The sequence below is a fragment of the Homo sapiens genome, chromosome 20, assembly GCF_000001405.40.
Source record: "Homo sapiens chromosome 20, GRCh38.p14 Primary Assembly".
NCBI lineage: Eukaryota > Metazoa > Chordata > Mammalia > Primates > Hominidae > Homo > Homo sapiens.
This window is the reverse complement of record NC_000020.11, coordinates 45,159,808-45,440,970: the sequence shown is the minus strand read 5'-3', so window position 1 is coordinate 45,440,970 and position 281,163 is coordinate 45,159,808. Positions and strand designations below refer to the sequence as shown.

General features: G+C 44.4%; 11 protein-coding genes, 8 long non-coding RNA genes, 1 other non-coding gene and 2 pseudogenes across 62 annotated transcripts in view, besides 12 other annotated features; 9 read left to right on the top strand and 13 right to left on the bottom strand.

Moving 5' to 3' along the window:
- The window catches only part of LOC105372631 (uncharacterized), a 21,160-nt gene extending 7,611 nt beyond the window's left edge, over positions 1-13,549 (bottom strand). The window contains exons 1-2 of the long non-coding RNA NR_159957.1: positions 13,426-13,549; positions 11,301-11,526 (exon numbers count right to left, since the gene is read on the bottom strand). This is a non-coding gene — a long non-coding RNA (uncharacterized LOC105372631). The remainder of the gene's footprint in view (positions 1-11,300; positions 11,527-13,425) is intronic.
- PIGT (phosphatidylinositol glycan anchor biosynthesis class T) lies at positions 14,730-24,830 on the bottom strand. 9 transcript variants are annotated; one of them, NR_047691.2, is made up of 12 exons: positions 24,628-24,830; positions 24,317-24,454; positions 21,992-22,119; positions 21,576-21,676; positions 21,381-21,467; positions 20,748-20,835; positions 20,542-20,639; positions 20,278-20,443; positions 19,388-19,588; positions 16,590-16,755; positions 16,392-16,475; positions 14,730-15,397 (listed from the first exon to the last, which is right to left on the bottom strand). NR_047691.2 is itself a non-coding variant. In NM_015937.6 (12 exons), exons 1-12 carry the CDS (start codon positions 24,812-24,814, stop codon positions 15,145-15,147), a joined length of 1,737 nt encoding a protein of 578 aa, NP_057021.2. In that variant the 5' UTR covers positions 24,815-24,830; the 3' UTR covers positions 14,730-15,144. The 9 variants fall into 9 exon arrangements, 4 of the variants coding, with proteins under 4 accessions (NP_057021.2, NP_001171658.1, NP_001171657.1 ...); NM_015937.6 differs by having other exon boundaries at positions 24,277-24,454; NR_047693.2 differs by lacking the exon at positions 21,576-21,676 and having other exon boundaries at positions 24,277-24,454.
- MIR6812 (microRNA 6812) lies at positions 15,398-15,461 on the bottom strand. Its single transcript, NR_106870.1, has one exon. It is a non-coding gene; the product is annotated as a microRNA 6812 (primary transcript).
- Positions 21,302-21,361: an enhancer, noted in NCBI's record as "active region_17951". NCBI's record gives its function as "activates an Ori minimal core promoter by ATAC-STARR-seq in GM12878 lymphoblastoid cells {active_cell/tissue: GM12878}" and the evidence as "EXISTENCE:reporter gene assay evidence [ECO:0000049][PMID:35858748]".
- On the top strand, positions 22,588-30,396 carry LOC107985405 (uncharacterized). The gene is made up of 2 exons (XR_001754640.2): positions 22,588-22,757; positions 24,154-30,396. It is a non-coding gene; the product is annotated as an uncharacterized LOC107985405 (long non-coding RNA).
- Positions 30,361-34,978, bottom strand: DBNDD2 (dysbindin domain containing 2). Of its 9 annotated transcripts, none has more exons than NM_018478.3 (4): positions 34,361-34,750; positions 32,365-32,638; positions 32,033-32,170; positions 30,361-31,039 (listed from the first exon to the last, which is right to left on the bottom strand). In NM_018478.3, the coding sequence occupies exons 1-4, from the start codon at positions 34,517-34,519 to the stop codon at positions 30,831-30,833; spliced, it is 780 nt and encodes a 259-aa protein (NP_060948.3). In that variant the 5' UTR covers positions 34,520-34,750; the 3' UTR covers positions 30,361-30,830. The 9 variants fall into 9 exon arrangements, with proteins under 9 accessions (NP_060948.3, NP_001184068.1, NP_001184069.1 ...); NM_001197139.2 differs by lacking the exon at positions 34,361-34,750 and adding an exon at positions 34,950-34,978 and having other exon boundaries at positions 30,364-31,039; positions 32,365-32,511; NM_001197140.2 differs by having other exon boundaries at positions 30,364-31,039; positions 32,365-32,511; positions 34,716-34,919.
- On the bottom strand, positions 30,361-77,802 carry SYS1-DBNDD2 (SYS1-DBNDD2 readthrough (NMD candidate)). The gene is made up of 6 exons (NR_003189.2): positions 77,656-77,802; positions 77,278-77,442; positions 75,285-75,352; positions 32,365-32,511; positions 32,033-32,170; positions 30,361-31,039 (listed from the first exon to the last, which is right to left on the bottom strand). It is a non-coding gene; the product is annotated as an SYS1-DBNDD2 readthrough (NMD candidate) (long non-coding RNA).
- Positions 33,082-46,483, top strand: LOC107985404 (uncharacterized). 5 transcript variants are annotated; one of them, XR_007067608.1, is made up of 5 exons: positions 33,082-33,222; positions 34,539-34,857; positions 35,151-35,254; positions 36,664-42,192; positions 46,403-46,483. It is a non-coding gene; the product is annotated as an uncharacterized LOC107985404 (long non-coding RNA). The 5 variants fall into 5 exon arrangements; XR_002958571.2 differs by lacking the exons at positions 34,539-34,857; positions 46,403-46,483 and having other exon boundaries at positions 36,664-36,718; positions 42,061-43,198; XR_007067607.1 differs by lacking the exons at positions 34,539-34,857; positions 46,403-46,483 and having other exon boundaries at positions 36,664-36,718; positions 37,826-43,198.
- Positions 33,545-34,094: an enhancer, noted in NCBI's record as "H3K4me1 hESC enhancer chr20:44035517-44036066 (GRCh37/hg19 assembly coordinates)". NCBI's record gives its function as "activates a minimal SCP1, AML or CMV promoter by ChIP-STARR-seq in naive H9 embryonic stem cells {active_cell/tissue: H9 hESC(naive)}" and the evidence as "EXISTENCE:reporter gene assay evidence [ECO:0000049][PMID:30033119]".
- NDUFB4P10 (NADH:ubiquinone oxidoreductase subunit B4 pseudogene 10) lies at positions 52,266-52,624 on the top strand (annotated as a pseudogene).
- On the top strand, positions 62,646-68,414 carry TP53TG5 (TP53 target 5). Of its 2 annotated transcripts, none has more exons than NM_014477.3 (5): positions 62,646-62,782; positions 63,358-63,432; positions 63,629-63,759; positions 65,419-65,932; positions 66,960-68,414. In NM_014477.3, exons 1-5 carry the CDS (start codon positions 62,735-62,737, stop codon positions 67,062-67,064), a joined length of 873 nt encoding a protein of 290 aa, NP_055292.1. In that variant the 5' UTR covers positions 62,646-62,734; the 3' UTR covers positions 67,065-68,414. The 2 variants fall into 2 exon arrangements, with proteins under 2 accessions (NP_055292.1, XP_011527092.1); XM_011528790.3 differs by having other exon boundaries at positions 62,646-62,808.
- Positions 64,173-79,022, bottom strand: SYS1 (SYS1 golgi trafficking protein). Of its 3 annotated transcripts, NM_001197129.2 has the most exons (5): positions 78,942-79,022; positions 77,656-77,802; positions 77,278-77,442; positions 75,285-75,352; positions 71,762-74,096 (listed from the first exon to the last, which is right to left on the bottom strand). In NM_001197129.2, the coding sequence occupies exons 3-5, from the start codon at positions 77,437-77,439 to the stop codon at positions 73,856-73,858; spliced, it is 471 nt and encodes a 156-aa protein (NP_001184058.1). In that variant the 5' UTR covers positions 77,440-77,442; positions 77,656-77,802; positions 78,942-79,022; the 3' UTR covers positions 71,762-73,855. The 3 variants fall into 3 exon arrangements, with proteins under 3 accessions (NP_001093261.1, NP_001184058.1, NP_291020.1); NM_001099791.3 differs by lacking the exons at positions 71,762-74,096; positions 78,942-79,022 and adding an exon at positions 64,173-66,677 and having other exon boundaries at positions 77,656-77,815; NM_033542.4 differs by lacking the exon at positions 78,942-79,022 and having other exon boundaries at positions 77,656-77,815.
- Positions 67,569-67,628: an enhancer, noted in NCBI's record as "active region_17950". NCBI's record gives its function as "activates an Ori minimal core promoter by ATAC-STARR-seq in GM12878 lymphoblastoid cells {active_cell/tissue: GM12878}" and the evidence as "EXISTENCE:reporter gene assay evidence [ECO:0000049][PMID:35858748]".
- Positions 71,984-72,043: an enhancer, noted in NCBI's record as "active region_17949". NCBI's record gives its function as "activates an Ori minimal core promoter by ATAC-STARR-seq in GM12878 lymphoblastoid cells {active_cell/tissue: GM12878}" and the evidence as "EXISTENCE:reporter gene assay evidence [ECO:0000049][PMID:35858748]".
- Positions 72,114-72,203: a silencer, noted in NCBI's record as "silent region_12957". NCBI's record gives its function as "represses an Ori minimal core promoter by ATAC-STARR-seq in GM12878 lymphoblastoid cells {active_cell/tissue: GM12878}" and the evidence as "EXISTENCE:reporter gene assay evidence [ECO:0000049][PMID:35858748]".
- Positions 72,704-72,753: an enhancer, noted in NCBI's record as "active region_17948". NCBI's record gives its function as "activates an Ori minimal core promoter by ATAC-STARR-seq in GM12878 lymphoblastoid cells {active_cell/tissue: GM12878}" and the evidence as "EXISTENCE:reporter gene assay evidence [ECO:0000049][PMID:35858748]".
- LOC124904914 (uncharacterized) lies at positions 77,603-78,615 on the top strand. Its single transcript, XR_007067609.1, has 2 exons — positions 77,603-77,903; positions 78,145-78,615. It is a non-coding gene; the product is annotated as an uncharacterized LOC124904914 (long non-coding RNA).
- Positions 77,646-78,085: an enhancer, noted in NCBI's record as "active region_17947". NCBI's record gives its function as "activates an Ori minimal core promoter by ATAC-STARR-seq in GM12878 lymphoblastoid cells {active_cell/tissue: GM12878}" and the evidence as "EXISTENCE:reporter gene assay evidence [ECO:0000049][PMID:35858748]".
- Positions 79,023-92,546: 13,524 nt separating the features above from the next.
- On the top strand, positions 92,547-115,683 carry SDC4 (syndecan 4). Of its 2 annotated transcripts, NM_002999.4 has the most exons (5): positions 92,547-92,646; positions 105,051-105,189; positions 107,902-107,948; positions 110,407-110,605; positions 113,556-115,683. In NM_002999.4, exons 1-5 carry the CDS (start codon positions 92,587-92,589, stop codon positions 113,705-113,707), a joined length of 597 nt encoding a protein of 198 aa, NP_002990.2. In that variant the 5' UTR covers positions 92,547-92,586; the 3' UTR covers positions 113,708-115,683. The 2 variants fall into 2 exon arrangements, with proteins under 2 accessions (NP_002990.2, XP_011527279.1); XM_011528977.3 differs by lacking the exon at positions 105,051-105,189.
- Positions 97,644-98,538: an enhancer, noted in NCBI's record as "H3K27ac-H3K4me1 hESC enhancer chr20:43971073-43971967 (GRCh37/hg19 assembly coordinates)". NCBI's record gives its function as "activates a minimal SCP1, AML or CMV promoter by ChIP-STARR-seq in primed H9 embryonic stem cells {active_cell/tissue: H9 hESC(primed)}" and the evidence as "EXISTENCE:reporter gene assay evidence [ECO:0000049][PMID:30033119]".
- On the bottom strand, positions 118,538-118,610 carry TRV-CAC14-1 (tRNA-Val (anticodon CAC) 14-1; annotated as a pseudogene).
- Positions 119,641-119,690: an enhancer, noted in NCBI's record as "active region_17946". NCBI's record gives its function as "activates an Ori minimal core promoter by ATAC-STARR-seq in GM12878 lymphoblastoid cells {active_cell/tissue: GM12878}" and the evidence as "EXISTENCE:reporter gene assay evidence [ECO:0000049][PMID:35858748]".
- Positions 123,147-134,131, bottom strand: RBPJL (recombination signal binding protein for immunoglobulin kappa J region like). Of its 4 annotated transcripts, none has more exons than NM_001281448.2 (12): positions 134,027-134,131; positions 132,720-132,828; positions 131,279-131,404; positions 129,312-129,382; positions 129,017-129,132; positions 128,576-128,750; positions 127,366-127,503; positions 126,827-126,936; positions 126,406-126,558; positions 124,629-124,784; positions 124,381-124,494; positions 123,147-124,285 (listed from the first exon to the last, which is right to left on the bottom strand). In NM_001281448.2, exons 1-12 carry the CDS (start codon positions 134,046-134,048, stop codon positions 124,160-124,162), a joined length of 1,416 nt encoding a protein of 471 aa, NP_001268377.1. In that variant the 5' UTR covers positions 134,049-134,131; the 3' UTR covers positions 123,147-124,159. The 4 variants fall into 4 exon arrangements, with proteins under 4 accessions (NP_001268377.1, NP_055091.2, NP_001268378.1 ...); NM_014276.4 differs by having other exon boundaries at positions 124,391-124,494; NM_001281449.2 differs by having other exon boundaries at positions 123,147-124,282; positions 124,391-124,494.
- Positions 129,299-129,348: a silencer, noted in NCBI's record as "silent region_12956". NCBI's record gives its function as "represses an Ori minimal core promoter by ATAC-STARR-seq in GM12878 lymphoblastoid cells {active_cell/tissue: GM12878}" and the evidence as "EXISTENCE:reporter gene assay evidence [ECO:0000049][PMID:35858748]".
- On the top strand, positions 132,287-147,521 carry MATN4 (matrilin 4). Of its 9 annotated transcripts, NM_003833.5 has the most exons (11): positions 132,442-132,529; positions 132,674-132,796; positions 135,355-135,461; positions 136,174-136,743; positions 139,528-139,650; positions 139,747-139,869; positions 139,962-140,084; positions 142,388-142,801; positions 142,901-143,053; positions 146,956-147,063; positions 147,146-147,521. In NM_003833.5, the coding sequence occupies exons 3-11, from the start codon at positions 135,389-135,391 to the stop codon at positions 147,202-147,204; spliced, it is 1,746 nt and encodes a 581-aa protein (NP_003824.2). In that variant the 5' UTR covers positions 132,442-132,529; positions 132,674-132,796; positions 135,355-135,388; the 3' UTR covers positions 147,205-147,521. The 9 variants fall into 9 exon arrangements, with proteins under 9 accessions (XP_016883602.1, XP_047296532.1, NP_003824.2 ...); XM_017028113.2 differs by having other exon boundaries at positions 132,287-132,529; positions 146,956-147,521; NM_001393530.1 differs by lacking the exon at positions 132,442-132,529 and having other exon boundaries at positions 132,672-132,796.
- Positions 147,084-147,143: a silencer, noted in NCBI's record as "silent region_12955". NCBI's record gives its function as "represses an Ori minimal core promoter by ATAC-STARR-seq in GM12878 lymphoblastoid cells {active_cell/tissue: GM12878}" and the evidence as "EXISTENCE:reporter gene assay evidence [ECO:0000049][PMID:35858748]".
- On the bottom strand, positions 150,619-210,134 carry LOC105372630 (uncharacterized). 6 transcript variants are annotated; one of them, XR_936766.3, is made up of 4 exons: positions 209,945-210,134; positions 209,538-209,695; positions 209,159-209,202; positions 208,777-208,954 (listed from the first exon to the last, which is right to left on the bottom strand). It is a non-coding gene; the product is annotated as an uncharacterized LOC105372630 (long non-coding RNA). The 6 variants fall into 6 exon arrangements; XR_936763.3 differs by lacking the exons at positions 208,777-208,954; positions 209,159-209,202 and adding an exon at positions 150,619-150,895; XR_936761.3 differs by lacking the exons at positions 208,777-208,954; positions 209,159-209,202 and adding an exon at positions 194,185-194,267.
- SLPI (secretory leukocyte peptidase inhibitor) lies at positions 186,407-188,732 on the top strand. The gene is made up of 4 exons (NM_003064.4): positions 186,407-186,512; positions 187,238-187,396; positions 187,820-187,969; positions 188,552-188,732. Exons 1-4 carry the CDS (start codon positions 186,428-186,430, stop codon positions 188,554-188,556), a joined length of 399 nt encoding a protein of 132 aa, NP_003055.1. The 5' UTR covers positions 186,407-186,427; the 3' UTR covers positions 188,557-188,732.
- Positions 191,923-201,603, top strand: LOC124904913 (uncharacterized). Its single transcript, XR_007067605.1, has 2 exons — positions 191,923-194,286; positions 194,431-201,603. It is a non-coding gene; the product is annotated as an uncharacterized LOC124904913 (long non-coding RNA).
- Positions 210,135-216,512: 6,378 nt separating the features above from the next.
- Positions 216,513-219,598, bottom strand: SEMG2 (semenogelin 2). Its single transcript, NM_003008.3, has 3 exons — positions 219,506-219,598; positions 217,546-219,262; positions 216,513-216,680 (listed from the first exon to the last, which is right to left on the bottom strand). The coding sequence occupies exons 1-2, from the start codon at positions 219,579-219,581 to the stop codon at positions 217,590-217,592; spliced, it is 1,749 nt and encodes a 582-aa protein (NP_002999.1). The 5' UTR covers positions 219,582-219,598; the 3' UTR covers positions 216,513-216,680; positions 217,546-217,589.
- An 11,604-nt stretch (positions 219,599-231,202) lies between these two features.
- SEMG1 (semenogelin 1) lies at positions 231,203-233,938 on the bottom strand. Its single transcript, NM_003007.5, has 3 exons — positions 233,842-233,938; positions 232,241-233,597; positions 231,203-231,370 (listed from the first exon to the last, which is right to left on the bottom strand). Exons 1-2 carry the CDS (start codon positions 233,915-233,917, stop codon positions 232,285-232,287), a joined length of 1,389 nt encoding a protein of 462 aa, NP_002998.1. The 5' UTR covers positions 233,918-233,938; the 3' UTR covers positions 231,203-231,370; positions 232,241-232,284.
- A 16,128-nt stretch (positions 233,939-250,066) lies between these two features.
- LINC02597 (long intergenic non-protein coding RNA 2597) lies at positions 250,067-260,984 on the bottom strand. 3 transcript variants are annotated; one of them, NR_187568.1, is made up of 4 exons: positions 260,837-260,984; positions 255,793-255,924; positions 253,586-253,817; positions 250,067-252,750 (listed from the first exon to the last, which is right to left on the bottom strand). It is a non-coding gene; the product is annotated as a long intergenic non-protein coding RNA 2597 (long non-coding RNA). The 3 variants fall into 3 exon arrangements; NR_187567.1 differs by lacking the exon at positions 255,793-255,924; NR_187566.1 differs by lacking the exons at positions 253,586-253,817; positions 255,793-255,924.
- A 3,442-nt stretch (positions 260,985-264,426) lies between these two features.
- PI3 (peptidase inhibitor 3) lies at positions 264,427-266,069 on the bottom strand. The gene is made up of 3 exons (NM_002638.4): positions 265,970-266,069; positions 264,835-265,110; positions 264,427-264,601 (listed from the first exon to the last, which is right to left on the bottom strand). Exons 1-2 carry the CDS (start codon positions 266,046-266,048, stop codon positions 264,836-264,838), a joined length of 354 nt encoding a protein of 117 aa, NP_002629.1. The 5' UTR covers positions 266,049-266,069; the 3' UTR covers positions 264,427-264,601; position 264,835.
- Positions 265,280-266,479: an enhancer, noted in NCBI's record as "BRD4-independent group 4 enhancer chr20:43803133-43804332 (GRCh37/hg19 assembly coordinates)". NCBI's record gives its function as "activates an origin of replication core promoter dependent on BRD2, P300/CBP, MED14 and CDK7 cofactors, and independent of BRD4, by STARR-seq in HCT116 cells {active_cell/tissue: HCT116}" and the evidence as "EXISTENCE:reporter gene assay evidence [ECO:0000049][PMID:35650434]".

The window sequence follows — 281,163 nt, the reverse complement described above, 5'->3', positions numbered from 1 at the left end:
TCCACCTATGACCTGGAAGCGCCCCCACCCCATGCTTCCAGTTGTCCCATTTTCCTGGACCAAACCAATGTACATCTTACTTGTATTGATTGATGTCTTATGTCTCCCTAAGCTGTATAAAGCCAAGCTATAGCCTGATCACCTTGGGCACATGTTCTCAGGGTCTCTTGGGGCCGTGTCACAGGCCATTGGTCACTCATATTTGACTCAGAATAGATCTCTTCAAATATTTGACAGAGTTGGACTCTTTTTGTCAACATAAATGTGCACATGCCTGCGAACTGCCTGGGGATCTTCTTGAAATGCAGATTCTGATTCAGCAGGTCTGGGGGATGAGATGCTGTGTCTCCAACAGGTGCTCCCCCATGTCCATGGAAAGAGTTAAACTCTGTAAATATTTGAAGAGATTTATTCTGAGCCAAATATGAGTAACCATGGCCCATGACACAGCCCTCAGGAGATCCTGAGAATGTGTGCCCAACATGGTTGGGGTACAGCAAGACAGGAGACTTCAATCAAGTACATTTAAGAAATACGTTGGTTTGGTCCAGAAAGGTGGGACAACTGGAGTCGGAGGATGGAGCTTCCAGGTAGCAGGCTTCAGAGAGAATAGAATGTACATGATTCTTATTGGGCTTAAGGTCTCTGTTGATGTTAACACTGGAGAGTATAATGAGGCATGCCCGACCCCCACTTCCTGTCATGGCCTGAATCAGTCTTTCAGGTTAAATTTTAGGAGTGCCCTGGCCAAGGAGGAAGCTCATTTAGATGGTTGTGGTGCGGGGGTGGGGGATGAGGGGAGCTTAGAATTTTATTTTTGGTTTACATTCTCCCACTTCTGGCCAAGAATTGCCAGAGGCAACATCAATGGCCAGCAAATCTTCATTATGTCCCATAGTGTTTCTGGGATGCCATGGCGGCCTGCCCCTGGTCCATCTTGTCCCTCGATGGGATTCCCTATGGATAAGGGACCAAGAGTCAAAAGACTTACAGCTGGCTGGGCAAGGTGGCTCACGCCTGTAATCCCAGCACTTTGGGAGGCCGAGGTGGGTGGACCACGTAAGGTCAGGAGTTCGAGACCAGCCTGGCCAACATGGTGAAATCCCGTCTCTACTAAAAATACAAAAAATTAGCGAGGCATGGTGGCAGGTGCCTGTAATCCCAGCTACTTGGGAGGCTGAGGCAGGAAAATCGCCTGAACCCAGGAGGTGGAGGTTGCAGTGAGCCAAGATCACGCCATTGCACTCCAGCCTAGGTGACAAGAGCAAAACTCCGTCTTAAAAAAAAAAAAAAAAAAAGGAGACTTACAGCCAATCAAATGTTACAGGCCAGATGGAAATGGACATGGACAGGCATTCATTACTCTTTAAAATTATTATTGCTATTTTAAGTAAAAAGCTAACAAACAAAAAGGCAAAAACTAACTTGTCTTTAACTCCTATGTATTCAGCTACTGTAAACTTGGTTTTAATTACAGACTTACAGCAATTAGCTATACAAAAACATAAGCATTGCTCTGTAAAAGATTTATATATATATATATATATATATATATATATATATATATATATATATGTATATATATCTTTACAACTTATAACTGGGAATATTATACCCAGGAGGCTTTGTCACAAGGCATCTTTATCCTGTCAGTAAATATTTTAATTCTACATGAAGCAGAAAATTGTTTATTGTTGGGGTGGATGCAAAAGTGATACATAATAGCTTAGAAGACAAAGTCCCTTGTTTTACCAGCTGTTTAGGCATCTTTGTACCCTTCCTTGATTTGGAGGGTCTGACCTTGACCTAACTCTATCCCTCAAAACTGGCCCTTACAATCTCACGCACCCGCCTCTTCCATGACAGTCACTGGACCTAGAGGGAGGATGCTTGTATAGTTTTAGCAGCAGGGCATCTGCAGTGAAAAACAGATCCGGCCCAGTGAGATGACAAATGAGGGAGATTGACATCTCTGGTGTTCAGAATACCATGATTTGGGCTTCCTTGAAAGTAAAACAAGGAGAGATAATAACATTAATGTTTTGACAATCAAAGGGTATTTGTGGGCCGGTGGCTCACGTCTGTAATTCCAGCACTTCAGGAGGCCGAGGCAGGTGGATCACTTGAGGTCAGGAGTTCAAGACCAGCCTGGCCAACATGGTGAAACCCTGTCTCTACTAAAAATACAAAAATTAGCTGGACATGGTGGCAGGCATCTGTAATCCCAGCTACTTGGGAGGCTGAGGCAGGAGAATCGCTTGAACCCAAGAGGCGGAGGTTGCAGAGAGCCGAGATCGCACCATTGCACTCCAGCCTGGGCAACAAGAGCAAAACTCCATCTGAAAAAAAAAAAAAAAGAACCTATTCCATCCATTAGGGCACCAACTAAAGATATGAAGAAAAATTATAATCTGGTACTCTCCAGAGGATTATTGTAGCCAAGAAATAATGCATGATTCAATCTGCACTCAAAAAAAAATTGAGGGCTAAAATCTAGTATCAAATGTTACACTTTTCCTTTGAAACAATTTCTCTTTCTCTAGCCCCTTTTTATCTATTAAAGAGAAATTACAGTAAGACTAATTTGTGTGCAAAGTGAGTTTTAGTCTTATATACTTGACCTGATTATTGCATAAAATGCAGCAGGGAATGATTGGCTATATAGGCCCCTTTTTAGTTGCTTTGCTGGAACTTTACCTGAAAACATGCTATAGCTAATTTTTGTACAATACCCATTTTCATAAGATATTTAGGTAAAGGGGTTGCAAGTACCTTACATAAAGCCTTTTTAAACATCTTAAATTTCATAATTCTATTAACCTGTATGTTTTATGTTCTGGTCCTAGGAACTTTTTTTTCCTACCTCCAGACCATTTTACCTTTTCTGGTTCCCAGCAGGGAGTGGCATCTGTAAGACCCATGACGGATGACAAGTTGAGAAGCCTTCTCAAACAGTTGTATGATTCTGTGGGAGGGGCACCCATGTAAAAGGGGCCCCCTAAACCCCCAGATTTACCATGACCTGGGTAATAGGCATATTCAGTGGGAGGATATCCCCGTCATCATACAGCCAGTCCCACACGGCTCTCATATTTATCTGAATAAACGCCACTGTAAGATCTGTTTGCCTTGAGAAGGGAACTGCCCAACTCTCCCTGTAAAATGCCAAGTGGAGCCCCCCCGATGAAGCGGTTGATATGCTTCTCATAATTCCGGAGAATTCCTGAGAACTCTCGAGAATAAGCTCCTGTGCGTTTAGCTCACATACACTCATCAGTGATCGCCCTATAGGGAACTGTGGGTCCTGCATCAACTCAAACGAGCTCTTAAATTTTGTAGCATTTAAAATTAAGGATTTTTGTCTTTAAAGTAGTGATTTTTACAATAAATTACCCAAAAGGCTTCTCAAGAAGCTGATGATACCAATATACAAAATGGAACAATTCCTTTATATTATTCCTTGTAGCTATAGTAGGTACTTGGTTTTGCCCTTCCCCCACATCGACTGTCTTCTTGGTAACCACAGGTCTCAGAGTTAACTTGGATGTAGGAATTGGAGGAAGCCAGAGGGGTAGCGGGAAATCAGGCATGAAGAGCCCCAGGCCTCACCTGCGCCCCTCTCTCTTGAGCCCAGGATTAATTTCAGACAGCAGAGACCGAACCCCCTTTGCCTATCATATCCCTGGGAGCCACCACTGAATCAGCCACCACTGCACTTGGAAAGGGTAGGACTCATGCCAAAGATGGGACACCATGCCGACATTATCTTGAGGCCCAAGCCTACATTATCTTGTGGCAGAGACAAGACCACCACAGTTTCATGGTCCCACGCAACATGGCACCTGGTGAGCCCCAGAAAGGCACCACACATAGAGCTTCAGAAGCTGCCATTCCCACGTCTGACCACGCGGGGGCGACGAACCCTCAGATTGGGCCGCGCCCTTAGGCGGAGCTGCCCTGATCCCAGACCCAGGGGAGCCGTGAAAACCCACTGGGCGTCCCAGGGCAGCGCTGCCCTGAGAGCTGCAAACCGAAAGTATCTGCCCCCGGGCCAGAGCGCTCGGGGCCTGGTCGTGTTACGCAGCTGGAAAGCTTGGACCCTTCGGCGGCGTGGGATAAGGCGAGTTTGCCGGCAGAGCCAGCAGCTCGCCCCCGCCTGAAATTCCAATTCGCAGGGACGGGGATGGTGACACCTGAGGCAATTCCTCGGCTACAAAGCATCATGTCTCATCTTCTTGAGCCAGTTTCTTCTTCTGTAAAAGGGAAATGGTACTGGCATTCATAAGATTTTGCAGGATCAAAGCAGAAAATCATTAGGAAAACACTTTGCAAACTGTAGAGAACATTGCAAATGTTATATATCAGGGTTTTTAAGAAAACTTTTAAATATTCTCTATTTGGAGAAAGAGGTAGGAAAATTCTGGAGATATAGTAACGAACAAAATGTACCATATGTCTGGCAAAATCTGTACCAGGTATCTGGCAAAATCTGTCCCTGTGTTTCTTTTTGAAATTGACTTGAATTTTATTTCCATTCTTAGCTGTTTAATATTTTGCTTAATTTTGAAATTGCTCATTCTTCATGCTACAGCCAGTGTGATCTTTTAAAGAAGGAAATATGATCTACAACTACATGTAATGAACGGATGAACATCATAAACATAGCGTTGAGTTAAAAACCCAGATAGAAAACAGCACCTGCTGGATGACCGCGTTTACATGGAAAGTACAAAAACAGGCAAATAGTTGGAAGTCAAGATAGTGGTTACTCTAGGGGAATGAGTGGAAGGGGTGCTTTTAGGATGCTGGTAATGTTCTATAAAATTCACTGGGTTATACATTTCTGCACTTTTTTCTGGATACATTATATCACACCTCAGTGAAAAGTAAATACTGTATGGGGGAAGGAAGTGAATGAAGCTGATCGTGTCTCCACCCGCCTAAAAGCGTTCAGTAGATTCTGATTCTTGTGAATGTGAAATCTGTCCTCCTTTACCAGGTCCACCTGGTGCCCCTGGCTTCATCACCAATGGGCTTACCATGGCCACACGGGTCCTCTTTCAGGCCCTTGTGTCACTCTCTCCCATGCTGACCAGCTCTGGCCACAAAGCTGCCTCTTCCATCACTGGGAGCTCTTCCCCACCTCGGAGCTGTTCCCGTCACCTGGATTGTCTTCCCTCCACATTCCTGCCACCTCCTTCTGCTCAGCCTAAAGGTCACTTTCTCACAGAAGCTGTCCCTGAGCCTCAATCTAAATTGCATCCCCACAAGGACACAAAGATGTGAGCAATAAACACTAAGGATTCCAGAAGGGGGGATGGAGGAGAGCAAAAGTTGAAAAACTACCTGTTGGGTACTATATTCACTGCTTGGGCGACGGGATCGTTGGAAGCCCAAACCTCAGCATCATGCAATACACCCGTGCAACAAACCTGCACACGTACTTTCTGAATCTAAAAGAATTTCTAAAATAAAATAAATTGTACCCCCTTAGTTCTTTCTGAGCACCCTCTTTTTATCTTCATAACACCATCATTTGTATTTATGGAATGATTATGCATCATTATTTGGTAAATGACCTCACCAGCTAGACTCTAAATCAAAAAGGGCTGGGGCTGTATCTGACATATTCTCAGTTGTATCAGCAGCACCTAGCACGGCATCTAACATAAATGATACTTATTTGTGGTTTGGCTTAATACAAAAAAAAAAAAAAAAACTTTGGGAGGGGAGGGAATTCAATCAACAGACAAAAAATAATGCTATGTAGGGGAAAGAGAAACAAAATGTTCACAGGTATTGTATTAGTGTTGTAAGAACATGGGCGTTCTTTTTCTTTCTTTAATATCACCTATTTAATCTCTTATGTTCTTTTTATGATTAAGAAAATAAAAAACCTTACAAATATTTTTGTACTATTTAAAATTAAGTTTTCATTTAAAACATAGACTTCTGGGTGTATTAGTCCATTCTCCCACTGCTATAAAGAACTACCTGACACCAGGAGTGGTGGCTCACGCCTGTAATCTCAGCGCTTTGGGAGGCCGAGGAGGGCAGATCACCTGAGGTCGGGTGTTCGAGACCAGCCTGACCAACATGGAAAAACCCCACATCTACTAAAAATACAAAATTAGCTGGGTGTGGTGGCACATGCCTGTAATCCCAGCTACTCTGGAGGCTGAAGCAAGAGAATCACTTGAGCCCGGGAGTTAGAGGTTGCAGTGAGCTGAGATCGCGCCATTACACTTCAGCCTGAGCAACAAGAGTGAAACTGTGTCTCAAAAAAAAACACAAAAAAACAAAACAAACAAACAAAAAATGGCCGGGTGCAGTGGCTCATGCCTGTAATCCCAGCACTTTGGGAGACCGGGGCGGGCGGATCACCTGAGGTCGGGAGTTCAAGATCAGCCTGACCAACATGGAGAAACCCTGTCTCTACTAAAAAAAAAAATACAAAACTAGCCAGGGTGGTGGTGCATGCCTGTAATCCCAGCTACTTGGGAGGGTGAGGCAGGAGAATCGCTTGAACCCGGGAGGCGGAGGTTGCGGTGAGCTGAGATCGCGCCATTGCACTCCAGCCTGGGCAACAACAGCAAAACTCCGTCTCAAAAAAAAAACAACTACCCGAGACTGGGTAATTTATAAAGAAGAGGTTTAATTGGCTCACGGTTCTGCCAGCTGTACAGGTAGCATAGCTGGGGAGGCCTCAAGAAACTTTCAATCATGGTGGAAGGCAAAGGGGAAGCAGACATGTCTTACATGGCAGGAGTGGGCGAAAGAGAGAGGGGGGAGGTGCCACACACTTTTAAACAACCAAGTATCATGAGATCTCACTATCAGGAGAACAGAAAGGGGGAAATCCACCCCCATGATCCAACCAGCTCCCACCAGGCCCCACCTCCAATATTGGGGATTACAATTTGACATGAGATTTGGGTGGCAACACAAATCCAAACCATATCACTGAGTAAAGTGCAGATGGCAGGATAGTTTCACAATAGAATGTTCATTCTCTGGTTTCTATTGAATTGGATAGGAGAAAAAAAAAAAACAGGTAAAAAAAAAAAAATCAGCAGCAGTAAACCACCATGGGAAACAGTAGAACCTCATTCCATAAACTTCAAAAAGCAGTAGCAACAGAAAAATATAGAATATCTTGATGTGTTTCGTCATGGTCCTATCCCCAACTGCTCTGTTCCAGAAGAGGTGCAGGAGAAAGAGGAAATAATACAAAAGTCCTGAAAATTCTCACCAGTTGTTCCAGTGAGTTGCCTACCAGGATCCATACTTAGTGGCACAAAACAACAACTCTTTTCTGATGCACGTGGATTCTGTAGGTCTGGAATTCAGGCGGGGCTTAGTTGGGGAATTCTTTTGCTCCTTGTGGCCATGTCTGAGGTCATTCTGTGGTACCCAGCTGGGCTGGGCTGGGCTGGAGGACCCAGGATGGCTTCAATCACATGTCTAGGGCCTTGGCAGAAAGGCTAAACTAAAAGGCTAAACTCAGCTGGAACTGTTGGCCGGTGTCCACTGCATGTGTTCTTTTCAGCAGTGGCCTCTGGGTAGTCAGACTTTTCACATGGACATCAGCATCACCCAGAGCCAGCATCCCAAGAGTGCAAGATGGAAGGACAGCCTTTTTTGACCTAGCCTCAGAAATCACACAGTATCTCTTCCACTGCATTCTACTGATCATGATGGAGTCGGCAAGGTCAGCCCAGATTCAAAAAGGGGATTGACCCCAATTCTCAATGGGACAAGTGCCAGAAAAATTGCAGACATGTTTTTAAACTGAGACAGATTAGTTAAAATTTTCCTATATGTAAAATATAACTTCCTCCAAGACCCGTCCCCACCTACCCCCACTGCCCTACTTCCCACTAAAAAAAAAAAAAAAAAAAAAAAAAAAAAAAATCTTGGCCAGATGCAGTGGTTCATGACTGTAATCCCAGCACTTTGGGAGACTGAGGTGGGAGGAACACTTGTATCCAGGAGTTCGAGACCAGCCTGGGCAACATAGCAAGACCCTATCTCTATAAAAAATAAAAAATTAGCCAATCACGGTGCCACAAACCTGTAGTAGTCCCAGCTACTCAAAAGGCTGAGGTGGGAGGATTGCTTGAGCCTGGAAAGTCAAAACTGCAGTGAGCCGTGATCACACCACTACACTCCAGCCTGGGTGACAGAGTGAGTTTGTCTTAAAACCAAACAAACAAACAAACAAACAAACAAACACCTCATCCTATTTTGACATCAAACTCAGCTCCAATTTCTGGAGCTTATCTACATCAAGTCCAGCTGCAAAGAGGCGTCTTGGGTTCTGTTCCGTGGGTAGAGTTTCTCTCCATCTGAAAACCTGTGAACTAAAGAGACATGTTTTCTGCCTCACATGCACCCAACCTGCAATGGCGAGATTGGCACAGGAAACCACTATGTTCACTACCGTTTTAAAAGGGGAAGTTCAGAGCAATCACTGAGCCCCGGCAATTCTGAAATTGAATTGTGCACCTGTTGCCAGAGGTTCTTGGCTCCACTCTGACTCACACTTCCTTTTCCATAAGAAATGGCTCTTGCTTGCAACTGAGTAGCCTTCTTGTCCTGTGTCTTAACAGAATACCTGAAACTGGGTAATTTATTAAAAACCAAATTTATTTCTTACAGTTCTGTAGGCTGGGAAGCCCAAGGTCAAGGGGATGCACCTGGTGAAAGCCTTCTTGTTGTGGGGACCCTCTGCAGAGTCCTGAGGCAGTTCAGGACATCACATGGTGAGGGGGCTGAGCATGCTAAACTATGTGTTTTCCTCTTATAAAGTCACCAGTCCCACTCCTATGATAATCCATTAATCCATTTATCTGTGAATGGATTAATCCATTCATGACCCAATCACCTCTTAAAGACCCCACCTCTCAGTACTGCCACATTAGGGATTAAATTTTAATATGAGTTTTGGGGAGGAGTGTTAGAGAACTGCATGCAAAAAGTCAAGATGCATCCCCAGAAAATTCAAGTCCCACCCAAGCTCTTGGGGTCTCCACAGAGATAAAAAGCCCACCAAGGTTTGCCATTCCCCAAGGCTCAAATTTCTAATTGGTTGGCTGATCCAAAGCTCCAGGGAAACTTTCTCAAAAATGGAATAACACGTCACTAGAGGAAGCCAACTGTGGTTCCAGGAATTTAAGAAAATCTCCAGAGAGCAGAGCCCAGGCTGCCCATCATAGTCAAGAGACATCTCCAATAGCATTCCTTTCTTCCCTCAACCCCATGACTTTAGGCTCCACAGAAGTGTATAGAGGCAAACTTCAGACTGCAATTTGGGGGGTAGGGATGGAAATAACAATAGATCTCAGATATGGTGAGAAGGAAACCAAAGAGAATATACTGACACCAATTAGAATAAGCGAAAGGACAGGGCAGAGTTGCCCAAACTGAGCCTGACGAAGATGAAGGGAAATGACAGAGTAGCTATGCACCATACTACATACAGTTATAAGGAAGAAAGAAAATAAAGCAGGGAGGGAGGGAAGAAAGGAAAAAAAGAAGAAAATTAAAAAGGAAAGGACGCTGGAGAAAAGAAACAGACACAGATAACTGAATTCAGCAGAAAATCTGATAAAAGGAAAAATTTATAGGAGGGCTTTCAGCTTAAAAAACAAAAACTTTAATAAAATAAGACATTAGGCTGGGTTCAGTGGTTCAGTGTTCACACCTGTAATCCCAGTGCTTTGGGAGGCCAAGGTGGGAGGATTGCTTGAGGCTAGGTGTTGAAGACCACCCTGGACAACATAACAAGATTTCATTTCTAAAAATAAATAAATAAATAAATAAATATTTTAAAATAAATAAAAATTTAAAAGACCCTTAAAAATGAGTGTTAAAGAAATAAATTGAAGATCTAGGTAACACCACTAAAAAAACTGCAAATAAATTGAAAATCTCAAGGAAGAAACAAGTCAGAGCTACAAATCAAATTACTAGCATAGAATAAAAGTTGGGGATAGTAAGTACCAATAGCCTGGGCCAGGTGCGGTGGCTCACACCTATAATGTCAGCACTTTGGTTGGCTGAGGTGGGTAAATCACTTGAGGTCAGGAGTTTGAGACCAGCCTGGTTAACGTGGTGAAACCCCGCCTCTACTAAAAATACAAAAATTAGCCAGGCATGGTGGTGCGTGCCTGTCATCCCAGCTACTCGGGAGGCTGAGGTGAGAGAATCACTTGAACCCAGGAGGCAGAGGTTGCAGTGAGCCAAGATTGCACCACTGCACTCCAGCCTGGGCGACAGAGACTCCATCTTAAATAAATAAATAAATAAATAAATCTCAATAGCCTAGAAAGAGGAAAAAAAAAGTCAAATTATTTTTTAAAATATTACCCCATAAAATTGTCCTTCAGGTATTAAGAAAATATGCAAAAATTCAGGGAAAACAATATCCATAAACTCTTCATTTTTGTAGAATTATTTTTGTTAATCAATCTAACAAAATGTTGATGAGGTTATCCTGAAGTTACTGATAGTTGCTTTATATGGTAGAGCATCAATGTCCAATATGGTAGCCACTGACCACATGCAACTATTGAGCACATGAGTTATGGCTAATATTAGTTGTTATATGCTATAAATGTTTAAAGTACACATCAGATTTCAAAGACTTAATATAAAGAAAAGTAAAATATTGCATTAGTTTTTATTTCATATTAATTATATATTGAAATGATATATATACTGTACTCAAATAAACTATCATCAAATTAATTTTACCTGTTTTTCCTTTCTTTTTTTTTTTTTTTTGAGACAGGGTCTCCTTCCCTGTCACCCAGGCTGGAGTGCAGTGGCACAATCTCAGCCCACTATTAGCCTCAACTTCCCGAGCTCAGGTGATCCTGCCCACCTCAGCCTCCCAAAGTGCTGGGATTACAGGCTGAGCCACTGTGCCTGGCCCCTCTTTTTACTTTTTAAAAAAGCTACTAGGAAATTGAAAATTCGATTTGTGGCTTGTATTATATTTCTGTTGCACAGCACCATAGTAGACTTTGGGGAGAGATTTCGCTTGTTTGTACTATTTAGTTTAGTTTGATCTTTTAAATAAGTATGGTTATTCATATAAAACAATACACTCATTATTCCTAAATTGAATAAATAAACCAATGGACAAAGAGCTATGCTTTCTCCCCTGGGATGTTGAGACAACTAGCTGGGAGGCTCTGGATGGGAACCAATAACAAAAGAATGGAGAACAGCTGTTCATTGTCCAGCCCACTCCCTTTACAGATAGGAAAACTGAGACCCCAAAGGTCACTTACCACTCTAAAATCTCATGGACTCAAGTGTGCAGTAGATGAGGCTGAAGACTGGCATTTCAGCTGAGGCAGGAATACTGACTTAGGGGACATTCTCAGTAGCTCCCAGGAGCCCCTCCAAGGTGTGTAGCACCACCTCCAGACAAGGAGTCCACTTCATCCCGGCTCATACCTCTTGCCCAGAGTGCTTCCTCTTCCAAGAAATCAAAAACAAGATATTTCCTTTGTCCTGTGGAAACAGGGACTCTTCTTTTTCTGCAGGTATAAGTTCCAGCCTCCCAGCCCTGGCTCATGGAGCTCAGCCCTTGGCACCATGGAGCTCAGCAGCTTCTGTGCCCTGCCTTGCCATCTGCCTGGTGGGCATGACCAGCTCAGAAAAGACCTCAAGTGAGCTGAAGTGCTATTGGGAAAGAGGACCCTGAGACCCATAGCCTATGGGACAGGGCTGGCTCCAACAGGCTACCCGGTCACTTTCACCTCAGCGGGAGTCCAAGGCCCAGATATTGAAAGGGCTCACCTGTGGTCACCCTTCAGTCTGGGGGAAGACCTGGGGCCAGACCTCCCAGATGCCTATTTGATTTAATTAAGTCTTCATCAAATTATTATTTTATTATTATTATTATTCAAGATGGAGTCTCACTCTGTCGCCCAGGCTGGAGTGCAGTGGCCTGATCTCGGCTCACTGCAACCTCCACTTCCTGGGTTCAAGTGATTCTCCTGCCTCAGCCTCCCGAGTAGCTGGGACTATAGGCACCCGCCACCACGCCTGGCTAATTTTTGTATTTTTAGTAGAAGCGGGGTTTCACCATGTTGGCTAGGCTGGTCTCGAACTCCTGACCTCAAATGATCCACCCACCTCGGCTTCCCAAAGTGCTGGGAGTGGTGTGAGCCACGACGCCCGGCCCAAATTTTTACTTTTATTATAAACTCAACATATACTTTTGTTTTAAAAAGACAAACAATACATAAATTGTTATAAAGTTAAAAGTGAGTTCTCTGTTTTACACAATCTTATTCTGAAAAGTATCCATTGTTAGAATGCTTAGGAGAGACAGTAAGTTTTCATACTACTTTAAAAATAAGACCAAGTTCTTAAGCTTGGCTACACATTGGTGTCACTTGGAGACTCTGTGAGTCCCACATTAAATTCTGATTTAACTGGTTTGGGTAAAGCCTGGGCATCAGGATTTTTTCAGTTCCCCAGGTGAATGTAGCGTGCTAGGATAGCAATTTGAAATAGGGTATGGCCAGGGAAAACCTCACTGATAATAGTGGAGGTGGTGAAAAGGGGTGGGATTCTGGATTTATTTTGAAGGTAGGGTGCAAACAGGATGAGAGAGAGACAAGGATGACTCAAAGGTATTTGGCCTGAGTGCCTGGAAAGACACGAATTACCTTTTACAGAGATGAGGTGACTATGGTTGGGCCTGTTTGGGGTGGGGTGGAGCACATCAGAAGCTCGGTTTTGGAGATATTCAATTTGAGATGTCTTTAGACATCCAAATGGAGAAAGCAAGTAGGCAGTTGGGTAAATGAATCCAAGATCCAGGGAGGAGGTCTGATCTAGAAATATGTGGGTGTTGCCAGAGCGTAGGTTACATGTGGCATGGTAGTGGAGGTCGTTTCTAGGTACTGACAGGGCTGCGGGTATAAAAGAGAGCCAGGCCACAGCTCTGTGCTCTTCTGACTTGGCAGACACCCCATGCTATGCATGCTCCATCCCACACTAGGCACACTACACAGACCACTTAGCTTTGTGTATCCACTCACCTGCGTTCCTGTCTCATTTACAGTCTGCTCCTTTACTGCTTTTGAAGTAAACTCAAGTAAAAGCACCTTGAACAAATTGCCTTTGCCCATGGTCTAGACTAGCTCACCGCCTTTCCTTCCTACATATGCACACATACCACCCGCATGTGCTGAGGGCTCCTAAAACCCTTCAAGGAACCTACACAGCCCATCTATGCTGGCTACAGAGACACCTGTACCACTGTGTTAAGACTGCTGCACTCACACATGTGGAGCTTCCAGAGTGCCCCTTGCCCATCCCTATCTTGGATCCCAGATCTCAAGCCAGAATAGCCCATACCCAGTTAATACATTTAGCGTTTGCTGATTGAGCACTTACATGTCCTGAGATGGGTCAGGTCTTAATGAAAGACAGAACCTGTGCCTCCAGGAAGCACACCATCTGGTGGAAGTCAAAGGACAGCAGCCAGCTGATAAGGAACACGTGTTAAGTCCAAGGCAATCTGGAAGCAAAGGCGTGGGGCACGGACACGTCAAGGGAAACTTCCCGGAGGCAGCAACTTCTCATCTGGGGTGTGTGTGTGTGTGTGTGTGTTTGAGACAGAGTCTCACTCTGTCACCAGGCTGGAGTACAGTGGCGCAATCTTGGCTCACTGCAACCTCTGCCTCCCAGGTTCAAGCGATTCTCCTGCCTCAGCCTACCGAGTAGCTGGGACTACAGGCGCGCGCCACTATGCCCAGCTAATTTTTTTTTGTATTTTTAGTAGAGACGGGGTTTCACCATGTTGGCCAGGATGGTCTCGATCTCTTGACCTTGTGATCTGCCCACCTTGGCTTCCCAAAGTGCTGGGATTACAGGCATGAGACACCGTGCCCGGCCAGCCTCATCTGGTTTTATGAGGGAACCAGGCAGTTGAGAGGTGTGCATGGTTGGTGGAATAGGGCATTCTAGGCCAAACCACTATGATGGGAGAACTGAGTGGGGTAGGAGGTGGGGGGAACTGCAAATAACACACAGTTGATGCCAAGTGTGCCAGAGGAAAAGACAGAAGATGAGGGCAGTGGGAGGCAACCGCCTAAAGGCTTGTTTTACAGAAATCCAGGGTTATGTAACCAGCAAGGGAGGTGGGCGGGGCGGGCTTCAATCCAATGAGCCTGGCTTCAAAGCCTGGGGGTGGTCTGAGGACAGAGCACAGCAGGAGCTCCTGAGAAGCCTGCTAAAAAGTCAAAGTCTGGGCCACACCCAGACCAACTGAATTAGTAGGATCTGGACCCCAGGAACATACATTATTTTCACAAGTGCCCCCAGTGACTCTGATGCACACTACAGTTAGAGACCCACCACCCAGAGCCCTCCCACCTCTCCACTCTACCCTTGCTGATGTGGACTGACTCTCAATGCCCCCAAGAAGTAGGATGATTCATTTCCATGGCCATGGATTATGCTTTCAGAAACACTCCCAAACAACCCGGGGAGTTCTGGGAATCACAATCAGATGGGGATGGGGAGGACAGGGGGAGCAGATCAGGAGAAGAAATTTCCGGCCAGGTGGGAGGAGGTAGGGTTTTTTGTTTTTTGTGGAGGGGGTTGCAGGCATAGGGTAGGAGGTCCTGTTCAGGCACTCAGCAAACAATCCCCAGTCCCCAGCTCTTCCCAGGACTCAAGGACAAGAGGCAAAGAACCACGGAAACAGCCGTTTTTATTCCACAAACAGTAAACTCCATCCACTACACAGTGACATACACTGTGTAGCACACCCCATCACCTTGGCCAGTGCTGCCAGCCGACCTTTCTGTGGTGATGGAAATCTTTTTCTGTGCTGTCCAATACAGCAGCCACCGACCACTTTTGCTTATTGAGCACCTCAATATAGAGGTGGCCACTACAGGTGAGGAAATGAATTTCTAAGTTAATTCAAATTCAAATGCCACATTTGGCTCGTGGCTCCTGTACTGGACAACACAGCTGTAGGCCCTGACCTGGTCCAGGGCACTTTGGTTCAAAAGCCAACTCTGAGGAGAGCAAGTGGCAGAAACAGCCCTTGGGCTCCCCTCCCCAGAGAGAAACGGCAGCTGCAGCTGCTGGAAAGGGCAAGAATCAGAGTGGGGGGACACCTCGGGCGCGCCGGATAAGGTTGGCCAGCCGCTTGGCCAGGCCACCTGTGCGGGGCTCCTCGATGTGGAAGGTTCGGGTGAGGAGATTGTAGAAGGAGCCATAGCACACGGCCACCACAGTGCACGTGAGGCAGATCACGTTGTAGGGCATGCTGAAGTCCGGTGTCGGCAGGTTCACCAGCAGCGGCTCCGTGTAGAGCCGCACAAAGTAGTTAGAGCCATCAGAGACTGGGAACCTGGGGTCAGGGGAAGAGCGGTGAGACAGGACTGGCTGCTCCTCCCCATCTCACCCCATCCTCATTCCGGCAGTATTGGGCAATGCAACACAGTGTTTCCAATGTTCTCTTAGGCTCAAAACCTTTCAACAGAAGGCATAGCTCAATCTCTAAACCTGATAAAGGGGAGCGGCGGGCGGGGGGCAAGGGGAGGGAGAGCATTAGGACAAATACCTAATGCATGCGGGGCTTAAAACCTAGATGATGGGTTGATGGGTACGGCAAACCACCGTGGCACATATATACCTATGTAACAAACCTGTATGTTCTGCACATGTATCCCAGAACTTAAAGTAAAATAAAAAATAAATAAGAAAGAAAGAAAGAGAAAGAAAGAAAGAAAGAAAGAAAGAAAGAAAGAAAGAAAGAAAGAAAGAAAGAAAGAAAGAAAGAGAAAGAAAGAAAGAGAGAGAAAGGAAAGAAAGAGAGACGCCTGGTGTTGAGGTGGAGGAAAGGGGCCCCGCCTTTGCTTGGTTGCTTCTTTCTTAGCCTGGTTTCAGCCTAAATGCCACCTCCTAAATGAAGCCTTCCTAGATAACCCAGTAAATCAATTCCTACCCAACCTCTAACCCCATTACTCTCTAGACCAGAATCTTCCTTCTAGACTGTAAGCAAAGGGAGGCCAGGGCCAAGTCTGTTTTGTTTAATCTTGCACACTCAGTGCTCTCAGAAGCACTTGGCATTTGATAAGTGCTTGATTAAATATTTAAGAGCATCAAGAAGTAAATGTAGGCTGTAAGTAAAAGTATTCTTCTAGAAGCACTTTAAAATCATTTTATAAAGTCTTCACAAATTCCACAGACTGCCAGGATTTTTATTAGGATTGAATTAAATCTACACATCTCTTTGGAAGATGTAACATCTACCCTGAACTCCCCTGCAGGAGCCTGGTCACCTGTGTTAAGGCCCAGCAGGCAGCTGAGGATGTGTTATCAGTGAGTGTGGTCACACTTACAGGCTGTTGAAGAGGGGACTCTCTTCCCAGTCCACTGGCTTGGCTGCTACCATGCTGGGCACAAGGGCGCTGAGGACAGATGGGCTACAGAGAAGCAGAGAGATGGCCCGTGTTCCCATCTGGCTGCCCTATCAAGGGGTAAGCAGCAGAAAGGGTAGGTCAGGGGGATGAGAGGTGGCCTGTGGGGGTGGAGCCCACCTGACATAGAAGCCATGGTTAGGATCTGGCGTGTACTCGGTCCACTTCAGCAGCGCCCGCTCAAACTGGATGGAAACCTTGGTGACTGAGTTGGCCGGCAGCTGAATCAGCATCTCCAGGAGGTGGGGTTGCAGCCGGTCCTGGGCAGGCTGGTAGTGGATGTAACCTGGAGACATGCAAGGTCACCCACATCTCTTTCCTGGGGTCAGGCTACCTGCTGCCCCTGTCCCTGCTGCTTGCCATGGAGCCTCAATCTGGGTGCCTAGAAGATGGGCTTGGGAGCATAGAAGCCAGGCAGGCAAGGGAAGAAAGCAGGGGCTAAGAAAAGGGAGAGGATGTTTCCAGGGCAGTGATCCCAGGATGCGATCAAGAGAGGTTGTTAGGAGTGCTGCAGATGGCTAATCAATCTTCACATCACTACAACTGGGGCACCAGACACCAAGTGCCTGATGTGACGCAAGAAGAAGTTCACAGAACCACCTGGGAATTTTTCTTGCCAAAAATGTGGGACATGAATCTAATCAGGTTTCTAAATCTAACCACCAACACACAAGAAATATAGGAGAGGAGGGGTGTGTTAAACACTAGCACAAGGACAAACCCAGAATGTGGAACATTCTACACAACAAATGACCCAGTTTCTTCAACAAATAAATGACATTAAAAAAAAAAAAAAAAGGCATGGGCACTGCTACAGATGAAGAGAGACTGAAGAGTACCACACCAAAGACAAGACATTTATAATAAGGGACATTCTGGGTGTGGAGACAGGGAGTATATGGGAACTCTGTGCTTTGTGCTCAGTTTTTCTGTAAACCTAAAACTGCTCTAAGAATAGTCTAGTAATTTTAAAGAAAAAGAAACTTTTTTTTTTTTCGTGACAGGGTCTCACACTGTCGCCCATGCTGAAGTGCAATAGTATGATCATGGCTCACTATAGCCTTGACCTCCTGGGTTCAAGTGATCCTCCCACCTCAGCCTCTTGAGTAGCTGGGACTACAGGCGTGCAACACCACCCCCAGCTAATTAAAAACAATTTATTTTAATCCCAGCACTTTGGGAGGCCAAGGCGGGCAGATCACAAGGTCAGAAGATCGAGACCACCCTGGCTAACACAGTGAAACCGCATCTCTACTAAAAACAGAAAAAATTAGCCAGGCGTGGTGGCACGCGCCTGTAGTCCCAGCTACTCGGGAGGTGGAGGCAGGAGAATCGCTTGAACCCGGGAGGTGGAGGTTGCAGTGAGCTAAGATCGCGCCACTGCACTCCAGCCTGGGTGACAGAGTGAGGATCCGTCTCAAAAAAAAAAAAAAAAAAAAAAAAAAATTTTTTTTGTATAGGTAGGGGGAGCCTCACAATGTTGTCCAGGCTGGTTTCGAACTCCTGGACTCAAGTGGTCCTTCTGTGTTGGCCTCCCAAAGTGCTGAGATTACAGGTGTGCACCACTGTGCCCACCCAAGAGAGGAACTTAGTATAAAGCAAATGCAATGTGAGAACCTTGTTTATCCCAATTTAAACAAACCAATTATAAAAAGACATTTTTAAGACCACAGGGGAAAACAGAAGTGGTAATGATACGGTTACATTTTTAAAAATCCTTAAAGTATTTAAAGGTTAATTGATGCAATGTCTAAGATTTGCTTTAAGATATGCCAGCAGGCAGCGGCTTACACCTATAATCCCAGCACTTTAGGAGACTGAGGCAGGAGAATCGCTTGAGGCCAGGAGTTTGAGACCAGCCTGTGCAACATAACAAGACCCTGCCTCTGTGAAAAAATTAAAGGCATGGCGGTTCATGCCTGTAGTCCTAGGGAAGCGGAGGTAGGAGGATTGCTTGAGCCGAGCAGTCTGAGACTGCAATGAGCCATGATCATGCCACTGCACTCCGGCATAGCTGACAGAGCAACAGTCTGTCTCTTAAAAAAAAAAAAAAAAGGCTGCAGGGTGTGTACAGGGGATTATTACACTATTCTGTTTGGGTTTGGGTTTGAAATTTTCCAAAGGAGAAGATTTAAAAGAATAATAACAGAAAAACCTATAGAATATGCAGTTAGGATGTCTGAAATAGAGATTTTGAAGGTGGTACAAATAATGGTGCTGAAAATAAGTGAAACTATTCACCGTATGTTTGAAAATATAGGAATCAACTAAAGTACTGAAAGGTTTTTAAGTTTGGCCGTTTGGGATATGGTACAACCTCTTCCTCAGAGGTCTTTTACTTTACTACTAGTCTCCCCCTACACCAAAGAAAGGCAAGTGCTTTAGTGCTATGCCTGGCACCTAATAGGAAGCACTAATATTATCTTCTCCTTAGAAAAATAATAGAAAATAAAAATAAATTTTAATAAAAATAGAAATAAAAAAATTTAATTAACTGTACCTCTTTACCCCTCCCAAGGAAGCAAAACACCATCTACTCCAGCTCTGCTATCTTCCTAGCTTCAAAAGCCTAACGTTGCCAAACCCTTTCCCTACCTTAAAGAGTCTATGAATCATCACAAAACCCAATGCTCCAGAAAGGAGGCAAAAGTAAGTGAAAAAGGAAGCTACTGTCCTTGTACAGTCCTATTAAGAATCACCAGTATTATGTGTTTTAATTATTGCTGTTTTATAAATTACTTCTGAACCTGGCACAGTGAGGCTCCCGTTCCAGTTTTGAGAAACTATTCCTTACTCTTTATGCCTGTGTAGCTTTTCAGAGGTACTTCAGGAACTACCCTGGGAAATGAGAGTTTGGGGGACCTGGAGAGGACATGAGAGGGCGGGCTGGGGGCCTGGTTCAGGACTCAGGTCCTCACTTGGTTTGTTCTCCTTGCCCTTGGAGGTGATGGTGAGGGTGTGCACATACAGCCGCAGATACCAGGGTACGGTGTCCAGCAGCAGCACCGGGAAGGCCCGGTATGGGTGGGTGTTGTACAGCAGTGTGCTCAGCTCCCCCTTCTGCAGCCCATAGCCACTCACGTACCGCTGGGCATGCAGGAAGGGCACTGGGGGGGCCTCTGTGTAAAGAAATATCAACAGTTAACAGCTGCCAAAGGTAAGAATCACTCCCCACCCCACCTGCCCAGGCCATGTTCAGAGTCCCAAGCCAGTGAGTAGATGGGGAACAGCCCTGCCACTGAAACTGGGCAATCTGGGTTCTGGAATCATCCCTGTCTTCCCCAGCCAACAAGCGATGATGACAATAGGTTGCTAGTATTGAAGTGCTTACGTGACGAACACCGTGCCCCCTTCGAACCCAATCCAGGTCCTCTCAGGATATTCTGCTCTTTCCCTTGGTAAGGGAACTGAACACAACTGTAATTAATTAACTGACACCTGCCCTAGCTAGTAGACTTATATTTCTTGAGTGCAGTGTCCTCTGTCTTATTCAACACTCTATGCCTGGCACTTAGTATGAATTCAAAAGTATTTGGTTGATTAAGCAAATGCATGAACTAACTCCATTTTTCACATCATCTCATCCAATTTGCTAAGTATACTCTATTTTTCAGATGTGGATGCTGAAGCTTGGGGAGTTTAGGAACCTACCCAAAATCGTAGAGCTTGGAATAGCTACAGTCAGCAGCATATGACTCTGGAAATCTGGTCTAAATACAACCCAATCATCTAACGGCAAAGACGTGGGATTGTGAGTCTTTTCTCTGTAGCCGTTGCAACCCAGCAGTCCAACCAACCACCCACTCACCATTCTCTGGGGGTCTCTTCCACTTGAGCTGGATGTTGAGGTTTCGAGAGTTGTTGATCATGGCGGTGTCAAGCAAGTCATAGATGGCATAGGTCTTCCGAGTGCCTAGGATGACGTCCTGATATGTAGTGGTCGGGGGTGGGTGCACCTCTAATGTCTCGTTGTCCTGGGGACACAAAGGCAGGGCTAAGAAGCAAGCAGAGAGGGTAGGCTGGTCCTGGGGACCAGCGGTGTGTTTGTGTGTGTGGCTGGAGACCTTGTTACCTGGTTGTAGGTGGTGATGTCCACATAGACTCGGCTCTCTGAAGCCAGGGGGCAGGGCTCCGTGAGGGTTCGGGAGAACATCCGGAAGAGGGACCAGTCTGAGAAACAGAGCGCAGGGCTGAGCAGGGGCCAGGCCTAGGCCTAGTCCACATAGATAAGGCAGGGCTGGCATGGGTGGGTACAGATGAGTTGCCAAGGTAACTTACCTTTCTTTCCCTGCCCCGTGATGAAGGCATCAAATACAACTGACAGGGTCTGCCTCAGCTCCCAGGAGATGCTAGTACAGCGTGCATTCTATCACAAGGGCCAGATGGCAGCAGTGAGGGGGTATCACTCTCACCACACAGCCCCCAAAAAGACTCCTACTCAGACTCAATCCCTCATCTATGTATCTTCACATCCATCGATTTGCTACCACCCACTCCTGAGCACTTGACCTCGTGCCAGACCCCGTGCTGACAGCTGTATGTGCATCAGTTTGATAAACTATCACAACAACCCTAGGAGTGGATTCTACTATCAATGTCATGTGGCAGGGTGGGAAACCAAGCTCAGGGGAATGAAATGATTCACCCAAGGTTACGCCAGCTGGCAAGTGACTGAGCTAGCAATTGCACCCGCATAGCTATTGTTCTGAACCACTATTTTCCATGACAAATATTTATTCAGTGCTTGCTAGGCAACCACTGTTTTCTTGGTGCTTGGCCAATGCCCTGAATAACCGTCATCACATCTACCACTCAGTACTCACTCAGCCTGAGCCAGACACTGACCACATGCTTTACATGTACCTTCTCTGAGCCCCTGGATGGCAGCTTCCTCTACTCCCCATGACTTACTCTGCAAACAGGGCGGATATGCACTGCCTGGGAGTGGTAGCTGGTGTGGAACAAGCGATCTGCCTTCAGCAGCACAGAGAGGCCTGCCTGGAGGAGATGGAAAGAGATAAGAGAAGCCCTGTATGGAGCACTTGGCATGGGGCGCAGGTTCTCTATACACCCCCCGCCCCCGGCTGCCAGGCTCTGCGGCCTCACCTTGGAACTACAGGGCAAGAGCTTCTTCCAGGGGGTGAGGTTTTCGGTGCAGACCACCTCCCGCGGCAGCACAGCATAGCGCAGAAAGTAGTGGTCAGTGTCTGAGGGAGACAGAGGTCTGTCTGGGGTGGGCCTTGGGCTCTGACCCCTCGGGATCCACATTCCAGAGATGGGAATGACCCTCCTGCTCCCCACACCACCTCTAGCACCACAGTCTGGACAGTCCCAACTGGGAGTAGGACTCCCTTCTCTCCTTGGGAAAAGGCATGCAGAGATGGCACAGTATTGGGGGCCTGCACACACAGGGGACTTAGGATCTAGCCCAGGCTGAGGAAGCAGGAAACTGAGGGAAAAGGAGGCAAAGGTTTGGGCAGGAGGTAAGAGGAAGAAGGAAAGGGCTGTAGGGGTTATCTCACCATTGGCCAGACCCAGGGGTTTGAAGGAGGCAGTGGGAGTGACTGTGTTGGTGGAGTCGATGAAGTTGAGAGAGGCGCAGAAGATCCCTGAGAGGACATTACTGAGCTCCTTCCAAGATTTATCCACACTGGATAGAGACACAAATCCACTCACTGTCCTGGGGCTACCTCTGCTCCCTCTTTCAAAGTCCACAGCTGGCTGCTAAACCTATGATAGGAGGAGGCTGTATTCTTAACTATTAGACGGGCCAGTTGATGGAGCTGGAACATTGCTGCCCCCAGCCAGCCCACTTGCTGGGTCTCATCCTACTCAGCCCCTTCTTCCTCACTCTCCTCTGGACATCTCTGCATCCCCATGGGTCTCTGCTCAGGTGATTCTTCCTTCCTTGCAAGCCTTTGCTAACTTCTTTCTGCCTACCTTCATGATCCGGCTCCAGTGCTTACCTCCCCTCCACGAAGCCTTTCCTGCCCTCCTTAAGCACAGTCTCCTCTGTGCAGTCACGGTTCTGACCATCCAAGCATCTTACTAGGTCCCTCCTGGGAGATGGCTAGGTGGCAGCAGCATCGTGTCCTGACCACCTTTTCTCCCTAACTAGGCTGTAAGCAACTTGAGGACAAGGACCAGTCTGGGTCATCTATGTACTTCCCCTGACACCATGGAAAGCGCCTCATGTATCAGAGCTGAAATGAGCTCACTGATCTTCCTTGAATGTGCTGGGCTGGGCAAAACAATGCATACTACCCTGTGTATACTCTGGGAATAAAGGTAAGTCCTGATTCTACTATCATGGTGAGAAGTCTTATATCCAAAAAAGCTCACTGAACATGGGAAAAACAACTGTTCTAGGATTTCATAAAAACATCAAATTAAATTAATGTTCTTTTCTTGGAGAAATATCAAAAGAGATTTGCTCTCAGTAATAGAGAAAGCATAAAACTTAATAAGCACTAGAAAGAATTCTAAGCATTTGCTCCACATTTCAGGCAATTACGGGCTGAGGGAAGACAGTGACAGCAGAGTAGACAGGAAAGGGTAGGGGAGCCAGAGTTGAGGCAAGAGAGAAAGTCTTGGCAAGCTGGGGAGTTACTGCTTATTCCTTATTCCTTAGTGTTGTCCAGGAGCTTTTGATAATTCTATGTTCAGAGCTTTTCAACTGCTCCAATCCTTAAGCCTCAAATAAAAATGGCAAACTTGAAGCCGGAAAGCTCTACTCAAACCATAAACATGCTTCATTTGGTATGCACAACATTGACCCGCACAGCACTCAAAAAATTTTTAAATTACTTGCTGATATTTGAATTTGCCAATTTTCACATTAAATTCCAGATTTCTGGTATCTCTTGAAAAATGAGGCCAGGTGTGGTGGCTCTTGCCTGTAATCCCAACACTTTGGGAGGCTGAGGCAGGAGGATCGCTTGAACCCAGGAGTTCGAGACCAGCCTGGGCAATATAGTGAGACCTTGTTTCTACAAAAAATTTTTAGAAACATTTGACTCTGACCACATTAGGCCTCTATTCCCACATGGCAACAATCCATAGAAGCTGAGTGGCAGAGCTGTCCTCGTTAGAATGTCACACAAACTCTCTAGCCTGCCACAATTCCTGCTGCTCCTTTTTATTGCCCTAAAACTTGTTATATCATACTTGCACTATTGATTTCTTATAGTGGGATTAAGAGGAAAATGAGATATATTTCTCATTCCTGTGTTTGTCAATTTTAAAAATACCTTTATTCATTCCTTACCTGTGTGGCCCATGTAGACCTGTTTGCAACCACTGCACAGAAAGGTTCTATTCTAAACAGGATAGCCACAGCAGCCACTGGGAAATAGCGGTTTGTAGTAGGCACAGTAACTAGACCTGCCCCCTCCCAAACAAAAGCAGTTCCTCTAACACTGTGATGTAGCATCCTGTTGGCCAGTTGTAACCCACAGATATGTTATGGTTGGCTTTCGTGGTATTTATTATCATTTAAAAAATATTAATGAATGCCTTTTAAAAGGTTATCCAGTTGCCAGTTTTCTACTGCCTTACCTCCAAATAAGCATTAATTGTTTGCTATTTGCCTCTCCAGGGATATGCATGTGCTACCTCAGGTCTGAAAGTTTTAGGATTGGGAAGTTTATTCATCTGTGGTAACATTTCTTACTTCCAATGCCAGCTCTACCCCCATGGAATCGCTGCCTACTGGAAGTGCTGTCCCCAAGAGCAGTGGCAGGATGACAACACTCTCCCAGCCACATTCCCTCCATGGCCTGCAACAGGGCCCAAGGTGTGCACTCACTCAGTGACAGTGTCTTGGAACCAGACCCACAGCTCTGCACCTGATGGGGCCTGCAGGAAGGGTGGCCCCCAGTATCGGGTCCTCCAAAAGCCTTGTGTGAATGACAGGTGCAGCTCCCGTAGAGAATACTTGGAGATCAGCTGCCCCAGGGCTTTGGGAAAGAGCCTGTAATGGGACACTGGGGAAACGGGAGCAGGTGAGTGACGATCCCCACCTCGTCGGGGTCCACACCCAGGATCCCGAACTCTACCCAGGAATTAGGCCCCGCCCCCAAAGTTTGCCTTCATCCCACGGCCGGCCAGCCAGCAGGCACTACGGAAATCTTTCCCTGGTCAGATCTCGCGCCCTCACCTCCTTCCCGCTGAAGCTCCGAATCCCAGCGCGTGCGGAACTGGAATGTGGCGGCTACGTCCCCGGAAGGCAGCGGGGTGATGACAAGTTCCTCCCGCAGGCTGTCGCGTGGGGGTTCTGCAAGGCACCAGCCGCCGGGCCCCAGGAGCAACAGGACGAGCAGAGCAAGCGGCATAGCCGCCGCCATGCCTGCGGCTACTTCCGCCTACCCAGCGGCGCTCGGCCCCATGAAAAGCCGGTATCCAATAAGAAAGGCGTGTGAGAAGTGACTTCCGCTGTCGTCCCGGAAACCGGGATGCGGTTATCAGAGCGACCGCCTGCGCAGGTCGCGAAGATTCCCTCAGAGCTGGTGGGTCTAAGGGGGTACTGGGAGGACACGAGAGGGAGTAGGCAGGGCGAGTAACCAGCTTGAGGCCGCACCTAGTTCATGGCGTATTCCACCCACCAGGAAATGCTTAATAATATGAAGCTCCTTCACTGCCATTTTACCCATTTGATAGTTGAGGAAACATTGACTGAAAAAGATCAATTACTTTTGGGAAAACCATTGTGGTTTTAATTTGCATTTCCCAAAGTAAGAGGAACCTCCTGCCCCTCTTAGCTTCTAGTGTCTCCATTTGCTGCAAAACCCCCAAATAAGTGGTTCTTTTATTACGAAAATGTTCAAACAAAATTGAAAGAATGAGCACCTGTTACAATAAACCTATTTTCCACCACCTAGATTCTACTATTTACATTATACTATACTTGTACTTTACCACATATTTGTCTATACATCCATCATTCCATCTTGTGTTTTGGTGCACTTCAAAGTAAATTGCAGACATTAGTACACTTTCCTTTAAGTAGTTAAGCATGCATATAATTAACTAGAGTTCAGTATTCGATTGCATTTTGATGTAAAATTCACATACAGTGAAATGCACAAATCCAAAGTACACATTCACTGAGTTTTGACAAATGCACACACCTATGTAACCCGAACTCCTATCATGATACAGAACATTCCTAAAACCCCAGAAAATTAGCAATACCCTTTCCTAGTCAATCCCTGCTCCTCTATCACCTTCCAGAGGCAGTTAGTACCCTGATTTTTTCCCACAATAGATTAATCTGTTCCAGAACTAAATATAAATGAAATCATATAGTATGTATACTGTGTAAGGCTTTTTTTTTTCTCATGGGAAGAATGTTTTTGAGAATCATCCATGTTCTTGCATGTATCCACAATTCTTTTTATTACTGCGTAGTATTATTAATTTATCCATTCAACTCTTGATGGGCACTTTTAAAGTTTTTGGTTATTATTAACAAGGCTGCTGTCTGTGCAAGCTCCTTTGTAGACGTATATTTCTCATATCCTTTGGCCAGGTATTTAAGAGTGGAATTGCTGGGTCAGAGAGCAGGTGTATGTTTAATTTTATAAGAAACTGTCAGACCTTTCTCCAAAATGTATCATTTTATGTTTCCATAAACTATGAGTCTCCATTGTACCACATCCTGGTCAGCATTTGAAGTTTCTAATTTTTTGTACTTTTTAGTTTTGACCACTTGGGTATGTATGTAGTGTTTGCTCATTGTGGTTTTAATTTGCATTTCCCTGGTAACTAAAAATGTTAAGCATCTGTTCATGTGCTTATTTGCCATTTATTTTTTAATTTAATTTTTATTTTTTTGTGAAAGGTCTGTTAAAGTCTTCTGCACCCTCACCCCTTTGTTTACTGGCTTGTCTTTTTATTGACTTTTTCGGAGTTCCAAAGTTAAAGTCATGCTTTAGTTTTTCCACCTGCCCTATGGGAAACACATTCATGAAGGATTTCATGAACAGTCTCTTGGTGACACTCATGACCACACTTCTAGAAAGAGCCAATTTGGTGTCAGGCAGGTCTGCCAAGATATGCGCCAACCAACCAGACATTTCCAGAAAGGAAATGTCAGAAAGATGTCTTTATCTCATTATGCCTTCATTCTGCCTGCATTCAGTGTTCCTGCCCCATTAGACACGAAATATTAGGAAGGCCATGGGCTTAGATGTCAGAAAGACAGGAGTCCAAATCCCTATGCCAGCCTTTAATCCATATGAGCATGATCAACCCAAGTGTCACTTTTCTTCATTTGTATAATGAAGAAACCTACTTTCAAGGTTGTTGTTAAGATGAGAAATTATGTACATGTAGGATATGGAATGTAGCAAGTGCTTAATAGTAACACTCAACCCTGTCACCTAGGCACTAATATGTAAATGTAGATAATAGTGCCTAAGTGATAGGGTTGCTTGAGTGTTATTATTAAGAAGTACATAAACTAAGATAATAAAGATTACAATGAGTGATGGAGCTAGGACTATAGTCTACACTATCAAACCTCAAAATAATACTTTTTTAAAGGTAGCTGCCATCATTATGACTATTTTGTACTTCTCTGTTTTCCTTTTGAAATTGCCCATCTCCATCATTCAGGACCCAGCCACCTCTAGTGAAGACTTACCTTCTCCTCCTCTAGTGGTCTACAGGCTTCATGTACTTCTGCTACATCTCTCATCACATTGTTTCCATTACCTGTGTCTGTGTCTGCTCCTGGAAGAGCTCATGGTCACCTTAGTATTTCTGTTGCCTAAGCAAGGTGACTGTCACATAGTAGGTGCTCAGTAATGTGTGAATGAATGAACAAACAAGATGACATCATAGCACAGTTCTGTATTTTCCCTACTCTGCCATGCTGTTCAGTGTCAAGTTCTGTGCACTCCTGGGGTTGCTACAGTGTAAGCCTTCTAAGGAAACTTTTTCTGAGCTGTGGTGCCTCCTTTCCGAAGTGTGTCAGGATGTCCACCCTATGACAAGTCCGTGCAAATATCAGAAGCCACGCTGTAGCTTGGAGACTGAAAGCTGGGCTCCTTGACTTAGAGTTGGCTCCAGATCTTCCTCCCACCTCCAAAGGCACTGTGTGGCCTCAAAAACCAGACAGCTAGGCTCTGGGCTGCCATAAACCACGGTTTAACTTTAATGCAACACTATAATCAAATGGTGAATCTGAAGATTATCATTTTTTTAAAAAGTGACCATATTGAATATGGTGTTTTATAGTCTACTCTTTCTTTCAAGAGTTATCATAAATGTCTTTCCACTAAAAATATGTGGTGGGTAGATGATACAATCTTGGTACTATTTTGATGATTTTTTAAGCTGTATGATGAGAACCTGGGATATTTTTCTTTCTATATTTGTTGTACGTTTGAAACCCCCATAAGTTTTTTTAAAAAAACAAAGAAACAAAAAACAGTCAGCTGGAGATGATGGTTCTGAAGGCCAGCCAAGCCCCTGTGGTTCGGCAGGAGAAAAGGTTATTGTCCCAACTAGGAAGTAGTCCTGGGGTCTCAGCTGACACTAGACTTTTCCAGGCAGGGCTGGGGCTCATAGCAGCCAAACTGAAGGCTCCCCATAGGCTCAGAAACAATTCTACTTCTCTAGAGGGCTGTAAATCCCTCTCTCAAGGCAGGCTCCCCACAATCTTCGCATCATGTGCCTGGGCTACTAAGAGATTTATTGACATGTTGACGGCAACCAAGCCAGTCTAGCTTCTCATCGTTCACCATGGAAGGAAGGGGGGTGATCCTGGGAGCTGAGAAGCCCTGCACAGCAAAGCTATTGGGATCATGGGCCGCAGCCCAAGAGATGGCTCAGCCACAGTCAGACAGGAGGTAGATAGAACCTTGCTACTCTAAAGGAAGGAAGGAGAGAAGCCACAAGAGGACAGAGATTATGTCTTCTATGTGCAGCAAGGTCATAAGCAACCCAGAAAAACCCCAAAAGTTAATAGAGGACTGGGCCCTGGCCCAGCTCAGTGGATGATCTCAACTTGGACCTAGAGGCTTTTGCACAGAAGGTATTCACTCCACAAGCTTCCTAGAGACAGGGAATGGCTGGTGGACACTCCTACTTCCCTGGAGTTCCCACAGGTTTCTCACTAGTGTTAGGAAAAACACTTAGGAACAGATACTTACACTGGCCTCCTGCAGGGGTGAGAGCAGGATGGGACAATAGGAAGACTGCAGCCTTGTCACTCAACCTTGGGTGGCACAAAAAGCTTTAGGATTTTGGCTGAAGGTCACTGATCCCATGGGTGATGTTCAATGTATGAAGGGAGGTGGACTGATTTTTTTTTTTTTTTTTTGAATGTGAGAAATGAGTTGATGTTCCTTAAGACTGGGTCCTATAACCTCTTCTTTCATTCAGCATTCTCTCCCTGGGCATTCTCTCCTGTCATTCGCACCCATGGCTTCACTTACCACCTATACACTGAGAACTGATCGTTTTCTTTTTCCAGCTCAATCCTCTTATCTAAATTCCACATGCATGGGTGCAAGGGCCTACTCAACATATCCTCTTGGATGTCTCAAAGACATCTCAAACTCAACATGTCCCAAACCAAATTTATGGCCTTCTTCTCAAACCTGGTCCTTTCTGAAACTCCCCATCTGGGTGACTAGCCCTCTGTTCCAAAAAGGATGTAAGGAGCCAGAATGGCTGGAGTACCCCCTCACTTGACATGCCAAGGAGTTCACGTCTATCTGGAGACACTGATTTGAGAGACTCTGCTGGAAGACTATAGGATGGTTGGCCAGGTGCAGTGGCTCACGCCTGTAATTCCAGCACTTCGGGAGGCCAAGGTGGGTGGATCACCTGAGGTCAGGAGTTCGAGACTAGCTTGACCAATATGGTGAAATCCCGTCTCTACTAAAAATACAAAAATTAGCCTGGCATGGTGGTGTGCGCCTGTAGTCCCAGCTACTCGGGAGGCTGAGATGTGAGAATTGCTTGAACCTGGGAGGCGGAGGTTGCAGTGTGCCGAGATCGTGCCATTGCACTCCAGCCTGGGCGAAAGAGTGTGACTTCATCTTGGGGGAAAAAAAAAGAACTTCCAAAAATTTCTTCCTAAATGGGAATAGACTGGCTGTGCCCTCTTTGCCCATCCCCCATTTCCTCTCCTGCTTTCTGCCAGTCTCAAGGTCATGATGGCTGGGGCTTTGACAGCCACCTTAGATGTGAGATATTGCTAAGAATGCAAACCATGTGCAAAAGAGCAAAAAAGGAGCCCAGTGCTGAGTAACGATGGAGCTTTCATGTAGACCTGTACTTTTTAACTTCTATATGAGGAAATAACTTTATATCTTAAGTCATGATCTTTTACTAGCTGTCAAACTGAAACCTGATCCAGGCTTCAACGGATTTTACAACCTGACCTTTGTCAGTCTTAACTCTCCCTTCATTTCCTCAAATCCAACAATTCAGCCAAACGCAATGTTTTTTAGCTCCTCAAGGATATGCTCTCTCCGTTTAAAGTCTTCACGAGCTGCTCGTTCTGCCTGGCTTACGGACTGTGCCTGGCTAACTCCCAATCGTCCTTCAGCTAAAAACAGCTCTTCAGTGACCATAGAAACTAGGTTAACATGCCCCTATTTTCTGGTACCAGAGTAGTTCCTCATCATGCTATTTATTACACTGTGAATTGTAGTATTTACTTGATTTTCTCCTCCATAAACAGTAAACTCTATGAAGGCAGGTATACAGTACAGCCTGTCTTGCTCAAAACTGTATTCCAGATGCCTAGCATGGGTGTTCCATAAACATTTCTTGAATAAATGGAATGAGTGAGTGATAGGAATATGGGATCGGTTAGAGAGCTAAAGACATGTAGTGGGTTTGATATCTTTGCAATATGAAAAATGAAGTCGAATGGTTGGCATATTATTATTAGTTTATTATTTATACCGTGCTCTGTTCCAAAAAGGATGTAAGGAGGCAGCATGGCTTGAGTACCACCTTACTTGATGAGTTAAGGAGTTCACATCCATCTAGAGACACTTGTCTGAGAGACTGTATTAGAAGACTACGGGATGGTTTAGGGGAGGGAAGAGTGCTAAGAAAAGCAGTGGCATCTTGTCCAACCTCATCTTCTCTCTCCTCATTTGCAAATCATATCTCAGGAGTAAGCCAAAAACTGGTGGGAGGGTTGCAGCAGGAAAAAATTAGCAGTAAAGCAGGAGAGGGTTAATTCTTAGAAAGGTACACAATCCCACCATCCTTCCCACCTCTGGTGCCTACTGCAAGTAAAGAGTCTGGTCTTCTCCCGACAGGCTCTGGCTGGGCCTGTGGTCTCATGTGGAGAATAGCCAGCGTGGTCAGTCTGTAGGCAGGGGCCCACTGCTAGCTGCAGGCTCCAGGCTCTGCCCCTCCATCACCCCTTTCCTCCTCTTCATCCGACTGTGCCAAGGGCGTATCTGCTCCATCATCACTTGGATTTGGGCTATGCAGGTTGGTGGAGGAGTCGGAGGAGGAGGAGGAGGAGGTCCTAGATGTGGTCCTGTCTGATGTAGGCACCGGCAGGCTCAGCTCCTCCAAATGGTTGTCCATCCCTGCCCAGAGAGAAAAGCTGGTCAGGCCACAAACAGGGCTTCAGAGAACTCTTAAAGATTATCTGGCCAGGAGTAACTAAAGTCCACAGTGGGGCAGAGACTTGTCCAAAGTGACTTTGCCAATCCAGCAAAGAGCCAGGATTAAGATCACCATCTCCTGACTGCCAGCTCCTTCCACGTCATTACACCATGTCTGGGATCTACAGTCAGGTCAATGAATGGCAAGAGTTCAAGTTCCACCTACATCACTTATTGCTGCTGAGTGGCTTTGAGCAAGTCACTTTCCCTTTCAAGGACTCTGTTCCTCCTCTGCAAAATAAAAGGGATACCTACATCCCCAAAGGGTTTTGGGAATAAAACCTAAGAATGCTTATAAAATGTCTGGCATAGTAAGCCATCAATAAATAGTAGCAGTTTTAATTAAAAGAATATCTATCTTACAAGTTAAGCATATGGGCTTTGGAGTCAGACAGACATGAATTCCAGTTTATCTACCTTCTGGCTACAATGTGACTTAACTTCTCTGAGCCTAATTTCCTGCTTATAAAATAGAGATTATATCACCTACCCTGACAGGACGTTGTAAGGATTGAGATAATATATGTAAAGTACTTTAGTACAGTATTGGAACCTACTAAAGTACTCAATACATATTAATATCATTATAATGACTAAAACTACTTAAGTTGCCAAATATAAAAATTACAATTTTACATTATTTTAATTATAGTGACTAATTATATTAATATAACAAATGTAAAATTAAAGAAGAGATTGACCGTTCCCAGAATTTTGGATTAGAGATGTGTAACCCAGTTCTCCCTCAGGGTCAACTTCCCTAAAATCAGAACAGGCAGCTGTTTCATTGGTAGAAACACCCACTTCCAGCCCTTACTTGTGTACTTCCCCAGCCCAGCCTTGTAGCCTCGTTTCAGAGCCTGACATCCGGCTCTGGCTGACTGGCACTGAAGTCCCCAAAGCAGAGGGGCATACCAGACGACTGGGGGGTTGGTGGAGGATCTTCGCAAGGCAAGAACACATCTGCTGCATCCGGGTCCCCAAGGTCAATAAGTTCTACTTGCTCCAGTGTGTCCACATTCACTTCCATGGATGAGATACTACCTATGGGGGCTGCGGATCAAGAAGTGGGCAAGTCAGGAGGACCCAAGCTGCACACCAGGACAGTGAGAGTTACATGTCAGGTCCCAAGTTAGAAGCATAGAGGGCCAAGAAAACCAGAGGGGAGAGAGTGCCACAAGATTCAGGACCCACAGGACATCCTCCCTACCCTACCCCAGTCCCTCTTCTCAGGACTTGGGACTTACGTCTCTGCGACTCGAGATGCAGATGGGACAGAGGAAAGACAAACTCTGTCTCTGGCTGTAAAATGTCCTCGAAGAATTTTTGCCGCTCCCGAAGGCGGAGCTGCTGGCGCTCCAGGGCGGCCCGAGGATTTGGGTCCATGTCAGCTCCTGCGGGTAGAGGAGCAAAACAAGTACAGCTGCAAAGTCGAAAGAGAAGACAGAGGGGACCTGGGCTTGGGGCGCCCCACTGCAGCCAGCATCCCAACAGTGGGGCCCCTGGCTCCGGCCTGGACACCTCTGCCCTTGGTGACCTCTTTCCCCTTCCCTGAAACCAAGTGTGTCCCACAAACCAAGTCTCATGCAGAGGCGGGGCTTGCCCTAAGCTCCACAAAGGGGATGCCAGTTCCAGGCACCACAAGAGAGATACTCTGTATTCAGGGAACACAGCCAATGCCCAACTCTCCATATCATGCCCTCCTGAGAGGGGTTGGAGGGATTGGTTCAGCACAAATGGAGGAGGTACGTTTTCCCCTTAATTGGCCCCGCTTGCCTCAGAAGGCCAGGGACAGGATAGGATAGAGACAGAGATCTCAGGGTGGAGGGTTCCCTTCCTCCAGTGCTGCAGCCCACCCCTTCCCATCCTTCAAAACCCAGACAAAGGCTAAAGCAACTCCTCCCGCGCCCCTCCTTTTCTCTCCACCCACACAAACACGTACACACGCATGTGCCATCTACCCCAAACCCTTGCTCTGAAGTCACAGGCCTGACTTCCAGACTAGGCTCTGCCCCTAAGGAAATCACCTTTCTGGTCTTAGTCTCCCCATCTGAAAATGGCATAACCAACCTACCTGCCTCAAATACAAGACCCTGCTTGTGAAGGTGAGCTATTTAGGAGACTACCATCTTTCCTTTGAACTCCAACAGCTCTTTATGCGTCCCCCTCCTGGGACACATCTCACTGACTTATCTCCCCATTAGTCAGTGAGGAGCAATTGGAAAGGCGGGTTCTGGGTCCAGTTCAGAGCAGGCCTCCTGACCCCTAGGGCTGAGAAGCTGAGACCCTGCCAGAGCACTGAGGCTATGGGCCAGCCCAGGTCGGTGCATTCATTCCCATTCGCTCATCTCCTTCCCGGCGTTCTGCTCTGAGCCCATCACCAGAGGCAAGGGAGTTTCTAGCTTGAGGATCAGACGTCATCCTCCGCAGACTGCCTTCCCCACCTCATCTGCACCCAGCGTATCCCAGACCCTGGCCAGCTCCACGGGCGCCACAGAGGTGGAGAGGGACCCAACCCCGACTGGCCAAGGCAGGGCCACGGAAGTCTGGGGAGACCGTGCGGCCGCGGGCTGGCGGCGGAGGAGCGAGGCGCTGACGCCGATTCCCGGGAAAGGCTCTTAGAGCTGCCGCCCAGGTCACAACGCTAAAAATACCCAGGGCCCCTGGAGCCTGTGCTCCAGCAGCGAGGAGGGGGAGGGAGAGGCCAAGGTGGGGGAGCTGACGGGGGCCAGGGGCTCTGGGACACCCCCTCTCTTTTCCCCTCCCCCTAACCCCACCGATCTCACGAGACTGAAGGAGCTGTCCCCCGGGGGGCCGCGGAGCCCAGAGCTGGAGAAAGGGAGTTGTTTACGCGACCTATAGGTACTGGAAAGGGGGTGAAGAGATTTGGGGGCAGGAGGCTGCCAGGGGCCGGGCAGGAGCCAGCGAAATGGAGAACTCCCTCTCGGTCTCAGCCCCACCCGCACTGGAGCCAGCAAGAGGGAAAAAATTCCCTAAAAAGGGACACGAGGCGTCGGCGGAGGACGGGGGGAGGGCGCTCCCCCAAGGCCGTTCCCCTCGTGCTCCGGTCCCCTCCGCGGTCCACCGCGGCACCTGCGCCCACCGCCGCCGGAGCCCCTACCTGCAGCGCTGGCGCCCCCTCTGACTCAGTCCGTCCGCTCCAGCGAGGCCGCGGCGGGGGCGTGGGAGCGAGCCGCGCCGGCCGGGGTGGGGCTGCGCCTCCAGGGCTCCCGGGGGACCGACGGGCCCTGGGAGCCGGGAACGAGGAAGAGGCGGGAGGCGGAAGTGGGGGAGGGGCGGTGGCGGGCTCACTCGCTCGCAGCTCGCCCGGCGGTCGGAGGCAGCCCCTGCGAGCGCGGCTACTGGTACTTCCAAGGCGGTCAAAAAGTTACCCGCACCCATCCTTCCTCCCTCCGCCCAGCCGGACTCCTCTGCACCACCCTCGCCACCGACGCCGGTGCGCTAGTCTCCGCTCGCTCGGATGCACTTGCTGCGCCCCCGCCCCGCGCAGACCCGCGGCGGGCGCCCGCGCCGGTTCTGCCCACGCACACTTGATGCTCTGCGCCTTTTGGGCAGCGCCCACGCAACGACTACGCACCCGAACCCTGCCTCCGGCACCCTTGGCCACACTCGCCACACTTACACGCGCGCACTTCTCCAGAGGACGCACGATGGGAAAGAGAGAGTTGGGACCCGCAGGAGGGGGCAGGGCACTGACCCGGTGCCGCCCAGCAGGGCAGGTGCAAGGCGGCGGAGGACCCCTGCCCTGGGACTCGCCCGGCTGCCCCTGATTCCTGGCTCTGGGACTAGACAGAGCCGCCGCCCAACCTACCAAGCACACTGGGCGGGGTGGGCGCCGGGCCGGCCGGGCGGGTCAGAGCTGGAAGGGTGGGCCGCTACGCCGCGCCCCCCGACGCCGGCAAGGAGCCAGCACCTCCACGGTGCTAAGAGGGGCGCTGCGCTGCTGGCCAGGCGGGGGTGGAGGGGCGAGGCGGCAACTGCGAGAGGAGAAACGTTTGCCCTCTTTTCGCAGCGTCTCCTGGCTCAGACCAGTGCTAGAAGTGTCCAGTCTAGCAGCTCCTGGACCAAGACTCCGTGGCCATTCCCTTCCTCCTGCCTTCCATCCACCCCCTTACGGTCAGAGCTCCGAAGGCAGCGTGGTGACGGGTGCGGGGAGGGGAGTGGGGGGATCTCTCTGAGATACTTCTGCCTTGGGGTCACTGGATCATTCATTCGACAAACATCCGCGAGCAAGTCAGGAACTAGGAGTCATCCTTGCCACCTCCCTCTCCCTCGCTGCCTATATTAAAATACACCTCCATTTCCTGTCGATTCTCTTTCCTAAATATCTTTCCAGTCCACCATTCCTTCCGTTTGCCCCACCACCTCCCGCCTGGGCTCCTAATGCAGTAACCTTCTATCTGGTTTTCTTTTCTTTTTTTTTTTTTTTTTGAGACGGAGTCTCGCTCTGTTGCCCAGGCCGGACTGCGGACTGCAATGGCGCAATCTCGGCTCACTGCAAGCTCCGCTTCCTGGGTTCACGCCATTCTCCTGCCTCAGCCTCCCGAGTAGCTGGGACTACAGGCGCCCGCCACCGCACCCGGCTAATTTTTTGTATTTTTAGTAGAGACGGGGTTTCACCTTGTTAGCCAGGATGGTCTCGATCTCCTGACCTCGTGATCCACCCGCCTCGGCCTCCCAAAGTGCTGGGATTACAGGCGTGAGCCACCGCGCCCGGCCCTATCTGGTTTTCTTGTACTCATTCTGGCCCGGCTACACTCCATTCCCTGCATTACAAGTCAGCTGTCATTTCAGAACACAAGTCTGGTGTGCCCCCCTCGACCCCCCCGCCACGCGGCGTTGCCTAAATTCCTCCACTGTTAGAATAAAATCTGGACGCTGATATCTGAGCTAAGTCTTGAAGACATGAGTTCAACAAGCAGAAAAGAGGGAGAAGGGCATGTGCAGAGGGAGGGAAGTGTGAACAAATCATTGACACATTCAGGTTTCCCTGTCAGGGGACCAGCACTCTGTACACTAAAGCACTGCCTCTTAACATTATTGGGATCTCAAAACAACCCTGTGAGATAAATACAGCATGCAATTTTCCCACTAGTTTACAAGCATGGAAACTAGTTTGTGGGAGGCAACAAATGCAATGGTTAAGAGCACAGGCAATACAGTCAGACCCTCTTGGGTTGTAAACCTATTGATTCCTCTAGCCAGCTGGGTAAACACTTCTCTGATCCTTGATCTCTTACCTACTAAAGAGGAATAATTAATCCCTCCCTCTTATAAGATAATTTATATAAAATGGTTAGTTACAGGACTTGGGCACTTTGGAAATGCTCAGTAATCGTTAGCTGTTTTGATGGTAATGGGTTCTGAGAAAGGGAGGGAACTGCTGTCTTCCACAAATTTCTGAAATTATAGGAAGTAAGCCCTAATTGTTAACACTTCCACAGAGCTTATTATGTGCCAGTCACTATTATAAGTGCTTTACAAAAATTAACCCTTTTAATCCTCTTGCTGTTTCCACTTTACAGATACAGAAGTTGAGATACAGAGAGGTGAAGGAACTTGTCCCAGGCCCTACAGCTAGTAAGTGATGGACCTGGAATTTAAGCCCAGGTAGACTGCCTCTAGAGACTGTGCTTACAACCCTTTTATCCTGTGCCTGTTCCCCTTTTATCCTGTTGTAGTTTTCATCTTCTAAGAACTATTTCATTGGGTTGGTTTGATTCTTATTTCTCATTAATGGATAGAGTAGATACTTCATCTAATTTTCTAGCACAGAAAATGAGGGCCAAGTCAGGAGTACAGTGGATAAGAGCTTAGCTCACTCCCAGTCATGTCCCCATTTTCAGAGATGTATCCCTTTTTTTTTTTGACAGAGTCTTGCTCTGTTGCCCAGGCTGGAGTGCAGTGGCACCATCTCAGCTCACTGCAACCTCCACCTCCTGGATTCAAGCAATTCTCCCACCTCAGCCTCCTGAGTAGCTGGAATTACAGGTGCACTCCACTATGCCTGGCTAATTTTTCTATTTTTGGTAGAGGGGGGTTTTTGCCCTGTTGGCCAGGCTGGTCTTGAACTCCTGGCCTCAAGTGATCTGCCCACCTCAGCCTCCCAAAGTGCTGGGATTATAGGCGTGAGCCACTGCGCCTGGCCCAGATGTATCCTTCAGAACACGACTCCATGGATTATTTTGAGCCCAAGATGAAGAAAGATCAGGAACCTCTGTCCCTTCTCTTTGTCAGATATTTGCCATAAAGAAGGAATGGAGAGGGGGAAACATCTAACCTGAAAATATTTCAGGGGGCTAAACTGGAAGGGTGTCACCCAAAAGAAAGACCCAAGCAGCAGGCCAGGAGTAGGTGGCCAAAACGTTGAATAGCACCGTGAAAAGGTAGACGGCTTGAGACTCCGGCTTCCATCTAGGATGCAGAAACCTGGGAAGAGCATCATTATCAAACTAATAACAGTTTTTAAAAATTGTTGGGTAATTTACAAAATCACAACTTTTGTCAAACTTATCAGAGACCTAAGGTTGCAGAGCAACCAATTAACCAGCATTCCAAAGAAGGACAGGAGCCTCCAGGAAGTGACGGGATGCAGGCACTCACTCAGTTGTGTAGCAAGAGAAAGACAAGCTCTCCTTACAAGTAGGTTAGAAGAGTTCAGCTAATGTTTATGTTTTTATTTTTCAGAGACAAGGTCTCACACTGTCCAGAGGCTGAAGCACAGTAGTGCAGTCATGACTCACTAAGCTCAAGGTATCCTCCCACTTCAGTCTCCCAAGTATCTAGGACTACAAATGCACATCACCACACATGGCTAATTTTATTTTATTATTATTATTATTTTTTGTTAGAGATAGGGTCTTGCTATGTTGTCTAAGCTGGTCTCAAACTCCTGGCCTCAAGTGATCCTCCTGCTCCAGCCTCTCAAAGTGCTGGGATTATGGGTGTAAGCCAACATGCCAGGCCAAAATTTTTATGGAATTACTAAAGACCCAATATAGCTAGCATGACTACATAAAATTTGTAGGAGATATAGACACTGAAGTAATCATAGAAACAACAAAACTCAAACCTAATTCAACTCCTGAAAAAACTGACTGAATCCCCCACACTAATGGCCTAAGAGAAGAAGAGATACGACAATTTCCAGGCATAAATAATAATGAACTCAGTCCTTACTATTATAAGCACTGTGTCCAAAATTCAATAAAAAATTACAACACAGGCTGGGTGCAGTGGCTCACGCCTCTAATCTCAACACTTTGGGAGGCCAAGGTGGATGGATCACCTGATGTCAGGAGTTCAAGACCAGCCTGGCCAACACAGTGAAATCCCATCTTTACTGAAAATACAAAAATTAGCTGGGCATGGTGGTGGGTGCCTGCAATCCCAGCTATTTGGGAGGCTCAGGCAGGAGAATCGCTTGAACCTGGGAAGCAGAGGTTGCAGTGAGCCAAGATCGCACCATTGCACTCCAGTCTGGTTGGCAAAAGTGAAACTCTATCTCAAAAACAAACAAACAAAAATTACAACGCACACACACACACACAACTTTTAAAATACCAAAAAAACCTACTGTCAAGAGACAAAGCAGTCCAGGTGTGGTGGCTTATACCTATAATCCAGCACTTTGGAATGCCAAGGCAGATGGAATGCTTGAGGCCAGGAGTCTGAAGACCAGTCTGGGCAATATCGTAAGGCCCTGTTTCTATATTAAAGAGAGAAAGAGAGAAAGAGAAAGAGAGAGAGAGAGAAAGCAAGACCAGGTGCAAGATGCAGATGCTGTAATTATCTGACACAGAACTTAAGACAACTATAAGTAATACGTGAATATGAAAGGCTCTTGTGGAAAATGTAGACAATATGAAAGAACAAAAGGGGAATTTTTGCAGAAATATGAAGACTACAAAAAAAGAGACATAGAGAAATGCTAGAAATAAGAAAAAACACATACATATAACAGATTTGAAGAATGCTGTTGACAGGCTTATCAGTATACTAGTCCTTTCTCACGCTACTACAAAGACACACCTGAGACTGGGTAATTTATAAATGAGAGATGTTTAATTAACTCACAGTTCCACAGGGCTGGGGAGGCCTTAGGAAACTTACAATCATGGCAGAAGGGGAAGCAAACACGTCCTTCTTCGCATGGCAGCAGCAAGAAGTGCCCAGCGAAGGGGGAAGCCCCTTATAAAACCATCAGATCTCATGAGAAGTAACTCACTATCACAAGAAAAGGATGGGGGAAACCACCCCCATGATTCAACTGTCTTCACCTGGTCCTTTCCATGACATGTGGGGATTATGGGAACCACAATTCAAGATGAGATTTGGGTGGGGACACAGTCAAACCATATAATTTTGCCCCAGCCCCTCCCAAATCTCATGTCCTCACAATTCAAAACACAATTATGTGCTTCCAACAGTCCTCCAAAGTCTTAACTCATTCCAGTATTAACCCAAAAGTCCAAGTCCAAAGACTCTTCTGAGACAAGGCAAGTCCCTTCCACCTAAGAGCCTGTAAAATCAAAAGCAAGTTAATTACTTCCTAGATATAATGGGGTTATAGGCATTGGGTAAATACCCTCATTCTAAATAGGAGAAATTGAAGGGGTAAATTGGCCCAAACAAAGGGGCTACAGGCCCCATGCAAGTCTGAAATCCAATAGGACAGTCATTAAACCTGAAAGCTCCAAAATAATATCCTTTGATTCCAGGTCTCATATCCAGGTCACACTGATGCAAGAGGTGGGCTCCCACAGCCCTGGGCAGCTCCACCCCTGTGGCTTTGCAGGGTAGAGACCCCCTCCCTGCTGCTTTCATGGCTGCCATTGAGTGTCTGCAACTTTTCCAGACACTCAGTGCAAGTTGTTGGTGGATCTACCATTCGGGGGTCTGGAGGACAGTGGCCCTCTTCTCACAGCTCCATAAGCAATGCCCCAGTGGGGACTCTGTGTGTAGGATCTGACCCCACATTTCCCTTCCGCACTGCCCTAGCAGAGGTTCTCCATGAGGGCTCCGCCCCTGCAGCAGACTTCTGCCTGGACATCCACGCATTTCCATACAACCTCTGAAATCTAGGCGGAGGTTCCCAAACCTCAATTCTTGCATTCTGCACACCTGCTGGCCCAATACCTCATGGAAGCTGCCAAGGCTTGGGGCTTGCACCCTCTGAAGCAATAGCCCGAGCTGTCCTTGGCCCCTTTTTGCCATGGCTTGAGTGGCTGGGATGCAGGGCACCAAGTCCTGAGGCAGCATACAGCAAGGGAGCACTGGACCTGGCCCAGGAAATCATTTTTCCCTCCTAGGCCTCTGGGCCTATGATGGGAGGGGCTGCTGTGTAGGTCTCTGATATGCCCTGGAGACATTTTCCCCATTGTCTTGGTGATTAATATTTGTCTCCTTGTTACTTATGCAAATTTCTGTAAGGGGCTTGAATTTCTCCCAGAAAAAAATGGGTTTTTCTTTTCTATCACATCATCAGGCTGCAAATTTTCCAAAAGTTTATTCTCTGCTTCCTCTTGAATGCTATGCCACTTAGAAATTTCTCCTGCCAGATACCCTAAATCATCTCTCTCAAGTTCAAAGTTCTACAGATCTCTAGGGCAGGGGTAAAATGCCACCAGTCTCTTTGCATTGCAAAAGTGAAGTTTACTCCAGTTCCCAGCTAGTTCCTCATTTCCATCTGAGACCACCTCATCCTAGATTTCATTGTTCATATCACTATTAGCATTTTGGTCAAAGCCATTCAACAGTCTCTAGGAAGTTCCAAACCTTCTCACATTTTCCTGTCTTCTGAGCCCTCTAAGACTTTAGGAAGTTCCACATTTTCCCACATTTTCCTTCTTCTTCTGAGCCCTCCAAACTGTTCTAACCTCTATCTGCTACCCAGTTCCAAAGCTGCTTCCACATTATCAGGTATCTTTATAGCTGCACCTCATTCTACCAATACCAGTTTACTGTATTAGTCTGTTCTCACACTGCTATAAGCACATACCTGAGACTGGGTAGTTTACAAAGAAAAGAGGTTTAATTGACTCACTGTTCCAAAGGGCTGAGGAGGCCTCAGGAAACTTACAATCATGGTGGAAGGGGAAGCAAACACGTCCTTCTTCATGTGGCAGCAGCAAGGAGAAGTGCCTGGGGAAGGAGGAAGCCCCTTATAAAACCATCAGATCTTGTGAGAACTAACTCACTATCATGAGAACAGGATGGGGGAACCACCCTCATGATTCAATTATCTCCACCTGGTCTCTCCCATGACACGTGGGGATTATGGGAACCACAATTCAAGATGAGATTTGGGTGGTGACACAACCAAACTATATCAATCAGTAAACTCGACATAGCTGAGGAAATAACCAGTGAACTTGAAGATAGGTCAATAGAGAATACTCAAATTGAAACAGAAAAAGAAAAGAGTGAAACAAACAAACAAAAACCAGAACAAATATCCAAGCGCTAACATATAAGTGATTCATATCCCAGAAGGAGAAGAAACAGAGAAAAAAAAATATATATATGTAGATACAATATTTATTTGTAGATATAATAGCTAATAATTTTCCAAAAATAATGAAAGATATCAAACCACAGAGCCAAGAAACTCACAGAATCCAGAAAAGATTAAATGCCAATATACAAACACAACAAAGAAGCACATGCAAACACAACCTAATATATCATATTCAAATTGCTGAAAACCAAAGATAAAGAGAAAATATTGAAGGCATCTAGAGGAAAAAGGCACACTCCCTACAGAGGAACAAAGAATTACAGAAGACTTCTCATCAGAAATTATATAACCAGAAGATAATAGAGTCATATCTTTAAAATGCTGAAAGACAAAAAACTGCCAATCCAGAATTCTATACCTAGCAAATACATCTTTCAAACATGAAGGAAATACACTTTTTCAGATCAAAAAAAAAAAAAGAGAGAGAGAAAATTCATTACCAGTGGACGTTCTGTAAGCAGAAGAAATATGATACCTGAGAGAAACTTGGATCTACATAAAGAAATGATGATCTCTGGAAACAGATAGAATAAAGGTAAATATAAGAGACATTGTTTCTCATTTTTACTCACTTTAAAAGGTAACTGCTTTACTAAAGCAATGCATTGTGGCCTCATAGCATATATAAAAGTGAAATGTATGACAATAACAACAGTAAAAATGAGGAGATGGAGGAATGGGAAATATGCTGTTAAAGGGTCCTTATGATATATAAGAAGTGGTATAACATTATTTGAAGATAGACTGATTAAAGATATAGTAAATTCAATAGCAACCACTAAAAAAATTTTTTTAGAGAGGTGTAAGTAACAAGCCAATAATAGAAAATGGAATCATAAAAATGCTGGAATAGGTAACTATGTGAGATGATGGATATGTTCGTTTGCTTCACTATAGTAATCACTTTACTATATCTATGTATTCCATAACATCATGTTGTATACCTTAAACATATACAATAAAATTTATTTTTTAAAATGACTGTTGAACATGAAAACAAGTACATATAATAATTTTTTCTAATGTTGGGAGGCTTCCTCCCTAGGCCACTTGTGTCCAACGTGTCTTGCTGAGTATGTCAAGATCACAAGGCCCAGACCTCTCTTTCACCTGGGTCCTTGTTCAGGATTGTTAGTACAGCTAGAGTTTTGAGAGGTGAGATCATTTCTCAGACCAAGGCAGGCTTGCTTACTGCTTGCTATAAAAATGTCCTGGGACCAGGCGTGGTGGCTCATGCTTGTAATCCCAGCACTTTGAGAGGCTGAGGCAGGAGGATCACTTGAGTCCAGGAATTCGAGAGCAGCCTAAGCAACACAGTGAGACCCTGTCTCAAATAAATTAATTAATTAATAAAATAAAATAAAATAAAAAGTGCTGGGCCTAGGTCCCTCAGCTACAATGCAAACCCACTGTGTGAATACCATGCATCTGGGCTCACTGCATCATCTGTTGAATGTAGGACCAGGGGAACCAATACAACTATGCTGATGTTCACACTGTTTGTTGTGCTATGAATAATAAACTATTTCAATCAGATGCAATACATCTTGTCTACTTGCAGCACCCATGAGATTGGGAGTTTTCCTTTTCGAAACATAATCCAAATCAAGGAAGAAAAAAGAAAAAAAGCACAGATGAAAGATTAGAAAACAAATAACAAGGTGATAGATTTTAATCCAGTGTATCAGTAAAAAGACAATCAATTAAAAGACAAATTAGCAGATTGGGAGCAAAGTAAGAGGCAATAATATGTTGTCCACAAGACCCACTTTAAATATAAAGAAATATATGGGTTAAAAGTAAAAGGATGTGTAGAGGAATTGGATCCCTAAAAAAAAAATGAATGGAGTAAGACACACCATACAAACATGAAACCAAGCAAGTTGGAGTGACAGTATTAATATCAGACAAAGTAGATTTAAGAAGGACTATTACCAGGGAGGAAAAGTGGTATTATTTAATAATAAAAGGTTCAATTCACCAAGAAGACTTAACAGTCATAAGAGTGTATATACTAACAACAGAGCTTCAAAAATATATGAAGTAAAAACCAGTAGACCTGAAATAAGAAACAGAAAAAATCTATATTGCACCTAGATAATTCAACCCTTCTCTCTCAATAATCAATAAAATAAGTACACCAAAAAAGCAAGGATATAGAAAACCTTAACACTATCATTAATTTCTCCTAATTATATTCATGACACTTTACCCACCAACAGCAGAATAAACATTCTTTTCAACTGCACATACAACATTCAATGAGAGATTCATCATATTCTGGGCAACAAAAACAATCCTCAACAAATTTAGAAGAATTTAAATTATGTTGTATGACCATAACAGAATTAAATAGAAATAATAACAGAAAGATAACTGAAAAACAATCCCAATACTTCAAAATAAAACATGAGTCAAAGATGAAGTCCAAGGGATATTAGAAAATACATGGCTGGGTACACTGGCTCAGGCCTGTAATCCTAGCACTTTGGGAGGCTGAGGCAGGTGGATCGCTTGACCTTGAATTTGAGACCAGCCTGGGCAACATGACAAAACCTCGTCTCTACAAAAAATATAAAAATTAGCTGGGCATGGTGGCTCATGCCTGTATTCCCAGCTATTTGGAGGCCTGAGGTAGGAGGATAACTTGATCCTGGGAAGTGGAGGTTGCAGTGAGCTGAGATGCCACCACCGCACTCCAGCCTGGGCAACTGAGCAAGACCCTGTCTCAAAAAAAAAAAAAAAAAAAAAAAAAGTGTTGAACCAGGCACAGGAGCTTATGCCTGTAGTCTCAGCATTTTGGGAGACTAGCTGGGAGGATCGCTTGAGCCCACAAGTTTGAGACCAGCCTGGGCAACATTGGCAGAAACTTCATCTCTACAAAATATACAAAAATTAGCCAGGCATGGTGGTGCATGCCTGTAGTCCCAGCTACTCATGAGGCTGAGGCAAGAAAATCGCTTGAGCCTGGGAGGTCAAGGCTGCAGTGAACCGAGATCACACCACGGCACTGTAGCCCAGGTAACAGAGTGAAACCCCATCTCAAAAAAATAATAAAATAGGCCGGGTGTGGTGGCTCACGCCTGTAATCTCAGCACTTTGGGAGGCCGAGGCGGGCGGATCACTTGAGGTCAGGAGTTCAAGACCAGCCTGGCCAACATGGTGAAACCCCGTCTCTACTAAAAATACAAAAATTAGCTGGGCGTGGTGGTGGGTGCCTCTAATCCCAGCTACTTGGGAGGCTGAGGCACAAGAATCACTTGAATCCAGGAGGCGGAGGTTGCAGTGAGCCTAGATCATGCCACTGCATTCCAGCCTGGGTGATAGAGCGAGACTCAGTCGAAGAAGAAGAAGAAGAAAGAAGAAGAGGAGGAGGAAGACGAAGAAAAAAGAAGAGAGAAGAAGAAAAAAGAAAGAAGAAGAAACAGCCAGGTGCAGTGGCTCATGCCTGTAATTCCAACACTTTGGGAGGCTGAGATGGGTGGATCACTTGAGGTCAGAAGTTCGAGACCAGCCTGGCCAACATGGTGAAACCCCGTCTCTACTAAAAATACCAAAATCAGCCAGACATGGTAGCATGCATCTGTAATCCCAGCTACTTGGGAGGCTGATGCAGGAGAATCACTTGAACTTGGGAGGCGGAGTTTGCAGTGAGCCGAGATCACGCCATTGTACTCCAGCCTGGGCAACGGAGCGAGACTCTAAAACAAAAAAAAGGAAAAAGAAAAAAAGAAAAACATATTGGATGGAATAAAATGGAAATTTTTGTGGCCACAGTCAGCCACAAAACACCTCCCAATGTTCCTTACCACCTATCATGTACATCCGGGCAGTCCTCTCCTACACTGTACCAAGGTTATGTCACGGGATCCTTTGGGTGTCACTTGGTCAGTGCAAAACCTCTGTGGCTGGTGGTGCCTCTGCTGGAGTTTTGCTTGTGCCCACTCGTTCTGCCCACTCACCTGGCAGGCTGTGCTTGGCTAGTGCAGCCCGGATCCCATGCCTACCAAGGGTAAGCCAGGCATGGAGTGGTGGGGGGGTGTGTGAGCAAGCGTGAGGTCCAGTCACCACACAGAGCCAGGCACACAAGCTGCCGCAGCCACGTGAGCAGCTCCAGGCACTGGCACAGGCACCAGCTCCATGCAAGGCTCTGGCTGGACCAGACCTACCCCAAGCGACCTCTGCTATAGGCACCAGCGTCTGGACCAGGGGAACGCAGTGGCACCTGAAAGCTCTGAGACACCAGGAACTGCAGAGCCCCAAAGAGGGTGTTACAGCATGTCACAGCCCTGCCTCAGGGAGCCCCGAGATCTGGGCCCCCAGAAGGGCTGCAGCTCTTCTCTCTTTCTCATCACCGGCAGCCGCTCAGCGAGGTGGGGGTGCTGTATTTCAGGGGGTGGAGTTTCAGCCCATTTGTGTTACTGCTCTTTCAGTCCTGCCACCCTGCTCCGGCCTGTGGCTCCTGGGCTGGCCTGGCCCCGCCACTGCTTCCTGTTGCATGGGGTGGCAGCCTGGCGCTGGCAGAGGGCAGGAGAACTAGTGTGTTACCGCTCTGGCTCGGAGAATCCCGAGGTCTGGGCCTCCAGAAGGGTCTCCACTCTTCACTCCAGCAGTTCAGGAACGTGTCACCACCTGCACCTCAGCGAGCTAGCCAGGAACGTGTTACAGCCCCTTTAGCTCCCACCTGCACCTCAGCGAGCCGGCCAGGAAAGTGTTACAGCTCCTTTTACTCCCGCATTTGGCAGGTCCTGAGTTCTTGACCAGCATCCGTGAAGAATGAGGTTACACAGACAACTGGAAGGTGAGCAAGGCAGAGAACAGCTTTATCGGCTGACCAAACAGCTCTCAGAGGAGAGGAGACCCAAAGTGGGTAGCTCCTATCTGCAGGCAGGTAGTCCCAACGAGTCCATGAATCTGGCCGGGTCAGGAAAAAGCACCATCTGATTGGCCAAAAGGCATCAAGGAAGTTCTCACTTTAGGTAGTGGACTCCACACAGAACTGGAGGCCTGGCTGTCAGGCTTCAGGTCATCCCTGGCTTGAAGGTGGGGTTTCACCAAGGACCCACCCCTTCCCACCTAGGAACCTGTCTGCCTCCTGCCACCATTAGTTTACCTATGTGACCCGCAGGATATGCCAGAAATGATGGTATGTCACTTCTAAAATTCAAATTAAAAAAAAAAAGACTACAGCTTCTGTCTTTAGTGTGTACTCTATTTTTGGGGTCACTCACTCTGGGAGAAGCAAGCTGCCATTTTGTCAACAGCCACTATAGAGAGGCCCGCATGGCAAGGAAAGGAAGCTTCCGGCCAAGAGCCCATGAAGGCTGAGGCCTGCCAGCAACCACATGATTGAGTATGGAAATTGATAAAATTGCCCTAGTAAAATCTTGGGATAATTACAGCCCTGGCCAGCAGTTTGACTGAAACCTCATGGGAAACTTAGGCAGAACCACTCAGTTAAACCACTCCTGGATTCCTGATACTCAAGCACTTTGAGATAGTAAATACTTCTTGTTTTAAGATGCTAAATTCTGGGATAGTTTATTATGCAGCAATAGGTAACATATTAAAATTCTGTTCATTGGAACATATAAAGAAAAAAATTTTTAAAGGGGAAAAGAAAGATTTTGGTACTGGGTAAAGTACTGCTGTAACAGTACTCTAATATGCAGGAGTGGCATTAGAATTGGACTTTGAGAAGAGTATAGTAAAAACCTAAAGCACCTTGAAGAAGCTGTTAAAGAAGCCTCGGCCCTTAGATAAGGTGCAGTGAGGGTATGCAGGAAAGTGAAGTAAATACTGTTTTTCTGTTTTTTTGTTTTTTGGGGTTTTTTTTGTTGTTTTTTTGTTTTGTTTTTGACAGAGTGTTGCTCTTGTTGATCTCAGCTCACTGCAACTTCTGCCTCCCAGGTTCAGGTGATTCTCCTGCCTCAGCCTCCCAAGTAGCTGGGATTACAGGTGCATGCCATCACACCCGGCTTTTTTTTAGTAGAGGTGGGGTTTCACCATGTTGTTTAGACTGGTCCAGAACTCCTGACCTCAGGTGATCCACCTGCCTCGGCCTCCCAAAGTGCTGGGATTACAGGCATGAGCCACCATACCCAGACAAGTGAAGTAAATATTATTGGAAACTATACTGTGACACAAAAATTAGCAACCCTGTTGCCTTCAATAAAGTGGAAAACAGAAAATGTGCCTAATGAATTTGATGATCTAAGTAAAGCAATTTCCAAGCAAAATGTTAAAGGCGCCACCTGCTTTCTTCTTGCTGCCTATAGTGAAAGGGAGGAGCAAAGGGATAAACTAAAGCAAGAGCTCTCCAGTGAGAGTGACACTGCCTCCCAAGGGATATTTGGCAATGTCTGGAGGCATTTTTAGATGTCAAAGCTGGGGAGGTTGCTACTGCCATCTAGTTGGCAGAGGCCAAGGATGCTGTTAAACATCCTACAATGTATAAGGCAGCCCCCCTCAAACCACCCCAATCCCCCCACCAAACACACACACATCAAATAATTATCCTAGCTGAAATATCAATAGGGCTCGAGTTGAAAAACGCTGAACTTTTTAAAAGGAAAGAATGTTAAACATGAAAGAGCTAAGACTTCATGATTTAGAAAATGCTTATCCTCTCCAAATAGCAGATGATAGTAAAATTTAAAAATGGCTTCCTAGCAAAACTCAAATACAGGGCACTGCCAGGAAAGCCTGGTCCAAATATGAAACTGAGAATATTAATGTACAGCCTGGCCAACATGGTAAAAGCCCATCTCTACTAAAAATACAAAAAATTAGCTGGGCGTGGTGGCACATGCCTATAATTCCAGCTACTGCGGAGGCAGGATAATCACTTGAAACTGGGAGGCGGAGGTTGCAGTGAGCCGAGATCGCACCACTGCACTCCAGCCTGGGCGACAGAGCAAGACCCTGTCTCAAAAAAAAAAAAAAAAAAAAAAAAAAAAAAGAATATTAATGTAAAATATTTTGTTAACATCTCAGAAAGACTTAAGGCAGTGCCTCAGAATACTATTCAGTCATATTTAAAGAGTCTAAACAAATTATGGATATGTCTCACAGATCCTCCAAATCAAAACAATAGTGATTCTGGAAATCTTACGGCTGATTGTTGTCTCTTAGCCATCTCAGCCGAAGCCTAGAGTAGAGAAGGGCTTATTGCAAAGAAATCTGTGGGCATGTCTTTTGTCTAACAGAGTAATATTGAATAAGATTCAAAGTGACCCACAAGTTTTAAAAAGGATTATATATCCAAAAACATCACCTTAGATTTGCAGGGATAAAAAGAGTACAAATAAAAAGAGGATTTCAGCCAGGCAGGATGGCTCATGCCTATAATCCCAGCACTTTGGGAGGCCAACGTGGGCAGATCACCTGCTGGATCAGGTGATCTAGAGATGAGAGAGAGAGAGAGAGAACAAAGCTTCAGGAACATGGAAGATTATAACAAAAGATTTAACATTTGTGTCATGGGAGTCCTAGGTGAAGAGAAAAAAAAAAGGTGGAGCTAAAAATGTGTTCAAAGAAATAAAGCTGAAAGTGTCCCAAATTTGATGAAAGACATACACACACGGATTCAAGAAGCTGACTAAACCCCAAGCATGATAAACCAAAGAAATCCATACAAGACACACCATAAACAAATTTCTGAAAACTAAAGTCTTGAAAGCAGTTGCAGAGAAATTAACCTTACCAATAATACAGCAACAATTTAAATTGCAGCAGATTTCTCATCAGAAACTGTGAAAGCCAGAAAGAAGTGGCACAATATGTTTAAGTACTGAAAGAAAAAACCGTCAACCCAGAATGCTAAGCAAAGTGAAAAAATCCTTCAGGTATGAAAGTCAAGACATTCTCAAATGAAGGAAAAACTAACATAATTTGTTAACTGAAGAACTATAGTAAGTCCTTAATGTCATCAATAGTTTCTTGGAAACTGCAACTTTAACCAAAATGATGTATAATGAAAGCAAGTTTATCGTAGACTAATTGATATTAACAAGGTAAGTCCATACAGCATACTTCTGGTCACAAAAACAATACCACGCTTCTAAATAAATGCCCAGACACATCTAGTATTAAACATTAAAATAAATGTGAGCTATACATACATTTAAGAAAGATTAATAAAACAGGGAAGTTCATTATTTACTCACCTATTGGTGATGTAATTAAAGTGAGGTCATGCTGGATTAGTATAAGCAGTGAGTGACAGCAGTCATCATGGTGGTGAGTTAAACCAAGGAATAAATCTTTGCAGAGCAAAAATTGTAAGGAGTATCTCCTACCACCATGCAGTTCAAAAACAATAATAAATATGGCAGGCTGGCTGAGTGCTCTTATACCAAATTATTTACTGTTATGCATTTGTATGATTATTATATACTTTACAAATTTTTATTTTACAATAATTTGTATTCACTTATTCTTCATTTCCAACCTGCTTATTCCATTTCAGGGTCCTGGGTGGCTGAATCTTATTCTGGCAGCTCAGGGTGCAAGGCACCCTGGAAAGGATGCCATTCCATCACAGAATGCGTGCACGCACACACACACACACCCCTCACTCATACTTGGATAATTTAGATAATTTAGATACACCAATTAACCTAATGTGCACATCTCTGGGATGTGGGAGGAAATTGGAGTGCCCAGAGAAAACCCACACAGACATGACGAGAATGTGCAAACTCTACACAGACAGTGGCCATGGCTGGGAATCAGTTGTTGTTTTTTTTTCTCATCAACATTATAAAGAAATGACGTTAAACAAAATAACATTATTTGAGGACCTGCTGTACCGTGAAAGAATGGCTAAAGGAAGTTCTCCAAACATAAAGGAAATGATGAAAGAAGAAAACCCGAAACATCAGGAGTGAAGAAAGAACAATGGAAATAATAAAAATATGGGTAAATATGATGGGCTATCCTTCTTCACTTGCATTTTCTAAATTATGTTTGATGGCTAAAACAGAAATTATATAACATGGTCTGATGTGGATTCAATTTATGTAATGAAGATATTTAAGACAATTACATTATGAAAGGAGAAGGGTAAAGGGACCTAAATAGAGGTCAGGCTTCTATCCCTCACTCAAAGTGGCAAAAGTGTCGATACCAGTAGATGGTCATAGATTATGTTATGTATGATGTAATATAGAAAGCAGCCACTAAAAAACCTACACAAAGAGATACACTTAAAAAAAACACTTCACCATAGATAAAAAAAATGGAATTCTAAAAACTGTTTAACCCATAGGAAGAGTAGAGAAATAAAAGAGAAGAATGAAAAGCAGAGGGAATGAAAAGAAAACAATCAAATGGCAGGCTTAAACCCTAACAAATAATTGCATTAACTGCCGGTAGTCTATAAATATACTTTATAACTCTGAGACTGGCAAAACGGAGTGAAAAAAATGACCCAAAATAAGCTCTCTACAAGAAACTCACTTCAAATATGACATAGGTAGACTGAACATAAAAGGATGAAAAAAGATACACCATACAAAGATTAATTAAAAGAAAGCAGAGTTAGCAATTTCAATATCAGATGAAATAGACTGCTGAGCAAAGAAAATCACCAGGGCCAAAAAAAGATATTAAATGGGTCAAATCACAAAGAAGACATAGCAATCATACATGTGTACATACCAAACAACAGATCTTAAAAATCTATGAAACAAAAATTGGTAGAACTGAAAAAAAAAATAGACATCTACTATTAAAGTTGGAGACTTCAACACATCTCTCTCAACACTTGATAGAAATACTAGACAGAAGGGTGGGCATGGTGGCTCACACCTGTAATCCCAACATTTTGGGAGGCCAAGGCGGGTGGATCACCTAAGGTCAGGAGTTCAAGACCAGCCTGGCCAACATGGTGAAACCCTGTCTCTACTAAATATAAAAATTAGCCGGGTGTGGTGGCGGGCGCCTGTAATCCCAGCTACTCGGGAGGCTAAGGCAGGAGAATTGCTTGAACCCGGGAGGCGGAGGCTGCAGTGAGCCGAGATTGTGCCACTGCACTCCACCCTGGACGACAGAGCAAGACTCTGTCTCAAAAAAAAAAAAAAAGAAACACTAGACAGGAAAGCAGCAAGGATGTATAAGAACTTTAAAAAGCCATCAATCAAAAGAATCTAATTAATATTTAGACAATACTTCACATAACAATAACAAGATTCACATTCTTTTGAAATGCTTATGGAACACTCACCAAGACTATATCTTAAGTCACAGAATAAAAGTCAACTAAAAAAAATTTTTTTAAAGAGACAGCATCTTGCTCTATTGCCCAGGCCGGAGTGCAGTGGTGCCGATCATGGCTTACTGCAGCCTTCAACTCCTATCCTCAAGTGATCCTCCTACCGTGGCATCCAAGAGACTTGGGATTACAGGCATGAACCACTGCTCCCGGCCTCAAGGAATTTTTGAAAATCAAAATCGCACAGCATGTGTTCTGAGATCACAATGAAATCAAACTAGAAATCAATAACAAAAAGATAATAGGTAAATCTCCAAACATATGGAAATTAAACACCTCATTTCTGAATAATACATGAGTCAAGAGGCGCAGTTGTGCACTGGGTCACCAAGATGACTCTCCCAAACTATACTCCATCACACCTGGCCCCTCTGCCCATGACCCTCAATCCAGCTGAATATGACATACCTCCACAAACTGCAACCTGAGCATTTGGCCATAAATCTGGGTTTAAACAGGGGTACTTAATCAGCACAATGACCCTAACCAATGATGATTCATCGAGGGCTCATCAAACATCTTGGCTTAATTTGTTGGACTTGTGTAAGATCAGCACATGTCTATCCCAATTTCAGACCCATTATCAAATACTCATCCAGTAGCTCTATGTGGAATCGGATCCGGTAGGGATAGGAAAGAAAAGCTTATCCAGGAAGAAAAATTGGATCAAACATTTAACATCTCATATTAAGTCTAGCAATGACGATTTTATGTATTCCTGCTTAAATACACTTCTATTAATCCAAAAATCCCACCACATTTCTAAATAATACATGTGGGCTGGACGCAGTGGCTCACACCTGTAATCTCAATACTTTAGGAGGCCAAGGTGGGTGGATCACCTGAGGTCAGGTGTTCGAGACCAGCGTGGCCAAAATGGTGAAACCCCGCCTCTACTAAAAGTACAAAATTAGACGGGTGTGGTAGCATGTGCCTGTAATCCTAGCTACTCGGGAGGCTGAGGCAGGAGAATCACTTGAACTCAGGAGGCGGAGGTTGCAGTGATCCAAGATCACGCCACTGCACTCCAGCCTGGGCAACAGAATGAGACTCCATCTCAAAAACAAACAAACAAACAAACAAATTTCTAATATTGGTAATTTGTATCTTTCTTTTTCTAAAAAAAATTGGTTAACCTGGCTAGAGATCTGTTAATTTTATTGATAATTCAAAGAGACAGCTTTTGGTTTCACTGATTTTCTCTATCATCTTCTGGTTTTCAATTTCATTGATTTCTGCTTTGATTTTTATTATTTCCTTCTACTTACTTTAAGCTTAAATTGCTCTTATTTCTCTAGTTTCTTCTTTCTGAAGCTTAGATTGACTTTAGATCTTTCTTCTTCTCTAATATATGCATTTAATGCTATAAATTTTCCTCTAAGCATGGCTTTTGCTGCATCCCACAAATTTGGTAAACTATATTTTTCATTTTAATTTAGTTAAAAATATTTTTAAGTTTCTCTTGAGACTTTTTTTTGATCCATGTGCTACCTACTAGTCTAGTGTGTTGTTTATTCTAGAAATACCTTGGGGACTTTCCAGCTCTCTCTGTTATGGGTTTCTAGTTTAATTCCATTGTGGTTTGAGAACATACTTTTTATGAGTCTATCATTTTACATTTGTTCCAGTGTGTTTCGTGGCCCAGAATGTACTATCTCTTGAATACTCCATGTGAGCTAGATATGAATGTGTATTCTATTATTATTGTATTAGAATGTATATTCTATTATTGTTGGATGGAGTGCTCTATAAATGCCAGTAGATCAAGTTGATTGATGGTGGTATTCAGATAAAATATGTACTTACTGATTTTCTGCCTACTTGATTTATCAATTATTGAAAGAGGGTCGTTGAAGTCTTCAACTATAATGGGATTTGTCTATTTCTCCTTGGAGTTCTACCAGTTTTTGCCTCATATATTTTGGTATTCCATTGTTAGTGACATATACTATATGTGTCATATATCCACTCAAGATCAAAAATAAGGCAAGAATGTCTGTTCCCACCACTTTCATTCAATGTAGTGCTGGAAGTCTTAGCTAGTACAATAAGGGAAGAAAAGGAAATAAAAGACATACAAATTTAGAAAGAAAATACTTGCAAATCACACATCTTACACAGGACTCATATCTAGAATATATAAAGAACTTTCAAAACTCAAAAGTAAAAATACAGACAAACAGGTTGGGCACAGTGGCTCACACCTGTGCCCAGTGCTTTGGAAGCCGAGGTGGGAAGATGGCTTGAGGCCAGGAGAATTCAAAAGCAGCCTGGGCAACACAGCAAGACCCTGTCTTGAAAGAAAAAAAATTAGCTGGGCATGGTGGCAAGCGCCGGTAGTCCTAGCTACTTGGTAGGATCACTTGGGTCCAGGATTTCAAGGCTGCAGTGAGCTATGATCATGCCACTGCACTCTAACCTGGGTGACAGAGCAAGACTCTTTTTCTAGAACAAACATCCAAACAGTCTAATTAGAAAATGGGCAAAGGAAGTGAACAGATATTTCACCAAAGAGGATACAGAGATGGCAGATAAGCATATTAAAATGTTTGTTCATTTGTTTGTTTGTTTTTGAGACAGAGTCTTGCTCTGTTGCCCAGGCTAGAGTGCAGAGGCATGATCTTGGCTCCCTGCAACCTCCACCTCCTGGGTTCAAGCAATTCTCCTCCCTCAGCCTCCCAAGTAGCTGGGATTACAGGTGCATGCCACCACACCCGGCTAATTTTTGTATTTTTAGTAGAGAGGGGGTTTCACCATGTTGGCCAGGCTGGTCTCGAACTCCTGACTTCAAGTGATCCACCCGCCTCAGCCTCCCAAAGTGCTGGGATTATAGGCATGAACCACTGCACCCGGCCTAAAATGTATTAAACTTCAATAGCCATTAGGGAAATGTAAATTAAAACTATGGTAAGATATCATTACACACCTATTAAAACAGCTAAAATAAAATAGTGACCATTCTAAAAGCAAGTCAAAATGCAGAGAAGGTCTATCAATGTATGAACATTGCTGATGTTCTGGAAAATTGTTTGGCAGCATTCATACTCCTTGAAGGTTATTCCAGAGAAATGAAAATTATGTGTGGAGACAAAAACCTGCATAATAGCCCTAAATTGGAAACAAACATTCTTCAATGGGTGAATGGCCAAACTGTGTTATATGTAATAGCACTCAGCAAAAAAAGGGAAAAACTACTGATACAACTTAAGTGGATATAAAGGGCATTATATGGAAAAGCCAGTACAAAAGCCAATCTTGAAAGGTTACATACTATATCATTCCATGTATATAATATTTTCAAAATGACAAAATTATAGAGATGAAGTGGGACTTTTAGGGATTGGGGTGAGAGGAAGGAGGGGTGACTGTAGCTATGAATAGCATGAGGAAGCCTTGGGATAACAGAACAGTTCTATACTTGATTGTGATGGTGGTTACCTGAATTTATACATGGTTCTGATATTATACCAAAGGTATGTAAGATTTTCCCACCCATTGGAGGAAAATGAGCAAAGGGTACACAAAACCTCTATGTATATTTTTTGAAACTTTCTGTGATTTTTAAAGTACTATTGATACATGCAATAACTTGGATCTCAAGAGCATTATGCTGAGTGAAAAAAGCCAACTTCAAAAGGTCACACACTGTATGATTCCACTCATACAACATTTTTAATACCTTCACTTGCTTTTATTCATATACTATTCTTGAAATGACAACAATTATAGAGTAGATAATAAATTAGTGGTTTCAGGCTGGGCACGGTGGCTCACACCTGTAATCCCAGCACTTTGGGAGGCTGAGGCGGGTGGATCACCTGAGGTTGGGAGATCAAGACCATCCTGGCTAACATGGTGAAACCCCACCTCCACTAAAAATACAAAAGATTAGCCAGGCATGGTGGCACACGCCTGTAGTCCCCACTACTCAGGGGGCTGAGGCAGGAGAATCACTTGAACCTGGGAGGCGGAGGTTGCAGTGAACCGAGATTGTGCCACTGCACTCCAGCCTGGGCAACAGAGAGAGACTCCATCTCAAAAACAAAAACAAAAACAAAAAAACAAAAAACAAATTAGTGGTTTCCAGGGATTAGGTACTGAATGGAGGAGGGAGGTATAGATGGCACAAGAGAGATCCTTATGGTGATGAAACACACAAATGAGTGCATGTAAAACTGGTACAATCTGAACACGGTTTGTATATTGTACTACTGCCCATTTTATGCTTTTGATATTGTACTAGCTTTGTCCAGTGTTACCTCTGGAGGAAACTGGGAGAAAGGTACACAGGACCTTTCTATTTTTGCAACATCTTTGACTCTATAATCATTTCAAATTTTTAAAAAATCTTAAAAAGTAAAAAGAGGCCTTTGCATCCCAAAATTCTACAGGCAGGAAGCAGATTGAGAAAAAAACTCAACTGCAAATGCACAGAAAAAGGAAGGAATGACTCAGAACAATGAATCCAAAGGTGAATCAAAATCCTAGTAGGATTTTATGTAGAAATCAGTAAGTTGATTTTAAAATTCAAAGGAGAGAGGTAGTCTTTTCAAAAAAATCATGTTGGGGCTGGGCATGGTGGCTCACACGATGGGAGGCTGAGGCAGGCAGATCACTTGAGGTCAGGAGTTCGAGACCAGCCGGGTAACATGGTGAAGCTCTGTCTCTACTAAAAATATAAAAATTAGCCAGCTGTGTTGGCACACATCTGTAATCCCAGCTACTTGGGAGGCTGAGGCAGGAGAATTACTTGAACCCAGGAGGCGGAGGATGCAGTGAGCTAAGAGTGCAACACTGCACTCTACCCTGGGCAACAGAGAGAGACTCTGTCTCTGAACAAAACAAAACAAAATCCTGTTGGAATAATTGGATATCTATAAGCAAAAGAAGAACCTTAATCCACACCTTAGACTATATACAAGTTAACTAAAAAATAGATCAAATATCTAAATTTAAAAAACTAAAACTATAAAATGTTTAAAAGAAAATATAGGCATAAGCCTCTGTGACTTCAGGTTAGGCAAATATTTCTTAGATATGACACCAAAAGCATAGCCCATTTAAAAAAAGTGATAGTGGCCAGGTGTGGTGGCTCATGCCTGTAATCCCAGCACTTTGGGAGGCCAAGGCAGGTGGATCACGAGGTCAGGAAATCGAGACCATCCTGGCTAACATGGTGAAACCCCGTCTCTACTAAAAATACAAAAAATTAGCTGGGTGTGGTGGTGGGCGCCTGTAATCCCAGCTACTCAGGAGGCTGAGGCAGGAGAATGGCATGAACCCAGGAGATGGAGCTGGCAGTGAGCCAAGAGAGCGCCACTGCACTCCAGCCTGGGTGACAGAGCAAGACTCCATCTCAAAAAAAAAAAAAAAAAAGTGATTAAAGTGATTGGACTTCATCAAAATTAAGAATCTGTTCTTAAATAGATAGTTAAGAAAACGAAAAGATAAACCACAGGCTAGTGGAAAATACTGGCAAGTCATATATCTGATAAAGAGATCCTGAATTAGTGAAGAACACTCAACACAATTATATTTAAAAGAAACAACCTAAAAATGGGCAAAAGACTTGAACAAAAACTTCATCAAAAAAGACAGATGGCAAATAAATACATGAAAATATGTTCAACATTATTCGTCATTAGGGAAATGCAAACTAACACTACTATAAGATATGATGACATACCTACTAGAGTGGCTAAAAACAAAACAAACAAATAAAAATCTAACAGTACCAAATACTGCCAAGAATGTGAGTCAGCTAGACCTTGAATATATTGCTGGTGGAAATATAAAATGGTACAGCCACTTTGGAAAATTCTGGCAGTATCTTTTAAAGTTAAACATATAATTACCATATGATCCAGTAATCCCACTCCTAAGTATGTATCCAAGTGAAATAAAAACTTGTATTCCCACAAAAACCTGTACACAAATGTATTTAGTAACTTTATTCATAATCACTGAAAACCAGAAACTAGCCCAGATGTCCTTTAATGATTACACATACAAACTGTGGCATATTTATAGAATGAAATACTACCTAACAATGAAAAAAACCCAAATTATTGACATACCCAACATGTGCAAATCTTAAGTGAAAGAAATACAGATTCAAAGGGCTGCATACCGTATGATTCCACCTATATGGTGTTTTGGAAAAGGCAAAGCTATAAAGACTGAAAACACACATCAGTTTGTTGCCAGGGCTGGGAGTGGGAAGAGGAGTTAACTACAAAGAGGTGGCTTGAGGGAACTTAGGGGGGTTATGAAGCCATTCCATATATTGACTGTGGTATTCTACACTAGTATGCATTTGTCAAAACTTAAAGAACTGTATACTAAAAAAGGTAAATTTTACTGTATATAAAATATATCCCAGTAAACCTAACTAAAGAAATTAAAGAACAAAGTATGAGAGGAAATAAAACAAAAGAGTGGAACTCCCACCCATTAAGATGGCTACTATCAAAGAAACAGAAAATACCAAGTGTTGGCAAGGATATAGGGAAACTGGAATCCTTGTACATGGTTGGTGGGGATGTAAAATGGTATAGCCACTGCGAAAAACAATATGGTGGTTCCTCAAAACATTAAAAAGGGAATTACCATATGATTCGGCAGTTCCACAATTCCACTTCTAGGTATATACACAAAAGCTGAAAGCAAGGCCTTGAAGAGATGTTTGTATATCTTTGTTCACAGCAGCATTATTCACAATAGCTAACAGGCAGAAGAAACTCAAATGTCCATCGATGAATGAACAGAGAAATAAAATGTGGCCTATACATACAATGGAATATTATTCAGCCTTAAAAAGAAATTCTTTTTTTTTTTTTCTGAGACAGAGTGCTGTTCTTTTGCCCAGGCTGGGGTGAAGTAGCACAATCTTGGCTCACTGCAACCTCCACCCTCCAAGTTCAAGTGATTCTCCTGCCTCAGCCTCCCAAGTAGCTGGGATTATAGGTGCCCGTCACCATGCCTGGCTATTTTTGGTACTTTTAGTAGAGATGGGGCTTCACCGTGTTGGCCAGGCTGGTCTCGAACTCCTGACCTCAGGTGATCCACCTGCCTCGGTCTCCCAAAGTGCTAGGATTACAGGCATGAGCCACCGTGCCCGGACAAGAGAAGGAAATTCTGACACATGCTACAACATGGAAGACATGTTAAGTGAAATAAGGCAGTCACAAAAAAAAGACAAATATTGTATTAGTCCACTTATATGAGGTTCCTAGAGTAGTCAAATTTATAGGGACAGGAAGTAGAACAATGGCTGCCACGGGCTGGGGGAGGTAAAAATGGGCAGTTATTATTTAATGGAATACAGAGATCCAATTCCATAGGATAAAAAAAGTTTAAAGATGGATATCCATGATGGTTGTACAAAGAGAAGGTACTTAATGTCACCCAACTACTTTTTTAAATGGTTAGGGCTGAGTGCGATGGCTCATGCCCATAATCCCAGCACTTTGGGAGGCCGAGGTGGGCAGATCACTTGAGGTCAGGAGTTTGAAACCAGCCTGGCCAACGTGGTGAAACCCTGTCTCTACTAATAATACAAAAATTAGCTGGGCGTGGTGATGTGTGCCTGTAGTCCCAGCTACTGGTGAGGCTGAGGCACGAGAATCACTTGAATGCAGGAGGTGAAGGTTGTGGTGAGCCAAGATTGCGCCACTGCACTCCAGCCTGGGCGACAGAGTGAAACTATATCTCAAAAACAAAAACAAAAATGGTTAGAAGGTAAATTTTGTGTTATCCATATCTTATTATGCCATATTTTTTTTTTAAAAAAAGAGTGGAGGTTTTCATTCAAGAGTCTTGGATTTAGTCCACAAGGCTTACCAGCTGTGTGTCATTGGGTAGGTCTCTTTACCCACTTCTCCAGTTTTCACCCCTGCCACTCTTGGCTACTGCTTTCTAATCTAGCAACATCCAATGTACAACATAATTCCATTCCACACTCATATTCTTTAAGTTCCCTCTTTTGAGAATGCTCTGCCCACCTCCCTCGACCTGCCCCATACCGCTATGCTTGGCCAACATCTACTCATCCTTCATTCCTCCTCACCATCTCTAGGAAGATCCCCTGACATCCTCAGGCTGGGTTGGGAGGCTCCACCTCTGTGCTCCTACAACCCTCAGTATTACCCGTATCATGCTATTTATTTCATTTTTCAAAAAATACTTTTTGGGCACCCATTGTCCACCAGGCACTGTTCTAGGATCTGGTGGCTTATCAATGAATAAAACGGACACAAATCCCTGCCCTTGAGGAGTCTACCTTCTGGGGTACCTATCCCCTTGGCCTGTGAACTCAGAGGCATGCTCTGCCTATAATGTTGCTGTCCCTTAGTGCCTAGCACACAGTGATTCCCCAGCCCTGGAAGCTCAGGAGTTGAGTAGTGAGTATAGGTGATTCTGATACAGCCCACCAGGCACCAGGGCCTCAGAGCAGCATTGTTCAGTGAAGTCCAGTTGATCAGAGCTGAAATTGTGTGCAAGGAGGGGTATGTCTGAGCAGGCAGAGCAGCCAAGGAGTATGGGGGTAGACAGGAGAGAGAGAGGGTGCACCCTCTGTGTCTTCCTTGCCAAATTACCACATTGCTTTCTTTCCTAGGCCACAGCAGCAGTTTAACCCACTACCTAACCTTCACTTGAATAAGAAAGGATATTTATATGTGAGAAGCTGTCCCACAGCCTAGGTAGGGTTGGCCCCTCACCCCTCCGTTCAGAGCTAAGCACCCACCCCCCGTGCATGTACATCTCTCCCCACTAGAAGTGGAATGGTGTGGAGTGGGTCCCACATTTGATTGGTTATCTGACTGGCCTGCTGAATGGGGTGGTGCCCACAAAAATGTTTTTCACAAGCTCTTCATACTATTCTGATGCAGCCAGCTGGGCACCAGGGATTCAGGGCAGCCAGCGCCCTTTACAGCCTGTTGTGATCTGCCTAACCCACCACGACTCCCTCTCTGCCTCATCTTCTCCCACCACCATTCATTCTCCTCTTCCCTCTCTCTCTCAGGTGTCTGCTCAAATCTCATCTTATTGGTGAATCTTTCCTAGACCACCTTTTTAATATACCAAACCCTCTACCTCTGCCCTCCCTGTTCCCTTTACCCTGGTTGCTGTTCTCCAGGCACTTATTTCCATCTGATGTAGCATTGGCGTGCTGGGGCTAACTCATAAGGGCTCACAAGTCTACTGTTACACTTCTAGGAATTCTGCAGGCTGGTTGTTAGGCACGGCCATCATTAAAATGTAATTGATAGCAACTTCCAATTAAATAAGTGATATTAAAAACATAGGGTGAAAAATGCTTAAACTTGTCACTTTCTATTTTTTACTACCTTTTACTATTATCTATGTTCTTAGGATTCTTTATATCTGTATATCTGTAGAGTAGAAATATATCATATATGAATCATATGTAGATCTGAAAAAAGACCCCCCAAAAACAACAAAAAAAGAGAAAACATAAGCAAGTGTCCTGCCCATAGCTATTCGATTGTAAATAACAAAAAGAATCTGAGAAATATATCTCCAGTATTCAAAAACTATGGTCTAATTCAGCAAATAGGTCAATGAAATCATTGATAAATGAGTTAAATTTCAATATCTCTGTTGTTTCACTTTTTCACCTTCTTCTTACTGTTTAGTGTAAATGAAAATACAAACATTAATGTTGGTATTATACTTGTTTATCCATTACAACCATAGGTTGGCTATAAATGGAGGGGTTAGGCAAAATCCAAGAAAAGCATACTATAAGAAGCAACTCACTAATAGAAGTTACAATAAAGAGTATTATAGGATTCTATTATTTGTTGATTTCTATCAGTAAAATTTATAATACAAACACATATACATTTTGCTTCAGAGAGCCAATTATTAAACATTTACAAGTACACACACTGTTTCCCCTCCACTAGAATGTAAGCTTGAGGGCAAGAATTTTCTGTTATTCTAGCACTTAGAAAAAGCACCTGGCAAGGCCAGGCGCGCTGACTCATGCCTGTAATCCCAGCACTGTGGGAGGTGGAGGTGGGCGGATCACAAAGTCAAGAGATCGAGACCATCCTTGCTAACATGGTGAAACCCCATCTCTACTAAAAATACAAAAATTAGCCGGACGTGGTGGCGGGTGCCTGTAGTCTCAGCTACTTGGGAGGCTGAGGCAGGAAAATCGCTTGAACCCAGGAGGCGGAGGTTGCAGGGAGCCAAGATCTCACCACTGCACTCCAGCCTGGCGACAGAGTGAGACTCTGTCTCAAAAAACAAAAAACAAAAAAAGAGAAAGAAAAGAAAAAGCACCTGGCATGTAGCAGGCGCCCAGTCAAAACAGGCGACATGACTGAATGGATGAGCATGGTTTGGGAATCCCTGGTTTCATGGGTTGACTATCAGACCTTGGTTAGGTTTCCAGCCCACTATGATCTAGCTGGGCTAGATCTAGTGTGGCCTTGAGTAGATTATTCAACCTCTTTGAACCCTGGCTTCCTCATTTAAAAAGAGGGGATAATCCTCTTACCCCACAGGGAGGTTGTGACAATGCACACAGCTGTCTGTCGCCTATTGTCTATATTTCTTTCTCACCCTCTACCCCTCACCTCTGCCACATACACTCCTTGGAGACCCAGCCCTGCTACTGTCACATTTCAGTGATGTCACAGCTGCAGGTGGTACAGAGCCAGCACCACCATCTGATGCCCAGCCTGAGTGCTGGCTGAACTGAGAGGAACAGGGTTGGTGCCTGGCACTGGTGTTGCTCCATTCATCTCTGAGGTCTCACAGCCCCAGCATGAGTCCATCAGCAAAGAAGAGGCCCAAGAACAGCAGGGTTTCCAAGGTCAGACTTGGGACTAGACCCTGGGGGTGAGTCCCTAGAGGGGACCTTAACAAAGAATCCACCATGCCAAGGAAAGGGGCTTTCCAGCATGGGAGAAAAGGAAAAGGTGAAGGGTGAAGGGAGGTCAGGAGAGTTAAAATGGTCTCCCAGTTCTGTCCCCAGACCAAGATGACAAAACTCCCAGCCTAGGATTGGTCAAACCATGCTCAGCCAAATGAAGAGGCACATGGAGGAGTTCAGGAGGATTCCTCCAGTGCCTCACTCTGTCGCCCAGGCTGGAGTGCAGTGGCGAGATCTCAGCTGACTGCAGCCTTCACCTCCTGGGTTCAAGTGATTCTCCTGCCTCACCCTCTTGAGTAGCTGGGACTACAGGCGCATGCCACCACACCTCGCTAATTTTTGTATTTTTTTTTTTGGTAGAGTCAGGGTTTCACCATGTTGGCCAGGCATCTCAAACTCCTGACCTCAAATGAGCCACCCACCTCGGCCTCCCAAAGTGCTGGGATTACAGACATGAGGCACCACACCTGGCTGATTCCTCTGGGTTTATGTCTCTCTTATCCTCTGTCCCTCAGATGCAAGATGAGAAACTGCGGGACGAGACAGAGCAGCCTGTGAGCAAAGTAATTGAGCGGAACCGTCTGAGAACGGTGAGACGCCCTGTTTTGGCCCCAGCTTGGGGAAGCTCATATACTCATGCAGTACTGCCCCTGGTTGCCAGGCTGAGTGGCCCAGGGGAGCCAGCAGGCCGGCCCTTGGCTGAGCGGAGCCAGAGGCAGGCAGGGGAGAGGGAGGCTGTCCAGGAAAGCTGAAGCTTCTATTTACCTGGTTTCTTGACCCTGGCAGGTGTTAAAAAACTTGTCGCTCTTGAAGCTACTCAAGAGCTCAAACCGCCGGATCCAAGAACTGCATAAGCTGGCCAAAAGGTGTTGGCATTCACTGCTCAGTGTTCCAAAGATTCTCCGCATCTCCTCTGGGTAAGCTGGGGCCTGGCCCCCATAATGGACCCAAATGCCGTCTTTCTGGGAACAGGCATTGTGCTAAGGCATTTAGAGAACAAGTCTAATTTTCACAAAGCCTCTGTGAGAGAGGTATTTATTAACTCTATTTTACTGCTGGAGAGCTGAGGCTGAAGAGGTGAAGTGACTTGTCTCATTCAGTTAACTCAACTGATAAGTGGCAGAGCTAGGATGTGAAGCCATTCCTGTCTGATATTAGAGCTGTGGCCATAACAATGGTTGTAATCATCCAGTTGTGGTGCTCACTTCACCCTGGGGCACTGAGACAGACAGGTTACTCCTCCTCCTCCTCCCCTGCAAGTCAATATAACCCAGAGAGTCACCTGCAGACTGACCCCTGAAATCTGAAGATTAATCTTGCTGAGGCTTGGTTTCTTTATTAATTTATTTTTATTTTTATTTTTTTTTACCATGCCTCCGAGACAAGTTCAAACCGTTTCCTCATAAGTCACATGACAGTATTAAGAAAGCTAACATTGATTGGTGCCTGCTAAGTACCATCCTACAGTGTTAAGCACTTAAGAATTTTCCCATTTAGTTTATTCTTCACAACAATCCTGTTAGGTAGACAGAATTATCCTAGTTTTACAGATAAGGAAGCTAAGGCTCTGAGAGGTTAAATATCTTGCCCAAATCACACAGGTGGTAAGAGGCAGAAGCAGAATCTGAGCCCGTTTGTCTGAATCCAACACCTGTGCTCTGTAAGCCACTCTGTTTCACTGCCTTCTACTTCACAGAAATAGTAAGGATCCCAAGTTGTAAGGGTCCCGAGTCTGGCATAGAGCGAGGACTCAATCAGCGGGAGCCATTATTATCATCACAGTATTGCCATTATCTGCAGCCCAAGGCCTCATCTCTCTCCACGCCCTTGGCTAGGATGGTGTTGCCACTGGGGGTTTGCAGGGGGCCCAGTCTGTTACAGACACCCTTTGGGAAAGTCTCAGCATTTAATATTTCTGTCAAGGCCACCTTTCTGGGCTCCTCTTTCTGATTTGGCCTCTAGTCGCAGGCAATCAGGAAACATAGAGCTAGAAGGATCAGGATCATCTAGCCCCATCATTTTCCAACTTAAAAATTTTTTTTTTGTATGGAGACAGAGTCTCACCATGTTGCCCAGGCTGGTCTTGAACAGTTTTCCAACTTTATTAAAGCAGTGAAACCTCTGTTCAAATATCTATTTCCAAGCCCCAATTGTGTTGTTATGAGCTGGGGAGAGGTATCCTGCCCCAGTGGGTCAGGGGAGGTGACATTGAGACACCTCCTCAGAACCCTAAGGTTCTTGGAGCACAATTTAGAAAAACTACTGGACTGTTCACCCTCCCAGCTGAAGTCCAGAGAGACAGAACCCTAATCTAGTGGCAGATGATGTAGACAATATTCATTCTTAGGGGCCTTAACTACTAGTCATGGCTTTCACCTTCCCAATCTCTCACATCCCTCTGCTAGTGCTCATCACACCTCCTCACACCAGCACAAGGCCTCTGGGCAGTAGAGAAGTTTCTTTGCAGGCCCCTCTAGCCTTTCTTAACAGGCTCCCCTGAGCTGGCTACATAGCAACTGTCTCGGGAACCAGGGCCTCGGTCCTGCTGTGCTGACTGCCTTTCCTCTCCCTGCCAGGGAAAACAGTGCCTGCAATAAAACAAAACAAAATAATGAAGAGTTCCAGGAGATCGGGTGCTCCGAGAAGGAACTCAAGTCCAAGAAATTAGAGTCCACAGGGGACCCTAAGAAAAAAGAGTACAAGGAGTGGAAGTCCCAGGTGCAGTCAGGGATGAGGAACAAGGAGAAAACGTCATTGGCGGCAATGCCACGGAAAGAAAAGCATATAGAGCCTGAGGTTCCAAGGACATCGAGGGATGATAGCTTGAACCCTGGAGTCCAGGGGAGGCAACCACTCACCGAGGGCCCCCGAGTCATCTTCATTAAGCCCTACCGCAATAGAACTCCCATGGGGCACATGAAGCAGCTGGATGTAGCCGACCAGTGGATCTGGTTTGAGGGGCTGCCCACACGAATCCACCTCCCGGCGCCCAGGGTGATGTGCAGATCCTCCACCCTGCGTTGGGTCAAGCGCCGCTGCACCCGCTTCTGCTCCGCATCACTTGAAATGCCTATGTGGCATCCATACAAGGTGGGTGTGACAACAACACTGCCAGGCTAGGTGAGATGCAAGCCCCAAGCCAGGCCCAGAGCTGGGCCCCAGAGTCAGGGTTCAGGATCTGGAGTCTTGAGTGGTGTGTGGCTGGTAGTGCTGGGAGGCTCCGCCTTCATGTCCAGAGAGGGGGAAGCCTTAGACCAACATCATACAGAAGGGTAGTGACTAGGTTGAGGCGTCTCAGGATACAGCTAGGAGATGTGTGGAAGGAGGGGCACTGAAGTGAGCCATCTCACTGCCTGAAGGCCTTAGCAGAGGTGGAAACTGCTGTGGCTCTGAATCTCACAGTCAGAGGCCTACATAAGTGGGTTTAAGGATTTCCAAATGTGGGAGGGGGGAGATGGTCAAGTAGGGCTTTGCTGCATCCCATTCCCTCTAAGATCAATTCAACTCTCTATTTATGTTTGATTGATTCATGCCTCAAATAAGATTTACTCTGAACAGGCTAGGCATGGTGGCTCACGCCTGTAATCCCAGCACCTTGGGAGGTCGAGGCAGGAAGACTGCTTGAGGCCAGGAGTTCAAGACCATCCTGGGCAACATAATGAGACACTGTCTCTACAAAAAATTTAAAAATTAGCCAGATGTGGTGCCTTGCGCTTGTAGTATCAGCTACTCAGGAGGCTGAGGTCGGAGGATCGCTTAAGCCCAGGAGTCGAGGCTGCAGTGAGCTGTGACTTCGCCACTGCACTCCAGCCTGGGCAAGAGAGCAAGACCCTGTCTTAAAAAAAAAGAAAGGAAAAAAAGATTTACTCTGAGCAGAAAGTTCCTTAGCAAAAAAAGAAGAAAATACCGCAGCCCTTTCGTGGGAGAATGAAAGTCCCACGAAAGGAAGGGGGTGAGTGCCCACCGGGTCTAGCTTAAAGGGAGGCTTTTCCTTTTTAGCAAAGGCATTTCCAACCTACCAGACACCACAGCACCCTTGTCCCTGCGCCCGCTCCCCAAACGACCAGCGCCCCCTGGGGACAGTCTTAGCGCCTAACACCGAGGTTTCTGCTGGCAGGTTGATGTGACCTGGACGAGAGCCAGAGGTGCGAGCAGAGGGTGGAGATCGCGCCATCAGCTGAAGGGGAGGAATGGGTGGCGAAATTCACGAGTCTACAAATAAGATCTTCCATATGGCACCTAAGACGAATACTGCTTACTCTGCCTGTTTGTCTGGGGCTGGGAAGGATGAAGGAAAGAGGCCTTCGGTAGAGGGAGCCTGTGTCGCGACTTCAGGCTTCCCCCACCCCCACCCCGAGGCCCCTAAGGTCAGTCTAGAACCAAAGAAGCCAGCGAGCAGCACCCCTCCCCCACCTCCGCGAGCTAGTCTCCTGAGTGGCGCGCTCTGTGAAGTCAGGGCGCTCGTGTGCTTCCTGGGTGCAAAGTGCCTCACAATCGCCCCGCGAGCTCGCAAGAGGAAACCGCGGCGCGGAGGCAGCAAGTAACTTGCCCAGGCTCACTCAGCTAGAAAGTGGCAGGAGCAAGGGCTCCTGGTTGCTCCCCATTCCATTTTCCCAAGAAAGGGAAAAGGCGAAATGAGAGCCTGCTCAGAAGTCACGAGGCAGGCGGAATAGCCCCAGCACCCTGTAGGTCATGCGCGTGCATTGCGACCTGATTGTCAAAAATTGATTGTCAAAAACTGATTGCACTGTGGCTGGTGTCAAAAAGTGGATGTCAGCTGGGCCTCCAAATGTGTCCTGCCTTGGTCACAGATCACAGAAGGCACCGGATCAGGAGGGGGAGCTGGTACTGCATCTCTACTGCTCCAGGGTGACATGGCAGGTCCACCCTCAATCTGAAGACCTCAACCCCAAGCCCTGGTCGACCCCATCTGGCCGGGGTCACCCTCTGTCGGTAGGAGTCACAGGGTCCTAACCATGCCGTTGGGGAGAGGAAAGCCAAGGGAGCCCGAGTTTTCTCCGGACGAAGACCTCCATATTCCCCAGAGGCAGGCTGCATGGAGTGGGCGCCCTCGGGAGAGCAGTGGAGCCATCGAGGGGCACAGAGCTCTCCGGGATTGGGGGTCAGGGCAGCGATGCAGATAGATCTCCAGTTTGGGACAGAGGGAGAACGATTGGATGGACTCTCCCCCCCTCCCACCCCGCCCACTCACACACTCCTCCCCACCATTACTGGGCACCAAGACTGGGCATCAGCTGCCGCGCGGACCAGCCTGGGCGGAGCCACAGCGCGGGGACTGCTTAGCACCTCATAGTGGCTGCTGCGTGCTCCCGAGCTCCTGCTCCCAGCGCAATCTTCCTGGAGCTCCCCTACGGTCGGTGCCTACCTCCGCCCCCACCACCCCGCTAATTCCCGTGCAAATTCCACCCCAGTAACCACTTTCAGCGGTCTTCCCACCCAGCTTGCACTCCAGCCCATTTCCTGAACAGTCTCCCTTGCAGTTCCCTTGCTGGGTATTTTCAATCCCATCAACTTTCGAAAATAATCTCTACTCACTCTTCCATTCCATCAACCTTTGCGTGAACTTCTGTCCTGAGTGCGCTGTCAGCGGGCAGTCAAGACAGCGCCCTCCCAGCTAAAAAATCTGACCCTTTCTGGGGAGCTCCCTTGCACTAGCCTTCGTGGGGGCCTGCCCAGGGAGCCCCAAGTGGAGGCTGGATTGGGTTGGGCCTGAGTGAGACTGGCAACTTCCACTTTGCTCCAGAGAGCCGGAGTTGGGCCCCAGTTGCCCACTGGGAACGCCACTGAATATATGGGAGGGCTGTATACGAAGGCGGGGACCCAGCATGGCCAGGGCAGCAAGGGGCAGGTCTGGGAGTGAGGGAATCCCAGCAGTACATCCTTCCACCTCATCCCACCTGCCCCGGCACTTAGGCCTCTGGCCACCTGCCTCCCACAATTCCACAACCAGGGTCTCCCCACTACCACCCTCTCTTTGTTTAACCATTTCAACCTAAAGCTCCTCCTCTGGGCCCAGTAACACAGATTTGGGGAGGAGGCCACCCTAGAAATGGCTGCTTAACAGTTAACTGGGAAAAAATTGAAGTGTTTGAATCTGATTTTATATTGAGTGACTTTTTAGAAGTCACATGACCTCTCTGAGCCTATTTCATGTTTATAAAATAGTGATACTAATGTCTGTTTCAGGGGGGTTTAAGCAAATCAAGCTTGATGTAGGAGAAGCCAGTTTGTGGGGCATTGAACAAATGTTTGGCCTTTTCCCACGCCACACCACGGCCATCATAATAAAGCCCTGTGGCCAGTCAGTCCCGGCTCCATTTCTCACTTATCAGCAGCTACCTAACTACTCACCTTTATGGAACTAGCTGCTTGTTAACAAGCCAAACGTACGTTTACATTCACAACCTTTTGCTAATATGGCATTTAGATCCCTAAGACTGTCCGTCTCACAATTGTCTGGATCACACATAAACATAACTGGAACGTGAAAAGCAGATGAGGCAGACAGGCCTAGCTTCTTACCAACTTTGTAATGGGGAAAAAGTTGTTTACTCCCAATCCTCTGTTTCTTTGTCTGCAAAATGGGGGAAATAGTAGTGCTTACCTTATTGGACTGAGTAAGAATACACATAAATCACTTTGCAGTACATGCCAGATAGGAGCTCAATACTTGGTAGTGGTACCTAGAGGACTGGCAAGCCTATCCCCCAACATTTGAAAACACAGGCTCAGAAGAAAAATGTCCCTGTTCTGTAAAATGGATAGGGGGGACGGTAGCCTAATAATTGTCTAGAATTATGGATCACTTCCTACGTGCCAGGGGCTGGGCTAGGCGCTTTACACGTGACATCTTATTGCATCTTCACAATAAAACCAGGGAGGGAACACTTTTTCCATTTTAAAGAAGTAAGTGTTGACCTACCAGAAAACAAAACAAAACAAGACAAAACAAAACCCAGGGAAATAAGTACCATTATTACCCTCATTTTACATATGAGGAAATCTAGGTAAGGGAGGTAACATAGCTTACCCAAGATCTCACAGCTAGTAATGGGACTCCAGGACTTTGCACTCCACTGCAGCTCTCTAAAGCCTTCCAGAATTGGACCTATGACTGTGACTTGCCCAGGTAGCGGCAGGGCAGGGATTAAAACCCTCAGCTCCCTCTACTCCCTCCTGCCTCAATGCTATTTCTACCACCCTTTATTACTTTACAACAGAAAACCTTAAGACAGTGGTTTTTAATCTCTCCACAGAGGAGTTCTCTTGTACCTTGATTCCATCCCTACTCCTCTGCCCTAGGTCCCCAGGGCCCTACCTCTGAGACTCCGTGGTCCCTGGGCTGCCGGTACAAGGAGGTGTTGCATACCTGTGCACTGACTGCCTTCTGGGGCTGGCAGAAGGAAGCTACTCTGACCTGGGAGTTGCTGAGGAAGGAGTCCAAGGGGATTCCTGTCCAGGGGAGACTGTTTGAGCTGTGTACCCTCCAGGATGCTGGGAGTCCTGGAGCTTCCCATTGTACCCCCTGATGTCTGCTGGCTGCCATCGTGGCTCTCATTTGGCACTGATATGGACAGGGCTGCCTAGAGCGAGGGGTTAGAAGTACCCTCTGAGCCAGACATCCCTTTTTCCTTTCCTGTCCTCCTTTAAGGGTTATAAACTATTCTGACCATCAGCTATGTAGGAGTCTCCACTTTTCTCTCTGAATGGCCAGAGTTCAGGTGGTGGGTGGGAAAAAGGGAGGTCAACTTCAGACACCTGGAGAGTTAAGAGATATGCCAACTCAGTAGTGGGCTAGTACTCTCTTATCTAGGTACCTTCCTTTATCCTTTGGAAATAGATTTCCCACATTCCTAAGATCATCTGAAAATCTCTGGCCAATGCTGGGCACAGTGGCTCATGCCTGTAATCCCAGCACTTTGGGAGGCTGAGGCGGGTGGATCACTTGAGAGGCCAAGAGTTCGAGACCAGCCTGGCCAACATGATGAAACCCCGTCTCTATGAAAAATACAAAAATTAGCCAAGCATGATGGTGCCAACCTGTAATTCCAGCTACTTGGGAGGCTGAAGTATGAGCATTGCTTGAACCCAGGAAGCAGAGGTTGCAGTAAGCTGAGATTGGGCCACTGCATTCCAGCCTGGGTAATGAAGTCGGAGTGAAACTCTGTTTCAAAAAAAAAAAAGGCCAGTTGGGCTTGGTGGCTCACACCTGTAAAATCCCAGCACTTTGGGAGGCCGAGGCAGGTGGATCTCTTGAGCCCAGGAGTTCGAGACCAGCCTGGGCAAAGTGGCAAAGCCCTGTCTCTAAAAAAATAAAAATAAAAATAAAAATACAAAAATTAGCTGGGCGTGGTGGCATGTGCCTATAGTCCCAGCTACTTGGGGGGCTGCGGCAGGAGGATCATTGAGCCTGGGAGGTTGAGGCTATGATGAGCCAAGATCACACCAGTGCACTCCAGCCTGGGTGACAGAGTAAGACCCTGCCTCAAAAAAAAAAAAAAAAAAAAAAAAGGAAATCTCTGGCTATATTTAATGTACTGCATATCAGCTTTTCTTAGAAAGCTAGTAATGTTTATAAAGTACTATTCATCCTCGGTATTTAAAAAAATTGACAGGACAAGAAGATATGATTATAAGGTGATAAACTATTTAACCAGACTGTTTAGCCAGTCAGAACTTATACATCCCTAACTACTGACCTCTTCAAAATGAGCTTATTAATATCACTATTAGAGCCCAAATCCTGGCTCTGCCAGCTCCTAAAAAGTCACCTTGGGTAAGTTCCTTACAGCTCCCTCATCTGTAAGATACAGATGACGTTACTTCTTACTTCAGAGGGTTCTTGTGAAGATTTTGAAAAGAGACATAAAGCACTCAGCCCACACTGCTGGACACCTCTTAAGCACTCAATAGATGTTATTTATTATTAAAATGACAAACATGTCACTGCCATTGCCCTGCCCTCTCTGGAACTCAACTCTAAAAACTGCTTTTATTGTTACTTTAGAAATCATAAAAATCTCATTAAGGTCACATATTTTTGATCCCCAACTACCATGCAGCTCAGTCTCCATATTACTGAAAAAAAGTTTGGATCACGTGACTTTTGGCCATTTCTAAAAATCAAATTAACACTCAGGGGACAGAGATTTGTCATCACAGAAGATATGCAGAAAAATAGGCACAAGACCTTGAAGTGAATCCCAAAGAGGCGCTCCAACCACAGATGGAGTAACCACCACCACGGCTGGTCAAGGGTGACAGCAGCCACATGATGGGTGTTCTTTCAAAGTTAGTCACATGCCTGCAGTTTGTGTTGTCTAGAGGGAAATTGATTAACCCAGGGAAGGTCATCCCAGCTGGTCTTACCTCCTAGACCCTGCAGCCAGGATTACTGTGCCTCATTAACAAACTGCTTCCTTCCAACTTGGCCAAGGTACCATGAGTTACTGAGGTGCCTCACCCTAGAACCTTCCCAGTCTCTTCCCAGGCATATTTATTCCTAAATCTTCATCCTGTCAGCATCAACTCCCTACTCTGTAGGGCTGAGAGTCAGGAGGTCAGATGAGCTTCTCAGAGAGATAGCAAAACTCATTTGTGTTACCATAAACTCATTTGTGTTACTGACAGCTGAAAACTGACAGCTCTCTTGGGAAAGCTCTGAAGAAACCAAAGAGGAACAGTGAAGGTTTCAATGCGGAAGTGGGTCTAGACTGTGTGCCGCTCCATTGAACATGTTCAGAAATCACTAGCAAGTAGGAACGGAAACCCAAGAATTATGTGGTTCACCTGAGGCATAGCAGGGGACGCTGCAAGTGAAGGAGACAGGATGTAAGAGTTCCCTGCACTGAGTATTTTAACCAAATGGAGGAATGACTCTGGGGTCCAGGAAAGGGAGAAGGTGGCCTAATAATTCTTTAAAGTTCCCTTGCCTGGCTGCGCTGATCTCTCTCAATCTCAACCGTGGCATTACAAAGTAAGTGCAGGCAGAACCATGGAAAATACTGTATTTGTATACACAGGAAGGATAGCTGCAAGCCCCTCACAGAGGAAACTCCACCCCAAAGAAAAATCTTAGCAGCAAATTCCTATCTCCCTCAGCACTATCAGCACAGCCCAGGCCAGAAGGTTGGGCTTCTTGTCTCTGGGAACCCATCATACCCTTCCCGCCAAAGAATTCTAAATAAGGCAGGAAAAAAAATTGGAGTCCAGTGGGAGCTGGGTGCCTGGTCATTCCTAGAAGACAGGCAGTGTCTTTATGATGGTTAGACTTTGAGCAACGCTGGGATTCTTCTCTGGGTCCTATGGCCTGCTATGTTGAGAGCTGGCAGCAGGATGGGGACCTGGTAGAAGGAACTGGAAGAAAGTCATAGGTTCTTGGGTGCACATGAACGTGTGTATAACAGGGCACAGGTTGTGCATTTTCCTTGTGCTTGATGCCTCCATCTGCCATCCTCTCCCTGACAGCAGCCTAATACTTCACACCTACATTTCTTTCTGTGGCTCTGGATCCGGAAACCAAGCGTTTCTCCAACAGAACTGCTGTGATTCGGCAACACTGCAAAGGTAACTGCTGTGATTCGGCAACACTGCAAAGGTAACAGCTGTCCCAGGGGGGTAAGACAGATGACTAAAGAAGTGGTTTGCTCCAATCAGATATCCTTGATTTTTTTTCTCTCTTAAAACAACAGGCTGGTGACAGGTATTGTGGCTCAAGAGTGGCATGGTTCCAATTCTGTTATTACCCTCAAAGAGGTCCCCTTCCTGACCTCTCAGATACCAAGGCTTCAACAGACAGAGGTCATTCTTGCAGCTGTCATGCTGACTGCTACCTGCCTTCTTTGACAGGCCCTCACTATCTCTCCCAAACCAACAGAGACTTCACATTTCCAGGGTTCCTCTCAGATCTGGGCTGGACCTCATCTGGAGGGTCTGAGCAGCCCAAGGTGTTAAGGGGCCCAAGTGTCAGCAGGATGTCCAAAGGGCCTGATTCTAGACATTGGATTTAGGGGCTGAGTTGAGGGGTATCTCCTTGAGCTCCGTCCGCATGCACAGGTACTCCCCGATGACAGCCATGAGTGCAATGCACACGGCTTGGACCAGCCACCAGGTCAGCGCCGAGGGGAAACGGGAGCTGTAGAACCAGCAGCCCAGGAGGTGAAAGAAATGGACAGTGACAGTGAAATCCAGACACTGCTTTCCTCGCCGGATGAAGTACAGCAAGCCCAGGGCACTGTGGGGAGAGGACAGCAGTGAGTTGTCACTGGGTTGTCCTGGCCTTAGGTTATTTGGGAGGGTAGGGACAATTAGGACGGCAGCATAGTGGTCAGAAGTGACGAGATAAGTGTGAAGCAAGGGTTATGATACCAGACGCCTAGAAGAACCTGGCGGGTAATGTCAAGAGTGAAGCTGACTGAGTATGAGCTTGATGATCGATGGCAATTGTCACTAGGGGATCCTAGGAATTGGTGGGGATCATGACACCCTGAAGCATACATGTTCTAGCTAAAGGGGGGCAGTAGCTACTTGCATCTAGGCAAATCTTATCATGCTAGAAGGTTGGCCTGGAATCAGTCAGTCATTCCATTATTCAAGAGAAGCCAGAAATCTGGATTTTTATATAAAATAGCCTGATTTTCAACTAAGTGAAAAAAATGTTTTAAACACCATGTGTGGGCTGACATCTATGTAAGCCAAATAGAACCTATCTGGAAGACAAATTTAGGTCAAAGTCAGCCCACCAGTTTTCAACCTCCGGTGTAAGGACAAGAATAATAATAACATGCAAGGCACTGTTCTAAGTCCTTCTTGTGAATTAACTTATTTAATCCTTACAACTATGAGGTAGGTAATATTACTAGCCCCATTTTACTGATGAGGCAACTGTGGTAGATTAACTTGTCCAAAGTCACTAGACTAGTAGTAAAGCTGAGGTTCAATGCCAAATGAGTCTGCCTCCAGAGCCTGACACCTTGACCACTATGCTAAACTGCCTCTTAAGAGACAGGCAATGATTACGTGTGACCTTAGACATCACTGAGTCCAAACCCTCATGGACAAAAGAGGAGCCTGAGGCCCATGGCAAGTAACTTGGCCAATGGCACACAAACCAAGAACAGAACCCAGTTCTCCTGCCTCTCGGTCGAATCCTTTCTCAGCTCACTCCACATCAGGGAAGTTATCTGAGATGGAAGTTGTCTTGCAGGCAGCACAAACATAGTGACATAAGAGCTTTCCAGGTAAGTCAAAACAGCAATGGAAGGAGGCCCATTATACAGCTGGTCCCAGAACTGGCCTCTGTCACCCACTTTACTCCACCACTCCCCAGAAACAAGTGCCAGCCTGTCTCATGTTCAAACTTAGGAAGTTAGTCCCAGCACTAAGAGCCCAAAAGCTGGATAGCAAAACTGGTGATACTCACCAGGTGAGGGCGTTGAGGATGAAGGACATCATGGAGAGCCGGCCTGGAGGGGTGGAAAAGCCCAGGATCTGAGGGGGAATCACAAATGGAAATATACTGGAGAAGTGACTTGGCAGAGCCCCAGGATCTCAGCAAGCCTCCTAAGGAACAAGCATTCTTCCCAGAGCACAGAAGATAATACCTCCCTACATCTGTACGGCAGCCTATTTCCAATAGGTGCTTTCATAGACATCCATTATGGGATTTCATTTGTTTCTCACAGCAGGTGGAAAGGGATTATTCTCATTTTACAAAGGAGGACGTAAAAACTCAGACAAGTTAAGTTGCCCAAAGTAATAAACAACAAGAGTAAAGTCTAGAACAGCGTTCAGCTGACTATGGCTCCATAGGCCTGGCATCTGCTCCTGTACATAAGGTTTTATTGAAACACAGCCACACCTATTCACTTATATATTTGTCTATAGCAGCCTTCTGTGCTACAATGGCAGAGCTGAATAATTGTGACCTAAAATCCTTACTACTTCACCCTTAAAGGAAAGGTTTGCTGATCCCTAGGCTAGAACTCAGGTTGTGTGCATCATATGGCTCTTCAACAAAGCCTGGCATTCCCACAGCTCTTCCCAGGAGCATAGAGTCTCCTACGAGACTACAACTAGGCATATGGTGGGTGTGCAACCTCCACTATCCAACACAATACTATCAAATGCCAAACATCTGCACCACACTTTCAGCTGACAAAGAAAGGTCTTTGACATACATAATCTCATATTATCCCTAAAAAAACCTCACAAAGCCATTCTTCTTCTTTTAATTCTTATCACTTTTTGGATAATAACTTGCCCAAGGGCTAACACAGAGAACAAGCAGCAGGAGCAAGGACTCCATCCCAGGTCTCCTGGCTTTAAGAACTGTGCTCGGCCGGGCGCGGTGGCTCACGCCTGTAATCCCAGCACTTTGGGAGGCCGAGGCAGGCGGATCACGAGGTCAGGAGATCGAGACCATCCCGGCTAAAACGGTGAAACCCCGTCTCTACTAAAAATACAAAAAATTAGCCGGGCGTAGTGGCGGGCGCCTGTAGTCCCAGCTACTTGGGAGGCTGAGGCAGGAGAATGGCGTGAACCCGGGAGGCGGAGCTTGCAGTGAGCCGAGATCCTGCCACTGCACTCCAGCCTGGGCGACAGAGGGAGACTCCGTCTCAAAAAAAAAAAAAAAAAAAAAAAAGAACTGTGCTCATCACCACGCCACAGCTGCCTCTTAGATGTAACAACTTATAGGCCTCCTTTACACTTTACAAAGTACCTTCTTATTCCTAAACCCCTCTGGGCCTTGTAACATTTTGTTGAGGGCAACATGGTAGGAGCATCCGGCCCACTTTTCAGAAAAGGCTCAGAAAGGGGAAGCAACTTGCCCAAGGTCCCACAGCTAGTTTTATATGTTTAGGCCTAGACTGAACCCTTGCTTTTCTGAACCCAAAGCACATGCTCTTTATATTGCAGTCCACGACCTCTCTGCAACTAGTCTCATGGTTTTGAAGACAGGAAAACAAGTTCACAGAGGTGACATTTGCCCCAGGTCACACAGCTAGTAAGTGGATCTTAAACGGACGCCTGTCTGACCCCAAAGTCCAGGCAGTTTCCACTGTACCCGCACGAATGCTCTTTTATCCACCCCTCTCTCCGATGTGGCACCTGAGAACCTAGCTCAGAGAAATCAAGTCACTTTCCCAGAGTATCAGAAAGGAAATGTATCAGAGTTGCCTGGAACACAGACGTGTTTATTGTATTAACATCCAGGCCCTTTTCTTTGTACTAATCAGCCTCTGCTGTCATTCCATTTTATGGATGAGGCAGCTGAGGCTCAGAAAGGTGAAATCCCTTTCCCAGGGCTACAAAGAAAGAAGGTGACCCAGCCACGTCTACAGCACAGTAGTGATGGACCACAAAGCCTACTCGGGGAGGCCGAGACCCCACCCGCCCCAGTCCGGGGACCCTACCTCGGCGTCGAACATCTGGTCCAGCGAGGGGCTGCTTCGCACTAGCCCGTCCACCAGCGCCAGCCACAGGCCCAGCGAGCCGTAATACACGGTCTGCATGAGGACGATCTGCGACAGGATCAGCAGCGGGTCCCACACGTAGCTGCGGAACTGACCCGCCATGCCCTGCAGGGACACGAGCCGGGCCTCAGCCAGCGGCCTGTCTCCATGGCAACGTCGCCCCGCCCGGGAGGAGGGACTGGAACCAAGGGGTGAGCCCATTCCAAGAGTCAGGGGGAAGGCGGGGCAGACAGACCCATTCTCAGAGTGAGGGGAAATCCAGCCCATTCCGCCTGCGCGGCCCCCGCCCGTACACGAGCTCCTCTGGGGTCTACTCACCAGTGACAGACTCGACGATCGAAGTGTCTGAGCGTGGCCCGGCCTCACCGGCGGGCTCCCAAAACAGCGCTGACAGACAGGACCATGGAGGAGAGGCGCTGCCGGCCTAGAGAGGCAAAGCTCCAGCGACCACGGCGGCAGGAGCGGCTGCGTAGGAAAGAAACGTTTCCGGGGAAAGCAGCGGAGGGGCGGGGCTGAGGTTGCGCAGGCGTAGTGGGTGCAACCTCTGCCTGAACCTCCTGAACCAGGTACAAGCAGCCGGATAGCGAACTGAGCACATGCGCAGAAGGAAGAGTGAAGGCAAACGGAAGAGAGGAACGAAGGCCGCAGAGCTTGCGCGCCCTCTAGAGGGGAATTCTTTTTTTAAAGGAAGGCGGCTAGGGGAGAGGCAAGTGGGGTGGCTTAGGACGCGGTAATGATGTTTGGGAATTAACGAGGTGATAAACTGTGTCGTTATTTTCAGCCTAAATTCTCAATGTTTTCTCCTAGTTAGAGTCTGATAACTTGAAGTGGACCTGCAAGCTCCTCCACGTAGGAGTTTGCCAATGTTCCCGCTGTACAGATAGTTAAGCTAAGGGCCAGAGAAGGAAAGCAACATACTGTTTCAACGACACAGTTAGTAGCAAAGTAAGTATTAAAATTCAAGTGTTGGTCGGGCGCGGTGGCTCACGCCTGTAATCCCAGCACTTTGGGAGGCTGAGGTGGGCGGATTACCTGAGGTCGGTGTTTCGAGACCAGCCTGACCAACATGGAGAAACCCCGTCTCTGCTAAAAATACAAAATTAGCGGGGCGTGGTGGCGCACGCCTGTAGTCCTAGCTACTCGGGAGGCTGAGCCAGGAGAATTGCTTGAACCCGGGAGGCAGAGGTTGCAGTGAGCCGAGATCACGCCATTGCACTCCAGCCTGGGCAACAAGAGCAAAACTCCGTCTCTAAATAAATAAATAAATAAATAAATAAATAAATAAAATTCAAGTGTTTCCTCAACACTACAACATTGATTTCGCACCTACTCGGTGGCAGGAAGGCTAGAACATGTATATATAAGACAGCCCCTGCCCTGAGACACAGATGAACTATATTAGAAGGCAGAGTAGTGGGTGTTTTAAAATGTGGGTGTCCAGTGGAAAAAGGCACAGGTTCTGAAGTCGCACATAGGAGTAAATCCTGACCCTCTCTGCTGCCATGACTGTTTTATCTATCTTCCAAATCCGAATAGTGGACAGTCAGTAAATATTTGCTGAATGAGTTAAGAACAGAAAAAGCAAGAGCAAATCGATAACTCACTTATTCCTACTCCAGCAGACGAAAACCCATCAACTTCATTGATCCTAGGTTCCCCCTCTCTGAAGTGGAAAGACGGGAAGTAAGTTGTTCCAGGAAAAGAATTTGGGTTTTAGGGCCAGCTATGCCACCCAGTGTGACCAGCAAGCCACTTCCTTCTTTAAACCTCAGCTTCCCTGTTTATGAAATGAGGAGTTGGACATGATTAACGTTTTCCACCATTTAATCTACCTTCCAGTAATTATTTTCTCATTAAAAAAAAAACTTAGGCTGGGCACAGTGGCTCATGCCTGTAATCCCAGCACTTTGGGAGGCTGAGGCGGGCAGATCACAAGGTCAGGAGTTCAAGACCATCCTGGCTAACATGGTGAAACCCCATCTCTATTAAAAATACAGAAAATTAGCCGGGCCTGGTGGCAGGCGCATGTAGTCCCAGCTACTCGGGAGGCTGAGACAGGAGAATGGCGTGAACCTGGGAGGCGAAGCTTGCAGTGAGCCGAGATTGCGCCACTGCAGTCCAGCCTGGGCGACAGAGCGAGACTCCGTCTCAAAAAAAAAAAAAAAAAAACGTATCAAAGAGCCATGTAACTGCCAATCAGAATTTCTGAACAGCTTGTGGTAGCCGTGTTATCACCTTGAGCTGATACAATTCCAGACAAAAGTAAAGAAACTTGAGACTTTATTGAGAGTGTGCGATTGTCCTTATCATTTGGAAATACCCTGAACAGTTCCCCTGGACTCCAGTTGGGGAGTTATTAAGGCCCAAAGATTTCTTAGGTGCTTTCCAGCTCAACCATTCTTTTAGGCACCTCAATTCAGTCCAACAAATATGTATTCAAATTCCTCTAGTTCACTGATTATGCACATGATCTAGTGTTTCTGAGAAAACATCTGTTTCTTAAGTGCCTACATGATCTTGTTTAATTCTCACAATCTGAAAATATAGCTATTGTCCCCTTTTTATAGGGGAGGAAACTAGGCTTGGGGGGAGGTGGTGTGACTCTCTAGGTCAGAGAGCTCACAGGGAGCAGAGCTGAGATTCAAATTCAGGACAACTGACTCCAAACATCAAGATGACTTTTAGTTTAGTTTTGGTTTGGTTTAGTTTGGTTCTTTGAAACAGGGTCTCAATCTGTCACCCATGCTGGTTTGCAGTGGCGCAATCATGGCTCACTGCACCCTCAAACTCCCAGGCCCAAGCCTCGGCCTCCCGAATAGCTGAGACCACAGGCATGTGCCACCACACCTGGCTTTTTTTGAAACGGAGTCTTGCTCTGTCGCTCAGGCTGGGGTGCAGTGGCATGATCTTGGCTCACTGCAACCTCCGCCTCCCGGGTTCGAGCGATTCTCATGCCTCAGCCTCCTGAGTAGCTGGGATTACAGGTGTGTGCCACCATGCCCAGCTAATTTTTGTATTTTTAGTAGAGATGGGATTTCACCATTGTGGCCAGGCTGGTCTGGACTCCTGACCTCAAGTGATCTGCCCGCCTCAGCCTCCCAAAGTGCTGGGATTATAGGCATGAGTCACCATGCCTGGCCCGCACTTGGCTTTTTTGATTTTTCATTTAATTTTATTTTTTTGTAGAGACAGGGTATCCCTATGTTGTCCAGGCTGGTCCTGAACCCTGGGCTCAAGCAATCCTCCCACCTTGGCCTCCCAAAGTGTTAGGATTACAGGCATAAGCCGCTGTGTCCAGCCAAGATGCCATTTTAGAATAAAAGAACAGGAAAGAAGGGAGGAAGGGAGGGAGGGAGAGGGAAATAAAGGAAGGGAGATAGTAAAATAGGTGGTGGAGTAGCAGGAAGTGGAAAAGGGGCAGTGAATCTCTCTGCTCAGTTAGCCCTGGGGTGAGGGATTAGGGAGAAATGGGAGGAAAGGCTTAGAAAAGGGCTGCAGAGGTTGACAATACCCAGGGCAGCTGTCTTCCTTGCAGATGCTGGAATGCGTGGCTCTTCCTGGGCTCTGCTCCCTTCACGTCACAGCTGGGCCCACTCCACCCCATCTCCTCCCAATAGGAAAGGCCCTGCCTACCCATTCTGCTGAACTAGAAAACACAGGTAGCTTTTGATATTAGGGCTGGCTGGAATGTCTGATGTCATCCCTGGAGTCCGGAGCTCACCTCTGGGAAAACCCCACTGGGCGTGCAAGCTAACCTCCTGCCCTTTCCTTTCCCCTTTGGGAGTTCAGTTCTTGGATTCCCGCCTTGCCAAGCTTCGGAAATGTACATCATCCTCCGTCTTAATTTGGATCCAAGAAGGAAACCAAGAGCTGGGGAAAATCATGGCAACCCCTTTGTTTAGCTTCATTGGCCCATTTTCAAATTTGACCACAAGCAGTCTGCTTCAGACCACAGAGTCTGAACTAGAGCCCCACTGGCTTGCTATGTGACCTTGGGCGAGTCCCCTGGTGGGTCCCAGTATCCCAAACTATCAAATGAAAGAGGGACATTGGACTCCGACTTGCAGATGCTGTCATGGCCCTGTGCCATCTGAATCACCTGAGGAACATACTGGATATTCAAATTTCCAGTCCTTGTTTGCAAACCTAAGTCCAGTTCAAGTCTCCCAAAGCAGAGTGTGGAAATCTGTGTATTTAGAGAGCTCCCCAAGTGATTCAGAGGTGCACCCACATTTGATAACTACAGCACAAGATGATCTGTAGTTGACCCTAAACCGGCTCCTTCATCCAACAGAAAACTGCTCTGTGACCTTGGCGAGTCACATTCCGGCTTCAGGGTTTTCTTCCATCTGTAATATGAGGGGATTGGATTTGAATAGCTAGCTGGTCTACGAGGGTTCTTCCTACGCTGCCAAGTCTGTGGTTCCAAACTTATGAATGAAATGTTAAACTTCAGGTCAGAGGCAGAGTGACGAAAAGCCACAAGCTGGGACAAACTGTCCTTTGGGTGGAGGGGAGGGGAGTGCCTCTGGTCACTTGGTCTCTTTCGTCACTTTCACACTGGGGCCCCACTGCATGCATGTAAGGACAATCGCTAAGGTCACCTTCTGGATCCACCCCCATAAATCCCTTGGGAAATGTTCTCCCATAGGCCCATAGGCTTGAGAGCCCTGCTTAGATTCGAATCCTGGCTCTCTGGCTGTCTTGCTGTCCTGCTGGGTGACCTTGGGAAAGTTACTTCATGTCTCTGAGTCTCAGTTGGTTTCCTCTTCTATAAAGTGGAGTTCAGAATAGTACCCATGTTATGGGCTGTCCTGAGGGTCAAATGTGTGCTTAGTCCACTGCCTGATATGCAGTGGGCACTATGTTAACCTCAGCAATGTTAATATGATTGTTATTATTTCTTCCTCTGGAATGTGGGAACGGAAATGCCTGATCTCAGATTTATGGCAAGGATCTAACAATGTATCAGACAAGTCAAGCCCGGTGGCTGGCCCATAGTAAGAGCACATTAAATGTGATACCTTCTCTTCCTCCTCTCACCCCTACTGTCGTGTTCTCTAGATCCCTCCCTCTCTCCCTTCCTCCCCCTCTCCCTTCCTCCCCCGCTAGGCTGCCCTACTGCCCTGCTCACATGTTTCCTTTCAGGGAATATTTGATGAAGACACTTCAGTAGAAACACGTGTCTCAGGGACACGTTATGCAACTCTGTGCTCACAGGTTTTTGGAAACCCCACGTGGGAGGCTTGGAGTTGGCTGCCTGTCCTCTACATCGGTGACCATCCTGGGCTCTGGCCAGTGAGTTCCTCTCTTAGAAGGAAAACTGGAGAGAGAGCTCATTAGCTGCCTGGTTTCTCCTCCAGACCGAAAACCCCTTTGTTACCCAGGTTGCTTTAAGTGCTGTTTGTGTCTGTGTTTGGGGAGGAATATTTGCTGAGCATCTACTGTATGACAGGCACTTATATAATTTAATCCTTATTTAATTTCTAAAACAAGCCTGTGAGTTGAGAACTATTAATAGCCCCACTGAACACATGCAGATCCTGAGGCTCAGAGAAGGGACATTTACCCAGAGCCATGCTGCCAGTGAGTGGTAGAGCTGAACTCCAACCCAGGCCAGTTTGACTCCACACACTATTCCTTCTCAGTGTGTAACAAAAAGCGCACTGAAGGCCAGGCAAGGTGGTTCATGCCTGTAATTCCAACACTTTGGGAGGCTGAGGTGGGTGGATCCACCTGCAATCAGGAGTTGGCGGCCAGCCTGGCCAACATGGAGAAACCCTGTCTGTACAAAAAATACAAAAATTAGCCAGGAGTGGTGGTGCATGCCTGTAATCCCAGCTACTTGGGAGGCTGAGGCAGGAGAATTGCTTGAACCTGCGAGGCAGAGGTTGCAGTGAGCTGAGATTGTACCACTGCACTCCAGCCTGGGTGACAGAGTGAGACTCTGTCTCAAAAAAAAAAAAAGGCACTGGACATTACAGTGACATACAGCTTTCATCTACCTGACCTCATCTTATTGTTGCAACAGCCCCAGGGATGTAGGTATAAACATTGTCCACATGTTACAGGTAAGGAAATTGAGGCTTAGAGAAGGAAGTGACTCACACTCAGTACACATTGAGGTGTGGCATGTCTTGTCAGCTGGAATAATCAAAAGTTAAGAAACATCTGGGGTGTCTGTCTTTCCACTCTAACTTTCCACCCCAACCTCCCTGTTCTTTCCTTCACACCAGAGGGAGTCAGGAAACTGGTTTTCTGTGTTCTGTGTCTAATGATCAGGGGTTTTCTGCAAACCCTCTATCTATGCAGGGTGGATGATGCCAGGCATGACAGTGGGTGGAAGGACCTCTGAGTACAGCCATCCCTCAGCATCCATGGGTGGTTGGTTCCAGGACTCCTGGCAGATATGAAAACCCAGAGAAGCTCAAATCCTTTATATAAAATGGTATAGTATTTGCATATAGTCTATGCAATCTTCCCACATTCTTTAAGTCATCTCTAAACATCTAATACAATGTAAATAGTTGTGAAACTATATTTTAATTTTTATTTGTATTATTTTCATTGTTGTACTGTTGTTTTATTTTATTTTATTTTTAAGACGGAGTTTCACTCTTGTTGCTCAGTCTAGAGTGTAACGGTGTGATCTTGGCTCACTGCAACCTCCGCCTCCTGGGTTCAAGTGATTCTCCTACCTCAGCCTCCTGACTAGCTAGGATTTACAGGCATGTGCCACCATGCCCGGCTAATTTTGTATTTTTAGTAGAGACGGGGTTTCACCATGTTGGTCAGGCTGGTTTCGAACTCCTGACCTCAGGTGATCTGCCCACCTCAGCCTCCTAAAGTGTTGGGATTACAGGTGTAAGCCACTGTGCCCGGCCTTTGTTGTTATTTTAGAGACAGGTCCTTGCTCTGTCACCCAGGCTGGAGTGCAGTGGCGCTATCATATCTCACTGCAGGCTCACACTCCGGGGCTGAAGCAATCTTCCCACCTCAACCTCCTGAGTAGCTGGGACTACAGGTGCATACCATCAGGCCTGGCTATTTTTATTTTATTTTATGTAGAAAAGGAATCTCACTATGTTGCCCAGGCTGGTCTCAAACTTCTGGGCTCACGTGATCCTCATGCCATGGCCTCCCAGAGGGCTGGGGTTACAGGCATGAGACACTGTGCCCAGCCTCACACCTTCAAGTTTTCTTACCTTGATTCTTGACCCCATCCATCATGTACTAAACTTTCTGTCCCTACCTAGAAATTATTCTTTATTCTGACCTTAAAGGACTCAGGGCCTTGTTTTAAGATGAAAAGTTGTTTTTTTACACTTCCTTTTTATCATTATTTATTCATTCAATCATCTACTTGATAAATATTCATTGAGCATTTATTATGTGCCAGAAACTGATCCAGGTGGTATGGATATAAATGAATAAAGTGAATAAAGAGAAAATACTCTAATCTCATAGAGGAGAGAGATGATAAACAAGTCAATCAACAATATAAAATCTAGCGTCAAGGAATGTCAGTATACTCAGAACACCAACAGTGTGGGATTCTGTTATAACATCAGAAAATGGATGAATACAATATTTATCTCTGCTCCTTTTAGGACAGGACACTTGGGAATCAGGAACAGGAATCAGGGCTGTAAGTTCAGTGAGACAGCATGGTGATGCAGACAGAATCAAAGAAACTTGAGTTTGAATCTTGTATCAGTCAGCTTTTGCTACTTAACAAACACCCCACAAATCTCAGGGGCAACAGAAATGGATTTCTCAATTGTAGATTTGCAGGTGGGTTAGGGCAGCTTTGTTACAGTTACGGTTTTGTTGTCATTTCTCCTTGCTCCGCCTGTTTTCTCATCTGTAAAATAGAGATAAAACTACTTACTTCACAGCATCCAAGTGAAGATGATGCTCAACACTCCCTTCTGATTAAACATACACTCTGCTCAGGGTATGTGAGAAGCTAAATGTTCAACCTCTAGGCCAAATAGTAATCCAAAAAGTGGTCTGGGCTGCAGGCGCTTACTTAAGGAATAAGGAAGGCCATTGGCCAAGCCAATGAGTCTTGTGGTCCCCTCCCAAAATTTAGACTAGAAGAGAGAACCAGTAAGTCAGTAAAAGAGAGAGAGGCACACATCCAGGAAAAAGAAGAGACACTCTTAAAGAAAGAATAAGCAGGCTTAAAGAGCAAGAGATGAGTCAGCCAGTCTGTGGCATCATCTCAGTCCTTGATGTTTCCCTTTCAGTTTTAACCTTTAGCCCTCCCGGTCCTCCTAATAACTCCTAAGCCTTTTCTTAAGGAGTCCTGAGTGAGGCATGTTTCCTCGCAATTGCAAGAACTGAGCTAAGACAGAGAAGATGCATATAAAGTTGCCAGCCCACAGCTTGGCATATAGTAGATCCTCAGTCTACTGTATAGCTGGCAGCTATTGTCCGCTAATCAGGGAGCTGCTTAAGAACACGGACAGGTCTTGTTCACCAGGATTTATCAAAAAGCTTCTCACATACAAGATATTCATCAGATGTTTTTTGGATAAATGACCAAGTGAGTGAATTGCTACATCTGAGCCTCTAAGGGAAAATGTCCAAATGGCATTCATCCAGTTATCCATGCGACAAGTATTTACTGAATGTAAACCTCTGCCAGACCTTGGACAAGGTGCAAGGGATGCAGTTGTGAACACAACAATGTTCTTGCCCTCATGAAACTTACATGTGGCAGAGAAAACAGAAAATAAACAAGTAAAAGAATAAGTGCGTGATGGCAGGTAAGGGAAATGTTACGACAAAAAAATAAAGCAAAGCAAGTGGAAAGAGTAATTGGAGGTGTTATTTTTAGAATTCTTCAAAATGCCTGTGGTGGATGCTGATTCACCGTGTGGGCCTCGGTTTGCCTATCTTATAATGCGGGTACTGTTGGACTGAATGATTTGAGAGGACCCTTCTGGGCCTAGTGTTCTTAGTTTCTGTGGTTATGCAAGGCAGTGGCTGGACATTCCACAGCCCCTGGAAACTCTAAGCTGTCATTATCTGTAGCTGGAGAGAGATTTACATAAACTGAGGAAGACCAGAAAGGGTTGGCACCATCCTGGGCGAGAGCCCTATGGCCCAATCCTTTTTCTGTTCTGAAAATAGTAATGTGTTACCTGTTATTAACCATGTGTGAGGAGCTGCTGGGGAGGGGAGTAAGTCAAGACTCTTATGGGGAGGCCCCCTTGATTATAAAAATAGATAACACTTTGATGCTCCGTATTGTGCTAAGCACTGTAGTCTTAACATTTTTATGATGTTAAGAACTATAATGACCCTCAAATTACATGGGGGGACACATGAGAAAACTGAGGCACAGAGAGAAAAAGTGTCTTGCTCCATACCACCAAGATTGCAATCTAGGTCTCTTTAACTTTGAAGACTGTGCTCTTCACCTAAAACTAACATGAGTGAGAAAGGGATGCCTGCCCAAAGAGTGGGACAGATAGAGTCCTAGAAACCTCAAGGCAGGAAGAAATGAGAATTAAAAGAAGAGGATGGAGGATTCCAGGAGAAGGTAGCATTTAAGGTGTCTCTGGATGTACCAGGTGTGCACCTAGCCTTGGTTAACTCCGGCCTAGGAAGTCTGAGAAAAGGGGGAGGGACACCACCTCTGCTATAGGCTGGGTCTGAGCTCATTTTTTAGCTCCATGGGAGGGGGCTGCCTGTTGATGTCCTAGATCATTTCCTTTTGCTTGAAAGGAAGCTAGGGGGAGGATGTAAAGTGTTTGACCAATGCCATCTCTCAGACTCACTCAATCTCAGGTTAGAATATACAGAAAGAGTGCTGGACCCAACATAGGTGAGTATATGTTATGTGTTCACCACTTCACCTTATTCCATTCTCCTAATTAGTTCAAGAGGGAATTATCTCCATTGTAGGGAGGAGCAAAGGGACTCACAAACTTTCCTCCAGTTGGCAAGTCCTGGAAACAGGATTTTAATGAAGAACTTCTGGCTGTAAACACTGTGGGTTTTGTTTGGTTGTTTGGGTTTTTGTACCTCAGCCCCATGCAGGAAATTAGGAACTCCTATTCAGTATTACAAACCTTTGACTACTGCATTTTGTTTTTTGGAGGCCAAAGAAGAACCCAATAAAACTTCTCAAAGAATCTCAGGTTTTGGACAAATTATTTTTAACTCTTTGGGGGTCAGGATCACCCAAAAGGAGGATCCCCCAAACATCCTCTTTTTGTGGATATAAAGAAAGAATCTGAAGTTTCTTGCCCCAAAATAATGTATGCAGAGACACATAACCTAGAGGAGTACTGACCATGCATGTGTCCTCTGCCCCCAGTCATGGAGCCCAGGTTAAAGACCCATACATCCACAAATAATTATATTCAAACATGTTGCATCCCTTTAGAGATTCTCAGAACTTGGGGAAGGGGAAATTATTTCCTTAATTCCAGGAGGTTAAGATAGTTTTATAGAAGAACTTCCATTAACTCTCTAAACGAGCTGTTTTCAGTTTTTGTTTTTGTTTTTTTGCTAGTGTACTCTGTAAATGATTATTTTAAGACTAGGTACTCCTTGACATAATTTTTAGTTGATAGCTTAACATTTTTCATCAAAAGTTTAAATAGTTGCAAAGGTTGTAATTTCTGGCATATTGTAAATTTATACACGTAAAAGTAAAACAATTACATCACTCTTTTAAATGTATCCAGTTAAATTAAATGCCCTAGCAATTCGATACCTACAATCATCCATTTAAAAAATACATGAACAAGCTCTTTTCTAAGAGTCAGACATTTTGCATCATTTCTTTTTCTATTTGAAGTCAAATTTCTACTCCATGTTCCACCACAAAATTTTATCATAATGTGTTTTTTTTTAATGCGTCAGAGGCTTACTGATGACTCTTTTAAAAAGTCCTGCAATAATTTAAACAGCTTCATTAAGGTACAACTGGCATAAAATAAGCTATACATATTTAAAGTATACAATTGACATAAATATATGCTTGCTGTGTTAGGCTGTTTGCGTTACTATAAATATATGAGATTGGGTAATTTATAAAGAAAAGAGGTTTAATTGGCTTACAGTTCTGCAGGCTATACAAGCATGGCTCCAGCATTTGCTTCTGGCGAGGGGCTCAGGAAACTTCCAATCATGGCGGAAGGTAATGGGGTAGCAGACATCTCACATGGCATCATCAGGACCAAGAGACAGGGAAGGTGGAGTTCCCAGACTCTTAAACAACCAGATCCAGCGTGAACTGAGAGTGAGAATTCATTTATCACCAAGTGGATAATGCTAAACTATTCATGAGGGATCTGCCCCAGGATCCAGTCACCTCCAGGCCCCACCTCCAACATTAGGAATCACATTTCAACATGAGATTTGGAGGGGACAAACATCCAAATCACATCACTCTCTAAACCAGTCCTACAAACTTTGATAAATAATTATTAAGTAGAAAAAGTAAAGTTGTTTTAGAAATACCTGTCTTAATTAGGTGGCTGTGGCAATTTTTCTCTCCAATTAGCTCACTAAAACCTCCATGAGATTGGGTATAGTCGCTCATGCCTGTAATACCAGCACTTTGGAAGGCCGAGGCACGCGGGTCACTTGAAGTCAGGAGTTTGAGACAAGCCTGGCCAATGTGGCGAAACCCCATCTCTACTAAAAATACTAAAATTAGCTAGGCATGGTGATGTGCACCTGTAATTCCAGCTACTTGGGAGGCTGAGGCACAAGAATCACTTGAACTCAGGAGGCTAAGGTTGCAGTGAGCAGAGGTTGTGCCACTGCACTCCAGCCTGGGTGATGGAGTGAGACTTTGTCAAAAACAAACAAACAAACAAACACCTCAACGAATATTGCTAGAATGAAACAGGTTTTAGCAATAATTTTATTCCTATTTTTCATTTTTTATAGCTGTCAAACCATGGTGTGGTAAAGCCATCTTGTAGTGGTTCATGAAAGTCAATTTTTAGAAATTTTGTGGCTGGGTGCCATGTAATCCCAGCACTTTGGGAAGCTAAGTTGAGAGGACTGCTTGAGCCCAGGCCTTCAAACCCAGCCTGGGCAACATAGTAAGACTGTGTCTCTACCAAAATAATAATAATAATAATAATAATAACAATAACAATAATAATAATAATTAGCTGTGCGTGGTGGCGTATGTCTAGTCCCAACTACTCAGGAGGCTGAGGTGGGAGGATCTCGTGAGCCTGGGAGGTTGAGGCTGCAATCAGCCATAATTTTGCCACTGCACTCCAGCCTGGGCTACAGAGAGAGATCCTGTTTTTTTTTTGTTGCTTTTTTTTTTATGTCATTAGCCAGTTGTTAAACATAACTATTACTAAAAATTAATTTATATGAACATACAATTATATTAAAAAAAAAGGAGGCCGGGTACAGTTGCTCACACCTGTAATCCCAGCACTTTGAGAGGCTGAGGCGGGTAGATCACGAGGTCAGGATATCGAGACCATCCTGGCCAACATGGTGAAACCCTGTCTCTACTGAAAATACAAAAATTAGCCGGGCATGGTGGTGTGTGCCTGTAGTCCCAGCTACTCTGGAGGCTGAGGAGAATCGCTTGAACTTGGGAGGCGGAGGTTGCAGTGAGCCGAGATTGCGTCACCGCACTCCAGCCTGGGTGACAAATTGAGACTCCGTCTCAAAAAAACAAAAACAAAAACAAAACCATAAAGGAAATAAATACTCAAAACTCATCACTTACTAATTATCTCACTACACTTTACTGTTATCCATGCTTTTGAGATTATTTGCACCTATTGTATCTGTGTGGTAGAAATATATCTTCCCAGCTCCATGTTCAGTGACATCTCATTGGTAGCTTGAAATCAGCCATGCTGGTAGTATTTACACTACAGAAATTGGCAAATTAGCACTCGCCACTTCCCCTAGCCAATTGTCAAACATTTACTGGCACACCACTGGCTGTAAGTGCTGAGAAACTTATAAAAGTTGGTAGGAACAGAAGAACTCTTGTTACAACAGTGTGACAATAGATAACTAAAATCACAGTTACCTATTCTATATTTAATGATCTATCTACTGACAACTAGATTAGGCCCCCCTGCAATTTTGTGGAAAGCAAAGATTGCAAACCATTTAACTTGCAAAAGGATTTCTTATTCTGGCATGAGATTTCTTCATTTTCTCAGTTTTGTTCCAAATCCTAGGGAAGCATGTTAAAAACCACTGAAAGTCATTGCTTACCTTTAAATCTGTGGAAACCCCGTGGTCAGCATTTGAAGTTTGCTTTACTGCCAAGGTTCTCTGCCACAAGAGACTTTTATTCTTTGATAATAATTAAGAGGTGGAAAAAGGGAAGTCACTACCAATTCTCCACTCCACAAAGTATATGAATTCATAATATGCCAACAGTGGCCAAAATGTCCTACTTCTAAGGCTATGTTACACCCTTAGAAAGATTTATACATAAGTCAGGGAGAGACAGGGTTAGGCTTCTTTTGTACTTCGATCATCGTAGAATGCCCACCTTCACACCCTGCAATAATTCCAACAGTACGTGTGCTTGGGGACCCAGAGAATTTTACAGTCTCCATATAGCACCCCCCTCCACTTCTTCCCTCAACCTGCTCCCACCAATGCACTGTTAGGAGGATGAAGGGTAAGGAGGACACACAACTTTCTCTTATAAAGGGTGGAAGCTTACCCTAAGAATGGAAATAAACTTGCAGACCAGTTCTCAGAGAGATCAAACTTTTGAAAAAGTTCAAAATCTGGTAGATGAAGCCCTTAGAACAGACGTCAGCCACTCTGAGACCAGCGTCAGAGTGGTCTCAGAGTGGCTGAGGCCCACCGCCTATTTTTGTTCAGCCCACTGCTAAGAATGGTTTTTGCATTTTTATTTTTTATTTTTTTGAGACGGAGTTTTGCTCTGTTGCCCAGGCTGGAGTGCAGTGGGGAGATCTCAGTTCACTGCAACCTCCGCCCCTCGGGTTCAAACGATTCTCCTGCCTCAGCCTCCAGAGCAGTTGGGATTACAGGCGCAGGCAACCATGCCTGGATAATTTTTGTATTTTGTAGAGACGGGGTTTCAGCATGTTGGCCAGGCTGGTCTCAAACTCCTGAGCTCAAGTGATCCGCCGCCTCAGCCTCCCAAAGTGCTGGGATTACAGGCATGACTCACTGCATCCGGCCTGCATTTTTATTATAAAATGTCATTTATTTATTTATTTATTTATTTATTTATTTATTTATTTATTTTTGAGACAGGGTCTCACTCGGTCACCCAGGCTGGAGTGCAGTGAGCGATCATGGCTCACTGCAACTTTCACCTCTCTGGCTCAAGCAGTCCTCCCACCTCAGCCTCCAGAGTAGCTGGGCCACAGGGGTGCACCACAATGCCTGGTTAATTTCTTTAAAAACTTTTTGTAGAGATGGGGGTCTCATTATGGTTGCCCAGGCTGGTCTCCAATTCCTGGGCTCAAGGGATCCTCCTATTCCTCGGCCTCCCAAAGTGCTGGGATTACAGGCGTGAGCCATAGAGCCCAGCCGATTTTTGCATGTTTAAATGGTTGGGAATAAAGTCAAAAGAATAATAATATTTCGTGACACATGAAAATTATATTAAATTCAAATGTCGGTGTCTATAAATAATGTTTTATTAGGACCTAGCTGCCCTCATTCCTTTAGTATTTATGGCTGCTTTTGAGCTACGACGCTCGAGTTTGAATAGTTGCCACAGGGATCGTATGGCCCGCAAAACCTAAAATATTTAGCCCTTTACAGAATAGTTTGCTGTCCCCTGTCTTAACACGGTTCACATCCCATTTGGGAAGTTCTGTGTCTTCAGAGGGGAGCACACCCGGTATGAAGGCTGGTCTAAACTCAACACCCTAGGGAAGTCCTTCCCGTCCCTGGGCCTTAGTTTCCCCAACTATAAAATGGGGTTAGCCGCAGTGATCTCTGGGGACCTGCCTGGCAGTGGGTCAAATAAATAAAGGGAGTTGGAGCTCCCGGAGGGTAGGACTAGGGGTTGAGTAGGAGCCGGCGGGCTCGGGCAGGGCGGGTCCCTTGGGGTTTCCAACTCCGCGGGCGGGCGCAGTGCCCCGCAGGCCTCGCTTCCACTGGGGAATTCCGGGCGGGGTGCGGGCGGCGGGGCGGGGGCGGGCCGGGGCGGGGCCGGTAGGCCGCCTATAAGATGGGTGGCGCGCCCGCCCGGGGCCACTCGCCGCAGCCTGCGCGCCTTCTCCAGTCCGCGGTGCCATGGCCCCCGCCCGTCTGTTCGCGCTGCTGCTGTTCTTCGTAGGCGGAGTCGCCGAGTCGGTGGGTGCTTGGAGGTTCCCGGGCTGGGGGCGAAGCGGGGGCGCAGGCCGGTGCCTCCTTTGTTCGTCGGAGCGTGGGATGGGGGGGGGCAGATCGGGGGTACGCTACCCCCAACCGGACACCGAGGCCCGGGAAACTTTGTTGGAAACTTTGCTCCGGGGTCACGGGCCAGCCTCCGGGATGGCTTCACGCGCCGTGCGCCCCTCGCCTGTTGCTCTTCCCGCCTCCCCGGGCCTCAGCCCCGCCGCGGGCTACGGGCTCGTTAGTGACTAAGCCGGTGTCAACTCTTCAACTCCCACACCCTCGTCCCTTCCCTGGTGACCCTGGGGCAGGCTTGGAGCGCTGAATCCCCTCCTCGCTCTCGGGGCGCCCAGAGCAGACAGCTTTAGGATCCGAGATGGCCCTGGGGGTCGGGGGGCTGCGTGTACTCGGAAGGGGGAGGGTTTTAGGGTTGTGCGAGGCCCTCTTTCACACACCAAGGAGAACTGAGCCCTAACCTCAGTTCTGGCCCCAGCTCTGTCATTGACTTGTGACTTAGGGCAAAGTCCTGCCCTTCTGAATCTCTTCCCAATACTGCACCAAGGGTCTGAGGGAATGGGGCAAGAGGGGACACTGCGTTAGGGTTTCTAGAAAGTTGGGGACTCTGCTCTTTTCGAGGACAGAGGAGAGGAATGGTTTAGACTCAACACTTAGCCAGGAGCTGAGCCTCTGCTTTCTGCAAGAAGTGTGTTCATTTTTTCTCAATTGCAGATAAGAAAATTGAAGCATCCACCTTGAGTGAGGTGAAGGGGGTAGGGGGGAGAGAAGGCCTCAATCAGCCCAGGGAAACCTTTCCTTCTCACTGTCCACTGGCCTCCGTCATAGCTGTCCCTGGGCCAGCAGAAGCTCTATCCATGCCCGCAGCCGGCTTAGGAGGAGGGGGGCAATCTCATCTGGGAAGTTGGGGGGCATGGGAATTACTGGTGAAGGCAATCTGTCCCCCACAGCCTGAGCTTTGTGCCCCCTTTGTGCCCTTTAGCCCCAGTTTTCAGAGCGAGTGAGTCCTTGCAGTTTAACCATTAATGTTAATTTCTTTGAAAGCCTTGGGGCTCCTGTTCCTCTGAATTTACTTAGCGGAAGGTTGATTCTGCCTGCAGGCTCTTCTTGAGGAATGAATGAGACCCTAGGCAATACTTCCAGCACAATTCCAGGCATGCCATGATGATTGCAAACGTGGAGCGCCTTTGTCGGGGGGCCAGACATTGCTCTAATAACTTTCTAATGGGTATATCCAGGAGCTTAATTCCAACAACAATCTTACTGTGTACTGTTCTTAAACTGGTCCTGAGGCTAGAGAGGTTAAGTAACTTGCCCAGGGTCACACAGTTAATACACAATAAATGGGTGAGTCAGATTGAAATTTAGGCAGCCAGGCTTTCAAGTTTCTGCTTTAGCTTAACTTCTACTCTTTGTGCTACTCCAGGTGTCCCATCGTTGGTAACTAAAGACGGGTTTAGAATAGGTTGAGATTTTAGGCTGGAAGGCAAAGGAATTCTGAGGTGGAAGGAAACAAGGCCAGAGTGAGGTGATGACTTAACCTAAACCAAAGGCTACCTTGCCTAAAATGTTAGTGGCTGAGGACCCAAGCCTTCTGCCTCTAGCACAGTGCTCTAAACTAGGCCCTGAAGGATGTGTCGGGTCAAGCAACTGGGGAAGCATCCGAAGGGATACCACCTAGGCAGTACAGGGAAAAAGAGGAAAGGACCCAGGAGGTTGCTGAGGTCACCGTGTGCCCAGTCACATGCCAGTTTCCTCCCAGGGGCTGCTGAGCCTTCAGGTGCTTCAGGGTGCTGAGCAGTCAGCTGTGTCCTGGGGGCATTCTGAAGGATGTAGTTTGGGGGAAGGGGACTGTGTCAGTCCTGCCTGGGTGACCCATCAGCTGCAGGAGACATCAGCCCTGGGCAGCTGCTTCCTGAGATAGGTGTCAAGTCTCATCCTGACCTCAGCTCTCCCCTTCCTGGCTAATGTCACAGACCTCCTGCCTGTAACTGGGGCACAGGGCTTCCCCTTTGGCCTGTCCCCTCCCTCTTTTCTAGATTGTGGTTGGAAAAATCAGACATAGTCACGGTTGGCTCGGACTGAAGAGATGATCCAGCGTGTCCTTTTCTTTTTGCAGGTAGAGAAAAGTGAGGCCCAGGGAGAAGGACTTTGCTAATAGCAGTTAGGAGTGATAGAGTACTTTTTATATGACAGATCTGGTGCATTTTGTCCTCACAAAAAGACCTGTCACATGGGGATTCTATTATGCCCACTTCCCAAATGTGAGAGGTAAAATGGTACTACTTTGGGTTAGTAGAGGGCATCCAGGACCCCAGGATCTCTGACTAGTAGCCCTCCCATTGTGGGTGGTGTTCCCCCGACTGTTCCATCATTCCCCTTACCACCCCCATATTTTGGAAGGGAACCCAGGCTCAGTACCCAGCTGTCCTCTCCTCTGTTTGGCTGGGCTTGCTATACTAAACCAGTTCTTCCTGTCCAGCTGGGAGCATTCCCTGATCTGCCTTCCTGCCACTCCCTCTCAGGCCAATTAAAGGCAGCCTTGTTTTGGGAGTCCCCTCCACCCAAAGGTGTTCCTACCCAGGGGCACAGCCTACTGACTTGGCCCCGGGCCCAGGCGGTTGTGGGGAAGTGTCCCCCACCTATCACCTATCAAGTGTACTTTAGCTTAAGGACATTTCTGGTCTTCTACAGCGTCCTCTTCTTGATTACATGGGAGTAGGGGTGGGGGCGGAAGCCTAGGGGCTTCTAGGACCCTTGAGTGAACAGTGAGAGCTCTTGGGACTTCTTGAGCCCAGGGAGTTATCAAACACCCACGAAAATATTTGGGCCATGATTTGGAGGGTTCCATGAGGTTGGGGGGAGGCCTCTTTCCCCGCTGGGCTGACATCCCCCACCTTAAAATGAAAGGTTTGAACAGGGTAGCCTCCAGAGTCCTTTCCATCTCTCAATTTGATTAATAACTTAAGTACCTACTATTCAAAAGAGGTCTCTCTCTTGAAGGAATTAACTTGAGGGAATTAACATACTCCACCAAATGCTGAATCCCTCCCTCTCTCCCCCCGCACACTGAGGGCAGGAACTCTGCTCTATTTGTTTTTGTGAAATACCTGTCCCCTAGTTTGTACTCAGGAAATGCTTGTATGAATGAATAAATTCGTGCATGTAACTTTATTCTAAATGGTTCATTACTGTTATTTATTGCTAGTATGAGTATCTCCCAGTACTGCGAGGTACCATTTTCTCTATTTTTACAGGAAATTGATGCTCGGAACAATGCAGTGGCTTCCTAAGGTCAGAACCAGGTCCTTCTGATAGGGCAAGGTGTCTGGTTTGAGTGTCCTCAGAATATTCCAGATGAGGAAATTTGCTGGGTTTGAAGGTAGATACCTTAGGTCCTACTTCTGCGTTGCTGGGTGACCTTGAGCAAACATGCCCTGTCTCTGGGTCTCAGTGTCCCCAACTCTAAAATAAGGAGGCTGGACCATTGCCTTCCAAGGGTCCTTCCTGCCCAGAGAGCCCATTGATGAGGGGAGGGGCCCTTTGCTGGCCTCCTTGGTGAAGAGTCTAAACAAATCCCAGTCTCAGAAGAGAAGTTGGGGTGGCGGGGGGACATTCAGCTCCTGCCATCCCCAGCTCCTAGAAACAGAGGGCTTTTCCAAGGACTTGGAGTGCTGAGCCTGCCTGAATGAGGAGCTGGGGAAGCCAGGCTGGGCTCCCAGCCCCATCTCCCTGTTGGGAGAAGTTGGCTCCTAGCTGTCCTTCAACCTCCCGGACTGGACAGGCGAGTGTGATTTCCAAATGAATGCTTAAAATTGGGGTAAGGGGCTGGACCGAGCGCTGTGAGTCACTGCATGCTAGCGTAGCCTGCCTGAGTCACCCATTTCCTTTCAAACTCTTGGCTAATAGGACAGCTCTGTGGTGGGGGTGTTGGAATGAGCTCAGAGTTTTACCTTGTCCTTTGGGAGTCACTGTTTCAGTGTCCGGGGCTCGAGGGGACATACAGGACATGTTTGTACTAGGTCCCGCACTTTCACAGCCCCTTGCCTGCATGTAGACTTTGACATTGTACATTGTGCAGCCAGTCCTCAAAATTGGGCTTTAGACCTCTGCAGAGCAGGTAGTACTTTTTTCCTCTTTAAGGCAAAACTGAGGCTGCAACTGGCCTGCATTTTTTCAGAGAGCAAAAGCTGGTACTGTTCAGGTTTGGTGTGACCCCAGGATTTTCTGATGTTTGTGAGGACTCCTCTTTGCTTCCTGGGGCTGGCCAGAGGGCATTGAAACATTGGCTTGGTGTTACACAGACTTAACTCCAGACGTGCGAAGTCCACCTCTTACTGGCTACATGAATTCAGTCATGCTACTCCACCTCTGAGCCCCAGCCTCCTGGTCTGTTAAGAAGATCATGATACCGGTGTGGCGAAGCTTAAAGGAGACGACAGGGCTGTAAATAAAGGCACCTAGTACCATGCCTGGTAGGGAGGAGGTGTTACTTAGTGACAGTTCCCTTCCTTGCCCAGGCCACCTTCATGCCAGGGGGTCCTATCTCTGAAGATTCTGAGCCCAGGTCTCCTGGAAAGCTTTCTCCATCCCCCTTATCCCCCTTATCTACCCCCACAGCTGGGAGGTGGGAAGGGAGAAATCTAGGGTGGGGCTTTTGGAGTCCAAATCTCCTATTTGTTTATCTTAGAAGTGGGCTGTTTGCTAATTATCGAATGGGTTTATGTTTAAACAAGAACCAGTTCTGGGCAGCCCCACCTCTCCTGCTGGGATTTGCTGGAGCCTCATGCTGAACAGTTTGCAGCCTGGAGGGAGAGGGGGCAGGGGGTTTGCCAAGGGTATCAGACCACTCTGGACACTGTCCAGGACCTGGGGTCACCCTCCTGTGCTGGAGGGGCAGAGTTTCTACCCTTAAGGAGGCTGAGTGATTGCAAATAGCACTTTGAGGGGTGGGGTGTTGGTGGACAGAAAAGGTACAGTGTTCTGAAAAGCCAGTTTCTCGTATGTTTTCACTGCATGGTGCCCTAGAGAGGGAGGAGAGAGAACACATATGTCAACAGTTGGGGTCTCATTTAACCTTAGAAGAATAAGCCTGACTTCTTGGGCTTGTTTGTCATTAACTAACACAGTGGTGACCTTGGGCACATTCTTGCATCTCACTGGGGCCTCTCTGGTCCCATCTGCTGAAGGCTGGGTGACTGAAAAAGAGGGTACAGAAAACTCCAGCCCCCGTCCTAGCTCTGCTGCTCACCCAGGGACACACACAGTTAATACGTCACTTTGTTGATGTGAACTCCAGTGTCCTCTATAAAACACCTGTGGCACTCAAAGGTCATCATCGCTGTTTGGCAAACTTGTAAAGTTCTGGCTTTATTAGCACCTAGACGAGGGTTCTTAACCCGGCCAGAGTTTGGCTTTGGGGAGGTGGTGTCTGTGCATATGTTGAAAATGTAAACTAAGAGTTACAGTTATTGGGGTTTAGACCTTTTTATCCTTTTCAGGGGGCTGCAGTACTCCCCAAAAGGTCACTCTGATCTCAGCAGTTCTTTCTGGCTTTGACCTTTCTACAGCCATCCTTCCTCCCTCCCCCACTTCCCAGCCTTGTTCTTGCCTCCTGCTTCCCCCAACCCCCACCTTCAGCCCAGACCTTCCTATTCAGCGGCCCCCACCCCTTCAGGCTGCATCTCACCCCTCCCCCTGTCCTCCAGGCCCGGGAGCTCGGCTGCTCCAGTTTTCTCTGGCACAGTAGAAGAGGCTGCTGGTCAGGTGACACCTGGGGTAATGGAAAGGGGAGGCAGGGAGAGGCTGGTATGTGTGGAAACAGTGACTTGGTGAAGCCCAGCAGTCAGTGGCCAGGCCTGCGGGGACTGGCGGTGTCACTCTAGCCTCTGGGCGTGGGGGCAGATGTGGCACATGGCTGGCCCGGCTACCCAGAGTGGGGATACTCCTTGCCTTGGAGAAGCCCTGCCGGAGCCGTCTGTGGGACAGACTGACCTGGTCTGGAGGATGGCTTCCTTGGGGGTCGGTGAGGGAGGCTGGGAAGAGGCAGGAAGCCAGCACCCAGGGCTGATCTAATCAGCTGAGATAAGGCTGCAGCGTGGGCTCTCTACTCTGCTCTGAGAACACAGGAGGTTTGTTTACATCCCGAGAGCCTCCCTAGCCCTCGGATCCAGCAGGGATTTCGGATCTGCTGCCTAGATTACAAGCTCCAACTTCAATGCACCTCTGTCTCTGAGGCCCTGAGGGAGCCAGCCCCCTCCTGGCTGTCTCCACCGGTAATCGGAGCAATGCCCAGCTTGGTTACTGGGCTGGGACAGAGGGAGGCTTGTCTCTTTGAGACCTGTCTTTTACAGATTGGAAAACTGAGGCTCAGAGAAGGGAATTGTCCACGATCATCCAGGGAGTTAGTAACAAGGGTGCTGGGTCAGCTCCTGGCAGGGAGACATCCAGAGGCTCCTGAACCCTTCCCCCATTTCTAGCTGGCACCCTAGGATCCTGGAGTTCTTGCTGTGGGAATGGGCTGCCCTGAGGCTTGGTGAAAAGCTGGTTGCAGGCAGTGCCAGGCCTGGCTCTCTCCTGAGTGATTGTGTTCAGAGTAACCCGACCTTGAAGGCGACATTTGAACCCTCACTCCACCCCCACCCCCAGACCTGGTTTAACCATTCAGGCACCAGAGCACCAGACCATGGATTGGTGTGTAGTTTCTTTTTACCTTCTAGATTTTTATTTATTTATTTTGTCCCTGGGGACCCAGGTCCCCAAGTAGAATTTCAGGTGTTTCTGGTCACTGTCATTTGCACCTTCGGGGAAAATAAAAATGGTCTTTACCTCTGTCTGCTTAGGACAGGTGGTCAAAGCTGTGTGACCTTGGGCAGGTCTCTGACTATCTCTGTATCTTTTTTTCACAGTCTGAAGGGACCTGATTGGTTGTTGAAAAGTCTCTGGGCTCAGAAGCAAAATGATAACCTATTATAGATTATATTCCTTTACAGTTTGCAAAGCACCATCTCCCTGTCCCCAGGCTAGCTTCCTTCCAGCAACAGAACTGCCTCTGCAAGTTTTCCCAGGCCTCTGATCCTTTGAGCACTGATCCCACTGGCCAGGAGGAAGGCAGGTAGGGGTTAATCACAGCCACTATTCATTGATCACGTGCTGGGTCCCTTGCACACACAAATGCATTCCTCTTAATCCTCATCACCCTGCAAGGTGCTACCAGCCCTAGTCACAAAAGAGGAAACTGAGGATTTCAGAGATGAAATAAACTCCCAAGCTCATATAGTTAGGAAGTGGCAGAACTCACACTTGTGAATCTGCCTTGATGCACAACCACTCTGGGTGGTAGAGTCACAGTTGTGGGCCCCAGGTTTTAGCCATTCTGGGGAATGTCTGGCCCTTAAGAAGTGGGTGGGGTGGGGAAGAACAGTTACGAGTAGTGTACGCTGCTGGGGGTCTCCTGCTAGAAATCATTCTGGTGGGTCCAGGTGTTGGAGCCCCAGGTACTCACCATCCCCTCTCCCCACTAAATTTGGCTTGCCCAGTTATTACCCTTCTGGTCTTGCCTCCTGAAAGAAGGGTCAAGTGTGTCCCCGACCCTACCTCCCCTGGGGAGGAGCCAGGTCGGGAGAGGCTCTCATTAGTTCACAGTTATCCAAGCCCTGACCCTGAACTCCTCTCTGGTGCCCCAGCCAAGTTTCTGTTCCTTTGTTTAAGTGATATCACTTTCACCTTTGTTTACTCCTAGGCAGGGACAGGGTTGCCCTGGAGCCCTGGCCCAGCCAGTGTGTTGTGGACTGGCGGGTTAGGCTGGAGAGAAGTGAAGAGTGGGTGGCAGTGAGAAGCCTAGTTGTGGTTGGGACGTGTTCTTGAGGAAGATCTGGATTTGAATCCCAGCTCTAGCTTTCTAGTTGCATGACGTTGGATAAGTGACTCAGCTGAACCTCAGTCTTCTCATCTGCAAAATGGGTAGAGCACCTTGCAAGGCTGTTTTGCCATTTAAATGAACTTGTATAAACAAAGTACCCAGCATGGTGCTTGGCATGTAGTGGATACTCCTTTTAGTCACTCATGCTTTTCCTGGGGTGATAGAAGCCATAGGATTTGGGGATAGGGTTGGGATAGGACCTTTTCGTAGCTTCATGCCTATAGCCAAAAGACTAGATGGGGAGTATAACTGTAATGACAGCTGCTGCCTGTGGATTTGCTGAGACCCTTAGGGGCAGCCAACACCCTGGAAGGGGAGAGAAGATAATTCCAGTCTGGGAGCCAGGATACCTAGGTTCTAAGTCCATCTCCGCTGCCAGCTGCTTGGATGACCTTGGCAAAATCCCTTGTCTTGTCTGTTTGCTAGGTTATAAAATCAGATACCTTCTGTTGGCAGGTGTTAGTTTCTGTAGAACAAAAGAGCACTTCCCCTCCCTTCTTTCTCCCCAACAGTCTGGGGAAGAATGTAGTATCTCTAAACCCCCAGGCACTAATCCCAGATCCCCACCAGCCACAGGGCCAGCAGAGTCTGTGGGACCTAGGCCCATTGCCCTATTTTTTATTTTTTGGAGACAGGGTCTTCCTCTGTCACCCAGGCTGGAGTGCAGTGGCACGATCGTAGCTCACTGCAACCTCGACCTCCTGGGCTCAAGTGATCCTCCCACTTCAGCCTCCCGAGTAGCTGGGACCACAGGCGTGCACAACCACATTTGGCTAATTTTTGTAGAGATGGGGTTTCACCATGTTGCCCAGGCTGATCTCAAACTCTTGGGCTCAAGTGAGCCTCCCACCTTGGCCTCCCAAAATGTTGGGATTAAGCCACTGTGCCTAGCCACCACTGTCTTACTTAGTTGGTAATTTCTGTTGTGTGTTCATGAAAGGGACAAAGATACAAGGAGACTTGAGAGCCCAGAGAGGGTGCCTGTGCATGTATACACACGAACACACATGCCTGGGCAAAGGTGGGGTGAGCTGAGGAGAACAGACCACATTCTTAGCCAGGAGCAGGGCGGGGTCCATCTCTGGTCAGGGCTGGGCCTGGCTGCTGGGTGGCCTGGTTCTTCAAAGTCACCCCAGACTCAATGGGCTTTATCTGAAAAGAGGGCGGAGGAGAGGAGGACCGTTGGTGCCTTCCCAACCTTTACACAAAAAAGAGTGATTGCCCACAATCCCACGGGGCTTGGTCCCGTCTTGCTGGCCTAGTCCTAAATGGCTCTTATCCACTTTGGAGTTGCCTTCCCTCTTGTCAGAGGTCATGGGTGGAGAAGGGACCAAAACAGGGCAGAGAGGGGGCTTCCAGAGCTCAAGGAGAGATTTAATTCCCTGTGTCCTCCTATCACCACTGGGAGCTGGAAGAAGTTTCTTCCCAGCCCCTTGACTTGCTGTAGGAGGGAAATCCTGGGCTCATCTAAATGCAGCCTTTGAAGACTCCATCTTTTCAGAGCTTTGAAATAGGATCGAATCCAGGCCGTGCCGCGGAGCCCCGGGGTGACTTCAGACTAGACTAGTTTCTTTTTTGGAAACTGAGTATAAAAATGAAGGGTTAAGGATGAACAGGTGCCCACAAAGAGGGCTGAACTGGGAATAAATCTTGGTTTCAGCCTTGGTTTTGCTGCTGACTTGGCTGCAAGATCTTCACGCCCCACTTTCGCTCATAGCCTTCATTTCTCTAATGTAAAACGGAGGTAATTCCTAACAGCCAGTGGGCATGCTAATCCCATGGGTTGTTTTGAAATACCTCTTAGCACTTTCACATACTGAAAGAGAGGCTGGATGCATAAACAACCTTCCATGGCTCCTGGGGGCAGTGAGGGGTGGGAAAAGGTCTCTCAGCCTGAGACAAGTCTCCTGATGGAACTACAGCCCCTGTTGAGGACTTTGACCTGGTCAACAGCTGGCCAAAGTGTACCATTCTTTCTTTCTCCCGGCTAGATTGACCCCCCTACTTAACAGGGCTCCCTTGGAGCCTGGGGCAGGCTGGTGACCCCGTGTACATATGTGTTCATGCGTGTGTTTATGTGTTTGTGGTTAAATGTCCAGGTCAGTGAAGCCTGGGTTCTGGCCCAGTGTGGCTACTTCCTGCTTGTGTGGCCTTGGACAAGTGACTTTACTTTTCTGAGCCCTTGTTTCCATCTCTGCAAAAAGGGACTATTAAAAGGACCTAGACAGGCTGTGTGCTTGGTTAAGGCCTGTCACTTGGGTTCTTGGGGGATTTGCCACAGGAGATGGAGGTAGGAGCACAGGGACCCTGCCCTTAGGTATAGGCACTTGGGCAGCCATGAGGAGCCTTCCTCCTGCTCTGCCAAACCAAAGCCACAGGCACGGGCTATGTGCGGGGGCTTGAATTCCAGCACCAGCAGCCCGGCAGCTCCTGATTCCCGAGTCATGAAGTCATCTCTGAGCAGCACTTAACCTCTCTGGCTTTCCACCCCCACGGGTGCCAAGCGTTCAGCATTCTCCCCACTCCCCGGGAGAGAGTGATTCCTGGCCACTGCCTTCCTTGTGGCCTGACCCCGCTCCCTTCCGGGAATCCAGCATTCTCCCTCTGTGGGGGTGGAAGAGGGTGCATGAGGGTCAGGTTCCACCTGCCTCTCCCCAGAAGCCCAGTGGGGAGAGTACAGGAGTGGCTCTGAAGCAGCTTTCCTGGGCCTCTCCTGCAATGATAATAACCTTATCTTAGGGACAGATGTTCCTTCTCAGACACCCTCCTTTGTCAATGGCAGTCTCAGCTGAGTGAAGGACTGCCTGGGGTGTCCGAAACAGAGACCTGACCTCTTTCTATCCTGAGTTATGTAGCGAACGCTCTGTGTGACCTTGGGCAAGTCCCTGCCCTGTTCCGGGCTCAGATTCAAGTTGTGTGAAACGGGAGGACAGGAGCTCCTTGGGTCCTGGCATTCTGTGATTCTAAGCAGACCCCCAGCTCCTGCAGTTATGGCGTCTGGAGAAGATGGGAATGTCTTTCAGCGGGAGGGGCATGGTGTATTGAACTTAATGAAAAACCCCAACTCTCCTGGCAAATACTAGGCACTTTAGTGTTTGAATTAATTAGTAGAATAATGAACTTTGCTCAGAGCTGCTGTTCTCTGGGCAAACAGAAGCCTGAGCCCAGAAGCTGGAGGAAGGGTGATGGGCATCCAAATGTTTCCTGTGCTCTTGAGGGTACATTGTTCCCACTCGGTGGAGCTACAGGATGGGAGCAGGGTAACTGATGTACTGTAGGGCTGCCCGGGACCTTTGACACTTTCTTTTGGCAAGCGGTTTGGTGGGAGTGGACCTGAGACTCTGTCCTGATCAGCTGTGTCTCCACAGGGTAGTGGCTGAGTGATGATTATGGGTACTGGAGTGGATGGTCTGTGAGGGTAGGGATTGTGCCTCTCGGTGTCTGCATGGTGCTGGCAGCAGAGTAGATCTGTGGGAGATGTTTGGAAGGCAAGACTGAATCCAGGAGTACACTCCTGAGTCATCAGGTCTGGGCAGCGCCCTGACCTGAGGCTGTCTTAGGGTGTGCGTGAGGCAGCCCTGTCTGTCCCGGCCCAGACTGACTCAGCTGGGAAAAGTATCCTGGACTGGGCAAGACCAGAACCAGGAGCCCACTCCCTGTCCTGTGTGAATCAGCTGCCACTGCATCACAGAGCCCTGGAGTGTAGCATCCCAGGGCCCTGTGCATGGAGACTCCTGGCTCTGAAGTCAGGCAGCCCTGCGTATGCAATCCTCGCTCTTCCATCTGCCAGCTGTGTCACCAAAAGAAAATGACTCCCTCGGCTGTAAAAAGAAGTGAATAACATGCCTCCAGAGTTATTAAAACAGGGCCCAGCACATAGCAAGTGCTCGGTAAAGGATATCTAGCCATATTAATAATTTGATTATTACCTCATTTACTGTTTTTATTTTTTTTGAGACGGGGGTCCCACTCTGTAGCTCAGGCTAGAGTGCAACGGCGTGATCCTGGCTTATTGCAACCTCCGCCTCCCGGGTTCAAGCAATTCTCCTGTCTCAGCCTCCCGAGTAGCTGGGACTACAGGCGTAAGCCACCACGCCCAGCTGATTTTTGTATTTTTAGTAGAGACGGGGTTTCACCATGTTGGCCAGGCTGGTCTTGAACTCCTGACCTCAAGTGATCTGCCTGCCTCCGCCTCCCAAAGTGTTGGGATTACAGGTGTGAGCCACTGTGCCCAGCCTCATGTACTATTTTTATTTGCCCAGAATGGAAAGAGACTTGCCTAAGGACACGCGGTGAGTTAGAGGTAGAGTGGGATCCAGGACGCAGGTCTCCAGGCCCTGGCCTGGTCTCTTTCTAGTTTCTGAATGCCCACTTCACTAGCTTTTGGGCATCAGCTGTCATGGAGCACTGGGGATGTTGGCTGATGTGTCTCCTTTCTTTATCTTAGATCCGAGAGACTGAGGTCATCGACCCCCAGGACCTCCTAGAAGGCCGATACTTCTCCGGAGCCCTACCAGACGATGAGGATGTAGTGGGGCCCGGGCAGGAATCTGATGACTTTGAGCTGTCTGGCTCTGGAGATCTGGGTACGGAAGGTGTGCTGGGCAGGCGTAGGCACAAAGCTGGAGGGAGTGGTGGCTTCACCAGCCAGGAGGGTGACCATGCCTTGAGACTTGGATTTTTGTGGGACTTTTCCTAGAGTGCCCTTCTTCCTTCTCAAAAAAAGGGGAAACAAAAGTAATGGATTAACCTATTCCATCCCTGAGAGCCCCTGGGGACAAGCTGTTTGCTGCTTTGAAGTCATTGGTAGCTCTGGGTTTTCTGAGCTCCAGCCTGAACGTGTCCTCATAAGCTCTTCTCTTTTCTGCAGGGCATGGTGGGGGTGGGGTGAGGGTAGGATGGGTGGCAGGACAGGGTGGGAGTGGGGAAGGAGGACCCATAGAGTGTTTTCCTTTTTTTGAAAGGAAAAGTTCCAGCCTGGGCCACATGGTGAGAACTTGTCTCTACAAAAACACAAAAATTAGCTGGATGTGGTGGCATGCACCTGTAGGAGTCCCAGCTACTTGGGAGGCTGAGGTGGGACGATCCCTTGAGCCTAGGAGGTTGGGGCTGCAGTGAGCCAAGATCATGCTACTGCACTCCAGCCTGGGTGACAGAGTGAGACCCTGTCTCAAAACAAAAAAGGAAAAGTAGCAGCTTAGAAGTGGGGATGGGGTGGGAGGGGGCATGAGTGGGCAGAGATGTAGTTGGGAAACCAAGAACAAGTCCCTGCTTCAGTGGGGGTGGGGGCGGGTGAAGGGCCCAAGGCCTCTAGGCCAGACAGCTAATAAGTGTCCCTCCTATGTGCAGAGAGGTGTTAATGATTGCAAGTTTTAGCTTTGCAAGTTTTAGCTTTGGAGTCACATGGTCCTGAGTTCAAGCCTCCATCCTGTGTGAACTGAGCTTCAGTTTTCTAATCTGTAAAATGGGAATAATAAAGATAGTACATCAGTGTTGTGGGGACTGAACTGACTTAAAGCTTTTGGCACCTACCAAGCACTCAGTACGTGTGTGTTTGGTTTAAAAAAAAAATAAATTTTATGGCCGGGCACGGTGGCTCATGCCTGTAATCCCAGCACTTTGGGAGGCCAAGGCAGGCAGATCACGAGGTCAGGAGTTTGAGACCAGCCTGGCCAACATGGTGAAACCCCGTCTCTACTAAAAATACAAAAATTAGCCAGGTGTGGTGTCGAGTGCCTGTAATCCCAGCTACTTGGGAGGCTGAGGCAGGAGAATTGCTTGAACCCGGGAGGCAGAGGTTGCAGTGAGCTGAGATCACGCCATTGCACTCCAGCCTGGTGACAGAGCAAGACTCTGTCTTGAAAAAAAATAAAAATAAAAAAATAAATTTCATTATGTGCATACAACATGATATTATGGGATACATATAGATAGTAAAAATGTTACTACAGTGGAGTTAAGTAATATATCCATCATCTCACATAGTCGCCCAGGAAATGTTTTAATATTGCAGTTAGAGTTTTCTTTCTCAAAAGTTAATTCCCTGGGGATCTTGTTAAAATGTAGATTTTGGCCGGGCGCGGTGGCTTACACCTGTAATTGAAGCACTGTGGGAGGCCAAGGCAGGCGGATCACAAGGTCAAGAGATCGAGACCATCCTGGCCAACCAACATGGTGAAACCCCGTCTCTACTAAAAATACAAAAATCAGCTGGGTGTCATGGTGCACCCCTGTAGTCCCAGCTACTCGGGGGGCTGAGGCAGGAGAATCGCTTGAACCCAGGAGGCAGAGGTTGCAGTGAGCCGAGATGGCACCACGGTACTCCAGCCCAGGCGACAGAGAGAGACTCTGTCTCAAAAAAAAAAAAGTAGATTTTGATTCAGTCAGCCCTGAAATTCTACATTTCTTCTTCTTTTTTTTTTAACCAATGAATTATTTTTACTCTTTTTAAATAAGTGAAATATTAGCTTTAATGTTTTCTGATCATGACAATATTTTTAGATAAGAACATTTTAAACATTCAACAGTAAGAGACTATTGAAAATAAATGAAATTCATTGAATAGAAGTAATTAAAATAATAATGTAACTCTTTAAGCATTGTAATGGAAAGATGTTAATGATATATTGTTACGAGCCCATTATTGGGAAAAATGTATTTAGGAATACGTATGGAGGGAATTTATTTATTTATTTTTTTGAGACGGAGTCTTGTTCTGTCGCCCAGGCTGGAGTGCGGTGGTACCATCTTGGCCCACTGCAACCTCTGCCAACCGGGTTCAAGTGATTCTCCTGCCTCAGCCTCCCAAGTAGCTGGGATTACAGGCGCGTGCCATCACCCGTGGATAATTTTTGTATTTTCAGCAGAGACGGGGTTTCACTATGTTGGCCAGGCTGGTCTCGATCTCCTGACCTCAAGTGATCTGCCCGCCTTGGCCTCCCAAAATGCTGGGATTACAGGCGTGAGCCACCGCGCCTGGCCTTGAAATTCTACATTTCTAACCAGCTCTCAGGTGTTGCTATTGGTTTTTGGATCCACACTTTGCAGAGCAAGGGTTTAGAGCTGATGAAGCCTCTGCCCAGCTGCCAGCTCACACATTCCTGTGAAAGAGCCAGGGGGTGGGTCTGAGGAGCCCCATTTTACAGATGAGATGACTGAAGTAGGGGTGGGGAAGCTCGCTTGCTGGACATTGAGCATTTGGAAGCTGGTTGTAAGGTGGAGCTCCCACCAGTCCTGGCTGAAGGGGTCATTTTCCTGGGGTAATGGACCTCACTCACACAGCTATTCTGACCTTACAGATGACTTGGAAGACTCCATGATCGGCCCTGAAGTTGTCCATCCCTTGGTAAGTAGCTACATGCTTCTGCCTCTTCCACTTTGCTCCTCTATAGCAGACCTATTGGGAGAGGCAGAAAATACAGCCCCCATAGGCAGAATAAGTGAGGGGTCTTACCCCACTATGCGGGAAGGCTTTTTAAAAATCTGGCCCTGGGGTGGGCATGGTGGCTCAGGCCTGTAATCCCAGCACTTTGGGAGGCTTGAGGTCAGGAGTTCAAGACCAGCCTGGGCAACACGATGAAACCTGTCTCTACATAAAATACAAAAATTAGCCAGGTGTGGTGGCATGTGCCTGTAGTCCCAGCTACTTGAGAGGCTGAGGTGGGAGAATGGCTTAAGTCCAGGAGGCAGAGGTTGCAGTGAGCCAAGATTGTGCCAGTGCACTCCAGCCTGGGTGACAGAGCCAGACTGTGTTAAAACAAACAAACAAACAAACAAATCTGGCCCCAGGCTCATTTTGTAGGTTGCTGGTAGGCCATCCTCCCTGCAGGGATAGTCACCGTCAACACCAACTCCTTTTCTCTACATTTATAGCTATTTCCTAGCATTGATAGAAAAGTATATATATAGGCCGGGCACAGTGGCTAATGCCTGTAATCCCAGCACTTTGGGAGGCTAAGACGGGCAGATCACCTGAGGTCAGGAGTTCGAGACCAGCCTGGCCAACATGGTGAAACCCTATCTCTACTAAAAATACAAAAAATTAGCCTGGCACAGTGGCGTGCGCCTGTAGTCCCAGCTACTTGATTGGGAGGCTGAGGTAGGAGGATCGCTTGAACCTGAGAGGCAGAGATTGCAGTGGGCAGAGATTGCACCATTGCACCCCAGCCTGGGCGACAGAGACTCCCTCTCAAAAAAAAAAAAAAAAAGTATATATATATAATTCTATGAACTGCGTTTTTCACTTAGACTGGTCATGAGTATTTCCCTGCATAATTTAATGCTCTTGTCATTTTTATAGGCTGCGTAATAGTTTACCTGATTCCCTTTATTGACGGAAAAATGGCTTATAATTTGTTAACATTTTAAAATTATAACACTGCAGCAAACATCTTTTTTATTTTTGCAAAGCAATAACAAGTTTATTAAGAAAGTAAAGGAATAAAAGAATGGCTACTCCATAGGTAGAGCAGTGGCATTGGCTGCTGGTTGCCCATTTTTATGGTTATTTCTTGATTATATGTTAAGCAAGGGGTAGATTATTCATGAGTTTTCCAACAAAGGGGTGGGCAATTCCCAGAACTAGGGGCTCCTCCCCTTTTTAGACCATATAGAGTAACTTCCTGACTTTGCCAGGGCATTTGTAAATTGCCATGGCACTGATGGGAGTGTCTCTTAGCATGCTAATGTAGTATAATTAGCATATAATGAGCAGTGAGACCAACAGTTTCATTGCCATCCTGTTTTTGGTGGTTTTTGGCAAGCTTCTTTATTGCAACCTGTTTTATCAGCAAGGTCTTTATGACCTGTATCTTGTGCAGACCTCCTATCTCATTCTGTTACGTAGGATGCTTAACTTACTGGGAATGCGGCCCAGCAGGTCTCAGCCTTATTTTACCCAGCCCCTATTCAAGATGTAGGCACTCTGGTTCAAACACCTGACATTTTCCCCCTCCCTTTTGTAAGAAAACCCTTAATCCTAAGGGTTGCAGAGGGACAAAGATCCATCTTCTATAACTTCTTCATGCTGAATAGGGTGATGATATTCCTGCTTAACTATTAGGGCCTCTTGTATCCATGGTAGAGAGGGGTTCAGTCAGAAAGGGCCAGTATGGTGAGGGCCATTCATAACTCTTAGTTCTGACAAAAGGTGATATCCAAAGTCCTCCAATCAGTGCTGCAGTCCATTTCCTTTGATTCGGGAGTCTCCTCCGTCTCATCCCTTCTGTGGTTCTCCAGAAAGATGTTACCAGAAAGGGGTCCCGATCCAGACCCCAAGGGAGAGGGTTCTTGGATCTTGCACAAGGTAGAATTCAGGGTGAGTCCATAGAGTAAAGTGAAAGCAAGTTTATTAAGACAGTAAAGGAATAAAAGAATGGCTACTTCATAGGCAGAGGAGCTGCAGCAAGCATCTTTTACACGTAGTCTCTGAAGAGCTCCTTACAATAGAGTTTCCAGGGCAAAACTGCCACCTTAAAGGGCAAGCGATGTCTAAGGTTTTGCCAAATTGCTTCCAGAGTGGTTGCTCTAGAATAACCAGTGGCCAGCAGTGCAGGAGAGCACCTGCTTCCCTGTTCCCTTGGGTGCATTCATTTTTCATTTGGGACAGATATACTAAAAAAGTTGGGGATAAGGATTTTGGCAGCATAATTGTGGAGACAGTGTTGCCAATTCCTGCTCCAGGACCATATGGTTCAGCTGAATATGGCAGAACCAGATTCTCTGCCTGGCTGAATGTCCCTGTCCCCTGCCCTGAGTCTCTTCCAAAATACGCTGAGTGTCTCTTCTCCTTTCCGCCCATCCAGGTGCCTCTAGATAACCATATCCCTGAGAGGGCAGGGTCTGGGAGCCAAGTCCCCACCGAACCCAAGAAACTAGAGGAGAATGAGGTTATCCCCAAGAGAATCTCACCCGTTGAAGAGAGTGAGGATGTGTCCAACAAGGTGTCAATGTCCAGCACTGTGCAGGGCAGCAACATCTTTGAGAGAACGGAGGTCCTGGCAGGTAAGTCCCCATGCTGCTTATAAGATGCCTTGAAGGTGGAATGGGGCTCAGCGGGGGAGAGCACCTGCAGGCAGGGATGCCTCCAGCCATGAGGCTCCTTGGTGCCCCTTCCTTTTGCCTATTCAGGTTGCCCTAGAACATTGAAAGACTACACCTTCCTTATGGGGTGGCTCTGACTGTGCAGCCTGGTGGAGGGAGAGGAAAAAGCACCTATCAAAGTCTTCTGGAAAATAGGCATTGAGTCATTCTTCTGCCTTAAGTCTTTCTCATTTATTTTGCAAAGGACTTTCACTGTATAAGTTTGGCATCTGGGAGTTAATCATTAAAAGTTAATTTCCCTTGTAAGTCTGGAGGCTCCTTCGAATTGGGTTAGCTTCCCCTCCCCCTACTCTATCACTTGGCAGCCTTGTGACCTTGGCTGAGAAGCTTTCGAACTTGATGAGCCTCAGTTTCCTTATCTGTAAAATGGGTACAGTGATACCTTCTGGGGTTGATATAATGAGTCCATGAAAAATAAAATATGAAATAACTTTGCACACTATAAAGGGCTATTCCGATTTGGCCTCAGTTGAGAGTTCTTTACTGGAATGTGCGGTGAGGAATGCTTTGTCCCAGGTGTTGACAAAAGGGATGGAGGGAACTCCCCAAGGTCATGGCCGAGGGCCAGCCTGGATGAACCGGCCTGGCAAGTGGGCACCCTGGGCCCATGCTGGGTAACTCCTGTCTCCTGGGAATCAACAGAGCCAGCAGCTCCAAGGAGGCTTGAGCTATAGGGACAGAGCCTGGCTTCATCCAGGACAGATGGAAGGTCTCACCTGCCTCTTGTAAAGAGGGTTCCTGGGAGCACAGCCCCTGATGACTGGGCCCACCTCAGCCCTGACCCTGGCTTCCTGGTATCTGAGCCAAAGTTCTTTTTACTTTTCTTTCAGAAGTAAAAAGATTTGCATAAGACTTTGGATTTGCATAAGGTTTTGCTCTAATTAACTAAAGGTGCTATTGCTTCTAAAGAAAAATTTGAAAACCACTGATTAATCTAAGCACCTGCTTCTTATACATGGGGAGACTGAGGCCCAGGCTTTAGGCCACATAGTAAGAAAAGAACTGAAGCCAGGTTATCTCTTTAATCTTCCATTTGAGAATTATACAAGCCTAAGAGCCTCATGTGAAAAGTTATATTGTTAGCTGGTGTGGTGGAATCCCCCATTCCAGAAGCTTTAATCAGCACCCAGGAGCCTTATTAAATGCTTGCTGTATGCTGTATGATTCCTGTGCCCCTGATTGAGTCCGTACAACACAAAACTCAGTCTAAAGAACTTATCCGAAGTCACAAAGCTGGAAGTGGCAGACCTGGCATTTGGACTGAGGACCACAGTCAGCTTCTGAGCCTGTGCTTGAAACTTGACCCTGTGGGGCATCCCAGCGCAGACCCAGGGCCTCGTGGAGGAACTGGGGTCATCAGAGGGAAAGGTGATAGAGACAAGAATGGGGTTGATGCCTGATATTCCATGTGCTTGCTCTGGCACCTCCTGGGGGTACTTTTTTGTTGCTTTTTCATAGGATTTTACCCAAGAAAGAACCTTGCTTGACTCCTCTGTGCCACTCTGTCCCCATTGTGTACATAGATTTGTAGTGTGTGCAGGGATGGAAAATTAATCTTCTTAGCCCGAGTAAGACCGAATTAGGGAACTCAATCTGCCACAGAAGGGATTCTATGAAGCATCCCTGCCCCTAGCAAACAGGAATGAGTCATTCAGGCCACCTGGCAGAGTGGACAGGCCAGACCCACTCACTGTTAGAAGCCCATCTCTGCCCAACACTAGGCAGGTTCTCCTCTCGGAGCCTGAAAGTATCATTTATTAAGCACCTCCTGTTGTGCACACCTGATTCAGGGGGTTCGGGACACAGATATAAACCTTAAACCCTTACAGTTAATGAATCTTGAGAATATGCTATGCACTAGGCATTGTTCTAAGCACTTTGAGTGGATTAATTTATTTAATCCTTAGGACAAATGTATGAGAAAGGTATGGCTCTTCCCATTTTGCGGTAGGGAGATGAAGGAAACTTGCCCCAAATCACACAGCCAGGAAGTAGGAGAGGTAGGAGTGGAAACCAGGCCTTAGCTACTGAGTTCTGTATGTAATTGTAACATAAGAGTTTGGAATTAGTATGTTCTGCATGTGTGCACTTTGAATGTACATACCTGTCTATGAAGTGTAGGCTATATAGGTAAATATGCACACAGGGAGAGCTAGAGAGTGCCCTGTGCTAAGGACTGCAGGATAAATATGTCTACAGGGATTTCCATAGCCTACGGTTTTCTCCTGTTCCTGGTTCAGTTAGTGCTAGACTGTTGCAGGGGAGTCCGCGTGGTGTTTGGAAAGAGCCTAGGCTTTAGATTCAGGCAGATGTGGGTTAAAATAGTGGCCTTGGCCGAGTGCGGTGGCTCACGCCTGTAATCCCAGCACTTTGGGAGGCCGAGATGGGCAAGGTCAGGAGTTCAAGACCAGCCTGGCCAACATAGTGAAACCCTATCTCTACTAAAAATACAAAAATTAGCCGGGCATGGTGGCACGTGCCTATAATCCCAGCTACTCAGGAGGCTGAGGCAGGAGAATTGCTTGAACCTGGGAGGTGGAGGTTGCAGTAAGCCGAGATCACGCCACTGCACTCAGCTCGGGCAACAGAGTGAGACTTCGTCTCAAAAAGAAAAAGGAGTGGCCTTACCACTAGCCCTGTGGTCTTCAGTGACTTAAAATGCCAACGACCCACTTCTTATAACTGGGGTCATGAGGTCAACTTAAATAAGGCATCAGCTTGCCTGGCACAGGCAGTGGTGATGGTGAGGATGTCTGGTTGTAAGAGAACTGACAGTGGGGGAAAGAGGGGTTCATCCTTAGGTCCTGATGAGGAGCTCTCACCCCCGCCTCTTCTCTCTCCTCCTCTCCAGCTCTGATTGTGGGTGGCATCGTGGGCATCCTCTTTGCCGTCTTCCTGATCCTACTGCTCATGTACCGTATGAAGAAGAAGGATGAAGGCAGCTATGACCTGGGCAAGAAACCCATCTACAAGAAAGCCCCCACCAATGAGTTCTACGCGTGAAGCTTGCTTGTGGGCACTGGCTTGGACTTTAGCGGGGAGGGAAGCCAGGGGATTTTGAAGGGTGGACATTAGGGTAGGGTGAGGTCAACCTAATACTGACTTGTCAGTATCTCCAGCTCTGATTACCTTTGAAGTGTTCAGAAGAGACATTGTCTTCTACTGTTCTGCCAGGTTCTTCTTGAGCTTTGGGCCTCAGTTGCCCTGGCAGAAAAATGGATTCAACTTGGCCTTTCTGAAGGCAAGACTGGGATTGGATCACTTCTTAAACTTCCAGTTAAGAATCTAGGTCCGCCCTCAAGCCCATACTGACCATGCCTCATCCAGAGCTCCTCTGAAGCCAGGGGGCTAACGGATGTTGTGTGGAGTCCTGGCTGGAGGTCCTCCCCCAGTGGCCTTCCTCCCTTCCTTTCACAGCCGGTCTCTCTGCCAGGAAATGGGGGAAGGAACTAGAACCACCTGCACCTTGAGATGTTTCTGTAAATGGGTACTTGTGATCACACTACGGGAATCTCTGTGGTATATACCTGGGGCCATTCTAGGCTCTTTCAAGTGACTTTTGGAAATCAACCTTTTTTATTTGGGGGGGAGGATGGGGAAAAGAGCTGAGAGTTTATGCTGAAATGGATTTATAGAATATTTGTAAATCTATTTTTAGTGTTTGTTCGTTTTTTTAACTGTTCATTCCTTTGTGCAGAGTGTATATCTCTGCCTGGGCAAGAGTGTGGAGGTGCCGAGGTGTCTTCATTCTCTCGCACATTTCCACAGCACCTGCTAAGTTTGTATTTAATGGTTTTTGTTTTTGTTTTTGTTTGTTTCTTGAAAATGAGAGAAGAGCCGGAGAGATGATTTTTATTAATTTTTTTTTTTTTTTTTTTTTTTTACTATTTATAGCTTTAGATAGGGCCTCCCTTCCCCTCTTCTTTCTTTGTTCTCTTTCATTAAACCCCTTCCCCAGTTTTTTTTTTATACTTTAAACCCCGCTCCTCATGGCCTTGGCCCTTTCTGAAGCTGCTTCCTCTTATAAAATAGCTTTTGCCGAAACATAGTTTTTTTTTAGCAGATCCCAAAATATAATGAAGGGGATGGTGGGATATTTGTGTCTGTGTTCTTATAATATATTATTATTCTTCCTTGGTTCTAGAAAAATAGATAAATATATTTTTTTCAGGAAATAGTGTGGTGTTTCCAGTTTGATGTTGCTGGGTGGTTGAGTGAGTGAATTTTCATGTGGCTGGGTGGGTTTTTGCCTTTTTCTCTTGCCCTGTTCCTGGTGCCTTCTGATGGGGCTGGAATAGTTGAGGTGGATGGTTCTACCCTTTCTGCCTTCTGTTTGGGACCCAGCTGGTGTTCTTTGGTTTGCTTTCTTCAGGCTCTAGGGCTGTGCTATCCAATACAGTAACCACATGCGGCTGTTTAAAGTTAAGCCAATTAAAATCACATAAGATTAAAAATTCCTTCCTCAGTTGCACTAACCACGTTTCTAGAGGCGTCACTGTATGTAGTTCATGGCTACTGTACTGACAGCGAGAGCATGTCCATCTGTTGGACAGCACTATTCTAGAGAACTAAACTGGCTTAACGAGTCACAGCCTCAGCTGTGCTGGGACGACCCTTGTCTCCCTGGGTAGGGGGGGGGGAATGGGGGAGGGCTGATGAGGCCCCAGCTGGGGCCTGTTGTCTGGGACCCTCCCTCTCCTGAGAGGGGAGGCCTGGTGGCTTAGCCTGGGCAGGTCGTGTCTCCTCCTGACCCCAGTGGCTGCGGTGAGGGGAACCACCCTCCCTTGCTGCACCAGTGGCCATTAGCTCCCGTCACCACTGCAACCCAGGGTCCCAGCTGGCTGGGTCCTCTTCTGCCCCCAGTGCCCTTCCCCTTGGGCTGTGTTGGAGTGAGCACCTCCTCTGTAGGCACCTCTCACACTGTTGTCTGTTACTGATTTTTTTTGATAAAAAGATAATAAAACCTGGTACTTTCTAAACTGCTTGCCTCTGTCATTTTCGTTCATAACAAGTCATCCTTTTTGGGCTCTGTATCCCCTTGATCTCAGTGGAGCATGAAGAAACTCCCCGGACCAAATCCCCTACGGGGTGCCAGACATGCCGGGGGTGGGCAGAGGGTGGGGGCAGAGAGGTAAGAAGGCAGGAAGGGGCCTAGAGAAGAGGGAAGACTTCAGAACATGCACCCTGATGGCCTATGCAGCATATCACCCCTACTTCAAGGTTTTGTTTAGGTGGCACTGTGTTTAAATAGCAAACACAAAAATCTTTGCGTCAGTTGCCATCCATAGAAATCAGGAGGTTTCTCATAAAAATCCAGATTTCTCACTTTTCTTGGGAAAAAGAAATAAAAAAAATTGGCAACTGTCAGCCTGCATGGCAACAAGAGAGCTGCTGAGCGGCAGGCACCCATCTAGATGTGGGCTCTCCGCACCACTGTCTCCGCCTGCTTCACTCAGGCCACTGCTGCAGCCAGGCTGGCTGGCAGTCTCCGGAAATAGCATGGGCCATCTTTCTTGACCACTATAACAACCCTGTGAGGTGGGTAAGATCCTTGTTACCAAGAGGGCAACCTGCCCCTAGTGTGTCTGGAGAGTCGAACCTTAATTTCAGGTCCTTGGACATTGGTGATCTTCCTTTGGCACCATGTTGCCCAGTACTTTGCTGGGGTTGGGGAAAGGACGCAAACAGGAATTGGTGGTAGTTGGAGCAAACCCTCCCATACACACCATGTGGCCAGGAACCCATTCTTAGGGCTTTATACCAGATCCCATTTAATTGTCAGATCTCCACAGAGTAGGTGCTATTAGTAACCCCATTTGACAGATAGGGAAACTGCATCTAAGAGGTTAAATACCTTGCTCAAAGCTACACAGCTTACCAGTTGTAGAGGTGAGATTTGAACCCCGGCAGTCGGGCTCTAGAGTGCTAACAACTGCACTGCCTATCAAGGGGTTTATATCACCCAAGGCTCCCTCACTGGGGGCTGTTCATGCCCCTGCAAACCCCCTCTGAACCAGTGATTCTGGTCTTAAATCTCGTGGCAGCTTAAATCTCTCCTGAGACTTTGCCACACTGTTTTTCTGAGTCCCATGAGGTTGAGTGGGTCTCTGTTCTCCTAACTTGTGTCTTGTAGAAGGCCCTCACATCTGTTAGATCTGTGCTGACCACTATGGTAGCCACTGGGAACTGTGGCTATATTATAAATTTAAATTAATTATAATTGTAAAAATAAAAATTCTGCTTCTTAGTTGCACTAGCCTTGTTTTAAGTGCTCAACAGCCACATGTGGCTAGTGGCTACTGTATCAGGTGGTGCAGACACAGAACATTTCCAGTTGTAGAAATTCCTGTTAGGGCTGCTTTGGATGGTGTGAGACTGAGTCAGGACCTCTGGGTTTGGGTTTCAGCTTTTACCAGCTGTTACCTTGTGATCCAACAGCCTATAGGGAGGCAAGTCAGAGCTTAGCACACAATAAGTGCTCAATATATGGTGTTCTCATCATCAGTGCCATCTTTTTGGGTAAAGTATTAGTTTAAGAAGACCCCCCCAGGAGATTGAGACGATCCTGGCTAACACGGTGAAACTCCATCTCTACTAAAAGTACAAAAAAAATTAGCCGGGCGTGGCGGCGGGTGTCTGTAGTCCCAGCTACTCGGGAGGCTGAGGCAGGAGAATGGCGTGAAGCGGGGAGGCGGAGCTTGCAGTGAGCCGAGATCGTGCCACTGCACTCCAACCTGGGCGACAGAGCGAGACTCCATCTCAAAAAGAAAAAAAAAAAAAGAAGACCCCCATATTATCTATTGATATTTAAAATTACCCCCAAACTTAGGGGCTTATAACAACATAAATATTATCTCACATTGTTTCTGTGAGTCAGAAGTCAGGAGCATTAGCTGGGCGATTCTGGCTCCATCTTGTGAGGTTGCAGTCGACGTTGGCCAGGTCTTGCTGTCATCTGAAAGCTTGACTGGGCTGGAGGATCCACTTCCAAGATGGCTCAGTTACATTTCTGACAACTTGGTGCTGGCTATTTTGGCAGGAGGCCTCAGTTCCTCATTGCGTGGACCCACATAGAGCTGATTGACAGTCCTCGTGATGCGGCAGCTGGTTTCTCTCAGAACAAGCGATCCAAGAGAGCCACCAAGTGGAAGCTACAGTGACTTTTATGACTTAGCTTGGAAGTCACCCACTATCTCTTCCATAATATTGCATGGGTCACATGGGTCAGCCCTATTCATTGTGACAGGAGACCACCCAGGGGCAGGAGCACCTGGATACAAGACTCATTGGAAGCCATCCTAAATGCTGGCAGACATAGCCCCATCAGTGGTCAACCTCGACTAGGGCTTTATCTGTCTGGAGAGCCAACTCTGGTTATTTCTGATAATATATAATATTTCTGAGAATTGGGCAGTGGATGCAAAATGGATTTTGGACACTATTGGTCCACTTTTTGTTTTTTAATTTTTTGAGGTGGAGTCTCACTCTGTCGCCCAGGCTGGAGTGCCATGGTATGATCTCAGCTCACTGCTATCTCTGCCTCCCAGGTTCAAGTGATTCTCCTGCCTCAGCCTCCCAAGTAGCTGAGATTACAGGCATGTGCCACAATGCCTGGCTAATTTTTGTATTTTTAGTAGAGACAGGGTTTCACCATGTTGTCCAGGCTGGTCTCAAACTCCTGATCTCATGCGATCCGCCCACCTCGGCCTCCCAAAGTGTTGGGATTACAGGCATGAGCCACCACACCCGGCCAAAATGTAGGCACAGGTTTAACTAGTTTTCTGTTTGTTTCCAACCTCGATTAAACTCACTAAATTTAGGGGGAAAATCTCGTGTTTTGGCCCGGTCTCAAACTGGTGACCTTTCATGTGTGAGGCGAATGTGATAACCACTACATTACAGAAGCCAGGCATGGGCCCACTTTTTGTTCATGATCTTGCCAATCTTCAGAGGTAGCAAAACCATGGGACAATGCCTGCATGGGGTGTGGGAAGGCCTACAAGTGAAACACATCTCCCCTACTTATGATTTGCTATGTTGTTTGGGGAGTAGACAGAATTCTAAGATGGCCTGCAAGATTTCTGCCCTATATATACAACCTGTATAATTCTCTCTCCTTGAGGACCTGTAAATATGATGGGATGCCACAAGGTTTATGATTAGTTTACATTAGATAGCAAAGGTGAAAGTGCCCATCTGGTGGCAAGCAGCCAGCTGTAGTGGGGGTTTATCACTTTGCCCTCTAAATGCATTATTGTGCCACTGCTACCCTGCCTGCCTTTGTCCCTTAGGGTCTGGAACAGGGCCAAGCCTGTCTAGGAGGCTGTTCTGAGCTGGTCTGTGGCAAAACCTTATAGATGGTTTTGTTTGTTTGTTTTTCTTTTTTTAGACAGTCTCGCTCTGTTGCCCAGGCTGGAGTGCAGTGGCACAATCTCGGCTCACTGCAACCTCTGCCTCCTAGGTGCAAGCGATTCTTGTGCCTCAGCCACCCAAGTAGCTGGGACTACAGGTGCACGCCACCACGTCTGGCTACATTTTGTATTTTTTATTTTTTGAGACAGAGTCTTGTTGTCACCCAAGCTGGAGTGCAGTGGCGTGATCTCAGCTCACTGCAACTTTCGCCTCCTGGGTTCAAGCGATTCTTCTGTCCCAGTCTCCCAAGTAGCTGGGATTACAGGTGTGAGCCACCGTGCCCAGCCTATTTTTGTATTTTTAGTAGAGACGGGGTTTTACCATGTTGGCCAGGCTGGTCTGGAACTCCTGACCTCAAGTGATCTGAAGTGATCTGCCTGGCTCGGCCTCCCAAAGTGCTAGGATTACAAGTGTGAGCCACCATGCCTGGCCACAACCTTATAGATGTATTATGGGTTTCACTTCCCTTAAAACCACTTCCTCTTTCCCTTGCCATCTTCACAGGTCTGTGCCCTACCCAGGGGGAAGCTGTCAGAGAATTTTACCTATGCTGTGGTTATAACTTAATAGAAGTTAAAAAAAAAAAAGAAAGAAAGAAAGAGAGAGAAACCCCAAGGTCGGTACTTACTGGGGAACTAGCTTGTTAATAATGGTGGAACACCAGGCAGCATGAGAGCTGGTAAATTGGAGATTTGGGCCTTATCCTCACTACATGCCCCATCCCCACCCTCTGCAACACACATGTCACCTACACACAGCAGCGTGGTAGAATGAGAATGAAGAGAAACTCAGAGCCCCAGATTTAGTGGTAGGAGTGCAGGATTTGAATCAATTGTAGGCTTTGCCATCTGCTGTGACCTTAGCCTCCTCTCTTGGAGCCTCAGTTTCCCCATCTATAAAATGAGGAGGAAATACTGACTAGGGCCATGATTCTTAACCCTGGCTGCTCACTAGATTCACATGGGAGGGTTTCAAACAATACAGATGCCTGAGCTCCACACTCAGAGATGTTAATAGAATTGTTCCATGGCGTGGCCGGTATATTATTAGTATTATTTTTTTTTTTGAGACGGAGTTTCACTCTGCTGGAGAGACCCTAGGCTGGAGTGCAGTGGCGTGATCTCAGTTCGCTGCAGCCTCTGCCTCCTGGGTTCAAGCAATTCTCCTGCCTCAGCCTCCTGAGTAGCTGGGATTACAGGCACACGCCACCACGCCTGGCTAATGTTTTGAATTTTTAGTAGAGACAGGGTTTCACCATGTTGGCCAGGCTGGTCTCAAACTCCTGACCTCAGGTGATCCACCCACCTCGACCTCCCAAAGTGCTGGGATTACAGGCGTGAGCCACTGCGCCCGGCCCGGTATATTAATTTTTATAGCGTGGCAAATGATTCTAATATAAAGAGGACTAAATTAATCCATAAATGGGTTTTAGTGTTAGGAAATTCCCTGGAAGTATGTAGAATTCTGTGCATAAACCCCCAAAGGGTCTCCCTCTGTCACCCAGGCTGGAGTGTAGTGGCACAATCACAGCTCACTGCAGCTTCCACTACCTGTGCTCCAGTGATCCTCCCTCCTCAGCATCCCCCCGCCCCCACCCCATAGCTGGGACTACAGGCGTGCACCACCACACCGGCTAATTATTATTATTATTTTTTTATTTTTTTGAGACGGAGTCTCACTCTGTCCCCCAGGCTGGAGTGCAGTGGCACGATCTCGGCTCACTGCAAGCTCCGCCTCCCGGGTTCACGCCATTCTCCTGCCTCAGCCTCCCAAGTAGCTGGGACTACAGTCGCCCGCCACCACGCCTGGCTAATTTTTTGTATTTTTTGGTAGAGACGGGGTTTCACCGGGTTAGCCAGGTTGGTCTCTTATCTCCTGACCTCGTGATCCGCCCGCCTCGGCCTCCCAAAGTGCTGGGATTACAGGCGTGAGCCACTGCGCCCGGCCCTATTTTTACATTTTTTTGTAGAGATGGGGGAGGGGGTCTTGTTATGTTGCCCAGGGTGGTCTCGAACTCCTGGGCTTAAGTGATCCTTGCGCCTCGGCCTACCAAAGGGCTGGGATTAAGGCCCGGTTTTTAAATATAAATAAAATGAGAACTTAATGCTCGGGTGGAGAACAGTGCCACCTGCCGGTTTCACTTTGCATTAGCAATATCTAAATATCTGCCAATGCCATATAATGCAATTCACTGTTTATTGAGCACCAACTCAACATGCGAGGCATTGTGATGCACCCTTTAGGACATGCAGAGATAAGAGCTCCTTTCCCCATGAAGATGGCAGCCTAGAGGAGACAATGGGCATGTAGGTAAAACCTTTGATCCAAAGCAGGCAGTCGATATGGTCCCATTGAGGGTCTGTGGGAATACAAGAAAAAAGCCTGGGGCCAGGGCTGGCTTCGTGGTTGTGCAGCCTGTGCTTGGAAGGCCCCTGCACTTGGTTTCATCATTTCCTGTGGCTGTCTTGAAGTTCTTTTTTTTTTTTTAATCCCGTGTTCAGTCGAATTGAAATTCTTGAATAATTTTTGAACAACGGGCCATTTTGCACTGGGGCCCACAAATTATATAGCTAGTTCTACCTAGAGTAGTTTGGGAAATTTTGGAAGAGGCGACACAGGACCTGGCAGGGCAGTAGTGGAGGGAGAGGAAAACAGGAGGCATATGGTAGTGTGGAAGTGGGGGTGGGATCCTTAGGCCTGGGTGACTGGGTGGTGTGGGGGAAGGAGCTAGAGGTGGTGCTGCAAGGCAGGTGGAGAGGGAAAGGAGTTTGATGTTAGATGGCTTCAGACTCAGTGCAAGGAAGACCTCCAAGGACAGTTTCAGCAGCTGGAACTCAGAAGCTAGGCCAGGGCTGGAGCTTTGGTCACAGACTTCCAGATGGATACCTTGGGGACACCAAAGGTTATAGGATCCCCTGAGATGGGTGAGGACTAAGACAGAGCTGTATGGCTGGGTCTGGGCTTTTGGTCCAACCTAGATTATTGGCTTCTGGGACTCCTGCCTTGAGGAGTGGTGGAGGAAGACTTTGGGGGCAGGGCTGGACGATGAGCGCTTGAGCCCCAATTCCCCATGTGGTGCGCTATGACACTCTTCTCAGCCTCCTCCCTCCTGGCTGCCTGCTTCAACACCACCATGGACGGTGAGTCAGGCGCTCATTTCAGGGACATTTCCCATTCAACTCATTTGCTGCCTTCCTCAGCCAAGATTCACCTTCAGGGGCCACAGGCTTCTTCCTCACCCCTCACAGTGGGTTGCAGCCTGCTGATGGCAGATGGCAGAACTTAGTCAAGACTTTGGGAAGGCTAAAGAACATACCCCATTTCCTCTCCTCTGCGTATTGTTCGTTTCTTTTTTCTCATGGGACTTTCCATACCCTGGGGGAGGAGTTTTACAAGAAATGAGCTCTTCCTTAGGAGGGCAAGCTCTTCTCCAGAGGGTTAGAACCTAGAACCCACATTTCAGACCAGTTTTCCCATCAGGCACCACCAGAGGCTGGTGCAGGTAGCTGGCACCCATGATACTTATCTGTGTCCTTGATTCCAATAGCCCAAGCCAGTGTTCTGCCTGGTTTTTTTTTCCTTCCCTATAAAGCACAGACTGGGTAGAGTGGTACCTAGGGTGGGTAGGCTGGTGGGGAATAGATTGTGATTCTGTCCATCAGCCCCATGCAGAGAGGCCCCCCTCTCAACTACATTACTGCCCAGTCAATCCCAGGAGTTCTGCCCAGGGCTATCCTGGGAAAGCTTTGTTTTGAAAGGGTCCCGTGGTCACCTCTGGGCCTGGGGTGCACCCTTGCTTGGGATGGAGAGATAGCTAGTAGGGTAACAACCCCAGGGCAGGGACAGGGACTCAGGATGCCAGCTGCCTCTGCACCCTGTTCCTCCTCTAGAAAACGTCCAAAAGGTAGGCTCTCTGCTCCATCAGACTTGTGGTTCTTTTCTTTCTGTGCAGGTCCCCTCTTTTGTGTGTTGGTGCGAGGGTTGGGGGAGGCACACTTGGGGAGGTGGCTCATACAGACCAAACTCTGCCTTGGATAGGATTGATTTTAATGCAGCTGTAGAATCCCTGATCCTCAGGACTGCGTCCTGCTGGGCCTGTGGGAGAAGTGACTGGGGGGGACAGTTAAGGCGGCAAGACCTCATCACTGTCCAGGCACCTGCCCAGCCACCAAATCTGTGGACCAGGGAGCAAACACAGGCAAAGGTACTATGCCTGGCTGCAGTCAGAGAGAGTCTCGGGAGGAGCAGGTCTTTGTGCTCTAGGGCAGGACACAGTGCTCTAGGTGGGAACTGGTGCCCCAGGTGGGACCGAATTCCCCAGGTGAGACTTAGAGAGACCCGGTGCTCCAGGTGGATCTAATATTCCAGGAAGGACCTGGTGCTCCAGGGTCCTGATGCCCCAAGAGCTTGCCCCCTATGCCTGGATGTGTGAAGCTGTGTGTTTTCTCTTCAAGAGGGGACACAGATGCCTGGAGGGTAAATGTCCCAAACTTGGCTCCTCGGGGCATGTAAAATTGTGTGTGAGAGGCAGGGAGAGCTGAAGAGAGAAAAGGACAGAAGGATAGGGACACGCACATAGGTCTGTAGACTAAGTACTGAGGGGGAAGGGAGAGAGAGAGAGGTTTAGAGACAGAGTGAGAAGAAATGAAGACAGGGAGAGCCATACACGACGGACACAAAGACAGCACCACTCAGGTCTTGTCTTCCTGTATGTGTAAGGACAAGGGAGGGAGTGAGCCGGGTAAGACCCACCAGGCCCGGTTTCTAGGGTGAGCCTTCAGCTGCCCTTCTGCAGCAAAGGGGCAAGGAAGCAGGGCCTAGAACCCAGAAACACGTCCCCGCGCCTGGCGCGGGCGCAGCCCTCCAGGGTGGGCAGCCGGGGCTACCGGGCGCGCCTAAGTCTGGATGAAGAGGTGGAAGTTGGTGCGCGTGAACTCCTGATGGATGCTCTCCAGGAGCGCGTCGGCGTCGGTGGCGGGCTCGGGGACGCCGGGGTGACCCGGCCGCACGCTGTATTCCGGGGTGTAGGTGAAGGAGAAGGCACTAGGGTAGAAGAGCCCGTCGGCGCGCACCAGGCTCATGGGGATTGTGATGGGAGCGCGCAGCCAGCGCCAGTCGCTGCAGAAGGCCGCCACGTCCGGCACCACGCACACCAGGGACCGCGGGCTCCTGGGGGTGGAGCACCAGGGTGAGGGCTGCGGCGACTCCGACGACGCGTGCACCCCCTTCCCCTGCTCCCCGGGGCCCAAGAGAGGCTGCCTCACCACCCCGTACCTGTACATGGTTTCTGCCTCCACGTCCCCAAACCACACCTTGAGCCCCGCGTGGAAGTTCTCTCCGTGGAGCTCCAGCGTGGCCACGTCGCCCCCGCCGCTCAGCTGGGGGAGGGTGGGACCAGGTGAGGTGAGAGAACCAAGTAGGGCGGGAACCCGCTGCCCCCCACTCACTAGCACCACCACTGCCCAGTGCAGGCAGGGTCCCCCTGCCCAACGCCCCTAGCGCCCGGCTTCACCTCTAGGGTGCTGATGAGAGGCACCGGAGTGACCGGCTCCAGGGTACACGCCAGGCTGGTGCTGAAGGAAAATTCCACCGACTCGGTGCCGATGATGGTCCAGCAAGAGCTGTCGTTAAGCAGAGCCCTGTTCGCCTCCTTGGGGCAGGGAGAGGCCTGGGAGGAGACCCAAGGGGACGAGGCCGAAGCTTCTCATGGTGGCCACCAGTGTAGGGAGCCAGCATGGCGCGTGGGCTTCTGCGTTAGACCGAACTGGATACTAATCCTAGGCTCTGGGGTTCACTTGTCCCCTCAGCTTGGACAGTGCCCTTAAGTTCTCTCACTTAGCGTTAAGAAAGCTTGTTGAGCTAGCTGATTTCTTCTTTCTTCTTTCTTCTTTCTTTTTTCTTTATTTTCCTTCCTTCCTTCCTTTTCTTTTTCTTTCCCTTTCTCTCTCTTTTTTCCTTTCTTTCTTTTTCTTTCTTTCCTTCCTTCCTTTTCTTTCTTTCCCTTTCTCTTTTTCTTTTCTTTCTCTTTCTTTTCTTTCTTTCTTTCTTTTTCTTTCTCTCTCTCTCTTTCTCTCTTCTTCCTTCCTTCCTTCCTTTCTTCCTTTTTTTTTTTTTGAGACTGAATCTCGCTCTGTCGCCCAGGCTGGAGTGCAATGGCCTGATCTTGGCTCATTGCAACCTCCGCCTCCCGGGTTCAAATGATTCTCCTGCCTCAGGCGCCCGGGTAGCTGGGATTACAGGTGCCAGCCACCACGCCCAAATAATTTTTTTGTATTTTTAGTAGAGACAGGGTTTCACCATGTTGGCCAGGCTGGTCTCAAACTCCTGGCCTCGTGATCCTCCTGCCTCAGCCTCCCAAAGTATTGTGACTACAGGCATGAGCCATTGGCCCGGCCTGGGATAGCTGATTTCTAAGGGTCTTTTTTCTTGGGATTCCAGAATTTTTTTTTTTTTAACATTGTGCAATTCTATGCTCTAATAATCTACAATTTTAATATTCTTTGGGAAGGAATATTCTTGGGGAAGGAATAATACTTGCTATTTTCCACATATTATAATTCTATCTCGTAACATTCTATGATAATATTCTTTTGGGAGTACTACTGCTTAACGATAATTATTATTTTCCACATTCTATAATTTTCCACATTCTGTGTCTTTATCTGTGCTTCGAATAGTCTTTGCTCATTAATTCTCTGCTCTCTATTACCTATCATGATTTTTATTTACATCCTACAATTTTATATCCCAATTTATTTACTTACTTTTTTTGAGATGGAGTCTTGCTCTTGTCACCCAGGCTGGAGTGCAATGGTGTGATCCTGGCTCACTGCAACCTCCACCTCTCAGGTTCAAGCAATTCTCCTGCCTCAGCCTCCTGAGTAGCTGAGATTACAGGCGCCCACTGCCATGCCCAGCTAATTTTTGTATTTTTAGTAGAGATGGGATTTCACCATGTTGGCCAGTCTAGTCTCGAACTCCTGACCTCAGGTGTTCTGCCCACCTCAGCCTCGCAAAGTGCTGGGATTACAGGCATGAGCCACCGCACCTGGCTATATCCCAATATTTTATGACTCTAAAATTCTTTGGGAAGGAATATTGCTTCATACTATTACTTATTACTATTTTTCTACATCCTATGATTCTGTCCTGGGAGTCTATGATTTTAATGTTCCATGGGAGGCTGCTCAGGAAGTAGCAACCATGGTGAGGGTGATGATCTTACATTCTGTGGTTCTCTGCATTCTCCCTTTCCAGGACACTTGGTGCTGGTATTCTCTGCTTCTTACCTGAAATTGCACCACCTTCTCTGTGGCAAGGCATAAGTAGGTGCCACCCCCTCCTGGGGGACTGCCTGGAAACTGGAATGCACACTTGTGCAGCTGGGAGATGGGCTCATCCACATCAAGGAGCGCACACTGTTTTGCTACTTTACGGATGATCTGCAATGGAAGGATGGTAAGAACAGTGGTGGCAAGGAGCCCGGGCGTCCAGAGGCTGCCCTCCTAGCCGGCTGTCTGCTACTCCAATAGCCACACAGGCACTAGCAGATTCCCCCTGCCCTTTGACTTCTGTCTGGTCCTACGCGACACTGGGTGAGAACAGGTGTCTCCATGCCTTGGGGCCTCACTCTCCAGCCCTGCCCGTGTGTGCCACATTCTCTGCATGGATCTGAGGGGACCCCTCCAGGCATGCCCTCCCTTCCTATACCATGGGAGGTAGTGTGATGCCGGTGACCGTGCAGACGAGCTGCACCAGGGAGCCATAGCGAACGTAGCCCTCTCGCGGTGGGAAGTCTCCTTGGGCAGAGTGCCCATCAGCTGGGGGACAAAAAAAGCAAGGGACAAGGTTTTCAGCGGCCCCCAAGCTTCTGCCTTAAACCCTGCCTTGTTGCCTCTGGCTCTTCCTCACATCACACATGGGCCCTGCGGGAAAGCTTGGTACTCAGGGGAGCCAACTGAAGGTTCTAATTCTGGAGAGGCCATTTGAGGCCATCCTCACAAATGTCTGCCCTGGGGGCAGGGGTTGGGGGCAGGCAGCTTAGTTGATATATGGGGAAAGGGCATGGATAAGGGAGTCAGAATAGCTTGGAACAGTCACCAGCTCACTGGGACTGTAGTCAAGTCTTTTTGTGTTTCTGAGCCTTAATCACATGGGGCAGAGTTTACCTTCCTTAAGGAGTTGTGGTGGAGGTTAAATAAGCTAATGCATGTGAAGTGCCCAGCTCCAGGGCCTGCAGATGTCATTACCCAGGTGGAGCGTGAAGGCAGCCCACTGTCGTGCACTGGCCACAAAGGCCCCATCCTCCACAGAGAGGTAGCGTGTGGAGACCGTCTGAGAGCGCAGGCGGTTGAAGAGGGAGACCTTTGAGCCGGAGGATATGCACACTGTGAGGGTGAGGGTCAGGGTTAGGGTGAGGGTGAGGGTCAGGGTTAGGGTGAGGGGATAGGGTTAGGGTTAGGATTGGGGTTAGGGTTAGGGTGAGGGTTAGGGTGAGGGTGAGGGTTAGGATTAGGGTGAGGGTTAGAGTGAGGGTGAGGGTAAGGATTAGGATTAGGGTGAGGGTTAGGGTGAGGGAGGGGGTCAGGGTGAGGGTTAAGGTTAGTTGGTGCTATCAGTGCCCTGTCCTGGCTTGGTTCCTTGGACTTTCCAGACAGTTTCCAATCTTCTGTCCCTGTGCCGGCCTGGCTAATGTGCCCACAGGCCTAGATACACTGGGCATTCCCAGTTCACAGCTGTTTTTCCAGGACCTGCTGCAGTCCTGCTTTGGAACCTTTGCCTGTTCCTTTGCTGTCTGGACATCTTTCAGTTCAACAAACAAAAGTAAAACTTTTTTTTTTTTTTTTTGAGATAGCATCTCACCCTGTCACCCAGGCTGGACTGCCGTGGTGCTATCACAGCTCACTGCAGCCTCGACCTCTTGGGTTCAAGTGATCTTCTGATCTCAGCCTCCCACGTAGCTGGGACAACAAGTGCAGGCCACCATGCCAGGCTAATTTTTCTTTTTCTTTTTTTTTTTTTTTTTTTGGTACAGACAAGATTTCGCCATGTTGCCCTAGCTAGTCTTGAACTTCTGGGATCAACTGATCCGCCCACCTTGGCCTCCCAAATTGTTGGGATTACAGGCATGAGCCACCGTGCCCCACCTATGTCACTTTTAGTCTGTCCCTAGTTCAACTCCTGCCTAGTTCAACTTTTGTCTGCTCTGGGACCCCAACTCCCAACCTGGAATTTGGTATCTGTCCCTTTCCTCTCTGCTTTTCATCCTCCAACTCTTCTCATCCCCAGGCCTGGGCCGCACCCACTCATCCAGACTCCTTCCCCTCTCGGCTCCGACTCCACCTTTTCCACTCTGACCCCTAAGCCCAGCCTACCCCCACCTCCGCGCCCCAGTTTAGCCGTTCTGGGCTTGGTTGCACCTCCCCGCCCGGGCCGGGGGTCAGGCCCCGCCCTGCTCACGATCGGTGTTTTTCAGCGACTGCTTCTTCTGCGAGGGCTTCGAGATGACCTTGATAAGGCGGCTGTGGAAGGTACCCAGCTCCCGGCCCCCGCGCAGCACCAGCCGCAGCACCAGCCGAAAGTGCTTCCTCTTGTCTGCATCTGAGATGTACAGGGTCTTGGCGCAGCCGAATTCCTAGGGGGCTCACAGGTACAGGGCCATCTCATCCCAGCCCTCCCCCGTCGGATGAACCAACCTCTCCCAGATATCGGACGTCCGCCCCGTCGGAGGTGACCAGAAGCTCCACCATCCAGGCTCTCAGGCTCGGCCTTAAGGCAGGACCCCGGCCTCCCGGTCTCCCCACCTATCTCTTGGCTTTCGGAGGGGAGTAAAGGAGCCCTCCTTTCCCAGGAGAGGCAGGGATGGGAGCAGGAATCGGACCCCTTCCCGTGCGCTCTCACCCTGGAGTCCGGCTGCTGCTCGAAATTCAGCTTCTGCGTCTCAGTGGCGCTGCCGGACGCGCTGTCCAGTCCCATGTAACCGCAGACCGTGGGCCCCGTTTCCCCCGCCTGGTGAGCTGGAAAGGGACGCGAACTGGCTCTGCAAGGACTCGGGAGGACGCAGGTGCCAGGCAAGCTTAGCGCTCGCCGCCAGAGGGCGCGGGGAGACTGCGCCTGCGAACCGCCCCGTCTCGGGCCCAATCTCGTGGTCCTCCCTACAGAGCAGGCGGCCGGCAGCCCTTGATTCCGCCCTCACCTTGATCCTGCCCTGGCTTCACCCTCCAGCCAGGCCCCGAGAGGTAGACACAGGGCGGGGGGCAGAAGAACCTGCGGAGATAAGTGAGTGTTGGAGTCGTGCATCCATCTCCACTTGGCTCTCCTGTAAGCACGGCAAGGTAGTAGCATAAACCCAGCAGAACCTTCGTTTCCTCCTCCCGCTCCCCGCAACGCTTTTTCACGACTGTAAACCCCATTCATAGCCAAACCTTATTGTTTTTACACCCCTCATTCAACTCATCAGAAGGTCCTGTCCACTCCACCTTCAAAATATAATATATCCAGAATCCACTGGCTTTTTACCACCTCGCCCTTCATCCCAGCCGCCATTACTTTTTGCCTGGACCACAGCATCAGCCTTCAAACTGGTCTATTTCCAGAAAGTTCTGTTTCTATCTCCTTCCCATTTCGCACAGCAGCCAGAGTGCTCCTTCCTTCCTTCCTTCCTCTCTCTTTCTTTCTTTTTTTCTTTCATTCCTTCCTTCCTGTTTCTTTCTTTTTCTTTTTCTTTTTTTTTTTTTTTGAGGCAGGGTCTTGCTCTGTTGCCCAGGCTGGAATGCAGTAACTTGATCTCGGCTGTCTGGGCTCACTGCAACTTCTGCCTCCCCAACTGATCCTCCCACCTCGGCCTCCTGAGTAGGTGAGACTACAGACACAAGCCACCACACCCATCTAATTTTTGTGTTTTTTGTACAGACATGGTTTTGTCATGTTGCCCATGCAGGTCTGGAACTTCTGGGCTCAAGCAATCTGCCCACCTGGGTCTGCCGAAGTGCTGGGATTACAGGGATGAGCCACCAGGCTGGCCAGAGTGTTTTGTTAAAAACATGAGTCAAATCATGTTAACTCCTTAAAATCCTCCACTGGTTTAAAATTCAAAGTCCTCCTGAGATCTGACCCCTGCTTACCTCTCTGACTTGTTTCCTACAACTCCTCCCTCTGATTTCAGCCACTGTCATTTCTTTTGTACCTCAAACAGGCCTAATTGGTACAGCCTCAAGGTCTTCCCATTTTCTGTTGCCCTTTTTTTTTTTGAGACTGAGTCTTGCTCTGTCGCCAGGCTGGAGTGCAGTGGCATGATCTCGGCTCACTGCAACCTCCGCCTCCCGGGTTCAACCAATTATCCTGCCTCAGCCTCCTGAGCAGCTGGGATTACAGGTGCCCGCCACCATGCCCAGCTAATTTTGTATTTTTTGGTAGAGAGGGGGTTTCACTGTATTGGCCAGGCTGGTCTCGAACTCCTGACCTCAGGTGATCCGCCCGCCTCGGCCTCCCAAAGTGCTGGGATTACAGGTGTGAGCCATCGCGCCCGGCCCTTCTGTTCCTTCTAATTGTAGCACGCTTTCCCCAGATATTCTCCTGTCTGGCTCCATTTCAGCATTCAAGTTTCAGTTCCAATGTTACCTCCCAAAAGGTCTCTCAACCTCCTTGACCTTTCTAGCTAATGTCCCCCCTGCCTTCAGTTTCCGTCAAATGGCCTCGTTCAGTTTTCCTTCTAGTGCTCATCATAATCTGCAAGTATCTTGTTTCCTGACTTGTGGGGAGTTTACTGTCTGTCTCTTCCACACTTGAGTGAGAGTGTGGGCTACAGAGCAGGGGCTGTTTCTGTCTTGTTCAGCTGTATGCCCAGTGCCCAGCAGTACCCACAGAGCCTGGTGCATACATGACAAACACTCAGTAAGTAGTTGTTGAATGAATGAATAAGTGAATCAATGGGAGAATGAGTGAATGAATGGAGACAGGAGATTCACAGGGAATCTCCTGCTGTAGAACTATAGACCAAAGTGGGGGCTAATGGTGGCTGAGGGTCAAGGCCCTGGTCGACCAATAGCTGAGATCTCAGCCCTGAGGCCTGCTCTGCGTCTAAAAGAGGCCCAATGGGTGGATGGAGGAGGTGCATAGGGCTGACAGTTGCAGAGACCTGGGAGGGGCTGCGGAGGCACCTACCGCTTCTCATTTCCGTATGATTTCTGGGCCACCTTGGCATGCAGGATCCGCACAGTCTGTTCACACTGTTGCTGCAGGCACCTGCGCACGCCTCCCCTCAGAATGGTGGTGTGCTCTGGGGATGACCTGGGAGTAGGGCAGGCAGGTCGACCAGCCACAGGAGGGAGAAGGGTCAAGGTGGCACAGGGTCCAAGCACTCAGGTTGAGTAAAATGAAGTGAGCAGGGGGTTAGAGTGAGTGGGAGGGTGGGGCTGCTCTATATCCTGCCCCTGTGGGGTCAGGAAGAGGAAGCATTAGGTAAGGAGGAGACTTGGCTGCAAATTGTAGGCTAAATATTTAGGCTGCAAGGTGCTCAACGAAGCCTGCATGGAACCCATGGGACCACCCAGGTTCCACTCTGTGGGTCTGGCATCATGCCCATTGGAGCCCAGGGCCATAGGGACACGTGGCTGTGACACAAAGGCTGCACTTATACTGGCCTTGGGATGGAGAAGAGTATTTTAGGGCTGATGGAATTGGTAGAGATGAAGCTTCCCCACCCTGGGGAAGGCAGGGTGGGGGGTGAGGAGGGAGGGGAAGGGAGAGCCTTTCCTGGGCTCCTGGCCTGGAGCGCTCTCTAGCCTCCTGCCTGCAAACAGAAAAGGGCCCAAAACCTTGTCCTCAGGATGGGGGATGGCCTGGGGGAATCTGAGCCTTTCTGGGGCCAAAGCCATATTCTTCCCTTTCTCCCATGAGAAGTGGCCTGTTGCTGTGTGGGCTTTCCTACCCTTGATTACAGGAGTCAAGGCAGATGACATTGGTCCTGCAGAGTGAGCCAGGTTAGAGCCTAGAGGTCTGGTGGCTTCTTAACCTGGGGGTCTTGAGCGGTGTGGGTGGGTAGGCCCGAGCAATTGCAGGGAGCAAGTAGAGGAGGGGAGGTGGGAGAGATTTGGGGGGTTAGCAGGTTGAGGCCCAAGGAGAGCCATGAAAACTGAGGCTGTCCTTCTGAGCCCTTATTCCTCTTGGCAGGACCAGAGTCTCTCCTCACTCCTGGAGGGGACAGCGCAAGACCGCACCCTCGAAAGCCAGGCCAGACAGGCAGCAGCCACAGCCAGGACCGCTCCACCCCTTGGGGCTCTCCTCAGGGAAGTGCCTTCTAAGCTTCCAATGAATTCCGGCTGTGGAGTGTGGCTGCCCCGGTCTCCCCAGTCTCCCGCTGTAGCTGAATTCCAGCCTGGCCCGCAGCTAGCCCTGTCTGCAGCTCCAAGCGTGGTAGGAGCAGGGGGTGCTGGGTTTGCCCCCCCTCAGGAGGAAGGGGGGATCCCTCCCTGCCAGTGGGAGGGGTTGCAGCCTGCACTTCCCCTCCCCACCCGCCAGCCCTGGGTTAAATGCGGCCGTTGCCTCTGTGTGCTCCAGCTGCCTGGCAGTCCCCACCTAGGGCACGCTGCCACGCCGCCGTTACCTGGTCCAAGTGCCCGGGAGGCTCCGCCTGTCGGCTTCGCTCTGCAGCTGCATCTCTGATCTGTCCTGCAGGCTCAGGTGAGTCAAAGGATTGGGAGGCACTGAGGGGTCTGCAGGGGAGTAGGCATCAAGCCAGGTCAGGCGAGTGTATTTTAGCAGAGACGCTGCCTAGGGTGCCCTATCTGATTTGCAGTGCCCTTCCCCACTTCTGCAGGGTCCTTTCCAAATCGAGCCCCCACCCTCAAAGCCATCAAAATAGGATCATCCCTTTTCTACTCTCATCCCTCCAGGAACCCCCTGAAATGTCCCTAAGGGACTTTTGAGAATTTATTTACAGGCCTCTCCTCCCTTGCTGCTCCACTCCCTCAACCTCACCTCAGGGCATCTCTGAATCTTTCTTTTTTTAATGCAAGGATTAACTCCTCAGAGGAATCCCAGGTTCTAGTATCAGTCCTGCCACGACATCGCCATGTACCCTTCAGCAAGACACTACCCTCTCTGGACCTAGTTCCTTTCTTTGTAGAATGAGGGGTTTGGAAAGGTGATGAACTTTGAGGCATTTGCTATTTTGACTTTCTAGGATTCCTGGGGTGGAGGCAGGGTGCCAGGTGAGAAGTTGGCTCAGACCAAGAATGGGATGAGGGGAACCTTAACCAAGATTTAGGGGCCCAGAGGCATCTCCGGGTAGGAAAGTATGGGAGGTGGCAGAGGCCCCTTGTGCCTTAGCCCTCATGCTGTCCAGGGATGTTGGCTTTGCCTGTGGCCCAAGCTTGACAAGGGTTCCCCGCCCTCCCACTTCCACCAGCGCTGCCACATCTTGCTTGGTCACCCTCCCACGACGGGCCCTGCCAGAGGATTTATGTTCTTCTACCAGGCCTGGGAGGGGAAAAGGGAGAAGAATCCGGGATGAGAAGGTCGCCTGGAGTGAGAAGCAGGCACTGGCCTCGCTCAGAATAGGCGCATTCACGGAATTGGGGGGCGGGGGCGGAGCTGCTGTTGGGTTAGGGGCAGCTGGCCCTCTCTGCCAAGAAACAGCAACAGAAAAATGGCTAACACAGCTTCAGCATGGGGCGCGGCGGTGGGGTAGGAGCTGGAAGGAAATGAGGTTTAGTGAATTCTAGGCGCCAGGGGGCCTCAAGAGAGAGAAGGGGAACCAGGAGCCCTAGGTTCTAATCCTGCTTTTGCAGTTCGGCGGGCTGCCTCCTTGGGGCTTAGTTTTCCTATTTGTATAGTGGGGAGGGGGTGGGGGGGTGGTCCTTCGTAGTTCTCACGGGGCGTCTCCGGGGCCTCGGGAGGGTAAGCGCTCACCTGCTGCCCCTGCGGGGTCCATGGTGGCTCCACGGGGCCCCAGCCGCTCACCCGCCGCCCTCTGGACGAGTCCAGTGCTGCTGTCGCTGGAACCCTGCACACCCCTGCTCCTCGGCTCTTGCGCGGGTTATATCCTGTCCAGGCCTTATCTCCAAGGCCCCGGGCCCCGGCCCCCTGTTTGCTCGGGGTGGGCGCACCTGCTGGGCAGATGTGGGCTTCCCACGCCCCCTGCCATCTCGGGCGCCCCCTGGCGGTCGCTCCTGAGAGCAGGCGGGAAACAGGCGCCAAGCCGCGCGTTCTCGTGCGCAGTGGGTTTTGGTCCACTCGCTGCCACGCCACCACGCTCAGCCCCGCAACAGGGCGCAGCCCCTCCCTGCCGCCTGCGGTTGGGCAGTGCATGTCTGTGTTTGTGTGTGTGGAGGGGTCTGGGGGGGTTGGCGAGTTGCAAAGACAGCCACACAGAAGCCTGTGTGCGTAGGGGAGTGGGCCGAGGTGGGGAAGGGCTTCTGTCTGCAGAGGTTCGCCTGGCAGGAGGAGAGGCACCAAACGCCCAGGCTGGCTCACAGAAACTAGCAGGCGTGGGATTGTATCCTGCCGCAGCCACTTTTTGGCCGAATGACTTTGGGTACCAGCGCTTAACTTTTCTGAGCCTCAATTTCATTGTCTGTATGATGGGGGACAATCACAGCCTTAGTCTTACAATTGCAGAGAGGATTAAATGCCACAATGCGTGAAGAGCATTTAACACTGTGCCTGACATTTAAGGAAGACCTGTTTTTTTCTGTTTAAATTTTGCATATTTGTATCTATGTATCTATTCTTATTTACCATTCTCTTGTGGGCCGAGCGCGGTGGCTCACGCCTGTAATCCCAGCATTCTGGGAGGCCGAGGTGGGAGGATCACCTGAGGTCAGGAGTTTGAGACCAGCCTGACCAACATGGCAAAACCCGCTCTCTACTAAAAATACAAAAAATTAGCCAGGTGTGGTGGCAGGAGCCTGTAATCCCAGCTACTCGGGAGGCTGAGGCCGGAGAATCGCTTGAACCTGGGAGGCAGAGGTTGCAGTGAGCCGAGATCATGCCACTGCACTCCAGCCGGGACGACAGAGCAAGACTCTATCTAAAAAAAAAAAAAAAAAGAATCTCTTGTGTTTCCCAGCAATCCCACTGTGATGAGAATTTTTTAATTCTGAAACATTTCAAACATACACAAAAATAGAGAGATTAGTAAAATAAACCTGTAACTGTCTTCCCCCTCCAAGTGCCTATCACCCAGAATAAGAGCTCTGTAAATACTGTTGCTTTTCTATTTTCCTTCCTCCCTCCAGGCTCTGACACCTCCATTCTCTGTCCCCAAGCGCCATGAGAGGCCTTCTTTGCTGGCCCGTGTTGCTGCTCCTTCTTCAGCCCTGGGAAACCCAGCTCCAGTTGACAGGTGAACTGGGGCCCAGCCCTCACCAGTGGGAGGAGGGGAGCGGAAGCAGGTCCTCCCTCTGCAGCCAGCTCCTCCTGCTGGGGAGAGGGAAGCAAGGGCTTTGGAACATATGGGACTGGGTTTAAGTTCCCCACTTCACCTTTCTGGGCCTCAGTTTCTTCATCTGTAGGATGTGGCTTAGTTTTGGGCGCATGCAGAACTGCCCATGGGGTGTTTAATTTGGAAAAATTATTTGAAAACATGGAAAAAAACCAGGAAATTTTACATAAAAATCCCTGTTTAGTATTTCTCTTGAAAAACCAGGGATCTGCTGACATCCAATTCGCAGGGGCATGGCCTCATTTGGATGCAGCTACCTGCCCAATTTAGGAGTGATAGGGGCTCTTTGGGTCTCCAGCGTCCTAACCCAACCAGTTCATCCATGTTCCCTGCCTGGTCCCTGCAGGCTTTGAGTTTGCGACGCTTCCTTGCCCCCTCGTCAATGGGTAATACCGCCTCAGAATAGCCCTCAGATCTGTAAGATGAGGGAATTTGTGAAATCTCCTAGCCCAGGTGCTAGGCACATGCCGGGCGAGTGCATCTGTCTAATCTGCGTTTGCTGTGCTGGGCGCTGTTATGTCGGCATAGCGGCATTTCCCCTGGGTTTCCTAGGGGGTCTCCTCGGAGGTGAGGCTTTGCTGACCTAGGAGAGTCCTCCCTGATCTCCCCGCAGGTCCCAGGTGTCACACTGGGCCCCTGGATCTGGTGTTCGTGATTGACAGCTCCCGCAGCGTGCGCCCTTTCGAGTTCGAGACCATGCGGCAGTTCCTCATGGGCCTCCTCCGAGGCCTGAACGTGGGTCCCAACGCCACGCGCGTTGGCGTGATCCAGTATTCGAGTCAAGTGCAGAGCGTCTTCCCTCTCCGCGCGTTCTCTCGCCGCGAGGACATGGAGCGCGCCATCCGCGACCTGGTGCCTCTGGCGCAAGGCACCATGACGGGACTGGCAATCCAGTACGCCATGAACGTGGCCTTCAGTGTGGCCGAGGGCGCGCGACCGCCAGAGGAGCGCGTGCCGCGTGTCGCTGTCATCGTGACAGACGGGCGGCCCCAGGACCGCGTGGCCGAGGTGGCGGCACAGGCGCGCGCCCGCGGCATTGAAATTTACGCGGTGGGGGTGCAGCGCGCGGACGTGGGCTCCCTGCGCGCCATGGCATCGCCCCCGCTAGACGAGCACGTCTTCCTCGTAGAGTCCTTCGACCTCATCCAGGAGTTCGGCCTGCAGTTCCAGAGCCGGCTGTGTGGTGAGTTAGGAGGGCGCTGGAGTGAAGCTCGAACTCTCAATCCAAATGCTTGGATTCCTTTCCCACCACAGTAAATCCCATCCCGTGGGGGTGGCCCCGCGATTTCCAGGTAGAGTTGCCCTGACCTACCGCAGGCTGTGTCAGATTTCAGCTCTGACCACTTCTGCTCAGCCTCCATCAACAAGGAGCAACCTATAATTTCTTGCCCTACCCGCCACAGCTTACCACAGGCTTAATGTCAAATTCCAGCACCAACCCCCTGCACACACGGAACCAGTGATTCTCAAAGCTAAGAGGGATCGGCTGCTCCAAAGAGTCGTGGCCCTCCCACATGGGGATGACTTCTCCCATTATCATCTTAGCTCCTCCCACAAATGCTGCAAGATCTGTTCTGATCTGTTTTGAGTTTATTCCGCCCACCTCGACTTAGCACCTCTCCACCTTCCTACCCACTCCTGCCCCTGTGTAGTCCTGTCCCAGCCCACTGACGTGTCTAATTGAGTGTCTCCTCTTCTGAGCCTACTCACAGGGGCTCCTTAAGCCTTATTCTTTCCCTAAGCCCTCTCACTTGGTACGGCCCTTCTCAAATTAGTCATTTCCTTCTGAAAGCCATTTGAGGGTGATGCCTGCCTCTGACCCCATCCCCATCCAGCTCTCTCTTGTTGGAGGCTTCTGCCCATCTGTTCCCTACTGATTCTAGTCCTGTGTGTCCTCAGGGAAGGACCAGTGTGCTGAGGGGGGACATGGTTGCCAGCACCAATGTGTCAATGCCTGGGCCATGTTCCACTGCACCTGCAACCCAGGCTACAAGCTAGCAGCAGATAACAAGAGCTGTTTGGATGACAGCTATCCCTGTCCTGCAATCTCACTGCTCCTGAACCTTCTTTGGCTCTCCATTGCCCCAACATCAGACCAATGAGTCTGGAAGGGCCTTTGGCAGTAAAAGCACACCTCCATCACTTTACAGGCCTAAGAAAGAAAGGTATTGCCTGGGGTCACATAAGTCCCTGGTGGGAGCCCACAGTTCAGTGTGCTTTCTGCCCTCTTTCTCCCTGTTTTCAGGCCAGTCTCTAATCAACCTCCCAAACTTGTTTCTGTTTTCTTCTTTTCTTTTCTCTCTCTCTTTTTTTTTTTTTTTTTTTTTTGAGACAGAGTCTGGCTCTATTGCCCAAGCTGGAGTGCAATGGTGCGATCTTAGCTCACTGCAACCTCCGCCTCCCGGGTTCAAGTGATTCTTGTGTGTCAGCCTCCCAAGTAGCTGGGATTACAGGTGCTGGCCACCACACCCAGCTATTTTTTGTATTTTTAGTGGAGATGGGGTTTCACCATGTTGGCTAGGCTGGTCTCGAACTCCTGACCTCAAGTGATCTGCCCGCCTTGGCCTCCCAAAGCGCTGGGATTACAGGCGTGAGCCACTGCGCCCGGCCATTTCTGTCTTCTTACAGGCACATCCTTACAGTTTCTCTTCTTAGATACTGTTGGGGGGTCTTCAATTAGGTGGGTGTCCCCCCTCATGCCACCCATTCTTGACTCTGCACCTCAGCTCTTTGTGTGCTGCTCACCTGAGCTGCCCTTGCCACTCCCCTCTGCCTTTGCAAATCTTTCAAGACTCTCTCTTTTTAAGAGATAGGGCCTTGCTATGTTGCCCAGGCTGGTCTCACACTCCTGGGCTCAAGAGATCCTCCCGCCTTGGCCTCTCAAAGTGCTGGGATTACAGGTGTGAGCTGCTTCTTCATTTTTGTCTTCTGAAAAGCTATGGCATAGAATACCTCGCTTATTCAATTCAGTTTTTTACTGAGTACCAAGTTAGTATTAGACATTGTGCTAGGAGCATTACACATGTTATTATCTCTCAGCCTCACAACAACCTGGAAAAAGAAATCATGTAATCCCAATAACCCAGATGTCAGCTGGGGTCTTCTTGTTTCTAGAAACTAAAAGTTGGCTTGAACTCTGATTTGATGACTGTTTAACATTCAAATCTCTCTCCAAGACCTCTGGAAATCCCCCAAGTGCTTATCTTCTGGTTGTCACCTCTTGCTGTGAGCCTCTGCTAAATTCATTTGATTTATGGATCCTCTCTCATTTCTCAACCCTGCACATGCTGTTCTTGTTCCATGCATGTTAATCAACCTCTTCGTTGGTTTACACACTTGTGTATGCAGGGGCATACACAAGCGTGTATGTGCTAAGTAACTCATAGCGCGTGCACACACACACGAAAAACTCATTATAATTGAATATTAGACAGCTTTGTTTCTGAAAGTCCTCAGTCAGCCTAGTACAAGGGATTTTTCACAGGCAGCCTCAACCCACAGAGTTACTCATCTTCATACTGGCTCTCTTGTTCTTTTTTTTTTTTTTCTTTCCTCTCTCCACTCTCATCTCCTTTCCAGGAACCCCAAATACTCACTTTTTTATACAGGGTAATTATCTTCTCTCCAGTCCAGCTCTCGGCCATCTTTGCCTATCCAGATCATCAAGATGCTCAACAGGGCAATAGTTCCCCATCTTCCATGGAAGGAAGCTGTGAATAGCAATCACTGTCTTCCATTATATTCCCATTTTGCAAATAGAAAAATGGAGGCTCAAATAGGTAAAGTGGCCAAACCTGTCCTCTGTAAGTCAGAGAGCATCTTGAGGACAGGGGCCCTGACTAATTAGGTCAGGATTTTTGGGGTTGGGGCCCAGGCGTAGGTATTCTTTAAAATTTCCTTAGGTGGTTGTGCTACCAGAGCTGAGAAGGGCAGTCCTGGGCATAGACTGACCCCATTTCTTCCTCAGCCATTGATCTGTGTGCTGAAGGGACCCATGGATGTGAGCACCACTGCGTCAATTCCCCAGGCTCCTATTTCTGTCACTGCCAAGTTGGCTTTGTACTCCAGCAGGACCAGAGGAGCTGCAGGGGTGAGCAACACCCCCACCCTCCCACCACACCCTGGACTGTGGCCTCCGAGGGCTCCAATCAGAGGCAACATCTTGCTGTTTCTTCCCTCCTGCCAGCCATTGACTACTGCAGCTTTGGGAACCATAGCTGTCAGCATGAGTGTGTTAGCACCCCTGGTGGGCCACGGTGCCACTGCAGAGAGGGCCATGACTTGCAGCCTGATGGGAGGAGCTGTCAGGGTGAGGAGGGCTCTCCTACATTTGTGGGAGGGGTAAGAGATCTTAGCTGGTGGGGTCCATCCTGACTCATCCTGACCTGTCTCTCCTTTCAGTCCGGGACCTTTGCAATGGCGTGGACCATGGCTGTGAGTTCCAGTGTGTGAGCGAGGGCCTCTCCTACCGCTGCCTGTGCCCCGAGGGGCGGCAACTTCAGGCAGATGGCAAGAGCTGCAACCGTGAGTGATGGGCGGGAGGGTGTTCTGTTGGCTTCTGCCCCATTGCCCACATTTGGAGTGTCCTTGACTTTGCCATTGCTGTGGCCCCTAGGCTGTGGTGTGAATGTCTGTGTGTGTTGTGGGGGTGACATTGGAGGGTGTGCCATTCCCTCCTTCCATCTCTTTCCTACAATCCTCTACTCTGCTGTCAATGTTAATTTAAAAATACATATTTGATCACATTCCTCCTTTGTGCACAAGCCTTCTGTGGCTCACCAATGACTACAGGAGAAAGATCAAATGACTTACCCCTAAGTATTTCAAATGGTGAGCAGAACCACATTAATGAATAATGAAATCAAATTACTGGGTTACAACCAACATTAAAAAAAAAAGAGTGGAAGACAATATAGAGTTTACTGCCTGTAGAAAGAGTTATATTATTTCTGAAATTTTAGTTCTGTGTGAAATGTCTCATGATGTATTGTCATTATTATTATTTTTACTGTGGGCTGTGATAAAAATTTTGAAACCACTGCCTTAGGTCATCACGATCTAGCTTCAGCCAACTCCATCTGCCCATCTCCTGCCACACTTGAACATTTCAGTCTTACTGGCCTGCCCCTCCCCGGATGTGTCAGGATCTCCCCAGATCCCAAGCCTCTGCACGTGCTGCATCTCACCTTCTAGACTGTCCCTTACTGCCTTGGCAAACTCCTACTGATCTTTCAAGACTGTCTTAGATCATTCAGGCTGCTATATCAAAGTACTGTAGACTAGACATTTAGTTTTCACAATTCTGGAGGCTGAGGAGTCCAAGACCAAGGTGCCAGCAGATATGGTGTCTAAAGAAGGCCTGTTTTCTGATTCTTAGATGGCACACCTTTCAAAGCCTCCCCACGCCAACACACACACACACACACACACCCCTACACACACACACCCACACACACCAATTTTCTTGCTGTGTCCTCACATGGTGAAGACAGGAAGCAAGCCCTCTTCGACTTTTTTTTTTTTTTTTTTTTTTGAGACTAAGTCTCCCTCTGTTTCTCGGGCTGGAGTGCAGTGGCGCGATGTCGGCTCACTGCAACCTCTGCCTCTGGGGCTCAACTGATTCTCCTGTTACAGCCTCTGGAGTAGCTGAGACTACAGGTGTGCCCCACCATGCTTGGCTAATTTTTGTATTTTTAGTGGAGATGGGGTTTTGCCATCTCAGCCAGGCTGGTCTCGAACTCCTAACCTCAAGTGATCTGCCCGCCTCAGCCTCCCAAAGTGCTGGGAGCCACCATGCCTGACCTCTTCAGACTCTTACAAGGACAGTAATTTTACTCATAAGCGCTGTACCCTCATGTCCTCATCTAATCCTAATTAACCTCCAAAGATCTCACCTCCGGAGACTATCACATAAAGGCGTAGGGTTTCAATAAATGAATTTTGGGAAACACACTCATTCAGTTCATAACAAAGATCAGATAGAAGGCCATCATCTCCATGCAGCCTTCCTTAACAACTCCAGGAAGAATACACTATTCCTACCTTGGGATCCCTGCATGATCTTCTCTTCTAGCACTTTCCTTGACCAGAGCACATAGCATGTCTGACTTGCTCTGCTCTGTCCTCATGGAACAGGATTATGTTTTAATTATTTCAAAACCTTTGAAAACCTCCCCACGCCAACACACACCACATTTTGGGCCTAGCAACTTTCCTGGCTCAGAATAGGGGAGGTGACATTGTAGAGTCATTCAGGAGCATGGGTTTTGGAGTCAGATGGACCTGGCTTCATGTCTTGGCTCAGTCAGTACTAGCTATGAAATCTGGGGCAATCACTTTATCCATCAGAACCTCAGGTCATAGAAAATGGGGACAATATTCAAGCTTATTGGGAGGATTGAGAATATATATAAGCACTTCACCCAGTACCTACCACATGGTAAGCTGTCGGTAAATAATGTTTTTGTTATTATTATTGTTAATACTGGTAGAGTGCTTAGAAGTGTGCCTGATACATAGTAGATGATCAATAAATGGTAGTTATTGTGGTCATTACTATGATTGTTGTTAAAAAAAGATGCTTTTAGCAGAGTGGTTTGTTCTAAGCACTGAATAAATGTCAAGGGCGATGATGAGGGTGATGATGATGGTGATGGTGATGATGATGGTGATAATTATTATTACTTAGCACACTGCCTGGCACAGGAAGGACTCAGGAAATGTTGTCTGTTATATAATAAATGTTTGCGAATGAACGACTAGATGGATAGACAGCTGCTGCCAGTCCAGAATCTGGTCCCTCAATTCAAGCTTTTCTGGCTGTGCAGGGTGCCGGGAAGGCCACGTGGACCTTGTTCTGCTGGTTGATGGCTCCAAGAGCGTGCGTCCACAAAACTTCGAGCTAGTGAAGCGCTTCGTGAACCAGATTGTGGACTTCCTAGATGTGTCCCCCGAGGGCACGCGGGTGGGGCTGGTGCAGTTCTCGAGCCGCGTGCGCACCGAGTTCCCTCTGGGTCGCTACGGCACCGCAGCCGAGGTGAAGCAGGCGGTCCTGGCCGTGGAGTACATGGAACGCGGCACCATGACAGGGCTGGCGTTGCGGCACATGGTGGAGCACAGCTTCTCCGAGGCGCAGGGTGCACGGCCCCGTGCCCTTAACGTGCCTCGTGTTGGCCTGGTCTTCACGGATGGCCGCTCCCAGGATGACATCTCGGTGTGGGCAGCGCGCGCCAAGGAGGAAGGTGGGCTTGGCATGGGACACAGTGGGCTGGGGTTGGGTCAGACGCTGGGAGGCAGCTTTCCCGAGGCCTGGGGCACCCTCTGAGACCCCGGCCTTGCAGGCATCGTCATGTACGCCGTGGGCGTGGGCAAGGCGGTGGAGGCGGAGCTGCGCGAGATCGCCTCGGAGCCAGCGGAACTGCACGTGTCCTATGCCCCGGACTTCGGCACCATGACGCACCTGCTGGAGAACCTCAGAGGCAGCATCTGTCCAGGTGAGCGCATCTCTCTCGGGGCTCCTCCTCTCTCTCATTGCCCGTCCTCTGATATCTCCCCTTCCTATTCACTCCCTGCCCACTTTGTAGTTATAGCCAGAGGTTGGGCTCACTAGACAGAGCTTTGCTACTCCAAATGTGGTCTGCAGGCCAGCGGCAGGGCGGTCACCCGGTAGCTTCTTAGAACTGAAACATTTCTGGTGCTCTCCAGACCGAATGAATCAGAATTTCCACTTCGACAAGATTCTCAGGTGATTTGTAAGCATATTAAAGTCTAAGAAATCCTAGACTAGGCTACCTGTCCCCCAAATCAGTGGAGGTTCAGAATAATTTGGGAAATTTTTTTGAAGGCACACCAGACAGCATTTGTAAGTGGAGCCACAGCATATATCCCTGAACTTGTTAGAATTCAACCTTATGAACTTGGCAAAGTGGCAGGACTGAATATATTTTAAGTATGCAAAGACTTTTTTTTTTTTTATTGGGGACAACATACCTCATAAGTGCAATCCCTCTACTTCATCATCTGGTGCTCAGCTGAGGAAAAAGAGACTGACTCTACCTGTGAAGAAGGGGACTCTTGAATCGCATGCAGTGTACTGTGCTCTAGGTGATACAGGGAATGTCTCCAGGGTAACTTTTACCCTAGAGACTTTAGACACTAGCCCAGGCTTAAGATGTGACTCTTCTTCCCATTTATCAGACTGCAGCTCCAGAAACAGACTAAGTAGGGCTGGTTTGGGTCTGGAGAATTTGCCTTTTTTTTTTTTTAGATATATGTAGGGGGGCTGGGCGCAGTGGCTCACACCTGTAATCCCAGCACTCTGGGAGGCCGAGGCGGCTGGATCACTTGAGATCAGGAGTTCGAGACCATCCTTGGCAACATGGTGAAACCCTGTCTTTACCAAAAAATACAAAAATTAGCTGGGCAAGGTGGTGGGCACTGAGGCAGGAGAATTGCTTGAACCTGGGAGGTGGAGGTTGCAGTGAGCCGAGATTGCACTACTGCACTCCAGCCTGGTGACAGAGTGAGACCCTGTCTCAAAAAAAGTATATATAATATACTATATATACTATATTATATAATATGTGTTTGTGTATGCATGCACATGCACGTGCATGTATATACACATACAAATATACACATACAGTCCTTCCCCCAACTCTCCTTCCCTCCCCGCTCTCAGCCAATTCTAATTATTGTGGCTCTTTCAGATTAGGGGCTCTTTCAGAGCTCTTCCTATGTGACTCTTATGGGCCCTGCAGTGTGACTTTGGACGAGTCACTTACCCCACACCTACCTTAACTTTTCTCTTCGGTAACAGGAGAGGCACTGGCTGCCCAAGGTTACCTCTAGTTCTAGAGTTCTAAGAGAAGTCTGGGTTTTGTGGTTGAAGCTCTTTATCAATTGGTGGTATGACTGTTCCCTGTCTCCAACCCTTTGTTTAGAGAAACAAATCTGTGAAGTTAGGGGTCTTTGCTGGATTCCAGCAGTTTGTTCATAGTACATATAAGACTAAGATGAAGAGACAACTTTTAAATCATTATGGCAGTGTTTTCAAAGGTTAAATGGCAGGTATTGTGCTTATTATTTCACCACGTGTAATCCTTTTTCTTTTTTTTCCTAAGGTACTTTTATTGTAGCATTTTTTTTTTCTATGTCATTCCCTGTAATCTTTTTTTTTTTTTTTTTTTTTTTTTTTGAGATGGAGTCTCGCTCTGTCATCCAGGCTGGAGTGCAGTGGTGCGATCTCGGCTTACTGCAACCTCTGCCTGCCAGGTTCAAGCGATTCTCCTGCCTCAGCCTCTCGAGTAGCTGGGACAACAGGCGCATGCCACCACGCCCGGCTAATTTTTTCTAGTTTTAGTAGAGATGGGGTTTCACCGTGTTAGCCAGGATGGTCTTGATCTCCTGACCTCGTGATCCACCCGCCTCAGCCTCCCAAAGTGCTGGGATTACAGGTGTGAGCCACAGCACCTGGCCTCCCTGTAATCTTAACAATGGCACATGCTTATAGAATTTCAGTGAATCTAAGATACCATTCATTTTAAGATTCATCACTACCTTATGTACTGCTAAGAAAAAACATGTGCCAGTTTTAATTGTAAGGCCTCCTGCCCAACCCCCAAGATGTTGATGTGTGGGGAGATAGAGTTGGATCAGGATCAGTGGTTCCTAAAAATTAGGTCACACCAGAATCACCTGGTGGACCTTTAAAAACACAAATTGCAGCTGGGCATGATGGCTCATGGCTGTAATCCCAGCACTTTGGGAGGCCGAGGTGGGCAGATCACAAGGTCAGGGGATCGAGACCATCCTGGCTAACACAGTGAAACCCCGTCTCTACTAAAAATACAAAAAATTAGCAGGGCATGGTGGCACATGCCTGTAATCCCAGCTACTCGGGAGGCTGAGGCAGGAGAATCACTTGAACCCAGGAGGCAGAGGTTACAGTGAGCCAAGATTGCACCACTGCACTCCAGCCTGGGAGACAGAGCTCAAAAAACAAAACAAAAACAAACACAAATTGCTGGGCTTCAACTCTAGATTTTCTAATTCAGCAAGTCTGGGGTGTTGTCTGATAATTAGCATTTTTGATAAATTCCTACACGATGCCGATGCTGCTGGTCCAAGGACCACACTTTGAGAATCACTGGTCTAGTTGAAATACACTATAAAGCAGTGGTTTCCAACCTTTTTGGCACCAGGCAGTGGTTTTACGGAAGACAATATTTCCATGATGGTGGTGGGGAGAATGGTTTTGGGATGGTTCAAGCACATTACATTTATTGTGCACTTTATTTCTATTATTACATTGTAATATACAATGAAATAATTATACAACTCACCATAATGTATAATCAGTGGGAGCCCTCAGCTTGTTTTCCTGCAGCTAGATGGTGCCATCCGTGGGTGATGGGAGACAGTGACAGATCATCAGGCATTAGATTTTCATAAGAAGCCTGCAACCTAGATCCCTCACATGCACAGTTTACAATAGGGTTTGTGCTCCCATGAGAATCTAACAATGCCACTGATCTGACAGGAAAGGAGCTCAGGTTGTAATAGGAGCAATGAGGAGCAGCTATAAATACAGATGAAGCTCCCTTGCATGCTGGCTGCTCACCTCCTGCTGTGTGGCCCAGTTCCTAACAGGCCATGGGCTGGTACTGGTCCATGTAATGTGCTGGTACTGGTCCATGGCCTGGGGATTGGGGACCCCTGCTGTAAAGTATTTACTTGAACCAGGCAGTGTTCTAGATCTGTGCTTTTTCAAAAAGGTAGGCAGTACCTATTTAATTACAATTGATTAAAATAAAATACATTTTAGTCCTTTAGTAGCACCAGTCATATTTGAAGTGTTAAACAGCCACATGTGGCTTGTAGCTACTGCTTTGGACAGGGCAGATGTAGAACACTTTCATCATTGCATAAAATTTTATTTGGAGAGTGCTACACAAAGTGTGGTCCACAGACCAGGAGCATCAGCATCATTTGGGAGCTTATTAGAAATGTACCTTCTGAGCTTCTTCTCCATTCTGAAGCAGAATCTATATTTTAACAAGCTCTCCTGATGATTCCAATGAGCATTAAGGTTTGAGAAACAGTCTTGTAAGTTGTGCGTGAGCACACACACACACACACACGTACACAGGTGAATGAATCCTCGAAGCCACTAATGCGTACACTCTTTCATTATATCCATTTTATAGATGAGAAAACTGAGCTTAGAAAGGTTAGTGAGTTTTTCAGTATCTCACAGCTACTTAGCTTGGGACTCAGCCCAGGTCTCTCTAAATCCAAAGCCCATATACTCAACCATAGGCCCAGTGCAGGGAAATCAGAGGGCCAAAGCTAGGGCAATTTCTCATCCCCCTGACCCTCTGTGTCCGGCTTGCAGAGGAGGGCATCAGCGCAGGGACAGAGCTTCGGAGCCCATGCGAATGCGAAAGCCTCGTGGAGTTCCAGGGCCGCACGCTGGGGGCGCTCGAGAGCCTGACGCTGAACCATATCCTTTGGGGCTGGTGGCGCGGGCTGGAGGGAAAGTGAAGGGACCTCGGCGAACCCCAACGGCCTCCTTAACCGCTCACTGGCCCAGCTGACGGCGCGCCTGGAGGATCTGGAGAACCAGCTGGCCAACCAGAAGTGAGGGCCACGGACGGCCCAGACCCGGGCTGGGGCGCGGCACCACGGACGGTGCCCCTTGCGCGCCATCGGTGCGCCGGGGCCAGGCAGAACCTGGGCCCGTCCGGCTTGGGCTGTCGGGGCGGAGGCGCTGGCGGGCTTCCGGCATTGAGCTGAGTTGGCCTCGCCCGGACCATTAGGCGGACTGCGGCGTCAGGGGGATAGCGGGTGGTGAGGGAAGGGGCACGTGCTAGACCGGCACGCCCTCGCCGCGTGCTGCGCTCAGTTCTTTGTTGGATTTCTTGTTTGTGTTCTTAAAAAAATAAAAAAAACTGATTTCCACGGGGTCCGTTTTTGGGTCTTGCTGCGCCGCCTGGGGGAGGGGAAGCCAGACGGAGCGTGCTGTGGCGGCGCCCGGGCGGCGTCTCCTTGGAGAAAGGCGCATTGTGCGGGGGTCGGGCTCGGGGGCAGGAGACCCGGCGCTGCTTCCCCCTGCTTGTTTATTCAGCCGAGAACAGATGGCTCCTTATGCAGGCTGCGGGAAGGGAGGGGGCTCAACAGGAATCCTTGGGGTCTGAGTAAGTCTGCGCCACTCCATTCCCCAGCGGACTGAACGCTTCGCTCCCGGCCACGCCTATCCCATGATGCCCCCAAATCTGGCTCAAAAGCTGCTAGTACTGAGCGCTGGTAAGGGGTGCGGGGGTGGCGTTGGTGGGAAAGTGAGAGGCAGTAATTGAACCCCTAAATGGATGGGGTGGGAGTGGATAGATGAGCTTTGACCGATTTTAACTCTCTCCTGCACTAGGTAGGAAGAGAAGGAGGTATCAGCTAGGACCCCTGTCTGTCCAGCCTGTGGCCTTCCTTCTGTCATCTTATCAACCCCTCCCAAAACACCTCTATCAGCAAAGAACACAAACCAGTACCATTTCCCGAGTGCATGTAAGAAACAACGAAGTTTAAAATGCTTCCAGTCCTAGAGTGATTTGGGGAAAATTATTTTGTGTTTGTTTCCTCATCTGCAAAGTGGAGACTGGAATTGTTACCCCCAAGCGTGATGGGGAGAATCAAGGACATTCTTCTAAGGCATGTGCCTTGTACCTATCCCTCAATTAATGGTAGCTATTAACTGTTCTTATAGTAACAGCTAACATATTTAGTGTTGGGCATTATTGTAACTGATTTGCAGGTATTTTCATTTTATACTTGGAACCAGTGAAATAAGAATTATTGCCTTTATCATCCCCATTTTACAGATGAGGACACTGAGACACAGAAAGGTTAAGTTTCCAACAGTAACATAACCAGTACGAAGCTGAACCAGGATGTTTCCTATGGCTGCTCTAATAAGTTACCACAAATTGAGTGGCTAGCAACACACATTTATTACCTTACAGTTTTTAGGTCAGAAGTCTAAGATGTGTTGGCAAGGCTTTATTCCTTCTAGAGGCTTTTGTTTCCTGGCCTTTTCCAGCTTCTAGAGGCTACCTGAATTCCTTGGGTCATGGCCCTACATCACTTCAGACTCAGTTTCCATCAGCACATCTCTTTCTCTGACTCTGACCTTCCCGTCTCTGTCTTATAAGGACCCTTCTGTTTATATTGGCATGACCTTGATAATCAAAGATAATCCCATCTCAAGCTATCTTTTTTTTTTTTTGAGATGGAGTTTTTGCTCTTGTTGCCCAGGCTGGAGTGCAATGGTGCGATCTCGGCTCACTGCAACCTCCGCCTCCTGGGTTCAAGCGATTCTCCTGCCTCAGCCTCCTGAGTAGCTGGGATTACAGGTGTATGCCACCACTCCCAGCTAATTTTTTGTATTTTTAGTAGAAACAGAGTTTCTCCATGTTGGTCAGGCTGGACTTGAACTTCCGACCTCAGGTGATCCGCCTGCCTCAGCCTCCCAAAGTGTTGGGATTACAGGCGTGAGCCACCGCGCCCAGCCTCAAGCTCTCTATCTTAACCACATCTGCAAAGTCCCTTTTGTCGTGTGAGGTGAAATCACAGGTGCCGGGGATTAAAATGTGTACATCTTTGTGGGGAAGGCCATTCTGCCTACCACATGGGGCTTGAAGCCAGGCTGACTGACTTCAGAGCAGCTGCTCTTAAGTACTCTGTGCCGGGCACCTTGCTAGGCTTGGTGAAGAGGGAGAAACTGATGATTGAGAAAAACTCTTGAGCTGAGGAAGCTCCGGGCTAGAAGGGCTGAGGTCCACCTGACTGTTGCAGAAAGAGGGAACTTCAGATGAGAGGAGGGAGAAATCCTGGAGAGGTGATCCTTAAACGGTGGCTGGAATTTCCGCAGGAGGCCATGGAAGACTTTACAGGTGAGTGAAGCTTGAACTATGCGTGGTCAGGAGGGACTGGAGTATGGGGGGATGGGAATGATCATCTTACCTGGCCATGAGGATCAGATGAGCTAAAGACCTATGGACTTGGCATGTGACCTCACCTTGCCTTACCATTCATTTTACAGTTGGGGAAACTGAGGCCTAGAGGCCAGAGTTGCCTGCCCAAGGTCACACAGAGAGAAAACATCAGTTGCACCAGGAAGAAGCCTAGTGGGGAGGTCAAACTGGAGCAGGGTAGTCAACTGATAGGGGGCACTGAGGGCAAAGGCCAGGCTCCTTCCTTCCTCTTCCCTGGAGTTGGCAGGCACTGGCTTCTCTGGGGTTTCTTTTCTCATGCTTTTTTCTCTTGCAATCTCCCTAATGGCCACTGGATGGCGCCGGGAGCACTGATTTGGAGCTGGGTCCTAGAGCCTTCGCAGGCCGTTGGCATCTGGCACTTGGGCTGCAGAGCCTGTCCTCCCTTAATTCCCCGACTCTGGCAGCCCCACCACCGAAGTCTACAAGCTGCTTCTGTTCCCATGCAGTGGCCCCATAGTCCTGGATTTGAAGACCAGCCCTGCTACTTACCAGGTGTGTGTTGGTGTTGACAGGTACTGGTTCCCTTTCTCACTTCTTGATTCCTTTCTCTCATTTCCCTTTCCTCCTACCAGCTTAACCCTGCTGGATACAGGGAATTCCTGTTCCCTAACCATGCCCCACATAAGGTCAGCTAGCGCTTGCTTCTTTGTTTATACCCCCATCTTACGTTATGGGATAGAAGACTTACAAAGGACCCGTGAATTCAGGAAAACAAACATCCATTAACTCAAGAACAGAAAGTGAGAACCCAAGTAACAGTGTGAGGAGAGTAACACTGCCAAGAAAGCTTAGATGGAGAAGGCACCGAGCCCGAACAAAGACCCCCGGGCCCGGGTCTTTTGGTACCCAGGCAAGCACGGGTTTATGTGGCTTTCAGAGCCTGTTAAGATCAGGAATAAAGCACGTAGATATTGGGGGAGTCCTGAGCCCAGGTGTGTGGAGAGAACTCAGCGCCCTCAGCCTTCTTGGTTCCCTGGAGAGTTTGAATCATTAAAAAACGACAATATCTTCCCTAGTGGTTAGCAGAGATGCCACTTCTGGAGCTGTTTCTTAGACTTAGTAACATGAACTAGGCATGGCCTTGGGTGGGAAAGGGCAGGGCAGGAAGGGCCTGTAACTTCAGCCAAGTGCTGGACTCGCTTTCTGAATTTCACCTCTGTGTTGTCTGGCTCTGTTTCTCCGTGGTTTTTGGCCTTTCTCTTCTTCTATTCTAGCTCACAGCTCTCTCCATTTCTGCAGCCGGCACAGCTGCTGTCTCTAAGGACTGTCTACTCTTCTGGTTCTTTGGACCTAGGATAGTGAAACAGGAGAGAAAACTATCAATTACCAAACACTGGCCTGCATGCTGGGGGCCAGGCTGTGCCTTTCATCTGTGTTGTCTCGTTGAAACCTCTCAACCTACAGGAGGGAAAACTGAACTTGAAAGAGGCCAGTTAGTTGCCCAAGGCCCAGAGCTTCCAAGTTAGGGTTTGAACCCAGGTGGTCTTGATCCCAGAGTAGGCCCATTTCACATTTCTACCCTTCAGTTATTAGGGACAAATTTGGACTTTTTCAAAGAAACCTTTTTCAGGAAGTTTATGGAGTAGACCAAAGCAAAGCCCGAGATACAGTGCAGGTGAATGGCAGGAGCCGCTCTGCCGTTTGTCAGCAGCACAGCCTCCATGGGACACTTTTGCCTCAGTGTCCCCTCTTGTAAAACCTGTGAGCAGGCCAGGCATGGTGGCTCACACCTGTAATGCCAAGCACTTTGGGAGGTTGAGGCGGGCGGATCACAAGGTCAGGAGTTCAAGACCAGCCTGACCAACATGGTGAAGCCCCGTCTCTACTAAAAATACAAAAATTAGCCGGGTATGGTGGCATGTGCCTGTAATCCCAGCTACTCAGGAGGCTGAAGCAGGAGAATCGCTTGAACCCAGGAGGCAGAGTTTCAGTGAGCCAAGATCGCGCCACTGCACTCCAGCCTGGGCGACAGAGGGAGACTCCGTCTCAAAAACAAACAAAACCAAGAAACAAAACAATAACAACAACAAAAAAAACCTGTGGGCAACGCCAACCTCATAGGTTAAAAGGAAAGAGCGAAGTCATTGATGAATGTGAACATGCACAGTGGATGATCAGGAAGGGCCCCTTTCTCTGCAGGCCATTACTTGCCCTTTTTCCACACCCTCCCACTCATTTGAAGTGGCGTGGCTTCAGATCCCCAGGCCCAATGAAGAAGTTCGGCCACATCACACAATGAAAAGCAAATTGCTGTTAAATACACAGAGGAGGGCATAAGCAGCTCAGCTTTATGGAGCCCAGGAAGGCTTCCTGGAGGAGGTGGCAAGTGAGCTGCACCAGCAAGGAAGGGTAGACATTCCGCAGATGATAAAGGAGGAGAGGGCTCCTGGGCACAGGACTCGAGTGGCTTTTCAAGGGCATGTGGGGAGGGTGAGGCTGGAGAAGACAGTCGCCCTCAGTCCCCCAGGTGGATCATGCTGCATCCCATGACAAGGGCTTGTGGGTTAGTGGTTCTAACCCACAAGACTTCATGGACTTATGAATCACCTGAGGGTCTGTTAAAATGCAGCATCCTGCAGTGGGGCCCAGGAATCTTTGTTTCTCCCAGCTCCTGGGTGACACTGCACAAGTGATCAGAGGAAGAAAGGAGACACAAAGCTTCTGGTGATGGACATGAGTGCTGGGCAAGGGCTCAGTGTCCTCCACCAGGCAGGGGAGCAGACTAGGGTCTCAGGATCTTGGGTGTGGGCGTGTACTAGACCTTGCGCCCCACATGAGCGGACGTGAGGAGCTAAGCTGAGAAACAGCAAATGGGAAAGCAAATGTGAATGCCAGGGCAAGCATTACAAGTTTGTTAGGAGTCACCAGGGGCTGGGCAGAGAAGGCAGGTTCAGTCACAAGGGTTTTAGTCCAGAGACATGTGCTGGAGAGGAGAGGGAAGGCTGGAAGGGGAGGTATGAGGAGCAACTGCTGGGAAGCAATTTTTTTGTTGCGGGAGGTGAGTGGCAGCCCTGGGGCTTTGGAAAAGGTGATAAAAAAGAACATATACTAAGGGCCTGAAATTCTAAGGACTTATGAAGAACCCATTTAATTCCCATAACCATCTTAATTAGAAAAATATATTGTTATTCTTAATTTACAGACAAAGAAACCCAGTCCCAGAAAGTAATTTGCACAGCAAATAAGCCGTGGAGCAGAGACTTAAGTCCAGACTGTGTCAGTCCAGAGCTGGGCACTGATTCTTCATTCTAGGGTATCCCAAGCTCATTTAAAACTCCCGGATCCATGAGCCACTGTTTCTTTCTGTTCTTCCTCCTGCCATGGACAATCCCATCTCCAGCCCACCTCATCCCTTGCTCTGCTCTTTCCCAGGTCCAAGATGGTTCTTTTTCCTGAAGCGGTGAATGGAACTGCTGCTGTTTATCCCTCTCTAGGCAGCCAGGGCATGCGTGTTCTTCCCAGCAGCTGAGATGAGGATGGAAATTAATAGAGGATATAGACAGAAAAAAGCTAACAACTAACTACACTATGCAGATAATAATTGAGGTGTATTTTCTCCCAGATGAACAAGATAATCTGAGTGACCCCTGTTCCCTATTACAGGACTCCAATTCCTAATCTTGGCAGTTGCCCCCCAAAATACCCTCCCAGTAAATGTTTCTTGAATACCTGCTTTGGGAATATGTTAGGTACTGTGCTGAACACTGGGGATTCAGTGGTGAAAAAGAGAGTCCTACACTGTCTTTAAGAAACTTGTGTTCTAGGAGAGGGCAGACAACAAGTCAGTAAATGAATAAGGTTTCAACTAGTGATCATTGCTGGGAAGATGATGAAATTGAGTAAGGGTAGAGAGCTGCGCTGTCCACAGGATTTCCGTGATGGTGGAAAGGTTCTATATCCTTGCTGTCCAACATAGCAGTCAATGTGACTAATGTGACCAAGAAACTGAATTTTAAGTTCTGTTTTAGATAATTTAAATTTAAATAGCCCCATGTGATTTGTGGCCACTGCGTCACTCATCACAGGTATAGAGGACACCTGGAAAGGGGAGAGGTGATTAAGTGAGGTGGTCAAGGGAGACTCCCTGAGGGGGCGAAATTTGAACTGAGGTCTGAGAGGGAGGCAGCCTTCCATTGTTCCAGGGGGAGAGAGTGCAGATGTGGGGGCCTTCTGGGATAAACAAAGCTTGAAGTTCTGGGGCGGAGAGAAGGCTTGTGAGCTGGCATTCACTGGGTGAGGTAGTGTGGTGGGAGCTGATGGTGGAGGGGTGGTGGGTACCGGATAACTGGGGCATGGCAGGCTGCGGCGAGGTGGGCACCCCTCATTCCCCTTAGCAACACAGCAGGTATAGCTGCCCTGCCCTTGCCTGCCCCCTTCTCTCTCAGGGCTGTGGGGAGGACTAGATGAGACCAGGTAACGTGCACATGCTCTGTAAGTTGTACAGAGCTGCCAGGCGATGGCTCATGCCTGTTAATCCCAGCACTTTGGGAGGCCGAGGCAGATGGATCACCTGAGGTCAGGAGTTCAAGACCAGCCTGACCAATGTGGTGAAATCTCATCTCTACTAAAAATAAAAAATTAGCTGGGCATGGTGGCGGGTGCCTGTAATCCCAGCTACTCGGGAGGCTGAGACAGGAGAATCGCTTGAACCCGGGAGGTAGAGGTTGCGGTGAGCCGAGATTACGCCATTGCACTCGAGCCTGGGCAACAAGAGCGAAACTTCATCTAAAAAAAAAAAAAAAAAAAAAAAAAAAAAGTTGTACAGTGCTGCCCATAAGGGTAGAGCTGTGGTTCTGAGTGTGATCTTGGACCAGCAGCATGAGCATCATCTGGGAACACGTTAGAAATGAACATTCTTGGGCCACACCCTGGATCTACTAGTTTAAAGCTCTGGGTGTGGGGCCCAGCAACGTTTCCAAAAGCCCTCCGGGTGGCTGTGATGCAGGCTCAAGTTTAAGAGCAACTGCAGAAGACTGGCGGCAATCACCTCCTCCTCCTCCTTCTCATCTCAGGCCCCCAACAAATTGTCCTTCCAACTCCAACCCTGGCAGAATTCCTTGGTGGCTCATTGCGCGCCCTAGCCCTCCTTCCCTCAGAGCTAGCTCAGCTTTTGGCTTCACATACACAGACTAAAACAAACAAACAAAAATCAGATAGATAAAACCTTTGTATTAAAAATATTTTCACCATACAAGCCGTCCAGGGTCGTCATTAAAATAAAACTTAGGCCAGACACAGTGGCTCATGCCTACAATCCTAGCAGTTTGGGAGGCCAAGGTGGGCAGATGGCTTGAGCTCAGGAGTTTGAGACCAGCCTGGCCAACATGAAGAAACCTCATCTCTGCTAAAAATACAAATATTAGGTGGTCATGGTGGCATGCACCTGTAGTCCCAGCTACTTGGGAGGCTGAGGTGGGAGGATAGCTTGAGCCTGGGAGGCGGAGGTTGCAGCGAGCTGAGATTGCACCACTGTACTCTCGCCTGGGCGACAGAGTGAGACTGTCTCAAAAAATAAATAAACAAAACGTCTATAGCATAGAACCGATCAAGTGAAAAAAGATCCCCTGCTTCCGTTAATCCTATTCCCTAGAGATTACCACAGAATGATTTCTTGTGATTCCTTCTAGACGTCTCCTATGCCTGTAGAGGCAGCTAGTGTAGTGCTCCAAAACCAGTTTGTTTGGTTTAAAATCCCAGGTTTGCTTATTTGTCAAATAAATTGGACAAGTTGTCTCAGTGTTGTCATTCAGAAAATGAAGTTAATAATAGCACCAACCTCATAGAATTGTTGTGAGGATTAAATAAATTCAAATAAAGCAATCAGGAGACAATCCACTTAACATTCTTACAACAGTGCCTGGTATATAGTATGTACAAACATGAGTGTTTGTTAATAAATAAAATGCATGGCTGAGGTTTAATTATTCTATGCCTTTTCCTTGGGGATATAGTCTTGAGAGAATAAGCCAAAGGTGCAGGAACAGTTGGAAAGCCATTTACGATGGGGATGATATTGAGAGCCACTGAAAAAATCCTGACCAGATGATTCTTGCCGGTGACCTCGGCTGACTTCCTTGGTTTCTGATCATTATTTCTTATTTTATTTTATTTTATTTTTTATTTTTTTTTGAGATGGAGTCTTGCTCTGTTGCTCGGCTGGAGTGCAGGGACGTGATCTTGGCTCACTGCAACCTCCACCTTCCAGGTCCAAGCGATTCTCCTGCCTCAGCCTTCCGAGCAGCTGGAACTACAGGCACACGCCAACACACTCGGCTAATTTTTGTATTTTTAGTAGAGACGGGGTTTCACCATGTTGGCCAGGATGGTCTCGATCTCTTGACCTTGTGATCCGCCTGCCTCGGCCTCCCAAAGTGCTGGGATTACAGCCATAAGCCACCATGCCCAGCCTCTAATCATTATTTCTATAAACTCCCTGGTATCTTTGCAAAGCTTCTAAGTTTCACAGTTTCAAAAAACATAGCAGGAGGGGGGTATTTACATAGAACCCAGTGTGGATGGTACACCCTGGACTTGTGAAATGGTCTGTCTGATATCAGCCAGGTGTGGCATGTCTGTTGCTTGCAACCAAGAACTCTGACCATGCCTTCCTCCATTCTTTCTAAGGGCTGTGTAGTATTCTACTCTATGTATGTGTTGTATTTCACTTAACCATTTCTTATTGATGGATGTCTGGATAGTTTAGCTATTCTACACTACACAGACAAATGCAATGACAAGCTTCCCAGAGCCTATTGTCCAGCCCCCACCTGTACCCTATTCCCCCCGCTTTTTTTTTGGAGACAGGGTCTTGCTCTGTCATCCAGGCTGGAGTGCAGTGGCACAATCACAGTTCACTGAAGGCTTGCTCTCGCAGGCTCAAGTGATCTTCCCACCTTAGCCTTCTGAGTAGCTAGGACTACAGGTGCATGCCACCACAACTAGCTATTTTTTTCATTTTTTGTAGAGATGAGATCTCACTATGTTGTCCAGGCTGGTCTGAAACTCCTGGGCGCAAGTGATCCTCCCACCTCAGCCTCCCAAAGCTCTGGTATTATAGGCATGAGTGACTGCATCCGGCCTGAAATGGGCTCTTTATCTTACATGATCCTGTGTAGTGCTCATGCCAACACTGTGAAGTTTGCATCAACACTTTCCCTCTACAGATGAGGCAGCTGAGGTCAGAGAGAGGATGAGATATGCCCCCAAACCATCAGTGAGCCCCTTGATGAGCAGGGCTCTTGCCACTTCATCAGGGTGGTCAGTCGGGGGGAGAATGTTTGGGATGAAAGCGGGGGCCTTCCCTTGACTCAATACCAGCTGGCAAAAGGCAGAGGTTCTTGGAGGAGAGAGGTAAGTCAGGGAAGGACTCGTGGGAGTGCTGGGGAGCCTTCCACTGTCAACTCAGCTGCTTTCCAGAGGGCAAGAGGAGAGAGAGGGTGGAGGACAGTTGGCATGTGGATTGAGGAACAATAATGATGATGATGCTAATAATCACAGTGACTAATGTTTTGGGCGAGTCACAAAGCAATTTCCTATTATGAATAGTTCAGCAGAGCCACACAACCATCCCCTTGGAGGAAGACAAGGCAATGTGGCTACTCCCATTTTGCAGAAGGGAAAATTCAGGACTGGAGAGGGAGAGTAACTTGCCCAAGTTTACATGTCAAGATAATCGCCATGCTGGGTGGGGCCAGACCTTTCAGGTCCCAGCCCAGGATCTAGCTCCCTCCCATGGGCCACAGCTGTGGCTGGCAGAGAGGTGCGGCTTTTGTCAGGGCTGAAGCTCAGCCACACCCTCTCTCCAGCCTCAAGTTGGGTGCCAGGCAGAGGGTTTGGACTGAAGGCTGGGGATGTCAAAGGACAGAGGGGTCTGGTTTGAGTGGGGGCCACCCCCCAAGTCATCCACATGTCCTCCAGATCTCCCTGACCCCGCCCACTGGCTGACTCGTGGCTGGTTCTGCCCCAGGATCTGATTCCATGGGTTTGGCCTGGATTCTGCTCCTTCTCGTGGAGAAAGTGTGTGTGTGTGTGTGTGTGTGTGTGTGTGTGTTTCCATGTATATGTGTGCGTGTGTGGTGTGCTTCTGTGTGTTTGTGTACGTGTGTGTGTTGTGTATATGTGTTTCTGTGTATGTATATGTGTGTGTATGTATTTGAGTGTGTGTACATGTGTATCTGTGTGTTTCCATACGTATGTGTTGGTGTGTGTGTTGTGTTTGTGTTGTATGTTTGTGTGTGTATATTGTGTGTTTGTATGTGTATGTGTGTTTTGGTGTGTGTTTGTGTTTTGGTGTGTGTTTGTGTTGTGTGTGTGTGTGTGTGTGTGTGTGTGTGAGGGAGAGAAAGAGACACCTCTCCTGGCAGTGGCCCTCATTCATGCTGGCTCTTCCCCACACCCTTCCTCCTGGCTCAAGCTTAGCAGTCCCTCTGCTTGAAGAAAACAAGCGTCCTTCATGAATAAGGGCCATGGAGCACCTACTATGTGCCAGGCTCTGTGCTTGGAGCTTTCACCTCTATTGTTTTCACTTGAGCTGCACCTTAACCCTTTCCAGTGGGTTTCCCTGTTACCCTCCCATCCACATCTTCAAAACCAACTGTGGCCCAGGATTGAAACTGCTTTCTAATTTCATCAAAGAAGGAAGGCTGTGGGTTTCCAAGAAGAAAGTGGAGCTACATCACTTTCATTTTGCCATCTTTAATTAGAAGTTCTTGTATTATTTTTCTAATAAAAAAATCACTGGCTAACAGGTGTCTGCCCTGCTGTTGGAGGCACGTGCACCTGGGCCCTGGGCATCACGGCCAAGTGCAACATAAGCCCTAATGCAAACCATCCTTCTACTATGTTTAATTTAAATATTTGTATCAAATATAGAAACAACAGGATGGGAGAGAGAGTAGAAAGGAAAAAACAGACAGTAAGCAAACAACACCTTTAAAAAATGTGTGAGGTAAATTCAAAGGGGCTGATGTGTTATTGGAAAGAATTCTGGATGATGACATTTTGCAATAGAAATGAGAAAATTAAGACCCTAGTTACTTTCCCCAACAGAGACTGTTCATGTCCCCCTCCTCCAGAGGGTGTCACATCTATTTCAAAGAGTCATGTTGCCCCTGGGAGGTGTGCAGAGGACTTGTGGTCTCTTTGTTCCTTGATGTCTTGTGTACCCATTGTAATTTCTTATGCCCTGCAACCCAGAGAAAGGAGTGGTCTTTTATCTGTTTTTTTTTTCTTTTTTCTTTTTTTTGAGACAGTCTCACTCTGTTGCCTAGGCTGTAGTGGAGTGGCAAGATCTTGGCTCACCGCAACCTCCACTTCCCAGCCTCAGGTGATCCTCCTTACCCGAGTAGCTGGGACTACAGGTGCACACCACCACACTCAGCTAGTTTTTTTTTTTTTTTTTTCATTCTTTTTTGGTAGAGACAGGGTTTCGCCATGTTGCCCAAACTGATCTCGAACTCCTAGGCTCAAGTGATCCACCTGCCTTGGCCTCCCAGAGTGCTAGGATTACAGGAGTGAGCCACTGAGCCTGGCCAGGAGTTGTCTTGAGATAGCAGAAATAGTAATTGACTAAAACATCATGTGCATTTCCACAAACAAAAGAGAAACTAATAATATCTTGTTATACATAACTCCAACTGTTTTATTTAGGCATTTTATAAATGGTACAAGCATCTGTAAGACTTTTTGCTATATATTTCCATATTACTTCCTATTTTTCTTTCTTTTTTTTTTCTTTGAGACAGTCTTGCTCTGTTGCCCAGGCTGGAATGCAGTAGTGCGATCTCGGCTTACTGCAACCTCTGCCTCCTGGGTTCAAGCAATTCTCCCGCTTCAGCCTCCTGAGTAGCTGGGATTACAGGAATGCACCATCATGCCTGCCTAATTTTTGTATTTTTAGTAGAGATGGGGTCTTGAACTCCTGACCTCAAGTGATCCACCCGACTTGGCCTCCCAGAGTGCTGGGATTACAGGCGTCAGCCACTGAGCCTGGCCCCTTATTACTTTTTAGAAGGAGTGTGAATGTATGTACATTTTATGGATTTGCTCTTCCCCAGAGAAAGTCATTTTGAGGATACAGTATATCATATAGCAAGGGCTAACACTTTAGGGCCAGGCCCACCCGAGTTTGAATCTCTGCTTTGCCACTTTCTAGCTGCAGCATGTTCAAAAAAATCTCACTTGTAACCCCTCTGAGCCTCAATTTCTTTAAAAAAAAAATGAGAGTACATCTTGATTTGTAAATCTCAGCCCACAATGCAGGGATTAAATTAGAGCATGCATGTGAAGCGTGGTGCAGAGGGCAGTAGTAACAGCAGGGTAACAACAGCAAACACTTATTGTGTGACTGTTATGTGCCAGGCATCTTATTTAATCCTCAGAATTGGCAAATGAAGTAGGCGTTTTTATTTTCCCCATTAAACAGCCAGGAAGGGGAAGGCTAGGACCTGAACTCACCTCTTGGTGCAGCTTCAATAAATGGGAGCCATATAGAAGAGAAGCTGGGATAACCTCATTGGCTTGCAAGGTCTTAGCAAGAGACTTTCTGGGACCTGGCAGTGGCAAAGAATTCAAGGAGACTTGTCTAGATTGACATATAATCTGGGATGAGAGGCCAGCTGGGGACACCTCCTACTTCAGAGGTGAAGTGTATAGGAAGATGTACGCATTGTGGGGACAGGAGGGAGCCAGGGTAGCCAAGAGCAAAGGAGCAGGGAGGAAATGGCAGGAGGGGAGGTGGGAGCCCAGGCTGGGGCAGGAATGAAGGACACATCAGGGTGAGTACAGGACATAGAAATTAGGCGGGGTAGAGCTAGAACTTCAGAGGGTTGGAGGCTAATGTGCTGCAGCCATGTGCTGGGGGCAGGCAGCATTCAAGCGGGGAAGGACGCCAGGGCCACTTTGTGTTAGATCCTAATATTAAGAGATGGAGGGAAAGGTGGACCCCTTCCCCTACCCCGCTGCGTGGGTTAATAATATTTCAATTTAGGAAATTACAGGTACTTCATATATAATTTTATAATCACATTTTGAAGGTAGGATGAATTAGATTTCCTAATGGATTGGATATGGAGTGTAAAAGTAAGTGAGGAGTCAAAGATGATGTCAGGATTTTTGGTCGGAGTGACTAAAAGGATGATGTCATCATCAACTGAGATGGGATAGGCAAGGCAGTTTTGGCAGGTGAGATCACCTCAGGTGAGGCAAATGAGCCTCAAAAAAATTGAGGCTCAGGAATGCAGTTTTAGATCTGCTAAATTTGAGATGTATATGAGGCATCTATGTTGAGACATTAGGAAGTCAGTTGGATATAAGAGTTTGGAGTTTAGGTGAGAGGGCTGGGCTGGAGATACAAATATGGGAGTCATCAGCATTCAGCAGTACTTGAAGCTACGATACTGGTGAGAAAAAAAAGAATGAGATCATGTCCTTTGCAGGAACATGGATAGAGCTGGAGGCCATTACCCTTAGCAAACTAACGCAGGACCAGAAAACCAAATACCACATGTTCTCACTTACAAGTGGGAGCTAAATGATGAGAACACATGGACACATAGAGGGGAACAACACACACTGGGGCCTGCCTGAGGATAAGGGGTGAGAGGAGGGGGAGGATTAGGAAGTATAATTAATGGGTATTAGGCTTAATACCTGGGTAACAAAATAACCTGTACAACAAACCCCCGTGCCATGAGTTTACTTATACTACAAACCTGCACGTGTACCCTTGAACTTAAAATAATAGTTAAAAAAAGGAAGGAAATGAGTATGGATAAAAAGGAAGACCAAGAGCTGAGCCCAGGGATCCACAGAATTTGGTGTTTGGGGAGGAGAGGAGGAACCAGCAAAGGAGACTGAGGGAGCAATCCATGAGGAAGGAGTAAAACCAAGACATCATGCTGTCCTGAAGCTAAGTGAAGAAAGTAAATCAAGGAAGAGTGAGCAATCACCCATGGCAAGTGCAGCTGGTGGGCCAGCTAGGACTAGAGATGAGAACTGACCATGGACTTAGCAAGCTGGAGAACAATGGTAACTTTGACAAAGACATTGTCAGTGGAGTGATGAGAAGGTGGTGGTGGGGGCAGACTGGTTGGAGTAGGCATAGGCGAGAGAGGATGGGAGGTGATATGATTTGAATCTGTGTCTCCACCAAATCTCATGTTGAACTGTAATGCCCAGTGTTGGAGGTGGGGCCTGGTGGGAGGCAGTTGGATCGTGGAGGTGGATTTCTCCTGCATGGTTTAGGGCCATCCCCTTGTGCTGTTCTCGTGATAGTGAGTGAGTTCTCATGAGATCTGGTCATTTAAAAGTGTGTGGCTAGGTGCAGTGGCTCATGCCTGTAATCCCAGCACTTTGAGAGGCCAAGGCGGGCGGATCACCTGAGGTCAGGAGTTCAAGACCAGCCTGACCAACATGGTGAAACTCCATCTCTACTAGAAATACAAAATTAGCCAGGCATGGTGGCAGGCGCCTGTAATCTCAGCTACTCGGGAGGCTGAGGCAGGAGAATCGCTTGAACCCGGGAGGCGGAGGTTGCGGTGAGCCGAGAGTGCACCATTGCATTCCAGCCTGGGCAACAAGACTGAAGCTCTATCTCAAAAAAAAAAAAAAAAAAAAAAAAAGTGTATAGCACCCCCACCCCCCTACTAATCTCTGTTGCTCCTGCTCCTGTTATGTGAAACACCTGCTGCCCTTTTGCTTTCCCCCATGATTAGAAACTTTCTGAGGCCTCCCCAGAAGCCAAGCAGATGCCACTATGCTTCCTGTACAGCCTGCAGAACCGTGAGCCAATTCAACCTCTTTTCTTTATAAATTACCCAGTCTGAGTTATTTCTTTATAGCAGTGCCAGAACAGATTGATACAAGCAGAAAGGAATTAGAGACACCACGTGTGGATATCTCTTTGAGGAGTTTTGCTACAAACAAATTTTTTTTCTCCTTGTCTGAGAAATTCAACTAAGCCTATAAAGAGATACATAAAATAGCCCCACCTTTTTTTTTTTAAAGAATAGTTTCAGGCTTACAGAAAACTTATGAAGATTATACAGAGAGTTTCCAAATATCCCTCATCCTATTGTTAACGTTTTACTTTAGTATGACATATTTGTCACGACAAATGAACAAATGTTGAATCATTATTATAACTTAAGTCCAGACTTTATTCATATTTTCATACTTTTAACCTAACATGTTTTTTTTTTGTTTGTTTGTTTTATTTTTGCTTCAGGATCCCCATCCAGGATTCACATTTAGTCACCATGGCTAGTTAAGCTCTTCCGGACTGTAATAATTTCCCACACCTTCCTTGTTTTTGATGACCTTGATGTTTTTGAGGAGTACTAGTCAGGTGTTTTCTAGGATGCCCCTCAACTGGGGTTTGTCTAATATTTTCTTTCTTTCTTTTTTTTTTTGAGGCAGAGTCCTGCTCTGTCACCCAGGCTGGAGTGCAGTGGCATGATCTCAGCTCACTGCAACCTCCGCCTCCCGGGTTCAAGTGATTCTTTTGCTTCAGCCTCTTGAGTAGCTGGGATTACAGGTGTGAGCCACCATGGCCAGCTAATTTTTTTGTGTTTTTAGTAGAGACAGGGTCTCACCATGTTGGCCAGGCAGGTCTCAACTCCTGACCTCAGGTGACCCACCTGCCTCGACCTCCCAAAGTGCTGGGATTACAGGTGTGAGCCACTGCGCCCTGCCATTGTCTAATATTTTCTTATGGTTAGACTGGGGTTATGGGTTTTAGAAGGAAGATCATAGAGGTGAAGTGCCATTGAAAGAAATAACTTTAAACCTTTGACCTGGGTCTTAGCAAGGTTAAGGGGGGCAGTGTTAGGAAAAATGGAAAGTCCAGCAGTGAGTCTTGTCTCATTCCCCTATTTGAAAAGGGGAAAGGCACTAACATGGAAACACCCACCCTGTGGGGGGCATCCTGAGTGGAGTACAGGGTAGGCAGTTCTCAGAGCTCTCTACACCTAAAAAAAAAAAAAAAAAAAAAAAAAAAGACCGGAAGGTGGGAAGGGGAAAAATTGAATTCAGGCTTTTGACGTGTTTGTGCTAAGGGCAGAAAATTTTGGGCTTTTTTGATGGAACTCCTGAGTCTAGGAATTTTTTTTTTTTTTTTTTTTGAGATGGAGTTTCGCTCTTGTTGCCCAGGCTGGAGTGCAATGGCGTGATCTTGACTCACCACAACCTCCGCCTCCCGAGTTCAAGTGATTCTCCCGCCTCAGCCTCCCGAGTAGCTGGGATTACAGGCATGCGCCTGCACGCCCAGCTAATTCTTGTATTTTCAGTAGAGACGGGGTTTCTTCACGTTGGTCAGGCTGGTCTCCATCTCCCGACCTCAGGTGATCTGCCCTCCTCGGCCTCCCAAAGTGCTGGGATTACAGGCATGAACCACTGCGCCTGGCCGGGTCTAGGATCGAGTCTTCAACTTTTCTTATTCCCAAACTTGATCTTAGCAGCTTCATCAGAGATGCTGATGTTCTAGGAATGGAGTGCATCAACCAAATACAGAGAAGACTCAAGCCTACACAGGAGCTTGTGGTTTATAACACAGTGGGAACATACACGGCATCATTTGATCTTCACGACCCTCTCCAGATAGAGGCATTATTGTCTCCGTTTTGCAGATAACTTAAAGGGAGGTTGAAAGAGGAAGCAGTGACTTGCTGAGGAACACATAACTAGCAAGTGACAAAGCAGGGCCGAGAATCAAGGTCAGCTGAAATCAAGCCCAGAGTTCTTGCCACTCCTGGAGAGAGTCTGGAACATAACCTAATAATTTATTCCATGGAGTATCTACCTGGCCACTGTTCTTAACACTCAAGTATGCGGTCTGGAGCCTGTCCCCTGTCCTTCCCTCTATTATGGTACATGGAAAACCCAGTTAGTCACTGAAAATGTTGCTGAGTCTCTTTCAGACATGCAGATGGGACTGCAAATTAGTACAGTTTTCCTGGAAAATAGTCTTGCAATCAACACCAAGGAATTTATAAATATTGGTGTTCACTGACATCATAGTTTTACTTCTGAACATCTGCCCCAAGAAATATGGACCAATGGAAATACATAAAATATAGGAAAAAGTTTTGTGCATGATGAGTGATATTTACGTTAGGGCTTTTATAATAGCAAAAACTAGAAATAACATGAACAGGCAGTAGGGGACTGGCTAAGTACACTGTGGTGGACATTTTTACTGGATGGAATGTCATGTGGATAAGAAAGTGATGTTTAGGAAGGGTTCATAAGAGCATTGGAAAATGCCTGTGAGGAACAGATTTTTTTTTCTAGAATATTTGGATGTAAGAAATGTTTTGTTTGATTTTTTTCTAAATTAAGTTAAATTAAATCTTGTCTTACCCCACCCCACCTACTGGTATGGTATATAAGTCATTTACATCATTGAGCCTCTCTCCCATTTCCATTGGCTCCTACAAGAATCTCAAGGTTTATTAGGACCCTTCAAATCAGAGCAATAGCCTTTTCCTTAGCCCTTGATTGTCAGTACTGTCTACCATTGTTCTTTGACACACAACGCCACTGTCGAGTGTGGCTCTCCATGATTTGCTTCAGGAAGGCTACAGGCAGCGCCTCTTCCAGCAGTCCTCTCCTTTGACCATGGAAGTGGCCACAGAAACTCTTACTTTTTCCTCAAGTCTGAAATATCTCTTAGACTGTGACATAGGAACACATCCCTACACCTCAGTTTTCTTATTTGTATAACGAGACCATAAAACTAACTAATTCATAAAATTTACTGTGAGAGTTAAATGAGAGATAGCATGTGGAATTGGACCTCAGCTCACTCTGACGACAGAGTCTTATCTTCTTTTTGTACCTGGGGCAGACAGCCAGTTGGATGGCCTCAGGAGCTGTTATTTTTTCAGGCTGCCATTGATTTTTAGATTTAAAACTTCTGCACTTCAAAAAAAAAACTATTAAGCAAATGAAAGTCAGTCACTAGGACTTGGAGAAAATATTCACAATACATGTACCTGACAACGGATGATTACATTGTGCAAAGGATATGTGTATATTAACAGAATATAGATATATAAAGAGCACCTATGACTCAGTCACACGAAGACAAAAAACAAAAAAGGGCCAAAGACTTAAATAGCTATTTCACAAAAGAAGATACATGAATGGTCATTATCGGCACATGAAAAGATGCTTAACATTGTTAATTACCAGAAAATGCAAATGTAATCCACAATGAGATATTACTTTGTATCCACTAAAGTGGCTAAGACAAAATGGACTGACAATATTAAGTGATGGTGAGGATGTGAAGCAACTAGAATTCATATGCATTGCTGCTGGAAATTCAAAATGGTACAACCACTTTGGAAAATTTTGGTAGTTTATGATGAAGTTAAATATACATCTACCCTATGACTTGCAATTTTACTCCTAGGCATTTACTCAAGAAAAATGAAAGCATATGTCCATATAAAGATTTGAAAAGAATATTTAAAAATGCTCTATTCATAATAGCCCCAAACTAGAAAAAATCCAAATGCCTGTCAATAGAAGAATGGATAAAAAGATTGTGGATATTCATATAATGGAATATTACTTAGCAATAAAAAGGAACAGGTTGTCAACACAGGCAACAACGTGGATGAATCTCAAAAACATTATGTTTAACCAAAAAAACTAGACAAAAGATTACATACAATATAATTCCATATATCTGACATTCTAGAACACGCAAAACTAATCAATAGTGAAAGAAAGCAGATCAGTGGCTGCCTAGGGCAGGGATTTATTCCCTAGCGGGTAGCAAAGTTGATTATAAAGGAACACAAAGAAAATATTCCGGAGTGATGGAAATATTCTGTATCTTGCTGGGGCAGTGGTTACATGTGTGTATACATTTATTAAAACACATCAACTAGTACATTTGAAACCTGTGCATTTTATTAAATGTAAATTATATGTATGATAGAACTAAAAATGATTCATGCTTTAAGGTTTAATAGTTTAGAGAATCCCCCTCTGGTCCCAGGCCTCTCTTGTGGATAGTGTTCAGCTCTGGTTGACAGACACTTAATCTCCAATGTTCTTTTTTTCAAGGTCTTGTCAGAGCTCCAAACTTCAATTCCTCATGACAGATTGCAGCTTCCTTCATTAGCAATTTGATAAATGGGATGCCTTCCTCTAAGCCCTTGAGAGATTGCCAGAAATGCCCCGGTATGTCTCTGATAAAAATCATTTCTGGGGTGACTGTTGGTGGAAGTCATTCAAGCTCTCCCATTATCAGTCTATTTCCCTATCTTTTAACACAAACCTTTTCTGCCTTTGCCTCAGATTCCAGGTCTCATCTTCCCTGAGACCTCAAGCTCCCCTCTGTAGGGATTTCATCACTGAGGAGAAGCACCCTCTTACCAGCCTACATAGAATTTTATTCTGGGAAATCATTGGGGGCGGGGGGACATTTAACAAGTACAAGTCAGGAATGGTTTAGGTGGGAAAACCCCAGCTGGGGAATGGTTGGACCACACAGTTGTCATCTGTGTAGGAGATGTTGCAGTCCCATCTGTCATCTGTCACCCATTGATTATCAGGGAGGATTTGAATGATCTGATCTTTCCTTATTTTTCCTAATTTCCCAATCTTTTTCTTTGTCATCCAGCTTAGCAGAGTTTTTTTTTCACTGTGGCCAACACTACCATGAGGGCATCTGGCCACCAACCCAGTTGCCTGACCCCAGACTGGGGGTGATATGCCAGTGCCTTTATCCCAGCTTGGTATAAGTTCGCATTTTTAAAGGACCTTTTCTAATTAAGAACAAAGAAAACCATAAATGTCCAGACACGGTTTAGGGGCCCCAGGGATGGGCAAAGTTGGAGAGTGAAGTGGCTTCTTTCTGAATGCATTCACTTGTTCATTCCACAAGTTATTTTCTGCATCTGATGTTTATTGAGCACTGACTATGTGTCAGGTCCTATGCCTTGCATCTAAGACAAAGATATGAACCAAACACAAAGGTTCCTACATTCATAGAGCTAGCATCCCTAGTTATTGAGTACTGGGTATGTGTTATTTTGCTATGAATACAGAGGTGAAAAAGATTGATACAGTCCCTACTCTCAAAGGGCTCTCAGTCCAGTGCAGGAAGATACAGATTAACAGGTAGATGTAATGTAGAAAAAAGGAGAAGGTTGGGGAACATCAGAGGAGCATCCAACAGACAAGGAAATCAGAATTTAAGTGATAGAGGCATGAACTAGACTTCCAGCAATGGGTCTTAATCTTTTTGGGATCTAAGCCATTTTGAGAAGCTGATGAACTCACACCTCTGAAAAATGCACATGACAGTGGCATATCATTTCCTGGGATTTATGGATCCCAGAAGGGATCTAAGGACCTCAGATAAAGAAGCCCTGACAGAGAAATAAGGCCTCAGAGTGGAATCGGGACAGCCAGAATGGCCCCATCTAAGAAAGAAACCCCTGCCCTTCCCAAAGAAACCTGCTTGGAGGTGGGAGCTGGCTAAGGGTTCACCTCTACTGGGGCTGGGGGGATGGAGAAAGCATGGCATTTCCTGGAGGCCCAGGAGTGTCAGTGCTAGGAGGGGTCTTCACCTTGACTTAACACAACCCAGCACACTCTTTATACAGATGGGAAAATTAAGGCTTGGGAAGGGCAATACCTTACCCCTCCCAAGCCATTCAAGATTATGCATTGAATCAGAAACAAGTTCCCAAGAATTCTTGTCTCTGAGCTTCCATTCAGAGAGAATGGTGCACAGAGTAGAGGGACTCCAGCCAAAGCTAAAGATAGCAAAGCTAAGGCAGTGGAGAGGGAACTGCAGTCTTAGACAGAGGAGACAGAACCAGGTTGGGCTAGTGGTCAACTAGTCTGAACTAGATCTCCCCAGAGATGAGTGTCTGAAGTGACAGAAGAGACTGACATCCCCTCTGAGATCCAACCTGGCAGGAAGGACATTGTAATGATAATAATAATAACCACTCTTTTAGACTTACTGCAAGCCAGACACTGAGCTGGGTGCTTGATGATTGTTCTGCCATTTACTTGTCCCAGTAACCCTAGGAATGCATGAATAAGTCTGCTTCACATAGGTTAATGAAAACAGCAGAAGTCTCTTCACTTGCCCAAGATCACACAGGAAACAAATTGTCGAGCTAGTCTTTGAACTCAGGTCATGCTAATCCCACAGTTTACCTCTTAGTCGTAATTGTGTCTATGTGTTTCTTATTCACATTTGTATTCCCAGTAGGCATTTGTGAGGGATTGAATGAGTAAACAAGAGTTAGGAAGAAGTATTGGATGCTGGCTGGAGAAGGCTCAGTTGGATTCGAGAAGCCAGATTGAGTCAAGAGGCATGTGGCAGCAGGGAACAGGCCCCAGGGAGTGCCCATGGGGGTAACTCTACCTGGCAGGTGACTTGAGCAGGGCTCCTCCTCTCAAGTCTCAGTTTTCTTCTGCTGAGAAATGGTTGATTTGGCCTAGATGATCTTCGAGACGCCTTCCAGTGCTAACACACTATGGTTTTGGGATTTAGAACCAAGAACCAGGTCAGGATGGCTCTGAGCTACTAATATAAAACCTGATTCTGACCCAGAGGGTACTTGGGGACTAGACGGAGGTGACCACAAAATTGTAGGTGGACCAGGAAGACTGGGCACAGAGAAGGGAAACAAAAACCTTCCATTAGGTAAGTCTGCCAACAAAAATAGGAAAGTATATGCATAAAAATAATGCTGGGAAAGCAAGCTATTTCAGACAGTTGACAAAACCAAGGGATAACCTTTTCCTGAGTTAGAGCTAATTTTGGTTAATTTAATACAAGCCACAAGGCTGAAGTTTTAGAAAACCAAGATACCTAGAAACCAATCAAATGGTTTTTCTGTTGCCCTAAAGTCTGTTTCCAAAACACTATTCAGCCATCACCACATTGATTCCAGTCCTAGTAATAGTAGGATAGTAATGGTGGGAAGGAGCATAGAAGGTTTTTATCATAACTTTATTTATTTATTTTGAGACAGAGTCTTGCTCTGTTGCCCAAAGTGCAGTGGTTTTGCCAGGATGATCTTGAACTCCTGGACTCAAGCAATCTGCCTGCCTTAGCCTCCCAAAGTGCTGGGATTACAGGCATGAGCCACCCCACCCAGCTATAATTTTATTTTTAAGAAAGGAAGTGTTCTTTTGTCTTTCCCGATCTCTCTTGATGCACAAATGATTGGCTGTAGTAAAACCTATGTTAATTCCACTGCTTCCCTTGAGGCAGGTTCCATAGGCACGTCCTACCGTGCTTTGAAACTAAACAAAACAGCCAGCTGGCACAATGTTTCCATAGAGAGAAACTTCTCACAGGTACTTTGTAATCACTTCATGTCCTGTTTGTTGCAACACATAAATTTTGTTTCTGAGAAATGTACACCAATCTTGGTATAACTTGCTTAATTGTGATACTCAATTTAATTTCACTTTTAAACCAATACTGAGAAAAATAGTTGTTAGTGTTGGGAGGTTCCAGGATTATAAAAGGCATTTTGATTAGGGACCTCTTGAAACAGCAACAAACTTAACAATTGTCACTCGAGACAAAATGTAAGTAACAGCCTAATCCCCAAAATCACCTTGAAATAAGAATTTTAAGACTTTTAGGGGGATAAAAGGAATAAGATCCATAAAAAGAGAAGAGGTTCCATAAACATCCATCCACCCATGTTTTCTTAACATCCATAAAAGACATTAGGAAATAAAACCAGGTAGATATGAATCAAGAACAGATGGATATGGAAAAAATAAGAGTGTGTAAACGCACCCAATTCAAGTTTTAGAATGAGGGAAAAGAGAGAGGAGGATATTTAGAGAAGTAATAGGAGATAAAAATTTTTATTTGTATTTGTATTTTTGAGGTGGGGTCTCACTCTGTCACCCAGGCTGGAGTGCAGCGGCACAATCTTGGCTCACTGTGACCTCCACCTCCTGGGCTCAGGTGACCCTCTCACCTCAGCCTCTGGAGTAGCTGGGACTACAGGTGCACACTACCACGCTCGGCTACTTTTTGTATCTTTTGTAGACACGGGATTTTACTATGTCACCCAGGCTAGTCTTGAACTCCTGGACTCAAGCAATCCACTCATCTTGGCCTCCCAGAGGGCTGGGATTACAGGCATGAGCCACAGTGCCCAGCCAAAAATTTTTTTAGAATTAAAAATGTGAGCGATCACCTCAAAAGCATACATGAAATATGGAGCATAATGAATTAATTAACATCTATACAACAAGATACTTGGCTTTGGTTACAAGTCCATGGAAGCAAATAGACCAGAAGCTGACTAACATTACGGGTTGTATTGCCAGGGAAAGTTCAACACTGGCCAACAGGGTGGTTGCTTGTTCCTGAAGGCAATTCTCAGGCTTGATTGCATCCACTGGAAGTGGTGGGGCAGAATCCTAGGGACAGGGATGACATATGGTCTTGCTCTCTCTTGTTATGCCGAAGGTCTGGAAGTACCAGAGGCCAGTATGTGATGCCCAAACCCCCAAACAACTGTGAGAAGAAAGGCCAGTGCTAAGATGAATTCTAGTACTGTAAGGGCATGTATGGAAAAGCATGTATTCACATCGTGAAAAATCCAGGAGAGGCTGACTTCATGTAACTCACTTATGACCACAACTGCTGGTGCCCTGGGCCATTAATAAGAGGTCACCTGCTTATTTATCCCTTTGAGGGAGTAGCTGCCTGGCACTGCTATCTTCAACACTGTTTTTTTTCCCATCATCTCAACAATTTTGTTCAAGGAGATGTGGTCCAAAATTTAAAATTCAAATTCAATCTTATCTGCTACCGTGACATCTGATAAAATCACGAGGGACCTGGAATTTACTAATCTCAAGTTTCCCTCTTTACTGTATTCCCATGGTAAAAGTCTCATAGCTAAACAACCTCTTTATTAAGGGACCAGCTACAGGTCCTGCTTACTCCTGATGAATGGGTTTCAGTTTCCTGACAGCCTGCAGAATTATTCAAGCAAGCCAGTCATACCCTCCTGTGGGAGGCAGAGAACATCTCACCCTCATAACACTATAAACCTTGCCTCTCACAGCCCCCGGTGGCACACGGGGCTCCCAAGTGCAATCTCCCTGTGGCCCTGGGTGGCATGCAGTGTCCTTGTCCCCAGGCTGGGATGTGAAAAATAAACAGCTATGGATCTCATCTGTTCAGCAATGGGTGTCATGTGGTTGGCCATCCTTATAACCCTAGGTCAGAAATTCCTCCTTCACCAATGGGGTGAAGAGGAGTCAGCTAAAACCGGGGAACACAGGATCTCCCTAAGAATTCCTTTTACCCCAGCCCCACTGATTGGTGTCCCAAGAGTTCAGGTTACTTGAGGTTGGGAGCAGAAGGCCACATCCTAAGATTCTTGAGTTCGAACCTCAGCTCTGGCATCAACTAGCTGATTGACCTCAGGCAAACTCCTGTATCTCTCTTATCTTCTATATTGGTTAAGCATCAGTTACAAAACCAGGAACTACTCTAGCTAGTTTAAACAGAAAGTTTATTATTAGGATTAGATGTCCTACAAAATCACTTGGAGGGCTGAAGGAGAAGCCGGTACACTGAGTATCAGGAAAATTTCCTCCCCCTGAGTCATGGTGCCTTGGCTACAATTCAGGAAGCTCCCGGCTGGAGAACCATTCTGCTTCTGCCATGGTCTGTACCAGCAGAATATATGTCCTACACTCTGCTTTCCTCTAACTTAGCCTTGGTTCAACCCTTGTGAGAGTGCATCTGACTGGTGAAACATAAATGACAGCCGACCCTACCTTCAGGGGGTCTGGAGAATGTAGCTTTTAACATTGTAGCCTCTGCACTATAGAGAGATACATAAAAAATGGTTGAAATGGATGTGGATTGCATCAGTCTGTAGATTCTGCCATAGTCTCTTCTCTTCATTTAAAAAATGGTTTGTTAGGATCTCCCAGGTTTGCGGGATCTCTGGGTGGGTTGGGAATGGGCATGAGATGGCTGACGAGTCAAGCCTAGACTAGTATAGTCAGAGTCTCTCTAGAGATTATCTAAGTGTTTTCCCACCCTGTTAGACTCAATATATTTATTTATTTATCTGTTTACTTTTAAGAGACAGAGTCTTACTCTGTTGCCCATGCTGAAGTGCAATGGTGCAGTCATAGCTCCCTGTAACCTTGAACTCCTCGGTTGAAGGGGGTCTCCTGCCTCAGCCTCTCAAGTAGCTAGGACTACAGGTGCATATAATCACACCTGACTTTCCTTTCCTTTCCTTTCCTTTCCTTTCCTTTCCTTTCCTTTCCTTTCCTTTCCTTTCCTTTCCTTTCCTTTCCTTTCCCTTTCTTTCTCTCTTTCTTTCTTTCTTTCTTTCTCTCTTTCTTTCTTTCTTTCTTTCTTTCTTTCTTTCTTTCTTTCTTTCTTTCTTTCTTTCTCTTTCTTTCTTTTTCTCTTTCTTTCTTTCTTTCTTTTTTCTCTTTCTTTCTTTCCCTCCCTCCCTCCCTTCCTTCCTTCTTTCCTTCCATCCTTTCTTTCTTTTTCTTTTTTTCTTTTTGAGATGAGGTCTCATAGGCTGGTTCAAGACCAGCCTATGTTACTCCTAGCCTCAAGTGATTCTCCCGCCTCGGTCTCCCAAAGCATTGGGATTACAGGCATGAGCCACTGTACCTGGCCCATGGTCTAGGACATGGGGGATGATGGGAGGAAAGGAGAGAAGTGAGAGAGGTGGTGGGATTTGTGGCCTTGCTCTCAGCATGTGGAGTGGAAAGAATAGTGGATTTTGAGTGAGACAGATCATATCTTAAATCATAATTGTGTGAGTTATGTCCAAATTGCTCGGGAATTCATCCTTCTGAGCGTCAATTTTACCATGTATGTATGGGGTTAATATTAATTCCTTTTTTGTATGGTGGTGAGGAATAAAGGCATTGTTTGTGAGAGAAGTGCACAGTGACATCGGTCAACAACTAGTAGATATTTATTTTCCTTTAGGATCAGCTCCAGGTTCCTTGTGGCACCAATCCTCACTCCACCTCCTATTGAGAATGTTGCTGTTGTTGGTCAGGTTTAGCACTTTCTTTGGGGCACTATTCAGAAATCACACACACATGAGTGTGATCCTCTTTGATTTCATTTATCAGGAGTTGTAACACAGGTCTGAAATGAATTGCTTCAGTGGTTACCAGGCATGACCAGTTTCCTCTCCTCTCTTTGTCCTTTCTGGTTCCAGGAAGAAATTTGAAACCTGAACAAACCTCTAATCATTAAAGAATTTAAAATGGTAATTAAATTTCTCCTTTTATAAAAGAAAACAAGTTAAGAGGTTTTCACTTGGTAATTAAATCTCTTCTTTTAAAATGGGAAATAATATGAAATGTATTCATTTTTTACCAAACCTACAAGAAAGACAATTTCTATCCCAAATGATTTCAGAGACTAAAAGAAGGGAAAGCACGGATGGAAACTTTTGTGGTGCTTATCTTTGATATTGTGTGTTTATATCATAATCAGAGTTTAAGAAACTAGACTCTTTTTTCTTATGAGAATACATGGGAAAATCCAAAATGTTGGGATTTTTTGTCAGTGTTGAATTTTTTGAAGTTGATAACTGTACTGTGGTTATATAAAGGTGTCCTTATTCATAGCGAATACACACTGAAGTATTCATGGACAGAGGAGCATAATGTATACAACTTATTCTCAATGGTTGGAATAAAACATTCTATTCTCTCACACACACAAAAGAGAAAGAATGATAAAACAAATGTGGCAAAATGTTAATATTTAGTGAATCTGGGTGAAGGGAATATGGTAGTTCTTTGTACTGTTCTTCCCATTTTTTTCCATACATTTGAAATATTTCAAAGTGACAAGTATAATACATGCTAGGACATTTATTATAATAGTAGGGTATCCCTATAATAAATATAATAAATAAATAAATAAACAGATATGCAAAGATAGTTCAAGAACAGAAAATCTATCAAGGGGATTAAGCAAATTAAAAGTTTAAAGATGACCCAAATGAGTCTCTAAATAGTTTCATAAAAATCATTCTATATTGTATTCTACATTCATGTGTAATAAAAATAGAAACACCCTAGACCAGGAACAAAAGTGAACATAACTAATCTGGTAAAAGGTATTTACCAACAGTCGCAGCAAATATACTCAGTGATGACACTTTAGAAATGGCATCCTTAAAGACAGGTACAAGGGCAGAATTTCTCCCATCTCCATTTTCAGTCAATCTCATATTAGTGATCTTAGGCCAATGCAATAAAATTGGACATAAAAATAAAGAGGTATAAGGATTGGAAAGGGAGAGATAAAATTGTGAGTGTTTACAAATGATATGATTGTCTCAGGATGAAATCCAAGAGAATCAATGGGTAAACTATTCACAACAGCCATAAAATTTATGATTACCTGGAAAAATTATATGATGAAAATAAAATTTTATTAAAAGACTTGAAGAGGCCTTGAATAAATAGAGTGAGACTTATTTTTTTATACTTGGGAAGACTTACTATGGTAAATATTTTGGCTCTTCCAGGTAATTTATAGCATGGATGCAATCATAATAAAAATTCAACAGAGTTTTTAAGGACCTTGTCAAATTGACCCTAAAGTTTACATGGTAGAGTAAAAGCACAGGGATAGCCAAAACAATTCTAAACAAGCAAAACAGAAAAGACTTCTACTGCGAAGCACCAGGTTATAAAAAATATAGATGCAAATTAAAGGAGTATGGTATTGGTCTGGGAGTGAACAAATTGAGTAAGAAAACCTAGTAGAGTGCATCCATCCACATATGAAAACTGGTACAAAATTAATACAGTTTTATGATCAAAAGGGGGATCAATGATATAGGGAACAATTGGCATTCCATATTGGAAAAAAAATCAAACAAAGTCTCTACTTAAACCTTTCACAAAAATAAATTCCAGATGGATTAACGACTTAAATGTGGAAAATACAACTTTAAAAATGTGTTTATAAAATTGGAGATTGTCCTATTTTTAATCAAGATGACACCAGAGACAGTTTATGCTAACTGATGCTTCTATCTGGAGCTCACGCACCATCTGTACAGCAGGCACATCAGTTGCATGAACTGAAGAGTTGACCCTCAGTGGTTCTCTCTCCTTACCCCAGCTTTGGGCACAGGGAATCATGGCTGCTCTTCAGGCCTGGGTAAGAAGCATTATTCCTTAGACAGCCCCTATCAAATTCACCCAAAGCATTCCTTCCTCCTGTCACCTTGTATAGGAGGCCGACTCTGAGCCTTATTTTTCCTGTTTGTAAAATTGGATACTGTACTACCTGCTTTATTCATTGTTATAGGTTTAAATGTGAAAAAGCATGCAAAGCCTTTAGCACAGTGTCCAGCATAAAAAAGATGCTCAGTAATTATTAGCCACAAGTATCAGAATTATCAAAGGGAACATATTTATTAAGTGGGAAAGACAGGATTTAAAAGCTGGTCAGTCTGATTCCAAAGTCTGTGATCTTTTAATGAATGTCACTGAGATCAAGCGAAAGGATATAGGATAATTTGGGAGATGTTAGTCCAGGCTGTGGAATTGGGGGTCTGCATCCTCCTTGTTCTAGAGTTTGATAGGTCATTTTTCTTTCTCCTCTTGGCCTCCCCTGTAGGTTCCAGCATTGCTGACAATTGCCTAATTTCCAATACTCATTCTTTCTCCCAACACTTTAAAATTGTAAAACAAAACATGCATTAGGAAAAGCACATAAAATAAGAGTAAGATTTAATGAACAATTACAAAGCAAACACATGTTCAACCGCCACAGAGGCCATGTTCTTTTTTTAATATGTCTTATCAAGGCCCACAACTTCCTTAGTGACAAGTCATGGCTTCTTTTTTGTTGGTCCTTGAGTAAATGGATGTCTCCCTTTGGGGAGATATGCCAGCCCGTGGGGGAAAAATGTGAGAAACATCTTGGTCTTCAATCCGACACTGTCACAAATCATTTCTTGGGAGGGGAGGTTTCGAATGCTCCTGCCACCACTGAATTTTCTTGGCTTCTACTTCTGGTTCAGACATTTGCTGCTGTTGCCCCAGATCCCAGCTCTCCCCATCCATGAGTTCTCTAACTCTTCTTTGTACTGTTTTTTTCTGAGGGCAACCACCTTTCTCAGTCTCTCCAGAATTGCTAAGAAGAATCCAACCTGCACAAATGGCAAAATTCGAGCCAAGGGAATTCAAGCCTTCTGGTAAAAGAAGGAGGTGGACACCCAGCCTCTCCCTTGAAGTGCATTGCTGCTCTTAGACCAACAGGGATGACTGGACATGCTGCCCCTCCCATGTTTTTATTCCTTTCTCAGCTTCTCCTTGCCCTGTCTCCACAAGTGATTTTTTTTCTTTTAAATTTTTATTTTTTTCTTTTATTTTTCTTTAGAGATGGGGTCTCGCTATTTTGCCCAGGCTGGTCTTGAAATACTGGGCTCAAACGATCCTCCCACCTTGGCCTCCCAAAGTGCTAGGATTACAGACACCAGAATAGAGATATAATTGCCTCCATTTTCTATGGGAAAATCTTAAGGCACACTCTAGGTTTGCAAATCATGCTAATTCCTTTCCAGCATGCACCAATTTATAACTTGTATGTCTTATTTTGTAGGGGATGACCTTGGTTAGCTGTCTAATTGAGGAAGACCTTAAACATAAATGCACATAGAGGCATTGCTGATTGATAATTTGATTTATGTTCATGGGAGGAAAAACAACATCAAACAAGAGAGCTATGGTTAGGTGCTTATTGTTTATTGATGCTAAGTCTCTTTCTATGTCTTTTAAAACAAGCAATGAGGCTGAATTTTCAGAGAATGCAGATACCTAACAATTGGCCTAAGGGTTGTCCTGCCTAATTTGGTAAAAAAGTGGCAGACAACTGTACATTATTTAGATTTACCAGATGAACATATAAAAAAAACCAAGTAGAAATACTGGAAATAAATGATTATTGAAATAAAAATTCATTACTTACTAGATAGAACTAGCATTCGACCCAGCAATCTCATTACTGGATATATACCCAAACGAATAGAAATTGTTCTACCATGAAGACACATGCGTGCATATATTCATTGCAGCAGTATTCAAAATAGCAAAGACATGGAATTAATCTAGATGCCCATCAATGGTGGACTGGATAAAGAAACTGTGATACATAAACACCATGGAATACTATGCAGGCATAAGAAAGAATGAAATAATGTCCTTTGTAGCAACATGGATGGAGCCGGAGGCCATTATCCTAAGTGAATTAAAGCAGCAACAGAAAAACCAAAAACAGAGTATCACATCATCTCACTTATAAGTGTGAGCTAAACACTGAATACACGTGGACACAAAGAAGAGAACAATAGGCATTGGGGCTTACTTGAGAGTGAAGGGTTCGAGGAGGGTTAGGACTGAAAGAGTACCTATTGGGTATTACCTGGGTGACAAAGTTATCTGTACATCAAATATTAACATGCAATTTACCCATGTTAACAAGCTGCACATGTACCCTTGAACCTAAAATAAAAGTTGGAAAAACATTGGATAAAGTAGAGTTTAGACTGGATGCAGCTGAAAGAAAACTTGGTGAATTTTTAGCCAGTACTGAGAAATTCACCCAGAGCCCAGCACAGAGAGATGAAGAGAAAAATATAAGAGAAAGGCAAAACAACGATAATAAAAATAGAAGGTCTAGTAAATATCCGGTGGAAGTTCCAGAAAGAGACTGGAGAGAATGGCACAGAAGTAATATTCAAAGAGATAAAGAAAGGACTTTTTCTTTTAGGATTAAATTAAGACATGCATCTTCAGACTAAAAGTGCATATTTGGAGTAAAGCAGAATAAATAAAAGGCAAACATGACTCGGCGAGATTTCTGACAATAGTTACTAGTTCATGCTTTTATATGAAGCAAATGGACCAGGAGCCAACTAAACATGAAAACCAAGCCTCATAATGGCCACTGATTGTTCATGTCGATCCCCACATCCTGCTGCACCTATATAAAGTGAATTCTTGAAAAGGTGCAGATGCCCTTCCTTCCCCAACAAAAGGGCATCCTCTGCAATACTCCTCCAAGATGTAGCCATGGAAGGTGACAGGCAAAGGAGAGGCTCCCAGACAGCAGAACTGGATTCTTCAGATTTATTGAGTAAGGAAATCACTCCAACATTAGGTAGGAAGTCCTCACATCCCTGTCTTACAGGATGTACAATCCGTATTACGGGCCAGTGACAATTTGTATATATCTTCCTATATTTCCCTTTTGCAAATAGGACTTTTTATTGCAGTCATTCCGCCCTCAATCTACCATTCTATATTGGGTGCATTTGAAGTGGTTAAATTTACTTAAGCTTATTAAACTTAATCTGTGAAGACTATAAATTTAACTGACAGAACTGCTTTCACCCACATTGCAGAACTGGAGATGAATATAGTACCCAGAGAGACATTTTGTTGTCTTTCTTTGGGAGAGAGGTTGAGTGCATTTTATGTAGATGTTGGTTTAGAAAGTATTTGAAAAAATTTAGTTATGTAGATTTCAGTAACCAAAAGGGGTATACTTTAGAGAACACTCACTGCTATTTTTACCACTGAGCATCCTTTCACCCTTCTGCTGGTAGCTATATCCTAATTTACCCCAGGAGAATCATTCCCTCTCCCACTCTGAAAATTCCACTGGATTTGGGGATGAGTACACATGGTGATGAGTATTGTGGCCTTGGCTTAAACCAATCGGTACATCCCAGTTCCCTGGTCCCAATCATTGGTTTAAAGATTTAATTCTAGCCACTCCTAGTTAGTTGAGTTGCCCAGAAAAAGCCCTTACTAGACATGAATTTGGGAAGATGGGAGGAGATGCCACAGCCATATTATAAATGCTAAGAGGGAGCCTGACTAAGAATGAAGCCAACATGAAGAGAAGTGCCGTGGAGAGAATCTTGTGGGAGCTATAGTTTGAGCCCTTGCTCAAATTGCACCTGAAAATAGCACCTATTCTCCTTGGTTTATTCAGCACTCTCACTTCTTGCATCTTTAAGATCATTTTTTAACTTTCCGCCGAAGGATTATCTGGACAGTGCTACTATCCCAGGCATCTCCAACTCTGGGTTTAGGACTAAAGAAGTCTTGGAGGGACCATAATGAAGCAGTATGTGGCTGAATTCTGAAGACTTGGGTTTGAATCTTACTGTACCTCTGACTTGCTGTGTCATCTTGGGCAAGTGGGCTTACTCTCTGAGGTTCCATTTCCTTTTCTTTAAAATGGGATATAAAAGTGCTTGGTCCACTGTGAAGTTCGGGGTCATGCATGGTGTCTATTCCTAGGCTTTTTATTCAGGAAAGTTGGCTCTCTGGGTCCTGAGAGTCCTCTATAAGGCAAAAACCCAGCTAGAATCTAAGACTTGGGGCCTCTAAAGAGCATCTGTTCCAATGCACTGATCTTACAAATAGGGAAACTGAGGCCCAGAGAAAGGAAGGTTCTACATCAAATTGGACAGAGCTGGGATTCCAGCCCAGTGTCCTGAGTCCAGTATCATCGTCATGCCTCTCTAGCTGACCACAGGGTCCCAGAGGCCAGAAGTGATGCTATCAAGTGTGAGTCTTTCATGGTCTTTCTGGCACTCTGCTCTGTTTGGGCCACAGAGGTGTCCTCATAGTGGTGCTCTCCACTGACCCCAGGCTTAGACACCAAACTCTCCCATAGTAATGATCAACCAGGCATCGTCTGCCATGTCCATCTAAGACCCTACCATCTCCTGATCTGCAACAGGAACGTTTCTCTGAGACTCACTTTTTCTCATCTGTAAACTGACTTGACATTAGTATCTACCAAGTTTTGTGTGACGCTTAAATGTAACAAAACATGCTAAACCAAAGGAGATGGATTCTAGTGATTTGGGGACATCTTTTCCCAAGCTGCTTATAGCTCTGTTCCACAGTTTAATAATCCAGTTTTTCTATTCCCGGTTTTCTTCCATGGGTAGTCATGATGGCAGTTTCTTAATGCCGAGCACTGTTTTTCTTTTTGTTTTACCAGGTCCCTAAAGCATTTCCTCATGACATACCACAGACTTTGTTTCTTTAACCTTAGGTTAACTGGATCCCTTCCTCTAGGGAGACAGACATGCAGTTTTTGAAGGAATAAAGTGCAGAGCCCTGATCTGTACACCAACCATCTCTTGCATGGTAATAAGTATGAAGACACCTGAGATCCACCGTTGTTGGTTAATTTCTCCTGCCAATTCTTTGATGGTGGATGTTTTTCACCCTTGCCCAGATTCTGCTTTACTGCCCTTCACCCATTCACTTGTGGGCCTAAAAGGACAGTTCATATTTCCAGATTTTATTAGGACTATGATGAGCAGTAGGGGAGGAAGTACAAACATTGCAGAATTCAAACTTTCTTGGGTGGGAAAATGATAAGGAGTGGCTAAGCCATCTGTTTCTCTGGAAGGTCTAGGGAGATCCAGTTGCCATGTCCACCACCTGTGGATGACACTTCCAGAGGTGATTTAAATGACCCCACCTCCCTTGCAGTCATCTCTTTCTCATCTACTCTTCCTGTCTCAGCTCGGGGTTTTTTTTTCCCCAATACTCTCCCCACCACACCTACTACATCTCCATACTCCCTGGCTCTGTGTCTCCATTCCCATTTGGTCATTATTGACGTTTTATGTATTTTGTTTAAGACAATATTTTAAGCTAAGTTATAAAGGCAACTATGAAAGTCAGAAAATTGGCTGAGGCTCTTGGGGAGAGCTGATGGCCTCAGAGGAAGCAGGATGAAGCTGTTTCTTAGAGTCACAGTTACCGTCTTGGGACAGGTAGAGGAACTGAGGCCCAGGGAAAGGTAGTTGCTGCCTTATTCACACAGGAATGAGCTGTGAAAACCTGGTTGTCTGCCAGATTCTGAAAGAGTTTTTTGTTCTGTGTTGTTTTTTGGTTTTGAGACTTGGAAACATAGTGAATTTTAGGTAAGAACACAGTGACTTTTAGTTAAGGGTGAAGCTGGCATCTGCTATCAGAATGGGGCGACCCGAAACACATTCTTCCTTAGACCTGAGCAACGGGGCTCCTTCCCTGCACCTCACACTTCAGGTCGCTCTGTGCCTTGGGGCGTCTTCCTCAAAATTGTCTATGTTCCCCTGGAGTGCCTGAAGCCAGCCAGGATCAATGGTGCCATGGGGCAGAGAATCCCAGCTTGGACTGAGAACTGCATGGGTTCTAGTCCAAGGGGGTGCTTCTCACTCTGTACTCCTTCCCCCATTGCTAGAATCTAGGGCAGTCATCCTACCACCTTGGATGGCTCCTGGCAGGAGCCTGTGGCTGCTCCTGTCTCTTCCTCAGGGCTTTCCAGGCCATCTCTGTGCAACTCCAAAGGGGCTTTTCAGTTGATGTCTTTTTTTTTTTCCTCTGATTGACCTATGCTCTCTCGGGTCAGTGTTGAGCCATAATGGATTAGGCAGAGACATTTCTTGTGCAAATGAGATGCTCCTCTCACTTCAACCCTGAGCCCCTCCAGGGCTGGCTACATAATTTACAAGACTCAATGCAAAGTGAAAATGTGGAGCTGCTTGTTCAAAAGCAGGAAAAAAAGTGTTAACGGTACTAAAATTAATTTTTTAACTTTCTTTGGCAGTTTCTCTCTAGATCTGCCATGGTGTTAAAAAAATTATTTACTGTTGCTCCTCCACAAGTATGTGGATACTCACAGGGAGAGTGCAGACTCCCAGAGGTGCGCAGGGTCCCTGTCCCGCTACTTGGTGTGTGCAGGACCCACCAGCTGCCAGGGTCCCCCTGTCACCAGCACCCTGGTAGTCAGGGACAAGCGGCCACACTAACAACATTTGAGACAGTAATTGGAAGCCAGTATTCAGAGAAGGCATAAAGGATGATGCAGCCTCACAAGTAATGATGTAACCAACTTTAATAAATGGCATTGGGAAGTGCAGAGGCAAGCAGGTTCCATCAGCCAGGGTTTTCCAGAGAAACAGAACCAATAGTTGATTATCTGGCTATCTATCTATCTATCTATCTATCTATCTATCTATATCTATCTATCTATCTATATCTATCTGTCAGTTAAGATCTGTCTATCTGTCTGTCTACCTACCTACCAATAGGCCCAATCAGGTCTATTTTGTCAAGAAATAAGACCATGTTTTGTCAAACATTTAATGGGACAGAGCCAGATGGGTCCAGACCCAAGGACTAAGCTATTTAGTTAAAGACTGACAGCTCCCTGTGCGCTTAATGTGTGCAGGGACACGCCGGTAATAAAAACAATGTGTAATGTACTGAGGGGACCAGACAGTTTGCTGAGTGCTTTCCAAATACTCCTCACAACAACTGTACGACTCCAGAGGCAGCAACACTCTCATTTTTCAGTGGAGGTAGCTGAAGTTCAAAGAGGTTCAGTGATTTGCTTCCAACCTGTAAGTCTGACTTTGAAGTTCAGGTTCTTAACAACCATGTGGTGTCGACTCCGTGGGCGTGCTCTTTTCTGTAGCCCTAGGCCTAGTGCAATACCTGACATGTGGTAAGAAATGTTAAACAACTTTTGTGTGAATGGTTTGTATAAATGAATGAAGGAATCTATAGGATTTAGGTAGAAGGCAATAAAGGGTGTGTGAAATAGATTTTTTTTTTTGAGACAGAGTGTCACTCTTGTAGCCCAGTGGCATGACCTCAGCTAACTGCAACTCTGCCTCCCAGGTTGAAGTGATTCTCCTGCTTCAGCCTCCTGAGTATTACAGGCACACACCACCATGCCCGGCTGATTTTTGTATTTTTAGTAGAGATGGGATTTCACCATGTTGGCCAGGCTGGTCTCAAACTCCTGACCTCAAGTGATCCACCCACCTCAGTCTCCCAAAGTTCTGGGATCACAGGAGTGAGCCACCACTCCCAGCCTTGAGATAGATTGAATGAGTCAGTCTCAGGTTAAGATTTGGTTAGGAGTGGAAGTGTCCTCCACCAGACAGGTTCTGGGGATCAGCATGTGAGTAACCTGTTTTAGAAAAGCTCAATCTTGTGTGTGTCGTTAATCCGCTATGCAGCTTTGGGCCTGGATCTTCTTCTAAGGGATTCAGTCTCTTTTATGCAAGCTGTGGGTTTGGTCTAGGGGTTAGCATTTTCTGTAAAGGACCAGACGATAAGTATTTTAGGCTGTGCAGTAAATATTTTAGGTCCCTGTTGCCATTGTAGTGGAAAGATAGCCTTAGACAATACATAAATTAATGGATGTGTGGCTATGTGCCAATAAAACTTTATGAAAACAGGTAACTAGGTGGATTTGGTCCAAGGACTGTAGTTTGCTGATCTAGAAAACCCTTGAAGTCCTCTTTTTAGTCTTAACATTCTATGATGTAAACATTTAGAACCAATTATGTCAAAGATAATAATGATTATATACTATTATCTTCTTATGACACCCATGGAAGACATTGCTAATTGGGCACAGGGCTCTTTTCTGATGAGAAAGGAGCTGGCTCTAATCAGTCAATCACAGATTGAGCAATCAGTCAATCACAGATTTAAAAAAAACTTAAGCTGTAGCATTTTCCTTTTAATTTTTTTTTTTTTTGAGACGGAGTCTCAGTTTGTTGCCTAGGCTAGAATGCAATGGTACAATCTCAGCTCACTGCAACCTCTACCTCCAGGGTTCAAGTGATTCTCCTGCCTCAGCCTCCTGAGTAGCTGGGATTACAGGTGTGTGCCACACTGCCTGGCTAATTTTTGTATTTTTAGTGGAGATAGGGTTTCACCATGTTGGCCAGGCTGCTCTTGAACTCCTGACCTCAAGTGATCCGCCCACCTTGGTTTCCCAAAGTGCTAGGATTACAGGCATAAGCCACCGTGCCCAGCCCCTTTTCATTCTTTAAGAAATAAATATTTAGAAAACTCCAGATAATTTCTTGAGTGTGGCACTGAGGAAAATAGGAACAAACAGAGAGAGAGAGAGAGAGAGAGAACAGGAACTCTGTGAGAGAAATCAAATTATCCCCTGGGTGGTGGAAGTGAGAACAAAAATCTTGACCTGAGAGTGTCATTACCCATTGGTGGAAATCATAGCCTCCATTTCTCTCTTACCTACCCTACTAAGTACTCCAACTAAGAGTGAATGCACCTGGCTCATAGTAGTTACCTTGTGCATATTAATTTTCTTCCTTTTCTTTTTCCACCAAAATTTGACTGATGATTGATTATGTCCAAGTCTTCTGATCCACCAAAATTCAAACCATGGAGTGACTTTTGTATAAAGGGATCTGCTGCCAGTTGCCTGTTTGGTTGTGGAATACTTAAATACTTCATGTGGGGCCATCGCTACTTGATAATGAGTGGGTCTTTCATGTCTGTGGAAAGTTCCACAAACCTTCACCTTAGGAATGAATGGGAGAATTCCAAGCATGAAGATAATGAGTCAAGAGCTTGGAGTTTGTAGCTAGATGAGCTTTGGTTGAATTTTATTTTATTTTATTTTTTTAAGACAGGGTATCGCTCTGTCCCCCAAGCTGGAATGCAGTGGCACAATCATGGCTCACTGCAGCCTCAAACTCCTGGGCTAAAGCGATCCTCCTGGCTCAGCCTCCCAAGTAGCTGGGACTACAGGCATACGTACGTCATCATGCCTGGCTAATTTTTTACATTTTTTTGTAGAGATGGGGTCTCAATATGTGGCCAGGGCTGGTCTCAAACTCCTACTCTCAAGGAATCCATACACCTCAGCCTCCTGGGCAGCTGAGACAGCAAGTGTGCGACCCTACACTCAGCTATGGGCTGAATTTTAGAGATAATGGTCGCTCTCTTTATAATTAGAAGCAACCTATGCAGACTGGGTAGCAAATAGAATGGGTTTAATTTTTTGCTGTCATGTGAGATCTGTAAGGGATTTTGGGGAATTTTAGGAAGCAATCCTCTAAGATCTCAAATTATCTCACAGCTAAATGTAGATTACAGTGACTGATGAGCTGCTTTCCCCCTTTATCTCAGATTCATTTCAATTCTCTTTAGTGGGAAGGGATACTATTCATTTGTTCTTTTCATTCAGAGTCCCTTCATGCCCTTAATTTCATAACCCTCTGAGAAGGGCTGACTTGTTAGTATCATTTCATTTCACAGCTGAGACAACTGAGCTCCAGAGAGATTTGTGGAGAGCGGAGCTCTTCTTCAGCTTTCATTTGTGAGTGCTTTTCCTGTGTCAGGCACAGAACAGGCACTGGGGATATAACGGTGTAAATATTTCAGGGAACTAAGTATCAGTTGGTTGAACGAGCTGAACTTTTGAGAAAGAAACTGCATTGAGTAATCAGCAGAGTTTCACAATGCCTGAGAGTCCAGTAATGTGAGAATCAGAATTAGCAATGTGAGAATAGAATGTATTGCACAAAGTCTCAGCAGGGAGTCTGTGTCTGGTTTTAGTTCCAGGTCCGGGTAGCACCTTTGCAATTGACCACTTCTTCCCTCTCTCCACCTATAAGGCTAATGGCCTGGGATCTTGTGATGTTTAGGGCTCAGATGGACACTGAGATGGCCTCTTTAATCAACCAACTTCCCAGGCCAATCTCTTCCCTTTCTTTTCTGATAGTTGCTGTGTTGGCCTCATAGCCTTACCTGGCATAGGAAAGATAAACAATCTCCTTGGTGTCAGGATTTCTGGTCTCTGGCTACGTTTCCTGCTTATGCAATAGTAGCTGGGAGAGGCCGAAAGAATTCTGGTGGGGCCACACCCACTGGTGAAAGAATAAATAGTGAGGTTTGGCATTGGCCATCAGAGTCACTCCTGCCTTCACCATGAAGTCCAGCGGCCTCTTCCCCTTCCTGGTGCTGCTTGCCCTGGGAACTCTGGCACCTTGGGCTGTGGAAGGCTCTGGAAAGTGTAAGTTGGAGTCACTCTGGTCTAATCTGGGCTGCAGGGTCAGAGGTGGGGTCTCCTTGTGGTGTGGGTGTGTCCCCTTCTGTAGGCTCTGATCCCTCAGCTTAGTTTCGGGAGACCTCCCTGAGGGTGGAATACATGTCTGGCTGAGCTCCAAGGTTTGTGTGACAGTTTGAGCTTCTGGAAATGCTTCCTCTATGCAGCCATGCTGTCAGCCCAGGTCCCACTCTCTCTCTCTCTCTCTCTCTCTCTCTCTCTCTCTCATACTCCGCCTTCTTCTTCACCTGTCTGCGACTCTCAAATCATTAGTTTCTGACTCTGCTTCCTTGTGTCTTTGCTTCTGCTATTTTGTCTCTGTGCTTCTGCCTTGGGCTTTAGCTCTCAACTTCTCTCACACTGGTTCTATTTATCTTTGTTTACCTCTCTCCATCTCCATCACTCCCAGCCTTCCTCTCTGCCTTTGTGTAGCCTTGTTTTGCTCTTGGGTGGGAGGTCTTGACTAGAAGCCTGCTGCCCTTTTCTTGGGTGTGAAACGTCCCCTGTCCATTTGTCTAATTTAATCAAGCCCATCAATACACCTGGAGATCAGGCAGGCATGACCCTTTGGGCTTTGTGGACAGCTACTGAGGTAAGGGTCTCTCCCCCTCAAAAGTGGTGCTTTGTTCAGGAGGCATGATGGGTCCTCAGTACCCAGCCTCCTCCTGACCTCTTGACTTTCTCTTCAAAAGCCTTCAAAGCTGGAGTCTGTCCTCCTAAGAAATCTGCCCAGTGCCTTAGATACAAGAAACCTGAGTGCCAGAGTGACTGGCAGTGTCCAGGGAAGAAGAGATGTTGTCCTGACACTTGTGGCATCAAATGCCTGGATCCTGTTGACACCCCAAACCCAAGTAAGCAGGTCGGGGAACTGGGTAGAGAGGAGTGAGCCTGGGGACACAGCATTAGAGGGATGGAACTGGGTGATGGGTCCTGCCAGGCCTCCTTGTCAATCCGTCAGTGAGTCACACTGCCCTAAGCAGGAAGGTAGCCAGCAGCTGGTGAAGCAGCGGGCATTTAGATAGCCAGGTAGTTGGAAGCCTCCCACCTAGTCAGCACTGGGTGGCTGGCCACCTGCATCAATGGGGGGCCTGAAGTTCTAGGAGAGCCAGGTGCTATGTTTGGGGGCCGCCTTAGGGAGAAGGTGGTGGTGATAGAGGTGGGGAGGGGATGATCCCCCCTGCTGAAGCTGGAGCAGGGGCTCACTCTAAAAAGTGGGGATGGGAGGGGTTGTATAAAGTACAAGGCCTCTGACCGGTAGCCTCACTCTCACCCAGCAAGGAGGAAGCCTGGGAAGTGCCCAGTGACTTATGGCCAATGTTTGATGCTTAACCCCCCCAATTTCTGTGAGATGGATGGCCAGTGCAAGCGTGACTTGAAGTGTTGCATGGGCATGTGTGGGAAATCCTGCGTTTCCCCTGTGAAAGGTAAGCAGGGGATGAGGGCACACTGAGCTCCCTCCAGCCCTCTCAGCCTCAACCCTCTGGAGGCCCAGGCATATGGGCAGGGGGACTCCTGAACCCTACTCCAAGCACAGCCTCTGTCTGACTCCCTTGTCCTTCAAGAGAACTGTTCTCCAGGTCTCAGGGCCAGGATTTCCATAGGATCGCCTGTGGCTTTGATTCTATTCTAGTGTCTCTGGGTGGGGGTCCTGGGCAAGTGTCTTTCTGAGTCTCAGTTTCTTTATCGGTAAAATGTACATAATGAGATTGAAAGTGCTCTGCAAAGCACTATGTGCACTAAGAATTTATTATTCAGGTTGTTTCCATCATGTTTTCTGAGGTGAAATCACAAAGGATCAGTGGAGTTTGAGGATTATCTAGTTCAATGCTTTGAGTTTAGAGTTTTACGGTGAAAATGAGACTTGTCTCCTGACACTAAGTCTCTCTCAACTATAGCGCTATCTTGCTATTTTCTCTATCTCAGAAGGATCCTTGGGCAGGAGGAAGGATGTGGATATGATTTGGCTGGTTTCTATGCTGAAGCTCTTATCTGATTTTCTCTCACAGCTTGATTCCTGCCATATGGAGGAGGCTCTGGAGTCCTGCTCTGTGTGGTCCAGGTCCTTTCCACCCTGAGACTTGGCTCCACCACTGATATCCTCCTTTGGGGAAAGGCTTGGCACACAGCAGGCTTTCAAGAAGTGCCAGTTGATCAATGAATAAATAAACGAGCCTATTTCTCTTTGCACATCCTGCTTCTGTGATTCGTTGGGGGTATGAGTGGGGTGGGAAGCTGTGAGGGAAGATCTAGATATGAGGCCTCCTTCCTATGAATACGTAGTGGGAGGAAGAGGCTTAGGGACTGGGGGAACTTGAATTTATATCATGAGTGTGAAAGTGCTGACTCTGTGATTTGGGACAAGTGATTTTATCTCCTAAATTTCAATGGGATTAGGGATGTACAATAACATGAAGAATCAGAAACCTCAATTTTACTGCCTCTGGCAGGATTGTCAACTGCAGGTGAAAAACTTTCCTGAGACGAGTTTATGCATAAGAGATCCTGCCAACAGTTAAGCTATTTTAATCCAGGGGGTTTTCATCTAAAGCCATACAGAACTGTTGGGGCAGATTCCTGTGTTCACCTCTGTATGTGTTACGATATATATATTGGTTTTCACACTTGATATGTTGTAGGTCTGTCTGTTGTCTAATCCAACCAACACTCTCTGGACACTCAGAAAAATTAAGATTATCTGCAACTCACAGCAAATGGAGTCCTCAAAAAGACTAACCATGTTACGTCAGTGCCCACTCTCGATTATTTTGAAAGACTTGGAATGCCCCAAACCTCACTGGACCATTCTGCTACATACTTTTCTCACCTCCAGCAAGGGTTATTCCAGACTGAGGAACCTAGGCTCGGGCAAATACGCTACTAGGAGTGTGCCCCAAGTAGCACCTTGCAGGGGGAGGAGACCTAGCGTTGAAATGAGATAAACTCCTGGGTTACATACAGAACACATGCTGAAAAAGTGACAGTACTATTTTTTTTCTACTCTTCTTCTCCAATTTTTGGATAATGATAAACTTTTATAATCTTCCTTAGGTCAGGTTTTCTGGAAAACAGTCCCAGAGGCAAATGTTTGTGAACAGGGGGTTTGCTGGGGAGTGTCCTGGGGAGTGACACCTGTGACAGGGAAAAGAAAGCAGGGCTGACAGGCAAAAAAAGCAAAAATAGACAAGTGGGACTACCTCAAACTAAAAAGCTTGCAAAGCTAAAGACACAGCCACCACTACCAGTCTCTGCATCTTGATGGTAGTGGTCCCCTGGGCCCAGCTGCTTTCTCTTTATCTCTTGGTCTTGTGTCTTTTACAATCTCTTGTCTCTGCACACAGGGAGAACACCCACTAAGCCCTGTAGGGCTGTATAGAAATGCTACTGATTTTTGTATGTTGATGCTGTATCCTGCATATTTACTGAATTCATTGATTGGTTCTAAGAGTTTATTTGCAGAGTCTAAAGGTTCTTCTGTAGATATAATTATGTTATCTGCAAAGAGGGATAATTAGACTTCTTTTCCAATTTGAAAGGCTTTTATTTCTTTCTCTTTCCTAATTGCTCTATGACTTCTAATATTAAGTTGAATAAGAGCAGTGAGAGTTGGCATGCTTTTCTTGTTCCAGTTCAGTATGATGTTAGCTGTGGGTTTGTCTATATGGCCTTTATTGGGTTGAGATACTTTTCTTCTATACCTACTTTATTGAGAGTCCTTATCATGAAGGGATATTGAATTTTACCAAATGATTTTTCTGCATCTATTGAGATAATCATATGGACTTTTTGTCCTTCATTCTGTTGATGTGATGTATCACATTTATTTAAAACATTCATAAATGATTTATATATGTTGAAACACATTCTTCATCCCTGGAATAAATCCTACTTGATTATAGTGTATTATCTTTTTAATGTCTTGTTGGGTTCAGTTTGCTAGTATTTTATTGAGGATTTTTGTATCTATGTTCATAAGGAATATTGGCCTGTAGTTTTTTGGTGTGTGTGTGCATGTGTGTGTCCACGTGCCCTTATTTAGTTTTGGTATCAGGGTAATGTTGGACTCATAGAATGAGTTTGGGAGAATTTTCTCCTTTCTCCTCCTTAATTTTTTGGAATAGTTTAAAGAAGAACTGATGTTAACTCTTCTTTAAAAGTTTGGTAGAACTCAGCAGTGAAGTCTTCCATTCCTGGGATTTTGTTGTTGTTGTTAGGAAGCTTTTTATTACTGATTCAGTCTCATTACTCATTATTGAACTGCTCATGGTTTCTAAATTTTTTTCTGGTTCAATCTTTATAGGTTATACATTTCTAAGAATTTATCAGTTTCCTCTAGGTTTTCCAATTTGTTAGCTTATAGTTGCTCATAATAGTATCTAAGAATCCTTTGTATTTCTGTGTCACCAGTGGTAATGTCTGCTTTTTCATTTCTGATTTTATTTGAGTCTTCTCTCTTTTTTTCCCTAGGTGGTCTAGTTTATGGTTTGCCAGTTTTGTGTATCTTTTCAGAAATCCAACTTTTTGTTTTGTTGATCTTTTGTAATTTTTAGTCTCTCTCTTGTGTATTTCTGCTCTGATCTTTATTATTTCTTTCTTTCTACTAATTTTGGGTTTGGCTTGTTTGTGCTTTTCCAGTTCCTTGAGATGCATCATTAGGTTGTTTATTTGAAACCTTTCTAGTTTTTTAATGTAGACATTTATTGCTATAAACTCGCCTCTTAATACTGCTTTTGCTGGGTCTCATAGGTTTTGGTATGTTGTGTTTATATTTTTGATTATTTCAAGGAATTTTGAAATTGTATTCTTAATTTCTTTCTTCACCCATTATCATTCAGGTGCATGTTGTTTAATTTCCATGTATTTGTATACTTTTAAATGTTCCTATTGTTATTGCTTTCTAGTTTTATTCCATTATGGTCAGATAAAATACTTGGTATGATTTTGATTTGTTAAAATTCTTGAGACTTGTTTTGTACCCTATGGCTAACTTTTGACATTGTTACTTGTGCTGATGGAATACGTATTCTGCAGTTATTTGGTGAAATGTGCTGTAAATGTCTGTTAGGTCTGCTTAGTCTATGATGCAGTTTATATCTGATATTTCTTTGTTGATTTTCTGTTAAAATAATCTTTCCAATGCTGACAGTAGGGTGTTGAAGTCCCTAACTATTATTGTATTGGGGTCTATATATTCCTTAATATCTAATAATATTTACTTTATATATCTGGACGCTCCACTGTTGAGTGCATACATATTTACAATTGTTATATTCTTTTACTAAATTAGTCCCTTTATAATTATATAATGCTATTCCTTGTCTCTTTTTTCCAGTTTCTAATTTGAAGTCTGTTTTGTCTGATATAAATATAGCTACTCCTGCTTGCTTTTGATTTGTTTTCATGGAATATTTTTCCTTCTCTTTACTTTCACCCTATGTATGTCTTTACAGGTGAGGTTAGTTTTCACTATATAGTTGGGTCTTGTTTTTTAATCCTTTTAGCCAGTCTATATTTTTAAAATGGGGAATTTAATCTGTTTATATTCAGGGTTATTACTGACAGGTGAGTACTTACTCCTATCATTTGATTGATTGTTTCCTGGTTGTTTTTGTATATCCTTTGCTCTTTACTTCCCTTCTTATTGTTTATTTTTGTGGTTGGGTGGTTTTCTGTAATAATAAGGTTTGATTCCTTTCTCTTTCTTCCTTGTGTTTTGGTTCTATCAGTGAGTTTTATAGTTTCAAATGCTTTCATGATGGTGTCAATTCATGGTGCACCATGGGACTGAAATTTAAGTTTTATAATGAATGCTTTTTTCCTTAATTCCTGCTTTTATGTCTTCATGACTGTGTAAAAACTTCATTAGTTGATGGATTCAAAAGACTAACTTGAAGTCATTTTGGAATGTGAATCTGGGCCAGATAAACCTTCATGTCCTCTCTACACTATTCTAAAAATGGATGTTCCTCCTGCTTGCTTGGTAGCTAAAAACATATCTGACTTCAGCAATAGTAAGAAGTAGATTTATTAATGCACACAGAAGAATTGGGACCTGATGTGGGAGGCAGAGAGATGATGAGGGAAAGCTCTCTGGAGTAGCTGCTCTATTTACCAACACCGACCTTTCTTTCTAGCACAAACTTGGGGCTACCTCCACACGTTGAGTGTTTTCCCTGTGTAAATCTGCTGTTTTCTTCTAACTCTGAATTGGCATGTCCTCACTGAGTTTCAGTCCAAATTTACAAAAACAAAATCCCTCCCAACTGATTTAATATGCCTGCACTCATATTTTCAAGTGCCTGCACTCATATTTAAAGTGTCTGTACTTTAAATATTTAAAGTGTCTGCACTCATATTTTCAAGATGTTTGTTTGCAACCCCACACACTGACCTTTCTGTTTCCAAACTAATTTGATATGCACTGCAATTCTGTGATACCGAAACATGAGAAGGATATTACATGAAAGGAAAACAATTTTCCAGCCTTGCTATAAACATAAAGGCAAAAATCCTAAACAAAACTTTACACAGGGAATTTGGTCATATATAAAAATGATGAAACATCATACACAAGTAAGGTTTTATGTCAACAATTTATGATTGGTGTAACATTTAAAAGTAAATCAATGGGATACTTCTCATTAATGGAGTACAGGGGAAAATGTTATGATTATCTTCGTATTGGCTATAGAATGTGTGAAAGAGTCACTTATCTCTTCATGATAAATGAGAAAATAATGACAGAACATTAGAAGTTCACTTATTTGATGGCAAGCCTATACAAAAACCATACAGCAGAGGGAACTACTTTCACAACGGTGGAGTAAAATCTGCTCCTTCATAAAAGGAGGGAGAATAAGTTTAAGAATCCATTATTCAAAATTCTTAGGACCAGAAATTTTTCAAATTTTGGATATTTTCACATTTTGTAATCTTTGCATATAAATAATGAGATATCTTAGGGATGAGAGGCAAGTGTAAACATTATCTGTGTTTCACATATACCTTATACACATAGGCTGAAGGTAATTTTATGCAATATTTTTACCGGTTTCCTGCATGAAACAAAGTTTGTATACACTGAAACATCAGAAAGAAAGTTGTCCCTATCTCAGCCGCCCATGTGGACAATCTGTGATTGTTTAGTATCACCATTGTATCTGACTCGAATTTATATGCTACCAATAAGCAATCATTTTATTACACTTATTCACCCATAAATATTTAACAATAAAAATACGACATACCATTAATACTGTGAAAATAATGTGTTCAGGGTAACTAAGCAGCACAGTAGCATCACCAAAATACCTGCCCCAGCTGTTAAACAACAGCAAGAAGCAACAGCAGCAGGATTTCAGTCTCCATCTACGATGCTGTGTTTTGATTAAACGATTATTGGTCACTGTATTTTATTTTTGTAGGTGAAAAGAGACATCACAAGCAATTGAGGGACCAGGAAGTGGATCCTCTAGAGATGAGGAGGCATTCTGCTGGATGACTTTTAAAAATGTTTTCTCCAGAGTCATCTCTCTCATTAACAATGTTTTTTGTCTTAGAAATTTCTTGTTGATTTTTAAACTTACATGATTTCTTGTTTTGGTATGAATACAGGCTGCTTCAGTCCTTCAATAAGCCCATCACACTTTTTCACCATGTCATCTATCAGCACTTTTTCTGCAGTGTTACGAACATCAGCTTCATCACTGTCAGCCTGCGTTTTGCCTGCAACCCATCAAATGAGGTCAGGAGAGGAGTTTTCCACTTTTGGCTTCATGTTGGTGCTCAAAACTTTTAGGATTTTGGAGCATTTCAGATTTCAGATTTCTGGGTAGAGATGCTCAACCTGTACTCACATATATTTTCAATATCAACTTTTTTTCCCCAGAATTTTGGAATTCAGCCAAAGGTTTGTCACAATCCAAGGAGTGGCATCATTAAGAATCATCAAGAAAAACAAGAAAACTTTAGCAAGAACAGAAAGTTTAGTGGCAGTATAACTTTTCCATTCCCATCTTTGTGCCCAGCTGTGTGGTAGCCTGAAAGCCACCAGGTTTGCTCCACAGTGGCTGTGAAAACCAGCAGCCCAGCAGCCCCTGCACGGGAGGATTTCCTTTCTGCTTTCGAAAGCTCTGTCCCCGGAAAACTGTCACTATTTCATTTGTATGTCAGCTCTCTAAAAAGGCACCCTTTTCATAGCATGTATTTACCTCGTCTAACTCAGAGTGTGCTCTATGTGGACAGTGCTATTTCTGGGGCAATTTTTTGCCATCACAGCTACTTCCGACGGTGAGGCCAATTGGAGCTAACAAGAGGCTGACCAAAAAACAAAAAAGGAAAAGGTAGGAAAGATTTCCAGGTGCTTAAAGAAAATCTCTGTCACATCTGTGGGACTTTAGAATACCACACTCCTGCACAGAATTGTGTGTTTGCCCCAGGGCTGTGTACATGCTAAGGAAAGACCTCAGATGACCCTAATTGTTCACCTCTGGCTGAATTAAAGTCTCTATGTGAACAGGAGGTGAAATACAACATAAAGTTGCAAGTTTCCCAGTGGAATGTTGACAGTGTATCTCAATGGATACACATGCAGCCCCTTGGAAAAGTCCAGGTGATTTATTGGTTTAGTATTTAAGATCATTTCTGTCCAATCATGAGCTGACCTCTAAGCTAATGGAACAGCGTCTTTAGTGGCTACACATGACACACGATACAGACTTTAGCAAATTAGTCCAGGAAAGTTACTAAGGAAGTAATCAACAGCAAAGACTGTGCAAACAAACCCTGGGGAGAGAATCTGATTTCCAAACTGGCCACATTATATTATGTAAAAAGTCCAATTTCATTAAAGAATTACGAGACATGCAAAGAAACAAAAAATATTGCCCATACAGAGAAGGGAAGGGAAACAATGAACAGAGATGATCCTTTAGGAGCTCAGATGATGGATTAGTAGACAAAGACATCAGCTATTATAAATACACTGAAATAACTAAAGGAAACTCTGGACAAAAGACTAAAGGAATGTATGAGAATAATGTCTTACAACATAGAAAGAATTAAAGATAAGTAATGAAGTTGTAAAGTACAACCAATGAAATAGAAATTCAAAACAGGGGTTCACCAGAAGACAGAAACAGAAGAAAGGATCGGCTAACTTAATTACAGGTCATTTGAGATTATACACTCTAAGGAACAATAAAGAAAATAATTAAGAAAAATGAACAGAGCCTCAGAGACCTGAAGAACACAATCTAGTGTAAAAACATATGCATAATGGGAATCTCAGGAGAGAGAAGAAAGAGAAAGGCGCAGAAAGAATATATGAAGATAGAATGACGACGAAAATTTTTATTTTGATTAAAAACATTAATCTCTACATCTAAGAAGCTCAAAGAACACTAAGTAGGAAAATCTCTAAGAGATCCACACCTAGATCGAAATATTAGTGACAAAGGCAAGGAGAAAATTTTGAAAGCAAGGGACAAGCCACTTATCATGAGCAGTTAATAAACTAAACAGTAATTTTTCATTAAAATCATGAAAGCCAGAAGGTAGTGAGAGAACACATTAAAAACGGCAGAAGAAAAACCTATCAACCAAGGATTCTATATCTTGGTATGTCTATTCTTCAGAAGTCAGGGAAAAATTAAGGCATTCCTGGATATACAAAAACTGAAGAGTTCATCACCATCAACCTGACTGCAAGAAATACTGACATGATGATATATATATATACACGCATATATATGTATATATATATACACGCATATATATGTATATATATATACACGCATATATATGTATATATATATATACACGCATATATATGTATATATATACACGCATATATGTACATGTATATATATATATATACACACATACATACACAGAAAATCCTTAAGAATCCCTCAAAATATTATTAGAGCTAATAAATGACCTCAGCAAGGTTCAGGACATAATGTCAAAATACAACACTCTATGGTTTTAAGAATAAAATTTCATTTACAATAGCATAAAAAGAATAGGATAATTAGGGATTCATTTAACCAAAAAATGGAGAAACTTTTATACTGAAAATGGAAAATTATTTTTCAAGGAAATAAAAGAAGACCCCCAAAATAGAAAGCTATACTGTGTTCATGGATTGGAAAACTCGATGTTGCCAAGCTGGTAATTCTTCACAAATTGATCTATAAATTCAATGCAATCCCTAGAAAACTTCAGGTGAATTTTTGTTGAAATAGATCAGTGAATCCCAAAATTTGTATACAAATGCAAGGGACCCAGAATAGCCAAAACAGTCTTAAAAAAAAAGGGCAGAATTGGAGGACTCACATTTTTTTATTTCAACGTGTACTACAAATCTACAATTTCAAGATGTTGTGTTACTAGCATAAGGATAAACACAATATATCAAAGGAATAGAATTGAGAATCCATAAATAAGCCATTACATTTTAAATTGTCTTATTTTCAACAAAGGTACAAAAACTATCCAGTGGGGATAGAGTAGTCTTTTCAACAAATAATGGGGAAAAACTGGATATGCACCTGCAAAAAAATATACATGGACTGTTACATCATATCAAGTACAAAAATGGGCTCCAAATAAAACAAGACCTAAATATATGAACTAAAATTACAAAACTCTTTGAGGAAAACATAAATGTATATCTTCATGATCTGGTAATCAGCATCAATTTCTTAGATATGCTACCAAAAGCACAAGCAACAAAAGGAATAATAGATCCAAAAATAGATTAAAGTTAAAAACTTTGGTGAGTCAAAGGGCACTAATAAGAAATGAAAAGATAACCCACAGACATGGGAGAAAATATTTGCAAATTTTATATCTGATAAGGGCCTAGTATTCAAAATACAAAAAGAACTCCTAAAATCAACCATAAAAGACAAAAACCATGATTAAAAACTGGGCATCAGATTTTAACAGACATTTCTCCAAAAGAAAATGTACAAATGGCCAATAAGCATGTAAAATGATGGGTGATATCATTAGACCTCAGGAAAATGCAAATCAGAACCACAACGAGAAGCCACTTCACATGTACTATGATAGCTATAATCTTAAAAAAAAAAAACCTAAAATAACAAGTGTTAGTGAGGATGTGGAGAATCTGGAACATTCATACATTGCTGGTGGGAACATAAAATGGTACATCCTCTGTGGAAAACAGTCTGGCAGTTCCTTGAAGAGTTAAACATAGAGTTATCATGTGACTCATCAGTTCCACTTTAAGAATTATACTCAAGGTAATTGAAAACATTTTAACACAAAATTTGCACATAAATGTTCATAGTAGGATTAATAATAGTACATACAAACTAGAAACATCCAAATGTTCACCAATGGATAAATGGATAAACAAAATGTGATGTATCCATTCAGTGAAATATTATTCATACATAAAAAGTAAAAAAAAAAAAAAGATCCCACCCTACAACATGGATGAGCTTTGAAAACATAATTCTGCATGAAAGAAGTCAGATGCAATGAGCCACATATTATATACTTTAATTAATATAAAGTGTCCAGAATAAGTCAATTCATAAAAAGCAGGTTAGTGGTTGCCAAGGGAGAAGTAAAGGTAGGAGGAAGGATTGAGTGCCATCAGGTATAGGGGTTCTTCATGGGAGTAATGAAGTTGTTCCGGAATTAACAAGTGGTGAGGGTTGCACAAGCTTATCAAAATACTGAAAACCACTATATTGTACACCTTAAAAGGTGCATGTCATGGTTTGTAAATTGTATCTCAATAAGAAAGTAGCACAAATAATTAACTGAATAACTAAACAAATATAAGTTAAACACACTTGCTTTGATTCCTGGACTGGGAGACTAGATTACCACTTCTGATTCTGTAAGTGAAGTTTGTTGGCATACAACCACATCCATTGGTAAGAATGATCTTTGACTGCCTTTGTCCTATAGTGGTACAGACAAGGAGTTGCAATAAAGATCTTAAGGCATATAAAACTTACAATATTCATTTCCTGGCTCTTTGCTGAAGTTTGTTGACTCCTATGTTAAAGCAATCAAATTTTTAATGAAAAACCTTTCCAAAAAGTACACTGCTGGTCCAGGTGGCTTCACAGGTAAATGCTATTAAACATCTACAAATTATACATTCTACAAAAATGTTTTAAGACAAGAGAAGCAGAGAAAACACTTCCCAACTTCTTTTATGAGCCTAAGATAACTGTGATACTAAAACCTGGGAAGAACATTATAAAAAAGTTTACTTACAGTCTAACATCCTTCATAGACATAGGCATAAAAATCTCTAACCAAGTAGTCATAAACTCAGTCCAAAAATATGTTAAATAGATTATACATTAAGGTCAAATGAGACACACATTCAGGATATGTTTTGTATTAAAATTAGTCAGTGTAATTCACTATATGATCATCTCAACAGAGAAAGTATTTGACAAATCCAAAACCCATTTATTATAAAACTTCTCCACCTGCAAGGAAGAGAAGCTCTCCCTCTCAATATGATAAAGGGCACTATATTCAACTTAAAGCATATCTTAGTGGTGTACTGAAGTGGAAGGAGGTTATTGGAAGGAGTTCACCCCAGTTGTAAGCAATAAATAGGTCCCCCAATTGTAGAGAATTTAAGAATAATAATAAAAGTGGCTTAAAAAGCTGTACTGTATATTATCACTATGTGCTGGCAATTTTAAACAGAGTCAGAGATAAACACTCCCTCCTCCTCAGATGAACCACTCCCACTGCCACAATCCTTGGTATGCCGCTGATAAACATCATCTCTAATGGTAAAATATTGGATGTTTTCTCCTTAAGGTTAGGAGAAGGCAAGGATGTCTGTCTTCACCATTTCTACTTAACATTGAGAGCTTGGCCAGTGTTTTTGTTTATTTTTATTTTTTTTCTTGAGATGGAGTTTCACACTTGTCACCCAGGCTGGAGTGCAATGATGCAATCCCAGCTCACTGCAACCTCCACCTCCCAGGTTCAAGTGATTCTCTTGCCTCGGCCTCCCGAGTAGCTGGGATTACGGGTGCCCTCCACCATGCCCAGCTAATTTTTGTATTTTTAGTAGAGACAGGGTTTCACTATGTTGGTCAGGCTAGTCTTGAACTCCTGATCTCAGGGTGATCCACCCTCTTCAGCCTCCCAAAGTTCTGGAATTACAGGCGTGAGCCACTGTGCCTGGCAAAAAAAAAAAAAAAGTATTATAGTCTTTACATTCTTTTGTAAGAATTAAACCTTGGGATTCAAAATAGTAACATTGCTGGTTAGAAGTCTAAAGCAAAGACCAGAAAATGCTGACATGTAGAGCCAAAAATTAAGGTCAATGTGTTCAGAGAATGAATCAGGAGCACTAAGGAAAAAGCAGTCACCATCTAATCATGTTGCTTGTACCTGTTGCCACATTAGGAGTATATGCTTATCATTCTGTATGCTACTAATAGTGAGTCATTCTTGCAAATAAAATTAATTTTAATAGACGTACAAGTGAATATATATATAAATCCTATGAGTGGTGTTTCAGGAAATAACAAGTTTGGAAGCAAATAAGTTCTGAAATTGGCAATTTTGGTTTACAGTTCTGTATAGAACTGTTAACTTTGCTAAGGAGATCCGAAATTTTAATTGTTCACCTGCTAATAACTAGCATATTTCTGAGAGTATGAATATTCACAACCTACAGTTCTTTGTAAATGTGATAAACTCAATGTTTCTTAACCATCAAACCATGTCTATAATGAGTAAGCAGTGTGAAGAATGTTGGATAAACTTTAAGAACAACTTTAATTTAAAGAATTCCTGGGAATTCTGAAATATTTTTCTTAAATCTTGAATATAAATATCTGTTGGTAACTTGAAAGCACTAGAAGAAAATATCTACAATGGCAATACAAAATTATGAGTATCATAACTACACTACCATGTAGCACATATAATATTAATTCACTTCTACTGTCACTTGTTTCTATTTGAACTAGGTCACTTTAATTATATAGTCAACTTTATTGGGGCTTTTAAAAGTGGCTTGTTTATAGAATTTGTGCCAATGCTCATGTTAAGTTGAGATTTTAACCAAGAATGGTAATTATAAATTGTTATCATCACTGATAATTTGTGGGATTGAACTTCAGTCCAGAATATTATATACATTGTTAAAAAGAAATGATCTTATTAGGAAGGGGGTTAAGAAGCATTGTATATCAAGAGTGGGCATGGTGGCTCATGCCTGTAGTACCAGCACTTTGGGAGGCTAAGATGGGCGAATCACTTGAGGTCAGGGGTTCGAGACCAGCCTGGCCAACATGGTGAAACCCCATCTCTACTAAAAATACAAAAAGTAGCTGGATATGGTGGCACACACCTGTAATCTCACCTAATTGGGGGCTGAGGCAGAAGAATCACTTGAGCCTGGGAGGTGGAGGTTGCAGGCGCTTCAGCCTGGGTGACACAATGAGGGAGATTCCATCTCAAAAAAAAAAAAAGCATTGCATATCAAAATAATACATAAGAGAAAATCAATGAACTTAGAAGCAGCAACACTGTAGAATACATGTTTGTAAGAACAAAAGAAGAAATAAAGGGAAGACAAACCTTGTGGGAATATATTACAGACCACCCAACTGGTATGGTAATGAATGATACCTTCTGAAGGCAGTTTATAAAAATAATATAAAGGCAGGATAAAATAATAAGCAGTTGCTTTTATCTGAAAATTATTTCATTTATGTTATGTCTTACAGTGCCTGAGTGCATTTATAACAATAAATGCTTCTTAAATGAGAAAAAACAGGCAAGTCTTAAATTGGTAGATGTCAGCATAATGATTGCCCCTGAAGGGTTGGAATTAAATTTGAATGCGTCATAGACAACTTTCAAGGTTGATGAGAATGTTCTATATCTCCATATGATTTTGTGTAACTACACATATGTATTTGCCAAATCTCATTCAAATAAATACATTAGATCTGTGCTTTTCTTTGTATATATTTTACCTCAATATTAAGATATAATAAAAGATTGTTTTATTATTATTATTACCAAATTTGTTGTCATGCTGGAACTTTTTATTGAGCACTGGGGCTGAGATAATCTCACTCAATACCTCTGAAAATCTATATGACATGGTTATTATTATTCCCACATTAAGACGCAGGAGGTCTGGCCAGGCGTGGGGGCTCATGCCTGTAATCCCAGCACTCTGGGAGGCCGAGACAGGCAGATTGCTTGAGTTCAGGAGTTCAAGACCATCCTGGGCAGCATAGTGAAACCCCATCTCTACTAAAAATACAAAAAATTAGCTGGCCATGGTGGCGTGCACCTGTAATCCCAGCTACTCAGGGGGCTGAGGTGGGAAAATCAGGTCAATGCTGCAGTGAGCCAAGATCACACCACTGCACTCCAGCCTGGGTGACAGAGTGAGAAAAAAGAAAAAAGAAAAGAAAAGAAAAAGATGCAGAAGTTCAGCATCAGAGACCTTGCTGCTCAAGACTATGTAAGTGGTGAAAACCAAGGTTCATGCTAATTGTACATTTATGTATAGAACTGTTAACTTTGCTAGGAGATCCAAAATTTTAATTGTTCGCCTGCTAATAACCAGCATATTCTTGAGTGTATTCTCCCAGAGCATTTATGGCTCTGGCTCTTTTGCTTGTTGGCATATCAATTTAGATACCCTTCCTGACTCCATACCATTACCAGTGTGTCAAGAACACTGTTGAATGTATCTCTGGCCACACATAAAAGTGAGAATCTTGTCACCAGACTCTAGCAGGGAATTATAGCTTCCCTGATGCTAAGGCCCCTAAGCCCACCATGGTCTCTCCTCTTCAATTGCTGGGCTGGAAAAATAAGGCAGGTGGCTGAGCACAGGGCATCCGTGCTCTAGGGAACAGTGCAGTGGAGACAGGTTCTCATGCCACTGTGATGATGTCTGTTACCACACACCTACAGGCAAAATTTAGATCTGATAGAGAAGATCCTTCCTTCCTTCCTTCTTCTTTCTTTCTCTCTCACTCTTTCCTTCCTTCCTCCTCTCTTCCTTTCTTCTTTGTTTCCTTCCTTCTTCCTTTCTTCCTTCTTTCTTCCTTTTTTCTTTCTTCTTTCTTTCTTCCTTCCTTTCTCTCCTTTCTTTATTTTATCTTTCCTTCTTTCTTCTTTTTAAATGAACTCCCAGAATGTTGGGCTAGCACGCATGATCAGAATTACTACACCAAATTTTCTATGTGCAGATGAGGAACTTAAGCTTGGAGAGAAAACAGATTTAATTGAAGATGCACAGGTTCTTATGGCAGAGCTGGAACTAAAATCCAGATCTCCTATCCCCAGTCCAAAGGTTTTCTATTCTCCCATTCTGGCTTCTTCTCCTAGAGGTTTATCCTTCCCTGGAAACTTTCTTAGGAGAGGGGAAGAAGACAGTATAGGCAGCAGAGCTTCCATTTTAAGACTTCCCAACCCCCAAAACTCTTTTAGACCATCCTCTGGTATGTCTATTCACAGATTGTTTTACCCAGTCATGCTTACTGAAATGGTAGAGAGTTGCCACATCAATCGCTGGTACAAGATCTTAAGATCTTAATGGATACTGTAGGAGGAGCACAGTCCTTGAACCAAGTGACGGGTTGGGCTGCTGTGGATTTGTGGAATTGATGGCACCAGTAGATTAGGGACTAACAATCTCTCAGAAATACCAGAGAAATGTATTGCAACAGGCCCTAGCAAACCCCCTGATATATCAAGGTACAGAAAGGTCAAAGGTCACCAATCAGATTCAGTCCAAAAAATACCAGACATACATATAATAGTCAAACTATAAAAGATCAAAGACAAAGAAAGGATCCTGAAAGCAGCAAGAGAAAAGAAGCAAATAACATATAAGGGAGTTCCAATATACCTACATACAAACTTCTCAACAGGAACCTTAAAGGCCAGAAGGAGAGTGGCATGAGATATTCAAAGTGATGAAGAAAAAAAAAACTGTTATCCGTGGATACTGTACCCAGAAAAGTTGTCTTTCAGAAATGAAGGAGAAATACTTTCCTAGACAATCAAAAGCTGAAGAACTTCATCACTAACAGGCATATCTTACAACAGTGATCCTAAACCTTTTGGCACCAGGGACTGATTTCGTGGAAGACAATTTTTCCATGGATAGGGGTGGGGAGGGAGGGGGTGGTGGGGCGGGGCAGTGGGGGCCATAGGGAGCATGCAACCTAGATCCCTTGCATGCACAGTTCACAATAAGGTTCCTGCTCCTATGAGAAACTAATGCCACCCCTGATCTGACAGGAGGCAGAGCTCAGGTGGTAACGCTCACTCACTCTCTGCTCACCTCCTGCTATGTGGGCTGAGTGGGGGTGGGGGGCGGATGGGGAACCCTCTCTTACAAGAAAAGCTAAAGAAAAGATGAAAGAAAGAGTACTCATGTGTAACAATAAAAAAATTAAAAGTATAGAACTCATTAGTAGTAGAAGTAATTACATAAATTCAGAATGCTCTAATACTATAATGGTGGTATGCAAATCATATCTTTAGTATGAAGGTTAAGAATAAAAATTATTTTAAAAAAGACTCCAATAATTCAGGATGGGATATGCAGTATAAAGAAATTTAGCTCAGTGATGTCACCAAGACGACTGACTATAGAAGACAGGCACTCATTCTCCCCACAAGAAAGTACCAAAGCAATGAATAAACTGATGAAACTCGATTAGAGAGTCCAAGGAAGAGTATTCGAATATAGCAGGGGAGTGGAGATGCACCTGTGGGGATTGGAAGTCTAGCAGGGCAGCATGGATGCATCCAGCATCTGCCGCCCTGTCTTCCACACCTGGATCCGATCTATCTGGAGTCAGGAGGACATCCTATTGTGGGGAAAAGGTAAGCAAAAGAACCGCACTAGTCTCCACTACCACCACAAACACCTAAAATCCTTACTACGGAGAATCCTGCAGTACTCACACACAAGCCCTGAGCCGTTTGAAACGCTGCTAGGAATTCATGCAGGTGCATTGCTTTGAACTGAAAGCACAAGGGGTGCACTCCTCATAGTCCACCTACCCACTGTCAGCCAAGATGCTGCAGCAGGTGCCATCTTGAGACCAGAGCCACCTGTGGAGTGCGCCCTCCTGTGGAGCCCAGTAGCCACTGCACTTTTCCCTCAACAGGGCTTGGTCTTCATTCCACCAGGCCCACACCAGTGGCTGAATGCCATAATCCCAGCAGCATCAAGTGTGGATACAGGACTGGCTGTGACTCTGGTCCTGTAGAACAAACAACCCCCGCTGCCCTCACTTCCGCCTGGAGGAATGGCATGACAGTCCCGCACAGGGTAAACCTGCCCTTGAACCAGTCAAACTGCTGCACACCCTCCTCTGAGTGAAAGTGGTGCTCAGGCCTCTGAGAAGTTGACACATTCCAAGGCCTGAGAAGCAGGTACACATCCATGTCTAGGGATTAGAAACATTTCCATGGTGCCCCACCCACTCAAACAAGCCCCTGGCCTACCCAATGGCCCTGCACCCACAATCAGGGCCTGAGATACAGACCTGTGGGCTGCCCCTGGCAGACATGCCCTAGGCTGCATGAGCAGCTGTGCAGCCATGCCCTGGGACTGAGAAACAACACCACAGGCTTCCTCACCAGGGGAAGCCTTCAGGTGGGCTGAGCAGCCATTAATTCACATCCTGGGGCTGAGAAACAGAAAGCCCCAGCAGACATGCACTGAGTCCAGCCAAGCAGCCTTGCACCTGTAATCCAGGCTTGAGAAGCAGCCCTGTGGTCAACCCCTGGCAGACATGCCCCCAGGAGGGTCAATCAGCTGTGTGCCCTGCATCCTAGACCTAAGAAGCAGCCCTCTGGGGCCACCTCCAGCAGACAGACCCCCAAGTCCAGCTGGACAGCCTTGTGCTTGCATTCCAGGACAGAGAAGCAGTCTTTCAGGTTGCCCCCAGCCGACATACACCCGGGTCAGCCAAGCAGCTGTGTGACCACATCCTGGGCCTGAGAAACAGCCTCATGGGCTACCCCTGGCAGGAACACTCCCAGGCTGGCCACGCAGCCATGTACCAAACAAAAATTCTAGAGTTGAAGAATTCAATGAATAAAATAAAAAAATACAACTGTGAACTTTAACAACAGAGTAGAAATAATTTCTACACTAGAGGACAGGATACTTGAAATAATATCAGCAGACAAAAAGATAAAAAAGAATAAAAATAAATGAAGAAAGCCTACAGGATTCTGGGGACACCATTTGTTCAAAATTAAGTGAACAAGTATTCACATTACGGGCATTCCAGAAGAAAAGAGAATGGAAAATGTATAAATAACATGTTAAAAATAGCTGAAAACTTCCCAAGTATTGGCAGTGAGATGGACATACAGGTCCAGGAAGCTCAAAACACCCCATTTAGGTTCAACCCAAACAGGTCCTTTCTGAGGCACGCTATTGTCAAATTGTCAAAAGTCACAGACAAAGAAAGAATTCTTAAAACAAGAAGAGAAAAGCATCATGTCACATATAATGAAATCCTCATCAGACTAACAGAGGATTTCTTAGCAAAAACCTTATAGTCCAGAAGAGAATGGAATAATATATTCAAATTACTAAAAGAAAAAAAAAACTAGTGGACAAGAATACCCAGCAAAATTATCTTTCAGAAATGAAAGAGAAATAAAATTCTTCATAGATAAGCAATAGCTAAGGGGATTCATCACCACTAGACTGGCTTTACAAAATATTTTCAAGAGAGTCATGTCTGGAAGTGAGAAGACAACTGCCACCATCATGAAAGTTTAAGAAACTCTAAAACTCACTGGCAGAGCCGATACACAAAGGAGGAAGAGAAAAGAATCAAGAATTGTCACCACAGAAAACAACCCAGCCCAAAACTTACAATAAGATAGGAAGTAAGGAACAAAAGATATATGAAACAATCAGAAAACAATCAATAAAATAAGAGGTTTAAGCCCTCACCTTTCAACAACAGCCCCGAATATAAATGGATTAAATTCACCATTTAAAATATGTAGACTGGCTGAATGGGTAAAACACCTAAACTCAACTGTGTCCTGCCCACGAGAACTCACATCACCTGTAAAGACATATATGGGGTTGAATTGAAGGTATGGAAAAGATATTCCATGCAAACAGAAACCAAAAGCAAGAAGGAGTAGCTATACTAATATCAGACAAAATAGACTTCAAGTCAAAATCTGGAAAAAGGGACAAATAAGAACATTATGTAATAGTAAAGGGACTAATTCAGCAAGAGAACATAATAATTATAAATATATATGCACCCAACACTGGAGCATCTGGATATATAAGGTGAACATTATTAGAGCTGAAGGGAGAGATAGACTCTAACGCAATAATACGTGGGGATTTTAACACCCTACTCTCAGTATTGGAAAGATAATCAAGATGGAAAATTAACCCAGAAGCATCAAGTTTAAACTGTACTATAGATCAAATGAACTTAACAGACATTTGCAAAACATTTTACCCAGCAGCTATGGAATGCACTTTTGTTGTATCTGCACATGAAACATTCTCCAGGATTGACCAAGTGCTAAAATACAAAAGAAGTCTCAAAAAATTTTAAAAAATCAAAATCATATCAAGTATCTTATATGACCACAAGGAAATAAAACTAGACATCAATAACAACAGGAACATTCAAAACTATACAAAATATATGGAAATTAAACGACATGCTCCTGAATGACCAGTGGATGAAAAAAGAAATTAAGAATAAAATTAAAAATTCCTTGAAACAATCAAAAGTAGAAATACAAAAAAACGAAACTTATGGAGCATGGCAAAAATAGTATTAAGAGGCAAGTTAATAGCAATAAGCCCCTACATAAAAAAACTGGAAAGATATCAAATAAGTAACCTAACAATGCATCTCAAAAAACTAGAAAAGCAAGAACAAGCCAAACCCAAATTAGTAGAAGTGTTACATGATCTTTGGGGTGTTCATTTTCTTTCCAGAAACCTCTGTGGCTGGTGGCACCTTTGCCTGAGTTCCTGTTCTGCATCCAGAAAGAATAAGGTACACAGACAAGTGAAGGGTGAAGACGATGAAGAAGAGCTTTATTTAGTGTTAGAAGAGCTCAGAGGAGACCTGTAGTGGGTTGTTACTCTCTGTAGGCAGATCATCCCTTGAGTATTCAGCTCTCAACAGAGAGGGGGCCCTGGAGAGGGTGGCTCCTCTCTGCAGGCAGGGTGTTCGGATGTCTGCTGGTCTTTGAAGCTCTCGCAGAAAGGGTAGCTTCTCTCTTCGAAGCTCTTGCAGAGAGGGTAGCTCCTCTCTGATGTGAAAGATAGAGAGATGATGAGGAAAAAGGACATGTTTTTTTTCTTCCCTAATAGATGTTACTAACAAATGAACATTGTAGTTAGATTCTATTAGAAACCTCATAGAGTAAGATACCCATTTGATTTAAATGACAACATTTATCATATACCTAAATTTTTATCTCTTGAAACTATGCAATGATGATAAAATTATTAGATGTCAGTTTAAAACATGCTTGGGAAAAAGTAGTTTTTCAAAATTGTTAAGATACTTGTCAGAGATAAATAAAATTTTGGAAAATTACTTTCCCAGACCTCTGCAACATTTGTGGGAGTTAAGGAAGAATGAAGCACAGAGTTATAAATTTGGAAAATTCATGGCTAATTACACTTCATTATTAGGTAGACCTAGGGCCCAACCCTCAAGCAAAGACTCAAGGGATGTAGGCTGAACCACAAGGATTTTGTTCTCCTAATTTAGGGTGGCTCAATTTTTAGGAATGAAAGTACCTAGAACTAAAGTACATCTTGCTCAGTTTCTGACCCTAAGTTCCAAATCCAATCGCAGATCATATTACTTCAACACTTGGAAAGGCCACCAGCAGTAGTACCAGAAAAACTGAAGCAAAAATGCCTTGCTCTTCCATTACAGGATTAATCGGCATGCCATTCATAGGATGCAAACCCAGAGAATTTAACTCCAAAATGCACCTGGAATCTGACCAACAGAGAATCTGAGTGTCAGGAGATATTGAAAGAGACAAATATATCAGAAAAACACAAGTGCAGGAATTGATGAAACTAAATGTGAAACAGTAACTCTGTCCATTTTACAGTTCCTAAGGGATTATGCAACATGGCTGAGTAGAGAGGGAGAGCAAGAGATCAATCCAGCAGACTTAGATTTTCAAAGAGTTTTAAATATACAACGCTTTATTTCTTCGTCTTGTTATCATAGTAAGAAGCATTTAACTCTTGCTAAAAGGAAGTTCTGGGCCTGAGCGATCATGGACAACATGGAGACCAGTTATCCCAGACTGAGCCTGTAGCACTTGTGTCTCCTCAGTCCTGGTTAAGAAGGGCTTTCCATCTTGGGAGAGAACAGGAAACCAGAGATATAGGAAGATGCAAAATGTACAGGGCACATGGTTTTGTGTCCCGGGGGCATTGAGGCGTGATTCCTGTTAGGTATTCTCCTCACAAGAACACTGGCAGGTGCTGCCAAAGAGTCAGGGACTGGGGATCAGGGACTCTAGGCAAGCCATCCTAAGGAATTGTGAAATTATAAACTTACCTCACGATGTAAATGTAAAGAGGAAAATGTTTCATGATTGTAAACTGTAAGTAAAAGGATTTGAAAATAAATAATAAAATCCAGTAACTATTGAGTACCTTAGAGATAATCTTGTTGAAATGTCGACATTATAGAGAGTTATAGAGAGGAGAAGAGTGATGCCCATTATGTGAAGTGGAAGGTGCATATCTGAGCAAAGAGGTCTGTTGAGCCTCCTCCTTCACTTTAGAGAGGCAAATGCGTGGACTGACCCAATTTAAAAGCCCTGCTCACAACGGTTGCTAAACGCATGGGAAGTTCTCAGTTCTCTCTAAGACAAATGCTTCTGAGGGAAGGAGTTAGGGGCAGCAAGGAGAACAGCAGATCTGGGGCTCCTCACCTCAATCCAAAGTCCACCAGGGCTCCATACACTGATGCCGACAGTTGTAGTAGCAACACTTCTTGACCCCCTGCAACTCTTATCACGCCAGCGCATAGGTAAGAGAGTGAAAGGGCAGTCAAGATCAAACTCTGGGCAATATCCCGGTTTCCGTGCAGCTGGAAAAAACGCCATAGGTCAGGAGGCTGAGGCAGGAGAATCGCTTAAATCCAGGAGGCGGAGGATGCAGTGAGCCGAGATCTCGTCACTGCACTCCAGCCTGGGTGACAGAACGAGACTCCAAAAAAAAAAAAAAAAGCCGTAGGATGAGTGGGCACCAATGTGTGATTTCCAGGCCAGGTCACCCCATGGACTCCTCAGAGGAAACGTTCCCAACCCCAGCCACACCCAGGGTCGCCAGGCCCTACCTGCACTCCTCAAGACTCCAGGCTGGGTCATTCAGAGGCAAAGGAGGATGTTCACAGAGAGTAGAAAGAAGCCGCTCAGCTTCATAATGCAAGAAAACGGTGTGGGGGCACCTGGAGGCTGGACCTGTCTATGTCAGCTTTGGCGGGGCCCCATCAACAGATGGCGTTTTGACTCCCGGGGCTGGAGGTCAGAGGTGCCTCCGCTTAACCCGGAAGCACCATCTGTTTCCTTTCACCTCCAGGAAGAGACAACGTGAAACAACTGGGATGTAACTTCTGAGAGCCCTCATGGACTGCCTCCTTTCAGGGTGTTACAGAACTCTTCATCATTTTTACTTCATCCAGCAGATTTTGAGGCAATAGGACGCCATTGTCTGGATCCTCTTATGTATTCTCCAAAGAACACTGGCATGTGCTATCCAGGAATCAAGGACGGGGATCAGGGATTCTAGGCAAGCCATCCTAAGGAAGTGTGAAATTATATAAACACTCACAATGTAAATATGAAGAGGAAAGTGTTTCATTATTATAAGCTGTAGAAAATAGGAATAAAAAATAATAAAAACCCGGTAACTGTTGAGGATCTTAATGAATCTTGCTGAAATATCCTCTTTACAGAGAGGAGAAGGGTGAAGTCCGTTGTGTGAAATGGAAGGTGCATAATCTAAGCAAGGAGGTCTTGCTTCATTGTCCAGAGGCAGATCTATGGGTCGACCCAATTTAAAACCTCTGATCACAACGATTTTCTAGGGGAACATGAAGTTCTCAACTCCTTCTAAGACAATGCTTCTGCAGGAAGGTTTCACGGGCAGCAGATCTGGGGCTCCTAACCTCAATCCAAAGTCCAGCAGGACTCCATACACTAATGCCGACGTTCGTAGTAGCAACACCATTTAACCCCTTTGCAAATTTTATCCTGCCAGCACATGGGTAACAGGATGAAAGGGCAGGCAACAGAAAACTCTGGGCAACATTCAGGTTTCTGTGCAGCTGGAGAAAAATGCCACAGGGTGAGTCGGGGACACCAAGTGACTTCCAGGCATGAGGGCCAGGTCGTCGCATGGACTCCTCAGAGGAAATGCTCCCCAACTCCAGCCACAGTACGCGTCGCCACGCCCTACCCGCCACTTTTCAGGGCTCCAGGCTGGGCCATGTGGAGGAGGCAAAGGGGGACGGTCACAGTGAGTTGAGAGAGGCTGCTTAGCTTCATAATGCAAGAAAAGGGATTGGGCGCACCTGGAGGCTGGACCTGTCTATGTCAGCTCTAGCGGGGCCCCACCAGCAGGTGGTGCTGTGGCTCCGGGGGCTGGAGATCAGAGGTGCCTCAACTTGACCCGGAAGCACCAGCTGTTTTCTTTCACTTCCAGGAAGCAACCACGTGAAACAACTTCTGGGGTGTAATTTTTCAGAGCCCCCATGGATTTTCCTTTTTTCGGGGTGTTGCAGAACTGTCCTGGCTCTTCCTAATTCTTACTTTATACTGTCGAATTTTTAGGTAATAGGAGGGCATTGTTTTTCCCAGGGACTGCATCAGGACTGACCAATTTCCCTCTTCCCACTGTGTATCCAGAACATTTGAAACCGACTCCTCACAGCCATGTTCAGATAAGGGTGCATTTGAAGTGTTTACTTTTACTACATTAACATTGAAACACACACAGACAGAAAGTAAGAGCCAGATATTGATCTATTAGCAAGATAATTTCTAGATTTATGAAAAATCTAGTTCCTTGTGCACCACAGGCTTTAAGTTTAATTCGTGAAAAATTTTTCTCATTTAATTCATGTCTTAATGTCTTCATGACTGTGTCAAAACTTCACTAGTTGATAAAGTCAAAAGGCCAACTTATGGCTTACAGGACTTAAGATCATTGGTGTCCATTCATTATCTGACTAGTAAGCAAACGAAACAGGGAATTTAGTGGCTGTACACGATGCATAACACAGACTTTACAAAATTAGTCCAGGAATGTTACTAAGCAAGTATTCAGCAATAAAAACCACACAAACAAATGCTAAAGATAGATTCTGATTTCCAAAGCTGCCAAATTATATTACGTAGAAAGTACAATTTTATTTAAAAATTATGAGATGTTTAAAGAAACATGAAATACTGCCCATACACAGAAAAGAGGGGAAACAATAAATAGAAATGATCCTTTAGGAATCCCAGACAATGGCCTAGTGGACAAAGATATCAGTTATTATACTCAAAGAACTAAAGGAAATCATGGGCAAAAAGATTAACAGAAAGTATAAAAATCAGTTTCACATCATAAAAAAAATTCATGATGAATGATGAGGTTGTAAAGTAAAATCGCTGATACAGAAAGTCACAAGAGGGTCTTACCAGCAGATAGGAATAGACAGAAGAGAGGAACAACTACTATAATTATAGGTCAATTGAGATTATACACTCTGAGGAACGATAAAGAAAGAGACCTGTGTAATACAATCTAATGGAAAAACATGTGCATAATGGAAATCCCAGAAGAAAGGAGAGAGAAAGAAAGAGGCAGACAGATATTTGAAGATGTAATGGCTAAAAACATTTGATTTTGCTTTAAAACACAAATCTCCATGTATAAAAATCTCAATGAACACTAAGAAAAAACTGTAAGAGATCCACACCTAGACAATTTATAATGGAAATATCAATGACAAAGACAAAAATAAATTCTTTTTTCTTTGAAACAGTCTCATCCTGTCGCTCAGGCTGGAGTGCAATGGCACAATCTTGGCTCACTGCAACCTCCGCCTCCTGGGTTCAAGCGATTCTCCTGTCCCAGCTTCTCGAGTAGCTGGGATTACAGGTGCACACCACCACGCCCAGCTAATTTTTTGTATCTTTAATAGAGACGGGGTTTCACCATGTTGGCCAGGCTGGTCTCTAACTCCTGACCTCATGATCTGCCCACCTCAGCCTCCCAAAGTGCTGGGATTATAGGCATGAGCCACCGCGCTTGGCCGAGAAATTCTTGAAAGCAGCAAGAGATAAATAACTCAAAATGACTAATAAATAAGCTTAACAGCTGATTTATCATTAGAACCATGCAAGCCAGAAGATAGTGAGAGAACATATTAAAAGTGGTGAAAGAAATATCGGTCTACCAAGAATTCTATATCTTGGCAAATCTATCCTTCACAAGTTAGGGAAAAATTAAGGTACTCCCAGATATATGAATACTTCATGTTTTTCACCATTAGATTTCCCATACATGAAATACTGACATGATGACATATGTAGAAAACTTTTAAGAATCCACATAACTCCAAAATATTATTAGAGCTAATAAACAACTCATCAAGGTGCAGGACAAAATATCAACCTATACCTTTCAATTGCATCATGAAAAAAATCCATTTACAATAGCATCGAAAAGAATGAAATACACAGGAATTTATTTAAGAAAATAATGGCAAGACATGTACATTTGTTGAAAACAACAAATCATGATGAAAGAAATTAAAGAAGACATAAAAATAGAGAGCCATTCCATGTTTGTGGATTGAAGACTCAATATTCTTAGGCAGGCAATTTTCCATATTTTATCTAAAAACTAAATGGAATTCCTATAAAGTTACAGATGACTTTTTGTAGAAATTGACATGTTAATCCTAAAGTTCATGTGTAAATGCATAGAACCCAGAATAGCAACCACAATCTTGAAAAAGAGTGCAAATGTAGAAGACTCATACTTCCATATTTCAACACTTACGGCAAAGCTACAGTGTCAAGACAGTGTGGTACTAGCATAAGCATAGACACATATATCAAAGGAATAGAATTGGGAGTCCAAAAATCAACCATTACATTGTCAATTCACTTATCTTCAACAAGGGTAGAAAAACTATTCAGTAGAAAAAGTCATCTTTTCAGCAAATCATACTGGGAAAACTGGATATCCACATGCAAAATAATATAGTTAGAACCTTATAGCACACCAGAATCAAAAATTCCACTTCCATAATTATACCCAAGAGAACTGAAAATGTATTCACGCAAATATTTGCACATGAATGCCCATAGCAGCATTATTAATAACTAATAAAAACGAGCATCTGCGAAAAAGGAATCTGGATCTGCACCTTGAGTGGAATGCGAATGTTAATCAAGTTGGACCATAAACCTTAGTATAGATGCTAAACCTATGCAGCTTCTAGGGAAGGACATCACAGACAGAACATTTCTGCAGCCTTGGAGAAGGCAAAAGTTCTTAGATACAATAATATTCATATTAAAAGGAAAATGAATATGTTTGATTTCATCACACTTTAAAACTTTAGCTCTTCCAAATACATCATCATTAAGAAACAAAACAAAACAAAACAAGCCACACCCTGGGAGAAAATTCTACTTCTAGGTATTTACCACAGATATTTAAAAATATATATTACTGTGCCTTGTACAAGAACTTATGTGATATCCTAATTCACAGTGACCCAAACTGGGAACACCAAATGTTTATCAGCAGATAAATAGAAGAACAAATGTGGAGACTCAAACAATGGAATACTATTCAGCAATAAAATGAATGAACTGCTGATACATACAAAACAGAATGAATCTCAAAAACACTGAATAACAGCGATACACAAAAGGTAATGTTATTCCATAAATTCATTATGTAAGGATTAAAAACAGGTGAGTTATGAGTTTCTAGAAGTCAATATATTATTTGCCCCTGAAGAACTGGGACTGAATTTGAAAGGAGCATAAGGCAAGATGAATGTTCCATACGTTCATCTAGGCGTTGTGCAATCATATGTATGTGTTTGTCAAATCTCATTCAAGCAAATACATAAGATCTGTGCTTTTCTTTATATGTATTTTACCTCCTTTTCAAAGAAGGCATAATAAAAAATTATTTTATTATTATTACTTCCAAATTTGTTGTCCTGGCACTTTTTTTTTTTTGAGCACTGGGGTTGAGATCATCTCACTCAATATCTTTAAGCACGTCTATGAGATGGTTATTATTATCCCCACGTTAAGGTGAAGGAACTCTGCATCAGAGACCCCACTTTCCAAGACTATGCAAGCGGTGGGATCCACATTTCAAGCTAATTGTACCACAGCCACAGCATTTATGACTCTGGCTGTCTTGGTTATTTGCATGTTAATTTAGGTTTCCTTCCCTGCACAATCAGCAACATGTCAGGGAAACTGTTGAATGTATGTCTCTCCACATGTAGAGAAGAGAGTCTGTTCAGCAGACTGTAGCAGGTAATTCTAGCTTCCCTGATGCTAAGGCCCCTAAGCCCATCACAGCCTCTCCTCTTTAACTGCTGGGCTGGTAAAATAAGGCAGGTGGCTGATCACAGGGCCTCTGTGTTCTTGGGAAGGATGCAGTGAAGAGAGACAGGATTCTCATAACACTATGACCAAGTCTTTTATCACACACCTACAAGCAATATCAGACCTCATAGAGAAGATTCTTTCTCTCTTTCTTTCTTTCTTTGTTTTTCTTTTTCTTTCTTTCTTTCTTTCTTTCTTTCTTTCTTTTCTTTCTTCTTTCTCTCTCTCTTTTCTTTCTTTCCCTTCCTTTATTTTCCTTCCTTCCTTTCTTTTTCCTTCATTCCTTTTTCCTCCCTTCCATCTCTTTCTTTCTCTTTTCTTTTCTTTCTTTCTCTTTCTTTCTTTCTTTCTTTCTTTCTCTTTCTTTGCTTTCTTTCTCTCTTTTTGTCTTCTCTCTTTTTCTCTTCTCCCTCTCCCTCCCTCCCTCTCTCTTTCTTTCTTTTTAAGGAAGCTCTACAATATTTAGTCAGCATGTACTATGAAGTTAACTGTGTCAAAGTTTTTCATGGGCAGATGTGGGACTTAAGCTTGCAGGAAAGAAAAGATTTAATTAAAGATATACTAGTTCTTAAAACAGAGCTAGAATGGAATCCAGATCTCTTATTCCTAGACTAGTGATTTTTCTTATTCCTCTATGTTGGCTTCTTCTCCTGGATGTTTGGCTTTCCCTGGAATCATCCTTAGAATAAAGGGTGAAAGGGCATAAAAGGAGTAGAATTTCTATTATTAACACACCACCTGCCCCAAGACTCTGGCCTGGTCGTCTGGTCTTTCCATCACAGATAACATTTTTAAATCCACTCACTCTTGCTGAAGTGGTGGAGACTTGACATATCACTCTTTGGTGTGATTGCATCTAAATGTATGCTGTAGGAGTAGGACAGTTCTTAAGCTAAGTGAAGAGATATGCTGCTGTGGACTTGGGGAATACTCATGGCACTAGTAGATCAGGGACTTTCCTAGGGCTTGTTGCAATACATTTTCTCTGTTCTTTCTGGGGGACTGTTAGATCCTGGGGTCCTGTTAGTACAGAGGTCACGAGAGACTTTAGGGTTGGCATCAGGAAGTAGATGTGTGCCTGGCAGAGTAATAGCATCTTGTTTTTAGTGTTGGATTTCTATCAATACATCTAGAAATGTGGCTTTGATTGCTATTCTCCCTAATGCTTAAAAAATATCCCATTCTTTTCTTCCAAAACCATTTTTATCAGAAATGACCTCAGCCCCTTGAGCCACTAGGAATTCAGAGATCACTGGAGCCAAAAGCAGATAAAGCAGAAAATGATCCCTTTATTGGAAGTTTGAAGGGGCTCCGGGTTTAGAAAGCCTAATGCAAGGAAGCATGGGAAGGTGGTGTCATCCATGGACCAAGGATCTGGGACCACATGGGAGTCTGCCTCTCAGAAACATCAAAGACTTCACTGAGGTCGGGTGACACCTAGGGAGAAAAAAGACAACCAGATATGTGAGGATAGTGGAGAGTGGGGGTGAGGATGGGAGAGCTGGGACCCCTGTCCCCTTTAGCGTCAACTGCACCAGCCCCCTGATCATTAGGACACCAGGTCACTAGTTATCAGCTGGGACCATTGTTTCTGCTGCTTACCCTCTCTTCAGGTACAGTGTTACTTATTGCAAAGGGGCATGGAAGAACCATTTCCCCAATCCAGGTTAAAATTTTCCTCTCCTGACATTGCAAGTGTCCAGTTAGCACCTGAGATCTCTCAGCATCTCCTGCACCTCCATTTCCACTTCCTTTTTCACAATCTGAACAGGAATCCTTCTTTCTACTCATATCTTTCCTATATTCAGAGAGAGTGGACTGCTAGTCTTTGGGCTTGTGGTCTCTGAAGGAGCATAGATGAACTCTAACAGGGATGCAAGAACATTCATGTATGTGCAGAAAGAAAATATTAACTGCTGTAATATTTCATACTATATGAGAAAGAATTTGAGGTTTACTAATCTAAAGTATAAGAATTGACAAGAGTATACCATAAACTCATAAATATGCATATATAGTCAGTGCATGTTCAAAAAAATCTTTAGCAGGTAGGCATGTATAAAAATATTATTGAAGAATACTCAATTAAGAATAGGAATTCTAGGACCCAGTGATAGTCCAAGCAGCCTTCCCTGCCACTACCAGGTCCTCTACTCGCCAGGAAATGGTGTTCATCTTCCCACCACTTGTAATATAGCACTTCTATTGATGTGAACAATGGTTATCAGTCCTACCATGTTCCTGGAGAGTCCCCAACTTTGGGACAGGCACCTCTCCTATTTGGTAAGAAAAGCAAACTTACCTTGCTATTGGTCCAGCTTTTCAAGTGGTTGCTAAGCAACAGGGCTATGTAGATATTGGATTTCTGTCTTCATTATATTGTTGTGTCAAATGATCATCTTGGGCAACCTCATGCTCAGTAATTACAATATTATGTGACTCACTGGATTCCTGTTTGTATCTGCCTTTTTGTTCATGACTGAGTAGGTCTTGTTTGCTATCTGCAGATTGACCAGACTTTCCTTTTGCATTTTGGCCAGACCATTGATCTTGATTAGGATTTGGTGTCTGGATTTGAGACTTGCCTTCTACTAGCTTTTCAATTTGGAAAGAAATACTGCTTTGGGATACATCTTTCTGCGTGCTCTTTCCTCCATAGTTGAGTCGTCTTTCTTCTGTACTTGAAGATTGGTATGACATTTTATTTTCCTTATGGCCATGCTCTTGATCTTGACTAGGAATTGTTACCTGGTTTTGAGACTTGCCATGTATTTTCTCTTCAGTTTGGATAGAAATACTGCCTTTGGATACACCTTTCTGTACATCCTTTTCTCCACTGTTGAGACGTCTTTCTTCTGTACTCGAAGATTGGTATGATATTTTATTTTCCTTATGGCCATACTCTTGAGCTTGACTAGGAATTCTTACCTGGTTTTGAGACTTGCCATGTATTTGCTCTTCAGTTTGGATCGAAATACTGCCTTTGGATACACCTTTCTGGATGCCCTTTTCTCCACAGTTGAGATGTCTTTCTTCTGTACTTGAAGATTGGTATGATATTTTATTTTCCTTATGGCCATGCTCTTGATCTTGACTATGAATTGTTACCTGGTTTTGAGACTTGCCATGTATTTTCTCTTCAGTTTGGATAGAAATGCTGCCTTTGGATACATCTTTCTGTACACTCTTTTCTCCATGGTGAAGTTGTCTTTCTTCTGTACGTGAAGACGGGTATGATATTTTATGTGCCTTCCGGCCATGCTCTTGATCTTGACTGAGATTTTTTGTCTGGTGTTGATTCTTGTTATATACTAGGAGCTCATCTTGGGTAGTAAAAATGTCTTTGGGTCCATGTTGGAGTCTGTCTTGATGTGCAGGATGGAGTGAAGTTTGTAGTTTACTTGAATGTTCCTCTCTCACGTCAACCACATTTTGGTAATGCCCTTTATTTTGATGAGAATTTTTAGTCTCACGTTGTTGTTTGTTAACTACTAGTTCTTCAGTTTGGAGAACATAACTGCTTTGGGATCCACCTTGTGTTCTACCTTTTTGTGCACCAGAGGCTGAAGCTTGTTCTTTACTTAGTCCATGAACCCATAGCCTTTTTTCTGTGTTTGAACATTGACTGGATAATCCCTTTCCAGATGGGCTATTCCCCTGATCTTGAGAAGGATTTTGTGTCCCATGATGAGCTTGGCCTCCTTTATGATGTATAACTATCATGTGAAAATGACCTTTTGATTTATCATGGTCTCTGCCTTCTTGTTTATAATTGAGCAGTTGTTGACTTCCACCTAGGTGTTGTTTTGATTTTGTCGCCTTATGTAGGGCATTCAAATCATATTGCTGACTTTTTCGGGTCCAGTCATGATCATTGATGTCTACATGATATGTGTGTTGAATAGAAAAACTGCCTTTGGATTTAGTATGTTGTTGGTCTTTTTGTCCAAAATAGTGCTGGCCCTTTTGTCCATGTGGAAATTGGGAAGATCCGCTTGGCAATTGGCCTTTTGATCCACCTGGTAATTGATAATAGAAATGTATGCATTCATTATCTCCAAAGCTCTCTTGCAACTCTTACCTCCCACCTTTTCCCAACAAATTTCTGATATTTCCAAAAGCCTACAGCGTTGGGTGGAGAAAAATCAATTCTCATCAAGGAGAAGAATCTGTGCCTGAACAGGTTACTGTTTGCACCCTGAATATCCTTAGAGGCCATTTTTTTAAAGTAGCTTTCCCCAAGGCTTACCCTCTCCACTCACCTTTTTGTCCCATCACAGCTGCTTGCTTCTCCAAGATAAGGAGCAGGGAAAGGACAAAGAGGATGATGGACTTCATCTTGCTTGAAAAATCTTGTCTGAGAACTGAGCGGATCTCTTCATTTATATGTTCCTTGAGTGGGTGTGCTATGGGTGGAGCTGAAATGTCAAAAGGCACTGCCCTTTCATAGCTTATTAGTAAATGCCAGCTTCCTCACCCCTGCTCAGTGGGGGATAATGTCAAAGTCCCCAGGGACTTAGCATGGGGACATAATATCAAAGGCAATTTTTTTTACTTTCAGAATCCCCAGCAAAATTTTATCGGTCTTTGTATATCATCATGCCAGATCGCTTGCATTATACAGAAGAAATTCAGTCCGGAGTAGGAAGGAGACTAGCTTCAGGTTACAAAAGTAATTGGTGGCTGACAATGCCTTCATACTCTAAATGCGAGTTTCCTTTCTGATCCAATAACTTAAATACTAAATTTTAGGTATAACTCTATACTTTGTCTTGTTTTAAAGTAATCCTGAGACACATTCTGTTTTACTCGAGAAGGAGCAGTCATAGAAGTAGAATGATACAGAAGAGAAAGAAACTTCATGGAAGCCAAAGAAAAAAATTTCAACAAATAAATGAGGCATACCAATGTCAAATGTATCTGTGAAGTTCATCACAAAAAAGACTAACATGTGTCAAAAACTTTCTGATGTTACTCACTGCTAGTAATGTTAACGAGAGATGAATACAGTTGTGTTGGGTTGTCAGTTGAAGGATGGAGTCCAGCTGAAACCATCTCAAGAAGTCTGATTTCATGGTGGAATGAGAGGTGAGGCTGTATCTGGAGGGTGAGGTAAGCTCCAGAGATTTTTTGAAAGGATGAGAAAAATTTAACATGTTTTTATGATGATAGGAACAACTGTTGGAAAAAGAAGTAAGAATGTTGGTTTCCAAATTGGATTATTTGATGATATTTACCTAAACAAAAATGTATTTACCAAAATACATTTTTTAAATAAAAGCATTTCATACTTCTGTAATAAACTGCTGAACCCTCCAACAGGCTGTGAGGAATATTTGCCAACTTCAGTTCATTAAATAATGTATTGAGAGTGGACCTAAAGCTAAAATTTTTACCTTGGGTGGAAGCATAGGGTTTTTTTGCTTTTGTTTTGTTTTGTTGTGTTGTGTTGTTTTGTTTTGTTTTTTTGCAATTGTGAAAACTTCTTGAAAAATCCAAGGAAGGTTTTTTGTTTGTTTGTTTGTTTGTTTTGTTTTTTTTGTTTGTTTGTTTTTGAGACAGAGTCTCGCTCTGTCGCCCAGGCTGGAGTGCAGTGGCACCATCTCGGCTCACTGCAAGCTGTGCCTCCCAGGTTCATGCCATTCTCCTGCCTCAGCTTCCCAAGTAGCTGGGACTACAGGTGCCTGCCACCACGCCCGGCTAATTTTTTGTATTTTTAGTAGAGACGGGGTTTCACCGTGTTAGCCAGGATGGTCTCAATCTCCTGACCTCGTGATCCGCCCGCCTCAGCCTCCCAAACTGCTGGGATTACAGGCATGAGCCACTGCACCCGGCCAGTTTCTTTACTTTGACTGAAAAAGTCCTTGTTATGAGAAGACAACAGGAGAAGCAGCAACATTTGAACAGTGACCCTGTATGCATTCAGAACACTGTGGAGGGTAGTTCTGGAGAAAGGACGGCTTGGAAACTTATTTTCTATTATTCTCTCTTAAAATCCTAACCTTCCTGTAAGCAATGCTATATGGAAGGGGAGAGGGGAAAGGCCAACCATAGGAAAAAATGCTACTTATGCCATCAAACTTGAAGCATGTGAGCTATGTGGTTTCTCTATGAGCCATTCTGAGATCTTACCAGTTTTATCTGTTTGCCCTAAGGGCAGTAAGTATTTCCTTATGGCAGGGACCCCAAAAGAAAAGAGTAAAGTTTTCCTGAACACAAATTTATTGCTGTACCTGCTAATCACTATAATCTTCCTTACACTTCCCTTAAGGAAATACCAGGAACTGTTGTGTTCCAAGATTACCGGAACAAACAAGAGTCTGAAATATTAATCTTACTTATGGATCAAGAACAAAACTTCCAACTAATCTAGTGTCCAAAAGATACAGATAAAACAAAGGTGCACAAGATTTGCAAAAACAAAGCAGGAAAATGCAAACTAGGCACAACATGTGATTATGATACTCATATCATGATTGGATTTAATGAAATTTGAAAAAAAAGCATTTCAAAATTAAAAATAAATCTATTGATAAAGATGAAAGCAGAAATCGGTAATTTGGAAAGCATAAACATGGTATAGTGCTGCATACATCTTAGATGTGGTATCATGATTGGGAAAATATCAAATGATAAAAAATAAACAAGGAAAAAATAGTAGAATATTTTAAAGTTCACCAAGTAGGAGACAGGTCACTGAGCTTGACACAGTTTATATGCCCCTGTGGCAGCACAGTGGCTATGTGTCCACACTGAGTACCTGAGAAATAGCCCTGTAACACTCTCTCCCTCCAGAGACACATCCATGGCCTGCTCAGTGGCCCTATACTCCCAATAAGAGCTTGAGAAACAGACTCACAAGCTCCCCTGCTGGGCTTGACACCACGCTGGCCCAGCTGCCGAGAGCCCATTTCCCAAACCTGAGAAACAGCCCATGGGCCACCCCTGGTGGGCATACCCAAGCCAGCCAAGTAGTTATGTGGTCATGTCCCAGGTCTGAGAAACAGTCCTACAGATTGCCTCTGGTGGTCACACATGAAGGACAACCAAGAAGCTCCATGCCTACACCCTAGGCCTACAGAATATCTTCTTGGGCCACCCCTTACAGAAATGCTCAAAGCCTAGCCACTCAGCCATGCAGCTGTGTCAAGTGCCTGAGAAAAAGCCCTCTTTCCTCTCTCATTCCCTTCCTCTCGTAGGCCATCCAAGCAGCCTTACACCCACATCTTGGGCCTGAGAAAAAGCCCAGTAGACTGACCCTGGCAGACATGTCTTCAGACCAGTTGAGAAGCTGTACTTCCACGTCCTGAAACCAAGAAACAGCTTCACAGGCCACCCCTAGCCTGTAGTCACACTCACTGACTGAACAAACATGTGCCCATGCTTCCAGCCAGGATAACAGCACCCTGGCCCCAATACCATTGAGTCATACCTTAATTGAATTACCTACCACGTGGATGCACACACCCCTGACCTGAGAATTAGCGCTGGAACCACAGCACTGGCAAAGCCATGCCACTGTAGCAGCACACTCTCTCAACTAGGGCGCTGAGAAACTCTCAAGTGCCACAAGTGTGGATCATAGGTGAAGAAACTCTATGGAAACAATACTGCTACATACACCTGCAACAAAAACCAACAAACTCAAATGAACTAACACCTAAAGACCCATTCATAAAAATAAGTTTTCGCTTATAAAATCTACTCCATAAAATTGGAAGAGGCAACTTTTCCATCAGACGCATAAAATAATAGCAGAAAACTTCTTGCATCTTGGGAGAGAGATAGAAATCCAGGTCCAGGAAGCTATAAGAACCCTAAATAAATTCAACCTAAACGGGTTCTCTCCAAGGCACATTTTAATTGCATTGCTAAAAGTCAAAGACAAAGAAAGATTTTTAAAAGCAGCAAGAGAAAAATGTCAAGTCACATATAAGGTAACCCCCATCTGACTAACAGAGAATTTCTCGGGAGAAACCTTACAGGCCAGGAAAGAATGGCATAATATATTCAAATTACTAAAAGAGAAAACTGTCAGCTAAGAACATTACCCTCAGCAAAGCTATCCTTCAGAAATGAAGGAGAAATAAAATCGTTCAGAGAGAATAAAAATTAAGAGAGGAGGGTGGCAGAACAAGATGGTGGAATAGAAGGCTCCAATGATCCCCCCTGCCCCCACCAAGGTCACCAATTTAACAAGTATCTGCAGAGAAAGATCACCTTTATAAGAACCAAAAAATCAGGTGAGCACTCACAGTAACTGATTTTAACTTTATATCACTGAAAGAGGCGCTGAAGGGGTAGGAAAAACACTTGTATCACTGATGCCACTCCTCCTTCATCTCCCGGTTGCAGGTATGGGGCACAGAGCATTTCTGTGCATGGGGTGAGAGAAAGCACAGCAATTATCAGTTAAAAAGTGGCGGGAATGAAGTTAAAGTATAGAGTCTTTATTAGTTTTCTTTCTCTTGTTTGTTTATGGAAGCAGTGTTAAGTTGTTGTCAGTTTAAATAATGGGTTATAAGATAGTATTTGTGAAGTGTGAGTCTTCCAACTGTGTTCCTCTTAGTCAAGATTGTACGGCTATTTGGGATCCCTTGAAATTCCAAATGAACGTTAGAACCCACTTTTCCATTTCTACAAGAAAGCCATAAAATTTTTGATAAGAATTGCATTGATTCGGGCTGGGCACGGTGGCTGTAATCCTAGCACTTTGGGAGGCCAAGACGGGTGGATTGCCTGAGCTCAGAAGTTCGAGACCAGCTTGGGCAACACGGTGAAACCCCGTCTCTAGTAAAATACAAAAAATTAGCCAAGTATGACAGCGTGCGCCTGTAATCCCAGCTACTCAGGAGGCTGAGACAGGAGAATCGCTTGAGCCTGGGAGGCCGAGGTTGCAGTGAGCTGAGATCGTGCCACTGCACTCCAGCCTGGGCGACAGAGTCAGACTCCATCTCAAAAAAAAAAAAAAAAAAAGAAAAGAAAAAGAGAGAGAATTGCAGTGATTTGATTATCACTTTGGGTAGTGTGCCATCTTAACAATATTAAGTCCTCCATTTCACAAATAAAGGATCTACATCCATTTATTTAGGTCTTTACTTTCTTGGGGAAGTGTTTTGTAGCCTTTAGTGTATAAGATTTACATGTCATGGGTAATTTATATTTCTAAGCATTTTGGTTTTTTTGACATTCTAAATAGAATTGTTTACTGAATTTTAATTTTGAATTTTTCATCATCAATGTATAGAAATACGACCAATTGTTATCTTTTAATCATGTATTCTGCAACATTGGTGATTTCATTTATTAGGTTCCATGGTTTCTTAGTTGATGCTTTGGAATTTTTTGCATATGTATTGTCTGCTAATGAAGGTAGTTTTCCCTGTTCCTTTATTTTTTTAATTTTATTTTTCTATAAGTTATTGGGGTACAGGTGGTATTTGGTTACATGAGTAAGTTCTTTAGTGGAGATTTGTAAGAACCTGGTGCACCCATCACCTGAGCAGTATACACTGCACCATATTTGTTGTCTTTTATCTTTTATCCCCCGCCCCCCTCCCACTCTTCCCCCCAAGTCCCCAAAGTCCACTTTATCATTCTTATTCCTTTGCGTCCTCATAGGTTAGCTCCCACATATCAGTGAGAATGTATGATGTTTAACTTTCCATTCCTGAGTTACTTCACTTGGAATAATCATCTCTAATCTCATCCAGGTCATTGCAAATGCTGTTAATTCATTCCTTTTTATGGCTGAGTAGTATTCCATCATATATACATATATGGGCATCATGGTGAGAGAGAGATCTATATACATATATATATAAAACAGGTTCTCTCCAAGGCACATTTTAATTGCATTGCTGAAAGTCAAAGACAAAGAAAGATTATATATATATATATGAAACACTGATATATATATAAAACATATATATATAAAACTCATATATATATATATATATATATATATATATGTCAGAGTTTCTTTATCTACTCATTGATTGATAGGCATTTGGATTGGTTCCAGGATTTTGCTATTGTGAATTGTGCTGCTATAAACATGGATGTGCAAGTATCTTTTTTGAATAATGACTTCTTTTCCTCCGGGTGGTTACCCAGTAGTGGGATTGCTAGATCATACGGTAGTTCTACTTTTAGTTCTTTAAGGAATCTCCACACCGTTTTCCATAGCAGCTGTACTAGTTTACATTCCCACCAGCAGTGTAGAAGTGTTCCCTGATTGCCGCATCCACACCAACATCTACGGTTTTTCGATTCTTTGAATATGGCCATTCTTATAGGAGTAAGGTGGTATTGCATTGTGGTTTTGATTTGCATTTCCCTGATCATTAGTGATGTTGAGCATTTTTTCATATGTTTGTTGGCCATTTGTATATCTTCTTCTTCTTTTTTTTTTTTTTTTTTTTTTTGAGACGGAGTCTTTGTCTTTCACCCAGGCTGGAGTGCAGTGGCGCGATCTCGGCTCACTTCAAGCTCCGCCTCCCGGGTCCACGCCATTCTCCTGCCTCAGCACTCCCCCCCCACCGCCTCCCGACCAGCTGGGACTACAGGAGCCGGCCACAGCGCCCGGCTAATTTTTTGTATTTTTAGTAGAGACGGGGTTTCACCGTGTTAGTCAGGATGGTCTCGATCTCCTGACCTCGTGATCCGCCCGCCTCGGCCTCCCAAAGTGCTAGGATTACAGGCATGAGCCACCGCGCCCAGCCTGTATATCTTCTTTTAAGGATTGTCTGTTCATGTCCTTAGCCCACTTTTTGGTGGGATTGATCGTTTTTTCTTACTGATTTGTTTGAGTTCGTTGTAAATTCTGGATATTAGTCCTTTGTCAGATGTATAGAATGTGAAGATTTTCTCCCACTCTGTGGGTTGTCCATTTACTCTACTGACTGTTCCTTTTGCTGTGCAAAAGCCCTTTAGTTTAATTAGGTCCCAGCTATTTATCTTTGTTTTAATTGCAATTGCTTTTTGCCTTTTGGTCATGAAATCCTTGCCTAAGCCAATGTCTAGAAGGATTTTTCCAATGTTATCTTCTAGAATTTTTATAGTTTCAGGTATTAGTTTTAAGTCTTTAATCTATCTTGAGTTGATTTTTGTATAAAGTGTGAGATGAGGATCCAGTTTCATTCTCCCACATGTGGGTAGCCAATTATCCCAGCACCATTTGTTGAAAAGGGAATCCTTTTCCCCACTTTATGTTTTTGTTTGCTTTGCCAAAGATCATTTGGCTATAAGTATTTGGGTTTATTTCTGGGTTCTCTATTCTGTTCCATTGGTCTATGTGCCTATTTTTATACCAGTGCCACGCTATTTTGGTGACTATGGCCTTATAGTATAGTTTGAAATCAGGTAGTGTGATGCCTCCAGATTTGTTCTTTTTGCTTAGTCTTGCTTTGGCTATGTGGGCTGTTTTTTGGTTCCATATGAATTTTAGAATTGCTTTTCCTAAATCTGTGAAGAATGATGGTGGTATTTTGATGCGGATTGCCTTGAATTTGTAGATTGCTTTTGGCAGTATGGTCATTCTCACAATATTGATTCTACTCATCCATGAGCATGTATCATGACATCAGCTGGTATACTCCAAGAACTAAAGGAAATCATGGAGAAAAAGACTAAAGAAAAGTATGAAAATCATGTCTCACAATATTGAAATAATTCAAGATAAGCGATGAAGTTGTAAAGTACAATCGCTGAAATAGAAATTCACCAGAGGGGCTCACCAGCAGGTAGGAATGGACAGAAGAAAAACCCAACATAATTATAGGTCAATCGAGATTATACACTCTGAGAAACAGTGAAAAAAAAAAAAAGAATGAAAAAAATGAATAGAGCTTCAAAGACCTATGGAGCATAATCTAGTGTAAAAACATATGCATAATGGGAATTTCAGAAGAGAGAATGAGGCAGAGGATATTTGAAGATATAATGGCTAAAAACATTTTGATTTTGCTTAACAATATTAATCTCCACATCTAAGAAGCTGTTGCTGGTGGGACTATAAAATGGTAGAGTCATTGTAAAAACAGTGTGTCAGTTTCTTCAAGAGTTAAACAGTGTTGCCATGTGACCCAAAAATTCCACTTCCATGATTATACCAAAGAGAACTGAAAATGTATTCACACAAAAATTTGCACATGAATGTCCATAGCAGCATTATTAATAATTAGTAAAAACAAGAGCATCTTGGAAGAAAGGAACCTTGATCTGTACCTTGCATGGAATGCACATATTAATCAATTTGAACCATAAACCTTAATATAGATGCTAAACTTATGCTGCTTCTAGGGAAAGATATCACAAACAGAACATTTTTGCAGCCTTCGAGAAGGCCAAAGTTCTTAGACACAATAATATTCAATTTAAAGGGAAAATAGATATATTTGATTCTGTCACACTTTAAAACTTCTACTCTTCTGAATACACCATCATTAAGAAAATGAAAAAAAAAAAAAAAACCCAAGCCACACACTGGGAGAAAATTTCACTCCTGGGTATTTACCACGGATAATTAAAAATATATGTTATTGTGCCTTGTACAGGGATTTATGTGATATCTTAATTCACAATCGCTCAATTGGGAACACCAAATGTTCATCTATCAGCAGATAAATGGAAGAACAAATATGGAGACTCAAACAATGTAATATTATTCAACAATAAAATAACTGCTGATACATACAAAAACAATGAATCTCAAACATTGAATAACAGTCGGACACAAAAGGTAATGTTATTATATGATTTCATTATGTAAGGATTAAAAACAAGCAAGTTATTAGTTTCTATGTCAGTATAACATTTGCCCCTGAAGGGCTTGGAGTGAATTTGAAAGGGGCATAAGGCAAGATTAATGTTCTATATGCTCATCTAGGTGTTGTGCAACCACATGTATGTGTTTGTCAATCTCATTCAAACAGATATAAGATCTGTGCATTTCTTTGTATGAATTTTACCTCTATTTCAAAGAACATATAATAAAAGATTGTTTTATTATTATTATTTCCAAATTTGTTGTCATTCTGGCACTTTTCCCTGAGCACTTGGGCTGTGATCATCTCACTCAATACATCTAAGCATCTTTATGAGATCATTATTATATCCCCTCATTAAGAGGCAGGAGGTCAGTATCAGAGATCCTGTGGCCCAAGACTATGCAAGTGGTGGGAACCAAAGTTCGTGCTAATTGTACCACAGCACACAGCATTTATGACTCTGGCTCTTTTGCTTGTTTGCATGTCAATTTATGTTTCCCTCTCCCATGCAATCAGCAACATGTCAGGGAAACTGTGTAATGTATTTCTGTCCATACTTAGAGGAGAGAATCTGTTCAGCAGACTGTAGCAGGTAATTCTAGCTTCTCTGATGCTAAGGCTCCTAGGCCCATCATAACCTCTCCTTTCTAACTGCTGGGCTGGGAAAATAGAGCAGGTGGCTGAGCACAAGGTCTCTATTCTCTTGGGAAGGTAGCAGTGAAGAGAGACAGAGTTCTCATGCCACTATGACAAAGTCTCTAATCACACACCTACAGGCAACATGAAGACATTAAGACCTGATGGAGATTTCTCTTTCTTTCTTTCTTTCTTTCTTTCTCTTTCTTCCTTTTTCTCTCTCTCTCTTTCTTTCTTTCTTTCTCTTTCTTTCTTCCTTTTTCTCTCTCTCTCTTTCTTTCTTTCTTTCTTCTTCCTTCCTTCCCTCCCTCCCTCCTTTCTTTCTTTCTTTCTCTCTCTCTCTTTCTTTCTTTCTTCTCTCTCCTTCCTTCCTTTGTTCCCTCCTTCCTTCCCTCCCTCCCTCCCTTCCTCTCTTTCTTCCTTTCTTTCTTTCTCTCCTTGCTTCTTTCTTTGCTTGCTTCTTTCTTTGCTTGCTTCTTTCTTTCTTCTTTTTCTTTCTTCCTTCCTTTCTTTCTTTCTTTCCTTCTTTCTTTCTTCTCTCTCTTTCCTTCCTTCCTTTGTTTCTTCCTTCCCTCCCTCCCTTCCTCTTTCTTTCTTCCTTCCTTTCTTTTCTTTCTTTCTTTCTTTTTCTTTCTTTGCTTGCTTCTTTATTTGCTTGCTTCTTTCTTTCTTTCTCTCTTTCTCTCTTTCTTTCTCTCTCCCCTTCCTTCCCTCCCTCCCTTCCTCCCCTCCTCCCTTCCCTCCCACTCTCTCTCCCTCTCTCCTTCTCTCTCTCTTTCACTCTTTCTCCCTTTTTCCCTTCCTTCCTTCCTTCCTTTCTTTCTTCCTTTCTTCCTTTCTTTTTCTTTCTTTCCTTCTGTCTTTCTTTTTCTTTCTTTCTTCTTTCTTTCTATTTCTTCCATCAGGAAACAATACTTTTATTGTACCTATGAGGCAAAGAAAACAACAACAAATGCTTTGCTGGAGTCATACAGCCAAAGAAATAGAACTAAAAGGAGAATTTATGGTAAGCAATTGCTAATTCTCTACAATTTCTTCCTCACCAAGCTATTGTAGCACAGGGGCCATTCAGCCCTGTATGCGTGTGCTGCATGTGTGTGAGAAGTGGAGATGGGTACCTGTGGGCCCACAGCACAACCACATACATATTTATTGGCTGATCTATACTAATTCTTAGCAATGACATACTTGGTAGATTTTATGACTTCATAATACACACATAACCGGCTGCCTGGCTGTGGTGATGGACAAACATAACTACACCTACTCTTTTGGCTCTTTTGATGAAGCTGACCTACTGACTTTCAAGCTGTTGGCTAGCTTAGGGAATGATTTGCTTCTCCTGGAAGACGTCATGACTCTTAATAAACTTATGGCTCCTTGGTTGTTGTATGTGGGGCCCAGGCTAACCCAACTCTGGGCCTATATGATCCATGGTTTTGAGGGTGGACAACAGTACCAATCTCTACTCCGAGTAGGCCTGTGTCATTCTGAAGCATTCATGTCCATCTGACCTATTCTGGCCCTACCAAATTTACTGCAGCATTAGACACCGTCTTTAAGGTCTTATTGACCTCCTTTCTTTCTTTTTCCTTCCTTCTTACTTCCTTCCTTCCTTCCTTCCTTCCTTCCCTCCTTCCCTCCCTCTTTCCTTTCCTTTCCTTTCTGTCTCTCTCTCTCTCCTTTCTTTCTTTCTTCTCTTTCTCTCTCTCTCTCTTTCTTTCTTTCTTCTTTCTTTCTTTTGAATGTCTACAATTTTGAGTCAATATGTACTATGAAGATTGCTGTGTCAAACTTTTCCATGTTGCAGATGTGGGACTTAAGCTTGCAGGGAAGAACATATTTAGGTAAAGATATACAGGTTATTATGGCAGAATTGGAACTACAATCCAAATCTCTTATTCTTAGGCTTGTGATTTTCTCACTCCCCTATGTTGGCCTCTTCTCCTGAAGGTTTAGATTTCTCTGGAAACTTTTTTAAAATAGAGGGGGAAAAGGCAGTATAGGCAGCAGTATTTCCATTATGAAGACACCACCTGCCTCAAGATTCCTTTGACTGGTCATCTGGTCTTTCCATCCACAGGTGACATTTTAACCCACTTGCTGTTACTGAAGTTGTGCAGATTTAACATATCACCTTTGGTGTAATTGCATCTCAATGGATACTGTAGGCGTAAGACATTCTTAAGCTAATTGAAGGGATGTGCTACTGTGGAATTGATCACCAGCAGATCAGGGACTTTCCCAGGGCCTGTTGCAATACATTTTCTCTTGTCTTTCTGGGATATTTTTAGTTCCTGGGGTCTTATTAGTACCAGGGTCATGAAAGCCTTTAGTGTTGGCCTCAGGTGGTAGACATGTGACTGGTAGACTAACAGCACCCTATTTTTAGTGTTGGTTTCTATCAATATATCTTGAAATGTGGCTTTGATTACTATTCTCCCTAGTGCTTCAAAAATATCCCTTTATTTTCTTTCAAAACCACTTACATTAGAAATGCCCTCAACCCCTTGAGCCACTAGGAATCCAGAGAAAACAGGAGTCAAAAGCAGATGAAGCAGAAAATGATCTCTTTATTGGAAGTTTGAAGGCGCTTCAGGTTAGGAAAGCCTAATTCAAGGAAGCATGGGCAGGTGGTGTCATCCATGGACCAAGAATCTGAAACTACACGGGAGTCTGCATCTCAGAAACATCACAGAATTCACTGAGGTCAACTGACACCTAGAGAGAAAGAAGAGAATCAGTGATGTGAGTATAGTAAAAAGTGAAGGGTGGGGATGGTAGCTGGGCCCCCTGTCCCCTTCAGCTCCAACTGTACCAGCCCTCTACTACTAGGATACCAGGCCACTAGTTGCCAGCTGGGGCCACTGTTTCTACTGCTTGCCCTCTCTTCAAGTGCAGTGTTACTTACTGCAAAGAGGCAGGGAAGCACCATTACCCCTCTCAGGGCTTCAGTTTTCTTCTCCTGATGTTGTAAACACCCAATTGGCCCATGAGATCCCTCACCATCTCTTGTGTCTCCCTTTCCATCTTCTCTTTCACAACATGAACAAGGATCTTTCTACATATCTCTTTCCTGTATTCTGAGAGGGAGGACTGATAGTCTTTGGGCTTGTGGTCTCTGAAGGAGCATAGATGAACCCTAACAGGGATGCAAGAACATTCACTGGTGTGCAGAAAGAAAACATTAATGGCTGTAATCCTTTATACTATATAGGAAAGAAACTGAGGTTTACTAATCTAAAGTATAAGAACTGACAAGAGTATACCATAAACTTATAAATATGCATATGTAGTCAGTACCTGTTCAAAAAAACCTTTAGCAGGTAGGCATATACAAAAAAATATTATTGAAGAATATTCAATTAAGGATAGGAATTCTAGGACCTCATGATAGGCCAAACATCCTTCTGTGCCACTACCAGACCCTCTCCTCACCAGGGAATGGGGAGGCTCATCTTCCTACCACTTGTTATACAGCACTTCTATTGGTGCGAACAATGGTTATCAATCCCACAAAAGTCCTGGAGAGTCCCCAACAATTCTAAACAATGAGAGAGATATCTCCCCTATTTGCTAAAAAAAAATTACCTTGATATTGGTCCATCCTTTCACATGGTTACCGAATGGTAGGTTTATGTAAATAATGGGTTTCGGTCGTTGTTAAGATGTTGTGCCAAATGACGATCACTGTCATCTTCCTGCTCTATAATTACAATATCCAATCCCCCATGAGATCCATGTTGGTGTCTGCCTTTTTGTTCATGACTGAGTAGGTCTTGTTCTCTATTTGTAGATTGGCCAGACTCTCCTTTTGCATTTTCACCATGCCATGGCTCTTGCTTAGGATTTGGTGCCTGGATTTGAGACTTGCCTGCTACTAGCTTTTCAGTTTGGCTATAAATACTGCGTTGGGATACATCTTTCTGCACACCATTTTCTCCATAGTGGAGTCGTCTTTCTTCCGTACTTGAAGATTGGTATGATATTTTATTTGCCTTTTGGCTATGCTCTTGCTCTTGACTGGGAATTGTTATCTGTTTTTGAGACTTGCCCTGTGCTTTCTCTTCAGTTTGGCTATAAATACTGCTTTGGGATACATCTTTCTGCACACCATTTTCTCCATAGTGGAGTCGTCTTTCTTCTGTACTTGAAGATTGGTATGATATTTTATTTGCCTTTCGGCCATGCTGTTGATCTTGATTGAGATTTTTTGTCTGGTGTTGATTCTTGTTATATACTAGGAGCTCATCTTGGGTAGAAAAAATGTCTTTGGATCCATGTTGGAGTTTGTCTTGGTGCGCAGGACAGAGTGAGGTTTGTACTTTACTTGAATGTTCCTCTCTCACTTCAACCACATTTTGGTAATGCCCTTTATTTTGATGAGAATTTTTAGTCTCACGTTGTTGTTTGTTAGCTACTAGCTCTTCAGTTTGGAGAACATAACTGCTTTGGGATCCGCCTTGTTTTCTACCTTTTTGTGCACCAGAGACGGAAGTTTGTTCTTTACTTAGTCCATGAACCCACAGCCTTTCTTCTGTGTTTGAATATTGACTGGATATTCCCTTTCCAGATGGGCTATTCCCCTGATCTTGAGAAGGATTTTGTGTCCCACGATGAGCTTTGCCTCCTTTATGGTGTATAACTACCCTGTGAAAATGACCTTTTGATTTATCATGGTCTCTGCCTTCTTGTTTATTATGGAGCAGTTGTTGACTTCCACCTAGATGTCGTTGTGATTTTGTCGTCTTATGTAGGGCATTCAAATCATATTGCTGACTTTTTCGGGACTGGTCATGATCATTGGCATCTACATGATATGTGTATTGAATAGAAAAACTGCCTTTGGATTCAGTTTGTTGCTTGCCTTTTTGTCCAGAATAGTGCTGGCCCTTTTGTCCGTGTGGAAATTGGGAAAATTCACTTGGTAATCGGCCTTTTGATCCACCTGGTAATTGATAATAAGAAGGTATGCATTCATTATCTCCAAAGCTCCCTTACAACTCTTACCCCCCACTTTTCCCCCAACAAATTATTGATATTTCTAGAAAAGCTGAAGCTTTGGGTGGAGAAAATCAATTCTCTTCAAAGAGAAGAATCTGTGCCTAAACAGGTTACTGTTTGCACCCCAAATAATCTTAGATTATTAGCTGTCTGAGCAGCTTTCCCCAAGGCTTACCCTCTCCACTCACCTTTTTGTCCCATCACAGCTGCTTGCTTCTCCAAGATGAGGAGCAGGGAAAGTACAAAGATGATGTTGGGCTTCATCTTGCTTGGAAAACCTTGTCTGAGAGCTGAGCCGACCTTGTCATTTATATCTTCCTTGAGTGAGTGTGCCATGGGTGGAGCTTAAATTACAAAAGGCACTGACTTTTCTTAGCTTATCAGTAAATGCCAACTTCCTCACCCCTGCTGAGTGTGGGACAAAGTCAATGTCCCCAGCAACATAATGTCAAAGGCATTTTCTTTCTTCTGGCAGCCCCAGCAAATTTTTATCAGTCCTTTTAGATCATCATGCCAGATCACTTTAATTTTACAGAATTATAGACAAAAGTAGGAAAGAGACTGGCTTCAGGCTACAAAAGCAATTGGTTTCTGAGAATGCCTTTATATTCTAAATGTGAGTTTCCCTTCATGATGCAATAATTTAAATACTCTATTTTAGATAGAACTCCATACTTCCTTTTGTTTTAAAAATGATCTTGAGACACGTTCTATTTTACCTAAGAATGAGCAATCATAGAAGTCCAATGATATAGAAGATAATGAAACGTTATGGAATCCAAAGAAAGAAATTTTAAACAAGTAAATGGGGCACTCCAATGTCAAATATGTCTGTCAAGTTCAACACAATAAAGACTGACATGTATCCAAAGTTTTTCTTAGTTGTTGCTAGTAACTTTAATGAGAGATGAATACAATTGCATTGGGTTGTCAGTTGAAGGATGGAGACCAGCTGCAACCTTCTCAGGAAGTCTGAATTCATGGTGGAGTGAGAGCTGAGGCTGTATCTGGAGGGTGAGGTAAGTTCCAGATGTGTTTTCAAAGGATGAAAGAATTTTAATATGCTTTCATGGTGATAGGAACAACTGTTGGAAAAAAAGTAAAAATGCTGGTTTCTAGATTGGGTTCTTTTCATGAAATCTACCTAAACAGCAGAATTTTCTTTTTAATTAAGAGAAGTTTCTACTTCAGTAGTAAACAGCTGAATCCCCAAACAGGCTGTGAGAAATATTTGCCACCATCAATGAATTGAATAATGTATTGTGAGTGGACATGAAGCTAAAATTCCCACCTTTGGTAGAAGCATAGATTTTTCCAATTGTGATGACATCCTGAAAAGTCTGAAGAAACTTTCTTTACTTTGAGTCATAAAGACTTCGTTATGAGCAGACCACAGGAGAAGAAGAAAGCATCCCAACAGTGTCCCTGTGTACATTCAGAACACCTTGGAGGGTAGTGCTGGGGAAAGGATAGCTTGAAAACTTATTTTCAATTATTCTGTCTTAGAATCTTAACCTTCCTGTAGGCAATGCTCTATGGAAGGGGAAAAGAGAAAGGCCAACCACAGAAAAAAAGTGCTATGCTATCAAACATAAATCATGTGAGCTGCATGGTTTCTCTATGAGCCACTCTGAGATCTTACCAAATTTATCTGTTTGCCTCAAAGGCAGTAAGTAGTTCCTTATTGCAGAAACCCCAACAGAGTAAGGTGATATTGTTCTGAACTAAAATTGATTACTGTGTCTGCTAACCACTGTAATCTTCCTCACACTTCCCTTAAGAAAATACCAGAAACTGTTCTGTTCCAAACTTACTGATACAAAATAGAGTCTGAAATATTAATCTTACTTATGGATCAAGAACAAAACTTTCATCTCATCTAGTGTCCAAAAGATGCAGATAAAACAAAAGGGCACAATATTTGCAAAAACAAACCAGGAAAATGCAATCCAAGCAAAACATGTGATTACTATATTCATATTAGAATTGAATTCAATGAAATGTGGAAAAAAACATTTCCAAATGATAAAGGAATGTATTGATAAAGTTGAAATCAGAAATCAGTGATTTGGAAAGCATAAAAATGGTATGGTGATGCATACATCTTAGATATGGAATTATGATGGGGGAAAAGATTAAGTGATCAAATGATTTGTCCTGTTGGACAAATAAAAAATGCAAAAATATTAAAGTGCACTAAATTGGCACAAAAATCTGAAAGTTTTATACTCATAGGAAAAGAAGAAAACAGGAGGACTTAAATGTATTTTGCTCAATTCTATGGGAAATCACTTTACAACTTAGAAAAGATTCAAATATAGTTATTTTTGGGGAATGGGCAGAAAAACCTGGTAGAGTAGGACTCCCCAGAGATTATACCCTCCAAAACGTCGAATTTAATAATTATCCACATATGATAATAGTTTCTCAAAAGCTAAACAGGCCAGATGAGATATTACAGAACCTGATTATAGTATAATAATTAAAAATACACATTGAAGAGGGCACGAAAGACAATTTTGTTTCCTGTATCACCCCTAACCCAATCACAGGCAGCACAGTGCAGAGAGAGCTACTTTCTTTTGGGGGGAAGGGAATGAAGTAAGGCTTGGACTTTTTCACGGAACAAAATACTAGTCTATAATAGTAAAATTCAGCACTGGGAGGACACCCATAGTGACCCTGCTTGAATACCTGTGGCCTAAGCAGCAAGACCTGCCCCAGCAGCAGAGAGGAACACATAGTTCCTGTGAGATAGACTTGCGTTCTTACCTGTACCACTGGCAGCCAACTACAGCAGCCTTGGATTATGAATAACCAACATACGTAGGCAGGTATCAGTGAGGAGGAGTTGGGAATGCATTCCATCATTGTGCCAGCCTCTGCAGCCATGGGTTACAGCCTGGTGCAGAACTGGCCATGGTGGTCCTGGGTTTATGACATCTCCTTGTGCTGCAATGACTGAAACAGTCACAGGCTTACAAACCTAGAACAGATGATCTGCCTAGAATTTCCGGACAGAGTTGAGGGACATTCTCAGACAAAGCCAAACTGGAGTAAGTACCTACCTTAAATTCAATATCTGCATTCAAGTACCTACCTGCAATTCAATAAGTACCTACTTCTTCAATGTGCAGACATCAATGCACAATCACAAGGATCAAGAACAATCGGGGAAAACTGATGACACCAAATTAACAAAATAAGGTACCAAATGAACAAAATAAGATACCATTGATTGGCCCCAAAGACATGGAGATGTATGACCTGCCTGAAAGAGAATTTAAAATGGCTGTTCTAAGGAAGCTCAAAGAACTTTAATAAAATACAGATAAATAATTAAATGAAATGATGAAAACAATAAGTGACCAGAAAGAGAGATGTAACAAAGGGTAAAAATGATAACATTTAATATCTAATGTTAATATAGGAGCTGAAGAATGCAATGAATAAAATGAAAAGTGTGAAAAGTGCAATAGAGTGCATTAACACCAGAAATGATCAAGCAGAAGGAATAATCTGTGAGCTTGAATACAGGTTATTTGACAATATATACTCAGAAAAGGAAAAAAGAAAAAAGAATAGAATGAAGGAAACTTATGAGATGTATGGAATAGCATTAAGTGAGCAAAGGGACAATTTACTGGCATTCAAGAGAAGTTAGAGAAAGATAAATGGAAAAGTAAAGAAAGCTTATTAAATAAGTAATAACAGAAAACTTTCCAAATCTGAGGAGTTCATATATATATATATATATATATATATATATATATATATACACACACACACACACACACATATATACACCCATATATATACATATACATATATACATATATATTATATATATATGTATGTGTCTATTATATATATATATATGTAGTCAAAGTGCAGGATGGTCAACAGTCACCAATCACATTCAATTCAAAAAAGACTAGACATATAATAATTAAACTGTGAAAGATCAAAGACAAATAAATGATACTGAAGCAGCAAAAGAAAAGAAGCAAATAAAATGCAAAACAGTTCCAATACACTTCACATCAGACCTTTTTTTTCTTTTTCAACTGTTATTTTACATTCAGGGGCCAAGTGTGCAAATTTGTTACCTGGGTATATTGCATGATGCTGAAGCTCGGGGTATGAATTTTCCTGTCATTCTGATACTGACTATAATACCCAACATTTAGTTTTTCAACCCTTGTCCCCTTCCCTCCCTCCTTCTCTCCTCTAGTAGTCTTCAGTGTGTATTATTTCCATCTTTATGTTCATGAGTATCTGACATTTAGCTCCCCTCTATAACTGAGAACATGTGGTATATAGTTTTCTCTTCCTGCATTAATCTACTTAGGATAATGGCCTCCCACTGCATCCATGTTGCTGCAAATGCATGATTTTATTTATTTTTTATGACTGTGTAGTATTCCATGGTGTATATACACCATATTTTCTTTATCCAATCCACCATTGATGGGCACCTAAGTCGATTCCATGTTTTTGCTAGTATGAATAGTGCTGCAATCAAATCATATTTCTCAAAGGGAACATTAAAGATCAGAGGAGAGTGGAATAATATTATCAAAGTAATGAAAAAAAAGAAAACCATCCAAGCATACTATACTCAGCAAAGCTGTTCTTCAGAAATGACAGAGAAATGAAAACTTTCCTAGACATACAAAGGTGAGGAAGTATGTCACCATCAGACCTATTTTACAAGAAATGCTAAAGGAGTTCTTCAAGGTGAAAGAAAAGGATGCTAATGAGTAATACAAAATAATCTAAAAGTGTAGAACTCACTAATAAAATTAATTACACAGTCAAAATTCAGAATACTGTGATACTATAATGGTGATGTATAAATCACTTCTATCTTTAGTATGAAGGCTAAAAGATAAAACTTGAAATTAATAATAACTACAATAAATTGTTAATGTATATGGCACATAAAAGCTGTTAATTGTGACATGAAAATATCAAAATGCGGGGAGGGAAGTGGTGGTAAGGTGTAGTTTTATGTTTTGTAATCAAACAAATTATTATCAGGTTAAAATCACTTGTGATAGCTACAGGATTTTTTTTAAAGGCCTCATGTTAGCCACAAAGACAACATTTTTAATAGACGCCCTAAAAATAAAAAATAAGTATCAAAATATACTACTAGAGAAACTAACTTAATCATAGTGGAAGGCAATAAGAGAGAAAGAAAGAAAGAAAGAAAGAATCACCAAAGCAACTAGAAAACAATGAAAAAGTGGCAGTAGTAAGTCCTTACCTATGAATAATTATCTTGAAGGTAAATAAATTCACTAATTAAATGCCTAGAGTGGATGAATGGGAAAAAAATAAGATACATCAATAGGCTTCCTAAAAGAGGCAACCATACTGGTAATTACACACATAGACTGAACGATAATGGATGGAAAAAACATTCCACACAAGTGGAAACCAAAAGAGAGCAGGAGTAGCAACACTTATATCAGATCAAATAGACTTTAAGTCAAAAATGTAAAAAGACATAAAGAAGATCATTATATAATGCTAAAGAGGTCAATTCAGCAAGATAATACAGAAATCGTAAGTACGTATGCACCCCAAATCCAAGCACCTAAAGATATAAAGCAAATATTCTGAAGAGAGATCTCTGCATACAATAATAGTAGGTGTTTTAGGGCATTTAGCATTACTATAAAACAATACCTGAGACTAGAGAATGTATACAGAAAAGAGGTTTGTTTGGCTCAAAGTTCTGCAGGCTAAGATGCCTGGTGCCAGCATCTGCTCAGTTTCTGGTGATGCCACATAAAGTATTTAATCGTGATGGAAGGGATTGGGAGCCAGTGTATCACATGGTGAGAGAGGGAGAAAGAAAGATGCCAGGGTCTTTTAAACAAGCAGTCTTCATGTGAACTAAGAGAGTGAGAACTCACTCATTACTGCGGGGATAGCACCAGGCCATTCATGAGGGATCTAGCCCTATAACCCAAACACCTCACACTAGGCTGCACTTCCAACACTGATGGTCACATTTTAACATGAGATTTGGAGGGGACGGATATCCAAACTATATCATTAGAGGATTTCAAAACCCTGTAATAGCAATGGACAGATCACCCAGACAGAAAATCTGCAAAGACCTGTGAGATATAAGCTGCACTCTAGACTAAATAGACTTTAAGGGCGTATACAGAAAAGTTTATTAAACAACTCCAGAACACATGTTCTTCTCAACTGCACAAGAAATATTCTCCAAAATAGATTATTATATGTTAGGCCACAAAACAAGTCTTAACATTTTTATGAAGATTGAAACCATATCAAGTATCTTTTCTGACCACATTACTATCAAACTAGAAATTAATAAAAGAAGGAACTTCAGAAAATACACAAATACATGGAAATTAAACTACATGCTCCTGAACAACCAACTGGTCAAAGAAGAAATTAAAAAGGAAATAAAAATTTCTTCGAGACAAGCTAAAGTAGAAACACAATGTATCAAAGGCTATGAGATACAGTAAAAATAGTTCTAAGACAGAAAGTTACAGCAATAAATGCCTACACAAAAAAGAAAAAAAATCTCAAATAAACAACCTAATGTGGCACCACAAGTAATAAGAAAAAGAAAAGAGAAAACTAATTGTAATAATACTAGAAGGAAAGAAATCATACGGATATAGTAGAAATAATAAAAATGGAGACTACAAACACAATACAAAAGATCAATAAAACAAAGAGTTGGTTTTTGGAAATGACAAACAAAATCACCAAACTTTTAGCTAGACTAAGTAAAACAAAAAAAAGAAGACTCAATTAAATAAAATCAGAGATGAAAAAGGAGACATTACAACTGATACCACAGAAATGCAAAGATCATTAGAGACTCATGAACAACTATATACTAACAATTAGATAACCTAGAAGAAACTGATAAATTCCTAGACCCCTGTAAGCTATCAAGATTTAACTATGAAGAAATAGAAAATTTGGCAGTCAGCAAGATGGATAACTAGAGACCCATGGTGCTCATCCCCACCAGAATAAAGGGTCAAGGTAACAAACAGCTAAGATTTGGTTGGAGTGTCAAAGGGAGAGTGCTGGAGTGCATGGGGGAGTGGAGATGAACCGTGGTGATTAGAAGTTCAGGAGGGCAGTGCAGAGGCATCTGGTTTTTGCAGTCCTGTCTCCCTCCACTCGGATCAGATCTGTCTGGAGCCAAGAGGGTCTTCCTGTTGCAGGGAAAATGTAAGGAGAAGGTCCCCACCAGTCACCTTGTGACTGCAAACATGTACTATCCTTACAAGAGGAGAATCCCACAGTCCTTTAAAGTCCTGAGCCCAGTTTGGAGAGCTGCTGGGAATTCACACAGCTGTATTGCCCTGCATTAGGGGCACAAGGTGTGCACTACCCACATCCCACTCACCCACTTGGGCCAAGCTGCCGCAGCACAGTCCCATCTTGACAACAGAGCCCCCTCTGGAGTGTAGCCTCCTCTGGAACTTCTGACAACCACACTTCTCCAGCATTTGGGCTCCATCTTCATTACGCCAAGGTCACATAGTGGCTGAACTCCACAACCCCAGCTGTGCAGAGTTCGAGCCCAGGATTGGCTGTGACTCTATTCTGGCACAGCAGGGAAACCAACTCATGCCACTGCATTTCAGCTGGGGAATAATTGTCCAGTCGTACCAAGTAAGCCTGTCCTTGAACTAGCCAAACTGCCACATACCCTCTACTAAGCAGGAGGGGCCCCTGAGCTCCAAGCAGCTGATATGGTCCTCCCTCAATACCTGAGAAACAGCCCTGCAGCACCCTTGCCCTCCACAGATACATCCATGGCTTGCCCAGTGACCCAATCTTTTAAATAAGGGCCTGAGAAACAGTCCCACAAGCTACCCTTAGTGGGCATGACCCCAGACTGCCCAAGTAGCAAAGAGTCCATGTCCCAAACTTGAGAAACAGCCAATGGCCACCCCTGGTGGATATGCCCAGGCCAGCCAAGCAGCTATGGGCCTTTGTCTCACCACTGAGAAAGAACTCCACAGTCTGCCTTGGTGGGCATGCCCCAAGGCCTAACAAGAAGCCCCATGCTTGGACCCTGGGACAACAAAACCACTTCTTGTGCCACCCCTCACAGAAATGCCCAAAGACTAGCCAAGCAGCCATGCAGCTGTGTCAAAGGCCAAAGAGGCAGCCCTGTTCCCTCCTCCAGCAGACATGCCACTAGGCTACCCAAGTAGCCTTGTACCCATGTCTTCGGCCTGAGAAACAGCCCAGTGGGCTGCTCCTGACAGACGTGACCTCAGGCTATCTGAGCAGCTGTGCATCCATGTCCTGAGACTGAGAAACAGCTACATATGCCACTCCTGGCAGGCATGCCTCATGCTGGCCCAGCAAACATATACCCATGTTCCCTGTTGGTATCATGGCACCCTGGTTCCAATGCCAGTGAGCCAGACCACAACTGGGTGATCCACCAACTGCATGCACACAACCCTGACCTGAGAAATAACCCTGCAAGCTCACCCCTAAAAATGTCATGCCACTATAGCAGCAAACTCTTTTAGAGTAGGGCACTGAGAATTCTCAAATGCTCCTCTGGATCTAGCTGCCCAGTGAAGTTGCCACACTCCAGGCCAGTACTGGGGAATGTCTGCAAGAGATCTGGTGATGTGGCCTGTCCTCAAGTCTCCCAGCAGTGGGTAGCCACACCAGTCATGAGGGTAGCAGGGGAGTGATGCAGACTCTGTGAGATTCCTTGGTTATTGATAGCCTTAGTGTGTTGGTTTTCTTGAACACTGGTTATAGTAGCACTGAACTGGTCACTTGGACAGAATCAGTACCTCCTGGTTAGTCAGAGGGGTACAGGCAGTGGTGATAGCTGAGATTCCTCAGCCATTTTCTCCTTCCTAGGTGCAGTGTTATTCTACCGGGAGATGCTATAATGGACTGTGTTGGTTGGCCTCCAGCCCGGAGGTGGTGCTTGCAAAAAAGCACCAGCTATGGTAGTAGCAGTGGGATTTTTGCTTGCTTTAGATTGCCCTCTGGTTTCTCAGGCAATAGTTGGGGCCATAGAGCTTCCAAGAGTTTCTGTTTTTTGTATTAAGCTACCAGGGCAGGTGGCAGAACAAAGCCAGGTGGGGGCTGGGTCAGGCAGGTTTGCACTCTGAGTCTTCCAATTCAGAGAAAGCAGCAGCCCCTGTGGGTGCTGGGGTACAGGAACAGTTCTCAGGCCACTGGGTTGATGTTCCAGAGGGGACTGTTGCAGAATGGCTGTAATTTCAGAGTCAAAAAACAACAGATGCTGTAGGCTGTGGAGAAAAGAGAATGCTTATATCTTCTTTCCCCTTTGGTTAGTTGGTATGTAAATTAATTCAGCCCCACTGTGGAGAGCAGTTTGGAGATTTCTCAGAGAACTTAAAACAGAGCCACCGTTTGACCCAGCAATTCCACTACTGGGTATATCCCAAAAGGAAAATAAATCACTCTACAAAAAGGACACCTGCACTCATGTTCATTGCTTTGCTATGCACAATAGCAAAGATATGGAATCAACCTAGGTGCCCATAAATGGTTGATTAGATAAAGAAAATATGACATGTATATACCATAGAATACTACATAGCCATAAAAAGAATGAAATCCTATCTTTTGCAGGAACATGGATGCAGCTGGAGGTCATTATCCTAAGCAAATTAATGCAGGAACAGAAAACCAAATACCACATGTTCTCACTTATAAGTGGGAGCTAAACATTGAACACACACTGACATAAACACGGGAACAACAGACACTGCAGACTACTAGAAGGAAGAGAGAGGGAAGTGGGCATGGGTTGAGAAACTATCTATTGGATACTACGCTCACTACCTGGGTGATGGGATCTATACCCCAAACCTTAGCATCACACAATATGCCCATGTAACAAACCTGAACATGTACCCCCTGTATCTAAAATAAAATTTGAAAAAAATTTAAAACTATACAAAAATGTTTAAATTGTGAGGCAAAACCAGCCATAGATAAAGAAAAAGTAATGAACAGAAAATGGAAAACATTAATAAACATATATCAGATAAAGGGTGAATTTCATAGCATATTGAAAAAATTTCTTCACTGTGATAAAGAAGGGCATATCATCTAATAAAGAGTGTAAGATATGAGCTCCATCAGGTATTTAGAGAAATTATAATACAAACAGTTAATGCATGTATGAAAACAATTATAGCTTCATTCATAGTTCAAGGACTGCAAGTTAAATAAAGTATAATTTGTCTTTTCACTTATGAGGCTGATTACCCAGTAATGATTCTGGGCAAGTTCCTTCTATCTCCAGCCTCAGTTCTAGATATTGTAAGATGAGAAAATGGGACTATGTAGTCTCTTGAAGTCCTTGCTGTGGCAAGGACTAGCAGATTAAGCAAAGCCCTCTGCCTGGTGAAGAGAGAATTTGCAAGAGCACAACACAAAGCACATGAGGTTGGGATCACTGTGCATGGAGACACCAAAGGAGTACAGAAAACCTCATGATAACCAATGATTTTCTTCACAGAATTGGAAAAAACTACTTTAAAGTTCATATGGAACCAAAAAAGAGCCCGCATCACCAAGTCAATCCTAAGCCAAAAGAACAAAGCTGGAGGCATCACGCTACCTGACTTCAAACTATACTACAAGGCTGCAGTAACCAAAACAGCATGGTACTGGTACCAAAACAGAGATATAGATCAATGGAACAGAACAGAGCCCTCAGAAATAACGCCACATATCTACAACTATCTGATCTTTGACAAACCTGAGAAAAACAAGCAATGGGGAAAGGATTCCCTATTTAATAAATGGTGCTGGGAAAACTGGCTAGCCATATGTAGAAAGCTGAAACTGGATCTTTTCCTTACACCTTATACAAAAATTAATTCAAGATGGATTAAAGACTTAAACGTTAGACATAAAACCATAAAAACCCTAGAAGAAAACCTAGGCATTACCATTCAGGACATAGGCATGGGCAAGGACTTCATGTCTAAAACACCAAAAGCAATGGCAACAAAAGCCAAAATTGACAAATGGGATCCAATTAAACTAAAGAGCTTCTGCACAGCAAAAGAAACTACCATCAGAGTGAACAGGCAGCCTACAAAATGGGAGAAAATTTTCGCAACCTACTCATCTGACAAAGGGCTAATATCCAGAATCTACAATGAACTCAAACAAATTTACAAGAAAAAAAAAAACAACCCCATCAAAAAGTGGGTGAAGGACATGAACAGACACTTCTCAAAAGAAGACATTTATGCAGCCAAAAAACACATGAAAAAATGCTCACCATCACTGGCCATCAGAGAAATGCAAATCAAAACCACAATGAGATACCATCTCACACCGGTTAGAATGGCAATCATTAAAAAGTCAGGAAACAACAGGTTCTGGAGAGGATGTGGAGAAACAGGAACACTTTTACACTGTTGGTGGGACTGTAAACTAGTTCAACCATTGTGGAAGTCAGTGTGGCGATTCCTCAGGGATCTAGAACTAGAAATACCATTTGACCCAGCCATCCCATTACTGGATATATACCCAAAGGACTATAAATCATGCTGCTATAAAAACACATGCACACGTATGTTTATTGTGGCACTATTCACAGTAGCAAAGACTTGGAACCAACCCAAATGTCCAACAGTGATAGACTGGATTAAGAAAATGTGGCACATATACACCATGGAATGCTATGCAGCCATAAAAAATGATGAGTTCATGTCCTTTGTAGGGACATGGATGAAATTGGAAATCATCATTCTCAGTAAACTATCACAAGAACAAAAAACCAAACACCGCATATTCTCACTCAGAGGTGGGAATTGAGCAATGAGAACACATGGACACAGGAAGGGGAACATGACACTCTGGGGACTGTTGTGGGGTGGGGGGAGTGGGGAGGGATAGCATTAGGAGATATACCTAATGCTAAATGACGAGTTAATGGGTGCAGCACACCAGAATGGCACATGTATACATATGTAACTAACCTGCACATTGTGCACATGTACCCGAAAACTTAAAGTATAATAATAATAAAATAAAAAAATTAAAAAAAGAAAACCTCATGATAATGGTTGATTTGATATTCTGTAATGAGTGTTTATTCATCTTCATTACGTTTTATAATGGTTTCGCAAATGGAAGTTTCTTTAATCTTCATGGTCCTCTCATATCTATGGTTTATTTGTTTGCTGGTTGGTTTGTCAAACAAATAGTTTGTATTTGATTACAAATTATCTCTCAATCCTGTGGGGTTTATTCATTTATTTATTCATCCGAGTATGTGAAATTTTCACATGGCTCCCCAGTCAGATCTGTGCATAAAGGTACATTCAGAGAAGAATCAGATATCCATCTCCATTCTCTCTTTCCTTTCTACCAATTCCTGACCACATAGGTGACCACTCTCATTGGTCTCTGGGTTTTTCCTTTCTTTTTTCTTTTTTCCTGCAATGAGTAGGTAAATGGATATTTTCTTATTTTGTATTCATTGTTATAAGACACTTTAAATTTATCATTCCACAATGTATTTATAATTAACATACATCAGTTCATGGACATCTTCCGTGTACCTTTGAATAGCTACACAGTACTTCATTTTATAGTTGTACTATCATTTATACAACCACTCTTTTCTGTATGGGTATTTTGGTTGTTCCCAACATTTTGCGGTCATAAATAATGCTGAAATCAATATGTTTACTGTAATTCCACACTTTGACTTATATTGTTCTGTTGGTCTGGAATTTCTATTATAACCCTACCCCTCTCACCCAGCGTCAGGCCAAACTGATGGAACAATGGTTTTATGAGCAAGATGCTTGCATCTTCCTGTCTTAGTCTACATCCTATGGAAAGAAAAATGACTTGAAATCAGGACTGATTTTTTTCATTTTCAGCTTTACTCCTCAATCCTAAGCAATATTCCCCTTTGTTAGATGAGGGCAGTTTTCTATATGTCAGCAGGTATTTCGACTCCAAATTCAATGGAAGATTATGACTCAGGACATTTATTACAATCTGGAAAGAATTCAGGGCCTGGCTTGGCCTGACTCCTGGACACTCTGTGATCCTAGGGACAGACACAAATGGCTGGCTAGAACTGAGTCTGCAAGGCCCTGGAGAGCGGCTCCAATGTACCTGAGGTCGTCTGTGACGTTCACTGCTCTATCCCTGGGGTGCATCCGGAGCCTGGAGAGATGCTATCTGGGCTCCTTGGTTCAGTAAAGCTGTGTTGCCAGAGGACTCCAGGTATTTGTTGGAGGGTGGTATCAGTTGAGTTGTGCCTAAAATAATACTTTCTGGCTTCTCTACTCACAAATCTCATAGAATACTGCATCTGCTTTCTCTTGGTAATTTAAAACAGTTTTTGTGGTCCCAGAACCCTTCATCTTTCTTTCCCTTCTTCATCTGTCCTCAACAAAGAATCCATAGTTGCCTGAATGAGGCATAAGTGTCTGTATAATCAAGGAATATCATAGTCATGAATGCACAGAGGGCCCACTAACCTCAAAGCCCTTCTTATTTTTTTTGTTTATTATTTTATTTTTTTTTCTAGCAGGTATTCTGAGCATCAGAAGCAGACAGTGATTGTCCAAGATCCTACAGAAAGTTGGTAGCACAGATGGGGCTACATAGAATATAATCTGCGAGAAGAAAATACAAAGTGTTCCTTGCTCCAGGACTCAAGATGTAATGAGTGTGGGTGTTGTAGACATTTCTTGGCTTCTAAGCATAAGAATGTCATTCCTATTTTGGGGGAATTAACCACATAAGCCCTGAAATCCAGAGGCTCTGCCACTTTTTATAACAGAATAGGAAAGTCTGGACACTTGTTTTCCCTGCCTCCACTGAGAGACAACCTTATGTGAGTACATGCCGTGTTCAGATCATCAGATGCACAAACTCTGGGCTGCACTTGGGAGCTAGTGATAGTAGGAGGTGAAGATTCATTTCTGGGGCAGTTACAGCAATGGCAGCTGTATTTGACTTCTCAGAAGAGAAATGGAAATGATGGCCCATGCATTGAAGAGCATCTGGCTTTGGCATATTGGCTGAGAGATGTGTAACCTCCATCTACTCTGAGGTAGCACCAATGAGCTCCACAAAGGCCAATATCTGACTAATTTTGACTGTGATTCTGCATTCAATGACTTCTTTGTTTTTGCCTTTTCTTTTAACTTGAATTTCTAGGTTTCCTAGTGGTTTTGTGAACCAGTCAGATACTTGTATTTTCACAGAGCCAAATAGACTTCTTTGAAATTAAGAAGAAAATAATTGGGCAAGTCTTGCTAGGGAATGGTGTGAAGAGTTCCTTGGATTACTCCAAACCAACAACCACAGCTGGTGAAAGTTATTTTTATTTTATTTCTTTTAGATTTTATTTTTATTGTACATATTTAAGGTATGCAACATGATGTTTTGATATACATATACATAGTTAAATGATTACTGCAGTCAAGCCAACTGCCATATCCATTGTGTGATATAGTTATCTTCCTGTTATTGTGAGAGAAGCACATAAATACTGTCTTAGCCAGTTTCCAGTAGATGATACTAAGAGTTGAGTGACCTGGTGGCTTCTCCTCTGGAATAGCAGTGTAAGGAGATCCATGGAAATACCCTCAAACCAAACAATCATACTTGATAAAAGTTATTTTTTAAAACAGCCACTTGAAGTCTTTGGGAATTGTCTTAAGTGCATACATTTATTTTTAAAACTCTACTAAACCTTGAAAGAACACAGAGTGTCTACAGCATTTGAGTCATAACCCACTCTATACTTTCTATATCCTAGCTCAATATGAGGGAAGCTTCACTCAGGGCACATCTAGCCAAGTAATGGGAGAGTCTCTTTCCTCTCACTTCCCTTTAAAGGGTTATGATATCTCACCAGAGGCAAAAGGTTGCCAGCATCTCTCAAACCCATTCCAAGGTTGTATTGCAGAGATTCCAGGTGAGTGTGATGAAGAGGTACAGAGCTCCATTCTTCCACCCAACACTACTTGTAGTGGAGAGGTTCTATCCCAGGCATTGTAGGTCAAGAATGCTGAGACCCCCATAGCCCTCGGCACAGCTCATTTGCCAGGCAGAATTTTCATGCCAGTGAATGCCTGCCAACAACATCAGAGGATGTTCTGGCTCATGGTCAGAGCCCAGTTGGTAAAGCAGGGCTGTCACTCTGAGAAAAGTGAACCACTCTTTCCAAAACAGCTCCTTAGAAGGAACTCAGTGATTTTCCAAAAGTGAGAGGCAGGCTATAAGAATAGAGAGCTCCAAAGTCCTCCCTAAGGAACTGACAGTATTAGGAACAGAGTATAAGGAATATCCAGCCTAACGGCGCTCTTAAAAACTATGGAGACCGGGCGTGGTGGCTCACGCCTGGAATCCCAGCACTTTGGGAGGCCAAGGCAGGCGGATCACGAGGTCAAGAGATCAAAACCATCCTGGCTAACATGGTGAAACCCTGTCTCTATTAAAAATACAAAAATTAGCTGGGCATGGTGGCATGCAACTGTAGTCCCAGCTACTCAGGAGGCTGACGCAGAAGAATCACTTGAACCCAGGAGGCAGAGGTTGCAGTGAGCCAAGATTGCGCCACTGCACTCCAGCCTGGCGACAGAGCGAGATCCTGTCTCAAAAAAAAAAAAAAAAAAATGGAGATTTTAGTGGGTTTTAGTGATAAACAATGAAGAGTAAGTTGGAAGCCCATGAGATAAAAATCCAATGATTAATGAAATTGAACATACCAACTGATAAAGTAAGCATTTGAGGTTTTCCAGGAAAATATTGATGATAAATTGTCATGGGAGAGTTACCCATGACACATTTTAATTCCACCAAAATTATCACAAAAATATGTCAACATAATTAGAACATACATTAATGGTGAGAAAATGCACACATCTCAATGGAATAAAAGATAAACTCAATGCCTTTGAGAATTTTACAAATGATAAGGGCAGAATTCCACATCACTTAAGAAATGTTAGTAATTCAGCGAATGATGTTTAGACTGATTACCGGCAATTCAAGGAGTAAATACTGGATTTCCACTCCACCCATTATTTCAAAGTACGTTTTAGGTGGTCAAGGATTTAAACATAAAGATCGAACTATAAAAGTATTCAAAGTAAACATGAGACAAGTTTTGTAGAATATTTACACGTGAATGATTTTCTGAAGTAAATTAATATCATTAACTACAAGCAAATAAAAAGTTTTACAGGGAAAATCATGCATACAGTAAGAAAACAGAAATTTTTAAAATGTATAAACACATATGGTGGGAATAGAGATATTCTATAATATATTGAAAGAATTTTTAAAACACAATAAGGAAAATAGATCTTCTCATAGAAAAATAAACATAGACCATGAACATGTGGTTTATTAAAAAGTAATGCAAGTAGCTACTACATATTTGAAAATAAATAAAACTACCCCCATAATTAAAAAAAACCACACCAAGTTAAAACAAACACATGAGTCTTTTGTTGTCATGCCTATGAGATGGTCTTCCAAATTTGGGGCAAATTTCATTTGCCAGCGGTCTGTGTCTCAATTATTGTAAAAGGAGTAGCTCGGTCTCTTAGGACTCTTCCTGCTGTGAGAAAGATTCCAAGAATCTTACTAAAGTTTCTTCCAAGTGAGCTGTGAATGTGCAGTAGAATAGCAGAAAGCTCGTGCAGTGGGCACACCGCAAGTGAGAACACCAAGGTGATGCGGAAGACCTGGATGGTGGCAGAATTAGCATATTGTGGAGGGTTACTTTATAGTTGAGTTGCTGACTTCTTTGGGGTCTCCTCAAATCTATATTTTTCTTTGATTCCACATTTTGGCTTGGATTATTCTATTTTCCTGGAATTCCTATTGTCACTGTGCTTTTTGGCAAATTAACCCCTCAACTAGTCTTTTTTGAAAGGCTAATGAATCCTCCTGCTTTTTCAACATTCTACCAAAGGGAATGACATCATATTAGAACAGATAGTTCCCAGCCCCAGCTCTGCCCCTGATTTCTAGATTAAACTTTGATGGATCCCTGGATTCCGGTTTTCCCATCCACAAGATGGGGGGTTTTGTCTGGATATTTCAAAGGGAGTTTCCAACTTCAAATTCAAGAAAAGTTGGAATCTGTTACAAGCTGAGAAGCACCTGGTACTTGTGCATGACGCTTATCACTCTGGACTCCAAAAGACAGACACACATGGCTAGCTAGAACAGAGTGTCCCCATCCCAGGAGGTACTGGACAAGGAAGGCCTAAGAAGGTTGTTCAAAAATTATCATTAGTGATCCCCGCTTTCAACCCCCATGGAGCACACACAGCCTGCAAATATGTTATCAGTGTTTCCAGTCTCAGCAAAAACTGTTTTGTTAGAGAACATTGTGCCTCTAGGAGGAACATGGTAGCAGTGGAGCTATCCCAGAATAACCATATCTTTTCTGACTGCAATGCAAATTCTGAGCATTGATTTACCATTTTAGAGTCTCTGTGTAATTTCAGTAATATCATGCAGCCCCTGAACTTCTCATCTTTCTCATAATTCTTGATCTCCCCTCATGATTACAGAATTGTAAATGCCTTTTCAAGGAAGTAAGTGGATTAGAGAATCCAGGCAAGAGGCGGTGAAGTCCCTACTATTGCCAATCTCCATTGCCTTTTTACAGTTGATTAAAACTGTAGGTCATAAGCTGAGGCTAGAACACAGAGTGAAGGAAAGGAGGGGCATAGTAGGTGCTCCAGTGCTCACAATGGGATGAGAATGGTTGTGTGGGCAACTTTCCTGTCTTAGCCTCTAAGCCTACAAACACCATTCCCAGCAGAAGCTGCAAAGTCCACATGCCTGTTTCTCTGACTTCTTGGCAGCCTCCACATGTGCATATGCACCGGTTCACACAGTCAGAGGTATACACTGCAATGGACTGAGAATTGGTGATAGAAAAAAGCAGACATGGAGGTGGTAGGAAGTGAGAGTTTACTCCGGCAGCAGTGGCATAAATGGCTACAGCATCTATTTCCAGTGAGGAGAGTGGAAGTGGTGTCCAATTTGGCAATGTTGGTGGCCAGACATGGTGTTGCCATGCCTGGAGGCAGCAGTGGTATGCTCTGTTGTGATTGGAGAGAAAAATACTGTGGGACCAGTATTGTTGAGGAATGAGCGTGCCCATAAAAACACTGAACAGTAGGCTGGGAGGATAAGGTATCATCTAGTGTGGAGAAGCTGAAGATACAGCCTGTGATTAAAATATAGGCAGAAAAATGGGTCAGGCCCATTAAAGGTGACCTTGTGAAATAAATTACTGCCATTGAAAAAACTGATAAAAAAAGATATCTGGCCTTCTGCCCAATAAGAAAAGGCACATTCTTAGGAATATTTCCATGGTGATTAGGGAGTGGCCCTTCTATTTCCAGAGGTGAACAATTGTGCTGTTCACTTTATACCTGCCAATGTGTAAGTTTCAAGGGGAGTTTGGAACCCTAGGAAGATCCACGGTATGGGAGATGTGTCCATGCTTTTGACTGTCCACTATGTGGAACTCCCTTGTTATGTTGTGGGATCTCCCTATTTAAGGCCATCTTTGAGACTTGCTGAGTGACAGAGCTGGGTTCCTACTGCAAAAACAGAACAAAACAGGGGGCACTTTCCTTCACCCCTGAGGCCTAGGGCTGCACAAACATGCTCAGCAAATGTAATGTTCCCATATGTCACCTTGAATCTCCATTGAGTGACTCAAAGAAGCAAGGATGAAGGGGCATTCTTTCCCAGAACAAAGTAGTATTGTTGTCCACAGCAATACCCAATTCCAGAGTCATGGGTGGCAGTGATGAGTGTCCAGGACTGCAGCAGCTGTGTACACATCACACAATTGTTGAGAAGTGGTTCTGGCTGTTGTCATGCTACCTAGACACTCATATCTTACTATGGTCCTGATCCTGAATCTTCAGGCTTCTCAGAAATCTGTGAGCTGTGTTTTGCAGGTTGGGTTATCCAACAAGCTCAGGGTTCTCAGGGGCTGAGACAGAGTTAAGAATGCAAGTTGCCTTGTGAGGTCACACCTGTGAAAGTAAAGGTGAGGAAGCAGTATTAGGCAAAGGATGCCATTGCCAAACTGTCCTGACAACATCTCTGTCAGCCCAACAGGAAGCTCTGGAGCAAGAGCAAGAGCAAGAATTTTTTTATAAGAGAAGTTCAACATTGGGCATGAAGGGTAGAATCTCATACTACAGCCTTACTTTGCCTTTGGCTGGAGGGCCCTGGTTCTGTGTGATCTCAGCTCAAAAACTGAGGTTGTGCCTGAGGTCGAGCAGTGGCTGGCAGCAATTAACTAACCACACTCCATGCAGCTGGGCAACAAGGTGCTCCTTGAAGGGGCATCCAAGCAGTACCTCTGTCAGCCACAGTGCACCCCTGGCACTGCTGGGATCCGGGCTCCACACACTTTGGGAAGCTTCTCCCAGGCTCTGATGGGCTCTCCCTCTGAGATAAACCATAAGAAGGTGGAAGGGAAGGGGGTACACAACAGCTGTGGCCTCTGCAGTTGTTGTGTGGGTGGCAGCTGGTTCTCATCATCACCCTCCTGTATTCTCATTTTAAAGTCTCCCACCTTCAGCTACGATCACTGCTGATGTCAGTGGCTTACCTGGTGGTAGGACTCACATTCTCGTTCCTGGGTGTAACTATGCCCTACTCAGGACAGGGTATCCTGCTAAAAATTTAGAATAAATCTCTTCTTTTGACTAAGCAGACATGCTACTTAGAGAGTCTGCCCTTTAATTATTATGATGTTTGTCTGGAGCCCTGCTTAGTAAAGCTAAAACATTATTCACCATGATCCTTGAAATCCACAGCCCCTGCTGTATGTTAGGGAAGACACAGAATAGGAGCCCTTACCCAATGCCCAGACAGATGACAACCAGTGGCCTTGTCCCTTGCTCAGCCTCCTCATCCTCAGGACCTTGGGGGTCAGCACAGCAGCCAGGAGGTGAGAAAGGAACCTGGTCTACAAAGGAGTCTCAGGGCTTTCTTTTTTCCCTCTTTTGGTGGTGATTCCCTCCATTATACTTGATTTTATTTAGCTGTTCTTCACTCCTTTTCATCTTGACTATAGCAGCAAATGGTTCACCTATTTTGTAATTTTTTCAAAAACAACATTTAAATCTATTAATTAGAGCTACTGTTTGTCTCTTCTTGACCTCAAAAATTTGCTTTTATCTTTATTATTGCTTTTTTTTGGCCTTATTCTCTCTTTTTCTTCTTTTGTTGAAAATTTGATTTATTTACACTTCTTATTTCATTTTTGTTGATATAAGTATTTAAGGCCTGGGTGTGTCCTCTGTATCCTTGTTTACTTTTTTGTCCACTTGGTTTGTCTTATACCAATACAGTGTGTTCAATTCTCCTACTGTTACTGTGTTTTTATCTATATCTCCTTGGTGTATCTCATATTTTCTTCTTTATAAAGTGTTTTCTGTGCTATATAGTGCTTACATACTTATAACTAATATCTTTACTGAGAATTGTGGCTTTTAATGTTCAAAAGCGTCCTTCTTACTGTTTCAGCAACAAAACAAGTTATAACGAATGTATGTAATAAATATCTATGAATCCACGCTGATATAAATAAACAATTGAGTAAGTAAATAAATGAGGGATAATAAACAATTATCTGACATCAATAATTATAATTATCATTTTTATAGAATAATTCCAAACAATTTATTTAGATACTTCCCCTTTAAGGAATATCTTACATATGGTTGTGCAGTGACTTCCTTTCAAAGAGTATAGTATGCAAGGATAGGGGGAAAAGTTGACTTTTCAGTGTAGAAACTTGACGAACACTGCCTCAGACTGGTCATCTAGGTCAACATCATCAACAGTAAATCATGTTGAAGTCAGTACCCTGGATATTACATGATAAGAAGGGCACTTTACCTCTGATGTTTTCCTCCAAAAAACCACAACCCCAGTATGAGAAAAACATCAGACAAATCTCAGTTGAGGGACATTCTATAAAATACTTGAGCAGTACTCCTCAAAACTGTCAAGGTCTTCAAAAACAAGGAAAATGTGTGCAACTGTCACAACCAAGAGGAGCCTAAGAAGACATGACCACTAATTATAATCCACATTGTCCTGGATGGGCTCCTGAAACAAAAAGAACCTTGGTAACAGCAAAGGCAATATGAACAAAGTCTGGACTTTAGTTAATAATGTATCAATACTGGTTCATTCCTTGTGACAAATGCACCCTAGTAAAGTGTTAACAGCAGCAAGGACTGCACACCAGCACACAGAAAGTCTAGCAAATGCTCTGAGCCTCCAGGACTCTTTCTCTGTATTTTCATATGTGGACATCCTCCTGGGAATGAGTTTATTTCAATCATAGGCTCTCCTATTCTTTACACACATATTTCTGGACCCCACTGTTTCCTTTGAAAAGGGTAGAGGCAGAAGTTCAAGAGAGCTCTCCATTGAAAATCAGATGTTCTTTCTGTATAATTTGAAGTTTTTACTGTTCTCTGACTTCAGATTTTGCTGAAGAAATGATGTTTCTGAGGTTTTCTCATTCTTCTGTGTAATGATATGGCTTTATAAGAATACCTTGGGAGATTTACATTCACAAGGACACCATAACTCTAGCTACCCTCAAAGTCTGGCGAATTTTTATTTTTCTGGTAAAATACCCAACTGGAGAATATTTTTGTAAGAATTTTTAAAAATTTTGACTTTATAGAAATTGAAAAACTTTGTAAGGTTAAAATATATAATCTAGCTAAAACAATGGTTAACAACCAACCAGAAAAAAATTTTTAAATGTATGAGAGCAAGAGTTGGGTTTTCTTTGTATAAGAATCACTCTTACAAATCACTTGAAATATTATGGACACCTAGTAGAAAAAAGAGCAAAGGGTATGAAAAGACAGTACACAGGGAAAAATAATGTTAACACATGAATCAATATGAAAAGTGTACCGCCTTGTTCATCATTAAACACAAGTTAAAAATTATCATGTTATCATTTCATTTCCTGTATCACAAATTTAGGCAAATTATTTCCCATCTCTAAACATGCTCAGTAGACACAATGCTCCCACCTGGAATTTTAGATCTCCCTGGAGTGACTCGAAGCAGCAACTATGCTCGGATACTCTTCTCCAGCATGAGGCAATGTTTTGGTCAGCAACGAACCGCATATGTGATGGTGCTCTCATAAAACTATAATGGAGCTGAAAAATTCCTATCACTTAGTAATGTCATAGCTGTGGTAATGTCACAGTACAAGGCACTACTCACATGTTTGAGGTGATGCTGGAGTAAACAAGTGTACTCCACTGCCAGTCATATAAACATATAGCATGCAATCATGCACAGTACATAATACTTCAGAATGATAGTAAACGACTATGTTACTATAATTACTATACTATACTTTTTATCATTATTATAGTGTCCATCCTCTACTTATTAAAAAATAACTCAACTGTAAAACAGTCCCAGGCAGTTTCTTCAGTCTGTATTCCAGAGGAAGTCATTGTTATAACCGGAGGTGACAACTGTATGTGTTATTGCTCCCGAAGACCTTCCAGTGTGGCAAGATGTAGAGGTGGAAGACAGTGATATTGATGATCCTGGCAAGATGTAGAGGTGGAAGACAGTGATAGTGATGATCCTGACCCTGTGCAGGCCTAGGCTATTATGTGTTTGTGTCTTAGTTTTTTTTGTATTTTTTTTTTTTTTTTGGAGGTGGAGTCTTGCTCTGTCACCCAGGCTAGAGTGCAGTGGCAGGATCTGGGCTCACTGCAAGTTCCACCTCCCAGGTTCATGCCATTCTCCTGCCTCAGCCTCCTGAGTAGCTGGGACTACAGGCGCCCACCATCACGCCCGGCAAATTTTTTGTATTTTTTAGTAGAGACGGGGTTTCACCGTGTTAGCCAGGATGGTCTCGACCTCCTGACCTCGTGATCCACCTGCCTCGCCCTCCCAAAGTGCTGGGATTACAGGCATAAGCCACCATGTCTGGCCAACAAAAAAGTTTTAAAAGGAAAAAATAATAATTTAAAAGGAAGAAAGCCTATAGAATAAGGATTTTTTTAAAATATTTTTGGGTAGCTGTACAATGTGTTTGTGTTTTAAGCTAAATTTTACTACTAAAGAGTGAAAAAATTAAAAATAAAAAAGTGTATAAAGATTTTATACTAAGTTAAGGTTAATTTATTATTGCAGAAAGAAAACTTTTAAATAAATTTTGTGTAGTCTAAGTGTATAATGTTTACGTCTACAGTAATGGACAGCAATGTCCTAGTTCTTGACATTCACTTACCATTCACTTAATGATTCACAAGACCAATCAACTTGCAGACCTTCAAGCTGCATTCATGGTAAGTCCTCTATACAGGTATGCTATTTTTAAATATTTTATACCATATTTTTACTGTACCTTTTCTACATTTAGATATGTTTAGATACACAAGTACTTACCATTGAGTTGCAATTGACTACACTGTTCAGTACAATAACATAGTGTACAGGTTTGTAGCCTAGGAACAATAGGCTATACCATATTGCCTAGCTGTGTAGTAAGCTATACATCTAGGTTCCTGTAAGTCCACCTTATGATGCTCTTGCAAGGTGCAAGATACAAGAACATCATAGAGTGGACCGCCAAGACTCCAGTTGTCCTAAAAGTCTGGTGAGGTTTTTGGTTTTTTCTTTGTTTTTTTTTTTTTTGTAAAATGCTGATTTGAGGATTTCCTGAGAATGATAAAAATTTGACTTTATAAAAATTGATAATCTTTGGAAGGGAAAATATGATATAAGCAAAGGAAAAGAATAAAATCATGCATTGCATAACTAAGCCACAAAATCACCTAACAACCCATTTCTGAGACCATATCACTTGTCACTAAGTGACCCATGACTGTAGTTAACAACTCACCAGAAAAATATTTGTTAATGTATAAAAGCAAATAGTGAATCATATTTAAATAATAAGCACTCCTACAAATAGATTGAAATAATCTGGACAATCCAATAAGAAAGGAAGCAAACGGTATTAAAAAGCAGTCACTGGGGAAAGGTTAACATCTGAATCAATATGAAACCTCTACCATCTCACTGAAAACTAAATACAAGTTCAGAATTCATCATGTTTCCTTTGCATTTTTTTTTTCTTTTTGAGATGGAGTCTCGCTCTGTCACCAGGCTGGAATACGGTGGCGCGACCTCAGCTCACTGCAACCTCCGCCTCCCTGGTTCAAGCAATTCTCCTGCCTCAACCTCCTGAGTAGTTGGGATTACAGGCGCCTGCAACCATGCCTGGCTAATTTTTGTATTTTTAGTAGAGACGGGGTTTCACCATGTTGGCCAGGATGGTCTCAAACTCCCGACCTCAAGTAATCCGTCCACCTTGGCCTCCCAAAGTGCTGGGATTACAGGCATGAGCCACCACACCTGGCCTTCCATGGCTTTTTTTTTTTTTTTGGTATCACAGTGGATTTGCTAAAAACTAGGCAAATTCTTTCCTATCTCTGGAATTCAGTTCTAACAAACGTAAAAATGAATGAGGTAGAAAGATTGTCTCTAAAACTCCTACAGCCCTTTCCACAATGAAAGAGGCTAAAAGATACTATAAAGCTATTTTATTGAAACGTGTGAGATAAGAATAAAAAATACAGAAAGTTAAGATAATTAAAATGAGAGAATAAGGGGGTGCTGAAAATTCCACTGAGAATAGCTGACTTGTCACAGAGTTGTAGAAAATTATCTCAGCCAGATTGCTTCCATCTGCAGTGTCTTCTCTTTGTTTTTGCTTTCACACATTACCTTATGCTGTTCCATCACTCTAGGCTGTCAGGCTCAATCCAATGGACCACCTTTCATGGCCCAGATCAAGTGGATCCATCAAAGTGACCTTATTAGGAAGTTAGCGCTACATCTTAGTTCTAGGCCCAGCAAGGCTACGGAGCACTCTGTGACTGAAAGACCTTCATTCTCCTCTCTGGGACTCAGTTTTCTCCTCCTTAATGTGAGAAGGTGGTTCGTGATAATGTCAAGGGGTACTTCCTGTTCTAAATTGGATGGAAGGCTGTGTAATCAGGGGACATGCTAAGAGCTGATAAACACTAGGTGCCTGTTTTTACCTCCTAGGGCTGACACCTGCTTACCCTTGAGATGGCTGACCCACATGACTGGTTGGAGGAGAGTCTCTCTGTCTCAGTTCTAGACAGGGCATGAGAAGTGGCTTGATTTTTCCTGAGGCTGACCAGTGGCTGCTCTATCGTTCCGTCTTGGGAATCACCATAAAGCCTCAGGGACAAGCAGAGGGCTGCTGGCCTCAGACAAGAAGCCAGAACCCTGCTGGGTTTTGGATTATTGGATCCAGATGGTGGAAACAAAGGGAGGAGAGCAGAGAATATATGTCTTCTCTTGTAATTGAAAACTTGATGTCTGCTAAGCTCATTAAGCCACTGTGACTCACTCAAATGGCATTTTAGAGGACTTAAATGTGCCAGGTGGACCCCAAATCCAGTCATTTTTCCCCTTCTTCTGACTTCCTCCCAAAAGTTGCCCACATAGTCAAATTTCTCCTTAGAAAGCTCTCAGTCAGGGGTGTCCAATCTTTTTTTTTTTTTTTTTCTTTGAGCTGGAGTCTTGCTCTGTCGCCCAGGCAGGAGTGCAGTGGTGCAATCTTGGCTCACTGCAAACTCCGCCTCCTGGGTTCACGCCATTCTCCTGCCTCAGCCTCCCAAGCAGCTGGGACTACAGGTGCCCGCCACCACGCCCGGCTAATTTTTTGTATTTTTAGTAGAGACGGGGTTTCACTGTGTTAGCCAGGATGGTCTCGATCTCCTGACCTCATGATCGGCCCGCCTCGGCCTCCCAAAGTGCTGGGATTACAGGCGTGAGCCACTGCGCCTGGCCTGGGGTGTCCAATCTTTTGGCCTCCCTGGCCCACATTGGAAGAATTATCTTTGGCCACACATAAAATACACTAACACTAACGATAGCTGATGAGCTAAAAAAAATCACAAAGAAACTCATTTATGAATTTGTGTTGGGCCATAATCAAAGCCATCCTGGGCCACATGCAGCCTGCAGGCCACAAGTTGGACAAGCTTGCTCTAGGTAGTTTGGAGGCTCTATTAGAGGGGCTCAAAAACTCCACGTGCTTAGGCCTTCTCTTTTCCAGATGGTGTTACTGAGGTTAGTGAGAACAGGGAACTTATCCAGGTCTGTTAGGAGTAAGACTTAGGTCTGGGAGGTGACATAGTACTACCTGTTCCTGAATTCCAGAAGGGAATCGGAGGACAGAGGGTACCTGGAAGGGACTTGAAGCTGGATAAGTTAACGTGGGTAGAAAGACTCCCTTCTCTGCACAGTTACACAGCCTCCTAGGTGGGCAGGACCAAGCTTAGATGTCGCAAAAAAAAAAAAAAAGATACTTGGTCCAAAGTCACATCTCCCAAATTGGGCCCTCATCATGCTGTGAATTCCTTATTTCTATTAATTAATAATTTCCTTTGAAATTCTAAACAATTGGAAAACAATGAAAGACTCCAAGTATTAGGAGACAAATACTGAGGCATCAATTGGAATTATAGAAATTACATTTGAAACAATTTGATCAAGTCAGCTATTTTCAGACAATTGTACAACGAACCCATGTCTGGGAATCAGAGAACCAGTTCTTTTCTGGGTTTGACTTACTGAGTGAAATTAGGAAATGCATTTCTCCCTTCAGGGGTCTGTGCAATCGTGATAAAGTAAGGAGGGAAATGACATCTCCCCACAGTCATTTTGTTGTCCTTTATGCCATTCAAGATTTGTTAATCAGGTGTCAATATCTCTAGGGAGGCCATGCAGGGACAGCAAAGTGAAACATGTTGGGGCCTTGTATCTCTCTTTGAGGCCTTGGGTCTCCAAGCCCTTGTCTGGTTCCAGCACTCCTTGGACAAGGCTGTCTTCCCTAGTAACAGCACCTCTCATTGCTTGGGAAGTTAGGAGAACTGGTACCCCATATCTGCTTTTGAAATCTGGTTTGAGTCTAGAGGACACATCCAATGCATGGATCACACCCGGAATTATTGCAGAGGGAAGCAATGAAATGGAAGCAAGAAAAATAGCTTCTTTCAAACTCACCCAAAACATTACTCACGCTTTCTTTTTTCTTGATCTTCTTCAAGTGCATTAATAATTTTTCTCCAACTTCTTTCAGAGAGTAGTTTCCAGGAGATTTTTTTGGGGTAGTTGAAGACAATAGAAGGCAGAAGAGGAAGAATAAGTAACTTCCACAATCTCCACCCCAAGAGGTATAAAATAACACCACCACCAAGAAATTTCTAAACAAAACCACATCCTCAACATAACTTGAAAACAAAGAATGCCAAAAATACAAAATACCTGTCAGTGAAAAGGGAGCAAACAACAAATCCCAGGGCTGGAACTCACACTCTCCTGCTATTTCCAGCCCCACTGTAAAACTTAAAGCTTTGCAAAATCGACCAAAAAAACTGCTGAGGAAGGAATGACATAACCAAGATGGTGAAATAGAAGGCACCTGCTCATGTCCCACCAGAATGACAAGAATTCTACACTCATCCACAGTCCAAAGTCTCTCTGTGGGAGCCTCTGGATCTGGATTCAGGGGGAAGTTTGTGAAACTCTGGTGGAGCCCAAGACCTTGGAGGGTCATATTGAGAGTGCAGACCAACACCCACGTGGCTGATCCACTGAGCTGGCTCCAGAGTTCAATCCCAGAAATGGCCCATTCAGGGGTTTGGTTACATTTGGCCTTGAGCCTGCAATCAAACCCATCTGCTGTGGGGTCCAGAATGAATCACATACACTAGGGCTTTGGCAGAAAGGCCCTTCTGCTCACTGACTGGGCAGTGAATCTGAAAGTTGCCTTGTGATTCAGCTCCAGCCCCCATCAGCTGAGGTCCCAGCTCAGAGCTGCTCACACAACAACCCAGAGGGAGACTCACACATATCTCATAGCCTAAGATCCTAAGCCTCCCTGACAGGCTTGCCAACCTCTGTTGCACAGCAGGTCGAGATGGGATCCAGTCTCAGCTCTGACACTTCCTGCTGTAATTGAACTATCCTTTCGGTGCTGAGACTTGCAGGGAGATATGTACTTGTCTTGGCCAACAAGATGGACTCTCCAGCCTCCATCCCACAGCAGATCCCAAGGTGGGGCCATTCCCAGCTTCAGCTCCTTCTGCTGGAATCAGGAAACTATTACGTCTCCGCAGGAACTTGCTGGAAGATGTGCACTCCTTCTAAGCCAATGAGATCGGGATCTCCAGCCACTGTGCCACAGCAGATCCTGAGGGGCCCAGTATCAGCTCCACCCTCTCCTACTGCAGTCAGAGGACTATTCCAAATGGCAGGGTCTTCTTGGGAGATGTGTCCCTGCCTGACTGAACATGAAAGGAATTACAGTCTCTGTTCCACAGCAAATCCTGGATGGAAGAAACCACTGGTCTCTGTGAGATCTTGAGTTGCTCAGCTACCTTGCTAGGCATGGACTGTCATCCTGGCCTGCTTCCTGAGCGAAAAGAAAGTGTCTTTTTGGAACCTTTCAATTTTTCTCTCTCAGTGGCTTAATCTTTGCCTGAATTCAGACCAGAGTTAGTTCTTTTGTTTTTGCAAATAGTGAACCTACCGTCTGAATCTTGTTTCTTAAAAAATTCAAGTTTTCTTCATTGTTTTGGAACTTGACATTGATCTTTACCTGAATTAGATATAATGAGGCCTGATTCTGGGTTTTCTTTTGTTTTCTATTGATTTCTCAACCTGACTATTCTTCTAATAAAAACAACATATTGATTATTGTTACTTTGCAAAACTTTTTTTTAAGTCTAGGAGGTTCCAGAGCCCTAGGGTTAATCTTCATTTGTAAACATCTACGCCTATTCACAAGAATTTATGCTTCCCCATAAACTTAAGTATGGTTTCAAGTTCCCTTAACCTCCATAACCACACCATATTAAAAATGGATTTTGGGTATAATACACCTTAGGGATAAATTAAATAAATATTAAATATTGAGTAAATAGTGACATCTTCACCACATAGTCTTCATGTATTGTGATATGTGCATATTCATGTATTGTGAGTATGTGTATATTCAAGCATTTTTATATGCCTCTGAAAAGTTACATAGATTTCTCTTCTAAAGCTCTGCCTCTCTCTTGTTTATTTATAGCAATGGTGTGATTTTGTTGATATTAATAATAGAAAATGCAGCATGTCTAACTGATTGTTGCTAGCATATAATAAAAATATCATTTACTATCACTTACTAACCTTGTGGCTTTTAATGGTTACTTAATCTCTCTTAGCTTCAATCTTTTTACAAAATTAGAAAATAAAATATGTATAATGGCCATCTGAAAGGGACTTATGAAAAATAAGTGACAATACATGTAATCTACTAGGTATAGGAAATAGAGTAAATATTAAAAAACAGAAACCATTATTTCCTCCAATGATGTATTTTGTATTTGTCAAGCCAGAAGTTTGGGTACTGCTGTCACCTGTACTCCAAGACACCCTAGTGTCAAAGCCCTACAGTTGTTCGGACTAGCCTCTGAACAATAGGGAAAAATCATGGCTCAGATGCTCGTGGATGGGGCAAAGTGGTGCAGGGATCCACATTGTCTCACCCCAAGCCTCTGCTCCCCATGTCATCTCAGAGCAAGAACCCAATACACAAAGAAGAGCTGTTTCATATCCCAGAGTGGCAGGATTAGACCTTCCTTTGCAGAATAATTATACCTTACCCCCTCAACTGAAATAGACCTCTGAGGCCTGGAAGGGGGACATACATTTGCCAGAGGTCACCCAATACGTGGGGAGGCAAAGCCAGTGCTGAGATCACCTGACTGTCAAGCCTGTGCTTATTCCCCTTCACCCAGGCTGCTCCCCTCCTGGGGGCTGTGGCCTTCTCTGAGAGTTTCCTTGTGCAATCGCAGTGGGACGAGTGGGTCAACAGGAGAGCCATGAGGTTGCTCATATTCCTGCCCCTTTCTCCACTACTCAAGTCTGCCCTGCCCCCAACATGTATGTCTCCAGAGAATGCTATTCACCCAAACCTCTGACACCATAGTATGAAGGACTTAGTGTATCTTGCCTCCTCATTCACATCTTAAAACAGAAATCTGGAAGAGAATATTGCTTAACCTAAAGGAATGCTACTTCATGGAGGAATCTCAGGCATAAACCAGTGAAATTCTAAAGAGCAGGAGTTTCGCAGCATCTGTAACATCATCCTTTCTATGTGGTGTTGAAAAGATATAGATTCCTGGGAAACATTAATGAGAAGGAAGTGGGGAGCTGTAGTTGCAGCCATAAGGGTTGGCTGGTCACACTGGTAAGGCCGACAGTAGCCAGGTCAGGACTGATGGTGGATTGGAAAAAAAAGACCTGCTTATGGTTTATGTAATGTTTATTTATTTTTTGTGTTTTGTGTTTTTCCTGGTCCTTGGCCAAAGGCAAGATTTCCATATTTCCATTTCCTGGTGAAAAGGAGCTGGCAGCACTGGGGCTGATTATTGGATTTGTAATATGAAGCCCTAGCAATGTGCCTCCTGTTTCCTCCCCCCGCCCTGCTCTCTTTCACCATGGGACCGTTTCCCCTCTTCACTGGAGAGAAGAAGTCCCAATTCTACATCCATTTCCCCAAAGCATCCAGGAGCCCAGAAGTCATAGGAACCAGAAACAAGTGGAGCAGAAGGAACTCTTTATTGGAAAGTGGATGAGAGAGGCAGCTCCAGCCGTGGGCATCCTGAATGGGAGGAAGAATGGACAGTGTGGGAAGGGGAAGGGCAGCAGGGACTTAGGACCAGATGGGGCCTGTAGCTCTGGGGACGGCACAGGTGCAGCAAGGACCGGCTCCCTCTGTGGAAGAGAAGAGTATCAGAGGTGAGAGTCAGCACATCAAAGCACTCAGAGGCAGTGAGGAAGACAGATCATCCTTCTAGGCACTCTGGTTATAGCCTCTCAGACCCCTCAGTCTCCCAGTCTTTCTGTCACCTCCCACAACCTCCCTCCCACCAACCTGGGATGCTTCCCCACCGCTCAGCCTTCTTTTGTGTCTTCAGGGGTCTCCTCGTTCTCCAGCTAGTGCTCACCTCACTGGGGAACGAAACAGGCCATCCCGCAAGAGCCTTCACAGCACTTCTTGATTCCTGGGCAGTCAGTATCTTTCAAGCAGCGGTTAGGGGGATTCAACATGGCGCACCGGATCAAGATAATGGGGCAGGAGCCAGGCTTAGTGGAGACTGGACCTTTGACTGGCTCTTGCGCTTTGACTTTATCTTGACCTTTAACTGAAACTTGTCCTTTAACGGGATCTTGTCCATTGAATGGAACACGGCCTTTGACAGTGTCTTGACCTTTAACAGGAACTGTTAAAAGAAGAAACGAGCCCACATTTATACCCAGTAAGCCTCTGCTTCAGCTGCCATGTCTTTCCTCTGGGTCTGGGTCCATCCACTGCTTACTGCAGCATCCTCAAACCATGGCCTGAGTAGGGAAGGTACACCTCTGGGAGCTACACTCTTGGAAGGCTCTTCCTTTTTTGGGGTGGTCTACTGGACCAGAGTTCCCTTGAGTATTTGTTTCTTCCCCCTTCCTCCACTCCAAGTCTCTCAGGAGCAGTGGTCAGACTGGGGTGACACCCAGCAGTGAAGAGGACACATTGTCATTTGTTAGGAAGTGCATTGGAGTAGGAAAGAACCCTGAGCCACATACTAGGAGACTTGAGCCCCATCCTGGCTCTGGGAATTACCTTGGCAATTGCTCACTCATTTCTACATTTTTGGTTCCCTCCTTATAAAATGGGGGTCCTCAAACAACATGATTCCTGAAGGCTTGTTGTTTCTTAACCTCCTTTTAGAGTACTGATTACTCCAGTGCTTTTATGGGGCAGAGAAACGGGGGACTGTGTCCACACCCAAGGTTTAAAATCCTGGAGTTCATTATTTTATTGCACATTCTGCACAGGTATTGACATCTGAGGCCAAGGCCACATACCAACATTACTTCCACAAACAGTCCTGATATCTCAGTCACTGAGGTGGAAAGCACGTGGAGTCCACCAGCCAAAGTCCTATTTTTTCTGAATATGATGGCAAAGAACAGAAAGCTGAAATCTGGGCTCCAGTGCTGCCTACTGCTTCAGAAGTGCTCCCTGTCCTGGCCCAGGGTGTCCCAGAGGGTCTCCCCTTAGTCCAACCCAGCCCAGCAGGTCACCTGTTCACTCACCTCCCGTGACAGCTGCCTCTAGAACCAGCGTCCCAGCGATGAGGAACACCACCACGATCAAGAAGCTGCTGGCCCTCATGGTGTCAGGAAGGTGTTTGGCTAAGAGCTAAGGCCATACCAATCTTTATGCAGTCCAGCTTGGCCTGGCTCCAGGGGCGGGTCTGTGGTATTTACAAGGGATAATTCCTTAGCTGTATTGGGAAATATCCACCCCATTCTGGGAGGGACCTGGGGGCTTTCCCTCAGGATTATTCACAGGAAGAACTAATGGACATTACATCACATCATCTCTGATTGTCCCAAGAGTTTTCCTACTTTCTCACAGAGTAGAAGTGCTGGCTCACTTATTAGGTAACATTACAATGAAATTCTTCATGTTTTGAAATACAGTGAGACCCAAGAAGAGAAAGGAATCACCGAAGGTTATTCAGCAAGTCACTGGTAGATCCAGTCTTGATTACAAAACCAAGGTGTTTCTCCATTATGCTCTGGTGCTACAAACCCCACCCAGATCTACTTTATCATTTTACCACTCCCAGCATCAAACTGGGCATTTCCTTCCTTCTTCCCTGGTCCTGCAAAAAACTCTGTAAGACAAATTTGCCTTGAATACATAATGACTAATTATTGCACTTTGCTGTTTCAGAGACGGCCTTTCAGATGCATCAAGAAAGTAATTGGAAGGTGGAATTCTAGGTCTGAAGAGGGATGATGCCCTTGAAATCACAGTGGTAGGGAGAAAATAATCAGAAAGTAGTAGAAAACATGTATCATGTATACATTGGACATCTACAGTGTGTGTGTCCAGCATGCCTCCCCACTTCTTTGAACAGCACCCTGTTTCTTGTGAAGAATTGTTGTCTCTTTGAACCATCAACTTGTGAGTCTAATGGGGACTGCTAATCATGAAAGCCTGACCCCTGACCACAGGTAGGGGTGTGTGTGTGTGTGTGTGTGTGTGAGTGTGTGTGTGTGTGTTGTGTGTGAGACTTGGTCTGGTCTATTAACATATTTTATTTGAATGAGTAATGAAAGGGGAAAACGGGGGTTCCTTCTTCTGGAAAAGGTGATATATATGAACCAGGGAATTCCAGAAGTGGTTATCTAAGTCTGGGGGTGGAGATCAATTGTCTGAGAAAAACGACTCTAATACACTGAGACAAGGAGAGAAGTGATGGTGAGAGAAGATTCAGATGACACAGCCAGGTTTCCCTCCTTTACCTTGAGAGCAGTTCTTCACACACCCTTCTCATGGTTGGGTTATGAGGCAATAAATTAGCCCTCTGCTTCAGCTAGTCTGACTTACTATTCTGTCATTGTTACCAAAAGTTCTGAGTAATAGAAATGAATATCCTGAAGTTGGGTATTGTCAGGGACAGAATCTGAGTTAAGAAAGTCACTGAGTTGAGGTGGAGTTAAGGCAGGGAAGGTAACAAACTAATTATTGGACACTAATTCAGCTGGTGAAATCCCCACCCCTTGTCGATTTAGACTCTGACCACATGCCCACCAAGCCTGAAACTGAGGGAGACATAAACGAATGTCAGACTGTGGAAGCCTTTGGCTACCTTACACAAAAGCTCATTGTACAATAAGCCATACAAACAAATAAAAAGCTCACAGAAAATACCTATATTCTTTAAAGAATAGCATTAAAATGAGCTGCCAGGTAAAGGAGGAGAATATTTGCTATATCTATGCTCCATGCCTCTCCTCAGTTGCTTCATTCTCCTTCCTCCCCAGAGATAACTGCTTCCTAAGATTTTATGGTAATTAGCCCTTGCTTTCCTTTATAGTTATGCCACTTCTGTCTGTATTCTGAAATATATATTCAGTTTAGTATACTTTTTCAATTTGTATGTAAATGAAATCTAAGGTATAGTGTTCATATGTCCTGCTTATGTTGCTCAACATTATATTTTTGAGAGTCATCCATTTTGAAGTCTACACCTGTAGTTCATCATTTTCACTGCTGTACAGTATTCTATGAAAAATACCAAAAATGTTATATATTCATTCTACTGTCAATATACATTGGATATTTCTAGGTTTTAGCTATTATAGTGTTGCTATGAATATTCTTGTACATATCTCTTGCAGAACATAGGTATGCATTTATTTTGGATATATGGTTAGGAATGGAATTGCTGGATCACAGAGTACAGATCACAGAGTATAGATACATCCAGCTGTCATAAATACTGCAATCAATTTTCCAACATCATTGTACCAATTCACACTGCTATCAGCAATGTGTGAGCATTCCATTTGCTCCATAATCTCACCAATGCCTCATATGATTTGCCTTTTCATTAGCCATTCAGGTGGACATCTTGTGGGATTTCCTGTGATTTGAATTTACACTTTCCTAATAACTGGTGAAGCTGACCCATTTTTAATACTCCTTTTTTTTTTTTTTTTTTTTTTGAGATGGAATTTCGCTCTTGTCACCCAGGCTGGAGTTCAATGGCACAATCTCAGCTCACTGCAACCTCCACCTCCCAGGTTCAAGTGATTCTCTTGCCTCAGCCTCCCAAGTAGCTGGGATTACAGGCACATGCCACCATGCCCAGCTAATTTTTATATTTTGCAGTTTCACCATGTTGGTCAGGCTTGTCTCGAACCGCTGACCTCAGATGATGCACCTGCCTTGGCCTCCCAAAGTGCTAGGATTACAGACATGAGCCACTGCACCCGGCCCATTTTTAATATTTCTATTATCCATTTGGCTATCCTCTTTTGTGAAGTGCCAATTCAAGTATCTTACCTTTTATTTACTTATTTATTTAATTTCAACTTTTATTTTAGATTTGAATGGGTTGTTTATCTTTTCTTATTGATTTGTAGTAGAAAAGAAACTTTTATGCATTACTAATGAGAGTCTATATTGGTGAAACATTTAAAAACAGTTTGACATCAGCTAGTAAAATTGAATGTGTACACAATCTATAATTCAGCAATTGCACTCCTAAAGATTTAATTAAGGAAAATATTTCCACATGTTTACCAAGAAACATGCACAATAATGTTCATAAAAGTACTGTTTTTAACAATAACATACTGGAAACAGTCCATGTTACCAATACTAAAATACTGGATAAATATGTCATGACATATTAATGCATAAATATGTCATGACATATTAATGCAAGGAAGTATTATACAATTATGAAAATAACTGAATTACAGCCATGCACAATATGACCATAATTAAAATAATGTTGAATAAACAACACAAGTCCACAGTGACAATATTTAGAATTACCCACTTGTCATAAAACTCAAATGAAGGAGAACTGGGAAATATATTGCCTAGGCATATTTACATATGAAGCAAAGCTCAAAAAGGGATACATAAAAAATGAAAAAACTATAAAAATGACATACAAGATAGTGGCTAACTCTGGAAACGAGAGAAGAAAACATTCTGGATGGGTGAGAAGGACACGGGTTGATTTAAGTTGTTGGTTATTAGTAATGTTCTAGTTCTTTGATTGCTTGGAGAGAGAGAGAGAGAGAGAAAGCTGCAGAGCGAATCATTTATAGACTACCTTAGCTTTCAATAAACCCACATTGCTACCCTCGCAAGTTGTTTCCAATATTTTGCCATTACAAACTATACCACATGTGGCCTTTCTTAGCTTGCTTTCTTGTGAACCAGATTCCCAGAAGTATATTTGCTTATACAAAGGTGAAATGCATTTGAAATTTTGATAATATTGCCATATTTCCCTTGATAGGGGTTGTACCATATTGTAATCCCACCAGTAGTGGATAAACTTGCCTGCTGTTTCCATCAAGCCTCATGAACAGACTGTGTGTCTAATTTTGGGGTTTTATTTTTAACTTTTATTTTAGTTTCAGGGGTACATGTGCAGGTTTGTTGTATAGGTAAATTTCATGTCATGGGGGGGTTCGTGTGCAGAAGTATTTCATCACCAGGTAATCAGCATAGTACTCGATTCGTGTTTTGATCCTCACGCTCCTCCCATTCTCTACCCTCAAGTAGGCCCTAGTGTCCATTGTTCCCTTCTTTGTGTCCATATGTACTCAATGTTCAGTTTTCATTTATACGTGAGAAAATGTGGTATTTTCTTTTCTGTTCTTGTGAAAGTTTGCTTAGGATAATGGCCTCCAGCTCCATCCATGTTGCTGCAAAGGACATGATCTTGTTCTTTTTTATGACTCGTAGTATTCTATGGTGTTTACATACCACATTTTCTTTATCCAGTCTATCATTGATGAGCAATTAGGTTGATTCTATGTCTTTGATACTGTGAATAGTTCTGTGATTCACATACTACATGGATGTGTCTTTATGATAGAATGATTTATATTCCTTTGGGTATATAACCATTAATGGAATATCTTGGGTTGAATGGTAATTCTGTTTTAAGTTCTTTGAGAAATTGCCATACTGCTTTCCATGCTGGCTGAACTAATTTACATTCCTACCAGCAGTGTATAAATGTTCCCTTTTCTCTACAACCTTGACAGCATATGTTATGTTATAACGACTGGTGTGAGATGCTATCTCAATTACTGTTTGGATTTTCATTTCTCTAATGATCTGTGATGTTGAGCATTTTTTCATTTGTTTGTTGGCAACATGTATGTTTTCTTTTGAGAAGTTTCTGTTCATGTCCTTTGCCCACTTTCTAATGGGGTTGTCTGTTTTTTGCTTGTTAACTGGTTTAAGTTCCTTATAGATTCTGGATATTAGACCTTTGTTGGACACATAGCTCACAAATATTTTCTTCTATTCTGTAGGTTGTTGGTTTACTGTGCTGATAGTTTCTTTTGCTGTGCGGAAGCTTTTTAGTTTAACTAGGTCCTATTTGTCAAGTTTTGTTTTTGTTGCTATTGCTTTTGGCATCTTCATCATGAAATATTTACCAAGTTCTACGTCCAGAATCATATTTCCTAGGTTACCTTGCAGGGTTTTATAGTTTTATGTTTTACATTTAAGTCTTTAATACATCTTGAGTAGATTTTTGTATATGGTTTAAGGAAGGGGTACAATTTCAGTCTTCTGCATATGGCTAGCCAGTTATTCCAGAATCATTTATTTAATAGGAAGTCCCTTCCCCCATTGTTTCTTTTTTTGTTGATTTTGTTGAAGATTAGATAGTTGTAGGTTTGCAGCATTAATTATTTCTGGGCTCTGTAATGTTCCATTGTTCTAGGTATCTGTTTTTGTACCAGTACCATGCAGTTTTGGTTACTGCAGCCTTGAAGTATAGTTTGCAGTCAAGCAATGTGTCACCTCCCGCTTTGTTCTTTTTGCTTAGGATTGACTCAGCTATTCAGGCTCTTTTTTGGTTCCATATAAATTTTAAAATAGTTTTTTCTACTTTTGTGAAGAATGTCATTGGTAGTTTCATAGGAATAGAATTGAATCTGTAAATTGTTTTGGGTAGTATGGCCATTTTAACAATATTGATTCTTCCTAACCATGAGCATAGGAATGTTTTTCCATTTATTTGTGTCATCTCTTATTTCTTTGAGTAGTGGTTTGTAATTCTTGTTGTAAAGATGTTTCACTTCCTGGGTTAACTATATTCCTAGGAATTTTTTTCTTATTTGGCTATTGTTAATGAGATTGCATTTCTGATTTATCTCAGCTTAGATTTGTTGGTATATAGGAATGCTGCTGACTTTTGTGCATTAATTTTGTATCCTGAAACTTTTCTGAAGTGGTTTATCAGATCAAGAAGCTTTTAGACAGAAACTATGGGGTTTTCTAGGTATAGAATCATATTGCCTGCAAACAGGGATAGTTTAACTTCCTCTCTTCCTATTTGGAAACTTCTTATTTCTTTCTCTTTCCTGATTCCTCTAGCTAGGACTTCCAGTGCTATGTTGAATAGGAGAGGTGAGAGAGGGAATCCTTGTCTTGTTCTGTTATTCAAGGGAAATGCTTCCAGCTTTTGCCCATTTACTATTATCCTGGCTGTAGGATTTTCAGAAATGACTCATTACTTTCAAGTATGTTCCTTCAATGCCTAGTTTGTGGAGGGTTTTTAACATGAAGGAACACTGAACATTATCAAAACCTTTTTCTGCATCTGTTGTGATAATCACATTTTTGTTTTTAGTTCTGTGTATGTAGTGAATCACAATTATTAATTCACAAGTGTTGAACCAACCTTGCATCCCAAAGTTAAAGCCTACTTGATCATGGTGGATTCACTTCTTGATGTGTTGTTGGATTTGATTTGCTAGTAATTTTTTAAGGAGTTTTGCATCAGTGTTTGCCAAGGACAATGGCCTGAAGTTTTTTTTGTTGTTGTGTCTCTGCCAGGTTTTGGTATCAGGATGATGCCTAATAGAATGAGTTGGGGAGGAGTCCCTCCTCTCCAGTTTTTTGGAATAGTTTCAGTAGGAGCAATATGAGCTTTTCTTTATACATGTTATAAATTTGACTGTGAATTGTTTGGTCCTGAGCTTTTTCTTGTTGGTAGGCTTTTTTTTTTTTTGAAGTTAATAGCCTTTTAATTTTTTTATGTATACATTTTTATTATACTTTAAGTTCTAGGGTACATGTACACAACATGCAGGTTTGTTACATATGTATACATGTGCCATGCTGGTGTGCTGCACCCATTAACTCGTCATTTACATTAGGTATATCTCCTAATGCTATCCCTCCCCGCTCCCCATGACAGGCCCTGGTGTGTGATGTTCCCCTTCCTGTGTCCAAGTGTTCTCATTGTTCAATTCCCACCTATGAGTGAGAATATGCGGTGTTTGGTTTTTTGTCCTTGTGATAGTTTGCTGAGAATTATGGTTTCCAGCTTCATCCATGTCCCTACAAAGGACACGAACTCATCCTTTTTTATGGCTGCATAGTATTCCATGATGTATATGGGCCACATTTTCTTAATCCAGTCTATCATTGATGGAATTTTGGGTTGGTTCCAAGTCTTTGCTATTGTGAATAGTGCTGCAATAAACATACGTGTCCATGTGTCTTTATAGCCGCATGATTTATAATCCTTTGGGTATATACCCAGTAATGGGATGGCTGGGTCAAATAGTATTTCTAGTTCTAGATCCTTGAGGAATCCCCACACTGTCTTCCACAATGGTTGAACTAGTTTACAGTCCCACCAACAGTGTAGAAGTGTTCCTGTTTCTCCACATCATCTCCAGTACCTGTTGTTTCCTGACTTTTTAATGATCACCATTCTAACCAGTGTGAGATGGTATCTCATTGAGGTTTTGATTTGCATTTCTCTGATGGCCAGTGATGATCAGCATTTTTTCATGTGTCTATTGGCTGCATAAATGTCTTCTTTTTAGAAATGTCTGTTCATATCCTTTGCCCACTTTTTGATGGGGTTGTTTGTTTTTTTCTTGTAAATTTGTTTGAGTTCTTTGTAGATTCTGGATATTAGCCCTTTGTCAGATGAGTAAATTGCAAAAATTTTCTCCCATTCCGTAGGTTGCCTGTTCACTCTGTTCACTCTGTTGGTAGTTTCTCTTGCGGTGCAGCAGCTCTTTAGTTTAATTAGATCCCATTTGTCAATTTTGGCTTTTGTTGCCATTGCTTTTGGGATTCAATTTCTTTCTGATTGAATCTTAAGGTTGTACAATTCTAGAATATTATCCATTTGCTTTAGGTTTTCTAATTTGTCTGCAGAGTGTTCCAAGTAGTCTCCGAGAGTTGTTTGTATTTCTGTGGGGTTAGTGATAACATCCCCTTTGTGATTTCTGGTTGTGTTTACTTGGATCTTCTCTCTTTTTTTCTTTATCCCCCTAGCTAATAATATATCAATCTTCTTTATTCTTTTAAGGAAACAGCTTCTGGATTCATTGAATTTTGCGTGTTTTTTTGTGTCTCAATTTCCTTCAGTTCAGCTCTTACTTTTGTTACTTCTTGTCTTCTGCTAGATTTGGTGTTGGTTTACTCTGGTTTCTCTAGTTCCTCTAGTTGTAATCTTAAGTTGTTAATTTGAGATCTTTCTAACTTTTTAATGTGGGCATTTAGTGTTATAAACTTTTCCCTTAACACTGCTTTGGCTATGTCCCACAGATTCTGGTATGCTGTATTTTTTTTTCACTAGTTTTGAAGAATTTCTTGATGTCTGCCTTAATTTCATTATTTACTGAGACATCATTAAGAAGCTGGTTGTTTAATTTCCATGTAATTGCATGGCTTTGAGCAATTTTCTTTGCATTGATTTCTATTTTTATTGTGCTGTGGTCCAAGAGTGTGGTTGGTATGAATGTGGTGTTTTTGAATTTGCTGAGGATTGTTTTATGTCAAATTGTGAGGTCAATTTTAGAGTATGTGGCAAGTGCAAATGAGAAGAGTGAGTATTATGTTGGTTTTGGGTGGGGAGTCCTGTAGATATCTGTTAGGTCCATTTGGTTCAGTGTTGAGTTCAGGTCCCAAATATCTTTGTTATTTTCTGCCTCAAAGATCTGTCTAATTCTGTCAGTGGGGTGTTAAAGTCTCCCACTATTATTGTGTGGTTATCTAAGTTTCTTCATAGGTCTTTAGGAGCTTGACTTAGGAATCTGGGTGCTCCTGTGCTAGATGCATATATATTTAGCAGAGCTAGGTCTTCATGCTGAACTAAGCCTTTCACCATTCTCTAATGCCCTTCTTTGTGTGTGTGTGTGTGTTTTTAATCTCTATTGGTTTAAAGTCTGTTTTGCCTGAAATTAGAATAGGAACACCTGGCTTTTTCTGTGTTGTGTCTGTTTGGTAGATTTTTCTGCATCCCTTTACTTTGAGCCTATAGGTGTCATTGCATGTGAGATGGACTCTTGAAGACAGCATACAGTTGTGTCTTGGTTCTCTATCCAACTTACCACTCTGTGCCTTTTAATTGGGACATTTAGCCTTTTTACATTCAAGGTTAATATAGATAGGTGTGGTTTTGATCCTGTCATTGTATTGTTACCTGGTTAATACAAAATTTGGTTGTGTGGTTGCTTTATAGTGTCAATGGTTTATGTACTTAAGTGTGTTTTTTAGTGGCTGGTAATGGTCTTTTCTTTCCATATTTATCACTCCCTTTAGGGCCTTTTGTAAGGCAGGTCTGGTGGTAATGAATTCTCTTTGCATTTCCTTCCTTGAAAAAGATTGTATTTCTCCTTGACTTATGAAGCTTAGTTTGGCTGGATATTAAATTCTCGGTTGGAATTTCTTTTCTTTAAAAATGCTGAATATAGGCCCCCAATTTCTCCTGGCTTGTATAGTTTCTGCTGACAGGTTTGTCATTAGCCTGATGGGCTTCCCTTTGTAGGTGACCTGCCTCTTCTTTCTAGCTGCCCTTAACATTTTTTTTTTATTTTGATCTTGGAGAATCTGATGATTATGCATCTTGGGATTGGTCATCTAGTATGATATTTTGCAGGGGTTCTCTACATGTCCTGAATTTGAATCTTGGCCTCTCTAGTGAGGTTGGGCAAATTTTCGTGGGTAATATTCTCAAATATGTTTTCCAAGTTCCTCACTTTCTCTCCCTCCTTTCGGGAACACCAGTGAGTCACAGATTTGGTCTCTTTACATATTCCCATATTTCTTGGAGGTTTTCCTCATTCTTCATAATCGTTTTCATTTTATTTTTGTCTGACTGAGTTATTTTGAAGAACCAAAATAGCTTTGAGGTCTTAAGCTCTGAGATTCTTTCCTCATCTTGGTTGATTCTACTTGCAATTGTATTCTGAAAACCTTGAAGTCAGATTTTCAGTTCTATCAGATCAGTTTTGTTCTTTCTTGAAATGGCCACTATATCTTTATTCCTGGTATCATTTTATTGTATTCCTAAGATTTCATGGAATGGGTTTTTACTTTCTCCTGAATCTCAATCATCTTCATTCCTATCCATATTCTGAATTCTATTTCTGCCATTTCAGCCATTTAAGCCTGGTTAAGAACCATTTCTGGAAAACTAATATGGTCATTTGGAGGTAAAAACACACTGCCACCTTTTGAGTTGCCAGAGTTCTTGCGTTGGTTCTTTCTCATCTTTGCAGGCAATGTTCCTTCAACATTTGAAGTTGCTGTCCTTTGGATGAGTTGTTTTTTGTTTTGTTTGCTTTTATCTTCTTTGATGCCCTTGGGTGGTTGATTTTGCTATAAGTTGAGTTCAGTCAACTGGGTTCATTTCTGGCATGATTTTAAGGCCCAAGGCTCAGTTCAGGACCCCTGGACTGCATGCTCTAACTCTGGAGTGGGGGTGGTAACAGGCCCCTAGCTTTATTCTTGGGCCCCTCAAAGTTAGAAACCTGCTGCTCTGGATTGCTGAGGTGTTCTCAGTCCTCTGGCCATAATATTCCAATGTGTGGTACTGGCCAAAGCACTTCATTGAGCAGTGGCAGTGGGATTCATGCTCACTCACACATTAGTATAACCTTCTATATGTTTTTATTGTCACATCATGTACCCATTAATGAGCTTTATAATAATATTCTCATGCATTTGCCTTTAAATCTTATAGAAAAGTGGGAAGTTACAAGTAATTCATAATGTTGGCTTCTATATTTACCTATGTAGTTACTTTTACCAGTGTTCTTTCTTTCTTTGTATGACTTTGAATAGTGTCTAGTTTCTTTTCATTTCAGCCTGAAGAACTCCCTTTAGCATTTCTTATAGAGTAAGTCTCCTAACTACAAACTCTCACTTTTTTATACTAGGAATGTCTTCATTTCTCCTTCATTTTTGAAGGATAATTATGCTACATACAGAATTCTTGGCTGATAGGTTTTTTTTTCAGCACTTTGAAAATGTTTTCTCATTGCCTTCTGACAAACATGGTTTCTGGCAAGAAATCTGAAGCTAATATCTTAAGAATCTATTGTATGTAGTGAGTTACTTCTCTCTTGCTGCTTTATGGCTTCTCCCTTTGTCTTTGAGCTTCAACAATTGGATATAATATGCATAAATGTAGGTTTCTTTAAGTTTATACTGCTTGGAGTTCTTTGAGATTCACGGAAATATAGAGTCACATATATCATCAAGAATGTGACTATTGCCATTATTACTTCAAATATTTTTTCTTCCCCTTTGTGTTTTTCTTGTTCTGGGACTTCCATTATGCCTATGTAGGTAAGCTTGATGATGTCCCACAGTATTCTCAGGCATGTTCTTTTTTCTTCCTTTTTCCTTTGTTCTACAGATGGGATCATTTCAAAAGACATATCTTGAAGTTTACTGATACTTTCTCTTGCCTTCCCAAATATTTTGAATCTCATTAGTACATTTTTTCTTTCTCTTGTGCTTAGAGTTTCACAATGATTAGCCATTAAGCTTTTAAAACAAACTTCCTTACAAAGTTTTTCTCAAGACCAGAGAAGAAGGAAAGAAAAGCCCAGTGTGATACTGGGAGGAGTAAAATGATAGGGTAGATCTGGGTGGGGTTTGTAGGATGAGGACATAATAGGGAAACACCCTGGCTTTATAATCAAGACTGGATTTCCCAGTGAGTAGCTGAATGACCTTGGGTAACTCTCTTCTATTCTTGGGTCTCAGAGTGTTTGAAAATATTAAGAATTTGATTGCAATGTTGCCTGAGAAGTGAGCCAGCACTTCTTCTCTGCAAGAAAGTAGAAAAGCTCTTGGGAGAATCAGTGGTGATGTGATGTAATGTAATGTCTGTCGCTTATCCCAGTGAATAATTTTTGGGTAAAGATTCCAGGGCCCTCCATAAAGGGGTGGATATTTCCTGATAGAGCTAAGGCTATGTCTTGTTCCTTGTAAATACCAGACCCACCCCTGGAGCCAGGCCAAGCTGGGACTGCATAAAGACAGATTTGGTCTCAGCTCTTTGTCAAGCACCTTACTGACAATATGAAAGCCAGCAGCTTCTTGGTCCCAATGGTGGTCCTCATCCTTAGGACACTGGCAGTAGAGGCAGCTGTAATGGGAGATGAGTGAACAGATGTCCTGATGGGACTGGGTTGGACAAACAATAGTCTCTCTGGAGTCTCCTGGGTCAAGACAGGTGGCACTTCTGGAGCAATAGGCAGCACTGGAGCCCACACCTTAGCTTTCTGGCCTTTGCCATCATATCCAGAAAAACATGAGGTCTACTGGCCAATGTTCTGTTTTCAGAGGTACATTAAAAATGCTTGAATAAACATGTATGATGATCCTAAATAGTAAGACTTTACACAGTCAAGATGTCAATAATTACACAGAAATTAAACAACTTGCTCCTGAATGAAGAAAGCTATAGTTTTATAGTTTCAGGTCTTACATTTAGGTTTGTAATACATTTAAAATTGATGCTTGTATAAGGGGTGAGATAAGAGTCTGTTTTCACTCTTCTCTATGTAGATATTCCATTTTCCCAACATTAAGTGAGAAATTTAAAAATTCTTTGAAATTGATGAAAATAGACAAAAACAACATTATTAAAATAATTTGGGATGCAGCTAAAGCAGTGTTAAGAGGAAAGTTTATAGCACTGAAGACCTAAACCAAAAGGATAGAAAGATCTCAAATTAACAATATAACATCACACTGAGAGAAACTTGGAAAACAAGAGCAAACCAAACCCAAAGCTAGTAGAAGAAAAGAAATAACTAAAATAAGTAGATCTGAATAAAATTAGGATGTAAAAAGTCATACAAAAGCCAACGAAACCAAAAGTTGGTTCTTTGAAAGAATAAACTAGATTGATAGACCATTAGCTAGATTACAAAGACAAAAAGAGAATATCCAAATAAACACAATCAGAAATAACAAAGATGATATTAAAACTGATCCCACGAGAATAGAAAATATCCTCAAAGACGGTTATAAACATATGCAAATAAATTAGAGAATCTAGAGAAAATGGATACATTTCTGGAAACAAATGACCTCCCAAGATTGAATAAGGAAGAAAGTGAAAACTTAAATAGACCAAAGACTAGTTCTGAAATTGAATCAGTAATTTTTTAAAAAACCCTACCTACCAATGAAAGCCCTAGACCAGGTGGATTCACAGCCAAATTCTAACAAAAATACAAAGAAGAGGTCCTACCAATCCTAGTGAAACTATTCCAAAAAAATCTAGGACAACTCTTCCCTAACTCTTTCTATGAAGCCAGCATCATTCTGATCCCAAAATCTGGCAGAGACATGTAGAAAAAGAAAACTTCCAGCCAGTATTCCTGATGAACATATACCCAAAAATCCTCAATATAATTACTAGCAAACTGAATCCACCAGCCCATCAAAAAGTTAAGTCTTGACTTAGAGCAGTAGCTCATACCTGTAATTTCAGCCCTTTGGTAGGCCAAGGCAGTGGTCATTGGCCAGGTTGGGGGATGGGGTCTCACAGTTAGAGAGCAGCCTGGGCAACATATCAAGACCCTCTGTCTACTAAATTTTTTTTTTTTTTACTTAGCTAGACATTATCCCAGCTACTAGGGAGGCTGAGGCAGGAGAATCCCTCAGGCCCAGGGGTCAAGACTGCAGTGAGCTGTGAGCATGCCACTTCACTCCAGCATAGGCAATGGAGTGACAGAGTGAGAGCTTTTCTCTAAAAACAAACCCTTTGTGTATCTTTGTCTTCATTGTCTGTGTTTTTGGCATCATATTCAATACATCTCCATTCAGATCAATGTCATGGAGTTTTTCTTTTGCAGTATTTGTCCCTTCTCATAGTTTTATAGTTTCAGGTCTTACATTTAGGTTTGTAATACATTTAAAATTGATGCTTGTGTAAGGGGTGAGATAAGAGTCCATTTTCACTCTTCTGTATGTAGATATTGCATTTTCCCAACACCACTTATTGAAGAGACTCCCATTTCTTCATTGTGTCTTATTGGTACCTTTGTCAGAAATCAATTTACTGTAGATATGTGGGGTTATTCCTCATGCTATTTCATTAGCCAAAATGTCTGTTTTTAATGCCAATACTATGATGTTTTGATTACTATAGCTGTGCAATATATTTTGAAATCTGGCAGTGTGATGCCTCCTGCTTTGTTCTTCTTGTTCAGGATTCTTTTGGTTATTGGGGGGCTCCTTTAGTTCCATTCACACTTTAAGATCGTATTTTCTATTTTGGTAAAGAATGACATGAATTTTGATAGGGATAGCAGTGAATCTGTAGATCACTTTAAGTATGAACAATTTAACACTATTAATTATTTTGATTAATGAATATGGTATATGTTTCCATATACTTGTGTCATCTTCAGTTTTTTTAATCAATGTTTTCTAGTTTTCAATATACAGATATTTTATTTTTTGTTAAATTTGCTCCTAAGTATTTATGCTATTATAAATGGGATTGTTTTTTAAATTTCTTTTTCAGACAGTTTTAAACATTGAACTGTGTTTAGACACACTACTGAATTTTGCAAGTTGATTTTGTATCCTGCAACATTACTGGATTTATTTATCAGTTCCAACTGATTTTTGTAGTATTTTTGGATTTTTTATATATAAGATAATGACATCAGCAAACAGAGACTATTTCACTTCATCCTTTCCTATTTGGATGCCTTTTATTTTTTCTGGTCCCTAATTTCTCTGACTAGGACTTCCAATACTATGTTGACAAGTGGTGGGAGAGTGCATTCTTGTCTTGTTCCTGATCTTAGTGGAAAAGCCTTTCACCATCTTGATTTTAGTTCTGGCTTGTCATGTATGGCCTTTATTGCATTGAGGAACATTTCTTCTATACCTCATTTCTTGCAAGTTTTTATAATAAAAAGATGTTACCTTCAGTCTATAAGTCTTCCTTAAGGTAAAATAAGTCTTTTGTAGGCAGCATCGAATTGAGTCTTTGTTTCATCTATTCATACACTCTATGACTTTTAATTGGATAATTTTATTCATTTACACTTAAAGTAATTATTGATAGGTAAAGGGTTACTATTGCCGTTTTGTTAATTGTCTTCTGGTTCAATTGTAGATCCTTCGTTCCTTTCTTCCTCTTTTGTTTTCTTCCTTTGTGGTTTGATGACTTTCTCTAGTGGTATTCTTTGGATCTTTTCTTTTTTATTTATTTTACAGCTATTATAAGGTGTGGCTTGGGGTTGCCCTGATGTTTGCATAAGACATACTTATTACAGCCTATTTTAAATTGATAACAACTTTATTTTGATAACACATACAACCTCTAGTTTTTGCTCCCTCTCTTCCCATGTTTATATTTTTGAAGTCACAATATATATCTTTTTATAATTTTGTATCCCTCAACAAATTATAGTACCTCTATTTGTTTTTAATATATTTT

Coding starts and splice junctions, on each gene's coding strand:
- PIGT (NM_015937.6), bottom strand. CDS start 24,814: ATGGCGGCGGCTATGCCGCTTGCTCTGCTCGTCCTGTTGCTCCTGGGG. Junction 20,640..20,747: donor CACGGGGCAGGGAAAGAAAG/GTAAGTTACCTT, acceptor TCTGTTTCTCAG/ACTGGTCCCTCTTCCGGATG. Junction 16,476..16,589: donor AACCATGGCTTCTATGTCAG/GTGGGCTCCACC, acceptor GCTTCTCTGTAG/CCCATCTGTCCTCAGCGCCC.
- DBNDD2 (NM_018478.3), bottom strand. CDS start 34,519: ATGGGTGCGGGTAACTTTTTGACCGCCTTGGAAGTACCAGTAGCCGCG. Junction 32,639..34,360: donor GTTCCCGGCTCCCAGGGCCC/GTCGGTCCCCCG, acceptor CCAAGGGCAGAG/GTGTCCAGGCCGGAGCCAGG. Junction 31,040..32,032: donor ACCAACCCCCCAGTCGTCTG/GTATGCCCCTCT, acceptor CTCTCTGGGCAG/GGATGGACAACCATTTGGAG.
- TP53TG5 (NM_014477.3), top strand. CDS start 62,735: ATGAGTCCATCAGCAAAGAAGAGGCCCAAGAACAGCAGGGTTTCCAAG. Junction 62,783..63,357: donor AGAACAGCAGGGTTTCCAAG/GTCAGACTTGGG, acceptor TCTGTCCCTCAG/ATGCAAGATGAGAAACTGCG. Junction 63,760..65,418: donor ATTCTCCGCATCTCCTCTGG/GTAAGCTGGGGC, acceptor TCTCCCTGCCAG/GGAAAACAGTGCCTGCAATA.
- SYS1 (NM_001197129.2), bottom strand. CDS start 77,439: ATGGCGGGTCAGTTCCGCAGCTACGTGTGGGACCCGCTGCTGATCCTG. Junction 75,353..77,277: donor ACCAGATGTTCGACGCCGAG/GTAGGGTCCCCG, acceptor ATTCCCCCTCAG/ATCCTGGGCTTTTCCACCCC. Junction 74,097..75,284: donor ATCCTCAACGCCCTCACCTG/GTGAGTATCACC, acceptor CTCTCCCCACAG/TGCCCTGGGCTTGCTGTACT.
- SDC4 (NM_002999.4), top strand. CDS start 92,587: ATGGCCCCCGCCCGTCTGTTCGCGCTGCTGCTGTTCTTCGTAGGCGGA. Junction 92,647..105,050: donor TAGGCGGAGTCGCCGAGTCG/GTGGGTGCTTGG, acceptor TCTTTATCTTAG/ATCCGAGAGACTGAGGTCAT. Junction 110,606..113,555: donor GAGAACGGAGGTCCTGGCAG/GTAAGTCCCCAT, acceptor CCTCCTCTCCAG/CTCTGATTGTGGGTGGCATC.
- RBPJL (NM_014276.4), bottom strand. CDS start 134,048: ATGGACCCCGCAGGGGCAGCAG. Junction 126,937..127,365: donor TGCCTTCACGCTCCACCTGG/GTAATGACATCT, acceptor TTTGTCCCCCAG/CTGATGGGCACTCTGCCCAA. Junction 124,495..124,628: donor CTCTCATCAGCACCCTAGAG/GTGAAGCCGGGC, acceptor ACCCTCCCCCAG/CTGAGCGGCGGGGGCGACGT.
- MATN4 (NM_003833.5), top strand. CDS start 135,389: ATGAGAGGCCTTCTTTGCTGGCCCGTGTTGCTGCTCCTTCTTCAGCCC. Junction 139,651..139,746: donor GGACCAGAGGAGCTGCAGGG/GTGAGCAACACC, acceptor CCCTCCTGCCAG/CCATTGACTACTGCAGCTTT. Junction 142,802..142,900: donor AGCGCGCGCCAAGGAGGAAG/GTGGGCTTGGCA, acceptor CCGGCCTTGCAG/GCATCGTCATGTACGCCGTG.
- SLPI (NM_003064.4), top strand. CDS start 186,428: ATGAAGTCCAGCGGCCTCTTCCCCTTCCTGGTGCTGCTTGCCCTGGGA. Junction 186,513..187,237: donor TGTGGAAGGCTCTGGAAAGT/GTAAGTTGGAGT, acceptor TCTCTTCAAAAG/CCTTCAAAGCTGGAGTCTGT. Junction 187,397..187,819: donor TGTTGACACCCCAAACCCAA/GTAAGCAGGTCG, acceptor ACTCTCACCCAG/CAAGGAGGAAGCCTGGGAAG.
- SEMG2 (NM_003008.3), bottom strand. CDS start 219,581: ATGAAGTCCATCATCCTCTTTGTCCTTTCCCTGCTCCTTATCTTGGAG. Junction 219,263..219,505: donor AGCTGTGATGGGACAAAAAG/GTGAGTGGAGAG, acceptor ATCAATTACCAG/GTGGATCAAAAGGCCAATTG.
- SEMG1 (NM_003007.5), bottom strand. CDS start 233,917: ATGAAGCCCAACATCATCTTTGTACTTTCCCTGCTCCTCATCTTGGAG. Junction 233,598..233,841: donor AGCTGTGATGGGACAAAAAG/GTGAGTGGAGAG, acceptor ATCAATTACCAG/GTGGATCAAAAGGCCGATTA.
- PI3 (NM_002638.4), bottom strand. CDS start 266,048: ATGAGGGCCAGCAGCTTCTTGATCGTGGTGGTGTTCCTCATCGCTGGG. Junction 265,111..265,969: donor AGAGGCAGCTGTCACGGGAG/GTGAGTGAACAG, acceptor TTCTTTTAACAG/TTCCTGTTAAAGGTCAAGAC.